We start from the raw sequence: 288358 nt of genomic DNA, 5'->3' as shown, positions 1-288358 counted from the left end.
TCAGAGATTTGGACTGGAAAGTACAGTGATATTTTACACCTCTGTGTAAAGACACTAGATTCACAAAGGGTGTAAAATGTATTCAGTCACTTTGAGAATTTTCAAAGCAACTTGACATTAATTTATGTCATTAATTAATCATATTGACTCTTATTTTCAGGCATAAAATACTGGCCATCACATGATGTTGACCTGAAATTTAAATCCAAGCTTCTACCTAGGTATTTAAAAGCCCCATGATAGACACCTCTCTGTAGCAACAGAGCTTTTCTCTTTCTTTTGCCTATTAAACTTCCGCTCTTAACCTCAAAAAAAAAAAAAAAAAAAAAAGTCCCATTGGAGGCCGGGCACTGTGACTCATGCCTGTAATCCCAGCACTTTGGGAGGCCGAGGCGGGTGGATCACCTGAGGTCAGGGGTTCAAGACCAGCCTGGCCAACATAGTGAAATCCTGTCTCTACTAAAAATACAAAAATTAGCTGGGCAAGGTGGTGGGCGCCTGTAAAAAAATAAAAATAAATAAAATAAAAGCCCCATGATATGACTACAACCTTCATCATCTCATCTTCTACATTCTACCACAGTTACGCAGGAGTATTTTGAGAGCATAAGAAGTCCTTTTATATTATGTTTCCCTTGTCGTGATTATACTTTTATCCTAAAATACCATCCTACCTTCTTCTTGCTTATTAGACAATTGGCTCTCCCTTGAAGACAGCTTAAACTCTCCTACCTCCACATAAGCCATCTCCAAAATCCCAATTTGGAATTAATTGCTACCTTCTTGGTGCAACCGTTATGGGTGTTGAGATTTTTATTAGAACAACACTTTTATTCTGTCTTGTACTATATTTTGTGCTCTATACTGAATTATAAGTTACTCAAGAAAATAGAGTCTGTCTGGCCAGGCACATTGGCTCATGCCTGTAAACCCAGCACTTTAGGAGGCCAAGGTGGGAAGACCACTTGAGGTCAGGAGTTTGAGACCAGCCTGGCCAACATGGTGAAACCCCATCTCTACTAAAAGTACAAAAATTAGCCAGGCATGGTGGCAGGCACCTGTAGTCCCAGCTACTCAGGAGGCTGAGGCAGCAGAATCTCTTGAACCCAGGAAGTGGAGGTTACAGTGAGCCAAGATTGCGCCACTGTACTCCAGCATGGGTGACAGGTGAGACTCTATCTCCAAAAAAAAAAGGAGAGAGAGTTCTAAGTGCATTTTTATTCACCATCAAGTAACATAATGGCATAGTATATTACTTCAATAACTGCTTAAATAAATTTAGTAGTGCACTCAAATAAAAAAATTCCTCAATGAGTTTCATCTACATGAAATCTTAATCAGTTTTTCTTAAGTTCTGCAAACTAATTTAAAAGATAATTTACTGATACTTTTTTTTTTACTTGAAAATACAATCATGTAAATAGCATGGCATTCAATCCTATCATGATCATTATTATTACTGTTATTGATCATAATGGTGGTTAAGGGTTTATTTTTGAGTCTACAAAATCCAAGCAAGAGTGTTTGCTCATGGAGGGAGAAATCAACATCTTATCTCACTGCTGCTATAGAGTAGGCACAGATAAGAGTGTCAGGTCTGACCAGTAGTACTACTAATTTAATTCTTCATTAGTTATACAGTATTCCAGGTGTACTGAGACAGCCAAGAGGTTGTGAATCAAATCTGGTAATCTCATTCTTTGTATGTACAGGCACGTTTTCAGCAGCAGGGCAAGAGTCCACATAAATGAATCTATTGATCTTTTTCAAAATTCGACTACAAACCAATTTAGAATCAGATTTATTAGATGTCAAGTGCAGCAGTTGTAGCAAGATCAGTGACATAATTGGGCACTGTTGAGTATTAGGAAGAAAATGAGAGGGTATTTTTTTTCCTGTTAAAGAGTAAGAAATGCTAGTTGAATACCAATAATTTGGTTGCTCATGAAAGTACAAGTCACATTAATATTTAAGTCTTTTAATGATCTCTAAATTCTGCCCATTTGGCACTGAGACCATCTGACAGATTATGTAATAAACCACTCCCAAGGAAGTCTTCCTTAAAAACTTTTCATTTAGATATGGCACTCATACTCTCTTCCATAAGTATCATACTGATTTTTCACTACCTGTCTAAATAAAATCTCATGTTAAACATTTCCTCTAGGAGAATATTCAAGCTAGAAGAAAACAAAATCCAATTAAATTGATATTTATGAAACGGTGTCATTAGAAAAAAATAAGTAGTTGTTTATATGGTCAAATTAAAGACAAATGCACATAGGCTAAACTTGCCTTCCATTGCTGCATACACCAACCCTGCAGTCAGCTTCTCGCACGGAAAGAAATGTGAGTTGTCAATCACTTTCATCTTAACCATTTTCAGAATGAGGACTTAGTGATTCATACACTTTTTTAGCTTGTTCTAGTGCCCTATAAGTTACTATACATTTCAAAAGACCTCAATAAGAACCGCATTCAACAATTATTTCAATATTTCTGCTTTTACTTACCAGCCAGTCTCTATTTTTTCTAAATATTTTACCCTTTGTGGATATATCACATTAAAGATTGTGAATCTAATATCTGCAATAAAAATCTCTTAATTCTATGTGACCTCTAATTTCCTACTTTTCCTCAGCAGCTAAGCCTCAGCAGAGCAGTTCATGCTTGCTGCCTTGTCTATTTCCCCACTTCTCTTTTATTTCTTCTTTACTTTTCCCTTAAATTTGCTACGACAGTAGTGACCCTTCATTTGAACTATCCCAAAGGACACTCGGCAGTTCTGATCTGCTGCCTGTCTTGGCCACATTATAATTTTGATCCCTCTCTCCTAAAGTCTCCACTCCCTTGGCTTTCGCAGCCTGCTCTGGTGCGCCCACTTATTCCAGACCAATCCCTCGCTTTCTTTCACAAACTCTTCCTCAGATGTCTGCCAATGGGATATAAGAAAACTGGTTTATGATACTGCCAGGGATATCCTTGGAGGAAGGGGACATCATGTTTGTCCTCATCTCTTCCCACTAGATAGGATGTAGATGTGATATCTGAAGGTCGAGGAGCCATCTTGGCCCCTGAGGTTGATCCATGTGTTGAGAATGGAGAATTAACAAGATAAAAACATCATTGATAATAATGTAGCTGCTCTACCAGCCTTGAATTGATTATGTTTTTTGTTATGTTTTGCCATCTTGGGGACCTTGCTGGCCTGGGAAAGACTGCTCCTTTCAGGTCTAACAAATTCCTAGAAATACTAAACAATTCACCTGCTAGCACGCCTTTCACATGCAAACCAACTAATCCTGAGTTTATACCTCCAACCACCTCCTTTATCTAATTCACACAGCAAGCCAATATTCCCACTATAGTAAATCAACCCAGGGCCAGGTTCCAGACAACTAGGGACAGACCCTACGCCTGAAGACTCACTGGAATTATTCAAACTCACCAACCCTAAACTGTTTACCCTCAACTTCCCACAGAAACCCCTCTAAAGGCTGTGGACTATGCCTTCCCCTCACTCCTGCTTTGGCCTCTCTCCTGACCTATTCTGGTGCTTCCTATGTAGTCTTGCATGGCTGTGTCTCTCATTTCTAGAGGAACTGTAGCAGTAAACTTTCCTTTCACTGACATTGACTTCTCCATGTAGTCACCCAGTCACTTTTATGAACCAAGACCTGGGTACAAATCTTGTACTCCTATCTCTGAAACTTATTGATATGAGAAAGACATAAATGTTCATCTTATTGAAATTACTGTTACTTTTGGCCAGGCATGAGGGCTTATGCCTGTAATCCCAGCAGTTTGGGAGCCAAGCTAGGAGGATCACGTCAGTCTAGGAGTTCGAGGCTGCAGTGAGCCATGATCATGCCACTGTACTTCAGCCTGTGAGAACTTGACTCAAAAAAAAAAAAAAAAGGAAAGGCTGTTATTTTCAGTTTCCTATCATGTATAGTCAAATATTGTAATATACACATACATCACTAGTATATTCCACAAACTCCTCAAATACAGCATGTTCAAATAGTGCCCAATACTCCATCCCCTCGAATGCACCCTTACTCTTATTCTTTCTTTTTCAAATAATGTTACTGTGATCTACCCATAGGAATCCAGATCACAAACCTGAGAATCATCCTAGAATCCTTCTCTACCTTTATGCTCCAATTCAACAAATACCTAGGGCTTTTTCATTTTACCCCATTCTCTAAATATTTCTTAAGTATATCCTTCTCCTCTTTATATATGAACTACCTCTGACTTGCACTTCTTTCTTGTACTAATAAATAACACTTAGAATAAAATACAAATGTTCTATTATGGCCTAATGTCCCCCTGCATGACCTTACTCTTCTACTTTTACAACCATACCTTTCTCTACTATCTTCTACCCTCCTTACCCTCTAGGCACTATGCCATCCCTTTCTGTTTCTTGGAGATATTGATCTGATTTCTGTTTCAGAGCCTTTATACCAGCTGTTCACTCTGCATGGAGAACTAATCCTTTCCCCAGGCTTCTCACATGGCTGGTTTCTCCCTCTTCAAATCTGAGTAAATGTCAGCTCCTCAAAAGGCTTTCCCCGATCACCCTATATAAATCCCCCTGTAGCACACACAGATACACAGCTATTCTCTCTCACACTATTACACTTATTTTCTTTATCGCATTTATCACATCTGGAATTATCTTGTTTGCGTGTTGTTTACTTGTTTGTTGTTCATCTCCCTCATGAGATAGCAAGCAGATTAAGATAGATTTCATCCATTCCTTCATTCCTACGTCCTTTTTGCCAAGCATATAGGAAGTGCTTAAAATATGTGTTGAATAAATGAATGAATGGTCTCTCTGTTTCTAATCTGGGTCCCCCTTTTTGGACCTATCCTTCTCACTGATGCCAGAATGGTCTAGACAGAATCTAACTATGAAACAATGCTAACAAAAACTTTTCAAGGCACTACCAGGTGTTCCCAAACTTTAGTGTGCTAAGAAACACCTTGAAGTATTCAAAATATAGATTCCCAGGCCCTCTCTTAAGAGATTGTGATTTGGTACATCTGGCTTAGTGTCTAAGAAAATGCATTAAATGTATTTTTAACAAGCATTCTAGGTGATTCTGAGGCAGGTGGTTTATGAAACATGCAGAATAAAATTCACATTACTTACACTGGCCTACAAGGACTTCTATCACCAGGTATTTACCTGGCCCTGGGTCCATTTCCTGCCATGTCCCACCTGAGCTTTTTGTTCAAGTTTTGCTGAGATGCAGATGTTCTTCTAAAGCACCCGATTATTTCTTGTACCTGAGCTTTTACTTCTGTTGTTCCTAGTTCACTGAGCTGCCTCTACCATTCCATAAGAGTCATCCTTTCCAGAAATATTTCCTAAAATCCTAAAAAGGACTCAATACAGCTAGATAGACAAGAGGCTCTTGTTTTCTTGCCTTTATTATTTTTTTTTTTTAGATGGAGTCTTGCTCTGTCACCCAGGCTGGAGTGCAGTGGTGAGATCTTGGCTCACTGCAACCTCCACCTCCCAGGTTAAAGCAATTATCCTACCTCAGCCTCCCGAGTAGCTGGGATTACAGGCACCCACCACCACGCCCGGCTAATTTTTTTATTTTTAGTAGAGGCAGGGTTTCGCCATGTTGTCCAGCCTGGTCTTGAACTCCTGAACTCAGATGATGTGCCCACCTCAGCCTCCCAAAGTGCTGGGATTACAGGCATGAGCCACCAGGCCTGGCCTGCTTTTCTTTACCTATCTATAGCAATGGAGGAAAAGATTTGAACATCTAGGACTTATAGTTCCATTTCTAACTATGATAATCTCCCTTGGGTTCAAAAATGGGATGGAAATAGGCTATTTGTAAAATGTTATGAAAATATATTGACTTTGGAGGACTCGGAATTGTTTAGTAAAGCCAAACCAATAAACAAACATCATCAGAAATTGGATCCTTTCTGTCTTTCCTCCAGTCCCATTGAAAACAGAGCCTAAGAGGAAAGCTTCTGTGCTGATATTTTATTGGGGGTGTGCAGCCTCAGAGAAGCAGAAGTGAGAGAGGGCAGTGAGCTAGAGAAGAATGAGAGAGAACTCAACATGGTGTTTTACAAAGCTGACCACAGCCTCATAATAAATGCAGCTGATTGCTCAGTCTCACAAGGCCTCTGCAATAGGCTATTTGAATGACTCCATCTTGGGATAGACCACCATGAGGAGGAAAAAAGGAGTATTTTTCTGCCAGCACCCTCTTCATCCATTTCCCATGCCCCACAAGGAGTTAAATCCTCCAGCCTTGCAGGTTGTGTTTCTTGGTTTCTCAAGACAGCTGCTGCCATAGGCAGACACAATTGAGCTTTCTTGTTAGGCAGTGCTTCAAGCATGGTGAATGGAGTGGGGCTTTGATGGGAACCACCATTTCTGCATCCTGCAGGTCTTTTGCGTTAGTGCCAGTACAGTCCTTCCCAGTATTGCTTCTGATTAATCATCTTGGCCAGGATGTGGGAGGACATTTTCAAGAACTTCAACTAATTCCTTCTATCATAATGGCTGTTACTCCATAGATAGACATACACAAGTCAGAAATTCTGCCAGCTGCTAATTTTATCTGTCCCAATTACACTTGCAGAAACTCCAGAAATAACTGCAAAATGGGCCCTGTGACTAAATGGGTATGGCGTGAAGTAAACTTGAGACAAGGGCTCAGTCTTCGGGAGACCATGATAATGTTTTGGGTTCCCTAGTATTAATGTTAATTCAGACCTCACAATGAACAATCCTGATTCCTCACTACAAAGTTATCCTGGAAAATGACATCAGGTCTGTTTAAGGAAGGATCAATGGAGTAGTCATCTCATATACTTCTAATGGCATCACAGTATCCTTCTTCAAAAAGAAGAATACCAGGCTCACCTCCAATCACAGGGCTCTGGGTTTGTTAACTAATTTAGATTTGAAAACTGAATGAAAGACCACGATTTTTCACTGCAAGAACAGACACTAAACTTCTACTTCCCAGCTGTGTTTTTTTTAAAATAACAAAATAGGGTAACATCCTAGTTGAGCTTCCCATCTATCTCACTGCTCAGAGTCCCACGATCCGTTAGCTCTCATCATAGCTCTCTGTAACTCCGGGCACCATTTTCATCATTCCAGTCTTGCTGACTACCATGGTTGTTATGTTCACCTTTCCTCTGACAGTTCAGTGCCTCTGCCTGGCTTCTGCAAGTTTGTAAGCTGGGGGATAGAATGGTGAGTTATTGTTTAATGGGTACAGTGTTTCAGTTTCGGATGATGAAAAGAGTTCTGGAGCTGAGTGCTGGTGGTGGTTGCACACAGTGTGAATGTACTTAATGCCACAGAACTTATACTTTAAAAAAGTGAAAATGATAAATTTTACATGCGTACTTACCGCAATAAAAAAGCAATCCAATCCAAAATTATTATCCTTATAAGTATCATTAAAAGCACAACAGCCATGTAATACCAAGTGTGATTTCCTGTACCTCATGGAGCCTAGTTATAATAGCTGCTTTCAAATCATCATCTGATAGTTGACACATTGGGTCATTTCATGGGTGTGTGTGTGTGTGTGTGTGTGTGTGTGTGTGTGTGTGTGTGTCTTGCTTTCCCTTGGGAATTGGTCACAGTTTTCTGATTCTTTGAATTTTAAGTAATTTTGAGTTGCTTTTTAAAACATTGTGAGCATTATGCTGCAAAGGCTGAGTCCTGTTATAAACTTATAGAGAATGCTGAAGTTTGTATTTTTGTTTGTTTGTTTGTTTTTTGGAAATGGAGTCTCGCTCTGTCAACCAGGCTGGAGTACAGTGGCACAATCTCAGCTCACTGCAACCTCCACCTCCCAGGTTCAAGCGATTCTCCTGTCTCAGCCTCCCGAGTAGCTGGGATTACAGGTGCCCACAACCATGCTCGGCTAATTTTTGTATTTTTAGTAGAGCTGGGGTTTTACCATGTTGGCCAGGTTGGTCTCGAACTCCTGACCTCAGGTGATTTGCCCGCCTCAGCCTCCCAAAGTGCTGGGATTACAGGTGTGAGCCACTGTGCCCAGCCTGTATTTTAGAAGGCATTCAACCTGTTTAGGTTTACACATTATAGTATTTTCCTTCTGTAAGGGTAGTTTTAATTTCCATTGACTTCCTTCGGTCTCTGCAACATTGGTTTGGGTCTGTTCCATGCACGTGCTATTCAGGAGACTTGTGCAGGTGGTTCAGATTTCATTTAAGTTCCCGAAGCCTTGGCTATACATCTTTGATTGTGCCTCATGCATGCATATCTCAAGGTTTAGTCTAAAATTAGTTCTGGTTAATACACAGAAGTAGGAGAACCCTTTCCTGTCTTTCTTCCCTGTAGAATTTCTCCCCAAATTCTCTGACCCACTGAAGCTCCCTTCTCTGGTTTCTCTGGCCAAAAACAAACAAACAAACAAAAAGTTAAATTTATATCAGTTTCAGCTACATGTGCCACGTGCAACTCAATGGCTGAGGCCTGCCCTCAGGGTAAGACTGTGAGAGAAAAGATAAACAGGAAACCCCACTTCCAAACATTTCACTTCTCCAAGCTGTGATTCCCCTCCAAAATCCTGTGCTTTCATTTAGTTTTTGGAGTCCTCACGTTGCTGTTTATTTTGTTTTCAGTTTCTAGTTGTCAATGGCAGGTGAGACAGCTGGGGTGGGCTTACACCACCACAGCAGTAGCAGGATGCTCCTCCCTCCTTATTTGTTTGCTAAGATATCAGGAAGGCTCAGCCAGGAAATAAAAGAACCACTTCAGTTTTTTCAAACGCAAGGATATCATTATAAGCAAATTGGGTTTTCAGGTGATGGAAGGTCTGAGAGGCTAAAAAGAGACAGCAAATCAACACAGAGATTGACAACAGCTGGAAGCTGCCACCAACCCTCATGCTAGAGGGACAATGGAAGATTTTGTTATTAGAGGCCAGATGTCAGGCTCTCTGGCAGGAGCTAGAACACTGGAATACGCACTGGTGGGACCAAGGTGGGAGGAACTCAGTTAGGCTTGGAGCTACCGAGAAGACAATTCACAACCAGAGATGCTATAAGAGGCATCTGACTAGGGGTAGAATATCCTGGCTTCTCCCATCATTCTCGTCTTCCAGTCTACCACCAGTAACTCCCATTAAGCAAACCTATCTGGAAGCTAGAGTGCAAGACAGCCAGAGAAATGAGTTTCCCTAATTTAGAGAGCAAAGCAGGAAAAGGCAGGTGCTATGGTTTGCATGTCTCCCATCTAAAATTCAGGTGTTGCCAATATGCTAATATTAAGAGGCAAGGCCTTTAAGAGGTGATAGGGCCATGAAGATTCCTCCCTTATGAATGGGATTAAGTCTCTTACAAAAGAGGCCTCAGACACTCTTCACCCCTTTTGACTTTCTGCCCCACAGTTTACCATCAGAGGACACAGCAGCAAGGTGCCATCCTAGAAGCAGAGAGCAGACCCTTACCAGACAACCAACCAGCTGGTGCCATGATCTTGGACTTCTCGGCCTCCAGAACTGTGAGAAATAAATTTCTATATTCTATAAATTACCCATTCTGTAGTGTCTTGTAATAGTAGCACAAATAGACTAAGACTGTAAGAAAATGGATTTGGGTCAAACAAGCATTTGAGTGGCGCATTAAAGAATTCTCAAATAAACCCGATATTTTTTGCCCATAAATAGTAGTACTTTACATCTTAAGATGCATTTTAAAAAACGAAAATTTAGATAAAACAACAAATAGCGTCAGTTTTCTACATGGCTAATATCTGGCAGAAATCTAGGAATGGCTAACATTTGAAATGATTATTTCTTAAGATGCGATCTGTGTTCTCTAACTCCAATTCTTGGTATGAGAGAGAGAGGAGCCATCCATTGTTCTTTCCACATTTTGATTTCCAACTGAGATCAAAACACATTGATCAAAGCCAGGAACCAAGAGCCAAAGGTGAAAGAATCCACAAACTCAGATACATGAGGACATACTGAGTAAGATGGAGAAAATGGGTTCCTCTTCCTATATAAAAAGCCAGTCTGACAATCTAAGAGTTGCACTTTACAAGGAAATGAGCTCATACTTCAACATTATAACACCTGATAGAGTGTTGATTTATTTTAACCCATAGAGATTTAATAGGAAAATAGTTTAGGACAGCTGTCAATACATACCCTCTAGCATGCCTCAGATCATTTTCTCTAAAGGAAAATATATCTTGGGTTCTTAGAAGAAAATTCAAAATAAATTTGTCAATAAAAAAATCTTCTAAACACTTCCTTTTGTCATACTCAACCTAAAATATTTTATGGTTCTATTTTCATGAGATATTTAAATTCAAATTTTTCTTATTTATAATATAATCATTTGCATGTAAGCAACATCAAAAACTATTTTTTAAAGCAGGTTTTGTACAGGTTATTTCAACAAGAACTCAATTTTTCTTGATAAAAAAATGAAAATTTAAAATGCCACGGAAATTTTTGTGTTTTCATTATATCCTTTCCATATCCTCCAATGCAAATGTTATAAATCAGCCTATAAGTGGAGGTCTATTCTTAAACTAACATCTCATTTGTTTGAGCTAAAAGCCAAATACTTTAACTCATTTACCCATGAAAATTTTTGTTTCACATGTAAAGTAAAACAAACACAGGGGCAAACCTTTATAACATTTATTATAGAGGAGAAAGAGAGTAGGATAGTTAAGAATATATTTCTTCTGAGAGAGATTTCATCTGTGTAGTTTTTAGACCAGTCAACTGCTGCATAAAGTTTCCAAATATGCCAGTGCTTCTCAAAGTCCCCAGTCTCAGTGAAGGCAACATAGGTTCACATATGGGGCAGTCCCATGGTCAGTCCCTGATTTGGCCAGGAAGTGGCATAATGGGAGCTAGTTCTCCATTAACTAGTTCTAACTTCACCTTTTATCACAACTGAGCCCCCACGACCCAAAGAACAGCCTGGATGAGAAGTATGTGATAGTTTCTTCTTAAAGAATATATTTCCCCTTAGACAAAAAAAAAAAAAAAGTTATAATGTTCAAACTGAAAACAATACATGTATCCCTTTTCAGCTATGTGTGGCATATATACACCTGGGTAAGCATAAATAGTGTAGAAAGCACTCCTAGCTGACATTTTAACATTCCCAGGAAAGTACATAAACTTGCTTCCGTGCCTTCTCGGAAATAGGATGGCCAATATAGTGCTTTGTACAGGTTCATTTTTCAGTTTTATCACACATAGGAAATGGCCTTACCACTGAAAAATACTCTTTGGATGTAAAACTATCCAAAAAACAATTCATGCTATTCACAAATGAGAAAAGTGTGGAGGTCAATAGTTAAGCTGCAATTGCTCCATTAAAGTTTTCTCAACCGCACACAGACAAGTGTGGAGGGAGAGAAGGAGGAAGAGGGATGGAGGGAAAGGGAAAAAAAGGAGAAAGAGCTACAGGAGAGATGGAGGAAGAGACAGGATTTAAACCATGTATGCCTTTGTCCTTGCAATCTTAGTTCTATTTTATGTTGATATCTCCTACAGCTAATTATGTTACTTCTGTTTCACATGGATCTCATATAGAAAATGCACAAGTGTTTAAGAACAGAATATAATGATGAAGGAATATCAATAAGTATATTTTTTGCATTGGTTATATTAGTCAAACATGGCATTACAAAAGGAGTGTCTAATCTTCCCCAGATGTCATTATAAGGTAAAGTTCTTACATATTATTATCAGCATCAGTAAAATTTGATAAATTTCTATTTGACTGACAGAAATACAGATTTATCTTTGTTCCATGCCACTCCTGATAGACATTTACCTCCACCTTGGAAGAATACAAAGGACTCCACTTAAAAGGCAAATCAAGCCAAACCTTATAAAGACAAGCCACAGACTTCAGGTTACATGTTTTGAGTTCTGCACAAAATATTTGAATGGGTGCTTCATAAAAGATGATATATGAGGACTTGGGGCAGAACAAGATGGCAGAATAGAAGGCTCCGCCAATTGTCCCTGCTTCAAGGACACCAATTTAACAACTAACTACATAAAATAGCACCTTTATAAGAACCAAAAATCAGGTGAGTACCTGGCTTTAACTTCGTATTACTAAAAGAGGCACTGAAGAGGCAGGAAAAACCGTCTTGAATTGCTGACATCACACCTCCTCTCTCCCGCAGCAGCAGTGGCATGGTGCAGAGAACATTTTTGTGTGCTGGGGAGAAGGAGATCACAGTATTTGTGAGGCATTGAACTCAGTGCTGCCTTATTATAACAGAAAACAAAATTGGACCAATCTATTCATGAATTGGAAAAATCAATATTGCTAAAATGTCCATACTACCCAAAGCAATCTACAGATTTAATGCAATCCCTATCAAAATGCCAATGACATTATTCACAGAAATAGAAAAACACTCTAAAACGTATGTGGAACCACAAAACACCCAGAATAGCCAAAGCTATACTAAGCAAAAAAAAAAAACAACAAAAAAAAACTGTAGGAATCACTTACCTGACTATAAATTACACTACACAGCTAAGGTAACCAAAAAGGCATGGTACCCACATAAATAAAAACAGACACATAGATCACTGAAACTGAATAGAGGATCCAGAGGTAAATCCATACATACATCTACAGTGAACTCATTTTTGACGAAGTAGCCATGAACATACATTGTGGAAAGGACAATCTCTCCAATAAATGATGCCGGGCAAGCTGGACATCTATATGCAAAAGAACAAAACTAGATTCCTATCTCTGAACAGATACAAAAATCAAATCAAAATGGATTAAAGATTGAAATATAAGATCTCAAATGATGTAACTACTACATGAAAACATTAGGGAATCTCCCCAGAACATTGGCCTGGGCAAAGGTTTCTTAAGTAATAAACACTTCACAAGCACAGGCAACCCAAAACAAAAATTGACAAATGGGATCATACCAAGTTCCAAAGCTTCTGCACAGCAAAAAAAAAATAATAATAATAATTAACAAAGATAAAAGCCACAGAACAGGAGAAAATACTAATTTATATTCCCATCTTGCAAACTACCCATCTGACAAAAGGTTAATAACCAGAATACATAAGGAGCTCAAACAACAGTGTAGGAAAAACATCTAGTAATCCTTTTTTAAAAAAAATGGGCAAAAAATCTGAATAGACATTTCTCGAAAGAAGACAGGTATATGAAAAGGTGCTCAACATCATTGCTCATCAGAGAAATGCAAATCAAAACTGCAATAAGATATTATCTCACCCCAGGTAGAATGGCTTTTATCTAATGTCTGGCAATAACAAATGCTGACGAGGATGGAGAGAAAAGGAAAGCCTCGTACATTGTTAGTGGGAATATAAATTAGTACAACCACTGTGGAGAACAGTTTGGAGGTTCCCAAAAAACTAAAAATAGAGCCACTGTACTATCCAGCAATCCTGCTGCTGGGTATATACCCCAAATAAAAGAAATCGACATATCAAAGAATAGTTGTAGCACTGTTCACAATAGCCAAAATTTGGAAGCAATGTAAGTGTTCATCAACAGATGAATGAATAAAGAAAATGTGGTTCATATACACAATGGAGCACTAATCAGCCATAAAGAAGAATGAGATTCTGTTTTTTGCAACAAAATGGATGGAACTGGAGGTCATTTTGTTAAGTGAACTAAGCTAGACAGAGAAGGACAAACCTTAAATGTTCTCACTGATTTGTGGAAGGTAAAAAGGAAAGTAGTTGAACTCATGGAGATAAGAGTAGAAGGATGGTTAACAGAGATTGGGAAGGGTAGTCAGGGAGTGTGGGGGAAGTAGCGATGGTTAATCAGCACAAAAACATTGTTAGAAAGAATGAATAAGACCTAGTATTTGCTAGCACAACCGTGTGACTATAGTCAAAAATAATTTGATTGTACATTTTAAAATAACTAAAATAGCACAATTGGATCATTTGTAACACAAAAGATCAATACCTGAGGTGATAGGTACCCCAATTACTCCGATGTGACTATTATGCATTGCATGCCTGTTTTGAAATATCTCCTGTATTTCCTTCCTGTGCGAGGCCAGCTGAGGGCACTTGCTCCCGTTGTTTCTGCTCCTGGGTTAACAATCAAGATGGTACATGCTGATGCCTTTTCTCATCCTTTGAGTCACAATGAAGTTGTTGGTTTAATTTTCCATTTGACAATATTTGGTTCAGTAACATACTTTAGTATCAAATGGATGGTAGATGCAATTGATCCAATCAGAAAGCAAAAAGCAGAAGCTCAGAAACAGGCAGAAAAACTAATGAAGCTAATTGGTGTGAAAAACGTGAAGCTCTCAGAATATGAAATGAGTGTTGCTGCCCACCAGTAGACCATCTTTTCTTTTCTTTTCTTTTTTTTTTTGAGACAGAGTCTTGCTCTGTCACCAGGCTGGAGTGCAATGGCATGATCTCGGCTCACTGCAACCTCTGCCTCCCGGGTTCAAGCGATTCTCCTGCCTCAGCCTCCTGAGTAGCTGGGATTACAGATGTGCGCCACTACGCCCAGCTAATTTTTGTATTTTTGTAGAGATGGGGTTTCACCATGTTGGGCAGGATGGTCTTGATCTCTTGACCTCGTGATCCACCCGCCTCAGCCTCCCAAAGTGCTGGGATTACAGGCATAGAGCCACCGCGCCCAGCCTAGTAGACCCTCTTAATATGCATGTTACTTGGAAGTGATATAGCAGGTTTAGATGAGGTCATTACGGATCTGAAAGACAGTCATCTTACCTATCAAAAAGAAACATTTGTTTGAGAATTCCAGGCTTCTGCAGCCTCCAAAAGGTGTTCTTCTCTATGAGCCTCCCCAGGCTGTGGTAAAACGTTGATTGCCAAGGCCACAGCCAAAGAAGCAGGCTGTCGATTTATTAACCTTGAGCCTTCGACACTGACCAATAAGTGGTATGGAGAATCTCAAACACTGGCTGCTGCTGTCTTCTCCCTTGCCATAAAGCTACAACTGTCCATCATCATTATAGACGAAATAGACTCCTTTGTACGAAACCGTTCAGAGTTCTGACCATGAAGCTACAGCCATAATGAAAGCTCAGTTTATGAGTCTCTGGGATGGACTGGACACTGATCACCGCTGCCAGGTCATAGTAATGGGAGCTACCATTCATCCTCAGGACATTGACACGGCTATAACGAGAAGAATTCCTACAAGATTTCACATCAACCAGCCTGCTTTAAAACAGAAAGAAGCAATCCTGAAACTCATCTTGAAAAATGAAAATGTGGATAGGCATGTAGACCTGCTAGAAGTTGCCCAGGAAACTGATGCGTTTTCAGGAAGGGACCTAAATGCGATGTGTTGAGATGCTGCCCTCCTCTGTGTTAGAGAATGTTAATTCTACATCAGAAGAAAGCCATGATGAAGATGAAATTCGGCCTGTTCAACAGCAGGACCTGCATCGGGCAATTGAAAAGATTAAGAAATCGAAGGATGCAGCATTGAAAAAATTAAGAAATCAAAGGATGCAGCATTTCAGAATGTTTTAACACAGGTTTGTTTAGATTAAGAGTGAAGATCATTTGCACAGTTCACTGATCTAGTTTGGTGTGTCCTCTTATCCGTTAGTGGAAGTAGAATGGAAAGAGTGCTCTTTAAACAATGAGGGAGTTCAGTGTTTATGGTTTTGTACTCTGAATTCTAAGTTGTTGAGATACAGTTGTTATATAAGTGGCATTACTGTTTGTCAGAAATCATGAGGAGGAACAATTTAATCCAGCATGAACGTGGGTGCTTGTGTTTGAGCTCTTTAGCCATATGTCGTACAGCCTTATAGAATCTAAGCTGCTCTTACAGTCATGAATGATTCATTGGGTCATTAGTGAGAAATAGGGATGTGGTTAGGCACTGTTTCCTTGACATGTGAGTATGTGTTTGTGTGTGTGCACATATGTGTGTATATTAAATGTATATATCCACACATTTTATATGGACATTCTGTAGATATGTTTGAATACAGAAATTTTTTTTATCCTAACTACTGAATCCAGAAGTACCGAATAATATACAGTAAAACTAAGATTTAAGATTGTGTCAAAAAGGTACAGTGATTCAACCATTTCCATTTGTCATTTGTTTCAACCTTTTTTAAGTTGAGTGTTTTTCTTTCTGCAGTTGATTAATTGGATCCTCCACCTTGCATATATACATCTTGCATATATATACACGGGCTCAATTATTAGATTTGTCAGGATAATCAAATAAAAATACCAGGTCAGTGATCAGCATTGAATGGTTGTTAGACAGTCATGTCAGTCAACACTGATTTCACCTCTTTCTGTAAGCATACTGAGTAAAAACTTTTTTTCAGTTTAAATTGATTTACGTGAAAGTGGATTAAAAGGCCTTTCAAAAGAATGGGTTTGAAAAACCTCAGTCCGCTTTAATACACGTACATTTCTTTCCTTTCTTCATTTAATGTAACATATGTCTGTTGTAACTACGTTTCTTAAATATTATTTTAAGGTTATATGTTCTTTAATTATGCTCCAACATAATTTGGTCACCAAAAATGAAATAATAGTTTAAAACAAGTAGCTGTTACTAAGTGTGCTAAAAATACTCATTTTGTAATTAATTTTTAAAGTTTTCTTAGTATATTATAAATTGTTCCCTGGTCAAGTACAAACGTACACATCAAAATGCCCATATTGTGTCTATCATTTGATGTGAATTATATGTGAAATTTTTCTTGTTCAAAATTTTACTAACCAGAATTCTGTTACAGGCACTTAAACACGCAGCATGAGGAAAATGGAACAACAATCTTGAGGTGCCTTCTGAATCATCAGATTAAATTATGCTTCGTATGTTTTGTTTTACTGTATTTCTTTAAAAACTCTCAATCTTTATTCATGTGTTACTGGATTAATTTATTTGATAATGTCTCACAAGAATCTATTAGATCATTTATTCTTCAGTTGTGCTTTGAATGGTGGGGTGGAAGTTTCAGGTGAACACTGTGGATAACAAAAGCAAGTTGTGGAAGACTGTGAAGAGGATGGAATAATTGAATACAAGAAAAAAATGAAAAAAATTGTCCCATTTTTAATAACTATATTACACTATTATTTTATAAATGTGTAACAAAGGGGTCCCTCTTTAAAAAAAAGAAATATCTCACGTAACCCATAATACATACACTGACTTTGTACCCACAAAAATTAAAAAATAGCTCCTTAATAAATAAATAAATAAAAGAATTCCTCATCTGTCACCTACTACCCACCAAAATTTTCAATAAGTACAACTATTTGTTTGGTGAATGAAATAGTAATATTTTCCCTTTGAACCAGGTGTTTTAATGCTGTGAGCTGCTAAAGATGGAAATCAGCAAAGAAGGAAACAAGCTAGGCCACTACTCACTCCTTCTCCTTAGCCCATGGAGATATATTCCACAAAGCCAGCTATTGATTGCTACCATTAGTCGGCCAGGCAAACCAGCAATAATTGCTTTAGCAATTTTGTTCATGAACATTTCCTGTTAATTTCCCAGGAGTAAAACCAGCTCCTCCCCCTCTTTTAACAAAAAGTCAGAGAGCAGGTGGAAATTATCATACTCATAAATGTTACAAAAGTATTATTTACTTGGTTTGGGGTAGTGAAGAATGCAAAGCAAAAGATGAAGTATTTCAAGTTTTTAAAAGATTTGAATCAACCACATGTATCAGTAAGTAAAGCAAAGACCAAAATTAAAAAGTATATTTGATTTTTTATTTATGGAAACTCTTCACCATTCCACTTAAAAATAAGTAATATCCCTTCAGGGTTTGGTACATTTCAAGATGTCTAACTTTCTAATTATTTAGACAAAAAAACAATGGTTTAGCTCACTAATTTTCACTGCTTCTTATATCCCAAATCTTTTTTTTTTTTTTCTGAGTGGGAGAGAATTTTCCTTTGTTCTGAAGTACATCCTTTCAAACATCATTTAGTGGTGGTCTCATGTGATCGGCTTCTTGGTTTTGTCTGCCTAAATATGTCTATTATTTTATAAATGTGTTTATAAATTAAATGTTTAATTTTCTGTGTCAACTTGGCTAGGTCATGACACCCAGATATTTGGCCAAACACATCTGGATATTGCTGAGAAGTGATTTTTTTAGATGAGATTAACATTTAAATCAGTGGACTTTGAGTAAAGCAGATTACTCTCCATAATATGGGTGGCCTTATCCAGTCAGTCGAAGGCCTTAACCCGTTTATGCCAGAGGTTGCAAATTTTTTGTGTGAAAAATCAGACCTTGGCAATGACCTTGAGCAGTAGGATATAAATAAATCCCACAAGCTTAGCGTTCCAATAGTGGAGCACTAGGCATAAATGCCTTAAAGAAAGGACTGATCTCCCCTGAAGAAGAGAGAATTCTGCCTCTAGATTGCTTACAATTTGAACTGGAACATCAGCTGTTCTCTAGGTCTTAAGTCTGCTGCTCTAACCTACAAATTTTGGACATGCCAATCTCCACAGTCACATGGGCCAATTCCTTAGTTTCTCTGGAGAATCCTGACTAATGTATGCAATGTCTTTATTTCATCCTCATTCTTAAAGGATATTTTCATCAGGTATGCTATTTTAGGTTGATGGTTATTTTCCTAGTGCATTGAAGGTATTATTTTACAGGTTTAGACTTCCATTGTTTCTGTTAAGAAACAGCAGTTTAATTGTTTTTTTGTTTTTTCTTTGAAGGTAGTCTGTAGTTTTTAATGGGTACTTTTATGAACTTTTTTTTTTTGCTTTTGGTGGACTGTGGTTTCACTAGATGTGTGCATGGGTAGATCTCTTTTTTATTTTGCTATTTGAGATTTACTGGGCTTGAATTTGTGAATTAGTGTCTTTCAACAGTCCTGGGATGTTCTTAGCCATTGTATTGTCAGACATTGATTCTTCTCCATTTTCTCTCTCTTCTCTTTCTGAAAGTTCAAATAGATGATTGTTAGATCCCACTCTGTCCTTCCTATGCCTTAATCTCTATTTTGTTTTCTATTAGTTCCCTCTTCAGCTATATGTCTTTTTTTTTTAATTAATAGATTTGTTTGTTTGTTTGTTTGAGACAGGGTCTTGCACTGCTGCCTAGGCTAGAGTGCAGTGGTGCAATCAGGGCTCACTGCAGCCTCACTCAACTTCCCAGTCTCAAGCCATCCTCCTACCTCAGCCTCTGTTCCACTAATCTACTTGTCAATTTTTCCAGCAACACCACACCCTCCTGATCACCATAGCTTTATGGTAAGTCTTTATTTATTTACTTATTCATATATTTATTCTATTTTATTTGAAATCTTTTATTAAAATATAATGTACACACAGAAAAGTACATAAATCAGTGAATCTTCCAAAACTCAATATAATACTATAGCCAGCACCCAGATCAAGGACCAGAACATTTTACCAGCCCCAAGGATCTTCCTCATGTGTTCTCTCCAAGTCCTTACCTCCACCAAGGGCAATCAGGATCCCAGCTTCTCTCACTAAAGAGCAATTTTACCTGTCTCTGAACTTTTAGAAATTGAATTAGTTATATATGTACTCTGGTATGTTTGGCTTCTTTCCTTTTCTGATTATAGAAATAATTTAACCTAGAAAAAAATCCAATACTTAAATTTATCATCAAAGGAAGTTAAATATTACATTAAGTACATAGGTTTTTTTTTTAACTTGTATTTTAGGTTCAGGGGTACATGTGCAGGTTGGTTATATAAATTGCATGTTGCAGAAGTTTGGTGTACCCCTTATTTTGTCACCCAGATAAAGAGTTCTGCTAACAACCCTGTGTTTTTTCCCTTCATTCACTCCTGAATTGATTATTATTCTTACTTGTTGGATTATTTATGGGATAAAGAAGTTCTTTTTTTCAGATTAAAACTATGTTATCCAGTATTTCTAATGGTTTTCAGATTCGTATAAAAAGGTAACTACCAGTTTGCCAGAGGATTGTACCCAAATGCTCTGTGGGCCCTTAGCTCCACCTGGAGCATGTATGGCCACAGCCATGGCACCTGCACCCTTGGCAAGCTGGCCACTTCTCCCTGGAGTAGACCGTGTGGGAGCACTCTGTGTCCCTGCCCAGGAGGTCTTGAGATGGACTGATGAAAACTGAAAGGTCATATTTGCCATGTGCTGAGGTTAAGGTGGATACTAGGGTGACTGTGGAAAGGCAGATGGGAGTGAGGGATGTTGGTGAGGATCTGCTTGGTGATGACATCACCATAGTCTGGTTGTAACATTGCCTACAGTATAGCTTGGAGTGCTCTTCCACAGTGCAGGCGTCCACATCACTAATGAAGGTCTTACACCCTATGCATTCAGGAATGGGGTTGGGATGGGAGAGTAGGTTTGGCTGCTTTGGGGATGGGGAGACCCAGCCCTGATAGTTCACCCTCAGTACCTGCAAAGGCCTGGGGAGGAAACTGTGATATTTATTTTTGACTTGAGTGTTTATATTCTATTTCTTTTAAAATGGTATCTGTTATTCTTATGTTACTTCTAGGTTAACCTTTGGTTATAAAATGGTTTTTCTTTTATTTCTACTTCTCTCGAGTTATTCAATTCATTTATAAGATTTTCTAGTTTTGATATATGTTTTCCTTTATGCCTTATGTTATTTTCTTAATGACTGTTTTGAAGTAGACAGTTCCAATTTTTATCTGTTATGTTAATACATCTTTCTGGTATAATTTCATTGTCTTTAGGAGATATGATTTACTATTTGTTCTTTCTTTTCTCATAATAATTTTTCATGAGACTTGAGAGATTTAAAAACATGGCTGCAGCTCTATAATCATCCTCTTTATATCTTAAGCAGACAATTCATACAATAAGCATTCTAAGTACATTGAGTTGTGGAAATTGTTTTCTTGAATTGGACACAGCTTGATAATAGCTGCTATATATTAAAGTTCTCATGCTGCCTCTCCTTGTAGATTCATGCCTTGGTACTTTCTGCTTTTAAAGAAACTTTCTCTTATATTTAATATCATGTCACAAATAAACTTGATGATTTAAGGCTTTAATTTATTTTGTATGTATCCGAACCTATTAGAAATAATACTAGGAGCATGAATTCCACGTTAAAACACCTCCGGTTACTTATTGCAAAAAGTTCTCCCCTCATTTCGGAGCAACTTTCAGTGTCTTTCCCCAAGCTATATATCTTTGTTAAAATTACATTGGTCATGTCACTAAATAATGCTTGGTACCTAAAGAAATAAAAGAATTTAAGTGGAAAATATAGATATTATTTTGAAAACATTTCAAAACAATGAAAATGTGATGGATTTCCCCTCTCATTTTGAGGACAATTTTAGCCTTAGATGGAATCTTCTAAAGTGTTGTTTAAGTAAGATGCATTGTTTCTAGTCTTTTTTTGTTGTTGTTCTCTTTTGAGATGGAGTCTCGCTCTGTCACCCAGGCTGGAGTGCAGAGGCGTGATCTAGGCTCACTACAAGCTCCGCCGCCCAGGTTCACACCATTCTCCTGCCTCAGCCTCCCGAGTAGCTGAGACTATAGGAGCGCACCACCACCACACCTGGCTAATTTTTTGTATTTTCAGCAGAGACAGGGTTTCACCATTTTAGCCAGGATGGTTTCAATCTCCTGACCTCGTGATCCACCCGCCTTGGCCTCCCAAAGTGCTGGGATTACAGGTGTGCACCACCGCACCCAGCTGTTTCTAGTCTTAATGATAGTTATGACAGAATCAGGGTTATTTTTAATGGTAAATATTTGCTTTTTAGAGATATTTCTATATTTATTTCTGTGCTCCTAAGTTTTATTCTAAAACTCATTTACATAAAATATGCTTATCTTAAAAAATGTATTTATCTATTTTTTACCCTCTTTCCCCACTCAAAAGACAAATTTATATCTACAATCTCAGACTTACATAAAAACAAGACATCACTGAAATTTTGTAATAGCTGAAATTCATGAAGTCTTGAAAGGTAAAACAAATGTCTTTATTTTTACACATTTATGTTGTCAGTAATCCACAGCGAGGCAACAGGGAATAAAAATGTCATAGAGCAAACTACTTCCAGTTGTATTGTTTTAACAAAATTCTGGCTGATTATCAGTTGTGCAGGTTTGTCTACTTTAGCAAAGTTCTGTTTATTGACTTTTCATCAAATATTTTTAAATGCTACATCATATTCCTTTGCCCATATACCTCAGAGACCTCCTTTCTTAGCCTGCCTATTAATGACAATTATCTTTTTTAAAATCAATTTTACTAAATGTAGTTACATACAATAAATGCACCCATTTAAAGTATTCAGTTTGAACCACTTTGACAGACCCCCTCCCCCCCGCACCAGTGCAACCACTACCAATTCAAGATTTGTTATCTATCTTCATGCTAATACCATGTTTTCTTGATTACTACATAGGTGTTGTATTAAACTTCAAATTCAAATAAGATAAAAGTGCAATTTTATTCTTACATTTCAAAATTGTTTTGGCCGTGCAGGGTCCTTCAAATTTATATATGAATTTTAGAATCATCTTGTCTGCCAGGTTTCTCAATAAAGACTGCTGGCGTTTGTATTGCATTAAATTTGTAGCCCCCTTGGGAGAACTGACATGAAAATATTGATTCTTCTAGTCTTTAAATTGTTATATCTTTCCATTTATTTAGCTGTTCTTTTTTTTTATTATTATACTTTAAGATTTAGGGTACATGTGCACATTGTGCAGGTTAGTTACATATGTATACATGTGCCATGCTGGTGTGCTGCACCCACTAACTCATCATCTAGCATCAGGTATATCTCCCAGTGCTATCCCTCCCCGCTCCCCCCACCCCACAACAGTCCCCAGAGTGTGATATTCCCCTTCCTGTGTCCATGTGATCTCATTGTTCAATTCCCACCTATGAGTGAGAATATGCGGCATTTGGTTTTTTGTTCTTGTGATAGTTTACTGAGAATGATGGTTTCCAGCTTCATCCATGTCCCTACAAAGGACATGAACTCATCATTTTTTATGGCTGCATAGTATTCCATGGTGTATATGTGCCATATTTTCTTAATCCAGTCTATCATTGTTGGACATTTGGGTTGGTTCCAAGTCTTTGCTATCGTGAATAATGCCGCAATAAACATACGTGTGCATGTGTCTTTATAGCAGCATGATTTATAGTCCTTTGGGTATATACCCAGTAATGGGATGGCTGGGTCAAATGGTATTTCTGGTTCTAGATCCCTGAGGAATCGCCACACTGACTTCCACAATGGTTGAACTAGTTTACAGTCCCACCAACAGTGTAAAAGTGTTCCTATTTCTCCACATCCTCTCCAGCACCTGTTGTTTCCTGACTTTTTAATGATTGCCATTCTAACTGGTGTGAGATGGTATCTCATAGTGGTTTTGATTTGCATTTCTCTGATGGCTAGTGATGATGAGCATTTTTTCATGTGTTTTTTGGCTGCATAAATGTCTTCTTTTGAGAAGTGTCTGTTCATGTCCTTCGCCCACTTTTTGATGGGGTTGTTTGTTTTTTTCTTGTAAATTTGTTTGAGTTCATTGTAGATTCTGGATATTAGCCCTTTGTCAGATGAGTAGGTTGCGAAAATTTTCTCCCATTTTGTATGTTGCCTGTTCACTCTGACAGTAGTTTCTTTTGTTCTTGAATTTTTATCAGCAATGTTATAAAACTTCAAGATATGAGTCTTATACATATGTTAAATTCATTCCTAGTTAGTTTATATGTTTTGATGATATTGTAAATAAAATTTTAAAAACTTACATTTTTCTATTATTTATTGTTAGTAAATAAAAATACAGTTGATATTTAAATATTGATCCTGAATCTTGTGACTTTTCTAATTTAATTTATCAGTTCTAATACAGTTTTGGTAGATTATTTAGGATTTTCTACATATACAATCATGTTTCCTGTGAATAATACAATTTTATTTCTTTTCTAATTTATATGTCTTTTATTTTAAAAATTTTTATTCTCTTTTTTTCTCCTTTATTGAACACACAAAAATCTCCCATACTGAATGGAAATGGTAAGAGTGGACACCCTTGCTTTGTTTTGATCTTTAGAGGAAAGCATTCACTCTTTCACCATTAAGCATGACCTTACCTGAAAATTTTTTATAGTTGCCCTTCACTAGGCCAAGAAAGATTTACTGGGTTTCTAATTTGTTTAATTAAAAAAATCCAATAAATGAGTGTTGAATTTAGTTAAATGCCTTTTATGCTATATTAAAAGAATTATGATTATTTTTATCCTTCATAAATGTGATGTCACATTACTTGATTTTTCAAATATTAAATTAACCTTTTATTACTCATAGGATTTCAGAGCCTTTCAAGAGTATACTTAGAATTCTTGCCTTAAATCTTTGTTATTGTTGTTATACGTTTTACTTACACGTATATCACAAACCTGTAAAACATTTTTATGTTTTTTAAAGGAAATTTAAAGTCTTTTATATGTACTCATTTATTATCTGTTATTTTTGGCATTCTTTTCTTTGTGCAGATCTGAGCTTTCATCTGGTATCATTTCCTTTCCGTCTGAAGAACTTGCTTTCCTTGGTAATTAAAGTCTTCTAGTGATTAATTTTTTAAAAATTGTTCTATAAAAATGTGTTTATCTTACCTTCATTTTTTACAATTTTTCATTGTTGGGAAATACACATAACAGAATATTTACCATCTTAACTATTTTTAAGTGAATCATTTGGGTGGTACTAAGTACATTCATATTATTGTGCAACCATCACTACCCATCCATCTCCAGAACTCTTTTCATCTTGCAAAACTGAAACTTCATACCCATTAAACAATTACTTCTCATTCCCTTCTACCCCCAACCTTTGGCAATAACCATCTACTTTCTGTCTCTGTCATTTTGACTACTCTGAGTAGCTTATATAAATGTAATCATATAGTATTTGCCTTTTTGTAGCTGGCTTATTTCACTTAGCATAGTGTCTTCTAGGTTCATCTATGTTGTAGCATATGTCAGAATTTTCTTTCTTTGTTAAGGCTTACTGGTAAGGAAGGACTTGCTTCTGTCATTTTGCTATTTGTTTTCTATATGTCTTATAGCATTTTTGTCTAACATTTCCTACATTACTTTCTTCTTTGGGGACCTGAAGGACTCCCTTTAGCATGTTTTGCACTGATCCTTTTCATTGGGAGAATACTTTAGAGGATATAGAATTCTCAGTTGATAAACCCACTCTCCACCCTAGTACTGTAAACATATGTTTCCATCCTTTTATGATCTGCATTGTTTCTGATGAAAGTCAATAATAATTCCTATATTTGTTCCTCTGGGTGTGTAGCATAAATATTTTTTTGGCTGGCTTTAAGATTATTCTTCTTTATTACTAGTTTTACACAATTTGTTTATGATGTGATTTGGGTGGTTTTCTTTGTGTTTATCTTGCTTGAGGTTCATTGAGGTTCCTGAATCTATAGGTTAATATTTTCCATCATATCTGGAAAAAATCTTATCAATTATTTATTCAAATTTTTTCTCTGCCGAATTCCTCTATTCCTGGTACTCTTTTCATACTTATAATAAATTTCTCATTTTCATCCAAGAGATTACTGTGACTGTTTTTTTTTTTTCCAGCCCTTTTCCTTCCTGTGCTTCAATTTGGAAACTTTGATTTGACTTTTCTTCAAGGTTATTGATCGTTCTCTCTGTAATCCTTGCATAATAATTTAATTATCTCAGTCATTTGGAGTCTGTTTCTGTTGAAAAAACTCTTTTTCCATTTGTTTCTTATGGGCTACAGTCTAGATAGTGCTCCAAGACAGTAAACTGCAGTGATTATGTTGCTTACCTGATTTTTCCCCTACTCTTATGAATTATAGTTCCTATTTCTCAATGCTGAAAAAATTGTTTCATTCATTTTCCCCACTTTTCTATTTATTTAAGGTGGAGTGATTAGTCTAGTTTATCATAACTTATACTGAAAGTCCTGACAGTTATCTTTTAATTTTGATGTCTTAGAATGTTTGTTTCTTTTTTATGTCATGTGGAAAAGTAATGGAAGTAAAGCCCAAAGTCTGGTTGAGCTGGAGTTAAGCACTGATTTAACATGGGTAGCCAGTTACATATGATGCTCTAATGATAGCTCCCATCATTTGCTTCCTAGGTTTGAATTTTGCTAGAGTCTCCATCATTCCCCTTAACATTTCTTTTAGAGAATCAGATCATCATACCTATTTTCCATTTATCAAAAGCCTCACTTGTACTTCTTTAGACTGCTTTTGTCTACTCATTCGATTTCATTTTCTTTTTTTTCTTTTTTAAAAATTATTATTATACTTTAAGTTTTAGGGTACATGTGCACAATATGCAGGTTAGTTACATATGTATACATGTGCCATGCTGGTGTGCTGCTCCCACTAACTCATCATTTAGCATTAGGTATATCTCCTAATGCTATCCGATTTCATTTTCACTGCCAAAATTATCTGGGGTTGTCTGTAATTATCTCAGCTCTTCATGATCTCTTCTCCTCATCCCCATTGTTGCTTCAATAGATACCTAAGAACACTGGACTTTGATTCATAACATTGAAATGTGCATCACAGCATAACCAAATCGCTATGACTGCTTGGGAATCTCTCATAACTTCTCTGAACATACTTACATGGTGGAATCAGCATGAGAATACAACCTCTTCTTGTCTCATAGATTTGACAAAGGCAAAGCACAAGTGTAAAGTTTACAGTGTGTTATCTTTGTACTAACTCATGTAATACGCTCTCAAATAATTTTTTTACCATCTGCGCTTTTTCATTAGAAAATTATTTTGTGATGTGTCATACATAACTTAAACATTGTTTCTTACCCCGTAAAATTGATTTAAAAATTGGCTAGATGACACTGAGCAGAATGTCAACCCTCTGTAACTCATCTGGAACTCAATGCACATTTCACATTCTTTACAGAAGATTTCCACACATGGCCTAAGTTTGCTCAGTGGGTGGGCTTTCAGGAGCATGAAGGTTTGTAAATTCAGGACCTCTGATTTATGGTGGGTCTTTATTCCAAAGACTTTCTTTAAATTTAGTTTTTTGAGAACTGAGGGATTGAGAACATATTTTTCAAAGGATGTGTTCATTTAAATTGCAGGTAGATCAGCCCACAGGGCTCTTCTCATACATAATGTAGCTGTGCTATATGGATTAACTGATACAAATAAACTAGAATTTGTGTCAAAGATATTTAAGCTGTGAAGTTGAATTATAGTTTTAGCTTAAATACCTAAACCAGAGGTATCTCTGACAGAAGTAATTTTCTAGGTCTGATTCACAGGTAAGTACTTGATTTTCAGCAGCATGTCTTTGTTGATGAGATTTTTCAGATTTTAGCTCTTGAACTCGCAACAAGGACATTGATTGTTTTCGTTTCATTCTGTATATACCCTGATATCTAAGGATGTTTTACTGGATATTCAATGAGGCCAGAGGCTTACCAGTGATGGCATTTTATTTTACATTCCTTGAATTTTCTAATCTGTACAATTATATATATATGTATGTGTGTGTGTGTATTTCTTTTATGTGCCCTATTGCACATAACATGCAGTATAAATATGTCATATATTAAGTGTAAGTTGAATAATTAAGTGAACTTGTGTAATATACCAGCTCATCTCTATCACACATATTATTTCTTTCTGTCACTTCATTTTTTTCCTCCTCATTCACTTCCATCAGCCTAGATCTTGAAAACTGAAGCAAGGCTTATTTTGCTCTGTCTGCTCTTTTTGGTCTGTTCTTTAGAACAGGATACTTGCTTTTGAAAACTGACACTTCAGACCATTGCAGTTTATTCTTCATAGCCATACTTTTGAATAGGAAAAAATATGCTTCCCTTGGCATGCTGAGGCTTTTGTGAAGTGGAGAAGACAAGCATGGAGTGAGTCTGTTTTGATAACTATGGGGAGTTGGTTGGAGAGAAAACCGAAACACTTACTAAACCTAAGGTGCCACTCCACGGGGACGAATAGTGATGTAGATTACTGCTAGCAGTGTTAGTGTCATCAGATAGGATTTTCCTGGTGATTGTGGGAATTGCAGTCTGCTGAATGAAACACAGAGAATAGTAAAAACAACTTACTAGAGCTCACTAACCCACAAAAAACATATATTTTTGTTTTTTCCATCAAACCCAAGAGTCCCAACCTATTTATGTTTTTGTTTCCTGACTGCATTTTCAAGGTAATTGATGCCTGCAAAAAGGTGGATCCACTACTTGTTATTTTACTGATAAGAGTTTTCTGTTCTGCTTCAGTCTTCCTTTGCTCCTAACCAACTATTTAATTCTATGCCTCCCATCTTCTGTATCCTAGGTCAGCTGTGCTAACTTGATCTCTGAAAATAGGCTGTGGATGGTCCTTGCCCTTCCGGACTAACTTGTGCTGCCATGTTGTTTATAGTCATTAGAAATACTGTAAAAGCATGCACTGGTATTCTAAATTCTATCTTCTAGCATTTGAGAATTTTGTCCAAGACAATATCCTGCCAAAATGCTTCAACAACAGAACAAGAGAAGGGAAATGGAATCCTGGAACCAGTAAGGATTTCTGCTGAGTTACAGCATCTGTACATAGCTCAATATTAAAATATTAAAATTAAAATACTGTAACTTAGCAAGCTAATAGATAAAAAGAGAAAATGCGTATAATTATCTCTTTATAGCTAGAAGAAATTTGATGAAATTCATTCTCTATTCTTGTTAAGAACTCTTAATGCACTGCAATGTATTTACATAAAATATCCTGAAAATAAAAATATAATTATTATTTCATATTTTTAAAAGAACTGCATCTAGAACTTCTAGAACCGTTCCTTTTCATTTCGGAGCAAGAGGAATATGTTCATTATGACATTGTTTTTTAATGAAGTCTAAAGTAATAAATTAGAGAAGGAAATAAAGGGTATAAAGTTACAAAAGAGAAGGGAAAATAAATATTTGCAGTTTAATATAGTTATATCAATTACAAACTCAAGTGGATGATCTGAAACTCTCATAAAATAATAAGAAAATTCCATGAGGCAGCAGAGTACATTAAGAAAAAAAGGAATAGCTTTCTCATATACAAAATAAAAACAAGATAGAAAAACATAATTAAAGGGAAGCACTTACTGACCATAGCCACAAAAAGGTGAAATACACAGAAATAAACTTAATAAGAAATGTAGAACACATAAATAAATTAAAATTGAGAATACTATGGAGGTACTCAAGAAGAATTAAATTTAAATGCATTCCCCCTTTTTGGACATGAAAACTTAATATCATTTTAATGTTTATTCTCTCCCAATAAATCTATATGTTTAATATGCTCCTCAATAATTACAGCAAGATGACTTTTAAATGAACTACACTGATTCTAATATTGATCATTACAAAAATTCTGAAAAACAGTGAAGTTATTGCTTTTTGAATGTACCCTCCAAGGGGATGAGTATTTAGTCCTACAAGATATTAAATGTATTGTTATAATATAGTAATTTCAAAGTTGATGCCAGCACTTACATAAGTAACGTATGATTTAATAAAACAGAGTAAAATGTTCAGAAAATAGCTCGGTAAGTTTGTGAATTTGGTATGTGTTAAAGGTGACATTGAAAAATTAGTGAAAAAACATGAATTATTCAGTAAATGATGCTAGAAAAACTGCATAGCCATCTGAAAAAAGAAATACTGGTTCCTACTATAATTTCATATGAAGCAAAGATTTTAGTGTAAAAGAATTATCCATAAAAGTATGAAAATAAAACATAGCAAACATTTAAAAAGTAATTTTGGAATAAAACATTTCTAAATGTCATACAAAGCCCAGAAGCCATAAAAAAAGATTCATAAACTTGACTAAAAATAGAACATTTGCATGGCAGAAATAACCATAAATAAAATACAAGGAATTTAGAAAAATGTTTATAATACATATCATAGGCGAAGGCTAATTTCTTTAATAAACACTTTCTATTCATCCATGAGAAAATAATAAATGATCCAATAGAAATAAAAGCAAAGGTCATAAATAGTTTAGAGAAAGAAATTACAACTGACTTTCAAACTGAAGAATAAATAACTTGGTACATTCAAAATGGAAGATAAATATAAATTAAAACCACAATTAGGTAAAAACGCTATTAGATTGGCAAAGATAAAATGTTAGATAATGGAAACTCGTATTTGTGTGTTACATGGGTCAATAATAGAACTAATAATGATATTTGACATGTTTTGAGTGTTTACTTTTTGTCAGGTACTGTTCTAAGAACTTTACATGTATTTATTAACTAATTCATCACAACAATCCTATCAAGCAAGAACAATTATTATTCCTATTTTCAGATGGCAAAATTGAGGTCTGGAAAGATAAGTAACTTGTTCAGTTACACAGAAAGTAGTTGGCAGGAGTAGAAAGTGAACACAGGAGATCAGCTAAAAGATATAAGAGCAGCTTATATTCAGCTGTGGTTGTTCTATAATAAAAAGTACAAATACAGTCCCTTTAATACTGAAATTCCACATTCAGAGTTTTATCTTATAGATTTACTCAGACATTTACAAAATGATGAATATACATTTATTGCAACCCTTTCTGCAATAGCAGTAGATTGGAAATCAAAGTTCATTACCAAGAACTGATTATCTATACTGTGGTACAGCCATACAATGCATCCTAAGCAGGTGAAACCAAATGAAAGTTTTCAGTTTCTTCATCTGTAAGTATATTATCATTTGTGTACCAAAAAAGTATCATTGTATACCCATTATTTATGTGGTATGTGTGTGTGTGTGTGTGTGTGTGTATGTGTGTGTGCTCACGTTATATTAACATATCTCTGAAAATGATACACAAGAAATTGGTAATAGCCATAGGTTGGTGCAACAGTACATTAAAAGTAATGGCAAAAACCGCAATTACTGTGGCACCAACCTAATAGCTGCCTTGGAGAGGAAAATTAAGGGTGGGAATGGGGGAAAAACTTACTTTATTCATTGTATATTCTTTAAGATATATTGTATATTCTTTAAGATTTCTTTATATTTTATACCATACGAATGTATTGTCCATTCAAAAATGAAATGCATTTATTAAATTTTTTATATAATTTTGTTTTTGGAAGTGGCTTCACCAATATTCTGAAACCCTTTCTCTACAGGCAGGTATCTATGTGCCCTTGTTTGGCAATAGCTATCTCTAATGACACCAGGTTTGAAGGGAATGTGTTGTATCTGCAAATGGTGTTGAGGCAGATCCAAGGTGGGCATCGTTGAGCTGGATTTCTTTCTGCTCACAGAAACATTTTCCACATTCTTAGAAGAGATATTTAAGTGCTGTTAGGATTGCCTTCCCTCTTCTCATCTGTCTCCACTGCCCTTATAAACACCAGAGCTTGAACCATCTATTTGTCTAAACTGTTATGCCTGGGTCTCCTGGACCCACATTCTCCAAACACCATTCTTATGCTCCATTCTGCACTTTGTCATTCACTGGTTTTGTTTTAATAGCCCAGAATCTTTGTTATCTCTTTCCTCAAAACTATAGTCCCCAAGCATAGAACATCAGAATGCTTAGAGATTACCTAAATCAAACCGTTTATTCCAAAGGGAAAGACATTAAGGCCCAGAGTTGGGAAGGGACTTTCCTTCTCAAACCTTCTTTGTTGCCCAGTGCTTGTGGCTTCTTGTCTGTCTACCCAGCTACTCTGCAGATGCTTCTGTCCTGGCTCCTTTCTGGATGACTTTGCTCTGCTAGATGGAACATAGAGGAGCTCCCAATCATTCTATATGGAACTTTTAAAAGTATTTTGTGGCATAGAGATATGATGAACTGAATAAGAAATTAAAATATAGCCAATGTTGCAAATAAAGGTTTATTTTCTTATTCAGTCTAATTTCAGTTGGTAGGGACTTTTTTGATTTATGTTCGTATTTGTTACCTTTGAGCAATAAAGAATAGCAGAGGTGTTCTGGAGAAATAGTTTTCCTCTGTGATCTTGCTATAAATGTCTCAATTGTAGTTCTTTTAGTATTTGTAATGAAGTGGAAGCTATGTTTTTGAGAAAAAGATGACAAGATTTTGGGCTATAAAAACATGAGATTTGACATTGGCATTGGTATGTCATTTGTGCAGATATAACATGTTTTCACATAAATTAGGACACATTCGAAGTAGCATGCTATATTCCAAGTAGCATTTGTCTTAGTCCGTTTGCTGTTGCTATAATGGAATACTCAGAGACTGGCTAGTTTATTTTTAAAAAGAAATTGATTTTGGCTCATGGTTCTGGAGGCTGAGAAGTTCAAGATTGGTGGCTGCATCTCCATATTGTAATATGTATAATGTATAATGTTCATAATGATGGATGAACCATCATAACCTGATGGAGAAGTGGACTGGGAAGTCTATATGTGCAAAAGGGGCAAAATACAAGGGGTGGCCTTGCTTTGTAACAATTCCCTCTCCTGGTAACTAATCTAGTCTGGAGAGAACTAAAACTCACTCACTTCCATAAGAATTAAACAAGTTCTGTGAGAGCAGCATTAATCCATTTTAATGACTTAATCACTTCTTATAGGCCCCATCTCACAGCATTACCACATCAGGGACCAAATTTTCAACACATAAATTCTAGGGGACACAGTAAAAACCATAGCAGCATGCTTCTTCTCTGTTCTTACTGCAAAAAATCCCACTCATTGCATTTAAAAATTCCCTGATGACTTCTGGCTCATTTAACATTTTTAAATAGTCAACTCCTTTTTAACTTAAGTTTAGCTGGTTGATCATGATTAACAGATAAGTAAATTTTTTAAGTTAATGAAAAAATGACTGCATCTTGTTATTGCCACACTGTGTTATGAATACACCAGTGTGATTAATGAAGCAAGTGCTATTTGTAACACTGAAGTACATGGGCAAATGGTATTATCTTTGGTCCTGACAATCAAATACTTATTCCACAAATCATCATTAAGGCCTCTTACGTGCAAGGCACTATAGAAGCTGCTAAATGCTTCTTTGCTACTCTACTCATAATCATTTTATAGCATATATTTTCTATTATTGACTAAAACTAACTTCAGATGAATTAAAGCGTAAAATTTTTTTAAGTTAATGAAGAAGAAAATATTGCTGGAAATAACTCCAAATAGGAAGCACGTTCAGTCATGAAAATGAATACTCAATAGTTGACCAAACTAAATTACTATACTTGAAAATAATTACCTTGAGCCAAATTAAAAGACAACAAATAAAAGTGGGGAAAAAGTCAAAACAAATGACTAGAAAAGATTTCATCAGAAGCTTATATTTAATAACAATTCTACTGCTGTTATCCAGAATGCTATAATATATGCCATTTCCAAATCAAGAGTAGTAAAAACGACCATTCCTAATAGTGATTACACTATTAGAATCTATGCAAGAAAAATAATTAGAGTAATTATTTGAAAATAAAACTATTTTTATGCAGTCCTCTACATGAAACTCTTAAATGGTTTCAGGATAAAGACCAAACTCCTTATTTTGGTTTATGAGGCCCTAAACATTATATCTGTTAAAAAATAAAAAATCCTATTAAATCTCATTTGTAGTCACTGTTTCCTAGCACCTTTTCTCCTACAGCATGTAGAAAGCCAAGCGTCTGTGTTCTCTCTTACCTCTGCCTTTGTTTCTGTGTCCAGAAAACCCCAATCCTTCTTGCCCTGTCCAGTCCAGGGCTAGAAAGAGCATCCTGTTGTTGCAAGTCCGCCAGTACCTCAAAACACTGGTTGGTTTTCTTCATTCTGTCCATACCTCTTTAATAGTTTCTTCACTAAAATTTCTTCAATTTCCAGGTGAGGTTGCCATACATTTCTTGCTAGGATTCTAAATGATACAACACTCAAAATTCAAAATTAAGAAGTGTTAATATTTTGTGTAATGTCTTATTTAAAAAGTTTTTAAATCAGTTTTATTAGATATGATTTATACATAATCAGATGCACCCATTTTGATCATATAATTTGATGAATTTTGGCAAATGTACATGCCTGTCTAACCACCACTACAATTAAGAAAAAAACACATGTCCATTAACCCCCAAAAAGTTTCCTGCGTCTTTCCTCTGTCAAGTTCCCATTCCTATCCCCAGGTAAAATCTAATCTGCTTTCTGTAACTACAGGTTAGATTTGTGTTCTAGAGTTTCATCTCAATGGAATCATATAATAGGTCCTCATTGGTGTTTACTTCTTTTGCTCAGCATAATATTTTAGAGTTTTATCCATATTGTAGCATTAATCAGTAAATCATTTTTATTGCCAAGTAGTCTTCAGTTGTATAGATAAATTACAATTTGTTTACTCATTTTCCTGCTGATGTACACTTTGGTTGTTTTAAGGTTTGGACTATTATAAATAAAGCTATCATAAACATTCATGTACAAGTCTTTGTGTGGATATATATTTTTTATTTGCGGGGATAAACACCTAGGAGAAAAATTAATGTGTCGTATGTCCTCTTTACAAGGAAATGTCATATTTCTCTTCAAAGGAGAGTATCCTTTTATGTTCACACCAGCAATATACCAGATTTCTAGCTCCTTCATGTTCTCACCTAGCACTTATTTTCATTTTTAAAAATTTAGCAATTTTAATCGATTGGTGGCATTTCATTGTGGTTTAATATGCACGTCCCTGATTACTAATAATGTTGAGCATTTTATCATGTGTTTAGTTATCCTTTTGCCCATTTTTTTAAACTGGCTTTTGTTATTATTTAAGACATATATTCTGTATTCAAGTTCTCTGTCAGATATAAGCATTACAAATATTTTCTCTCAGTCCCCTGCCTTTTTATTTTCTTAGTAATGATTACAATGAGCAGATATTTTAAATTTCGATGACATCCAACTCAATATTTTTTTCTCTTACGGTTTGTGATTTTTGTGTCCTAAGAAATCTTTGCTTCCCTATATTTTCTTCTGGAAAGTTATTTTACCTTTGAAGCAACAAACCTTGTGTTGAATGTTCCCAACACAAAGAGATGATGAATGTTTGAAGTGATGGATATGCTAATCACCCTGATTTAATCATTACACATTGTATGTACGTTTCAAAATATCATACTGAATCACACTATACCACATAAATATGTACAATTATTATGTGTCAATTAAGAATGATAGTAAAAGCAAAAATCTTACTCCATTTAATACAAGAGGATGGCAGTTGAGTCCAGGAACAGAGGTGATAAAGACACAGAAGTTCTGTAAAGAGGGAAAATAAGGAAGGAGGAAGGGCTGCCTGAAACCAGCTTTTCTGTATAAGCTTTGTCTACATAGAGAAATCATATGAAATCAAGTGATTATTGCCAGTAGGTTTGATACTCAACTGCTTCTCATCCCTATGAAACTTGATGGTGATGAGATGTTTTGTATTACTTTCCAGTAGCAGCACACCAGAGACTCTAAAAATGACCAACTATAGATGGACTTGGAATTGTGGATGATTTATTTTGAGGTAGAAATAAATGAGAAGTACCAGTACCATGTGTCAAGAAAAGAGGGGGAAATCATAAATCAAAAGTTACACACCATTAAATTAACTTTTAGACTTGAACCATTTGTTAACCATGAGTTTCAGGAGAGAAGAAAGTGGAGAAGCACAGATGAAGCACAAGTGCACAGAAATTAATTTATTGGGGAATGTGAGGCTAAAATCTCTTTGTATTTCAGTGTGACACCAACATGGGAAGTTTAGGAAACTTTTCAAGACTTTCTTTTGGAGCAGGAACACCTTATCCTCAACAGTCTTTGCAGTTCTGACTCTGAAAGTTGATGTTAGATTTTCATAGCTAATGTCTGCTGATTATATTTCCTATTGTGTCCACTTCCTTCCCCAGGGCTCCCTAACAGGTGTCTAGCTTGTTTACTGAAGATTCTCACAGCCTTTTGACAACATTCTTAGAGTTGAATTATTTTGCCATTTTGCTCCTTAAACATAGAATGGATGGTGTTCGCATCACAGTAATCCTCTAAACTCTTGCGTTCCCCTAATATTCCCCCCAGTAAAACTTATTTTAGGTAAAGAAATATAGCTTTTCTGTTATTAAAAACTTAAGAATAATTCTATTTTCTGCATGATGCCCTTATGTTATGGGATATTTATTAGCCAGGCTCTCTGTACAGGATATTTTTATATTCCAAACTAGAATAAACCCTCTTCTATTCAGAATTTTTAAAATTAAGAATTTGTGATTATTTAGAAGGGGCTAACATTTGTTTTGAAGGCAGGGTTTTGTCTATTTTATTCATTGCAAAATGAATATCTGAATATAAACATACAATTTTTGAAGTCTTAGCATTCATTATATACAACAAAATTCTTCAACCCACATGGCATCATAAAGGTCAAATATGAAGTATTTATGTTGCCTTTCACCCAACAAATTCAGTAGATAATATATCTTTCTGATAATAATACATCCCCGAAAACTGCAGTACAGTTTAAAAGAAACAAAATGAAATAGATGTTTATGTTAGTTGCAGTTTTCTTCTTTGTATTTTTCTATGTTCTAAATTTTCTGGAAGGAAAATGTGTTATTTTATTTTATTTTATTTATTATACTTTAAGTTCTAGGGTACATGTACACAATGTGCAGGTTTGTTACATATGTATGCATGTGCCATGTTGGTGTGCTGCACCCATTAACTTGTCATTTACATTAGGTATTTCTCCTAATGTTATCCCTCCCCCATCCCTCCACCCCACATCAGGCCCTGGTGTGTGATGTTCCCCAACCTGTGTCCAAATGTTCTCATTGTTCAATTCCCACCTATGAGTGAGAACATGCAGTGCTTGGTTTTCTGTCCTTAAGACAGTTTGCTCAGAATGATGGTTTCCAGCTTCATCCATGTCCCTACAAAGGACATGAACTCATCCTTTTTTATGGCTGCATAGTATTCCATGGTGTATATGTGCCACATTTTCTTAATCCAGTCTATCATTGTTGGACATTTGAATTGGTTCCAAGTCTTTGCTATTGTGAATAGTGCTGCAATAAACATACGTGTGCATGTGTCTTTATAGCAGCATGATTTATAATCCTTTGGGTATATACCCAGTAATGGGATGGCTGGGTCAAATGGTATCTCTAGTTCTAGATCCCTGAGGAATCGCCACACTGTCTTCCACAATGGTTGAACTAGTTTACAGTCCCACCAACAGTGTCAAAGTGTTCCTATTTCTCCACATCCTCTCCAGCACCTGTTGTTTCCTGACTTTTTAGTGATCACCATTCTAACTGGTGTGAGATGGTATCTCATTGCGATTTTGATTTGCATTTCTCTGATGGCCAGTGATGATGAGCATTTTTTCATGTGTCTGTTGGCTGCATAAATGTCTTCTTTTTGAGAAGTGTCTGTTCATATCCTTTGCCCACTTTTTGATGGGGTTGTTTGATTTTTTTTCTTGTAAATTTATTTCTTTGTAGACGACGGATATTAGCCCTTTGTCAGATGAGTAGATTGCAAAAATTTTCTCCCATTCTGTAGGTTGCCTATTCACTCTGATGGTAGTTTCTTCTGCTGTGCAGAAGCTCTTTAGTTTAATTACATCCCATTTGTTTATTTTGGCTTCTGTTGCCATTGCTTTTGGTGTTTTAGTCATGAAGTCCTTGCCCATGCCTATGTCCTGAATGGTATTGCCTAGGCTTTCTTCTAGAATTTTTAGGTTTTGGGTCTAACATTTAAGTCTTTAATCCATCTTGAATTAATTTTTGTATAAGGTGTAAGGAAGGGATCGAGTTTCAGCTTTCTACATATGGCTACCCAAGTTTTCCCAGCACCATTTATTAAATAGGGAATCTTTTCCCCATTTCTTGTTTTTGTCAGGTTTGTCAAAGATCAGATAGTTGTAGATGTGTGGTATTATTTCTGAGGGCTCTGTTCTGTTCCATTGGTCTATATCTCTGTTTTCGTACCAGTACCATGCTGTTTTGGTTACTGTAGCCTTGTAGTATAGTTTGAAGTCAGGTAGCATGATGCCTCCAGCTTTGTTCTTTTTGCTTAAGATTGTCTTGGCAATGTGGGCTCTTTTTTGGTTCCATATGAACTTTAAAGTAGTTTTTTCCAATTCTGTGAAGGAAGTCATTGGTAGCTTGATGGGGATGGCATTGAATCTGTAAATTACCTTGGGCAGTATGGCCATTTTCAAGATATTGATTCTTCCTATCCTTGAGCATGGAATGTTCTTCCATTTGTTTGTGTCCTCTTTTATTTCATTAAGCAGTGGTTTGCAGTTCTCCTTGAAGAGGCCCTTCACATCCCTTGTAAGTTGGATTCCTAGGTATTTTATTCTCTTTGAAGCAATTATGAATGGGAGTTCACTCATGATTTGGCTCTCTGTTTGTCTATGATTGGTGTATAGGAATGCTTGTGATTTTTGCACATTGATTTTGTATCCTGAGACTTTGCTGAAGTTGCTTATCAGCTTAAGGAGATTTTGGGCTGAGACCATGGGGTTTTCTAAATATACAATCATGTCATCTGCAAACCTGACAATTTGATTTCCTCTTTTCCTAATTGAATACCCTTTATTTCTTTCTTCTGCCTGATTGCCCTGGCCAGAACTTCCAACACTATGTTGAATAGGAGTGGTGAGGGAGGGCATCCCTGTCTTGTGCCAGTTTTCAAAGGGAATGCTTCCAGTTTTTGCCCATTCAGTATGACATTGGCTGTGGGTTTATCATAAATAGCTCTTATTATTTTGAGATATATCCCATCAATACCTAGTTTATTAAGGGTTTTTAGCATGAAGGACTGTTGAATTTTGTCAAAGGCCTTTTCTGCCTCTATTGAGATAATCATGTGTTTTTTGTCTTTAGTTCTGTTTATATGATGGATTACGTTTATTGATTCGCATACGTTGAACCAGCCTTGCATCCCAGGGATGAAGCCAACTTGATCATGGCGGATAAGCTTTTTGATGTGCTGCTGGGTTTGGTTTGCCAGTATTTTATTGAGGCTTTTTGCATTGATGTTCATCAGGGATATTGGTCTAAAATTCTCTTTTTTTGTTGTGTCTCTGCCAGGCTTTGGTATCAGGATGATGCTGGCCTCATAAAATGAGTTAGGGAGGATTCCCTCTTTTTCTACTGATTGGAATAGTTTCAGAAGGAATGGTACCAGCTCCTCTTTGTACCTCTGATAGAATTCGGCTGTGAATCTGTCTGGTCCCGGTCTTTTTTTGGTTGGTGGACTATTAATTATTGCCTCAATTTCAGAGCCTGTTATTGGTCTATTCAGAGATTCAACTTCTTCCTGGTTTAGTCTTGGGAGGGTGTATGTGTCGAGGAATTTATCCATTTCTTCTAGATTTTCTAGTTTATTTGCATAGAGGTGTTTATAGAATTTTCTGATGGTAGTTTGTATTTCTGTGGGATCGGTGGTGATAACCTCTTTATCATTTTTTATTGCATCTATTTGATTCTTCTCTCTTTTCTTCTTTATTAGTCTTGCTAGCAGTCTATCAATTTCATTGATCTTTTCAAAAAACCATCTCCTGGATTCATTGATTTTTTGGAGGGTTTTTTGTGTCTCTATCTCCTTCAGTTCTGCTCTGATCTTAGTTATTTCTTTCCTTCTGCTAGCTTTTGAATGTGTTCACTCTTGCTTCTCTAGTTCTTTTAATTGTGATGTTAGGGTGTCAATTTTAGATCTTTCCTGCTTTCTCTTGTGGGCATTTAGTGCTATAAATTTCCCTCTACACACTGCTTTAAATGTGTCCCAGAGATTGTGGTACGTTGTGTCTTTGTTCTCATTGGTTTCAAAGAACATCTTTATTTCTGCCTTCATTTCGTTATGTACCCAGTAGTCATTCAGGAGTAGGTTGTTCAGTTTCCATGTAGTTGAGCAGTTTTGAGTGAGTTTCTTAATCCTGAGTTCTAATTTGATTGCACTGTGGTCTGGGAGACAGTTTGTTATAATCTCTGCTCTTTACATTTGCTGAGGAGTGCTTTACTTTCAATTATGTGGTCAATTTTGGAATAAGTGCAATGTGGTGCTGAGAAGAATGTATATTCTGTTGACTTGGGGTGGAGAGTTCTGTAGAAGTCTATTAGGTCTGCTTTGTGAAGAGCTGAGTTCAATTCCTGGATATCCTTGTTAACTTTCTGTCTCGTGGATCTGTCTAATGTTGACAATGGGGTGTTAAAGTCTCCCATTATTATTGTGTGGGAGTCTAAGTCTCTTTGTAGGTCTCTAAGGACTTGCTTTATGAATCTGGGTGCTCCTGTATTGGGTGCATATATATTTAGGATAGTTAGCTCTTCTTGTTGAATTGATCCCTTTACCATTATGTAATGGCCTTCTTTGTCTCTTTTGATCTTTGTTGGTTTAAAGTCTGTTTTATCAGAGACTAGGATTGCAACCTACCCTTTTTTTTTGTTTTCCATTTGCTTGGTAGATCTTCCTCCATCTCTTTATTTTGAGCCTATGTGTGTCTCTGCACGTGAGATGGATCTCCTGAATACAGCACATTGATGGGTCTTGACTCTTTATCCAATTTGCCAGTCTTTGTTTTTAATTGGAGTATTTAGCCCATTTACATTTAAGGTTAATATTGTTATGTGTGAATTTGATCCTGTCATTATTATGTTAGCTGGTTATTTTGCTCGTTAGTTGATGCAGTTTCTTCCTAGTCTTGATAATCTTTACATTTTGGCATGTTTTTGCAGTGGCTGGTACCAGTTCTTCCTTTCCATGTTTAGTGCTTCCTTCAGGAGCTCTTTTAGGGCAGGCCTGGTGGTGACAAAATCTCTCAGCATTTGCTTGTCTGTAAAGTATTTTATTTCTCCTTCACTTATGAAGCTTAGTTTGGCTGGATATGAAATTCTGGGTTGAAAATTCTTTTCTTTAAGAATGTTGAATATTGGCCCCCACTCTCTTCTGACTTGTAGAGTTTCTGCCGAGAGATCAGCTGTTAGTCTGATGGGCTTCCCTTTGTGGGTAACCCAACCTTTCTCTCTGGCTGCCCTGAACATTTTTTCCTTCATTTCAACCTTGGTGAATCTGACAATTACGTGTCTTGGGATTGCTCTTCTCGAGGAGTATCTTTGTGGCATTCTCTGTATTTCCTGGATTTGAACGTTGGCCTGCCTTGCTAGATTGGGGAAGTTCTCCTGGATAACATCCTGTAGAGTGTTTCCAACTTGGTTCCATTCTCCTCATCACTTTTAGGTACACCCATCAGACATAGATTTGGTGTTTTCACATAGTCCCATATTTCTTGGAGGCTTTGCTCGTTTCTTTTAATTCTTTTTTCTCTAAACTTCTATTCTCACTTCATTTCATTCATTTGATCTTCAATCACTGATGCCCTATCTTCCACTTGATTGAATCGGCTGCTGAACATTGTGCATGCATCACGTAGTTCTCATGCCATGGTTTTCAGCTCCATCAGGTCATTTAAGGTCTTCTCTATGCTGTTTATTCTAGCCATTCATGTAATCTTTTTTCAAGGTTTTTAGCACCTTTGTGATGGGTTCAAACATCCTCCTTTAGCTTGGAGAAGTTTGTTATTACTGATCTTTTGAAGCCTACTTCTGTCAACTCATCAAAGTCATTCTCCATCCAGCTTCGTTCCGTTGCTGGTGAGGAGCTGCATTCCCTTGGAGGAGAAGAAGCACTCTGATTTTTAGAATTTTCAGCTTTTCTGCTCTGGTTTCTCCCCATCTTTGTGGTTTTATCTACCTTTGGTCTTTGATGCTGGTGACCTACAGATGGGGTTTTGATGTGGATGTCTTTTTTGTTGATGTTGATCCTATTCCTTTCTGTTTGTTAGTTTTCCTTCTAACAGTCAGGACCCTCAGCTGCAGGTCTGTTGGAGTTCGCTGGAGGTCCACTGCAGACCCTGTTTGCCTGGGTATCACCAGCGGAGGCTGCAGCAAATATTGCAGAACAGCAAATGTTGCCGCCTGATCCTTCCTCTGGAAGCTTCATCTCAGAAGAGCACCTGGCTGTATGAGGTGTTAGTCGGCCCCTACTGGGAGGTATCTCCCAGTTAGGCTACTCGGGGGTGAGGGACTCACTTGAGAAAGCAGTCTGTCCATTCTCAGATCTCAAACTCCGTGCTGGGAGAACCTCTACTCTCTTCAAAGCTGTCAGATAGGGACATTTAATCTGCAGAGGTTTCTGCTGCCTTTTGTTCAGCTATGCCCTGCCACCAGAGGTGGAATCTACAGAAGCAGGCAGGCCTCCTTGAGCTGCAGTGGGCTCCACCCAGTTCAAGATTCCTGGCTGTTTTGTTTACCTACTCAAGCCTCAGCAATGGCAGGCGCCCCTCCCCCAGCCTCGCTGCCGCCTTGCAGTTCGATCTCGGACTGCTGTGCTAGCAGTGAGCCAGGCTCTGTGGGCATGGAACCCTCCAAGCCAGGTGTGGGGTATAATCTCCTGGTGTGCCGTTTGCTAAGACTGTTGGAAAAGTGCAGTATTAGGGTGGGAGTGTCCCGATTTTCCAGGTACCATGTGTCACGGCTTCCCTTGGCTAGGACAGGGAGTTCCCCGACCCCTTGTGCTTCCTGAGTGAGGCGATACCCTGCCCTGCTTCAGCTCATGCTCGCATGGGCTGCACCCACTGTCCAACAAGTCCCAGTGAGATGAACCTCAGTTGGAAATGCAGAAATCACCCATCTTCTGCATTGCTCACGCTGGGAGCTGTAGACTGTAGCTGTTCCTATTCAGCCATCTTTGAAAGTGTGTTATTTTATAATCAGAAAAAATAATCAATACTATTTTTAAAGAATGTAGTGGATGAGATCATTTGCAAATGTATACCTGAGGAAATTTTGAGGACATCAAGGTCAGTCAAGGTGATTGGGAGTTAATACCAGAGAGAAAAATGCTGTCCTTGGAAATATGACACTTCTATCAGGGACTGAATTATGTCCTTCCCCACAAATTCCTATGTTGAAGCCCTAACCTCCAATGTGATGTATTTGGATTTGGGGATTTGAGAAGGCAATTAGATTTGGATGAGGTCATGAGGGTAGGGCCCTCATGATGTGATTAGAGTGCCCTTACAAGAAGGGACACCAGAGAGATTGCTTGCTCTCTCTCTCAGTGTCATGTGATGACACAGTGAGAAGATGGCCACTGGCAAGCCAGGAAGACAGACTTTGCTAGAGCCCAACAATGCTGGCATCCTGATGTTGAACTTCCACCCTTTAATAGAAATAAGTTTCTGCTGTGTAAGCCACCCAGTGTATGGTATTTTGTTAGAGCAGCCCAAGCTGACTGACATAGATTAAGCGGACTGAGATCCGAACTGTTGTGTGGCAAGTAGTTTTCTGAAAACCTTCATATCTTGAAAAAAAGAATATAGAATCAATATTGTTGAGATATGTTTAACCTTGATAAAGAAACTACACCCTTCAGTCACATTCAAAGCACTTAGTGGTTAAGAATAAATTAGTACTATCTATTAAGTGTGCCTAATGGGAGTTCAAGCATTTTTCCAATTCAGTCAGCCCCGAGATAGTGTTGGTGCTTATTGCTGTTGTATCAGAGGAAGCTATTTTAGGGAACACTTTTTTGAGAAGTGTGAGGTTTAAGCGCTTCTACATGTTGCAATAAGAATAAAAGGATAACTGGTGATGTTCATGTAGAATATCTCCAGAGCTTTATTGAAGCCGTGTGTATGTCTAATGAACACAGTATACTAAAGTACCTAAGGAGGACTGGTCATCTTTAGAAACAAGAGTAGGATGTCATGCTGAGATAACAAAGTAGTAGCTTGCTTTCTTAGGTACCATAGTAGAGTGTTAAGGCACTAACTCATTGCCAAAGTTATAAAGGACCAGTAATTTCCTTATCACTGGATGTTCAATGGGTGAGAAGTAGTTTTCCTTCAAGATGGATAATATCTAAGAAATTTCATAAACCATCATGAGTAAAATTATACCTGCCAATTGTGTGGCATTTATCTTTATCTACTACTGTACATTTCCACAGGTAAATGTGGTATAAGACTCAAAATTAATATTTTATACTGCCTTGACCACTGATGAAATTGGGAGAGCCTCAAATTGCCTAATCACAAGTTTCCCCCCACCACTGTGATCCTGTGCATAAAGTCTTCTAACCAAACAACTCACCATATCAAAAAGACCAAATGCAGTTCCTGCTTATGCTTGAGTAGTGGGCTTCATTTCCCTGGCAGCCCACAGTATTTAAACAAGCCAATCACATTCTTCTTTGGGAACCAGGGGGCCCTCACCTTCTTGATACTCCAAAACCTGCCTCCCACAGCCCCTGATTGTTCACTCTGTCCTTGAGTGCAACTGGAGATATAGAGATACAGATATAGATATGAATAGATATAGACTATTCATTCTTAGGAATATAATAAGCAACACGTGTTTTAAAGGAACATTTTTGGTGAAACCAATTTCCGTAGATGTATAACTAATAAATCCTAGGTATTTAGTGAGTAATTACAGATTTAGAGATGGAAAATTTTTCAAAGTAATAATAAGAATCTGGCATAAGAAAGTTCTGCATCTGCTTAGAATATTTTGATGGATATGCAGAAAAGGAATAGGAAAAAGTAGACAGTGAACAAAAAGGAAAAATTCAGAGACCTAGTGTGTTAGTCAGGGTTCTTTTAGAGGGACAGAACTAATAGGATGGATAGATAGATAGATAGATAGTAGATAGATGATAGATAGATAGATAGATAGATAGATAGATAGATAGATAGATAGAGATAGATGATAGATAGATAAATGGGAGCTTATTAAATATTAACTGACATGATCACAAGGCTCCACAACAGGCTGTGTGCAAGCTGAGGAGCAAGGAGAGCCAGTCCAAGTCCCAAAACTGAAGAACTTGGAGTCTGATGTTCAAAGGCAGGAAGCATCCAGCACAGAAGAAAGATGTAGGCAGGGAGGCTAGGCCTATCTCTCTTTTTCACATCTTTTTCTGCCTGCTTTATATTCCCTGGAAACTGATTAGATTGTGCCCACCAGATTAAGGGTGGATCTACCTTCTCCAGCCCACTGACTCAAAGGTCAATCTCTTGGCAACAGCCTCACAGACACACCCAGGATAAATACTTTGCATCCTTTAATCCAATCAAGTTGACACTCAATATTTACCATCACAAGTCCACCCCTTGTCAACTTGAACCCATACACATCTCCTGAGATTATACATAATCTTCAAATAAAGATAATAATGAGGTCATAATTAGGCGGGACACAGTGGTTCACGCCTGTAATCCCAGCACTTTGGGAGGCTGAGGCGGGTGGATCATGAGGTCAAGAGATCAAGACCATCCTGACCAACATGGTGAAACCCCGTCTCTACTAAAAATTAGCAGGGCATGGTGGCGCACGCCTGTAGTCCCAGCTACTCAGGAGGCTGAGGCAGGAGAATTGTTTGAACTTGGGAGGCAGAGGTTCCAGTGAGCCGAGATCGCACCACTGCACTCCAGCCTGGGTGACAGAATGAGACTCTGTCTAAAAAAAAAAAAAAAAAAATTAGGTCATAATTACACCTAACATAAAACAACTATCCTTTGTACAACCAGAAACGCACCAATCCCCAACCCAAATACTATTACATAAAGTTAACAATATTTAAATGCTGGTCTGAAGTCAATAAATTTTATGTCAGGAAATAAAATGAAGGCATTTTCTTAGTACAAGGGTATGCATGCACGAACATGTTTTTAATAAAAGAAGGAGGAAATACTCATGACAGTTATAGTCCTTGTTTCTGTAGCTGGTCATGTGGTCATAGCTCATATTGATGACTATCACCTTCTACTACCCATTCTGTATTCCCTTTGCCTTCAGCAAGCACCTCAGCAGGTCGTGGATTTTTCCTGGTGAAGTGAAAAACCTTCATTCCTGAAGGGTCTGGGTCATTTGTAGTCCTGCCTGGATTGGGCTGTTGTAGTTTCCCATTGGCCTTAATCACAGGGCATGGTAATACTAAGTGATGCCCTAATGGATCTCCTATATTCCATGAGCATTCTTCCTTACCTCCATTGTGGAGTAGTAGACAGATTTCATCTTGATAGTCTGGGTCAGTCACCCCAGACAACACTGTAACTCCCTTCTTAACCTGTTGACTTAGTAGGAGGAGCCCAAAGTGTCCAGGTGGCAATCTTAACTTCCAGTTTAATGGAATCGTTGTGTCTCCTGGTGGCAGCGTTCCTTCCTCTGGAACTAAGACCTCTAGGCCAGCAGAACGTAATGTCGCGAAAACAGGAAGCAAAAATTTTGCTAGTGGATCCCTAGGGGTGATGGTGAGTGATAACACTTCCACTTCCACCCCTTGATTCCTGGACCCATGAATCTTGGCTATGGGAGAAACAGTACCATATATCGGATGCTGATTCAGAGCATACATGCCCTTCTGGAGAACTTTGCCCCAGCCCTACAAAGTATTGTCACGTAGTTGGCACTGTAATTGTGACTTTGAAAGGCCATTCCACCATTCTATCAATCCAGCTGCTTCAGGATGATGGGGAACATGGTAAGATCAGTGAATTCCATGAGCATGAGCCCACTGCCGCACTTCTTTAGCCACAAAGTGAGGGCATTGGTCAGAGGCCATGCTGTGTGGAATACCATGACGGTGGATAAGGCATTCCGTAAGTCCTCAGATGGTAGTCTTGGCAGAAGCATTGTGTGCGGGATAGGCAAACCCATATCTGGAGTAGGTGTCTATTCCAGTGAGGACAAACCTCTGTCCTTTCCATGATGGAGGAGGTCTGATATAATCACCCTGCCACCAGGTAGCTGGTTGATCACCCCGAGGAATGGTGCCATATCGAGGGCCCAGTGTTAGTCTCTGCTGTTGGCAAATTGGGCACTCAGCAGTGCCTGTAGCTGGGTCAGCTTTGGTGAGTAGAAGTCCATGTTGCTGAGCCCATGTGTAACCTCCATCCCTGCCACCACGGACACTTTGTTCATGGGCTCATTTGGGCAATGACAGGGATGGCTGGGGAAAGAGGCTGAGTGGTGTCCACAGAACAGGTCATCCTATCTGCTTGATTATTAAACTCTTCCTCTGATCAGGTCACCCACTGGTGAGCACTTACATGGAATACAAATATCTTTACAGTTTTTGACCACTCAGAGAGGTCCATCCACATACCTTTTCCCCAAATTCCTTTGTCACCAATTTTCCAATCATGCTTCTTCCAAGTCCCTGACCATCCAGCCAAACCATTGGCTACAGCCCACGTATCAGTATATAATCGCACATCTGGCTATTTCTCCTTGCATACAAAGTGCACAACCAGGTGCAGTGATAAAATTTCTGCCCACTGGAAAGATTTTCCTTCACCGCTGTCCTTCAGGGATGTCCTAGAAAGGGACTGTAGTGCTGCAGCTGTCCACTTTTGGGTGATGCCTGCCTATCGTGTGGAACCATCTGTGAACCAGGCCCTAGTCTTCTCTTCCTCTGTCAACTGATCATAGGGACCTCCCCATGAGGCCATCAGTGCAGGCTGGGGGAGAGAAGACAGGGTGGCAGGAGTGGAGACCATGGGCATTTGAGCCACTTCCTCATGTAACTTACTTGTGCCTTCAGGACCTGCTCGAGCCCAATCATGTACATACCACTTCCATTTGATGATGGAATGCTGCTGTGCATGACCCACTTTATGGCTAGATGGGTCAGAAAGCACCCAGTTCATGATAGGCAGTTCAGGTTGCATGTGACTTGATGACCCATAGTCAAACGTTCAGTTTCCACCAAAGCCCAGTAACAGGCCAAGAGCTGTCTCTCGAAAGGGGAGTAGTTAACTGCAGAAGATGGCAGGGCCTTGCTCCAAAATCCTAGAGGCCTCCGCTGTGATTTACCTATAGAAGCCTGCCAAAGGCTCCAAACAACATCCCTATCTGCCACTGACCTCAAGCACCATTGGATCTTCTGGGTCATATGGCCCAAGTGGCAGAGCAGCTTGCACAGCAGCCTGGACCTGTTGCAGAGCCTTCTCCTGTTCTGGACCCCGCTCGACACTGGCAGCCTTTCAGGTTACTTGATAAATAGGCCACAGTAACCCACCCAAACTCCTTGCCTCTCACGAGTGGTGAATCAGGAGTGTCAAATGCATTAATTTGCAGAACTCTCTAAACAGTTCACACCAAGGACTATCAGTGTTCTCCATACTACTAAAAGTAGAGTCCTTAGATTTTGGGGTCTAATCATATTAAGCAGCCAACTCCAGAAACCCCAAAACTAACTAAAGAACTCCATCCTTAATATTCTGTTCCTCTAGAACAACTCCTGGTACCAATATCTGTATTAGTCAGGGTTCTTTTAGAGGGACAGAACTAATAGGATACATATATACATATATATAAAGGGGAGTTCCTTAAGTATTAACTTACATGATAACAAGGTCCCACAATAGGCTTTGCAAGCTGAGGAACAAGGAGAGCTGGTCTGAGTCTCAAAACTGAAGAACTTGGGGTCTGATGTTTGAGGGCAGGAAGCATCCAGTTTTTTTCTACCTGCTTTATATTCACTGGAAGCTTATTAGATTGTGCCTACCAGATTAAGGGTGGATCTGCCTTCCCCAGCCCTGTTAATCTCTTTTGGCAACACCCACACAGACACACCCAGGGTTAATATTTTGTATCCCTCAATCCAATCAAGTTGACATTCTATTAACCATCACACCCAGAATAGATTCTGTTTTTCTAGCTCTGATTGATTCATTGAGAAAAAAAGTAAATTGTTTTTGAAAAAATAAACATCTCAATTCTATAGTACTATTTTTATACACATTTGCTTATTTGGTAATTTAGCCTGCATTTTTTTCTTGTTTCATGGAAGTCATAAAATTGTTCTTAACTGCCTCTTTTATTGACTTCATACAGTGTTGGTGTCATAGTAGGTTTATCCTATCTACCTTTTGTAGCCATGATTCTTGTGCTCAGAGCGGACAAATCAGGATAGTGGTTTATCCCCTATACAATGTTGCTTCAGAAAGTTAATTTTTCTAAGTGTGTATCACATTTTTGAGAAAGTACATATAAGGTAATAAATAAAAAATTAGGCCAGAAAGAATGAGAATCAATGGACGAGTCTATAAAATACATAATATAATCTATTGCCACTCCATTCTTTATTCATTTTTGTGGCAACTTTTTCTGTGAACATTTTCATGAATTCTCCAAAATAACTATTTCATGGAATGTTCCTCAATACCATAGCTTCTTTATCAATGCCTGGGAAAAATAGAAAATCCAGATTTATGTTAAGACATTTAGTTGACAAAAAATACTTTAGAGCATATATCCAATGTTAAAAAATTTAGTTGTCAAAAAATTTAGTTGACATTTAGTTGACAAAAAATACTTTAGAACATATATCCAATGTTAAGTTTGGGGACTGCATTTAGAATAAATATTCAGCAGAATTAAAAACTCATTCGTTATACTCACATGCAAAACCTGGAATTGAGTGCTATTTCATGAATTAGGATTACCCAGACCTGTATCCACTGATTGTCAATCTCTTGGCCAGTCTTCTGCGGCTTTATCTGTAAATGATTTCTGATGTCTGCTTCTGTGGATTTATAAAGTGTGCTGTCATTGGTCTCTTTACCTATGTTAAAACAAGCAAAACAATGTAATTAACTTTAATTGATTTGTTGAAAAGGATGGGTGGGGACTTACACTATCCATTCGTTTCCCTGAAGGTGTCCCTCTTTCCCTTCCCCTTGCTGTTCAGAAGGTAAACTTGAGGTCTGTTGGGTGCTATGTTTTCCTTGTTATTTATCTAAAGATCTTTCTGTTCTTTTACTCCTTGAAGCTGGCAAATCTTTATGATTGATTTCTTTCTATCACCAGGTAACTTTTTTTTTTTTTTGTATGTGGGGCTGGAATCAAACACTGGGAACTCTGAATGTGTTTGCTCTAGAAAAAGACTTGAAGTTAGTGAAAGTGCATCTTAGAGAACATGTTGTAGGGGCCAAGTGAATGTCAATTAAAGTTCACTACAGAATTTCTGACTTCAAAAATGATTTTCAAATTTGCAGATGTGCTCTTGTATTTCAAAACTTTTTCTTAGTCACTGAACCCTGTTTCTGTTCCTCTGAATGAAGGATCACACAAAGAGCATAGTGACATGTCATGGTAGATCAGCTCACACAGGATAGGGACTGTGTTTCACTTGTGTGATTTCTCATCCAGCACACAGGTGCACTAGTTGGGCACAGAGTTAGTGCTCTTTGAAAAGATGTGAGGACAACAAAACCTGCTTATCACCTACGCAGCCTCTGGGACTTTGGCAGGTGATAGTAATAAATAGCAATACAAGAGAAAAAAGTTTTGATGATTAAAGCTCTCAGCTAGTAAATTTTTTCCCTTTTGTGTCTTTTTTTTAAAAAAATTCACATTTCTTTTTGGTAAAGAAATTTACTTCAAAGAACACTGCTGTGTAAAAGTTTCCTTGGTTCTTGATATGCTGCCTCTCATCCCCAGGGGGAAATTGCAGGCCCACATTCCATTTTCCTTCAATTGCACCTTTTTGCTTGTTGCCTGTGAATATCCTAGAAAGTGTGCGCCTCATTTGCCGCATGTGGTTCCTCTAGACTGTTCAGTCACAGAGAAACTGACTGGAGCTTCAATAATGCCATGGCATCCTTCCTTCCTTTTCTCTTTGCCTATCTGAAGTCCACCTAGTCTTCAAGGTCAGGTTCAAATCTCATTCTCTTCGTCCACAAAACCTACAGTGATTTCCTTTATTCTCTGAACTGATAACATCTGTGCCTATGCTCTCCTTCCACTGTTAATTTCTTATCCCACTATGACCCTTTTGTGTTGTTCAATTTTAATGTTTCCTTGATGAATAAAATATAGTATGCAATAGTTCCCAACTTTGTTATAAATCCTTTAAAAGGATACATAATGATTTACATGATTTCATGTCTATTACAATTTTTTTAACTTTTAATTTTTGTAGGTATACAGTAGGTATGTATATTTATGTGGTAAATGAGATGTTTTGATACAGGCATGCAATGCATAGTAATCACATCATGTAAAATGTGGTATCCACCCCCTCAAGAATGTATCCTTTGTGTTACAAACAATCCAGTTATACTCTTTTAGTTATTCTAAAGTGCACAATTAAATTATTTTTTACCATAGTCGCCTTGCTGTGCTGGCAAATACTAGGCCTTATTTATTATTTCTGTTTTTTGTACCTGTTAACCATCCCTACCCTTCCCACCACGAACCACCCCCTGCCCAGTACCCTTTCTAGTCCCTGGAAGCCATCCTTCTAATCTCTATCTTCATGAGTTCCGTTGTTTCAATGTTTGGCTCCCACAAATAAGTGAGAACATGTGAAGTTTGTCTGTCTATGCCTGCCTTATTTCACTTAATACAATGACCTTTAGTTCCATCCATGTTGTTGCAAATGACAGGACTCTTTTCTTTTTTATGGCTGAAAAATACTCCATTATATATATGTACTACATTTTCTTTATCCATTCTTCCATTGATGGATACTTAGGTTGTTTCCAAATCTTGGCTATTGTGAATAGTGCTGCAATAAACATGTGAGTGCAGAAATATCTTTGATATGCTGATTTCCTTTCTTTTGGGAGTGGAATTGCTGAATTATATGTTAGTTCTGTTTTTAGTTTTTTGAGGAACCTCTAAACTGTTCTCCATAGTAGTTGTACCAATTTACATTCCCACCAACTGTGTACAAGGGTTCCCTTTTCTCCATTTGTATGTCTTCTTTTAAGAAATATGCATTCAGGTCTTTTGCTCATCTTTTAATTCAATTATCAGATGTTTTTCTTTTTATTATACTTTAAGTTTTAGGGTACATGTGCACAACGTGCAGGTTTGTTACATATGTAAACGTGCCATGTTGGTGTGCTGCACCCATTAACTCGTCATTTAACATTAGGTATATTTCCTAATGCTATCCCTCCCTCCCCCCTCCCCCCACCCCACAACAGTCCCCAGTGTGTGATGTTCCCCTTCCTGTGTCCATGTGTTCTCATTGTTCAATTCCCTCCTATGAGTGAGAACATGCAGTGTTTGGTTTTTTGTTCTTGTGATAGTTTGCTGAGAATGATGGTTTCCAGCTTCATCTATGTCCCTACAAAGGACATGAACTCATCATTTTATATGGCTGCATAGTATTCCATGGTGTACGTGTGCCACATTTTCTTAATCCAGTCTATCATTGTTGGACATTTGGATTGGTTCCAAGTCTTTGCTATTGTGAATAGTGCCGCAATAAATAGAGTTTTCTGAGCTCCTTATATATTCTGGTTATTAATCCCTTGTCAAATGGGTAGCTTGCAAATATTTTTTTTCATTCGGTGGGTTGTCTCTTCACTTTGTTGATTGTTTCATTTGCTGTGCAGAAGATTTTTAGCTTTATATAATCCCATTGGTCCATTTTTGCTTTGGTTGCCTGTGCTTGTGGAGTATTACTGAAAAACTCCTTGCCCAGATCAGTGTCCTGTAGAGTTTCTCTAATGTGTTATTTTAGTAGTTTGATAGTTTGAGGGCTTAGATTTAAGACTTCAAACCATTTTTATTTAATTTTTGTATGTGGTGAGGGATAGGGGTCTAGTTTCATTCTTCTGCCTATAGATATCCAATTTTCTCAGCACTGTTTATTGAAGAGGCTGATCTTTCCCTGGAAGTCCTAATATTTCTAGTCTCTGGCTGTTCTTCTCCATTTGCCACTGCTACAGCCCTAGATAAGCCCATTGACATTCTCTCAGAGGAAGAGAAATTTGAAACATGAATATTTTTAAAATCTTCAAACTTATCTTCCTGTTGTCATTCTATTACACCTTCAATACACATTCTTCTTTGTTGATGGACAATATTGCTAAAGTGTAAATTTGATCACCCAACTCTTGATTAAACTCCTTTACTTGCTCCTAAATGTCTACTGAATAAAATCTAAAATATTTAGTATGGCATACAGGGCCCTCGAAACAAGGCTCACACATACTTGGTCTCTCACTGTGTATAGCCTCCTCCCTTCCCTGTGTTACCCAAGCCCAAAGCCATAACAAAATTTAACCAGTTTTCTGAACATAGCCAAATTGTTTGGTCAATTTTTACGTTTTCCTGGAGTGTTACTCCTTTCTCTGTTCTATGACTCTTTCTTGATAACTGAGTTCTTGCCCCGATAGAATGAACCAACCTCTTTGTGTACCACCATACTTACTGTCCATTGTACCCACCACACAGTTGTTAATGCGGATAAGGGATCAAGATTTCTAGCTGAGCAAAATGTGAACCTCGAACCACCCTACAGATGATTTCTTAAAGAGTTTATCCAAAAAAAAAAATAAGAAAAAATTCTGGTTTTGTAGACCTACAAAACAGAGCCTTTATTTACTTGTGTGGGGAGCTCTTATTCGTGGGGTATTCCGAGAGGGTGTGAGGAGTTCTTCTAGTCACTAAGAACCAGAAAGGAGGGTGAAGGCAACTATCGACTGGACTTCAGAGAGATTTAGACAAAAGAAACAATTACAACCAAAAGGTCAACCCAACCACCCATATCAGATTCCATTGATTGGACTACATTTCACGTGGCATGTAATCATCAGCATTTGGGGAAATGCTTAGATACAAGATTGTTTGTGCTAGCCCCATGCCATTTTCTTAGATTACCATGTTTCTCCCTGGCTCTGGATGTAGAAAGTAGATAGTGCATTTGGTTAAGTAGGCACATATGAGGGCAAATTATAGGGTTCAGGGTAGAGTGGATCTTTTGGAGAGAAAAGGCCAAGGTGTATGTATGCATATGTATGTGTGTGTGTATGCATGTATAAAGTACAGGTGTATGTGTTAAAAAAAAAAGGCATCTTGGATGTGAGGGCGATCTGCCTGCAACATCTGTCACCCCATTGATCGCCAGGGTTGATCCGGCTGATCTGGTTGGCTAGGTGGGTGTCCCCTTCCTCCCTCACCTCTCCAAGTGTGTCCCTCTTGAAGCTGCATGCTCAGTCGAAGAGGAAGACCATCCCTGATAGAGGAGGACCGGTCTTTGATCAAGGGTATAGGAGTAGCTGCACTCCCCTGCTGGAACCTCTAAACAAGCTCTCAAGAAAAGGGCCTCTCTGCATATCCATCCATCATGATCCTGGTCCTCAAGTTTCAGCAGCAGATTTCTTGAAGCCTTCCTGGATTTCTGCAATCCCACCCCCACCCCCACCACTCCTCTTGGAAGTTATATCATCTACCTCATGAACAATCTTCTGTACCAATCACTTTCGGCGTATCATCATGACTTCTGAACAGTTCTCATCTTCTATACAAGAGTAGGAGATCTGAGGGCAGAGAGTATATTTTATGTATCTTTCTTTCCCCCTGCCCACAGCACCAAGCATAACGCCATAATAAAATCAGGTTCCCAATAATTATTAATTGAACAAATGAGCAGATAAGTGAATGAATGAAAACTTAAAATCATTGAATGAATGATAGAAAGTAATTGGGGGAATGGGTAAACAAAGGGATGCACTGAGGTGATTAGAAACTTTCAGCATAAAAAGGCAAGTGTGAGCTTATTCTCTAACTGACAGAAGGGACATTTTAATTAGAGTCAAAATTTAATCTACTCACCTAAATTTACCAGAGACCAATTTCAACTATGTGTTTTGATTATTACATTTAAAAATGTAGAGACATTGTGTTGCCATTGCAGTTACTATGGTACGGCTATGAGGGTAGTGAGATTTGAGAAGAGCAGCCCTTCTGAAGCTGAGTAATTGAAAAGGACTTCCGTACAGATATGCCTGCCTGAATGTATCTAGGACTTTATGCTCCTATATCTTGCAATGGTTAGCGTTTTGTTCTAGGAAATTCTACTGTACATACAAGCTAAACTTCAGTTGTAAAAAAGAACTATGTAGAAAAGTTTCTAAAACCCATTTTGCCAAATTAGAATATCTGTTATTGGTGATGGAATTTGGTGTGATAGAGAATAGCTTATATCAGGAAGTCTGAGTTCAAGTTTTGTCTCTGCTGCTAATTAGCTTGGGCCCTTGGAGGCAATTTTAGTTCTTTTGATTCTCGGTTTCCTTATTTTATAAAATGAGGGTGTTAAATGAGGTTAACTCTGATAGGATAGATAATATCCTATCATTCTATACATGAGTTTGAAAAAAATCAAAAACAGTCATTTTCTCAAAAGTTACCTCCAGTGCTTTCTCTTTGATTTAAAGAAGGGCAGTTGACAAGATCTAAGCAGGTTTTTAAAATGAGAAGATTGAATACGTTGTGGTAATAACTATATATGCACATATTGATACATGCATATATATGTGTTACAAGGAAATGAAAAAATCTGTTAGCAAAGATATTTATCACATAGGACTCAGTCAGCCAGGGATTTACTACTCCATACCGAGCAGAGTTGCTATAGGAATGTACACATCCTGGGAATAATATTAGTTGCAAGTCAGACAATTACAAAAAATTTTATAAAACAGTTCTACAGCATGGCTGTAATAACAATCTTCCCCAGACTCTTTTAAGTAGTATTTCAGAAATATTCAATTCAGAATTAAGAAATATGAAGTATTTCTGTGGTTTTTCTCTTTTATGTCTACTTGTTAAAACTCACAGCAGAATGGCATTTGACAGTAAAAAATTGTAATTAGAATGCCTCTTTGACAATGATGGGGTAAAGTCAACATTTCCCTGTACCCTTGAGGAAAATATGTGAAAGTCACAAGGAGGTAAGAAAAGAAATGAACTCTACCTCCCACAAAACTAGGAGTCAGCTAAAACTTTGAACTACAAAATAGGTGAAATTCCAGAATCAATGAAAATAAAGCAGATTTGCAGTAGAAACTGGAAAAGTACACACATGGCCCCAGATCTAAAAAAGGGCCTATGAAGTATATTTCTCGAAGACTATGTGGTTACCCTAAGTTGCATAAGAAAATCCTGTGTTCACAGCATTGGGTAGTGGATTCACAAGTTAGAGGTGGTAGCTTCCTGTGACTTATGTTGGTTCTGGGGAGCAGCAAAGGAGAGACTAATGAGGATTCACAGAGATAAGTCCTATGTATAGGAGATAAAGGCCAAAATAGCAGCCATAGCCCTTTCCCCTCTAAGAACCTCATTACAGTAGTAGGTTGGGTAAAAATACACCTCATTAAACAAACGGAAGATCAAAAAATAAACAAAGCAAGGATATAACCAAAAAAAGGAGAAAATTATCAGAAAAATAGAGAACCCAACTGAAAAAATGCTGCTAAATGTTCTCAAATGAATTACAAAAGAAATTTTGAGGGAGAGTATCTATCATCTCAGGCGTTTATCCTTTGTGTTACAAACAATCCAATTATATTCTTTTAGTTATGTTTAAATGTACAATAAATTATTGTAGACTATAGTTACCCTGTGGTATATCAAATACTAGGTCTTATTTATTCTAACTATATTTTTGTACTCACTAACCATATCCACTCCCCGTCCCCCTCACTACCCTTTCCAGCCTCTGATAACCATCTTTATACTCTCTACCTCCATGAGTTTGTTTTAATTTTTACCTCCCACAAATCAGTGAGAAAATGTGATACTTGTCTTTCTGTGCCTGGCTTACTTCACTTAACTTAATGATCTCCAGTTCCATCCATGTTGTTGCAAATGACAGGATCTTATTCTTTCTGATGGCTGAATAGTGCTCCATTTGTGTAGATGTACCACATTTTCTTTATCCATTGGTCTGTTGATGGACACTTAGGTTGCTTCCAAATCTTGGCTGTTGTGAATAGTGCTGCAGCAAACATGGGAGTGCAGATACCATTTCGATATACTGATTTCCTTTCTTTGGGTATGTACTCAGCTGAATAGTGCTCCATTTGTGTAGATGTACCACATTTTCTTTATCCATTGGTCTGTTGATGGACACTTAGGTTGCTTCCAAATCTTGGCTGTTGTGAATAGTGCTGCAACAAACATGGGAGTGCAGATACCATTTCGATATACTGATTTCCTTTCTTTGGGTATGTACTCAGCTGAATAGTGCTCCATTTGTGTAGATGTACCACATTTTCTTTATCCATTGGTCTGTTGATGGACACTTAGGTTGCTTCCAAATCTTGGCTGTTGTGAATAGTGCTGCAACAAACATGGGAGTGCAGATACCATTTCGATATACTGATTTCCTTTCTTTGGGTATGTACTCAGCAGTGAGCTTGCTGGATCATATGGTAGCTCTATTTTCAGTTTTTTGAGGAACCTCCAAACTGTTCTCCATAGTGGTTGCACTAATTTACATTCCCACCAACAGTGTATCAGGATTCCCTTTTCTCCACATCCTTGCCAGCATTTGTTATTGCCTGATTTTTGGATAAAAGCTATTCCAAGTGGGGTGAGATGGTGTCGCATGGTACTTTTGATTTGCATTTCTCTGATGATCGATGATGTTAAGCACCTTTTCATATACTTGGTTGCTGTTTGTTTGCCATTTGCATGTCTTCTTTTGAAAAATGTCTATTCAGATATTTTGCCCACTCTTTCATCAGATTATTAGATTTTACTCCTATTGAGTTGTTTGAACTCCTTAGATATTCTGTTTATTAATCCCTTGTCAGATGGATATTGTGCAAGTAATTTCTTTCATTCTGTGGGTTGTCTATTCACTTTGTTGATTGTTTCCTTTGCTGTGCAGAAGCTTTTTAACTTGACGTGATCCCATTTTCCACTTTTGCTTTGGTTGCCTGTGCTTGTGGGGTATTACTGAAGAAATCTTTGCCCAGTCCAATGTCCTGGATAGTTTCCCTGATGTTTTCTTGTAGTTGTTTTATAGTCTGAGGTCTTTTAAGTCTTTAAGCCATTTTGATTTGATTTTTGTACATGGCAAGAGATAGGAGTCTAGTTTCATTCTTTTGCATATGGATATCCAGTTTTCCTAGCATCATATTGAAGAAACTCTCTTTTCCCCAATGTATATTCTTGGCAACTCTGTCAAAAATGAGTTTATTGTAGATGTATGGATTTATCTCTGGGTTCTCTACTGTGTGCCATTAGTCTATGTGTCTGTTTTTATGCCAGTACCATGCTCTTTTGGTTACTATAGCTATGTAGTATAATTTGAAGTCAGGTAATATAATTCCTCCAGTTTTTGTTCTTTTTGCTCAGGATAGCTTTGGCCACCATTTGGGTCTTTTGTGGTTCCATATAAATTTCAGGATTATTTTTTCTATTTATGTGAAGAATGTCACAGATATTTTGACAGGGATTGCATTGAACCTGTAGATTGTTTTGGGTGTATGGACAATTTAACGATATTGATTATTCTAATCCATGAACATGAAATATCTTTCCATTTTTGGGTGTTCTCTTTAATTTCCTGCATCAATGTCTTATAGTTCTCATTGTAGAGATCTTTTACTTCCTTAGTTAATTCCTAGATAATTTTATTTGTAGCTATTGTAAATGGGAGTACTTTCTTGGTTTCTTCTTCAAATTGCCTACTGTTGACATATAGAAATGCTACTGTATGTTGATTTTGTATTTTGTATTTTGCAACCTTACCAAATTTTTCATCCGTTCTCATAGATTTTGGTGAAGACTTTAGCTTTTTCCAAAATTAAGATTTTATTGTCTGCAAACAAGGATAATCTGACTTCTTTCTTTCCCATTTGGGTGCCCTTTATTTCTTTCTCTTGTCTGATTGCTTTAGCTAAGACTTCCAGTACTATGTTGAATAACAGTGGTAAAAGTGGGCACCCTGTTCACTCAAAGTGATCTTGGGTAAGATCCATGAGAATTCCCTGAATTACCAGACAGAGACTCTTGTTCTCTTCCCTTACTTTCCCCCACACAAACACAGCCTCTCTGTCTGCACTGAGCTGCCTAGACCTTGGGGTGGAGTGACACAAGCAACCCTGTGGCCACCACCACTGGGACTGCACTGGGTCATAATCAAAGCCAGCACAGCACTGGCTCTTGCCCAAGGCTCCCAGGGACTACTACCTGGCTACCGCTTATGTTCACTCAAGGCCCAAGGTTGGTGAATGTAGCCAGCCTGTGTCTTTCCCTTCAGGGCAGTGACTTCCCTCAAGCCCCAGGTGAATGCAGAGATGCTGTCCAGGACCCAGGGCCTGAAGTCAGGAACCTTAGGAATCTACCTGATGCTGTATTCTACCTCAGCTGAGCTAGCACCCAAGCTACAAGACAAGGTTCTTCCCACTTTTCCCTCCCTCTTGACGGCAGAGGAGTCTCTCTCTGTGGCCACCACAGCCCCAGGACCACAGCAAATACTGCCTGGCTACTGCCAATATTCAATAAAGGCTCAAGGGCTCTGCAATCAGTTTATGTTAAATGCTGCCAAGCCTGTGTCTCTCACTTCAGGACAGCAGGCTCTCCTCTGTCCCTGGGCAGGTCGAGAGTGCAAAGGCCTAGAATCAGGGACTGCAGGAGACAGCTTGGTTCTCTACCCCACTGTGGCTGAGCTGGTACCCAAACTCCAAGGTAAAGTCTCCTTTACTCTTCCCTGTCCTTTCCTCAAGCAATAAGAGTCTCTCCCCATAGCCACCTAGCTGGGAATGTGCTGGGTTACACCTGGGGCTAGCACAGCTCTGAGTCTCACCCAAGGCCCATGATGAGTACTGCCTCACTACCATTTGCTGATTATTCAGTGCCCAAGGGCTCTTTAAGCAGCAGGTGATGAATCATGTCAGTATTTGTTCCTTTCTTTCAAGAGAATGGGTTCCTTTCTGGCCCCAGGTGTCTAGAAATGTCCAAGAGTTAGGCCCTAGAATGGGGGAGCCTCAGCACCCTGCCTGGAACCCCATTCCACTGTGGCTAAGCTTGTATCCAAGTTGCAAGACAAAGTCCTTTTTACTCTCCCCTCTACTTTCCTCAAGTAGAGGGAAAGAATTGCCCCCAGAGCTGTGCTGCCTAGGGTTGGGAAAGGCTTGACTTAAGCAGTCCTTTGCTTATCCTGGCTGATGTCTAACTAGGTTCCAAGCACACCAAGTCCACTGGCTTTGAACCCTGCACAGCACTAAGACGTGCCCAGGAATTGCAGCCTTTGTGACCTAGACTGCCTTTCAAATTTATTTAGGACACCAGAGCACTTTAGCATGCATTGGAAGGGCTTGCTGGAAATCGGATTCTGACCACTGGGATAGATTATTTGCCTCTGTCTAGGACTGGTCTAAATGCTCTCTTTGTGGGTGCCCGCTGAATTCTGTCCTGTGTTGTTTTCCACTGTGGCAACATTGAATCAATCAGGCAGCGCTGAATTCCAATGCTAAGTCCCATGATCACTTCACTCTTCCTTACCCTATCTCACAGATTCTCTCTCCATACCACACAGCTGCTGCTGGAGGATTGGGAAGGATGGTATAGGCAGCTCAAGACTGCCTTTCCTACCCTCTTTGGTGCCTCTTTCCTTAACTTGTTCAAAGCAGATACTGTGATCACTCACTTGGTTTTTGGTTCTTATGAATGTGCTCTTTTGTGTGGATAGTTGTTTGATTTGGTGTTCCTGTAGGGAGATGATCACTGGAAGCTTGTATTTGGACATCTTGCTCCACCTCTGAGACATACAAAAGAAATTTAATGAAGAAAATTTCTTAATAATAAAGTAAAGCACAAAGTAGAGAGAACGAGAGGAAATGAAATGTGAGTGTACAGGTCATAGTAAAAAAGTAAAAAAAAAAAAAAGCCTCAAAACTCCATTAGACAAATAAATTAGAAAAAGTACAATAAGGAACGCAGAGGATACTGATGCATAAATAGGGTTGAATGTTAGTGTAGATATGGAACATACTCAAAGTAAATGAAATGTAAGTGTAAATGGAGCTTACACATAAGTGTAAAGGGAGTTCCTAAAGAAGGAAGCTGAAGTATTGGAACAGAACACACATTAAGAATTTCTGAAGACAATTTATAAACAAAAACATTCAATCTACAGACTAAAAGGGCGTACCAAATTTCAAAGAAAGTTGATACAGAATGGCCATGGTAGGAACTGCTGGCTGTATCCCAAAATCTGTTCTACCTGCTCCTGAGCATGGAGCTAGATGACACTTCCTTGCTTACTTAGGGAGTGGCTATGTGATGGTTCTCTCCAGTGGAATTAAGCATACTTAATGATTTGCCATAGCATGATTTAAGTCTCCAGCTTCCTCCCTAGTAATGTTTATTTCCTTATCATCCAATATCAAATCATGAAAACAATGCCACATATTTTAAGTCAGAGTTATCTTATCATTCCATTTCTGTTGCTTATTTCCATAATAATTAGTGAAGGCTAGATTACTATAATAAATACACTCAAATGAAATAGTGCAAAACACAAAAGAGTTTATTTATTGCTACTGTAATAATCAAGATTGAATGTTCCAGGTTGGTGAAGGAGGACCTCTCTTCCCCACAGTCATTCACGGACCCAGGCTTGTTGTTCCATCAAAGCCTACTGACCTAAATGCTCAATAAATGCTATCATTAACCCTTTCCTCTGGTCCTAGCTTATGGAAAGGGGATGAGGAACATGGAGGAGTACATCAAGAAAGCATTATTGCCGGGCCTGGAAGTAACGCAAAGGTGTTCCACTGTACAGCTTCCAAGGAGGTCATATTTCCCAATGCTCCCTTCAGATAAGGCCGTGGAAATTGGGCAAGCAAGAATTTTCTGAGGGTGAAATGAGAGGCTACAGAAAACAGTAAATTCCTCATAGAGAGCAGTTCCAAGGTATAATTGAGAAATTGCCACCTTTGTCAAGACTTCACACTGCTTGCCACACTGGGTAAGCTGTGACTTCTGTGTGTTTCTCATTCTTTCCTTTTCTGAATGGGGATTTTCGCCATGGCTAGCTTTTCTGTACGCCACTGACATTATTGGATATTTGTATATATGTGTGTTTGAAAAGGGCAGATGTTGGATTGTATTTTTAATCTATAGATTGTCAATCCTCCGGGAAGCAGAACTGGGCCTGATGGCAAGGATAGAAATCACATAGAAATCCTGAATTTTGAGTTGGATGCAATAACTGAATAATATTGAGTTTTCTCCCTTGTGGAGAGGTGACTGTTTTTCACATGTGGTCAGTGGAATCTGCATGACTATTTTGTTGCCAGAGGAGCAGATTGTGGCAGAAGTGTCTCATGTCCACCAAAAGATTTTCTTCTTCAACCCTTACGCACATTTTCCAGCCTCCTTTGTGTCATGTGACTGCATTCTAGTCAATATTATGTGAGCAGAAGTGATGTGTCCCAGTTTTAGACATGGCCCATAAAATATCCATGGGAACTCCTCCATGCTCATTCCCTCTTATTATGACCACAATGGTCAAAGAAGGCAGAGCTGAATGACTATGTGGGTTAGAAGCCCCCCCAAAGCCTAACCTGAAATATATATCCTATGAGCAAGAAATCGATTTCTATTCTTTTTGAGCCATTACTTATTGAGTCTACCCTGTAGTAGTTTATCCCATGCCAACTAGTAACACAGGCCATGCTGAGGCATCTTAGTAGTGCTACGAGACATCAAAGACAAAGAAAAATATTATTTGAAAAGTCAGGCAATAAAATCAAGTCACTTAAAAATAGAAAAAATGAAGCTATCCTCAGATTAATGCATAGCAACATTTGACATAATGGAACAATTCTTACTAATCCTCAGGGAATGAACTGTGACCCAAGAATTTTAAATTTAGACAAACTGTCATTCAAGTATAAAGACGACAGATAAATATATTTTAGGGAATATATTGTATATCTTAAAGTACATTGTTTTTATGAATCTTTCTGAAAGACATTATGAGAAGATGAACTTTAGTTTTCCAAATACTGACTGGAAAATTATGGCAAAAGACTGACAATGAGAATTGGGTTTATTTAAATATAAATTACAGCAAAAGATAAACACACCTAAAGAAAGGTACCAATAATACTAATATGTACAATTTCCAATAAATATACAATAGTTGTAAATAATAGGCACTAAATAATAAAGAATCAACATTTATACAGAAAATGCTAGAGATATATGATGCTAGACTAATAGATATATTATGCTGTATAATGCTAGGGAAATAGAAAAATGTTAGTTATAACAGGTGAATACCTTTTTTGGTTTGTAACAAAGCAAGGGGACAAAAAAGAGCAGACGATAATAACTTAGTATTAAAAAATATAAGTACGAGGTAGATTTATAAGGTAGATTTAATTGCTACATACTGAACTTTGTATCTTAAAAATAAAGAATATGCCTACTTTTTAACTATCAGTAGGATAGTAAAAGGAATGACCATATCATATGCCACAAAGAAAACATGAATAACTATCATATAATGATATAGACAAAACTGTGTAATATAAATGCAATAAACTCAAATTTAATAAAATCGGATAGTCAAAAAGCCCCACTACTAGATATTTAGAAACCTTTTCTTAAACAACTTATAAACATAAATAACAGAACATAAGAATAAGGAAAATACTACATAACAGCACATAGGATTTACAGTCAGAGGATAAATTATAGTCTACAAGCTTATGTTAATGAATAGGAGGATAAATCATAGCCTGTAAACTTATATTAATGAATAAGAAAGCATGACTATAAATGAATTAAACATGTAACTAAAGGAGATAGAAAAGGACCGAAAGGAAAACAGAAATAAGGAATTAGTAAAGGTAAAGGTAGAAGTCAATGAATTAGAAAACTGAAAAATGGTAACGCTATATGTATATCCAAAAGATGGGTCTTACAAAATAAATATTACAGGAGATAAATGCCAGCTAACTATGCAAGAAAATGGGAGAAGACACAAATGTATAAATTTAAAAACAAGAAAGAAAATAACCACGGTGGCAGATGAAATTAAATGAAGCATAGGAGCCTGGTTTCCAAAACTCTATGCAAATATATCCGAAATATTTGAAAGTGGATTGTTTTCTAGGAGAATAAAATGTATTAAAACAGATTCCGGAAAGGGGAGAAAAATATGAAAGACTAATTAACATAGAAGAAATAAAGTTGTCAAAGACCTAATTTTCTAAAAAGGACTCTGTCCAGGCAATTTCATAGAGGATAAATTTGATGCCATTTAAATTGTTCCAGAGGCTAAGTGAAGAAAGAAAGCTTCTAAATTTATTCTATGAAGTAGTACACAAAAAGCACAGAAGACAATCTACAGCACAATATTGGTGTAAAAATCAGAAATAAATTATTAGCAAAGACAACTTAGTAGGCAATTAAAAGAAGTCATTTCAAGAACGTGAGGGTCGTTCTATATTAGAAAATATATTGACATACTTCATCTTTGTTATAGATCTAAGGTGAATCGCATAAACATCTCCAAAAGTTTTAGAAAAGCAATGAAAAAGTTAAAGGTAAGCCAGTTGCCATAGACCACATATTGTCTGATTGTGTCCATATGAAATATCCAGAACAGGTAGATCTAGTGAAACAAAAGTAGATCAATGGTTGCCTAGGGTAGGAGGGTAGGATGAGGAGTGAGGAAAGTAATGGGTCTGGAGTTTCCTTTTGGGGTGATAAAAACATTCTGAATTTAGATTGTGGTGATGGTTGCATGACTCTGGATATTCTAAAATCGTATTCTTCAAATGGGTTGATTGCATGGTACATGAATTATACCTCAATAAGACTGTTAAAAAGTCAGTGTACATTCTGGATTAAAATATTATTTACTTTAAATAAAATATTCTTAAATTGATTTTTAAAATCTGTCTCAACCTCCAAGCCGACATCAACTTTGATGAGGGAAGCAACAATGTTTCTTTATAATCTCTTGGGACAAGGCAAGGATATGTACTGTCAGTGCTGTTATTTAACACTGTTCAGAGAAACAAGCCAATGGCAATTAGACAAAAGACAGAAATTAGAGACATAAAATTTGGAAAGAGTAAGGCAAAATTATCATTATGTGAACTGCTATTATTGTAGACATAGAAAACCTAAAACTAATCAAGAAAAAATATAAAACTGTAATAAAATCCAGTAAGATGGATGAGTATAAAATTAATAGACATACATCAATAGCTTTTATATTTGCAGATTACAATGACATACCATTTAGTTGAGGAAAAATCACTGTATATATTCATACTAGTCACCAGCTCTGTGACCTAAGAGAAGTTACTTAAAATCTTGGCACCTCATTTTCCTCACATCTGAAATACAGAAAAGAAATCTCTAGCTCCAAGAGTTTTTCTAATGACTAAAGGTAATAATTATTCAATAAATGCTGGTGCTCTTCTCTAGCCCTTCCTCTAAGAATAGGATGCAATGTCTCTCTAAATTGGTTCACATGTAGTGTTGGTGGAGGGAGTGCAAACTGATAACCTGAATTACCTCGGGATGTCCATTTCTTCCCTATGGCAAATGACAACCTTGTGCCATTTCTTGAGATAGAAAGTGAGCTTCTTCTTTAGCACCAACTTTAATCTATTAACAGTGCAAGCTGGGGGTGCTATGTTGAAAATAATTGTGAGGCTACCTGGACTAGGTGAAAAAAAAATCTATGATTCATTATGACTGACTTTCTTAGGGAATCAGAAGAGGGTGTGTATTTATGGGAGCAAATTCTGCACCAGAATATGCATCTCAGTTTCCTCCTTTTCTCCATGTTCCTTACAACAATTTTACCTAAATTATTTTATGATTAGAATCAAAAATTGCAAATATGGCATAAATACATACTTAGTTATTTATGGTCTACCAGTAGCAGATACTTGCTTTTCATTAAATGATAGTCAAGATTTATTAGTCATAAAAGCAAATATTTCAAAGGCAAAACCCAGGATAACGCTTGTTATAGTAAAAAACCTCTCTCTAGTCATCTTTACAATTGTACTATTATTTTATCAGACTTTAGACATAGTATTCTTTGCATTTGAATTAAAATTTTATTAAACTCATAGAATCAATAGAACAGTATTATTAAACATAATATATTTTCAAAAACCTCCAATACAACAGAACTTTTATATTTTAAAAAGTATCATCCTTCAAATTAGTCATACTAGAATGCTAATTACTTATTCAACTGATATTGTTATTGTTTGAATTATTTTCTGAGTTTCTTCTTGCAATTACCATCCTAGCCTGTGGTACTTTCTTTTGAATATGTGGAAATAGTTAGAAATAATTTAGAGACAACTTCTAGGGGAGAAAATATATGTTCCAGTTGAATTGTCTTGCTTGGCACTAAAACAAGGAAAAAGTTTAAGTTTTGACAGTAAAGTAGTAAGATTGGCTTTTCAGTTTGTGGCTTGTTCATTGCCTGTAAAAGCACTTGTATGCACGCATACATACACACACACACACAAATTCAAAATGTTTTGAGTGATTGCATCATTGTTAGAGTAGATTCCACTTGCATCATTGCCAGAGTAGATTCATAACAAGTCATTTTGGTCCCTTATCTTGTGTTTCTGCTACCTAAATCAGCTTCAGACCAGCAGAAATAGACGTACCCAAGTTTCTCATGCAATGAGTTTCCCAGTAAACTGAATGCATTGTGGGGTAATGGATCACATTCCAACAGCTGTGAGTTTCAATACTGACATTGCTGCTGTGTAATATTCAATGTAATCTCAGGCAGCCTTGATGTTATTGTTATTACACGACATAACAGGTTGTTAGGATAAGTGAGATAACATGAAAGGTACCAAGACCCAGTGCAAGCACTCACCAGGTGTCAGTGCCTGGTTATTTTAAATCAGGCTTGGAATAAGATGGGGATATAATGAAATACTAAGAATAATGATATCTTCTAGTTATTTTTATTCTACCATAGAATTGTGCAATTTCCCTATACACTAATCTTTTATAAATAGACCACCATTGGTTTCTGAATATTTTCTATGCCATAGGCAATTTTCTTTTTGGACATCTTTGTTACATTCAGCCTAAGACATGATTTAATCTGTGATCCTGGAACAGTCTGCCCGAAAGGGGAATCATTGAGGGTTACTCACACCTAAAGTTAAACTCAGGGAAGAAGACATCTTCCGAGATTCCAGGGACAGAGAGCTCCAGGGGTCTGAATTACAACTTGTACTCTCTGTCTTATAATTAAATTTGTAACAATTAGTGCTGACCAGAGACTTCAACACTGAGTACTAGTGATCTAATTAAGGCCGATTGTTCTCAGAACAATTCCAACAGTGCTTAAGATAAGTAGTAGAGGCGGAATTATAGAAGTGGTAATGTGACTTGGCTCTTACAGGGATAGCAGGGACTTCATTTTTGATTTGGGTTGTGATCTGTTCTAGATGTGATATTGTGACTAGGAAGCAACTGATGCCTCTCTTGGGGGCTTTATTTTTCTAATTTTCCTCTGAACCAGTAAATATATTAAGTTTGATAGTTGTGAAGCATCAGTGTCATCTACTAGGTATAAGTTTCAGAAACTATTTTATAGTTTAAAATCTTGATTTTTCCCCTTAAAACAAAAGGTATATTATTTTTACAAATTTCATAATGATTATTTGTTGATGAAATTTACCTTTTTTTTTTTCTTGAGACGGAGTCTTGTCTCGCTCTGTCGCCCAGGCTGGAGTGCAGTGGCGCGATCACGGCTCACTGCAAGCTCCGCCTCCTGGGTTCACGCCATTCTCCTGCCTCAGTCTCCCGAGTAGCTGGGACTACAGGCACCTGCCACCACGCCCGGCTAATTTTCTCTTGTATTTTTAGTAAAGACGGGGTTTCACCGTGTTAGCCAGATGGTCTCCATCTTTAGCCAGATGGTCTGCATCTCCTGACCTCGTGATCCGCTCGCCTCGGCCTCCTAAAGTACATTTTTTGTTTTATTCAGTACAATTTACAAATGAAAATAGTACATATGTATAGACTATAAAGTGATGTTTTGATATGTATACATTGTGAAATGGTTAAGTCAAGCTAATTAACATATTTATCATCTCACATACCTATCATTTTTTTGTAGTGAGAACCTGTCAGGTTACTCTTGCAGCAAGTTTCAAGTACACAATGTATTGATATTAACTATAGTCACCATGTGTAAAGTAGATTATTACTTTTTCGGTGAATTGGTCCTTTAGTTAGATCTAGATAGAAAGACATGGACTCCCTTTGGAAGATCCTGGTTTCTGTTGGTGAATATGTTGGCAGTTCGAAGAAGTTGAGCTGTTCACAGGGCATGAAGGTTTGAGACCACAGTTCCCAGTGGTGGAATCAAGTTTCTTTCTAGAAGTTGCTGTATTGAGTTGGCCGTAGTGCATGTCAACAAACTATGGTAGAAAAAATAATGTTGCATTATCATGAGGAGCAAATAGCCAGATCAAAACTCCTTTGTAGGGACTCTAACTAAAAACTATATAAAACCTTGGGCCCATTTGGAGCACTCATAGCTTAGGAGGTCTTTGAATCAAACAGAAAATATAATCAAAAGTGTTTCCTAAAAAATCAGAGTCAACCCATTAGAATTAGTCAAATGTCATCCACTGAGGTATTGCATTTCTTCAAATATTGCCCTCTTCTACTTCTCGTTTCCTATGTATTATTTCACAGAATGTACCTCAACCAATATGATTTCAGTAATAATAAATGCTATTTAAAAAGACAGCTCAGTAGTAAAATCAAAGTCAAAATTTTATGTCATTTCATATACTCATGCCTGAAGTTAACATATTAAAGGGTCAACATGCCTCTAACTCTATAACAATGTACTAAAGTTCTAGGCTTATCATGTGGCAATACCAAGTGCTTTAGTAAAGGGTTTCTCAGACAGTTGTCTGTGGACCACCTGCCCAAAATCCAAAGGATGGATTCTTGGCCCTGTCTTCAGACCTATTGAGTTAGAATATCTAGAGGGTATATCTAATGAAGTTTAATTCTGGAAATAGCACTCATTGGATTAGAAGAAGCAGTTCGTATCTTCAAGGTAGTGAAATTAAACACCAAAACTTGGCACAACTGAAGTTTTATTTGTAATCACACCACTCAAGAACGAACAGTTGATTTGGGGACAGACAGATGAATAAGCATGCAATTATAATACAGTGTGATAATTGTGAACCAGGAAGTATTACTTACATTATGCAGGATAAAAGAGGAAGTGACTTATTGCTTGCAGGGAGGGTTGGAAAGGCTTCACCACTGGAAGATCAAGGACGGATTTGCTCATTAGAGACTGTGGAAGGGTCTCACTGAGCAGATTAGCATAGGGAAGCAATTTAGCTGTGCTGGGTGAATTTTGCTTCATTGAGATAGTACAAAGCCAGATCCAGCGTAAAGGGTAAAGAATCGATAAGAAATGGTTACCTTCTTGGGAAGATTTCCAAGCTACCCTTACATTTTTAAGCAAAGTTGTATTATGATGAAAATATTAGTTAAAGATTGTTCTAGGGATGTTATAATTTAGATATCTATCGTCTCTAAATCTCATGTTGAAATGTCATCCCTAATTATATTAGCCTGTTTTCATGATGCTAAAAGGACATACCTGAGACTGGGTAATTTATTTAAAAAGACAAAAAAAAAGGTTTAATGGACTCACATGTCCACATGGCTAGGGAGGCCTCATAATCATGGTAGAAGGTGAAGGAGAAGCAAAGGCATGTCTTACATGGTGGCAGGCAAGGAGAAGTGCTGAGCAAAAGGGGGAAAAGCCCCTTACAAAACCATCAGATCTCGTGAAAACTCACTCACTTTCACAAGATCAGCACAGGGGAAAAACCTGGCCCATGATTCAGTTACCCCCCACTGGGTCCCTCTTATGACACCTGGGGATTATGGGAACTACAATTCAAGATGAGATCTGGGTGGTGACACAAGCAAACCATATCACCATATTGGAGGTAGGGGCTAGTGGGAGGTGACTGGATCATGGCAGCAAGCAGATTTCCATGAATGGTTTAGCACCATCCTCTGGTGCTGTCCTCATGATAGAGAGTGAGTTCTCATGAGAGAGACCTGGTTGTTTAAAGTGAGTGGCACTTCCACCCACTCTCTATCTTGCTCCTGCTCTTGCCATGTACTGCCTGCTCCTTCTTCACCTTCTGCCATCAGTAAACACTCCCAGAGGCCTCTCCAGAAGCTGAATACATGACAGCTCCAAGCTTGTACAGCCTGCAGAACCATATGCCAATTAAACCTCTTTTTTTAATCATTTACCCACTCTTGGGTATTCCTTTATAGCAATGCAAGAACAGTTTAACACGGGGGATTATGGGTTATATGGGCTAAATTAGAAGAGACCCAGAGATAAACCAAGAGGCATTTGTAAACCAAGCATATAGAGATGAGGGCCTGATCTAAGTTAGGGGCTGTGTAAATTAGAACAAGAGGGTAAATAGAAATGGCATTTTGGAGCCAGAAACATCAGCACTTGGTAAATGTATTCTGACCTAACACTTGTACATGGAGTGATTCAGTTTTCTATATTCATAGCTTAAGACTCAATCATTATTTTCTAAAATGAGATTTCATCCCTTTCTGTGTATTTTGACTGTGGCAAATATAAAATCCTTCCCTGATGTGATGAATTATTTAAACACTATAACTTTATTAATACCTCCCCAACATGTAGCTCATATGGAAATATGCTTCCATTAAATTGTTGATAATGCCATAATAGACTTAGGAAAAATATATTCTACTGGTAATTATTTTGTATCCTGTAGCTTCATTAAGCTCCTTGTCTAGGCTTCAGGAAGATGTATGTGCTGTATTAATGGTCTATCGACTATTAAAATGTAACACGACTTTTAAAATGAAGGGTAAAATTACCAAGGCGCAATAAGTATGAATGATGGGGAAAGTGAGATAATGAGAACATAGTGTGGGACCCTCCTTGACACAATGTATATCAGCTGAGGATGTGCAAATTAATTTAAGTGTTAAATGCTTGGAACTCAAATCTTTCAAAGAGTTTTTTTTCTTTTCCAGTTAGCATAGCACTTGGGTAGGACAAGGGTAACCTAGTCAAGTGTTCTTAAAGAGACACTACATTAGAATTATACTATTTTTGATACAGAGGAAAACTACACAGATACATAATTCTTTAGGGACTCAAGAGTAGGAAGTCAGCAAACTGTGGCCAGGAGGGAAAATCCAGCCTGCTGCCTGTTTTTCGTAAGTAAAGTTTTATTGGAACACAAACACAATCACCCTCATTCATTCATGTATCATCACTGGCTGTCTTTGTGTTAAAACAGCAGGGTTAAATAGTTGCAACAGAGACTTTATGGTCTGCAAAGCCTAAAATATTTTTTGCTTGGGCTTTTAATGGCCCGTGCTTTAAAAATAAAAAGTTTGTTGACCCCTGCTCTAGAAAGAAAAATAATATTAGAGCAGCACACGAGGGTGGTCTATTCTAGTGCCTTTGAAGCTCCATTTTTGCTCCTTCCTATTTCTAGATAGGGAATCAGAAATTATATCATTCACTAGTGTCCTTCTTACTTGTAAACATTAGGACTGGGTCATTCATAGTCATTGAAATTGCTCCCTAACTTCCACCTTTCCCCACCATTCTTCCCTGGTACTCTGAGCTCCAGCCACCACACTAGCCTTCTTGCTGTTTCTGAAAAATGCCATGTCGTATTCACTTCAGGACTTTTCAGCAGCCTGGAGTTCTCTTGCCTCATATTTTCTCAGCTTCAATGCCCTATGCTCAGGGAGGGCTTTCCCGCTCACCAGATTCATAGCATTGTCCTCCTACTCCATCACTTGTTAACTCACTTCTCTCTTATATTTTTCCATTGCATGAATCACTCTCTGAAATGGTTTAGTCTACTTTTTACTTAGTTACTGTCTGTTTTCTTCATTAGATTGTCAACTCCAACACCTAGAGCACTGCTTGGCACATAAGAGGCCTCCATATTTGTGATGGTGGCTGTTGAAATGCTTTGCTGTAAGGCAAAGTCGGCAATATAATCCAGAGGGCAACAGAGCGTGATTTAGATTCAGAAATGTATTTAGCCTCATGTAAATTAATGTGTGGAAAAGTTCATAATTTCACAGACACTTAAGGCCTAATTTTACTTTCAAAATATTCCAGGGAACCTCCACAAACTCCCGACTGAAAAATGTCTGTCTTCATATAGTTTTTAGAACATCTCAATATTCTGTTTTAAAAGCAAATACCCTATACCCGCTTCAGCTCCAAATCCTTGTCTGATGCTTGGGTTATTTTAGTAACCATTTTTAGACATTCCAGTTTTCAGCTATAACATTAACTTGAGAATGAAAGTAGAGTTACATAACAAGTGAACAGCCTCCTCAATTATGACTAACTTTATGTATTGATCTCACCATTTGTATATGCAAGAATATATATGCTGGAAATCCTAGTGAAACATAAATGACCTCATTTTTAATCAGTGGACTTCAGTCCTTTGGGCTTTCAAAGCAACCCTTTCTAGGAAAGAAGGCTCAGTTACATTTGCTGCTTTAATTTTCAGATAAAGTCCATCTACTGTGACACACTGTTCTCATTAGCTAAGGAAATGAGGTGACAGAATTTAGGTGGGCAATTCTTAGTGTGAAAGAAACAGCCATTTGACTCCAATTAAAGAGATATGGCTTGGTAAATCTCTAGTGCTTTCACAAATTCAGTGACATTGTTTTAGATATTGTCAAGTAAACTTGATAGTACAGAATTAACAAAGAAAAAATGTAATCCAGCTAGCTTCCCTTGCTCAAGATACTTGGAATGGAGTGCAGGTTACACAGCATGTATTCTAGAGAGTTTGAACTTTTTCAATGTTAAGCATTCCTAATTCAGCACAAAGCAGTGTTGTTTATGTAGTATTGTTGACTTATGAGACATTTTGGGCTCTGTGCACTTAAATATGTCACCAGAGTTACTCTTTAATTAGTAAGATGCTGGAGTACTATTTAGTAAATTACTCCTACAGTGAATTAAATGACCTCCTTTTCTCTGGGAAAACAAAACCAAAACTTCGTCTTCTTGTGAACTTAATTTATACCTAATTATGATCAGAGTTGATTTTGGTTTTAAAAACATATTATTTTATTTAAAGCTGACTTGTGACTTGTGCTCTGACTGGCATTAACTAGATTTACAAAACTGCTCGATTTTCATGCCCACTAGTATCAATTGGTAACACCATTGTTAGTTCTAGCTCAACCGTATTGGATTATTTGGTGTTAACTGGACATTTCTGTTTGGACACTTTTCTTGATATTGCGAAATCTCTGAGTTATGGACAAAACTGTGTCTGCCAAAATCATATGTTGGAACTCTAACCCCTATAGGGGTGACTATATTTGGAGACAGGGCCTCTGAGGAGGTGATTAGTGTTAAGTGAAGTCACTAGTGTCCTTATAAGAAGAGGAAGAAATGCCAGAGAGCTCTCTCTCTCTGTGTGTACACAGAGAAGAGACCATGTAATAACACAGTGATAAGGCAGCCGTCTGCACATCAGGAAGCAAAACCTCACTGGAAATCAGCCCTACTGGCATGATCTTGGACTTCTAGTCTCCATGACTGAAAGGTAAATTTCAGTTATTTAAGCCCCTCAGTCTGTAGTATTTTTGTTATGGCAGTCTTCAAGATTAACACATTCTTTATTTTAAGAAGGATGTTTGATATTTTTTGTGCCTTTGAGAATGATAATCAGTGATGCTGCAGAGGACTATACAGGGAAAAGTCACAGAGGAGCCCCTGAAAAATTAAAACTATCATTGGAACACCTGAGAAGCAACACACCAACAACTATGAATAAATGCACACTGAAGGCACATCCAAAAGCTTTCCACAAATGGTCTGGGTTTGATGGAAACATATTTGTTTTAAATCATATTCAGAATGGTTCAGGTAATAAATTATCTGAAGAATGTGATTAAGAGCTATAGGATTTATAGCTAATATTAGCAAGAGCTCCCAAGGTGCTGCTATAGTGAACTTTCAGTGTAATACACATTGATTCATAAAGGTAAGAGTGACCCTGCAGAGAAATGAAATACTGAGTCAGGTTATTTTCAGACAGTCCTTGCCTGAGGTGAGTTTTAGTGTGGAATGGTCACCGGTTGGGTATAACAATCTGAGTTGAAGGAGTGATGGGGTGCATCCTGTAGGGTCCCAAGATGGTTGCTTAGTTCCAGGATAGTTTGTCTCCTGATCCTAAGCTCTCTGCTAGAGAAGAACTACAATTTGGGCGGCTGGCTTTTTTCATTCATACCCTCTTAGAATTCTTTTTCTTTCAAAGTTGTGTTGTAGGTGAAAATCACCGAGTCTTAGAAATACAGCTGAGAATGAGTAAGGAGAGAGAGTTGCTCTGCCTAAGCACATTCTCCCTCACTGAAGGCACTTTGAAGTGACCTCAGGAAGATCACAGAAGTTCCCCTAGCTTCACCCCCACTATAGAAATGCAACCAGAAACTATTCAAAGACAAAAATACCATCCTGAATTCACCAGAACCTGGAGAAGTGGAGACACCCACTGGGCACACAATTGAGCGAAGTTGCCAGCAGTAAGAGAAGCCGCCATTTGAGACTGCACCACACCTCCCTCAAGCCGTCAGAACTACACTCCCAGAGAATCTCCTAGACCCAAGATTTCTGAGGTGGAAGGAGGGAATTGGAGGTAGACATTTGATCTCTCCACCAGTCAGGGAATCTTCCTGGGAAGCCCACTCTGGTCCCGTCCCATGGGAATCATTGGAAGCACCAGAAGTGCTGAAGCACCTGGGGTAAATTGGGGGATTAAAAGCAGGGGTGGTGATTGCAGTAACTGGCATGGATACCTTGGCAGCTGCTCTACAGTCTGATCAGCAGAGATACCATGCTGAGGAGACTGGCTGGTGCCACAGGGTTGCAGAGGGCACAATAAACAGGAAGGCCAGACCCCTGGCTGGATTTTCACAAAACCCAGCTGCTTGAGTGCAGCCTTCCCCTGACTGGGAAACAACTGAAAGGTCAGTAATTAAGTTCCACTGTTTGTTTAAGTCTTCCCCAGACAGGGCAATTAGTTCCTGTGCAGTGTTTTAGTCCTGGTGCTCACCATAAGCCCTCCCCAGAAAAGGAAGCCACAGCAGACCAATAATTAAGTTCTGATTTTAAGTAGTAGATATCTAAAACCACCAAAGAACACCTGCAAAAGCTGGAAGGGGTGGCTGTCTCCTTAAATGCACAGGTATCAATGTAAAGACACAAAAATTATGAAAACTCAGGGAAATATGACACTGCCTAAAGAAACCAACAAAGCTCCAATAATGGACTTGGAATTAAAGATCTGTGATATGTCCAACAAGGAATTCAGAATAATCCTTTTAAATGCCATTCAACTGTTTTTAAAAACTCTGTTGACTCCCCCACCAACCTGTCTTGCAAGCCTACCTCTGTGGTCTGACTTGCTGATGTTAGGCCCCGGAGAGATGGTCAAGGTTAGATTATGTGGGGGGTTGTAGGTGATAGCAATGAGTTTGGATTTTCTTTCCTCTGTGCCATCAAAAAGAAGCACAATGACATTGTTTGCTTTACATTTTAAGTAAATGTTTGGAATAAGTCGTAGCAGGTTAAGAATGAAATTAGGGAGACCAGTTATGCTGCTTCAGTAGAAGAGGCAAAAAACCACGGTACCTGGATAAAGGCGGCAGTGGTGAACACGGAAAACAGTGGATGGATGCAGGTAATAATTTGGAGATACAGCCAATAGAAGTTGCTGCTGAACTAAATGAGAGGGTGGTGATACAAGAGAAAAGACAGAATTGAGGATGACATCTGCATCTGGGGCTTCAGTAATTGGGTAGTGGTTCCAAGCACAGAATTGGAAAATGTTGTGTGAAGCAGGTTTTCAGAGGAAAATCAATAATTCCCTTTTGGACATGTTAGTTTTGAGATTCTTGTTAAATATCCAAATGTCAGACAGTTACCTTCACTAGCACGGAGTTCAATGAAGTGAGTTTCTTGAGATACAAATTTGGAAGTTATACTTTTAAATGCTCAACTGGCATTTAAAGTCATGGGTATGGATGAAATCACCTGGGGTGAGGAATTAGGTAAGGTGAAAAATAAAAAGATTAATCCACAATCCTCGTTCTCAAATAATGTAGGTGAGAAAATATACATCTATATATCTATATGTATACCTATATATGATTATGTAAGTAGTAGAACTCCAAGATCACTCACTGCCTCCAAGCTCCATTTTTGTTCTTCCAACCACAGATAATTTATTCCCTGATAAGGTAGTTGAATCTACAGCCAAACTTTGGCCTCTTTCCTACTTTCCTTGTTTGAATCAGGTTGAACTTGAATTGGCAGGAATGATTGAATCTTCCATTATTTTAGAAAAAAAAATACAAAACAAAATAATCACCATTACCCCATGAAGCTTTTCTTTTCTGCACAGCTAAAACGTCTGAATATGGTGCTCCAGAATCCTCTTGTAATTCAGCAGATTTTGTGATATCAAAAATATTTTATACTTGAGAATAATGGTTTCTCTAGAACAAATAAATAACTCTTGATTCCGTATGATATACTGGTACTCTCCTCCCACCTCGCATGGATGTTTGCAGGCATCTGCCCAAATAATGGGCATCCTCATCTTGCCTGATTCATTAATGAAAAACAAGTTCATCTGACAATGTAAATAAAGACAGGAGAACGAGAAATGGCAAGATCGAAGTAGCATTTTATAATTCTCAAGAAGTGAGAAATAGCATTTCATTTTGAAAAAGAAAAATGTGCTATTCACCTAATGATTTTCAATTTCACCTTTAAGATCTGATATCCCTTCACAAAGAATAACTTCCCTCACCTTTGCTTTTGTTAAGTTTTATAATCCCACTATTTAATGTTTTAGAATTTGGGCTAAATAAAAGTTGCATTTTTGAGAAACTTGAACAAGGGCAAGGATTTTTCTTTTCTTTTTTTTTTTTAACGGTGATAACAGTAGCAAATATGATAATGATGGAGATTACTTTTACTTTTCAAAAAAATTTAATTTAATTTTAAGTTATGGGATACATGTGCAGGGCACGCAGGTTTGTTACACAGGTAAACATGTGCCATGGTGGTTTGCCATATCTATCAACCCATCACGTAGGTATTAAGCCCCGCATGCATTAGCTATTTATCCTGATGCTCTCCCTCTCCACCATGCCCCCTCAACAGGTTCCAGTGTGTGTTGTTCTCCTCCTTGTGTCCATGTATTCTCATTGGTCAGCTCCCACTTATAAGTGAGAACATGCGGTGTTTCATTTTCTGTTCCTGTTTTAGTTTGCTGAGAATAATGGCTTTCAGCTACATCCATGTCCCTGCAAAGGACATTAGCTCGTTCCTTTTTATGGCTGTGTAGTATTCTATGGTGTATATGTACCACATTTTCTTTATCTAGTCTATGATTGTTGGGCATTTGGGTTGATTCCATGTCTTTGCTATTGTGAATAGTGCTGCAAATGAACATATGTGAGCATGTATCTATATAATAGGATGATTTATATTATTTTGGGTATACACTCAGTAATGGGATTGCTGGGTCAAATGGTATTTCTGGTTCTCAGTCTTTGAGGAATCACCACACTGTCTTCCACAATGGTTGAACTAATTTATATTTCTACCAACAGTGTAAAAACGTTCCTATTTCTCCATAGTCTTGCCAGCATCTGTTGTTTCTTGACTTTTTAATAATCGCCATTCTGACTGGCATGAGACAATATCTCATGTGGTTTTGATTTTCATTTCTCTAATGAACAATGATGTGGAGCTTTTTTTCATATATATGTTGGCAACATAAATGTCTTCGTTTGAGAAATGCCTGTTCATGTCCTTTGCCCACTTTTTAATGGGGTTGTTTGGGTTTTTCTTGTAAATTTGTTTAAGTTCTTGGTAGATTCTGGATATTAGACCTTTGTCAGATGGATAAACTGCAAAAATTTTCTCCCATTCTGTAGGTTGTCTGTTCACTCTGGTGATAGTTTCTTTTGCTGTGCAGAAGCTCTTTAGCTTCATTAAATCCCATTTGTCAATTTTTGCTTTTCTTGCAATTGCTTTTGATGTCTTCATCATGAAATCTTTGCCTGTGCCTGTCTTGAATGGTAGTGCCTAAATTTTCTTCTAGGGTTCTTATAGTTTTGGGTTTTACGTTTAAGTCTTATTTCATCATGAGTTAATTTATATATAAGGTGTAAGGAAGGGGTCCAGTTTTAATTTTCTGCGTATGGCTAGCCAGTTCCCCCAGCACCATTTATTTAATATGAAATCCTTTCCCCATTGCTTGTTTTTGTCAGGTTTGTTGAAGATCAGATGGTTATAGATGTGCAGTCTTATTTCTGAGATCTCTACTCTGTTCCATTGGTCTATGTGACTGTTTTTATGTCAGTACCATGATGTTTTGGTTACTGAGTCTTGTAGTATAGTTTGAAGTTGGGTAGCGTGATGCCTTCAGCTTTGTTCTTTTTGCTTAGGATTGTCTTGGCTGCATGGGCTCTTATTTTGTTTCATATGAATTTTAAAGTAGTTTTTTCTAATTCTGTAGAGAATGTCAATGGTAGTTTAATGGAAATAGCATTGGGTCTATAAATTACTTTGAGCAAAAGCTGGAAGCATTCCCCTTGAAAACAGGCACAAGACAAGGATGCCCTCTCTCACCACTCCTATTCAACATAATATTGGAATTTCTGGCCAGGACAATCAGGCAAGAGAAAGAAATAAAGTGTATTCAAATAGGAAGAGAGGAAGTCAAACCATCTCTGTTTGCAGATGACATGATCCTATATCTAGAGAACCCCATTGTCTCAGCCCAAAAGTTTCTTAAGATGATAAGCAACTTCAGCGAAGTCTCAGGATACAAAAGCCACGTGCAAAAATCACAAGCATTCCATACAGCTACAGTAGACAAGCAGAAAGCCAAATCATAAATGAATTCCCATTCACAATTGCCACAATGAGAATAAAATACCTAGGGATACAGCTAACAAGGGAAGTGAAGGAACTCTTCTAGGAGAACTACAAACCACTGCTCAAGGAAATCAGAGAGGACACAAACAAATGGAAAAGCATTCCATGATCATGGATAGGAAGAATCAATATCGTGAAAATGACCATACTTTTGCTTTTATTCCTCCTCACCACACTCTCCACCCACCAAAGCATGAAGGAGGGAAATGTTGTATCCAAGTGAAGCTGAAAGGGATATGGCAGGCTACAGTCCATCCATAAGAGGCAGACAAGAAGCTTAGGATCAGCAGTGCCAAAGGGAGCTCTTTATGTCCAACCACCCTCTCTCTTATCCCATGAGAACAACTGGTGGATAAGGGAGAAAAATACATAATTCAAATAATGGAGAAAAAGCTTTATATCTGATATTGCTTTTTTGTCACAGAAAAGCAAGCTGGTTCTAGTTAACATTTTCCTCCTGATAACTCACCTCCAACATCTGTAAAACTGTACAAATATTGGCCGGGCGCGGTGGCTCATGCCTGTAATCCCAGCACTTTAGGAGGCCAAGGCGGGTGGATCACAAGGTCAGGAGATCGAGACCACCCTACCTAACATGGTGAAACCCCATCTCTACTAAAAACATAAAAAATTAGCCGGGCATGGTGGTGGGTGCCTGTAGTCCCAGCTACTCGGGAGGCTGAGGCAGGAGAATGGCGTGAACCTGGGAGGCGGAGCTTGCAGTGAGCCGAGATAGCGCCACTGCACTCCAGCTGGGCAAAAGAGTGAGACTCCGTCAAAAATAAATAAATAAATAAATAAAAAATAAATAAATAAACTGTACAAATATCATTGGTAAAATATGCTTTCCTAATAGGAAAACATCCTCTTCCTGAAATTAAGGATGGCCATAGAACTACATTCACTCATCTATTCTCATTTTGTTTATCTTCTCATTGAATTTACCTAGCACTTTCCTGACAAAAATGCACTTAACTTCTTCTCTAAACCTTCAGCTCTGCTACTGGTGCCTCTTTGAGAAGTGTCAAAGTGGTTTCCAGGTCACCTGAGCACTGGATCCCCATGCTGATTCCATTCTAGTAGGCTAAGATAGCAGTCCCATAATCATCATTTATGAACATTAATGTCCTTGTCTAGACAGGAATAATTGACCTATCATTCCTAATCCCATTATTCACTTTCCAGGTCTATACACTGTCTAAAAGTGAGTGAGTTTAAAAACATCACTGAATGTTCCTGATAATTAGTTAGAAAGGACTCTATAATGCAAATGTGTGCACATTCAAAAAAAATTGCCCCTCCTTCATTATATAGACTATGTGAGACTGTAGCCATTGGCATTTATTGAAGTATCTTTACTCATTAGAGAAAAGCGAATTAGTCTTTCATTATGCAAGAAATGTTTGGTTTCCCACTTGCACACAGAAAAATACAGAATCACTAGCAAAGAGACAAAATATCGCTTTACTGTATTTGGTTCCCACCCTTAACACGGTTCATGAGCTGGTAGAGTAGAATAGTGAGGAGAAACATCAGGGGTTCTTTCCCCTACTCTCATGACATCCGATTATATTTCACAGTAACCCTGCAGAGACCTCTGCTTGAAATCCTCATGTCTTAATGCCATGCTCATTAACACAGAAAAGACAATGAAAACAATGACCTTTAAAATGTATATCTTTCTAATTGTGTGCTGACAGTGTCTCTTTGCAGCTACACTGTTTGTTTGAGTAAAACCCATGATTGAAAACTATCTCAAAGTTCAGTTCCCCTGGGACTCTACCAAATGACTAGCAAAATGTGCTTTGACATTCTTAAGTCTTAGAGGTTTATATCTTGTACCAAAATATTGTGTGAGATTTACTGAAATCAAATAGGCTTTTATTGGAAGAGACAGAGGTAAAATTACATATCTATTGATACGAAAGGGGGACAGGGAAGCGCTGGATAGAGAAGGGCAGGGTCCCGGGTGAAGGCTCCATCCTCTGGTCTGTGCCCAAAGACATAAGTGAGAACAGGCACTTCTATTTTCCACCCAAATGTTACATTTTCCAAGACCATTCTGGCCCACTACACCCCCCATCCTGTGCCCATATAAACCCAAGACCTTTATAGCGAGCACACACACAAGTAGCTGGAAGTCGAGACCAGCAGACCAGCAAGGGCAGAACAATGCAGCAGAGCAAGAGAGAAGAAGAGGGACGTCTGTATGTCCAGAAGAGTTCAGCTGGGGGCTTGTTGGGGAAGAGTCCGGCCACTGGGTGGCCCGACTCTAGGGGAAGACCACCTTCCCACTTCATCCCCCTCTTCAAGCTCCCCATCCATCTCACTGAAGCCACCTCCACCACTCAATAAAACCTTTCACTCATGCTTCAAACCCATGTGTGATTCATTCTTTCAGGACACTGGGCAAGAGCTCAGGATACAGAAGGCTGTCACACTGGCCCCCAGCCCCTGCGAAAAGACAAGGGTGTATTGAACTGATTAACATAAAAGTCACCTGCAGATGGCAAATCTGAAAGAGCTTTGTAACCACGCCCACTTGGGCTTCGGGAGTTAGACACCCACCCCTAGATGCTACTTTGAGGCCAGAGCCCAGAAGTGCTGGCTCCAGCCTCTGCACTGCCCATCTCTATGCTCTCCCTTGAGGTTTGAGCTGCGGGGTGACTAAGCATGCCAGCCACCCCTGTCGCATATCCTGCCAGGGGAATCAGGGAACTCTCCTGTTTCACTCTGATATGTCCTGAGAGCAGTAATCATTCTAGTTGAATCAACATAGAGATAATAAAGTCTTCTGGCAACTCATAGACATCAAGGTTACGCCATTTTTGACTGTTATTATGCAAAGGTTTTAAGGCAGCCTCTTTGGCTAATAAGATTAATGCTCTCAGTCAGACAAACTGTAATATCCAGAATGAATTCTTTTCAGGACACTTTTAATTGGTACTTTTATGCCAAGTGTTATCATATATTTTCTCTTGTTTCCATGGCTAATGCAATAACTGTCTGTAGCACTCATAGTTTAAAAGTTACTTCAAATACATTATTTTATTTTGGAAATATGCATGTATTATATTTGAAAAATCTATATCAAATTGATTTTTAAAACATCCTTCTATCAGAAATTTTTCTTTCAGCAGACAAAAATTAAGTAAGTTTTAGAATAATTTATCAATATAGCTAACAAGTTCCCATGCTCAATAATGAGGTAATGTATACTCTTTTCAGAATATATAAACAATTTACCAAATTTTACTACAGAATAGGGAAGAATATTTCAAGAATTTTCTAAGGACGGTTAACATGCAGAACAACATGTCTGAGACTATTGCAATAAGATTAGAAGCCAGTTAGAATAATCTAAATCTCTCTACATTTCTCAAACCAATAAAACCAAGGAGGACAAACAAAATCACATATAACCTGCAGAGTAAAAGATAGCAAATTCTATAAATGTCCATTTTCCTGTAAATTTGAAAATGAATGAATACCAGAAGATCACTGGAGACTCCCAGAGTGGGGTTAGGTGGAGATTGCACAGAAGAATGAAAAGAGCAATGGGTCCCAGCATTGGCAGAACACACTACCTGAAGGAGAGACTCCCTCTCAGAAAGGGGAAATATTCAGGACGAGTCAGATAGAGCAGGGCTACCTGGAAATCAAAATGAAGGGAGTTGGTAGGCATGTGGAACAGAGATGAATTATTGACAAGGCATCACTTCTCGGGAGAGAATGCAGCTTAGAAGGGGGAATGTCCTTTGGAGGCTTACTCCAAAGGTAAAGATGCCATCAAATGGTGGATGATTCCTAAGAAAGCAGATGACATCACACAATTGGACCTGTCTCCTTCAAAACTTGTGCCATTTATTTAAGCCAGGTTTTATTGAGGTGTAATTTACATGAAGAAAAATTCATTCTGATTACATGTTAATGTTTGGTGAAATCTGACAGGCTTACAGTCATGTGACTCCCCACATCACAATTAAGATAAAGAATATTTCCCTCATCCTGAAAGTTCCCTGTGCCCTTTGTGGTCCTTTCCCCAGCTCCTGGCAACCACTGACCTCTTTCTTGTTTCTATTGTTTTGCCTCTTTCAGAACATCATATAAATAGATCATAATACGTAGTCTTTTGAATGTGGCCTTTTTCACTTAGCATAATGCTTTTGAGATTTGTCTTATTTTAATTGCTAAATAGTAATTCATTGTATGCTTACACCACAATTTGTTTACCTGTTCATCAGCTGATGGACATTTGGGTTGTTTGCATGATTATGAATAAGTTACTATAAATAATTACATATATTTTTTGGTATGGACATCTTTATTTTTCTTGGTAAATAAAAAGGCAAGTTTTATATGTCGAGTTGGCCACATGCACAGTGCCCAGCTATTTGGTCAAATGTTATTCTGAGTGTTTCTGTGTGGGTGTATTTGGATGAGATTAATATTTATATAAGCAGATTGAGTACAGCAAATTGCCCTCCCTAATGTGGGTGTACTTCCTCCAATCAGTTGAAAGCTTGACTGTAACAATAAGATCAGCTTCCCTTGAGTAAAAGCGATTCCTCCTGCCAGACTACCTTGGGCAAGGGAGATTAGCTTTTCCCGACCTTTGGACTGAAACTTCGGTGCTTCCTGGGTCTCAATTCTACCAGCTTTTGGACAGGAAGTATACTATTGGCTCTCCTCATTCTAGATCCTCAGACACCAGCTAGAACTAACTCGTAGTTTTTCATGGGTCCTGAGCTTGCTGATTCAGCTTGTAGATCTTGGGACCTGTCAGTCTCTGTAATTGCATGAGCAAATTCCTTATAATAAATGTCTCTCTCTCTCTCTCTCCACACATACACACACATAAACAAACACACACACACACATATACACACACACACACACACACACACACACACACACACATCATATTGCTTCTGCTTCTCTGGGAACCCTGATCAATACCGTCAGTATTTAACATTTAAAAAAACTACGAAACTGTTTTCCAAAATAGCTGTATTTTTCATTCCCATTCTCGGGACTTGGTATTGTCTATTTTTTTCCTTAATAGCCGTAGCACATTGTGGTTTTAATTTGTATTTCCCTAATGACTAATGATGTTAAGCATCTTTTTGCTTATTTACTTACCATTTGTATATTCATATATCATCTTTGGTGTTATATATTTAAATCTTTTGCCATTTGGGGGGTGGGGGAATTATTTTCTTATTATTGAGTTGAGAAAGTTATTTATATAATCTGAATACCAGTTTCTTTATTTGTACAAATTTATGAGATACATGAGAAATTTTATTACATGCTTATGTATCCAAAAAACCAATTATATAAAGTATCTGGAAATTGTTCTAGAGGCATATAGCCAATAGATAAACATTTATTCAAGTATGCCTACCAAATCTCGGTAATAGCAAAAGTTTTTGACATTTCAGCCACAATCTGTTCCACCTCCAACCCAAGTTCTGTATTATGAAAACTCTGTATGTGCAGTCAGAAGACAAGGGCTCTCTTACCTTGTTGCTCCCAGTATGGAACTATAGTTGATATCAGGAGAGGCTGATTTCTGGCATTTTTCATCTCTGTCAAATCTGTATTGCACAAGCTCTATCTAGGCATATGTGACTGAACAGACCAGATCTACCCTTCCCCAACTCAGTTGCCACTCATAGGACAGAAGCTCTACCCAAGAATACTGGGCTGTAAATCACCACAACAACTGGCTTGGCAGTTGGCGGTTCCACCTTGCAAAAGGTAGCCCAAGAAGGCTGGGGCTACCACCTCTTCCTGTGCCTACTTGTAGAGTAGTGATGTCACTCTGGGAAAAGCAGGCCCCCACTTCCAAATCTGCTGCAGTGTTTTGAGGGTTATTCCTGGGGGGAAGGGAAGAACATAAAGGTTAAGAGTTCTATAGTTATGGCTGAAGAGACTGAACTTTTGGGATCAGAATGAGGACAAGTATATGTTTAAGGACTTTGCTGAAAACAAAACAAACTTTGAAGGAAAGCAGTTAAGAGGAGTTGGTAGTTCTATAATGCAGCAGAGTGGATGAGCAGCCAGATGCCTTATAGAGAGAAACAAGGAAACAGCAATTAAGAACACTCTTGGGATCACAGTCAACTCTGAGGGTTGGAAAAACCGTGCAACTAAGTGGTTGTCCCAGCTCTGGAGAAATCAGAACAGAAGACAGAACAAACTTGAAAGCATTTTCCAAGCCATACACAGGCACATCAACACACGGTAGAAGCCTCACTGGCACAAACTTCTTAAACACAATCTCTGATGACCAAACATTTACTGAGCAATATGCTAGGCTGGCACAGGTATGACTCCTGGGAAGCTAGACTTAAAAATAACATGACAGTCACTTCTGGCCGTCTGGAAGGCTGTGTGTATGCTGAGAACTGTGCCCTCTCAGAAATAATCAGAGAGGGAACTTCCAAGCTACTAGTCCCTGCCTGAACATGGGGCAAAAACCAAAACGGTTTTCACTGTGATCATAGCCTCCAAGCTATACACACATCCAATGGTGAAGGGTAAAGATCTAGAAGTAAAAGGCTAAGGAGGCTTAAGCACAACATTCATCCAATAAATAACTTATACTGACTTGTAGTAACCATTGGTTGCCAGGCTAACACAAAAACAACAAAAAACAATTTGAGCACACTGCAGGAGAAATAGGCTCTGCAGAATTAGCTCAGCCAAGTCATTAAACAAATAATCAAATGACCAAGCAAACAACCACCACCTCCAGAGAGGGAGTTTAGTACCCAGAGTTTTTTGTTTTGTTTTATTTTGTTTTTTTGAGACAGAGTTTCACTCTTGTCACCCAGGCTGGAGTGCAATGGCACAGCCTTGGCTCACTACAACCTCCACCTCCCAGGTTCAAGCGATTATCCTGCCTCAGCCTCTCAAGTAGCTGGGATTACAGGCACCCTCCACCATACCCAGCTAATTTTTGTATTTTTAGTAGAGACAGGGTTTCACCATGTTGCCAGGCTGGTCTCGAACTCCTGACCTCAGGTGATCCACCCACCTTGGCCTTCCAAAGTGCTGGGATTACAGGCGTGAGCCACAATGCCCAGCCTTCAGAGTTTTTATAATATATCATTATATTATCTAAAATGTATAGTTTTCAAGAAAAATGTGAGCTAAAACTTGAAAACAGAGGAAAGTGTAACACATATGCAAGAAAACAAACAACAAGAGGGGAAAAAAGAAAAAGAAAAAAAGAAGAAAAAACCCAGGCAGTTGAAACTGCTTTTGAGGGATTCTAGATGGTATAATGAGCAGACAAAGTCTTCAAAAAACCTATTTCAAATGTGTTTAAAGAACTAAGGAAACAAGGTTTTACAAATTAAAGAAAGTTACAATAAAATGTCTATAAAATAAAGAATATAGATAGAAAGTACTAAAAATAACCAAACAGAAACTCTGGAGTTGAAAAATTATAATACATGAAATAAAAATAATTCACTAGTAGGATAAAGTTTCTATATTTCTCTGGAATTAGGTTAGTAGAATCTGAAATAGGTTTGAGCTAGTAGAAGAGAGCATCATGGAACTTGAAGATAGAGCAGTAAAGATTATTCAATCTAAAGAAAACAGAGAAAAAAAAGAATGAATAAAAATAAAGAGCCTCAGAGAAATGTGGAACATCACTAAATGTACATTAAAATATTTATGAGAAGGAGAGGAGAGAGAGAAAGGGATGGAAAAAGGAAATCAAAGATATAATGACTCAAAACTTTCCAAATTTGATGAAACACATTAATGTACTCATCCAACAAGCTCAATGAGTTCTAAGTAAAATAAAAGCAAAAAGATCTACATCCAGACATATTATAACCAAAATGTTGAAAGCTAAGAACAAAGAGAAAACCTTGAAACTGGAAAGAGAAAAATAATTTATCACATACAAATGAATCTCAATAAGATTAACAGCTGACTTTTCAACAGAAAAAAAGGGGAGCAGAACAACATATTCAAAGAGCTGAAAATAAAAATGTATTAGCCAAGAATTTAACATTCTAGAAATCTATCTTTCAAAAAAGGGAGTGAATTCACAGTAGCAAAGGCATGGAATTAACTTAAATGCCCCTTAACAGTGGATTAGATAAAGAAAATGCGGGACATATACAGCATCGAATACTACACAGCCATACAAAACAATGAAATCTTGTTCTTTGCAGCAACGTGGATGCAGTTGGAGGCCACTATCCTAAGCAAATTAACACAGGAACAGAAAACTAAATACCACATGTTCTTGCTTATAAATGGAAGCTAAGCATTGAGTACACATTGGACATAAAGATGAAAACAATAGACACTGGGGACAACCAGAGAGAGGACAAAAGAAGGGGGTAAAATCTGAAAAACTACTTATCGGGTACTATGTTCACTACCTGTGTGATAGGATCATTTATACCCCAAACCTCAGCATTACAAGATATACCCATGTAACGAACTTGCACATATACCCCATGAATCTAAAATAAGTTAAAATTATGTTTTAAAAAGGAAGTGAAATACATTCCCAGTTAAAAACAAGCAAACAAATAAAAAAAACCTTGAGAATTTGTTGGTAGCAGGTCTGCTTTACAAGAAATACTGAACACCAGAAAGTATTTCTAGCTCACATTGCAAAACAAGGTACAATTATGTAGATAATTGTAAAAGAAATTATAGTTGCATATTTCTTTTCCTTTTTTCTCTTGGCTAATTTAAAAATTTTATTAAAATATGCATATGATTGCATTGTTGTGGCTGTACCTTATAGAAATGTGATATGTTTGATAATAATAGCACAAGGGAGGTGGGTGGGAACAAAGTTCTATTGAAGTAAAAAAATGTCATCAAATGGTACGTTAAATCTGCTTAAAGAAATGAAGAGAACTGGATATGAAGGTTAACATAAAAATTTAAATATATTCTATTTCTTCTGTCAGCTTCTTTAAAGATTTAAGATTATACAAACTGATAATCATCAAATATGTCATTGGGTTTGTGACATATAAAGTTGTAATATGTATAACAGTAATAGCACAAAAAGGGGATCAGGTGAATGGGACTCTATAGGAGGGTAAATGGGACTCTATAGGAGTAAAGTTTTTCTGTTTCCTTGGAGTTAAGTTAATATAAATCTTAAGTAAACTAAACAATCCAATCAAAAGGCAGAGATTGTCATATGAGATAAAAGAACAAGATCCAACTATATGCCATCTACCAATACAAATACATTGATACAAATAAGTTGAGTAAAACAAAGGAAAAATATGCTAGGTACCAATACAAATATATTGATACAAATAAGTTGAAGGTAAAAGGAAGGAAAAAGATGTGCCACGTAAACCACAACTATAAAAGACTTGGAGTGGCTATACTAATATCAGACAAATAAACTTAAAAATGTTACTAGAGATAAAGAAGGACATTTCATCATTATTAAAGGGCCAACCCACCAGAAAGATAAAACTTTGGAATGTATATACAACACAGTGCCCAAAGACGAAGCAAAAGCTAAAAAACTTGAAGGGAGAAACAGATAATTCAGTAATAGTTGAAGAACCCAATATCCCACTTTCAGTAAAGAATTGACCAGCTAGGGAGAAAATCAACAGGAAAATAAGAAACTTGAACATTATAAACCAATGGGACATAGCAGATATCTAAAGTACATACTGTACGACAGCAGCAGAATACATATTATATAGCTCTCATGGAACATTCTATAGGGTAACTCATGTTAGGCGATACAAGCGTCAATAATTTTTTTTTGCAAGGGTGGGGAAGGGGGATTAAGGTTCTGGCTTTGTCGCCCAGGCTGGAGTGCAGTGACACTCCACTCACTACAACCTCCACCACCTGGACTCAAGCCATCCTCCCACCTCAACCTTCCCAGTATCTGAGACTATAGGCACACACCACCAAACCCATCTAATTTTTGTATTTTTTTGGTAGAGACAGGGTTTTGCCATATTTCTCAAGCTGGTCTTGAACTTCTGAGTTCAAGCTATCCACCCACCTCAGCCTCCCAATGTCTTGGGATTACAGGCATGAGCCATCACACCCAGCCAAGCTTCAATATTTCTAAAATTAGTGAAGTTATACAATGTATGTTCTCTGACCTCCTGAAGTAAATTAGAAATCAAAAACAGAAGAAAATTTGGGAAATTCAAAATATATGGAAATTAAACAGCACATACCCTAAGTAACTAATGGGTCAAATAAGAAATCAAAAAGGAAACTAGAAGATATTTTGAGATGATTGGAAATGAAAACATGTCTTACAAAACTTATGAGACGCAACTAACACAGTGCTTGGAGAAAAATTTATACCTATAATGGCCATATTATAGATGAAGAAATGTTTCAAATTAATAACCTAAGTATGCCCTTTAAAATTTTTTTAAAAAAAGAAGACCAAATTTAACTAAAAGCAAGTAGAAGGAAGGATATCATAAATACTAGAGCAGAAACTAATAAAATAGAGAATAGAATATAATAGGGAAAATAAAAATAAACAAAACCTGATCTTTGTGGGGAAAAAAACAAATGACAAATGTTAGCTAGGTTGACCAGGAAAAAAGAGAGATGACTCAAATTATGAAAGTTATGAATGAAAGGGGATATCACCACCAACTTTATAGAAATAGGATTATAAATAAGTACTATGAACAACTCTATGCCAAAATTCACATAAATAAATTGGACAGATTTCTACAAAGACATACACTGCTGAGACTTACTCAAAAATAAATTAAAAATTGGAGTAAATTTACAACAGATAAAGTGATCAAACTAGTAATTTAACATTTTCACACAAAGAAAAGCCCAGCACCAGATGGCTTTACTGATGAATTCTACCAAACATTCAAAAAATATATATATATACACTAATCCTTCAGAAACTCATCCAAAAATAGAGCAGGAGGGAACACTTCCAACTCATTTAATGAGGCCAGTATCATTATTCTGATACCCAAACCAGACAAAGGTGAGAGACCAGCATGTATTATGTTTTCTCCCTGAGATAAAGACCAAGACAAAGATACTTGTTCTAGCCACTTCTATTTGAATTGTTATGAAGGTTCTGCCAAGGGCAATTAGTCAAGGAAAAGAAATAAAGGACATCTGGATTTTTTTTAAAATGTGAACTATCTCTAGTCATGGACGACATAATTTTGTATATAAAATTCTGAAGAATCCACTAAGAACTATTAGAACTAACAAACAAGTTCAACAAGGCTTCAAAATCTAGTAACAATGTAAAAAAGCCATTGTATTTCTATACAGGTGCAACAAACAACCTGAAAATAAAGTGAATAAAACAATTTCACTTATAATAGCACTCCTCTGAGGTGTTAATAAAAGAAGTGCAAGATTTGTAAATTAAAAACTGCAAAAATTGTTGACAAAAATTAGAAAATATTTAAACGAATCAAAAGACATTCCATGTTTCTGGATCAGAAGACTAAATATTGTTAAAATGATAATACTCAACAAATGTATCTACAGTCTCAACAAAAATCCCTTTCAAAATCCTACCTGGCTTTGTTGCAGAATTTGGCAAGGCGATCCTAGAATTCATATGCAAATGTAAAAGATCCAAAATAGTCAAAATAACTATGAAAAATAATTACAAAGTTGGGGAGCTCACATTTCCCAATTTTGAATCTTGCCTCAAAGCTATTGTAATCAAGACAGTGTCACACTAGTGTAAGGACAGAATTGAACAATAGAACAGAATTGAAAGTCCAGAAATAAACCCGTAAGTTCATAAATAAACCCGTAAGTCCATAAACATTTATGATTCGCAGATTTTCCAAAAAATGTCAAAACAACTTAACTGGAAAGAAGTCTTTTCAACAAATAGTGCTGGCACAAGCACGTGCAAAAAAATGAAGTTAAACCCCTATCTCACACCATACAAAAAAATTAACTCTAAATGAACCAAAGACCTAAATGTAGAGCCAAAACTATAAAACTCTTAGGGAAAAATACTGGGGTAAATCTTCATGACCTGGAGTTAAGCAGTGTTTTCTTAGCAGCAACACAAAAGAAGGAGTAGCAAAAGAGAAATTTTTTAATTGGATTTCATGAAAAGTATAAGATTTTGTGCTACAAATGATATTATCAAGAAAGTTAAAAGACAACCCATAGAAGTGGAGAAAATATTTGCAAATCATATATTTGAGAAGGAACTGTTAGAATATGTAAAGAATTCTTACAACTCAGTAGTAAGACAGAAAAAAAAAACAAAAAACTAAAAGTGGCCAAAGGATATGGAGAGACATTTCATTAAAAAAATAAAGATATACAAACGGCCAATAAGCACATGAAGAGATTCTCAACATTATTTATCATTAGGAAAACGTAAACCAAAACCACAAGATACCACTTCACACTGGTAGAATACAATAATTTTTAAAAGACCAATAATAAGTGTTAGTGAAGATGAGGAAGAATCCTTGTACACTGCCATGTGGATGTAAAAGAGTACAGCCATTTTAAAAAACAGAGTGGCAAATCTTCAAAGAGTTAAACATGGAATTATCACGTGCCCAGCAATTCCACTCCCTGGTATATGCCCACAAAAATAAAAAACGCATGTCCACTCAAAACTTGTACACAAATATTAACAGCATTATTCATAACAATCAACAAGTAAAACAAATCAATTGTTTATCAACTGATGAAAAGAGAAATACGATGTGGTATATTTATACAATGAAATATTATTCAGGAATAAAAAGGAATGAAATACAGCTACTACATGGGTGAACCTTGTAGTAACATTATAAATGCAATATAATGTAGAAACATTATAAGTGAAAGAAGCAAGTCACAGAAGAATATATATATTGTATAATTTCATTTATATGGAATGGCCAGAAAAGGCAAATTTATGGAGATAGAAAGTATATTAGTGATTTCTCAGTGGTATGGGGGAGTGAGTGAAAAGGGTGGGGTTGGGGTGGGGTGTGGCAGCTGATGGGTGTGATTATTCTCTTTAAGGGAGATTAAAATGTTCTAAAATTAGATTGTGATAATGGTTGCATGACCTTAGAAAACACACTTTAAATGAATGTGAGTCATACACCTTAAATGAGTGAATAGTATGGTAGAAGAATTTTATCTCAATAAAGCTATTTTTAAAAGTTTTAAATAAAGTTACTGTTAGAAGAAAATAGAAAGTAAGCATAAAAGCTTTCTAGCTGATGAACATAGGCTATATAAAACAACCATGGGCCGGGCACTGTGGCTCACGCCTATAATCTCAGCACTTTGGGAGGCCGAGGCGGGCATATTACCTGAGGTCAGGAGTTCAAGAGCAGCCTGACCACCAACTTGGTGAAACTCCGTCTCTACTAGAAATATTAAAAAAATCAGCCGGGCATGGGGGTCAGCGCCTGTAATCCTAGCTACTCAGGAGGTTGAGGCAGCAGAATTGCTTGAACCCGGGAGGCGGAGGTTGCAGTGAGCCGAGATCACACTACTTGCACTCCAGCCTGGGTGACAGAGCGAGACCCTGTCTCAAAAAACAAACAAACAAACAAACAAACAAACAAAAAACATGTAGCAGAGGAATATCATTACACAGCCCTTCACGTTTAATTAAATATCATTAAAAAATAAATTTCACATGAGAGAATACATGAATCTGAAATTAACCATCTCAGAAATTGAGTAACAGAAAGGATTTGAAACAAGACCTGATTAAACTCAATAAAGAAATGAGTGAAAGAAGACAAAAATATTTTGTCAATGAAGGCCTTTTGTTATATTTCCCATGGTATTTCATCTTTTTTCATGTTGTAAATAGTAGTCTCAAAGTAATTATTTTCTAATTTTTGTTGGTGTATTAGTCATTCTCACACTGCTATAAAGAAATACTTGAGACTGGGTAATTTACAAAGAAAAGAGGTTTAATTGGCTCATGGTTCTGCAGCCTGTACAGAGCACGTGGCAGCATCTGCTTCTGGGGTGGCCTTAGGGAGCTTTCACTCATAACACAAGGTAAAGTGGGAGCAGACGTCTTACACGGCAGGAGCAGGACCAAGATAGGAGGTGGGAGAGATGCTACACACTTTTAAAACAACCAGATCTCACGATAATTCACTCACTTCCATAAGACTAGCACCGAGGGGCTGGCAGTAAACCATTCATGAGAACTCTACCCCCATGATCCAATCACCTCCCACCAGGCCCACCTCCAGCCTCAGTGGGGACAGAGATCCAAACCATATCAGTTGAGATATAAATTTAAATAATTTTTCTATAATGACCTTATGTCCAGTGATATTGCTAAATCATTTATTAATTTTAAATTGTCTACAGATTATTTTGAATTTTAAATGCACACAATTATCTTTTCGGCAAACCCTGAGAGTTTTACTTCTTCCTATCCAAACCTCATGAATTTTGTTTTCATTTTTTCCTCATTGCAGAATTTTGTGACTAGTATGATGTTGCAGAAAAAAAAAAAGTGGAAATAGCAGAAATTCTTGTCTCATTGTGAATCTCAGGGAAAAAGCACTTAATGTTTTGCCATTATGATAATTTTTATGTAGGATATTACTAAATACTGTTTTTCAGTTTAGGAAGTTCTCTTCTATTCCTAATTTGCTTTTTTCTTTCCAATTTTTATTTTATATTCACAGGGTAGACATGCAAATTCGTTATATGGGTGAATAGTGTGTCACAGGGGCTTGCCATTATTTTGTCACCCAGGTAATGAGCATAATACCCGACAGGTAGTTTTTCAATACTCACTCTCATCCCACACTACAACCTCTAGTAGTCTCTGGTGTTCTTTGCATTCATTTGTATTCAGAGTTTAGCTGCCACTTGTAAGTGAGAACATGCAGTATTTGGTTTTCTGTTCCTGCATTATTTCCCTTAGGATAAGGGTCTCCAGCTTCATCCATGTTGCTGCAAAGAACATGATTTCATTCTTTTTTATGGCTGCATAGTATTCCACTGTGTGTGTGTGTGTGTGTGTGTGTGTGTGTGTGTGTGTGTGTCACATATTCTTTATCCAGTCCACCATTGAAGGGCATCTAGGTAGATTCCATGTTTTGCTATTGTGAATAGTGTTGTGATGAACATACACATTCATGTGTCTTTATGGTAGAATGATTTATATTCCTTTTGGTATATACCCAGTAACAGGATAGCTGGGTTGAATGGTAGTTCTGTTTTAGATTTTTTGAGAAATCTCCAAACTGCTTTCCACAGTGGCTGAACTGTTTACATTCCCACCAACAGTGTTTCAGCATTCCTTTTTTCTCTGCAGCCTCACCAGCATCTGTAGTTTTTCTGACTTTTTAGTAATAGCCATTCTGACCAGTATGAAATGGTATCTCACTGTGGTTTTGATTTGCATTTCTGTAATTATTAGTGATGTTGAGCATTTTTTTCGTATGCCTATTGACCATCTGTATTTCTTCTTTTGAGAAGTGTCTCTTCATGTCCTTGTCTATTTTAAATAGGGTTGTTTGTTTTTTGCTTGTTAATTTGTTTATGTTCTTTATCAATTCAGGATATTAGAACCTTTGTTGGAAGCATAACTTGCAAATATTTTCTCCCATTGTGTAGACTGTCTGTTTACTCTATTGATAGTTTCTTTTGCTGTGCAGAAGATCTTTAGTTTAATTAGGTCCCATTCGTCAATTTTAGTTTTGTCACAGTTGCTTCTGGAGTCTTCATCATGAAATATTTGGCAAGGCCTATATCCAGAATGGTATTTATACCATTCTGGAAATAACAGAAATGATATTTCCTAGGTTTTCTTCTAGAGATTTTGTAGTTTTAGGTTTTACATCTAAGTCTTTAATCAATCTTGAGGTGATTTTGTATATGATAGTAGGAAGGGGTCCAGTTTAATTCTTCTGCACATGGCTAGCCAGTTCTGCCAGAACCATTTATTAAATAGGAAGTTTTTATTGCTTGTTATTGTTGCCTTTGTTGAAGATCAAATGGTTGTAGATATACATCTTTATTTCCAAATTCTCTATTCAGTTCATTTGCTGTATGTGTCTGTTTTTGTGCTAGGACAATGCAGTTTTCGTTACTGTAGCCTTGTAGTATCGTGTGAAATTGGGTAATGTGATGTCTCTGACTCTGTTCATTTTGCTTTGGAGTGCTTTGGCTATTTGGGCTCTTTTTTGGTTCCATATGAATTGTACAATAGTTTTTTTTTCTAATTCTGTAAAGAATGTCATTGGTAGTTTGATACGAATGGCATTAAATCTGTAAATTGCTTTGGGTAGTAGGACCATTTCATTTAACAATATTGATTCTTCCTATCCATGAGCATGAAATGTCTTTCCATTTGTTTGTGTTGTCTCTGATTTCTTTCAAGAGTATTTTGTAATTCACATTGCAAAGAACTTTCACATCCCTGATTAGCTGTATACCTAGGTATTTTATTTTTTTCTGTGGTTATTGAGACTGGGATTGTGTTCTTGATTTGATGCTCATTTTGGATGTTGTGAGTATACAGATATGCTACTGATTTTTTTACTTTGATTTTGTATCTGAAACTTTGCTGAAGTTGTTTATCAAGTCTAGGAACCTTTGGACAGACACTGTGAGATTTTCTAGGTATAAAATTATATCATCTGCAAAGAGAGAGATAGTTTGACTTCCTCTCTTCCTGGTTGAATGCTTTTTATTTCTTTCTCTTGCCTGGTTGAATGCTTTTTATTTCTTTCTCTTGCCTGGTTGCTCTGACTAGAAATTCCAGCGCTATGTTGAATAAGTGTGGTGAAAGTGGGCATCCTTGTCTTGTTCCAGTTCTCAAGGGGAATGCTTTTGCCCATTCAGTATGATATTGGCTGTGGGTTTGACACAGATGGCTCTTATTATTCTAAGGTATGTTCCTTTGATAACTATTTTGTTGAGAGTTTTTAACATAAAGGGATGTTGAGTTTTATCAAAAGCTTTTTCTGCATCTATTGAAATGATCATGTGGTTTTTGTTTTTAGTTCTGTTTTTGTGATGAATCACATTTATTGATATGTGTATGTTGAATCAACCTTGCATCCCAAGAATAAAGCCCAAATGATCATGGTGAATTAACTTTTTGATGTGCTGCTGGATTTTGTTTTCTTCCATTTTGTTGAGGATTTTTGCATCTATGTTCATCAAGGATATTGGTCTAAAGATTTTTTTTCACTGTGTCACTGCCAGGTTTGGGTATCAGAATGATTCTGGCCTCATAGAATGTGCTAAAGAGGAGTCCCTTCTCCTCAATTTTTTGGAATAGTTTTAGTGTGGTTCAGGTTTGTTATCAGCTCTTCTTTATATGTCTGGTAGAATTCAGCTGTGAATCCCTCTGGTCTAGGGTTTTTCTGGTCGGTAGTCTTTTTATTACTGATTCAATTTTGAAACTGATTATCAGTCTATTCAGGGTTTCAATTTCTTCCTGGCTCAATCTTGGAAGGTTGTGTTTCTAGAAATTTATCCATTTCTTCTAGGTTTTCTATGTTGTGTGTATAGAGGTGTTCATAATAATCTCTGAAGGTTTTTTGTATTTATATGGTGTCAGTGGTAATGTCCCCTTTGTCATTTCTGATTGTGTTTATTTGGATACAATCTTATTTTTCATTAGTCTAGCTAGCAGTCTATCAATCTTATTTATTCTTTCAAAGAACTAATATTTTGTTTCATTGATCTTCTGTGTGGTTTTTTACATCTAAATTTCATTCAGTTCTGCTCTAATTTTGGTTATTTCTTTTCTTTTATTAGCTTTGGGGTTGGTTTGCTCTGGTTCCTCTAGCTGTGATGTTAGGATATTGACATGGGATCCTTTTAACGTTTTGATGTGGACATTAGTGCTATAAACTTTCCTCTTAACACTGCTTTAGCTGTGTCCCAGAGATTCTGGTATTTTATATCTTTATTTTCATTAGTTTCAAAGAATTTCCTGATTTCTGCCTTACTTCTATTGTTTAGCCAAAACTAATTTATTAGCAGTTTGTTTAATTTTCATGTAATGGTATGGTTTTGAGAAATCTTCTTAGCATTGATTTCTATTTTTATTGTGCTGTGGTCCAAGAGTATGGGTGGTGTGATTTTGTTTTTGTTTTGTTTTGTTTTGTTTGTTAAGAATTGCTTTATGGCTGAGCATTTGGTCAATTTTAGAGTATGTGCCATGTTCAGATTAGAACAACGTATATTCTGCTATTGTTGGGTGAATTCCTCTGTAGATGTTTGTTAGGTCCACTGGGTCAAGTGTCATGTTTAGGTCCCAAATATCCTTGTTAGTTTTCTGCCACAATTATCTGTCTAATGCTGTCAGTGGGGTGTTGGAAATCTCTCTCTATTATTTTGTGGTTATCTGAGTCTCTCCATACATCTCTAAGAACTTGTGTTATGAATCTGGGTTCTCTGATTTTGGATGCATATATTTTTAGGATAGTAAAGTCTTCTTGTTGGATTGATCCCTTTACATTATACAATGTCCTTTTTTCATTGGTTTAAAGTCTACTTTGTCTGAAATTAAAGTAGCAACCCCTGTTCTTTCCTGTTTTTAATTTGCTGGGTAGAATTTTCTCCATCCCTTTAATCTGTACCTATGAGTATCACTGCATGTGAGATGGGTCTCTTGAAGATAGCATGTAGTTGGGTCTTACTTCTTTTTCCAACTTACCACTGTACCCTGTGCCATTTAAATGGGACATTTAGCCTGTTTATGTTCAGGGTTATTATTGATATGTGTGGACTTGATCCTGTTATTGTGTTGTTAGCTGGTTGTTATGTGGACTTGATTGTGTAGTTGCTTTCTTCTGTCAATGGTCTATGTACTTTAGTGTGTTTTTGTGATGGCTGGTAATGGCCTTTCATTTCCACATTTAGCAGCCCCTTAAGGCCCTCTTGTAAGGCATGTCTTTTGGTCGTGAATTACCTTAGCATTTGCTTGTCTGAACAGGACTTTATTTTTCCTTTGTTTATGAAGCTTAGTTTGGATGAGTATGAAATTCCTAGTTGGAATTTCTTTGCTTTAAAGATGCTGAACAGAACATAAACTCTCAATGTCTTCTGGCTTGTTGAGTTTCTGCTGAAAGGTCCGCAGTTAGTCTGATGGGGTTCTTTTGTTAGATGACCTACCCCTTTTCTCTAGCTGCCTTTAATGTTTTTTCGTTCATATTGATCTTGGAGAATCTGATGACTATGTGTCTTGGGATGGTCGTCTGATATAGTATCTCAAAAGCGTTATTTGAATTTCCTGAATTTGAATGTTGACCTCACTAGTGAGTTTGGAGAAATTTCATGGATAGTATCCTCAAATATGTTTTCCAAATTGCTTGCTTTCTCTTCTTGTCTTTCAGGGATGCCAAAGAGTCATAGGTTTTTGTCTTTTTACATAATCCCAAGTTTTTTGGATGTTTTATTCATTTTTTTGATTCTTTCTTCTCAATTTTTGTCTGAGTTGATTTGAATAACTAGTCTTTGGGCTCTGAGATTTTTTCCTCAGCCTCATCTATTCTGCTGTTAATACTTCTGTTTGTATTATGAAATTCTTGTAGTGAGTTTTAAAGCTCTATCAGACCAACTCGATTCTTTCTTAAAATGGCTCTTGTATCATTTTACTGAATTCCTTGGATTGGGTTTCAACTTTCTTCTGAATTTCAATGACCATCGTTGCCATCTAGGTTCTGAATTCTAAGTCCATCATTTCAGCCATTTCAGCCTGGTTAAGAATGATTGCTGGGGAGCAAGTTTGGAGGTAAGAAGTTGCTCTGGCTTTTTGAGTTGCCAAAATTTTTGCATTAGTTCTTTCTCATCTTTGTGGGCTGTTTCTTTAGTCTTTGATGTTGGTGTCCTTTGGATGGGGATTTTTACTATTATACTCTTTGAGGCCCTTGAGGGTTTGATTGCAGTATAAGTTGGGTTCAGTCAACAGGCTTTATTTCTGGATGATTTCAGAAGATCTGGGCTCAACTCAGCACTCCTGGCCTGCATGCTCTAACTCTGAGGAGCTGGAACCAGGCTTACAGCTTTGTTCTCTGGCCCCTCTAGGTTAAGCACTTGCTGCACTGGAGGAGCCAAGGTATTTCCAGTGTGCCTGCAACAACACCCTGATGGGGGTGCCAGCAAAAGCACTTCATTGGGTTGGTGAGGTCCACGTGTGCACACATGCCATCAAAGTGGTGGGAAAAGGCTATGGGCAAGTGTGTGCCATCGAAGGAGTGGGGGAGACTGTGAATGTGTGTACATTGGTGAGGGCCCATCTGCTGAAGCTCCTTGATGGTTAGACAGGGTCTGCCAGCAGAAGAGGTATGGTAGTGGCCACCGGGAAGCACCCGCATTGGGCATTTGAGGCTGCACTATGAGCAGGTGCCACCAGGAAGGGACCCCAGGAAAGGTGGGCAGACAGGGGAGCACTCAGATTAGACTGGCTTTATCCCACAGGTAAGACACCCCTACTCTGTCCAGACCCAACTGTCAACAGAAGCCAAAGCCATCTGGAGGAGCATGGTAAGCCTTGGGGGATGGGCATTTCTGGCCATGCTCTACTGCAACTACCAAACCCTCTGTGCTCTGCAAAGAGGGGAGTCCTGTTCATGCTAGCTGTCCAAGCAGCTCTCTCTGCAAGCTGAAATGACTGTGGGGGTCGTGAGGTCTTCTGCAGCTAGGATTCCAAAAGTCCATGGTGAGAGGTGGCTCCTCCTTGCCTATTAACTCACTTTTTACCCAGGACCTGCTGGGGCCAGGAATGAGTCCTGGTGCTTGGCAGCCCCATACAGGGTTCCCAGCTTCCTGTCTCTTTAGCCTAGAGTCTGTTTCCTCCTTGCATCCCCTCTCAAGACTTCCTTCTGAAGATCTGCCTGGAGCGTTCTGGCCTTTATGGTCTGCTCTCTCAGTGGGAGATGTTCTTCCTGGCTGCATCTAGTCAGCCATCTTGTCTCCCTCTGAGACTGTTTTTTCAATCAAAAAGGATGTTAATATTATTAAATACTTTTCTAGTACCTACTGAATTAATCACATAAGTTAATTCATAATTACATTTATCTTGAGTGTTAAATCATCCTTGAATTCCTGGAATAAACCCATTTGGTAGTAATGTATTTTCTTCTTACATACCACTGCATTCTATTTGCTAAATAATTCTTTATTATTTTGCATCTAAATTAGTAGATTTCAGAAGAACCTGCTGTTTTTAAAGAAAGTGTTGGAAAGTGTTTGTTCTTTTTCTACTCTCTGGAAGATTTTGCATATCTCATTATTTCCTACATATTTTGAAAAATTCACTTTTAAAGCCCACTATGTATAGACTTTTGTGGGTGTAAGAAGATTTTTAAATAATGTTCAACTTATTTAATTGGTATTGCACTTTAAATATCATTTATTTCTTCTTTCATAAATTTTGGTATAATGTGTTTTATTAAACTATTCATTTCATTCAAATTAGCATGTTTATTGGCATGTATTTATTCATAATGTCCTCTTATAATCTGCTAAATGTCTCTAAGATCTGTAGTAGTGTCTTTGTTTCTATTTTGTTATTGGTAATTTGTGGTTTCTATACTTTTTCCTTCATTAATTTTGTGGGAATTTATCAATTTTGTAAATATCTTTAAGAATCAATTATTTGTTTCTATTTTATATCTATTTTCTATTTTATTGATTTCTGGTCCTATTTTTTACTATTTCCTTGATTCTACTTCTTCAGTTTTGATTTGCTCTTTCTTTTCTAGTGTTTTGAGGTGGAAGATTTGGTCACTAATTTTTAATGTTTCTTCTTTTCTGATATACTTATTTAAGGTTAGCCTCTCTCTAATCAGCATATTATGAGCTGCACCCTACAAGTTTTAGTATGCAATACCTTCATTAGCATTCAGTGTGAAATATTTTATAATTTCTACTTTGCCTTACATCTGTGGATTTAGTTATAAATGTATTGTTTAATTCTAAACACTTAGTAGTTTTTATTATTTATTTCTAGTTTAATCCCACTATGGTAAGGAAATTATTTTAATGTTTTGAAATTTATCAAGGCTTATTTTACATGGTATTCTTTGTTAAATGTTTCATTGTGCTTTTTTAAAAAAATGTGACTTTTATTATTAATCAGTGGAATGACCCCTGTATCATTACGAAATTTCTAGCAATATATTTTGCTTTTTATTTTTTTAAAGTATTTCTGTGCCAACTTTTTAAAGTAGAACATTTTTGACATTTATTGTTTTATATTCTTTTAATTTCAACTTTTTTATCTTTATATAAATCTTGTACCTCTTATAAGCAGCATATACCTTTATTTGTTATTTGTTTATTTGTTGTTGCTAACTTGTCTAAGAATCTTAGTACTTTACTTGGAGTATTTAGTCAGTTTGCATTTAGTTACTTACATGTTTAGGTTAGTATCTACAATCTTATCCTTCGTTTTCTCTATGTATCAGGGACAAGTCAGAAACCACATAAATAATTTTAACAAGAAGAATTTAATATAAAAATTATTAACTAGTAAAAGATAGCTGGGGAAGGCTTATAGACACCCCCCACAAAAATATTCATATCTGGAACCTGTTAATGTGTTACTCTCTATGACAATAAGGATGTTGCAGAGATGATTAAGTTAAAGATCTTGAGAAAATTATCTTGATTATCTAGATGGGCTCAGTATAATCACAAGAGTCATTATAAGGAGAAGATGGAGGCAGGAGAGTCAGTGTCAGAGAAGGAGATGCAATAAAAAAATCAGGGTCATAGTCAGACATTTGAAGATGCTATGGTTCTGGCTTTGAAGATGGAAGATGAGGTCATGAGCCATGGAGTGCAGGCAACCTTTAAAAGCTGGAAAAGGCAAAGGAATGCTCTCCTCTTGATTCTCCAAATGGAATGTAGGCCTGCTAACACATTGATTTTAGCCCAGTGAAATGCATTTTGGATTTCTGTCCTACAGAACTATAAAGTAGTAGATTTGTGTTACTTTTAAGCCACTAAATTTGTGGTAGTTTCTTACAGCAACAACAAGAAACAAATTTATTAGCTAACCTAACCACTAATGACGCAAGAGACAATTCTAAGGACTTTCAAAACAGCAAAGTAGGAGCAGCTGCTACCTCTAGGGATGAGGGTGAGTACCCAGAAAAATATATCTTTCCTGTAGCTATTTTTAAATTTTCTCTACATCTTTGGGTTTTGGCTATCTTACTCTGATGTGGTTTATTTTTATATATTTTGTTTTATAGATTTCATCTTGGGTTTGCTGAGCTTATTGAATCTATGATTTATGTCTTTCCTCATATTTGAAAAATGTTTGGTCTTTATCTCCTAATGTATTACTTCTTCCAATTTTCTCTTTCTTAAACCATATTTATATCATGTTAGATCTTTCAACTGCATTGTATTTATGTCTGACACTCTTTTAGTTTTATTTTTATTTTCTTTTTCTTTGGTTTAGGTTGTATATTTTCAATTGCACCTGTCTTCCAGTTTCCTACTCCTAACTTTACTTGTCTCCAATCTATTGAATGCTTTTTTCAGCGAGTAACTTTTTAGTTTTAGAATATTCATTTGATTCCTAGAAAAGTAAATTCCAGTTGACTCTTAAAATTCTCCTTCTTTGCATCCACTTGGTCCAATGTTTGCTCTATTCTATTGAACATATTAATCATAGTTATTTTAAAGTCCTTACCTGTTAACTGCAATAATACTGTGGCTCTAATTTCATTTCCTATTTTTTTCTCTTGATTATGGGTCATATGGACATGACTCTTTCACATCCCTGGTGACTTTGGATTGAATGAATGTTGGACATTGTATATTAAAAACAGGAGATGTATTCATCTGTTCTCACACTGCTAATAAAGACATACCCCGGACTGGATAATTTATAAAGGAAAGAGGTTTAAATAGCTTACAGTTTCCCATGGCTGGGGAGGCCTCACAATCATGGCAGAAGGCAAATGAGGAGTAAAGTCACGTCTTACATGGTGGCAGGAAAAGAGAGAGCTTGTGTAAGGGAATTCCCCTTTATAAAACCATTAGATCTGTGAGACTTACTATCACAAGAACAGCATGGGAAAGACCTGCCCCCATAATTCAATTACCTCCCACCAGGTCCCTTTCATGACACATGGGAATTATGACAGCTACAATTCAAGATTAGATTTGGGTGGGGACACACAGCCAAACAATATCAGGAGAGAATCGAAATGATGTTGTCTTCCAACAGCAATGGTTCACCCTTTTTTCTGCTAGGTTGATGTGGTTGGAAGTTTGTTTGAAGATTAATTTAATTAAGTCTACCATTTTCCCCCTTTCTCTTGTGTCTCCAGTATTGCCACTACAAACCTGTGTAACCACTAGAGTATGTGCTGGTTTCTCTGTGCCCTAGCATTAGATCTCTGTGGCCAAGCCTTGTTCTCAGTCTCTATCTGCACCCATTAGGAAATTTCTTGAGGAAAGAAGCAGTTGGAGATCATCAAAACAAATTCATTACTCCTTTCAAACCTTTTAGTTTTGACTCCTGTGTCTCAGATCTCCTAATTAAAATTGTTACTTTTAGGGGATAGGTAGGAATAAGGTAGAGAGGATGGAAATGGGAGCAATTCTTCTCAATGTAGTTTTCAGTTTTGGATAATGTTAATGCTTTATATATTCAAAATACATTTAAAATTAAAAGGAATCAAAATGAAAACTCTAAAATTGAATACAGGCATATGTATGAACTCAACAATATATCAACTTGATAATATAATCATAGAGAACAGAATAAGTTCAACTAATTACGGGCAAAATAATCTGATTGCATATCCTTAGTATGTTAGTATGTTTAATGTTTAATAACATTAAACCTTATTCGGTGCATTTATTGTTAGTGCATATATTGCACTAAATATTAAACCTTATTGAGTATATATATTGTACAGTTGAAACTAGTTCATTATATTGTAACATAAAGTAAATAAATCGATATTATAATAAAAGATTTTTAATTAAAAGGGGTACAAATATGTATGTAACTAACAATATGAGCTCGCTTTCTCTCTCACATGCATATACACATGTGCACACACATGCACACACACACACACACTCATACACACCTCAGCTTTTTCCACTAAAGTGGCCTGAAAGCAATGATCCTCCAGTGGCAATGAGCATACATAGTGCTCAAATTCTGTTTTCTAAATAATAATTTTCAACCAAAAGGAATTAGGGCCCCTTGGAGAAAACTAATTCCAAATCTAAGGCAGGAAAGTACAGAGTGAGCTTGGGACATGTTGTTGCATGTATTAGCAAAGGAATGTCCAAAGACAAATGAGATTATTTTAAAGCCATGGAACCAGCTTGAAGCAGTTCCACTGTTTAGATCTGGGAACGATTGAGCATTCAGGACAATAATTGGTTGAATTAAACAAATCCATGAGTCAGCTGTAATACTCTAAATGATTAAATAAAAGGAGAAAGATGGCTACAGGGATATTGACTAAGAAAAGCTCATTTTTATAGAAAGAATGATAGAATCAGAAAATATTCATTTTGTCATTCCTCCAAACTCAGGAGAAACTCAAAAATGCATACAAAAACCATTGCATGAAAAGTGACTGGATTTGTACATAGCGTCAGGAGATGTGCGTAGTGTCAAAGTATCTCATCACACATTACTTGATAATTACAAATGAGAAAAATGAACCTTCACAGTGGCAAGACTTGACTTCTACCTCTTTCAAAAAGTGAGTGAATTTACTATCACTAATAATTAGATTATATTATGTTATGTCCCCTGATATGATACAATATGGTGTACACACTCCATTACCTATAAAATATTTTTTCTCTAAATATTAACTTCAATTTACACACTTCTAAGCCAAACTTCCAGTCTAGAGAAAATACAAGAGCTAGAGAAAATAGTTAAATGATAACATGAGAAAATAATCACAGTGATCTAGATTCTTCCAAAAGTAAAAGTAGTTTTAAAAAGCAGGAGAAAGTTCAAATTTTAGGGACTAAAGAAACCTAACAAAGCAGTTTATTATAAACCTCGATTATAATAGTTTACTATATTGTTAGCTATTAATAGTTCATTATTTTTACTTTAAAGTGCAGGGAAAGATCTCCGTTGTTCCTCTCCAAAGTCCAATCTCTCCAACTCCAGAGAATGTTTTGTAAATAATTTATGTAATTTTTATAAAAATTATAATCAGTAAAAGTATGAGTAGCTATGTGTTATTTTAAAATACATTTGTAATAAAAACATATAAACATGTCTATAGAGCTTATTTATTCAAATTAGCAGACTACTGTATTCCATTATATAACAATACCACAATTATCTACTCCTCTCCTGATAGAGATTTGTATTAGTTTTCAACATTTTAAACTTAAAAATTAATTCTATATCTAACAATCTTTTCTTTTGTACATCCATATACTTTCTAAAGTGTGATGGTAATTTTCACATTATCCGACAGTATACGAGTGTTTTCATTTCTGGTCTGTACAACTTTGGTACTGACAAATTTTCGAGTTTTGCTAATCTGAGGTAAATAGATAAAAATAGTTTCTCATTATTGTTACAGGATGCAATTGTCCAATTATTGGTGAAATTGTCATTTCATGCTATTGGCTATTTGAAATTCCTCCTCTAATGTAAGTGTCCTTTTCTCGTTTTTCTATTATATTGTTTGTGGTTTTCATATTGATTTAAAGTTATTTGTGTTTTTTATTTATGTTGCAATCTTCTCCTAGTTGGTGAATTGCTTTTAAATCTAGGGTGCCTTAGCTTGTTATATTATTTTCCATATTTTTAAACTAAAAATAATGAGAAATGGTAATATCTGAAATTTTATATGTAGCCTCCTAATTAATTTTTACCAAGTTTATGGTACAGTCATCAATAGCAAGGTAAGTCTAGGAGACTAAATTCCCATATCACATTGGACAGTTTCCTGAAGACTGGCTCTCTCTTGGTAAAGGTGTATCCTTTGATAGGGTAAATATGATTAACTTCCAAGGAAATGAAAAATTTACAACCTTTAAATGTCCAAGACCCAGGGAGGGACCTCTGCTCTCAATAGATCTAGAGGAATCCTCCCTAATGATGATGGCCACACCCCAGTTTTGAAACACCAAGCCATGAAAATAGAGGGACACTTACAGTTCTATTTATTGAGTGCATTTTTGAGACTTTCAAAGCTCACTGAGCATGCTCTAATTTAGGTATAACAGATTCAAAATGTATCACTTGTGCATTACCTTCCCCACATTCCAGTTCCTTTTCCTGAAGCCTTTCTGGCCTTCTAACTCTGGCTGAAGACCACCTAAAGAAGGAGAAGGATGTGACTTAGGGGTAGTTTCTTCTAGAAAGATAAAGGAGGAGAACATCTAGTGTTGACTTGGAAGTGGGAATATTCAAGGAGAGAGAGAGAGAGAAAGAGAGAATTCCAACTTCTAACCTCCTTCGTTTGAAACTCATAGGAGGTGAGTGGGGAGAGTTAAAATATCCTCATAAGTTTGAGGACTATTCCTAGGGAGCCAGTGACACCATTTCCCACTTCCGAGTAGCTTGGTGTTTGGTTTGAGATTCTTCAGAGAGACTTTACTCTCACTTGTCACCACTCAGGAGCAGCTTATAGGACATCCTAAGCAGCCCCTTTGTCCTTGTGGGGGAATGAGGATGTGGTGAGAAATTGGGAAACCTGGGATCTGGTGGGAAAATGGTGGAGTGAATGCACCTTGCTGTGGGAGGCAATGCTGCAAAAGCCAGAGAGCTCAGCGTGCCATCTTTCTGGATGCAGTAATGTCCTAAAGGGCAGAATAAAGACCACAGGTCTTTCTTGGCTGCCGTAACTTCCCTTGCACCCAGATCCCAACATACAGAGAGTGACAGGGAAGAGGGGAGGAAGTAAAAAGATGATTTAAACTTTCCTCTTAGAGGGATTTGAACTGGGAATTGAATGAATATTTACCTGAAAGGACCCTTTTAACTTGGAAGACGCTGGATTACTTTTAATTGGCAATTTTTAGAAATCCCTCTCCCCATCCTATCCTCCTCTGATGCTGTCATGGGCATGGAAGCGCCAGAGCAAGGTGAGATATAGAAAATAAAGATACAGTTTTACACAAGGATTTGTGATCTTTAGGATTTTATTCCAGTTAGATGATAATTCATTCCTACAAAGACACTATCTTCTATATTTCTGAGGGGAAAAATCATAAAGACTCATTATTCTCATATTGTTAACTCTGTTCTGGGCACCAAGTTGAGGCTGCTTCACACTGGCAATGTTCTTAGTATTTTCTTTAAAAACCATGCCATGGGCACTGTAAATGTAATCTGGTACATTCCTTCCCTTATATGATATTTGGTCAATAATTTGGTGGACAACATTTTACATATTCTTAAAGGCTATTTTGTCTGTGATGTTCAAATACATAAATATCAGATAACCTGTCTGAATTTTAATTTTTAGTTTTCTTTACTACTAAAGTAATTCCTAAATCTAATATTACAGATGATTATGTTATCTACATATTATCTGTAATATTCTTGTGAATAGTAAGAAGTCTTATTTTTAAAAATTATTGTCAGAAGTTCAATTCAAATCATTTGTTTTGTGAATGATGCATTCAAAACAACCTTCAAAGCTTTATGGAGTTACACAAGGGAATGCAGTGTTCCAGTTCTGAGGTTTTATAATTACTGAGGAAAAAGGTGGACACATGTCCCTACCCTCACCCCATGTCTCCTTCTTAATGTCCATTCAGATGCCTTGTGACGACAGTGGTTGTACTAGAGTCACCTTTATTCAGTCAAATATTGACATGCAATATTGACACAACTGTATTAACATTTCCATTCCCAGATGACTCATTTACTGGGAGCAAGTTCACATGCCAATCCATAGTAGACATTTAATAAGTATTTGTTGGATGAATAAATGAACATATTGGCCGATTTGCATGAGACCTTAAAAAAAATGAGGTGTGGAATATTCTTGTGGTAAAACAAATAATTGTGATAAGTTCCTTCTTTTTTCTTCTTGATATTTATGGCATCAACTTTTTACTTATATCTGGTATTTGATATAACATATGTATTAATGGAAGTTGCAGTAGAGAAGAAAAATGAGGAGATATTTATTTTTATTTTTAGAAAATGGGAATAAATCACGGAAAAGTTTATGATTTATTGAGTTATTTTATGAAGTTCTGATCTGAGATATCACATTTCTGCAGTTCAGAATAAATCACTGAAATTGACATCGGCCAGTCTGAATTTCAAGAAATTACCTGCTGAAGACAAGAGGGATCTCTTCTTCAGATTTGCAGTCTGGGGAAGACACAGCCTCTACTGTACTTTAGAACCTGAGATATGGTGGTGGAGGGAGCCCTGGGTCGAGTGGTAAGATTCACCCTTAGGTTAGTATTGACGTAAGGTGACGAGGAGCTGTAGACAAAAGATTGTAACCATAAGAACTTCATAGTTTTTGTATTTTCACCGAGCTTATATTTGGTGTGTTTTTTGTCTTTTCTTTATGATTATCAATAAAATGCTTGAAAGGAGATGAGGTTGGGGAATAATTTTTGGGAATACCACAAAAGACACTTTTGTGATGGAAATCCTTAAAAAGACACAATCCATTACCTCATTGGGTTCAAAAGGCAATTGTGAACTACTGTGGAGTTTGGAAAGAAGCAATGAGGTAATCAAGGATACTGTTGACAATCTAGCTTATCCTATGGATGGAAGGAAATTGAAACTAATGGAGGCGAGGCTGGTAAAACAATAGGGTTTGAGACAATTCTGTGGCATTAGAAATGAAAGAGGAAGGTGAATCCGGGAGACGGAGCTTGCAGTGAGCTGAGATCGCGCCACTGCACTCCAGCCTGGGCGACAGAGCGAGACTCCATCTCAAAAAAAAAAAAAAAGAAAGAAAGAAAAGAAAGAGGAAGTAATAATCTGTGAAATTTTTCCTTAGGAACTTATTGGCAATTTAAAAATGAATTTGTTAAGCCATGCTGGTTCTGACCCAAAAGCCATTCCCCAGCCTTCCTCACTCCCCTCTTTCACTACTGGCAGAGATTGTCTCTCATTTTACAAGCTGAAAATGCCAGATGCTTGCTTTTACAGTCTTCCTTACACCCAGAGCATGTGCATATGTTTAAACGGTCAAGAAGAAGTCATAACATGGGTGTCTGGGAGAGCTTTTATCCCACAAAAACAACACTTCACTCAAAAAACAAACCAAACAAAGAAAAATTCTCCTTCCTGCCATTGGATGTGAGGCTCAGACCTCTAGTAACCATTTTGTGACCACAAAGCAACAAGCCTGAGGAAAAGTCCTACACGCTGAGCAACAGGCAGAAATATTGCCATCGCTGAGTTGCAGAAACAAATCTAGAGATGTTTTGCTTCTGTAATTATTTTTTATGGGAGATTACAAGTGGGTTTACTGTTCACTTTTCAAATCTTATTTCTCTATGATGTTTAGCTTGGGTAAATTTTACCTTAAATCCACTTTTTTATGTAAGGTAACATATTTGTCGGTTTCAAGGATTAAGATGTGGGCATACTTGGAGGCCATTATTTTGCCCACCACAGGTGAAAAAGGAAGTGTTATTCTTAAATCATTTGGAAGGATCTCTGTGTAAATGCAAGAGCGAGACAAGAAAATGCTGTCATTCTTTTGATATGGACTCGAATTTCCACTTCATGGTTGTCTGCTTCCTTTTTAGAGTATTATTTATCCTCCTAATAAAAAGAAAGTGAAATTTCCCATTTCTTTACATTTGTTGGCTTTTGGTTAGTCATTTTGAAGAAGACCTTTGGAGAGGACCTAATATTGTAAAAGTGATAGATTTAGATTGTTCTAATAACAGAGTTAGTAGGCTTGAATACAATCCTTTTTGTATTTAGAAGACACAGAACTCTGTTGCATGAGGTTTATATCCTTTTTGAAGCAGGAGAATTTGGTTACATAGCAATAGAAAAATTTAGTAGGACAATTTATTTTCAAATTAGGGCAAGAGAAATGCTTTTTTCTCTGTTAAGTAGTTAACAAAATGATTAATTTTATTAACTCACTAGAGCATAAGATAAATTTTGAGAAAGTCTCCAGATTTTGTGTAGTTATTGCCTAAAACACTTTACATGGCTTTGGAACCTTGTGCTATATGGATTACTTAGCTATGGCTTTGATAGCTTTTTGGCTAGGAGAGACTTCAATAATTAAACTGATAATTGCTTTAATCTGGGCTTTGTTTTTATATCTACTTCTGGCTTCCACTTAATGGAGGTAGAGATACTAGCTAGCAGTCAAACTACTTATGCTATAGATATTGTGTTAGGAAAAACAACTTTTTATTTCTTTTTAAGAAATGTTTTAAAAATCAATGTTTCTCTGGAAATTTACAGTCTCCTTGGAGAGGAATGTCTATAACATTAAATTTATTGTTGATTTTAACCTCATGCAATCCATGTACATGGCTCTTGCTCATCCTCCATTACTTTATTTTGTTATTATTATTGTTTTTACACAGAGCCCACTTATGTGTGCATGAAGAACAAGACTATTTTAAGCAACTGAACAAGGTATCACTGCAACCTGGGAAACAACTTTGATCCTTCAATTTCTCCACAATTAATTCTGTGGCAGGTAGCTTAGGAATCCCAAGCAGGCATAGAAACCATGATGAGGTCTCCTGTGCAAACCTCTCCAGATCTGAAACAGCCCCTGCAAATGCTGATTGCTTGCAAATGCAACTGTCTAGGTTACATACAAAATGAACATAATAAGTTTTTATTTCCCATGGTGATACACCAACAGCTACATTCGGCTTCTAATAGTCTGCAATTCAGTAATAATAGCTTGGTTCAGTTTAGTTTATTGAAGACATAAAAATACTTGGCAGCCAGAGGCTGGAATGCATGGTTCAAGGGAACAAGATTCCAACAGGGACCACAGGACCTGTACGTGGAACATGGGTATACTCAGCATTTAGCAGCTATGATTTATTCATTTGGTGAAAAGCAGCATTCCATAAATATGATTTATGTAATTACTGAGGAGGGAATTCAATCTCTAATTTTATAGAAGGGTACCTCAGAATTTTGTTGCACACACCTCACCTTTTTAATAACATTTCTTTTGGCAGAAAATATTTCAATGCCTCACTTTTCTCAGGAGAAAACTCTTCATTTTCATCTTTTAGAGAGGAAAGAAAAAAAATATCAAGTTGCTTTTCTCAGTAACTGGCTTGAGAGCTTAGGCATTACACATCTCTGCTGTGAAACCGAAGGATTTCTTGAATTCAGCTCAAATATCTTAAGCAGAGCTATTTGGGTATAATTTTTTAATCAAAAATGTATCTTCTAGAGGTGAAAATTTAAAACTTTAGACTGGAAAATATTCATTTAACATAAGATGCCGTTATTAGGTGCTAGAAAGTTTAGATAATGTTGGTAATGAAATCCACCATATTTTTATTTATCTTCCACATTAATGAAACTCGCTTAATATTTGGACTAAGAAGACCTGGGCACAATTAGCACTGTATCTCAACTCAACTATGCAACACACTTGACCGTATGAGCTTCAGGAATCTGTTGGCTTCCCTAAGCTTTGGTTTATCCATTTACCAAATGAAGAGTTTGTCAGCCATCTGCCTTATCTGCTACCTCACAGATGTGTTTTAAGTATACCTGAATATCAAATAGAATAATAAATGCAGAAATGGTAGGTCAACTTTACAGAATTTTGTGAGCTTTTATTATTTCATAAAAAGTAGGCCAGTGACACCATGAAGATATGTTCTTTGAGCTGTTCCTACGTTGGTAACAGTGGCATTACACAATTCCACATACTCTGCCAGCCTCTTTGTTGCTTGTGATACAAAATTGTAACTAGTGATGAACCAAGGATTAAGGTAGTCTGTTACTATAGTCATGGGAGACAATCTGGGAATGACACAAAGAATCCTGGTTCAAGATGGAGGTCTTTCAGTGTGTGATTTTGGGTAACTCACTGAATTTTTTTAAACCTCAGTTATCTCATCTGTAAAATATTTGAATAAAACCCCTTGATACTGTGCCTCCAGACTGCTCCATCAAAAGAAGCAATGGAAACTCTTTGGAAACCTAAAACCCACAAATGGAAATTGTTATCATTTATCTTATATTTGGACATGCTAACCTTTAGCATTGACAAATGCCATTATGTAAAATACAATTATTTCCTCATAAAAGCTTAATGCTGTACTGGTGAAGGAGATAATCCTTTCTGTTTGTTTTCTATGATAAACAGCTTTCAGTATAATTGCAGTAAATAAAATCTGTAATGTCTTTATAAATCTTTATTTAGTCAGAACCATGACTATTTCATATAGTGACCTTTTCTTTTGAAAATGATGAGTCTTCTTTGTCAATAAAAACTTGAGGAGTTTACAAACAGACAATGGAATCATCATTATTAAGAAAACTCAAACAAAGTGTTTTAACAATAATATAGGTGTTTAAGAAACTCCACGTATGAAAACCCATATTTGCAAAATAGATTAGTTGGGGAAAAAGGTAATGGGATAATGACTTTACATAATTATTCATTGCCTCTTAAAAGCTTTCAAATAGGTTTTAGAAACAGATATATTATCTGATGAAATATGAAATAAGTACATTGATATAATGTAGAATTAAAACAAAGGGTTACAGAAAAAACTTAGGGGCAGGAAGTGGCTTTTTGTTGGTTTTCACTTTAGTAAGATAAAAAGCTTTTATATGGTGTGAAATCATTTAAATATACATAGATATACAGAAAAATATTGAACTAATACAATAGTTAGATTTTGTCTATTTTTTTATGGTGGTAAAATATATGTAACATAAAGTTTACAATTTTAACCATTTTAAGTGTATAGTTCAGTGTCATTAAGTACATTTACACTGGTATGTAAGCATCACTATTCTCCATCTCTAGCACATTTTCATCCTCCCCAACTAAAACTCTGCACTCATTAAAGAGTTATATTTTGAATAATTTTGTCACCTTGATCTATTTACACTACCATAAAATTTATCTTTGGTATTTAAATATATTTACAGCAGTGTCTTCTATTGTAGCAATATTTTAAATAAAGAGAGGCTTTTTCCAAATATATTTAATTAATTAGGCAAATTGAATTTATATACTCATATATTAGGACCTGTTATAATAAATTTTTGTTATAAGCTAATTTGTAATTTTATTTTTGAGCATTTATTTGATACCAGAATCTTGCCATAACAATAAAATTTTTTGGTTCTGCAAAGAACCAAAATTTCTGCAAAGAAATTTTCTCCTAAAAACTTAACAATCCTTGGCTACATTCCATTATTTCAATGATTTTCTCTATATTATATGAAGTAATGTGGAAGAAATTCTACCCCAGGTGCATTGTGTCCACGTTTTTTGATATCTATAAAATTTGAAAATTAATTTGAACTTTATAATATTGATATTTTTGTTCTGTCTCCTACATTGTTTAGGGGATTATACATTGGTACAGTTTCTATAGAGGGTAATTAATCAGATCTCTCAAAAGTTTAAAAAGTACATTCTTTGACTTGGCAACTACATCTGTAAGAATTTATCCTATGTTTATACCCAGATGAATTCACCAAGGGATATATAGCTATGAACAACTCTTGAAACACATTATTCAGAAGGCATACAACCCAATAAATATGGGGAAAATGTATAAAAAGACTCTTCCAAAAGTATACAAATGGCCAAAAGCCCATGAAAAGATGTTATCAGGGAAATGCAAATTAAAACCACAATGAGATACACTACACACTCACCAAGAACGGCTAATTATAAAAAGGACAATTCTAAATGTCCATGAGGATGTAGAGCAACTGGAGCTCATATATTGATGGTGGGATTACGAAATGTTACAGTTACTTTGGAAAACAGTTTGGCAATGTGTTATAAAGTTCAATAAATACATATCAAATAAAACATATGTTCATGCAAAGACTTGTTTACAAATGTTCACAGCAATTTTGTTCAAAATTGCTTCTAAATAGGAAAACCCAAAATGTCCATCAACTGGAGAATATATAAATAGTGGTATATCCATATATTGAAATTCTACTCAGCAATGAAAAGGAGTGAGCAATGGATACATGCAATAACAAGGGTGAATCTCAAACACATTATGTTTTAAGAGCACATAGTGTATGATTCCCTTTATATAAAATTCTAGAAGAGGAAAAATCCAGGTATTTTGACAGAAAACAGTTAAGTGGTTAAGTAGGTTAACCACAAATAGTTACCAGGAAACTTTTTAAGGTGATGAAAATTTTTGGACCAGGCACAGTGGCTTACACCTATAATCCCAGCACTTTGGGAGGCCAAGGTGAAAGGATTGTTTGAGCCCAGGAATTCAAGTCCAGGCTAGGCAACATAGAAAGTCCCTGTCTCTATACAAAAAATAAAAAGTTTAGCCAGGCATGGTGGTGCACACCTGTGGTCTCAGCTACTTGGGAGGCTGAGGTGGGAGGATCACTTGGGCCCAGGAGGTCAAGGATGCAGTCAGCTGTGATTGTGCCACTGCACTCCAGCCTAGGCAACAGGGTGAGACCCTGTCTCAAAAATAAATGAAAAGGGCTGGGCATGGTGGCTCATGCCTGTCATCCCAGCACTTTGGGAGGCCGAGGCGGGCGGATCACGAAGTCAGGAGATCAAGACCATCCTGGCTAACACGGTGAAACCCCATCTCTACTAAAAATACAAAAAATTAGCCGGGTATGGTGGTGGGCGCCTGTAGTCCCAGCTACTAGGGAGGCTGAGGCAGGAGATTGGCGTGAACCTGGGAGGCGGAGCTTGCAGTGAGCCTAGAGCATGCCACTGCATTCCATCCAACCTGGGCGACAGAGCAAGACTCCGTCTCAAAAATAAATACATAAATAAATAAAATTTAAAAAAGGAAAAATAAAGAAAAATTTCTATATGTTGATTGGTGTGGTGGTTACATAGGTGCACATATTCTTAAAAACTCATCAACCCGTATATCTAAAACAGCTATATTTCATAATATGTAATTATGTCTTAGTTGACAAAGTTGATTTAAAAAATGCAGCAATGGATCGTAACCCATTAAATTAAATAGAAAACCATGAACCCCCTACTAGTACAAGTGAATTCATTAACAGTTTGATGAAGAAGAGGAATCTTACATAGTTTCAAAGCACTACCCCACAAAATATGCCTATTCAGTGTAAAGTGGAAAAGGCTTACTTTTACAATGGAAAAGCTGGAGAGATACTATTTTAATCAAATGATCAAAGTGAACATCATAAGTAATAGGATATGTCAAAATCAAGTGCAACCTGATAGAATGCAAGGAGAGGAAAACATCACTTCTGTGCTATTCTTGCCATAGATGCACACTCACACACTGTATAATGATGCTTCAGTCAGTGACAGACCACATATACAATGGCAGTCCCATAAGACTATAATGGAGCCGAAAAATTCCTATAGTCTGATGACATCTCAGCCATCATAACTTTGTAGTGCAACACATTAATGACATGTTTGCAGTGATGTTCGTGTAAAAAAACCTACTGTGCTGCCAACTGTATAAAAGGCCAACACACACAACTATATACAGTACATGATACTTGATAATCATAATAAACTACTATGTTTCTGGTTTATGTATGCACCACACTTTTTATTGTTATTTTTTAGTGTACTCCTTCTACTTATAAAAAACAATCTTAAATGTAAAAGAACCTCAGGCAGGTCTTTCGGGAGGGATTCCAAAAGAAGGTATTGTTATCCTAGGAGATGACAGCTCCATGCATCTTACTACCCCTGAACACCTTCCAGTGAGACAAAGTGTGGAGGTGGAAGACAATGATGTTGATGATCCTGACCCATGCAAGCCTAGGCTAACAGGCTAATGTGTATGTTTGGTCTTAGTTTCAACAACAACAAAAAAAATTAAGTAAAAAATAAAAATTTTTTAATAATTTCAATTTTCATTATAAATTAAAGGATACACATGCAGGTTTATTACATAGGCAAATTGCATTACGCTGAAGCTTGGGGTCCCAGTGATTTCATCACCCAGAAAGTAAGCATAGTACCCAACAGGTGGTTCTTCAGCCTACACTCCTGTCCCTCCCTCCACCGTCTAGTGGTCCCCAATGTCTATTGTTGCCATCTTTACATTCATGTGTATTCAATGTTTAGCTCCTACCTATAAGTGAGAACATGCAGTGTATGGTTTGCTGTTCTTATGTTAGTTCACTTAGGATTATGGCCTCCAACTCCATCCATGTTACTGTGAAGGACATGATTTCATTCTTTTTATGGCTGTATAGTATTCCATCGTGTATACGTACCACATTTTCTTTATCCAATCTACCTTTGATGAGTACCTGAGTTGATTCCATTTCTTTGTTATAGTGAATAGTGCTGCAGTGAACATATAGGTGCATCTGTCTTTTTGATAGAATGAATTATTTTTCTTTAGGTATATACCCAAGAAGTGGGATTGCTGGGTAAACGGCAATCCCATTTCAAGTTATTTGAGAAATCAAACTGCTTTCCACAGTGGCTGAACTAGTTTGCATTTCCACCAACAGTGTATATCCATTTCCTTTACTCCTCAGCCCCACCAGCATCTGCCTTTTTTTTGTTTGTTTCTTTTTGTTTTTTGTTTTTTGACTTTTTAATTATTGCCATTCTTACCGATGTGAGATGATATCTCGTTGTGGTTTTGATTTGTATTTCCCTAATGATTAGTGATGTTGACCATTTTTTAATGTTTGTTGGACAGTTGTATGTCTTATTTTGAGAAGTGTCTGTTCATGCCCTTTGCCCATTTTCTAATAGAATTTTTTTCTTTTTTGCTTGTTGATTTGCTTCAGTTCCCTTTCTATTCTGGATATTGGAGATTTGTCAGATGCGTAGTTTGCAAATATTTTCTCCCATTCTATAGGCTCTCTGTTTACTCCATTGGTAATTTCTTTTGCTGTGCAGAAGATCTTTAGTTTACTTAAGTCCTACTTATCAATTTTTATTTTGTTGAAATTGCCTTTGGGACTTAACAATAAATTATTTGCCAAAGCCTATGGTGAGAATGGTATTTCCCAGATTTTTTTTTAGGATTTTAATAGTTTGAGGTATCCCATTTAAACCTTTAATCCATCTTGAGTTAATTTTTGCATTTAGTGAGATGTAAGGGTCCAGTTTTATGCTTCTGCATATGGCTAGCCAGTTATGCCAGCATCGTTTGTTGACTAGGGAGTCCTTTTCCTATAGCTTATGTTTGTTAATTTTGTTGAAGATGGTTGTAGGTGTGCCAGTTTACTCCTGGGTTCTCTATTCTGTTCCACTGCTCTCTGTGTCTATTTTTGTACTGGTATCATGTTGTTTTGATTCCTGTAGCCTTAAAGTATAGTTTGAAGTCAAGCGATATGATGCCTCTGACTTTGTTCTTTTTGCTTAGGATTGCTTTGGCCATTCAGGCTCTTTCTTGGTTCCAAATGAATTTTAGAATAGAGTTTTCTAATTCTGCGAAAAATGACGTTGGTATTTTGATAAGGATAGCATTGAATCTGTAATTGCTTTGGGTAGTATGGCCATTTTAACTATATTGATTTCTCCAATCCATGAGCATGCGATATTTTCAATTTTTTTGTGTCATCTTTGATTTCTTTCTTTCAGCAGTGTTTTTAGGTGGTGTTGTTGTTGTTGTTGTTGAGATCTTTCACCTCCTTGGTTAAATGAATTCCTATACTTTTCATTTTCATTGTGGCTAGCATAAATGGAATTGTGTTCTTGATTTGGTTCTCAGCTAGAATGTCACTGGTATATAAAAATGCTGCTGATTTTTGTACATTGATTTTGTATCCTGAAACTTTACCGAATTCATTTATCAGTTCCAGGAGCCTTTTGGCAGAGTCTTTAGGCTGTCCTAAGTATGGGATAATATCATCAGTGAAGAGTCATAATTTGACTTCTTCTTTTTCTATTTGGATGCCTTTTTTTTTTCTTTCTCTTGCCTTATTGCTCTGGCTAGGGCTTTTGGTACTATGTTAAATAGGAATGGTGAGAGTGGGCACACTTGTCTTGTTCCAGTTCTCAAGGGGAATGGTTTCAGCTTTTGCCCATTCAGTATGATGTTGGCTGTGGGTTTGTCATAGATGGCTCTTAATATTCTAAGGTCTGCTCCTTCTATGCCTAGTCTGCTGAGAGTCATCATAAAGAGATGTTGGATTTTATAGAAGGCTTTGTCTGTGTCTGTTGAGATGATCCTGTGATTTTTGTTTTTGATTCTGTTTATGTGGTGAAACCCGTTTATTGATTTTCATGTGTTAAATCAACCTTGCATTTTAGAAGTAAACTCTACTTGATCTTGGTGAATTAACTTTTTGATGTGCTGCTGGATTCAGCTTGCTAGTATTTTGTTGAGGATTTTTGCATCTACATTCATCAGAGATAATTAGCCTGAAGTTTTCTTTCTTTATCATGTCTCTGCCAAATTTTGGTATTAAGCTGATGTTGGCTTCACAGAATGAGTTCGGGAGGAGTACATCCTCCTCGATTTTTGTAATAGTTTCAGTAGGATTGGTATCAGTTCTTTGTAAATCTGGTAGAATTCAGCTGTGAATTTATCTAATCCAAGGCTCCTTTTGGTTGGTAGGTTTTTTATTACTGGTTCAATTTCCAAATTTGTTTTTGGTCTGTTCAAGGTTTCAATTTCTTCCTGGTTCAAACTTGAGAGGTTGTGTATGCATCCAAGAATTTATCCTTTCCTCTAGATTTTCTAGTTTCTGTTCATAGAGGTGTTCATAACAGTCTCTGAGGATCTTTTGTATTTCTGTGGGATTGGTTGTAATGTCATCTTTACCATTTCTGATTGTGCTTGTTTGGATCATCTCTTTTCTTTTTTTCTTTGTTAACTTGTCTATCAACATTGTTTATTCTTTTGAAGAAAAAACTCTCGGTTTTATTGATCTTTTGTATGGATTTGGGGGCCTCAATTTCATTCAGTTCTTCTCTAATTTTGGTTATTTATTTTCTTCTACTAGCTTTGCAGTTGCATTGTTCTTTTTTTTCTAGTACCTCTAGTTGCATTGTTAGGCCATTAATTTAAGAGCTTTCTGACTTTTCGATGTGGGCATCTGTGAACACAGACTCAATATCCTCCTTCTATCTATTTGAAATTATATATTATATATATATATCATTGTTAACTATAGTCATCCTACAGTGTTATAAAACACTAGAACTGGCTGGGCATAGTGGCTCATGCCTGTAGTCCCAGCACTTTGGGAGGCCAAGGTGGGTGGATCACTTGAGGTCAGGAATTCGAGACCAGACTGGCCAACATGATGAAACCCCATCTCTAATAAAATTACAAAAATTAGCTGAGCTAGTGGCATACATACACCTATATTCCCAGCTACTCAGGAAGCTGAGGCAGGAGAACTGCCTGAACCTTGGAGACGGAGGTTGCAGTGAGCCAAGATAGCACCACTGCACTCCAGCCTAAGCAACAGAGCAAGACTCTGTCTCAAAAACAAACAAAAAAAACACTAGAACTCATTCCTATCTAGCTATAATTTAGTGTCCCTCAGCAAATCTTTCCATGTCCCCCCTTCTCTATACCTTTCCCAGTATCAAGTATCCTATGTTCTACTTGTTATTTCTATAAGATTTACTCTTTTTTTTAGCTTCCACATATGAGTGAAAACATGCGGTGTTTAAGTTTCTGCTCCTGGCTTATTTCACTTAATATAATCCCTCCAGTTCCATCCACATTACAGCAAATGACAAGATCTTATTCTTTTTTATGTCTGAACAGTATTCCACTTTGTGCGTGTATGTATGTATGTGTGTATACACATATATATATATGTACATACATATATATGTCACCTTTTTAATCCATTCATCTACTGTTGGACACCTAAGTTGATTCCATATCTTGGCTATTATGAATAATGCTGCAATAAACATGGGGGTGCAGATATCTCCATGATATACTGATGTCCTTTCCTTTGGATAATTCCCAGAAGTGGGATTTTTGGGCCATCAAAACTACTTGTAGTTTTTTGAGAAACCTTCATACTGTTTTCCATAGTGGTTGTACTAGTTTACATTCCCACCAACAGTGTATAAGAGTTTGGGGGATATGTTTTAATATTATTTACAAGGCAAGTCTACGGGTGACTTTTAACTTTTGAAGGATAATTTCACTAAATACAGAATTCTGACTTAGTAGTTTTCTCTTTTAACATTTCCAATATTTTACTCCAATTACTTCTTGCTTGTATAGTAACTGAAGAGAAATCTGATCTAATTTTTACCCTAGCTCTCCTATAGGTAAGGTTTCCCCTCAACCTCCTGGCTTCTTTCAATGTATTTCCTTTGTCTGCTAGGTATTTTATTCTTTTTTCTTCTGTTGAATATGATATGCCTAGATGTAGATGTTTTTGGCATTTATTCTTCTTAGTGTTCACTGAGCTTCCTGGATCTGTGATTTGGTTTCTATCATTTGTTTTGTGAAATTCTCATTCATTATTGCTTCAAATATTTCTTTCATTTCTTCTTCTCTATCTTTTCTTTCTGGTATTCCCAGTGTGTATATGTTGCAGCTTTTGTAATGGTCCCATAGTTATTGGATATTCTGTTCCATTTTTCCATTCTTTTTTCTCTTCACATTTCCATTTTAGAAGTTTTTATTGACATATCTTTAAGCTAATTATTTTTCTCTTTGGCGATGTTCAGTCTATTGAGGAAGCCATTACAGGCAATCTTTAATTCTGTTAGAGTGGTTTTTATTTATTTTTTATTTATTTTTATTTTTATTTTTTTGAGATGAAATCTTACTCTGTCGCCAGGCTGGAGTGCAGTGGCACGATCTCAGCTCACTGCAACCTCCTCCTCCCAGGTTCAAGTGATTCTCCTGCCTCAGGCTCCTGAGTAGCTGGAACTACAGGCGTGTGCCACCATGCCCAGCTAATTTTTGTATTTTTAGTAGAGACGGGGTTTCACCACGTTGGCCAGGATGGTCTCGATCTCTTGACCTCATGATCCGCCAGCCTCAGCCTCCCAAAGTGCTGGGATTACAGGCGTGAGCCACCACACCCAGTTGAGTGTTTTTGATTTCTTACATGTGATTTTGATTTTATCTTACCCACGTTCTTGAATGTCGCCCACTTTTGCCATAAGAACCCTTAGCATATTAATTATAGTTGTTTTAAGTTTCCTGTCTGATAATTTCAATATATCTTCCATTTATGTGTCTGGTTCTGGTACTTCTTCTATCTCTGAAAACTGTGGTCTTTGTCTTTTATTATGCCTTGTAATATTTTGTTGAAAGCTGGGCATAAGGTACTGGGCAAAAGTAACTAGTAAATAGGTTTCTTCGTGTAAAGTTTTATTTTTATCTGGCTTTTAGGGGTTAGGTTGTGTTTACTATTAGCTGCAGCTTTAGGTATCAGAAGCTAAAGTTTCCTCTGGTGTTTATGATGTTGTCTCCCTTGATGTCTTTGAGGTTCCCTACTGACTTCTTAAATCAGGTCTAATATGCAGTTTTTTAGTTATATTATCCTGTTATTACACAGGAGCCCTATTGACGTGGGGATAGGATGGAAAGTATTCTGTGTTTCTATACTTAGGTCTCTGGCCTTTAGGGAATCTCTGCCCTTGGGCTATAACCTTCATAAGTGCTTCTCAGTTCCCACCCCTCCTTCAGTGGGATGGGAAGTGGAGAGAGGCTAGAGCTGGGCAAACTCCTTCCCCCAAGTGAAAGGCTAGAGCCAGCTACAGCTGGATATTTTCCTTCCCCCAGGTTGGATAGCCTCTTGGAAAATTAAAGTCAATTAGGCTCTAGTGAAATTGTTTCCTTTGAGAACAGGTCTTATTAAGAAGAATAGAATTCTCTGGTCATATTTCAAGATGGCTGCTTTCCCCTTTCCTCTTCCAAAATCAAGTTGAGGTTATTCCCCAATTTTCACTTTGAGATCCTGAGAGAACTCCTGGAGGTAAAACTCATAAAAGGATGGGGCCTCCAAGTACTGAGCCCACGGGAGTTTTTAACTCTCAGATTTGTACACACAAACCCTCTAGCAGTTTTCCAATTGTAATTGAGATTTTCTGACTCCAGTACCGGTTCCAGTGGTGGTTTCTTCTCTTGTGTTTCTGTTGAAGTTGTGATTTTCTCCATCTGCCTGTCTCTCTAATTCTTGAGGCAGTGGTTTGCCCTATGCTGTCAATTCTCTAATGGATGTAAAAAGAAATGGTTGACTTTCAGTTTGTTATGCTTTTTTATTGTTGTGTGAATAGGAGTGATGCCTTCCAAGCTTCTTGCATGCCAGACCAGAAACTGGAAATGGAGTTCCTCTATTTAAAAAAATACATAATTATTAGTTATTCTGAAGTTCTTGCTTGGCTTATCAATGAGTCGACTTCTATTGTCTATTTTTATTTTCATGGTTGGAGATATATATGTATATATATATGTATCTGGATATTGTTGGATATATATATCTGGACTATATATATATATATATATATATTGTTGGATATATATATATCACAGACATTGTGAGTTACAAATATTTCAGATGACCTCGATATTCATCAGAGAGTTATCTCACTTTCCTTCGCTAGGCATTTAGCATTAGGGATTGATCACTTCAAGCCCGTCAGGGACTGAACTGTACTGAAGAGGGGTTACAGTTTTAGTAAGGTTCAGTTTACAACTATTTCTTCATGGGACCTTCCAGGCTCTTGATTAAGTGCTATTAAAATGTCTATGTCTATATTCTGGAATGTCTTGACATGACTAAGCTCTGCCCTGATTTTCCTAGGTCAGAGCTCCGGACTCCAGCCCCATGCAACTTCAAAATATGACAAATGTCTTGAAGGGGAGATTGGCATGCAGATGAGGAAGGCCCTCTCGCCAACACATTTGTATTTCCTCTGTACTGTGAGACTGTGGGAGATTTACTGCGACATTTAGAAGCTTTCTTCCAAACTCCTGGGCCTCCGACACTGGTTCTAAACTCAGCAAATGTTCTTTGGGAAAAACAGACAGTGCATGTGAGGCCCCTCGAGTTTGGAATTTATGTCTCCAGCTTCACATGGTCTCTCAAGTGCTTATGCTTTTCTTCTCTCTGCCACCCACATTCCCACATCCCGCCCACCCCCCAACTTTCCTCCCTTCACCTTCCCATGGAGACTTTTTGCCTGGGCTAAATCTGATCCTCAGCCCACTCTCAGAATCGATAAATGCCCCTAGGTGATTGTAAGCTCACCTAAGATATACTTTTTCTCCTCTAGAATTTTAGTTTATTAGATTTTTCTAGTTGTCTTTGCAAAAGCGTTAACAGGCTCTGACTTCTGACATTCAACTAGATGTGGAATATCCAACCCCTAGCATTTCATGGAATGTACTGACCAAGATAAAATGTGTTCTTATTAAACAATGCCATTTCTTGACCACTTCTGTTTTTAGGAATTGTGGTATCTGAGTCATGGTGATTAGAAGTACTAATGAAATAAATGGGAAAATTAAACTTCTACTAACATTTCATATAGTAGGGAGATGTCTGTGAAGAATTATAACTGGTACAGATTTTGTGTTTATAAACAAGGAGACAGAAAATGCAGAAAATAAAAAATATTTTATTTAGTTTTAAAGTGGTCAGAGTACTTTGTTTCTAATCTCATAACATTAACTAGCAACAGATTGAACTTTTAAGCAAATTCCTCTGACCTAGTAGCTACTAGGATTACCTACTGCATGTAGAAACCATTCTTAACTTGAGGGCCACATAAAAAGAGGCCATTGTCAGTAATTTGCCAACCCTTGATCCAGACCATGTATTGCTCTACCTCTAAACCATAGTTGCTTCATTTGCTTAAGTCTTTTCACATAATAAAACCCTTATTATAAGGAGGTGGTGCTGTTACCAGGACAACCAGGAACTGGGCCTCTACTATTGTCAGCTGAATTCTCTGCTCCGTTGTCAATTCTCAACTCCATTTCTGGCTTACCTCAAACAGAGTCACAAGAAAGTAAATATTTTGCAATCTTCTTGTCCTTAGCTGTTCGTTCCTCCAGAATGACATAGAGATTTGTAAATATTCACTGGAATTCAATGGCTTCATGCATTCTATTTCCACAAACAAATCCTGATACATTTCTCTCCTTCAATATAAAGTACTCATTTTCTGATCCGTATTAGCCAGCATCTTGCACTCCAAATAACCAGTAACAAAAAGATCCATGGGTTGAGGTGAGATTATTGCTTTAGATAGAGAAGTATCTGACCATTGTTAATTACTTTGAAAACAGATATGTCAAAAAAGATAAAACATACATTTATTGTCCCTGACAATTTACAAACCAAAATATACCATAATGCAACAAACTATCTGGGTTGTGGCTTATCTCCTCAGTTGAAACACTATTGCCAATGCTAAACAATGGAACACAGTATTTGGCTATTGGCTAAAGAAAATGATGTTCATACAGCTTAGACAGAAATTAGTCATTGAGTCACTAGAGACTATAAGCAGCATATGAATGCCTGAAACTTACAGAAGAATCAATACAGGCTATTAAACTCTCATTTCTTAGAATACCGTATACTTGCGTGTTTAAACTGACATCTTAAAAAGTTTTGTAAAGAGCAATTCAAACTCACAGCATGATAAATAATCTTTAGGTTTAATGAGACCTCAAGAACTAGACCAGCTTGAAGCATGCCATCTTACCTAGTTACTTAAGAAGCTAGTTTTTCCTTTTGTAACATGATCTCAGAAAAAAGAAAATATAATCATTGTTCTAAGGCAATCCACAAACTCTGTTACTCCCATTACATTTTCAAAACTGCAGACACTCAGGGGGTGTCCGATTCATGCCTGGGGCCATGTGAAACACCCACCTCTGTGAGTAGCTTTATTAACTCTATAAACACTTCAAGACATTCCTAGCAGTGTGGGGTAGCACACATATCTATTGTCTATCTTAGGTTTGGAATCATTTTTCCTCTTAAAAATAACACACTGAACCAATTAGCTTTTCTAAATCAAATTAACCTAATAGCATTCAAAAACTGACAAACATAATCTGCTTGTTCTAAGACAAAAGTGGATTAGTGAACAGAATCATATCTCTAGTCAGGTCCAAATCAAGTTATAAATTCTAACCAAACAGTGATTGCTGGAATAAGTCATATTATTAGTATGCATAGTCATACTGATCTCAAATGTAAGCAACATAGGCCTTTTCAGCAGGGAGATATAAAAGTTTAGAGTTGAAGAATGTCTTTTCATGTTGTGGTAGAGAGCTTGTTTCCTTTGACGTACATGGCTCCCTCAAGCCTTAGGCTATTTAGTTACATCCCTTGTAGTCACAGGAAGGAATAGCACTCCTCATTTTTCTATACCATCTTTTAGGCATGTTATTGTTTAATACTTTTTTTTTTGTTGCCTGCCTGCTGCTTGTTAGTATATGCACCAAAGCAAATGAGGTAAGACTTCAATGCATCAAATGCTTTTCCTTAAAACAACATTTTTATTGAAATATGAAACAAATATTTTTATTACCTTCTTTATAGAAGTATTTTTTAAAGAATAGTGATTGATAATATTGACAGAAAGGAGGACCTATGAATTATCTATAAATTATCTTTATATTTGAACTATTCACAAATGCAGAAAATTTAAAAATCAAATACATTTTTCACTTGCTAATATATCTTTTCATGAGACATTATCCTATAAAATCCACAGAGGGATGTGTCCATTTCTATTCTCTGCCAACCCTTTTGGTACCACCCATTGGACATAACATTTAGAATTAAATTAAGGTTATCACTATTGTTAAGCAAATACTATTAGAGGTTAGACTGGCAGGTCTTCAGAAATAGCTCACACTGGAGCCATGCATCTCAGTACTCACACTCCTGTGTAGCCTCCTTTCCTTGAATCTGAGAATCTGAGATGGTCCTGTAACTTGTTTTTAACCAGAAGAACATGGTAGAAGTGATACTGCCTGACTTCTGAGATAAAATTGTAAGATTCCTTGCAGATTTTCACCTAGGTCCCTTGGAATGAGTACCCTGGAAAAAGCCAGCAGACACCACGCTGTGAGCAAATGCCCAACCTAGCCAAGCAGTGGAGCAACATGGGGAAAACGGAGATACGTGGACATTCTCCAGCTATTTCAGTCAACCCAGCCAAGGAGAAGACATGTGAGTGTAGATGCTATTGTATATGTCTAGGCCAGTAAAGCCTTTAGCAAGCTGGAGCCCCAGCAGCTATTTGAATTCAATGAGAGACCCCAAGTGAGAGCCACCATATTGACCCAATCAACACACCGAAGTGTGAGAGAGAATAATTAAGTGCTAGCCTAAGCCACTGAATTTTGAGGGTGGTTTGTTACACAGCAATCAACCAAAGCAAAGATATTGGTTACTTGTTTGGGGGTTTCATTTTTAATTATAACATTCCATGGCTTCTAAACAAATTTTGCACTTATAATTTTATCAATTTACTGATAATCCTGCTGTCCTTGTTTTGTATCTACAATGCTTAGATTAGAAAATCTAATGGAGAAGTGTGTGTGTTTGTGTGTGTGTGTGTGTGTGTGTGTGTGTGTATTTCACTCTTTTATATAATGGATTTTGAGGAACAACTAGATTGGCTTTCTAAGAGAGGGGGAAATGCTTCTGAATATTTTAAGTAAAATTTTGATCTACAACAACTCTGCTGTAAATGTTTAATATAATATTATTTTGAGACTTTGCATGAGCTAAAAACATCTAAAGCTAATAAAGCCAGGCTTTTAAAGAGAAAAAGAGTAATTATAGGTTGCCTGTAAGAAACTCACTTACTTTACTTTTTTATTTATCTATTTTTTAACTTATCATTTTAGATACTCTCTGAATTTTAATTGTAGTGTTTAGATGTTGATCTGTCTTTACATGTCAAACATTTAAATTAACTCTTTTGCCTGAAAGAAGAAATACCAAGATACATAAATTGAATAAAAGGAGTGGTCTTGAGCACCATAAAAATACAATGTTTGGGCCGGGCATGGTGGCTCATGCCTGTAATCCCAGCACTTTGGGAGGCCGCAGCTGGTGGATCACGAGGCCAGGAGATTGAGACCATCATGACTAACACAATGAAACCCCATCTCTACTAAAAATACAAAAGCAAATTAGCCAGGCGTGGTGGCATGCACCTGTAGTCTCAGCTACTCGGGAGGCTGAGGCAGGAGAATTGCTTGAACCCAGCAGGTGAAGGTTGCAGTGAGCTGAGATCACACCACTGCACTCCAGCCTGGGTGACAGAGAGAGACTCCGTCTCAAAGAAAAACAAAACGATGTTTCAAAATCTACACAGAAAAGAAAAAGAGGGGAGAAGAAAACTAAAAAGAGACTCTAAGAAAAATATTGAAGAAGAAGATGGTTGGTGAAGGGGATATTGCTCTAGTACTAGTATTTCTTTAGGCAGCTGTTTAATGTTGCCTCTGAATAAGTACATATTTTAAGGCAGTTAACAATCTGGTTTATGAAAAAATGGGAAATCACTGTGTGTTAGTGAGCCAGACAGATGTGTATAGTGTGGATAGGGTTCTCTCTTTAAAATGCACAGAACTGGAATTTAGCGTTAACCTCATAAGCACTTGATGTTCATGTGGGTGCTCACCAGGCAATATGCTCCAGCTATTGAACAGAATGCATTCACTTGCTGTATACTGAGTGGTCCCCTAGTAAGCTGGAAAAAGTTGTACTTATGTCATGTTTAATTTATATAGTGTAGACATCATGAATAATTAAATTTAATAACTACTCAATGTCAGTGTTTATATATGGCTAGTAGCCAATATTTTTTGGTTCTTCAAGAAGAAAGGTACATGTCTTAGGAAAACTTGATACAGGAAAATATCAGTATTCTCACTTCAGAGTCATTCCTTTGGGGAAAAAAAAAGGCTACAAATTTCCTAACTACGTGTTAAGCATTGGTGCAGGCATTGATAAAGTTTGGATGTTTGTCCCCCACAAATGTCATATTGAAATGTAATCCCCAATGAAGACGGGGCCTGGTAGGAGGTGTTGGCATCCTGGGGTCAGATCTCTCATGAATGGCTTGGTGTTGTCCTTGGGATAGTGAGTAAGTTCTTGCGAGATCTAGTTGTTTAAGAGTCTGGCACCTCCTCCCTCTCTCTCTTGCTCCCTCGCTCTCACCATGTGACATGCTTGCTCTCCCTTCACCTTCTGCTATGATTGGAAGCTTACTGAGGCCCTCACTATGAGCAGATGCTGGAACAATGCTTATACAGCCTGCAGAACTGTGAGCCAATTAAACTTCTTTTCACATTACCCAGCCTCGGGTATTTCTTTATAGCAATGCAAGAGTTGGCTAACATGGGCATAGAGGGCATATAGCAGCTACATTTGCCTGAGGTGTATAGCAAAGGTGGTGTCAGGAAAGGTTAGCATTGAGCTTTGTTCTTTAAAGTGAGTAAGTTACCAGGATGGTAAAGGAGTATCGATGCAAAGTAAGGAGTGGAGAAATACATTTTAAGTGGAGGGAATTATTTAAAACAGGGCCCGAATGTCTTCCTCGGGTGTTGCCATATATTGTATCTGAACATCTTATATAGTATTTATTATTTGATGATGTAAAATCAGTTTCTTATTGTTTCCTTCTTTCTCTAGATTGCAAGCTTAGGGGGCAGCAATAATACGTCACTTATGTTTGAGTCCTAATTCCTCATACAGTCTTTGGCATAAATAATAGGCACTCAGTAATTACTATAAATAAAGAAAGAAAATAGCTGTAGTAAAAATGGATAACATTTGTTGTAACAGTTTCATTTAGATATTTATGAGAGTGTTAGAGCTCCCTGTTATATTGTAAGATTTTTTAGGGAAGGGATCTTGCATAAGTTTTATCCTTTAAATGGTGCCTGACTCATAGTTAGAACCCTATGGAAAGCAAATTATAGTCCTTTACATTTCTTTAATCAGCCAGGGCCTAATTTAACCCTATACGTTTATATAAAGGGCAGAAATTATTACAATAAATAATCTTGAAACAGCAGAATTCTGCATTACAAATATGAGGCTGCCATATTTCTGTGTTTCTGGTTGCCTAGAAACAAAAATGTGAAGTTGTATGAAACTATAAGAGTTTGTACTCATAAGATATTCTATGCAAAGTTCAGCCTGCCTCTCTGGGTTTGGAAAGCATCAATTCTGAGGAGCTTCAGACAATATTGCGGTCTTCATAGCTGAAAGTTTGCAAAGTTGGGCTTGTTTCATGGTATTACCGGCATATCCAATTAGCTAAAGAAAATAATTCTTCATTTAGAGTATCCAGAACAGACCAATAACAATATTGTTCAATAACAACTGCTCTAAATTTACTGATATTTAACAAATATTTTCAGACTTTACGTAATGACTGCTATGGTTTGGATATTTGTTCCTTGCAAACCTCATGTTGAAATTTGGTCCTCAGTGTTGGAGGTGGGGCCCAATGGGAGGTATTTGGGTTATGGAGATGGATCCCTCAAGAATAAATAAATGCGGTCCCTTGGGGTGAATGAGTTCTCACTCTATTAGTTCCCACCAGAGCTGGTTGTGAAAAAGAACCTGGCACCTCCCTCTTTCTGTCTTGCTTCCTCTCATAACGTGGTATCTGCACACACTGGCTTTTACCTTCTGCCATGAGTAGAAGCAGCCTAAGGCCCTCACCAGAAGGACATGCTGGTGCCATGCTTCTCGTACGGCCTGCGGAACCAGGAGCTAAATAAACTATTTGTATTTATAAATTACCCAGCCTCAGGTATTCCTTTATAGCAACACAAAATAGACTCAGACAATAACATCAAACATTGGAGAGTAGGGGAAAGGGAAAAATAGGGGAAATTTGATATTTGGCATTGTCAAGGTAATAGAATTATAATTTGGACCTCTTGACAAGTAACTAGCGGGTAAGTAGAGGCAGTGGCAATGCTGGGTAGTGGACTGTTTAATTTCCAGTTGTAAGTGCCCATATTTTCCCTGCTATAATTTTCACTGGATAGACAGATATGCAATTTGACATTGCAAAAGTAAAGGGCTAGGAGTCAGCAGTACTAAGCTAGATCTGCCCTTTTCCTGGCCTCAGGAATTTATACACGTAAGTAAAGATAATTTTATCCCCTTGGAAAGAAAGCCATTCTGCTGATTTGATCTTGTTTTCTGTAACTGCTGCAGCAGGAGAGGGGGTATCAGGAAGAGCAAAGAAGATTGAAATTAGCTTTTGAAATGAAAGCAGGAAAACTGGAGGCTCTGTTCTGGGGAAATCAATGAACATTTAACTACTCTCTTGGACACAGCTGGGAGCAACTCCCCAGCAAGAGTTTATATGTCCTCCAAGAGCAATTTCTCATGTGTCAACTCATTTTAACATTCACAACAGTGCTTGAGGTAGTCAGGCCAGGTGGTATATCAAGTGAACAAGTCGAGGCTCAGAGAGATTAAGTGACAGTGTTAACACAGTCACCCAAAAGAGCTGGCTTCCAAACCAGGTCTCTTGACATCAATGCTAGTGCTATTTCTGTTGCAACATCCTCCTTTATTTGCAGTGGTGGCGGTCTTAATTATAATTCTGTGGACAAGTCTAGGGCTTATCAAATACTGCCTGGTGTGCCTTTTTGTGCATATTCCTACCATATCATAAGAACCTGGAGAATACTTGTTAGGGTCACCCCCACCAGACCATTCCCTTCCCCTCCCACAGGCCTTACAATACAGTCTCTTACGCTCTCCACACAGCTACCCCAGAGCAAAAGACAAACCCCCCCTTCACAGACCCCTCCATTAACTGTTTGTCCAGACAGTTACAGGATGCAGTAAACGTGTCTGTTCACCTCACATAACAAAGCTGACAAAAAACATCTCCAGGATGCTGTCAAGACACCTGCACCCCGAGCTCAGCTCCCCGACCCCAGCTCAGCCCTCCTTCACACCCAGCTCAGCTCCCCGACCCCGACTCAGCCCTCCTGCACACCCAACTCAGCTCCCCAACCCTGACCCAGTTCGTCACCCTATAAAGTTCTGCTGTCGCCTGTAAGCGGGGCTGCCTCCTCTCTTTTTGTCAGGAGGTAGCCTGGCAGGACTGAAAATAAATCAGCGTGCCTGAAACTTGGGTCTATTGGCCTCATTCCTTTCTCAGCTGTCCTTCCAATTATCCCTGAAAATACTGTTTTGTAGTACCCAGAATTTAATAAGTGTTCAACAGAGATGTATTAATTGCTTGATTAGGTGCTAACAGTATTCAGTCATGGAGTTTATAAAATAGTAAACAGGATTGTTGTAGAACCATACATTATGACATTATTGGTGAGCAAGGGGTGGTTGTTAATACTTTTTTGATTAAAGTTTCCTTGAATGATTGTTTTAATTATTTCATAAATCTATGTTAAGATGATCTACCCTTCACTTCTCTGGACTGTGTTTTATAAAGTTTAGATAATAAAGCTTGGTACTTTTCTATTGTCTTCAGAAATTCTGTTTTTGAGCTAATATAGATAAATGGACCTCAGGTTCCAGCTCTCTATTATCAACTGCACACCAGGGGAATAAATGATAGCTTTCCTGTAAGAAAGCTATCATTTATTTAGATTTCTGGTGCCAGAAACTACACTGAGTCCTTTGAAAATTTAAACTAATTTAATTCTTACAACAGTACTGTATTATAGATACTACTCTCTACCTCTCAGATCAGGATGCTAATGTTCAGAGAATTGAAGATGCCCTAAGTCACATAGCTAGTTCTGGTATTTGTGTTTGATTGAGTCTTTTTTATTCCATAATCGTGTGTGTGTGTGTGTGTGTGTGTGTGTGTGTGTGTTTGAGTATAGAGAAATCCAAAGGATTGTGTATTGACCATCGAGATTCAGTAAGTATTAACATCTGGTCCCTTTCTTCTTCAGAGCTTTTATTTATTTTTTAACATTAAAAAAATAAAAATCTTTTGTTGGTAGTATCCAGCAGTAGTACATTTCTATATCCAACAATATCCAACATTAGTATATTATTAAAGCATTAATATATTGCTAAGTAATATACTATAGTTTTTTATTTATACACTTAAGACCACATATATTGACTTTTTACTATGATAGACTAGAATTTAATTCAGTTATATCCTTTCGCTACCAATATCATTGTATCATCTTTCGTTTGCATAAATATTACTCTAACTCACTTTAAATTTTATATCAAGCCCCATTAAATAATGCACTTCAACCTCTATTTGTTCCTTTAAGTAAAGCCATAATTCTTTAAGATAATGGTATTAGAATCTTTACCCTTCCTTCTATTTAATGTCTCCCGATACCAACAACCTCCCTACTTCTGTTGTTTTTACTCTTACCTTATGAAAATTTATAATATTTTCATTTATCGTGACCATAATTAAGGCTTTCATGCTCTGTATATAGGTTGACTCTAAAAGCTGAAATGGCAAAAACCTTGTTTAAGTTATCATGATGATCTAACTACTACAGGGCTATTTAATGAGATATTATCATTTCCATCTATATTTCTATTATAGATACTAAATACTATTTTGGAGATATCCAAAGTAAAGTACTCTTAGCATCATGTTCAAATGATGAATCTCTTTTCATACCCAGCCTATGCTTAAAAGCATGATACAACTTTTATTTAGTTTGTATTTTGACAGTGTATTTCTTGAGTTTTATTTGGCTTTCTCTAATTTCTGCTTCTATTTTTCACTATTACTGGTAATAGAAACTTAATCACAATATTTTTCCAATTCATATTTATTCTCTCAATTGCCTGTAGCCCATGCTGTTCTATTTGACTCTTGTTGACTTTTGTTTCCTGAAATTTGAGTAGGTCTTTATTTTTCTTCTTGCATTTTTTAAAATTTTTATCCAGTTCTTGATATTTCTAGTCTCTCTCACACAGTTACTATTATTGTATGGTGTCCTCTTTATTTCCCAGAGGTTTTTCTTGCAGAGTTTTGCATCTTCCTGCTCCAATATTGACTGGTTGCTTCCTAGATCTGCTATGCAGTTGCAGTCCTGGCACTTCCATTCACTCTTCTCCTGGGCGTTCAGCCACTGTTTCCTGAATCTCATGACTTCCTCTTTCTTATATTTTGTCTTATTTTTTAGAATACACCCTCAAGAAGCTTCCTAGGAAAGTGAGTGTGGGAGGTAAATTTTCTAAATCCTTGTATGCTGAAAATGTATGCAAGTTGTCTCTCTCCCAGTAGATTGGTTGTTTCACTAAGTATTTTTTCTAGGTTAAAAATCATTTCCCTCAGAGCATTGTTTTCAAGCATTGCATGCTGTTTATGGGAAGTCTGACACCAATTTAATTCTGCGTCTTTTTAAAAACATTTTATAAAGTATGTTTCTCTCTGGAAATTTTAAGAATACTTAATGTGAGAAAATTTCGCAATGATATGTCTAAGTACACTTAATTTGTCAGTATTTGGTCAGCCTCTAAATTGGAAGACTCATTGCTTTAATTCTGGAAGGTTTTCTTCACTTTCCTAATTTCCTTCCTGCCATTTATTTTTTAAAAATCTATTAATTTGATGTTAGAACTCCTGTTTTATACATTTTATTTTCTTCCTTCTCATATTTCTGTCTTTGTCTTTATAATAGGTTCTGGAAGTTTTATTAATTTTTATATTTCAATTCTGGATTTCTTTTTTGTAATTGTAAATTCTGTCTTCTGTTCCTTATTCGTGACATCCTTTTCTTGATGTATAAAACATCTTCAAAATCAAAGTGGATCTAGTTACAATTGTAATGTAACTTTTTTTTTTTTTATCTTTCCTGATAAATGTTTTTTTCTTGGATCAGTTTCTCTATCTCACATTTTTCTCTTGCAGGCTTTCCTCAAAAGGCAGTAATGTGTTGTTGCCTGTTTAAACTTAAATGTGAAGAAATAAGATAGATGGCTAACTCTGTCCTCTGGGCCAACAGCAGGATTTGTTTCAGCTTGAAAGGTCAGGAAGTTGTTATGCTACAGTTCCTCAACATGCCAAAATGCAAGATTTTCTTCCAGATACCAGCATCCAAATAAATTTGCCTGGTTCCCTCTATACAGTTTATTCAGTTTTAGTTTTAAAAAGAACTGTGCTTTTTTGGAAACTGGATGTGAATGTCTGGCTGGAGATCATCCTGAATGTAGAAGCAAGAGGGGCTTGAGGACCCTAAGTGAACAATGTAGAAATCTTCAGTAAATATTCATCTTGTTAGTCCTGTGTATTACTCCTTTCCATCCATCACCACCGCTTCCCTCTCAGATTCTTGAGTTTCTCTTATGTTCCTCTTGGCACCCATGCCCTTTCACAATTCAGCCTCCTCTGCATATATTTATGTCACTTTATCATCTACCAGAAATCTGTTGACATTTCTTGCCCATGCTATCCCTCCTATTTTAATTGCTATTGTTGAAAAACTAAAATTTCTTATGTTTAATGGAGATTTACGAGAAAAAGATATAGACACATATATTTTATCTACTGTGTTAATTTCCTATGCCTGGAAAATATTTGTAGTTTAGAACAACAAAAAAAAAATTCTTTCACAGATCCAGAGGACAGAAATTTAAAATAAGGATCATTGAGCTGAAATGAAAGTGACAACAGGTTCATGCTCCCTCAAGAGGACTGAGGTGAGAATTTATGTCCTGACCTTTTCCAGTGTTTAGAACAGCATTTCTTGTATTCTTTAGCCCATGGCCCCTTCCTCCACCTTCAAAGACAGTTGCAAAACATCTTTTCTTTTGACTCTACTTCCCTCTGCTTCTTTCACTCATTTCTTTCTATTCTGTGTCAAGTCTCTCTCTGCCTCTCCTTATAAGGAGTCCTGTGATTGCATTAGGGCCCACCTGGATAATCCAGGATAATCTTCTCATCGTAAGATCTTGAATTTAATTACACCTGCTTAGTATTTTTATTTGCCATGTAATGTACCATTTACAAATCCTGGTGATTAAAAGATATATTTTGTAGGACCATTATTCAGCCTACCATATTGACCATTTTGAATGCCATGTAAATTGCCTTTTTAAAGTTCTTAAGAGAGAAAATAAATGTAGTAAGGGATTTTTCCAGTATACATTTACTGAGGAATATTTAGACTTTTAAAGCTGGGCTTGTCTTTTTAATGTCAAAAATGATTTGATTTCCCATTGACCACTGGCAAAAGAATCCCTTCTGCTACCATTTGCCTCTATGAAATCTTCCTGGAGAAAATGAGGTAATAACTGATTTTCACTAAATAAAGCACTGATGATTTTCGATTATGAACAATTACTCCTATACACCTGTTGCCTGTCCTATTCATTTTGTTCTCTATTATATGTTATTATGCAATACCACCTACATAATTCAGGGTCTATAAGCTGAAATTGACCACACTTTCTCAATATCCCCATGCCACAATTTTTTTCATATGCTTTGAATGATGATCAGTTTTTTCTCTAATAAAAATAATAATAGCTATAATTAAAGAGCTCCTTTTAATTTCCACTTGACATTTACTATTTGATTTTTTAAATTATTTTAATATCTTTATTAAATTTATCATTCTGGTTACATTTTTTTATTTCATTAAATTGTTTCTCTGTTTTATTGAAGTTTGCTGAACTTCATTAAAACAGTTATTTTGAATTATTTGTCAGTCATCTTATACATATCCATTTCTTTAGGGTCAGTCACTAGCACCTTACTTTGTCCACTTGGTGATGTCTTATTTCCCTGATTGTTCTTGATTCTTGTTATTGTACACTGATGCCTGGACATTTGAAGAAGTGGGTACAGAACTGGGTTATTCCAGTTTTCACAGGCTGGCTTTGTCTTGGAAAGCCCTGCAGCAGGTATAGTCCTGGTATAGGCTGGTAGCCTGAGGCAGATATGGCTGTCGTAGTATTGCCAGAAGCCTGTGGCCTGCTATGACAAATGTGTGCTAAAGCAGATGATAAGCCTGAGGCAGCTGTGGCTAATATAATACTGAGATGCATATAGCCAGAGGCCACTTAGAGCTGTCCAGAGCCCAAAGCTGCTGACATTGGTCTGGTGTTGGTGCAGGCCATAGGTCAAGTTCACCATACAAGCTTGAAGCCTGGGGCTGTGTGATTCCACCTCATGCCAGGGTGGGTCTAGGGGCTCAGTCTGTGATACTGGCCTAGTATATGGGTCCTTGGGGAGTCTGCCCAGTGCTCGGTTTTACTCTGGTGGGCCCAATGTGGGTCCAAGACAAAGTCCTGTGCTCACTTCCCTTTCTTTCCCCCAAGCAGATGCTATCTCTCTCCACACTGTGCTGCCTGGGACTGGGGAAAAGGTAGTGTGGGTAATGTAAAATTGTCTTTTCTACCCTATTCAATGCATCTTTTTACATCATTGTGCCACAACCAGAAACTGTGATCTCTCACCTGGTTTTCTTAGCTCTAGTGAAGGTATTTTCATCTGTGGACAATTGTTTAAATTGGTATTTCTGTGTGTGTGGAGACAGTGCTGGAAAGTCTTACTCCACTATCTTGTCCCATTTACCTTTACATTTACTATCAAATATGACCCTTATAGACTCTGTGTGCTCATTATTTATTATTATCCCCAATTCACAGATTGGGAAACAGACTCTGGGATGAGAAGTGACTTCTTCAAAGCCATGAAGTTAATGAATGGAAGACCCGTATTTTAAACTAAGTCTAAATAGTACCAGAATTCAGTCTTCCAATTACACACCACTATTGGAACTGTTTGTGAGCTAAAAATGCTACAGATTTGAATCTTTTGCAAAATCTGCTTATTTATGGCTGCATTTAAATAATGTGACTCTAAATACACATGACAGCAGCAAAATTTAAAATGTGAAAGATAAAAAAAGCCAAAGAGATCGTGTAAGCTCTTGAAAAGACAGCTTCAATAACCTCTTGCACGTATTAGGTAATTTATAAAATGCCTGTGTTTGGAAAAATTCCTTCTTCCTTCTTTGTTTGTTGCAAGCAACTCTCTTCTGTCATAAAGACTCCCTTGCTTTGGCAAAATAACTCAGAGCAAAAATTTAAAAGTGTATTTAAGAACATGTTCATTCCGCTGTAGGAAGTAAAATTTTAGAAGTTCGACAGTTGGGCATCCAGATTTGAAGAAGAAAAAAATAGTAGGCATGCCAACATTTCATTTCGAAATAGAAAACACAATCCAAAATTAGGAAAAGGTGACAATTCAGAAAATTACTTATGAGCTGATACATAATTACAGGCTTTGAATTCCATTTTGAGTATGCAATATTTTACAGAGTTCTAAGTAGAGATCTGAAAAGATACAATGGTCCAAATAGTCCCCACCCTTCCTGCCAAAAAATATTCAGAACTGGCACAGATTTAGCAAATATTTCCAGAGAAAATATTTCTGATACAACTGAGAAATTAATGTGTTGGTGATTCGAATTAACAGGACTACCAAAATTTTCAATATACGTTAGTCTAAAACAAAAGAGAAAACAAGTTATTTATTTATATCCTAAAGTTTGACATTTTACATTTATGTTTTGCTTCTCCTAGAAATATCTGCCTGCTTTATTTTAGCCTGTCCAGATCCTTCTCATCTTCTAATTCAACTAATGCTGATCACATGGCTTATTTATGTCACGCATTACATTTCTAGTGCCTCATCTTTTATCTTCCAAAGAAACCTCTGACATAAGTACTATCACTGACCTTTTCAGATGAGGAGACCAAGAGTCAGAGAAATGAGGTGATTTCCCTAAAATCATACCACTGGGAAGTAGTGGAAACCAGATTTAAAACAATGTTTTCTGATTTATAGCCTAATTAAAGATTTGATTTCTTAGCTATCTCAGCATACAATGATCTTCATTACTATGTACAATATATTTGTGTTATATTCTATATGATTAAATCCTTTTTCAATTAAAGTTCTCTTCTCAAATAGAACATAAAATGTTTAAGACTAGAGGCCTTGTATCATGCTTTTACCATATGTTCCACACGCCCTGTACAATGACAGACATATAGTTGGAGCTCAGCAAATCAATAATCAGTCCTAGATACATTCAAATGGATCCTTAGGCAATGAGAAGACATTCATTTATTGGTGAGTGTGAAGTTGGTTCTTGGAATCTGCATTGACTTTTTCAGGCTAGTAGGAACAGCACCTGCTCACTGGTTATATTTAGAAATGACGAATAGAAGAAATGGTGAGAAAAAGGCATGGGCATGTTTGAGTTTTCTTATTTTCATTCAATTTTGTGGACTGTTGGGTTTTTTAAATAATAATTTTTAAGAGCTGAAATAGGATTTGATAAACTAAGACTAATAAATTATACTTAAGGCACTTGTTTTCTTCTTTCTTTTCATAATTTATTTCTGTCTCTACTGCCCTTATCCTCATCACACATTTTACTTCATGCATTCTACTAATTTACTTGACATTCTGCAAGTACAGTACATTTTATATGGCATATGTTATAATTTGACAAGATTTTTTGATAATATTAACTTCCTTAGGCACATTATAAGTCAATATGCAATGATATAGGACCAAATAGTTTCCTTGCCTTTATTTTTCTGAATCTAGCATTTAATAGAATAAATCTGTGGTGATGCTCCCAGCCTTTTATGTAGGTAAGCATATTTATGCCAGGACCAATACAATTTATTTTTAAAATATCAGGTAAGAAATTTTCAAATATAATCTTAAATTCATAGTGAACATTGGAAGTGTATGTACCAAAATAAGTTTGAAGTATTCTCAAATCTCACTGATTGTGAAGACCTCAAAAGAAAGAGCCGAATATTGTATTTAGTTACACAGAAATATAAAGGGTCTTTAATGTAAATATTTCGATTAAAGATGCCATGGACTGCTAATTTGTATCCCCCCCTTGATTTACATGTTGAGGTCCCAACTTCCAACGTGATTTTATTTGGAGGTGGGGCCTTTGGGAGGTAATTATGTTTAGATGAGCTCATGAGGATGGAGCCTTGTAGGACTAGTGTCCTTATAAGATGAGGAAGAGACACCAGAGCTCTCTCTCCCCCTGCCCCACAAGTGAAGACACAGTGAGAAGGTGGCCATATGCAAACTAAGAAGAGCCATATCATTAAGAACTGAATGTATTGGCACCTTGATACGGGACTTCCCAGCTCCCAAAACTGTGAGAAGCAAATGTCTGCTATTTAAGCCACCCAATATGTCATATTTTGTTATAGCAATCCAAGCTGACTAAGGAGGACTGAGTGTCAAACTGTTCTTGTGGACAAGTAGAAAACAGACTTCTAGACCTAGATAGATTTCTAAGAGCCAGAAGTAGGTATAAGCTAGATTGCAAGGTGAAATAGTTTGGATATTTGTCCCTGCCCAAATATCATGTTGAAATATAGTCCTCAATGTTGGAAGCAGGGCCTGGTGGGAGGTAATTGGATCATTGGGGCAGATTTCTCATGATTGGTTTAGCACCATCCTCTTCGTGCTGTAACTCGCAATAGTAAGTTTTCATGTGATCTGGTTGTTTAAAAGTATGAGGCTCCTCACCTCTCTTATTCCAGCTTTTGCCATGTGACATGCCTGTTCCCCTTTTGCCTTCCACCATGAGTAAAAGCTCCCTGAGGCCTCCTCAGAAGCTGAGCAGATGCCAACCCGATGCTTGTACAACCTGCAAAAGCATAAGCCAATTAAATCTCTTTTCTTTATAAATTACCCAGTCGCAGGCATTTCTTCATAGCAATGCAAGAATGGCAAAATACATAAGATTAAAGCCTGAAGCCAAGGAAACTCAAAGACTGCCTGAGTGGTAACTTCCAGAATGGTGCATGAAAAACTCTGTGAATCCTTTCCCTAATTAAACAACCATAACTGATAAAAATTATAGAAGAAAAATCACCCAAGCTCTTGAATACTTTGGAAATTGTCCTATAGAGCAGGGCTATGGAGATTTTTCCCAGGTGGAGGGGCATTCTGTAAGAGCAGGGAGTTCCACAGCTTATTTCAAGGGAACTGACTTTATTTGGTATAGTTCAATATTCTGGGCACTATTGAAAAAAATAGATGAGTACCAAGAGTACCCTGGATTTGTTTTAATCAGGCATGGTAAGATGGGAAGACACCAGAATTGGTTGTCATGAAATAATAAGTTTATTATATTTATAGATTCCTGGAAATGGGAGGCATGGTACACCAAACAAGGAGGCCACACAGGGAAACACTGGAGTTGTTCAGGACCTGAGGAAGCAGGGAAAAGTGTGACTAGAGCCTTTATTGTGTTTTCTATGGGGAAAAGAGTAAGGGATGGTAAACAGGCTTAAGATTGGTTAGTTTAAATAATTTCAGTGAGCTCTGGGATATAAAAAATGTCCCTAGACTTCTGATACTTGGCTCTGGGATGATTAGGACAGATGAATAGTAGAGTCAGTTTGAGAGCCTTCTAAGAGAGGTGGTTAGGGGTATGGGCTATGAATTGGCTGGTTTGCATTTGAAAAGTGTGCTCCCACATGAGTTGTTTACTATCTCTAGTAATTGATTAACCCTGGTTATGGGCATTCCCTACAGGATCAGAAAAGCCCCCAGATGAAAATGTCGGAATACAGAAAGACATGGTTAATGAGCTGTAAGCAATTAAGAAGAGGCTGGTAGTACCAGGAGAGCTAAATGATAGTTAGCCAGAAGATTAATAAAAAGAATCAGGGAAAGAGATAGTTGTTGGGTTGGAACAAACCTCACAGGCTGGCTTCAAAGATTAACCTGGCAAAGGGGCCCAAATTTAATTGGATCAGACTATGGAGCAACTTATGTCCAGGGAATTAATGGAAATAATAACATGATCAGCCACCAGTTAATGGAGGCTAACCACTCAGTGTGACGCTAACAGAAATATGTAGCTTACTAGAGATATCAGAGAAAGAGATAGTAAAAAATTGCCTTTTTAAAAGAACTTTCATCCTAAGATGTATATGTATATGCCCAAGATTCCCCTCCTGAACTGACATCAGGGAATGCACACTGGGGGGGAAATGAAATTCACTAAAGTACTCCAACTAAGTAACTAAACAAATAAACAAGCAAACAAAATAACAACAACCCATAGCCCCAAGAAAGAAAGAATAGGTATTCAGAGTTCAATATTATATAAAATGGCCAGTTTTCAACAAAAAATTATGAGATGTGCATAGAAGTAAAAACTGTAAATTGTAGAGAAAATTTAAAAAGGCAATAGTACCTGCCTTTGAGAGAATCTACACGTTAGACTCAGCAGACAAATTTCAAAGCAAATATTAAAAATATGTTCAAGGAACTAAAGGAAACCGTGCCTTAAAAAGAAAAAGGTATGATGACAATGTTTCATCATGTAAAGAATGTCAATAAAGAAGGAAATAAATTACTTTTTTAAAAACTAAGTGAAAATTCTCAAGTTGAAAACTACAATAAACGAAGTTAATAATTTAATAGAGGGGCTCAATGGTATGTTTGAACTGGCAAAAGAATGTGTGATGTTGAAGACTGATTATTAGAGAATATGAAATATGAAGAATATGAAAAAACAGAACGAATAGAAATGAACAGAGTTTCAAAGAAATGTCAGACAACGTTTAGTGCAACAACATAGATATAGTAGGACTACAGGAAGGAGAGGAGAGGAAGAAAGGGGTACAAAAATATTTAAAGACATAATGGAGATATAGTGGCTGGTAACTTTCTACATTTAATAAAAAACAAATATTAATCTGCAAATCCAAGGAGCTCAGGAAACTTCAAGTAGGATAAATGCAAAAGATATTCACATCCAGAAAATTATGTTCAAAATGTTGAAAGACAATGGCAAAGAGAAAATTCTGAGAACAGCAAGAGAAAAACAACCCATCACTTCAAGTAAACTGTAATATTTAATATTAATATTTAATATTTGCTTTGAAATATTTGCAGCTGACTTCTCATTAGAAACAATGGAGGACAGAGGCAGTGGAAAGTCAAATTCAAAGTAAAGTAATAAATTGAAAGGAAAAAAAAACCCTGTCGAGAAATAATCATATATCCAAGAAAACTAACTTTAAAAAATGACAGTGAAATAAAAGCATCTTCAAATAAACAAAAATGGACAGAATTTGTTGTAAGCAGATATTCCTTGTAACAAACATTAAAGTTCTAAATGAAAGTGAACTCAGACCATAGTTCAAGTCCACATGATAAAATAGAGTGCCAGTAAAAGTACTTGTTTATGTAATTATTTTTAAAAACTATATTTGCAAATTTCTTAACTGACTTAAAAGCAATCATATGAATAATATGTATATAACTGTATTATTGGGCCTGTAACACATAGAAATGTGATATATTAGAAAATATCACAAATAAGGTGAATTAGAGCAAAACAGTATTGGAATAATTAAATGATACCAATAGTACCTGGAATTCACTGGAACAAATGAAGAGAACTAAAAAGGTTAATATAACAAGGCATAAATATTTAATTGCTCTTCTTTCTTTTCTCAGCTTCTTTAAAGGACATAAAGTTGTACAAAGTAATAATTATAACAATATATCATTAGGTTTGTAACATATATAATCTAGAAAACACTAATTTAGTACAAAGAAGCAGAAGAATAAGAATGAACAAAACTTCTGAGTAATATGGGATTATAAAAAGAGGCCAAATCTATGAATCACTGGTGTCCCTGAAAGAGATAGGGAGAATAGAAGCAATTTAGACAATATATTTCAGGTTATCATCCATGAGAACCTCCCCAACCTAGCTAGAGAAGCCAGATTTAACCAGGAAATGTGAAAAACACCTGCAAAATACTTCACAAGAAGATCAGCCCCAAGACATATAATCATCAGATTCCCCAAGGTCAGAAAAAAAAAGTTAATGGCATCTAGAACGAAAGATCATGTCACCTACAAAGAGAAGCACATCAGACTAACAGTGGACCTCTCAGCAGAAACCCCACAAGTGAGAAGATATCAAGGTCCTATATTCAACATTCTTAAAGAAGAAATTCCAACACAGAATTTTGTATCCAGTCAAACTAAACATAAGTGAAGAAGACATAAGATTCTTTATAGACAAGCAAATGTTACGGGAACTCATTACCACCAGACCTGCCTTACAAGAGCTCCTGAAAGAAGCACTAAATATGGAAAGGAAATATTATTACCAGCCACTACAAAAATTCACTTAAGTACACAGACCAGTGATACTGTAAAGCAACCACACAAACAAATCTGCATAACAACCAGAAAACAACATAATGATAGGATCAAATCCACACATATCAATACTAACCTTGAATTTAAATGGACTAAATGCCCCAATTAAAAGGCACAGCGTGGCAAGCTGGATAAAGAAGCAAGACCCAATGGTATGCTGTCTTCAAGAGACCCATCTGACTTGCAATGATATCTATAGGATCAAAATAAAGCATTGGAGGAAACTCTAAGAAGCAAATGGAAAAGAGAAAAAAAAAAAAACAATGGTTGCAATCCTAATTTTACACAAAGCAGACATTAAACCAAAAAAGATCAAAAAAGACAAAGAAGGGCATTACACAGTGGTAAAGGCTGCAATTTAACAAGAAGATGTGACTATCCTAAATATATGTGCACTCAACACAGGAGCATCCAGATTCATAAAGCAAGTTCTTAGAAACTATCAGAGAGACTTAGACTGCCACACAACCCCATTGACAGTATTACACAAATCACTGAGGCAGAAAATTAATAAACACATTCAGGACCTGACCTCAATACTGGACAAAATGGACCTGATAGAAATCCGCAAAACTCTGCACCCAAAAACAACAGAATATACATTCTTCTCATCACTGCAAGGCACATACTATAAAATCGACCACCCAATTGGACATAAAACATTCTTCAGCAAATCTAAAAGAACCAAAATCATACCAACCACTCTCCTGGACAACAGCACAATAAAAATAGAAATCAAGACTAAGAAAATTGCTCAAAACCATGCAATTGCATAGAAATTTACAACCTACTTCTGAATGACTTTGGGGTAAATAATGAAATTAAGGCAAAAATTAAGAAATTCTTTGAAACTAAAGAGAACAAAGATAAACCATACCAGAATCTCTGCCACACAGCTAAGGCAGAATTAAGAGAGAAATTTGTAACACTAAGTGCCCATATCAGAAAGTTACAAAGATCACAAATTGGCAACGTAACATCACAACAAAAAGAACCAGAGAATAATGAGCATACTAATCCCAAAGCTAGCAGAAGACAAGAAGTAACCAAAGTCAGAGCTGAACTGAAGGAGATTGAGACTCAGACAACCATTCAAAAGATCAATAAATCCAGGAGTTGGTTTTTTTTGAAAAAAATTAATAAGATATAAGGCTAGCTAGACTAATAAAAAAGAGAGAAGATCCAAAAATAACACAATTAGAAATGACAAAGAGGATGTTACCACTGACTTCAAAAAATACATAAATAACTATCAGAGACTACTATAAACACTTCTATGCAAACAAACTAGAAAATCTAACAGAAATGGACAAACTCCTGGAAACATACACCTTCCCAAGACTGAACCAGGAAGAAACTGAATCCCTGAACAGACAATAACAAGCTCCAAACTTGAATCAGTAATAGCCTACCAACCAAAATAAGCCCATGACCAGATTCTAGCAGATTCTAGCACATGTACAAAGAAGAGCTGGTACCACTCCTACTGAAACTATTCCAAAAAATTGAAGAGGAGGGATGCTCTCCCAATTCATTCAATGAGGCTTTCATTATCCTAATACCAAAACCTTTCAGATAAACAACAAAAAAAGAAAACTTCAGGTCAACATCTTTGATGAGCATTGATGCAAAAATCCTCAACAAAATACTAGCAAACCAAATCCAGCTGCACATCTAAAAGCTAATCCAACATGATCAAGTGGGCTTTATCCCTGGTAATGCAAGGTTGGTTCAACATACACAAATCAATAAATGTGATTCATCACAAAAACAGAATTCAATACAAAAACTACACAATTATCTCAATAGATGCAAAAAAGCTTTTAATAAAATTCAACATCCCTTTATGTTAAAAACTCTAATAAACTAGGTATTGAAGAAACATACCTCAAAATAATAAAAGCCATCTATGACAAACCCACACCTAACAACATACTTAATGGGCAAAAACTGACACAAGATGAGGATGTTCTCTCTCAACACTCCTATTCAATATGGTATTAGAAGTCCTGACCAGAGAAATCAGACAAGAGAATGAAGTAAATGGCATCAAAATAGGAAGACAGGCATCAAAATAGGAAGTCAAACTATCGCTGTTTGCAGACTACGTGATTCTATATCTAGAAAATTCCATAGCAAATAAAAAATCCTTAAGCTGTTAGACAACTACAGCAATGATACATTGGATAAAGAAAATGTGGCACATATACACCATGGAATACTATGCAGCCATAAAAAAGGATGAGTTCATGTCCTTTGCAGGGACATGGATGAAGCTGGAAACCATTATCCTCAGCAAACTAACACAATAACAGAAAACCAAACACTGCATATTCTCACTCATAAGTGGGAGTTGAATAATGAGAACACTTGGACACAGGAAGGGGAACATCACAGACCAGAGCCTATTGGCAGATGGAGGGCTAGGGGAGGGATAGCATTAGGAGAAATACTTAATGTAGATGACGGGTTGATGGATGCAGCAAACCATAATGGCACATGTACATCTATGTAACAAACCTGCACATTCTGCACATGCATCCCAGAACTAGAAGTATTGGGAAAAAAAAAACTACAGCAAAGTCTCAGGATACAAAATTTATGTACAAAAATAACTAGCATTCCTATAAACCAACAACAGCCAACCTGAGCGCCAAATCAGGAATGAAATCCCATTCACAACTGCTACAAGAAGAATAAAATACCTAGAAATACAGCTAACTAGGGAGGTGAAAGATCTCTACAATGATAATTACAAAACACTGCTCAGAGAAATCAGAGATGACACAATCAAATGGGAAAACATTCCATGCTCATGGAAAGGAAAAATCAACATCATTAAAATGGCCATATTGCCCAAAGCAATTTATAGATCTAATGCTATTCCTATCAAACTACCATTGAAATTATTCACATAATTTAAAAACACTATTTTCAAATTCGTATGCAATTTTTAAAGAGCCTGAATAGCCAAGGCAATCCTAAGCTAAAAGACCAAAGCTGGAGGCATCATGTTACCCAACTTCAAACTATACTACAGGGCTATAGTAACCAAAACAACATGGTACTGGTACAAAAACAGGCATATAGATCAATGGAACAGAATAGAGAGCCCAGAAATAAAGCCACACACCTACAACCATCTGATCTTCGACCAAGCTGACAAAAACGAGCAATGGAGGATGGACCCCCCTATTCAATAAATGGTGCTGGGATTACTGGCTAGCCATATGCAGAAAATTGAAACTGGGCCTCTTCCTTCCACCATATACAAAAATCAACTCAATACCCAGGTGAACATGGTCTAGAGTAGACCCCCCAGAAAACTGCAGCAGACCTGCAAAACAGGGACCTGCCTGTTATAAGAAGAACAAACAAACAGAAAGCAACAACAACAACATCAACAAAAAAGACCCCATAAAAACTCCATCCAAACAGATTGAAAGTAAAAGGATGGACAAGGAGATACATATAAACTGCAATGATAAGAAAGCTGAATGACAATATATCACACATAAAAAAGCTTGTACCTGAAAGAAGACATCCCTAAATGCACAAAGCAAAAGTTAACAGAATAGAGGGGGGGAAAAAACAATTCAACAATAATAGTTGAAGACTTCAATGATCTCACTTTAAAGAATATGTCAGCTAGAGGGTGGGTGTGGTGGCTCATGCCTGTAATCCCACCACTTTGGGAGGCGGAGGCAGGTAGACCATGAGGTCAGGAGATAGAGACCATCCAGGCTAATATGGTGAAACCCTGTCTCTACTAAAAATACAAAAAAGTTAGCCGGGTGTGGTGGCAGGCACCTGTAATCCCAGCTACTTGGGAGGCTGAGGCAGGAGAATCATTTGAACCCAGGAGGCAGAGGTTGCAGTGAGCCAAGATCATGCCGCTGCACTCCAGCCTGGGCGACAGAGTGAGACTCCATCTCAAAAAAAAAAAAAAAAAAAAGAAAAGAAAAGAAAAGAATAAAAACAGAATATATCAGCTAGGAAGAAAATCAACAGGAATATACAAAACTTGAAAAACAGTAAAACAATTAGGGTTATCTATAGTCTACATCCATAAACACTACATATAGACTACCTCTACAGACACTACCAGAGAAAGCAGAATGTACATTTTTTTCAAGAGTACATGAAAAATTCTCTAGTACAGACCATGTGCTAGGACATAAAGCAACAAATAAACCTCAATAAATTTAAAAGAATAACAAAAGTGTTCTCCAACCACAATTGAGTAAAATAGAAATCAATAAAGAAATTTGGAAAACTCAAACATACTTGGAAATTGAACAACACACTCTTACATAAGCAATAGGTTGAATTTTAAAAGTCACAAATTAAATTAGAAAATTCTTTGAGATTAATAAAATGTTTTTAAATATCAGTACTTACGTAGTTAAAGCAGTCATAGAGGGAAATTTTTAGCTGTAAATATCTACCTTAAAATAATCAACACAAATTCTTCTAAGACAATGATGAAAGAAAAACAAAAAACAGTAAAGATTACAATGGAAATTAATGAAACAGAAAGAGGAAAACAATGGAGAAAAATTAACCAAACCAAAAGTTGGCTCTTCAAAAAGATCAACAAAATGGAAAAATCTTTAGCTAAACTGACCAAGAAAAAAAGAGAGAAGTCTCATGTCACTAAAATCAGGACTAAAAAGGAGACATTACTACCAACCTTACAGAAATAATTAAAGATGTCAAGGGAATACTACAAACAAATGTATGCCAACAAATTCACTAACTGAAATGAAATAGGAAAACTCTTGGACACAAACTAATGAAACTTACACAAGAAGAAATAGAAAATTTAAATACATACTCACTAAGCAAATATATTTAATTAGTCATTAAAAATGTTCCTAAAGAAAATAGCCAAGCCCAGATTTACTAGTCATGTAGTAAATTATTGTTAAATTAATAATCATTTATTTATTAGTCAATTATTAGTAACAATTAGTAAACTATTAATTTAAAGAAGAATTAGTATCAATTACTCAACAGCTCTTCTGAAAAATATGAGGGAGCACATTTTCACTTATTCTATGAGTCTAGAATTACCCTGATACCCAAAAACCGACAAATAAATCATAAAAAGGAAGACTACATACCAATATCGCTTAAGAATATAGGCAAAAAAATCCACAAGAAAATATTAGCAAATAAAAGCAATATTTAAAAGGAACTATGTACCATGATCAAGGGGAATTTGTCTAAGGAATGTAAGGTTGGTTTTGCATCTGAAAATCAATTAATGTAATCTACCATATGCATGTAATAAAAAAAGAACCATGTAATCATCTAAGGGGACACAGAAAAGGCATTTGACATAATCCAGTGGCCTTTTATGAAAAAAATTCATCAGATTAGAAATAGAAGAAAACTTCCTTAGCCTGAAAAGGCATCTACAAAAATCCCACAGCTTACATTATACTTAATGGTGAAGCTGAATGCTTTCCAGATAAGATCAGAGACAAGGCAAGAATGTCCACTCTCACCACTTCTATCCAACATTGCACCTGGATAGTCTAATTAGGGCAATTATGTAGAAAAAAGTCATCCCAATTGGGAAGGAAGAAGTAAAATAATAATAATAACAACAATAATAATAATAATAATAATGCCATCCCAATTGGGAAAGAAGAAGTAAGACAATTTCTATTTGCAGATGACATGACCTAGTGTATAGAAAATACTAGAGAATACACTAAAAGCTTTTATAACTAATAAGTGAATTCAGCAAGATTGCAAGGTATAAGATCAATGTACAAAAATCAGTTGCATATCTCTATACTGGCAATGGACAATTCTAAAATAAAATTAACAACATTAACATTTACAACAGCATTAAAACTAATAAATACTTAGGAATAAATTTAACCAAAAAAGTGCAAAACTTGTGCACTGAAAACTAAAAAATATTGATGAGAGAAATTAAGGAATGCCTAAGTAAAAGGAGCACATCCCACATTTATGGATCAAAAATCTCATGATAGTTAAGATTGCAGTAGTCCCCAAATTGATCTACAGATTCCAGACTCATCACAATCCCTATCAAAATTGTAGCTGTCGCCCTGGCTTTTACTGTGCAGAAATTGGCAAGCTGATCCTAAATTCATCTGGAAATGAAAGAAACCAGAATAGTCCAAACAATCTTGAGAAAGAAGAAAAAAGTTGGAGGACTCACACTCCCTGGTTTCAAAATGTACTAGAAAAGTACAATAGTCAAGACAATGTGGTATTGGCATAAATATACACATACACATCAATGGTATATAATTCAGAGTCCATAAATAAACTCCTACATTTAAGATTAATAAATTGTCAACAAGGATTCCAGGACAATTTAATGCAGGAAAGAATGGTGCTGGGACAACTGGATATCCACAAGCAAAATGATGAAGAAGGATTCATTCCTTACACTCTTCACAAAAATTAACTTCATGTAAATTGTAGACTTATATGTAAGATCTAAAACTGTAAAACTCTGAAGAAAAGAGAGGAGTGAATCTTAATAACCTTGGATTAAGAAAACCTTCTGAGATATGACCCCAAAAGTGTAAAAACAAAATAAAAAGTTGAAACATTGAGTTGCAATAATATTAAAAACTTTTATACTTCCAAGGACACTATCAGGAAAGGAAAAAGACAACCACAGAATGAAACAAAATATTTGCAAATTATATATTTGATAAGTTACATGTATCCACAATATGAATAAATTCTTATAACTCTTACATCTCAATAATAAAAAGACAACAAAATTAAAAGTGAACAAAGGATCTGAAAAGACATTTTTCAAGACATTGGCTCTTACATAAAGAGCCAGTAAGAACCAGAAATAATGCTCAACCTTATTAGCCATTAGGGAAATGTAAATGAAAATCACACTGAGATACAACAACAATAATAATAAAGGACAAATAAAAAAAGTGTTGGTGAGTATGTGAGAAATTGTAACCTTCATAAACTGGTGGGAATGTAAATGGTGCACATGCTTGAAAGCACAGCTAGGCAGTTCTCAAATGTGAAACATGGAATTACCATGTGGTCCCTCAATTTCACTCCTAGGTATACACCCAAGAGAAATGTAAATGTATATCCACACAAAAACTGGTACATGAATGTGTACGGCAGTATTATTCCTAATAACCAAAAAGAAGAGCCAAAAAGAAGAAACAAGCCAAGTGTTCATCACTGATTAATGGATAAATAAATAAAATGTAGTAGGTCTATACTATGAAATGTTATTAAGCAATAAAAAGGAATGAAGTACTGATATGGGCTACAACTGGAATGAACCTTGAAAACATAATGCTAAGTGAAATCAACTAGTCACAAATGTGTGATTCCATTTATATGAAAATCCAGAATAGGCAAACCTATACAAGCAGAAAGTAGATTCGTTGTTGCTATGTTGGGCAGCGGGTGGAGTTGGTGGGTGGAAGGTGGAGGAGTGGGTACAGGATTTCTTTCTGGGGTGACATAATGTTCTAAAATTAGATTGTGGTGATGATGACACAACTCTGAACATACTAAAAGGCACTGAATTGTACACTTTAAATGGGTGAATTGTTTGGTATGTGAACTATATCTCAATAAAGCTTTTTTTTTTTCCAAAAAGAGCCATGCCCAGAGGGAAAGTTGGAAACGAAAGCCAAGTTTTCATTTAAAAGGAAACATTAAAGAGGTTAGCCAGAGAAACTTGAACCAAAGAAAAGACAGCACGCTGTTCAGAATGGTCAATAAGAGCCTAAAACGGTACCCTCGGAATGAAGCAAAACTGAAGTCCCAAAGATTAAAACTGTTAGACATACAGGAAATGACAGAGCACTGAGTTTTACTAGAGGCTGAGGCAGGAGAATCGCTTGAACCCGGGAGGCCGAGGTTGCAGTGAGCCGAGATGGCGCCATTGCACTCCAGCCTGGGCAACGAGAACGAAACTCTGTCTCAAAAACAAACAAACAAACAAACAAACAAAAAACAAACACGAGCAACAAGATATCTAGGAGACCTGACTCTTTCAGACATCGTTCTTTGAGCTTCTTTTGCAGCACTTGGATGCAGTTTAGTTTGGGGATAAGTAATGCTAACTGCATAGAAGGCAAGCTGGTAGAGGGAAGTCTTTTGAGTTTTGGGATCTCTTACATTTTATGTTTTGCAACTCCATAGCCCTGTTTAATCAAATAACTATCTATTATTCAGTCTAGTGGCAGCCCATAAATTATAGAATAATTTATTTTTAAAAATGTAGACAGACCAGATATATGCAGCTAAAAGCAGTCCTAGATAAGAAATTACTACAGAGCAACTCCTCAGGTCTCTCATTCATCCTTTTGCTAGTAAATTCCATCAGTCAGTATTTGCAAGGAGCTCTGGTTGGCATGAAAATTGCCTTAGGCATCCCTGAGGATAAACAAGTTACAAACTAATGAGCCCTTTTCTTCCTCATAGCCATAAGGCCTATTTATTAGGGTGTCTACAATTCTGCTGGCTGGTGGAGAAGAGGTTTGAGCAGCTCAAATAATAATACAGCCTTTATTCTTCTAACAAATCTTTACTTAAATGTTGTGTATATATTATTATATATCAAATAATAATCATTACAGGATCCTTACATTGGCTCTGCCTTATAAGATGCAATAAACAAACTTGAAAATCTTCATATGGGAGCAACCATAAAGATAAGAAAACTCTTTGGAGGCTGAGGCAGGTGGATCACTTGAGGTCAGCAGTTTGAAACCAGCCTAGCCAACATAACAAAACGCTGTCTCTACTAAAAATACAAAAATTAGCTGGGCGCGGTGGTGGGTGCCTGTAATCCCAGCTACTCGGGAGGCTGAGGCAGGAGAATCACTTGAACCCGGGAGGTGGTGCTTGCAGTGAGCTGAGATCGCGCCATTGCACTCCAGCCTGGGCAACACAGTGAGACTCCATCTCAAAAAATAAAAATAAAAATAAAATACTCAAAATTATAACATGAGACAAGTCCTGAGAAACTGAAGAGTATTTAATCAGGAGGTGAAAATTTTGGCTTCAGAAGAGAAAATGCTAAGGAGGGAACATTAACACACATCTTCAAATATCTTAAGGGCCTGTCTCTGGAAGAGGAGTTAATCCCTTACGGGTGAACTCAGGAAATAATGGGTAGAACTGATAGAGAGTATATTCTAACTGTCAAAGGATATGAGATGTTGTCTTGGGAGATATGGAATTTTCTTTTGTGTAGCTAATAATGTGAAGACTGAACTATCTCTTATCAGAAACACTGTAGATATATTTAGCATTGGAAATGAGGTAGGTGACCCTACGTCCTAGTTTGCCCATGACAGTGGCAGTTTACTCTTTAATCCAGGTGTATTTGCGGGGCTTCTTTTACTCTCAAAAGTGCTCCAGCACATGACATCGTGACTTAGAGCAGTGATTTCTCACCCCCCGGTTATATATTACAGTAATCTGGAAATCTTTTTAAAAGTACTGATATCTAAATGTGGTTCCTACATCATATAAAACCAGAATCTTGGGGATGAGATGCAGGCATCAGTAATTTTGAAAGGTTCCCAAGTGATTCTAATGTGCAACAGGTGTTGAGATTCCCTTACCTGGAGGATGTTTTCATTTCAGTGTTAACTGAATCCTTTTATTCTATTTTATGTTAATATATGTTTTACTCCATAAGGAAAGCAAAGCTTGAAACTGCTACTGTTATAGTAGCAGAGGGAATAAAACAAACAGTAGGGAATAAGACAAACCTAAACATAGTCATGTTTTTCTAATTCCATATATATATATATATATATATATATATATATATGCTTTTATTACCCCCACCCAAAAAAGAGTTCCTTTGCATTCCCCTCCAAAAAACCTGGTGACATTTTTAAGCTTAAATGTTCTTTTATCAAGTGGAAAATAGATTCTATAAAGCTTTTATTTCCTTAGGAAAACCTGAGTCCACCAAGATTTCTACACTACACTTACATGCTTTCTTTAATGAGGTAATTATACTGTCAAGTGTTGGGCTAAGAGGTTTACCACGTGTGCAACATTGAATTAAATTGGTGCACAGTACAGATGGCAGTCGTTGAGCTTTCTTATTAGTTTATTAAATTTGATCCTTTGAAATATTTTACCACTTAGCCATGAGCCTCTGAATTCACTTTAATGAGTCTAGTCCTTTATCAGCTGCTTCTTGAAAATGGTTTCACTTTTTATCCTGCGGTCAAATGAGCTACAAGCTAATAATGTATTTTTCTTTTTGTAATTCCTGGGAGGAAAAACAAAACCCACTCCAGTCCATTGTTTCCATGGAACTTTCATTTAAAGGATGAAGATGTATGATGTATGATGAGGACTGGAAAACACCATGTGTAAGTCCCAAACTTTACATTTTTAGAGATAAAATTTACCCAAGATTTATGAAATGTTATTACACAGGAATATATTTTATAAAGTTGATACCAGTTTGTATACATTTTAAGACATGCATAGTGCCTCTGTTTCACTTCATTATGAAACATAAAGTGGGGACTAAAACTATTGAATTTTAAGAGAAGGGTAAGTATTGTGTGTAGTTTTCGATTGTGCTTGGGAATCATTGTTCTCTAACCTGGGATCTTAGGCTGAAAAGCTGAAAATCCTTCACTTACTAACATATGGCTTGAAAAATGGGTAACTCAATACAGAGAAACTAACTCTGTTCCAATTCCTGGTATAAATGATGTTTTCTTGCCATCAGCTATGGCAGGCAGCTGACACCCCTCCTCTCTTTCTCTATGTGCTCCAATGTACCTCATTTGCCCAGAGCCTCAGAAAACTCGTTTGCAGACTGGAAATCATACAGTATAATTATTTAACAAAACAGAACAAAATTAGTCACCAAAACAACTAGCACTAAATAATAAATTTGCATAGGAAAGGCGTTTCATCCCTATCTGTCTTTCAGATGTCTAATCCTTTTCTGACTCCCTCTGGCTCATCTGATGACAGAGTGGATCTTTTCCTATAAAAAAAGACAAAAAGGCTGGATAACCATGTGAAACAAAGTGAAATAAGTCATGTCCACACTAAAATTTTGTCTTGCAGTTTGGTCCAATTCAGTTGCTATAATTTTTGTGCTTCATAGATTTAACTCAGACTTTGGTAGAAAAGCAAAAATAGTATAACTAGAAAGATCATGTATATTTATGATTACTTATATTTTAGTTGTTTGAATAATATATCAGTTCTTTGATTTCAAGAACCTTTGTCAGGCAATCTAATATATTTGTGTTCAGAAATCTCTTAAAGAAGTATCCTCCTTATTTTTGAACTGACCCTGGAAAATAAGTAACAAATGCCATTCTCGTTTCCTACTGATACCAATTTTCGCAACCTTCTCTCAGATTTTTCTTTGACACTGAAACACAGACGAGCCATCTTTAATCTTCAGACATTTTCCCTTTTAGTCTGTTCTGTTTATGTTTGTGCGTATATATGTATGTGCATATGCATTTATTTAGTGGCTTGGCTATTTATTTATACCCTGCCTTATTCTGGAATGAATAAAAGGTGGTTTGTGAGAATATAGAAAATATACCAAAATTATAGCAGTTGATAATGGCAATGAAAGAATAAATAAAATATGAGACATAGATTGCAGCTTACAGTGATCACAATATGTTTAACCTAATAAGTTACTTATTAGTTAATGATCGAGCTGTTAATTTGATTCTAAGGAGACTTTTTTTTTAAAAAAAGTAAACCTGGTTAGGTACACAATTCACAGGGACCACACGACAAAATCAAAGTAATTTCTCAGGAGATGCACAATTAATCTTGATGCTGAGACCACTCAGCCCTTTTCTCATGGAGTTTTTTTAAAAAGTGAATATGGTGCAATCCAATAAATAAATAATGCTCTCAGGACATTATATCCACAGATAAATCTATTTACTTTTTGAACCAAGAGGTTTTGAGGATATCAATTTATAGCACAATTGTTAATATTGATAGTAATGTTTCAACATATTTTAGTGATACTGTTTATTATTATTCATGTATCTAATGTAAATTAAACGCCTAAGGTATACAGATGAAGGAAAGCCCAAATATCCCAGACTTGTGAGGGTTTTTAAGTTAGGACAAGTTTCTTTATTCTTGGATGAATTGTTATCAGTTGTGTCAAGTATATCCGAAAGGTCAAGTAAGAGGAGAGCTGAGAATTAACCATCAGATTTAGCAGTGTGGATGTCACTGTGATACTGATAAAAAAAAAAAAAAATAGGAGAAAAGCCTGCCTGAAGAGAGGTTAAGAGAAAAGGAGAGGAAACGAATCGGAAGTGGTAAATATCAACAACCTTGAAGGAAGTTACATTATAAAGGGGGACAGAAAGGTGGAGTTATAACTGGTCAGGGATGGGACCAGGAGAAAAGAAAATTTAATATTGGAGGAATCTCAGCTGATTTTTATGCTAATAGGAATTTTTGGTGGAGACAATTATCAAGGAGGAATTTCTGGAGGATGTCCTTGAGTAAGCAAGAGGAATGGGCTCTAGTGGAGGCATTGGCCTTAGTGGGGTACAATCACTCTGTCTATGGTACAGAGTAGAGAAGAGAAGGGACTTGTAGATAATAGTTGTGGTGAAATAGGAAACTGAGTCATCAGCTGAGAGTAGGGATAGGGGAACAGATGTTGCATGTTTGAGGAGACAGGAGAAGGTATTTAATAGTCATCTAAGGAAATATAATATGATTGCCAGGTTCCCTTGAGGACACAATTCAAATTAATTCTCATAAATTTCAAATGGGACTAGTCAGCATTCTTGTGTGCCTTTCTCCAGCCATGTCAGCTGTCTGGTAGGGCGTTGTGTCACAGGAAGCAGTTGGCTTTAACCAAGATCGGGGATTTTATGTATGTATTTATTATTTTTAGAGTTACTATTTTTTAAAAAGTTCAGAACTGTTGTATTGCATGCTGTACTTTGAATGACATCAACTTATTTATTCATTCAATAACTATCAGTGTCAGACTCCATGGTTCCTGCCCTCAGGGAGTTCCACCTAGCCCATGTGAGTTAATGTTTGTAGAAGGAAAGGTATCAAGCCTAGATGACCTCAGTTTGGCATGCAGAAGGCAGGGACAATCCACTTAGACTGGAAAATGAGTAACTGTTTTGAAAATGTTACGCATAGGTATAAAGATATTATATGACACACCCCAATTTCCAATATTTTAAGTCAAAAGATTTCAAACTTTTATCTCAGGACCCTTTCATACTCTTAAAAAAATTTTAAGGGCCCATAGAGCTTTTGTTTATGTAGGTTGTATCTATTGATATTGAAATATTAAAAATTAAAATCAATACATTTTAAAATGTTTTTAACTTAAAAATAATTAAACCCATTATACATTTTATGTTCTTATAAACAGCATACTTCTCATGAAATATAACTTTATTCTCAAACAAAAAATGTTCAGTATCAAAAGTAGCGTTGTTCTTTTTTTTACAAATCTCTGATTTAGTAGATGCAACTGGATCTCGTCTCTGCTTCGGCGTTTAATCTGTTGTAATAGCATGCATCACACAGCCTCTGGGAAACTCCACTGTACACTTGGGAGATAATAAGAGCAAACAAGGCAAGAAGCAGCTTAGTATTATTATAATTGTGACCTTATGTACTCTTCAAAGGGTCTTGGGGGCCCAGTGGTCTCTGGAGAACTTCGATAACAACTGCTCTCGGTAACAGCTAACTAAAAAGTGAAACAAACATGGACATTAGCTGTAACAGTCGCCTATGGGCATTGCATAGAAAAAAAAGAAAACTTGGCCAACAATTTAATTAAAATAAAAAAGCATCGGTTGATAATTCTTAAGTTGTGTTTTTGTTGTTGTTGTTGTTTTTATTTTGCCTTTTATTTAACCAGTGTGTTTTTTTTTAAACATAGAACTGGTGAAATTTAAGGAATCTGAAATTCAGCTATTTTTAATTCTTCACTGTTCAATCCTGGAAGTTGAGGTCCAAAGAAATAATAATCTATGTCCCAATGATGGTCAGGGATAGCTACATGTTTTAAAATAAAAAATGGAAATCCATTAAATTGAGTCGTCAAAACAATTACGTGCAATTAGTTTAAAAATTGAGTATTTCAAATAATGTAAGTTAGCATCCAGATTTGATCATTTTGAAACTATCCTTTTTGAAATAATTCTAATTTTTTATCAAACCATGCTAGTTACACACTACTAGTTATCCACTGGTGGCTGCTTACAGATGAGGCATAAGGTCTGGAAGGGATTAAGATAGTTATTCTTGGATTTTCTTTGTAATTTCAAATCGTTATAAGTCATGGTGACATTGTGGTATATTAGACATTTGCTTAAAGAACATCAAAGACAAAAAGGAAAGAAAAGAATGGAAAGCTATTGTAGAGTTTAGACTTTTCTAAAATCCATTTTGTTTATTAACCACGGTAATAAATAATCCTTTGACAACAAATGTTATTTAATGGGCAATACTTGGAGCTGCTGCAAATCTTCACCATCAATTGTACACTTTAATTAAAAACTAAGAAACAGCATAAATGCCCATGCATCTTTAAAAAAATGCAAATTCAATTTGTTATTATTTAATGCTATAAACAGCTGAGATATATATATACATATCAATTTGTATCAGTTCATATCAATTTATATATCAAATATATCAATTTAGTGGAGATACATATTTATTTATTCATTTCACATTTCAGGAGTATGCCTAGAAGGAGGAAAGATATTATCTGCTCTGTCAAACAGAATAGATATTTATTATTCAGCATATTTTCATAGTGGAAGAAATATACAATCATAAACCTAGCTAGAAATTTAAAACTTATAAACAGAAATTTGAGAAAAGAAAAGACAAACATGTCTTCAGTATCCTTTGCTCCCCACTTTTTAAGATAGGCAGTTCTCATTTTGAAGCCCATGCAACTCACACACTACTGGTTATCCCGGGGCAGCTGCTTAGAGATGAAGCATAAGGTCTCCACATGAGATAGAAAAGGAATGGTCAACCGTAATCAACCTTGTTGAGCCTTGAGCTCCTTGTCTATTACATTTGTTTCTTCCAAAGTGCAACAGAGTAATATATCTCATTAAATGGTCACCTTTGCTAAGATTATAGGCTTTCCCTAAAGTTAAAGGTAAAAGTTTTATGTAAGCGAAACATTTAGTAGAGCCTTAGAAATGCCTTGTAGAATGAACAACATTCATTCAACAAATATCTGAGCACCTAGTACTGTGATTCTCAATTCTGGCTGCACATTAACACCACAAGGGAAGTTGGTGTTTTTAAAAACACCAATGCCCTGGCTGCACATTAACACCACAAGGGAAGTTGGTGTTTTTAAAAACACCAATGCCCTGGCTGCATCCCACATCAATTAAAGCAGTGTCTCTAGGATAAGAATCAGCAAGCGGAACTGTTTTAAACTCCCCAGTTCTAATGCGCTAGAAACAGCTATATTCACTGAAGATGAGTAAAGCATATTACTTATCCAGGAAACTTGAAGACTACTGTGAAAGACAAGTATACATGTAGAAAATCGTACTATAATATAATATGAGATATAGAATACATATTTTCTAGCTGTTACAGACTATGTTCTGGGAACTATACATGCATGCTGTTATTTCTAATCTATAAAAACTTGTAAATTTGTCATTATTATCATTTTACAGATGTTGAAATTAGACTTCTAAGAGATTAGTAAGTTGACCAAGTTTACATGCTAGTAAATGGCACAATGGCTGTTCAGCCTGCATCTCTCTGAGTCTGAAGCTTGGACTCTTTACACTAAGGCACACTGTCTCTGGGGAGATTCTCAGAGGTAGTTAACACTTGAGTTGAGTCTCTAGGAATCAGTAGACTTGGGTACATAGGCAATGAGATAAGGGCATTCCATGTTGTGCCAAAGACACGGAGGCATGAAAGAGCATGGCTTGTTGGAACACTACACATCGTTCCACATAGCCATCTAGAGTGGTCACTGATACGTTTAATGAATGATGCACCATGAAACTGTGAAAGTAATCAAAGATTATATAATAGATGTTAAATATTTTTATTTAAACACCAAAATGTTAAGGAAGTATAAATTAAATTGACAGTAACTTGGAGTAGATGTCCATTATTTTGTCGGTTCAGCAACTTCTTTTGTCCTGGAAACATTACTCTGCCATTTTGGGGACATGCCCTACTCTCTTCCGAATCATGTGGTTAGATGATTCTTACATGCTCTTATCTGTCATTTCCTGACTCTGAACCACTGATCTCCCTTTATTGGCTCAGGAGAGCAGCCACAGCAATAAAAGTGTTTCCCCAGTTTCTGACCTAAAAATGAGGAAGAAAGTTGGTGCCTGTCTTCCGACAGATGCTGTGAGATGTGAAGCCTGGGAGCTACTGGACAACTACCTTGCTGCTGCATGTTCACAGAAAAGAGAGATGGGAACTCAGACAGAGAGTCTCTGATTCTGACTGTCCTGTAGGTCCAGCTGTATTCCTAATTGTATTAGGATGGTCAACATTATTAGGATGGTTAACAGTAATGAATAACCTCCAAATCACAGCGGTTTAAATAATACAGGTTTATTTCTTGTACATTTTCATATCTATAAGGGATCAGTTGAGGACTGGATCATCACAATCATGTAGGGACCCTGGTGTATGGAGCAGACCCTTCTTCCATGTTGTTGCTCCCCATGTCAGAGGGAAATGAACACGCTCTGAAGGGTCTCTCACCAATAATTAAATACTCAGGTCCAGAAATGCCACTTACCACTTCCGTTCACAAATCATTAACCAGGAGTGGTTAAATTGCCCTACCTAACCATATGGCAGGGGCATGAAGTACAAACCATATGGCTACACTGGGGAACAACCAGGAAATAGTTTATCAAACAGCACTACTGACTAGCACAGTAACCTACCCACAGATATTTTTTTCAATCCTTCATATTCCATGAGAAGTGCTATTATCTTTCCAATAATTTCCTTTAATTTTAATTTAGTACATTAGTTTTTACTTTCATGAAGTTAATACATTTCTATAAAGTACGTGGTGCTGAAAGACTTAAGAAAAAAGCAGGAGTCCTCCCACCACTCTCTGTCCTGGCTCCAAAGGACAATCACTTCCCACGCTTTAAGGGGCTTCAACCTCTGCTGTGTCAATGACTGCTTCATTAGCTGCCTTCATTCTGCCCAAAATATGTTGAAGCTTCTTACTTAAAATGCTCTCATGGGCTAGGAGTTTTCTTTTAAAATGGATATGCCTGGAAACAAATGTGACATCTTCGGTGTTTTCCGCTTCCCTACTTATATAATCTTTGAGTGTTTATCCCTTTAAATATGTATATTTACTGTTGTTTTGATGGGATTGCAGGAGGAAACAAATATGCCACCTATATTTACACTTTCCACCCCCTATACCCAAGTTCTAATTGGGTTTCACTCCACTGACATTAAAGGAGTCCCAGAAAATGTGAAGCTCTTTAAGTCTCTGGTCTTCAAACTGCACTAATAATATAGGGATGCTACAAACAGTGCAGAGACAGTGAAATGAAATTTATTTGAAAGTGAATATTGCAAACACAGAATTATTTCAAGGAAGCGTTGCATATTTTCATGTGACACGAGCAAAGTCAACCTTGAATTTACAGGTAGAAATTACGTTCAGAGAATCTATGAAGTATTCAGAAATTACACTTACAGTAGTCCCCACTTATACATGGTTTTATTTTCTGTGGTTTCAATGTAGTCTGAAAATAGGTGGGCACAGTTCAATAATATATTTTGAGGAAGAGAGAGAGAGAAAGAGACCATATTCACATAACTTTTATTACGATATATTGTTATAATTGTTCTATTTTATGATTAATTAATCTCTTACTCTGCTTAATTATGATAAACTAAACTTTATCACAGGTATATATGTATAAGAAAAAAAGTATATATAGGGTTGGTATTATCTGAGGTTTTAGACATTCACTGGGGGTCTTGGAATGTATCCCCCATGGAATAGAGGGGACTACTGTATTTGTATTTTAGCATTTCCAGGATCCTTTCTACCTAGCTCAAGAATTACAATACAAAAGCTAACCTAGCATTGAGACTCAACAGAGAGAAATAAAAGTTTTAGTCTTGTCAGGTCATTGATTTTATGACACTGACTTATTTTTCTCCAGGCTTTAGAAATCTTTGCAACTCTTATCCCTCTTTTTCTCTGTTTTGTTTTGAGAATCCCTCTGGGGATCTCTTATAGATTTTTTTTTCCCAATAAAGGTTAGGAGCCACTTGGGATTCTTTCAAGAGCACATAAGAATGACAGAGTATAGGACAGAGTTTGTTCTCAGAATAATATACACTACTGTATGTACAGAAACCATTATTTAGATTATTATAGGTATATGTGAATATTCCACAGATGATAATTAAGAGAAATGTTACGCTTTTATTATAGTCACCATGATGCAGACAGACAAACAAAACCTGTGATTGTTTTCTCAATTCTCAGAGAAAATGTTAGCACTAAGAATATATTTTTATATTTTAACTTAGGAGCTTTCTTGTGTTGATATTTTATGTATTGCTTTTCTGTTTCCATTAGGAATATTGTATTAACACTTGACTCAAAGATACTGAAATGTAAATATTTATTGCATTTGGAGTACTTCTAGCTTAACCAAAATCTTCAACATCCTGCAATAGGATGATATGCACTGCAATGAACTATATGCACACCTACAACTTCACTTAAAACATTTATTGAAGTATTGAGACACTAATCTCCTTTAGAAATTAAAATAAAATGAATTTAGATGACAAGAATTTCTTCTATCATTAGACAAATCCTCGTGCCCCTTTGTCCCATAACACTTTTGTTAGGTGTTATTAACCTAATACTTCATACTGAGAGAGTTTAGGAGATTTCTTAAGGTGATACTTAAAAGAAAGAAAAAAGAACTTCTTTTATGTCAGATAAATAAGGCTGAGACATTACACAGGCATTATATATTTTAGAGTAAGGAAACTGTATTTTAAGAAAGATAAATCTAGGTGGCAATCTAACCCCACATGTATTTCTTGTCTTACAAAATCTCCATTTATCTGTATGAGTAGAAAACAGTTTCATGTGTGGTATGTTAGGTCCTCCTATAATCATCTCCAAAGAAATAAGTCCCATATAATTGCAAAACTACAGCAAACTAAAATGATTTTCCTTTTAAATGAAGACTTTTAATTTGGGGTAAAAGGAAAAACAAAAATTGCATCAATTACTCATTCCCTTCATTTCACACCCTGGCATACAAAATAAAATATGCTTATTGTTGGCTGGTATGGAGGGGTTCTCTTTTAGTATATTTTTTGGTGATGAATATGACCTGCCTTCTCTTGGACCAATCACCACAACTTGTCTTCTGTAATTTATTTGCTGGGTAAATTATGAGGGTTCAAGCTGGAGCTCACAACATTAGCTGAATTAGCAGGTGAGCATTACAGTAGCCCACACTTTTCAGGAGCTCAGATGTGTTATAGAGTTCTTCCCACACTCAAGTCCACCAGGTGTAGGTCTCTTTTTCACTGTTCCATTTTCCCAAATCTGGTAAGTGATTATTAGGTTTTTTTCCTCATCAGCTTGTTTATTATTAGGATTTTGTTGGGGAAGTGGAAAATTAATTAAATTGGGCTCCATTGCTTTAACCTACTTAGTGTAACAAAATTTGATGAATGTAAATTAGTAAATTTTCTGGCCATGTTTTCATGACTAGCTCAAATTATTCCTGTTTTTAAAATGCGTTCAGTAAATAGTTATTGAGGTTTATCATGTGCCAGGTGCTTTTCCAAGTTGTGGGCATACAACTCTGAACAAAAACAGACCATGTCATTATTCCAATGGAGGTGCATTTAGGTGGGGGAGACAATAAACAGATAATCATATATGTCAAGAGGTGATAAATGCCAACAATAAAAAATAGAGCAAAGCAATGAGATCAGATAATGAATGATGCAGTGTGTGCTAATTTGAATAAGGTCACCTAGGAAGTCCTCTTTGATAGCTTGTCATTTGAGCCAAAACTTAAAGAATCAAAGAAGAAAGTCATACAGATATCTTGAGGGAAAATGCTTCTGACAGAAACTGCAAGTGGAAAGGCTCTGAGGCAGGTGTGTAATCGTCCTAGTGAAGGTTCAGCAAAGAACTTGGTGTGGCTGAAGGGGAGTTAGAAGGGGTAGCATGATAGATGCAGACAAGGGAAATGGGAGGTGGGAAGATAGCAGATCTAACCATGGAGGCCATGATAAAACTTTCGATTTTATTCAGGTCAGTCAAGTGAGATGAGATTGGAGACTTTAAAATTGTTTTAATTGACATAATATAATTGCACATATTTATGAGGTACATAGTGATGTTTTAATTACATATAATGTATAGTAATCAGACCAGAGTAATTATCATATCCATCATCTCAAACATTTATTATTTGGGTTGGGAAAATTCAATGTTATCTTCTAGCTACATGAAACTATATAATATATTATTGTTAACTATAATCATCCTACACTGAAATAGGACACTAGAACTCATTCCTCCTATCTAGCTGTGATTTTGTATCCTTCAACAGATCTCTCCCTATGCCCTCCTTTTCCTCCTCTTCCCAGCCTCTAGTATCTTCTGTTCCACTTTTTGCTTCTATTATTTTAATTTTTTGTAGCTTCCACCTATGAATGAGAACATGCAATTTTTAACTTTCTTTTCCTGGCTTATTTCACTTAAAATAATGTCCTCCAGTTCTATCCATGTAGTTCAAAAACTTAGAGGAAATAGATAAATTGCTTGATACCTACAACCTACCAAGATTGAACTGAGAAGAAAGAAAACTTGAGAAGACCAATAACAAGTAATGATACTAAATCAGTAATAAAAAGTCTCCCAATAAGGAAAACTCCAGAACTGGATGGCTTCACTGCTGAATTCTACCAAATATTTAAAGAAGAATTAATACAAATTCTTCTTAAACTAGTCCAAAAAAATGAGGAAAAGGATAAAGCTTTAGAGTTTATTCTGATGGGTGAATTGAGGTGGAATTGGAGGCTTCAAAAATTTTTAATTGACTTATAATAATTATATGTATTTATGAGTTACACAGTGATGTTTTGATACATACAATGTATAGTGATCAGACCAGGGTAATTAACATACCATCGTCTCAAACACTTATCATTGCTTTCCTGATACTTACTATAATTTCCTAATTCATTCTATGAGGCCAGCATAACCTTATAACAAAACCAGAAAAGAAAACTACAAGCCAATATTACTGATAAATATAGACAAGATATCCTCAACAAAATGCTAGCAAACCAAATCCAACAACACATCAAAAGGATAACACATTATGATCAAGTAGAATTTAGCTCAGGAATGCAAGGATGGTTCAACATATGCAAATCAATAATGGTGATGCATCACATCAAACAGAATGAAGGATAAAAACCATATGATTATCTCAATAGATGCAGAAAAGGGATTTGATCAAATTCAACATCGCTTTATGATAAAAAATATCTCAATAAATTAGGCATAAAAGGAAAGTAACTCAAAACAATAAAGACCATATATGACAAACCCACAGCTAAAATCATACTGAATAAAAAAAAAACTGGAAGTTTTTCCTCTAAGAGCCAGAACAAGACAAAAATGCCCACTCTCACCACTCTTATTTAATATAGTATGGGAAGTCCTAGCCAGAGCAATTAGGCAAGAGAAGGAAATAAATGGCATCCAAATTGTAAAAAAGAAAGTCAAATTGTTCCTATATGCAGATGACAGGATCTTATAAATATATAAACCTAAACACCCTACCAACATACTCTTAGAATGAATAAGTGAATTCCATAAAGTTGTAGGATACAAAATCAACATACAAAATCAGTAGCATTTCTACACATGAACAATGAACTAGCTGAAAAAGAAATTTAAAAGGCAATGCTATTAACAATAAATATAAAATACCTAGGAACAAATTTAACTAAGGAGGTAAAGGACCACTAGAAGGAAAATTATAAAACATTGAAGAGCATATAAATAAATGGAAAGATATACTATGCTTATGGATCAGAAGAAGTAATATTTAAACGACCATACTACCCAAAGCATTCTACAGGTTTAGTATAATCCCTGTCAAAATACCAATGACATTTTTCACAGAAATAGGAAAAATCCTGAAATTCATATGGAACTGCAAAAGATGCCAAATAACCAAAACAATGCTGAGCAAAAAGAACAAATCTGGAGGCCCTACCAAACTCAAAATATACTACAAATCTATAGTAACCAAAAAAGCATGATACTGGCACAAAAACAGAGACATAGACCAATGGAACAGAATAGAGATCTCAGAAATAATTTGCTTATCCACTAAGGCACTGATTTTGGGGAAAAGCGCCAAGAACACTCATTGGGGAAAGGAATGTCTCTTCAATAAATGGTTCTAGGAAATGTAAATATCCATATGCAGAAGAATGAAACTATACTCCCACCTCTCAAATTACACAAAAATGAACTCAAAATGCATCAGAGATCTAAATGTAAGAACCAAAACAATTAAACTACTAGAAGAAAACATAGGGGAAATATTTCAGGACAGTAGTCTGGGAAAAAGATTTTATAAATAAGACCTCAAATGCACAGAGAACAAAAGCAAAATTAAACAAATGAGATTATATCAAATCTTATGCACAGCAAAGGAAACAATAAACAGAGTGAAATAACAACTTAAAAATGGAATAAAATATTTGCAAACTATTCATCTGACAGGGGATTAATATCCAGAATATAAATGGAATTCATACATCTAAACAGCAAAACAAAAAAGTTGATTAAAATATTGACAAATGATCTGCATAGAGATTTCTCAAAAGAAGACATACAAATGGCCAGAAATTTATGAAAAAATGTTCAACATTATTTATCATAAGGGAAATGCAAATCATCCACAATGAGATATCATATCACCCCAGTCAGGATAAATAACAGATGCTGATGAGGATGCAGAGAAAAGGAAACTCTTATACACTCTTGGTGGGAATGTAAACTAGTATGGATACTATGGATATAATATGAAGGTACCTTAAAAAACTACAAACAGAATACCTATATGATTCAGCAATTCCACTACTGGGCATTCATCCAAAGGAAAGAAAATCAGTATATCAAAGACACATCTGCACCCCCATGTTTATTGCAGCACTAGTTACAATAACCAAGATACAGAATCAACCTAGGTGTTCAATAACAGATGAATGGACCAGAAAATGTGGTCCATATACACAAGGAAATACTATTAAGCAATGAGAAAGGAAATCACAGGATTTTGAAATTGGAGACTTTGGGATTTGGAAATGAGAGGTTATCATATTATTTATAAAAAGTTCGGTGGAATAATGAGAAACAGGCTGGTTAGAGTGGATTCAAGAAAGAATGGAATGAAAATAAATAGAGAAAATGATAATAGGCAATGCTTTGGAAGCATTTTACTATAAAGGCGACAGAAAATGTTAATAGGATAGAGGAAGGCATGTTTGTTCATTTTGTTTAAAGTGTCTATTTTTAAGATGGGATTATATTTTTTATAAGAAGCAATAATTTCCAGAGCTAGGTTCTTGAGTAGGTGAAATGGAATAAAATTCAGTAATCCAAGTGAAGGGGTTTGCTGTAGAAGCTAGGAGAGCACATCCATTGTAACAAGAGGAAAGGCAGAGTATATGAGCAAAGATGCAATTAGGTTAGTAGATGTGATGATTGGAGCACATCATTGGCTCTTAGATACCAGAAAATAGATTTGAAAATATGTTTTCTAGCTTTTCTAGTTGTTCACAAAAAGAGGATTTTCCTAAAATACGCTGTCTACCATTGCTATAAGCTTGTCTTCCATGTACGTACTTTAAAGTATGTAAGGCAGTTAACAATTATGGGGTTGAAATTGGGTGATGTGAGCCTGGTAACTCTAGATTTTGAGAAGATTTTCTTTACAGGTTATCTGCCAATTCCCAAAGACATGGCTACAGGGTTAAACAATGAATAGAACTCCTGGCTACCTCATGGGACTAGGGGGGGAAATGGAGCAAGAGCTCTATTGACTGGTCCCCTGCCTAATCCCCTTTTGTGTAAGGACTCTGAAGCCTTTTGGGTTTCATGGAAGCTGAGTGAAACCTGAGATTGCCCGCTTTCCCCTACTTCCCTGACAACCTGCATGACACAGTAGAGGCAGTCATAATCCTCCTAAGAACATAACTCCATTTACCTGGGAACCACAACCCCATCCCCCCCAGCAGCCGCAGCAAGACCCACCCAAGAAGAGTCTGAGCTCAGACAGGCCTAGCCCTGCCACCACCTGATGGTCCACCCCTACCCACCCTGATAGCTGAAGATAAAGGGCATACACTTTCGGGAGTTCTAGGGCCCCACACATCACCTGATCCTCCCCATATGAGCACAGCTGATGCTGTCTTGAATGTGCCACCTCCTGGAAGGAGACCAATCAGCATAAAAATAGAGCATTAAACAACCAAAACTAAGGACCCTAACAGAGTCTAGTTTACCCCCCTGCAATCTCCACTGTAGCAGGTACTGGTATCCACAGCTGAGAGATCCACAGATGGTTCACATCACGGGACTCTGTGCAGACAACCCCCAGTACCATCCTGGAGCCTGGTAGATCTGCTGGGTGGCTAGATCTGGAAGACAGATAACAATCACTACAGCTCAGCTCTTAGGAAGCCACATCCCTAGGAAAGCAGGGAGAGTACTACATCAAGGGAACACTCCATGAGACAAAAGAATCTGAACGACAGTCTTGAGCGCTAGACCTTCCCTCTGACAGAGCTTACCTAAATGAGAAGGAATTAGAAAATCAACTCTGGCAATATGACAAAATGAGGTTCTTTAACACCCGCAAAAAAATCACAGCAGCTCACCAGCAATGGATCAAAACCAAGAAGAAATCCCTGGCTTACCTGAAAAAGAATTCAGAAGGTCAGTTATTAAGCTAATCAAGGAGGCACCAGAGAAAGGCAAAGCCCAATGTAAGGAAATTTAAAAAATGATACAAGACATGAGGGGAGAAATCTTCAGTGAAACAGATAACATCAACAAAAAACAATCAAAACTTCGGGAAACAATGGATGCACTTAGAGAAATGCAAAATGCTCCAGAAAATCTCAGCAATAGAATCCAACAAGCAGAAGAAAGAACTTCAGCGCTCAACGACAAGGTTTCATAATTAACTCAATCCAACAAAAACAAAGAAAAAAGAATAAGAAATGAACAAACTCTCCAAGAAGCCTGGGATTATGTTAAATGACCAAGCATAAGAATAATCAGCATTCCCTGAGGAAGAAGAGAAATCTAAAAGTTTGGAAAACTTATCTGGGGGAATAATCAAGGAAAACTTCTCCAGCCTTGCTAGAGACCTAGACATCCAAATACAAGAAACACAAAGAACACTGGGAAATTCATCACAAAAAGATCATTGACTAAGCACATTGTCATCAGGTTATCTAAAGTTAAGATGAAGAAAAGAATCTTGAGAGATGTGAGGCAAAAGCACCAGGTAACCTACAAAGGAAAACCTATCAGATTCACAGCAGATTTCTCAACAGAAACCCTACAAGCTAGAAGTGATTGGGGCCCTATATTTGCCTCCTTTAAAAAAACAATTATCAGCCAAGAATTTTGTATCCAGCAAAACTAAACTTCATAAATGAAGGAAAGATACAATCTTCCTTTGGACAAATCTTTGTTCAGACAAATAAACGCTGAGAGAATTCACCACTACCAAGCTAGCACTACATGAACTGCTAAAAGGAACTCTAAATCTTGAAACAAATCCTGGAAACACAGGAAAACAGAACCCCTTTAAAGCGTAAATCTCACAGGGCCTATAAAACAAATACACACACACACAAAAAGCCAAGGTATACAGGCAACAATTAGCACAATGAATGGAACAGTACCTCGCATCTCAATACTAACGTTGAATGTAAATGGCCTTAATGCTCCACTTAAAAGATACAGAATTGCAGAATGGGTAAGAATTCACCAACTAACTATTTGCTACCTTCAAGAGACTCAACTAACCCATAAAGACTCACATAAACTTAAGGTAAAGGCGTGGAAAAGACATTCCATGCAATGGACACCAAAAGCAAGCAGGAGTAGCTATCTTTATATCAGACAAAACAAACTTTAAAGCAACAGCCATTAAAAAGACAAAGAAGGACATTACATAATGATAAAAGGCCTTGTCCAACAGGAAAATATCACAGTCTTAAATATGTATGCACCTAACACTGGAGCTCCCAAATTTATAAAACAATTACTAATAGACCTAAGAAATGACATAGATGGCAACACAATAGTAGTGGGGGACTTCAGTACTCCACTGACAGTACTAGACAGGTCATCAAAACAGAAAGTCAACAAAGAAACAATGGATTTAAACTATACCCTGGAACAAATGGACTTAACAGATATTTACAGAACATTCTACCCAACAACCACAGAATATACATTCTATTCATCAGCTCATGGAACTTTCTCTAAGTTAGACCATATGATAGGCCACAAAACAAGCCTCAAAGAATTTAAGAAAAGTGAAATTATATCAAGCACTCTCTCAGCCCACAGTGGAATAAAACTGGAAATCAAATCCAAAAGGAACCTTCAAAACCATGCAAATACATGGAAACTAAATAACCTGCTCCTGAATGATCATTGGGTCAACAATAAAATCAAGACAGAAATTTTAAAAATGTTTTAAACTGAATGACAATAGTAACACAACCTATCAAAACCTAAACACCTACATCAAAAAGTCTGAAAGAGCACAAACAGACAATCTAAGGTCACACCTCAAGGAAGTAGAGAAACAAGGACAAACCAAACCCAAACCCAGGAGAAGAAAGGAAATAACCCAGATCAAAGCACAACTAAATGAAATTGAAACAAAAAATACAAAAGAAAAATGAAACAAAAAGCTGGTTCTTTGAAAAGATAAATAAAATCGATAGACCATTGCCAAGATTAACCAAGAACAAAAGACAGAAAATCCAAATACGCTCAATTCGAAATGAAACAGGAGATATTACAACTGACACCACAGAGATACAAAAGATCATTCAAGGCTACTGCGAACACCTTTGCACGTATAAACTAGAAAATCTAGAGGAGATGGATAAATTCCTGGAAAGATACAACAGTCATAGCTTAAATCGGGAAGAATTAGATACACTGAACAGACCAATAACAAGCAGTGAGATTGAGATGGTAATAAAAAATAACCAACAAAAAAAAAGTCCAGGACCAGATGGATTCAGAGCAGAATTCTACCAGACATTCAAAGAAGAATTGGTACAAATCCTACTGACACTATTCCAAAAGAGAGAGAAAGGGACTCCTCCCTAAATCATTCTTTGAAGCCAGTATCTCCCTAATGCCAAAACCAGGAAAGGATAGCCAAAAAACAAAACTACAGACCAATGTCCTTGATGAAAATAGATGTAAAAATCCTTAACAAAATACTAGCTAACCGTGTCCAACAACAAATCAAAAAGATAATGCACCATAATCAAGTGGGTTTCATACCAAGGATGCAGGGATGATTTATCATATATAAGTCAATAAATGTGATATACCACACAGACATAATTAAAAACAAAAATCACATGATTATCTCAATAAATGCAGAAAAAGCATTTGAAAAAATCCAGCACCGCTTTACGATTAAAATTCTCAGCAAAATCAGAACACAAGGGACATACCTCGATGTAATAAAAGCCATCTATGACAAACCCACAGCCAACATAATACTGAATGGGGAAAAGTTGAAAGCATTCCGTCTGAGAACTGGAACAAGACAAAGATGCCCACTCTCACCACTTTTAGTCACCCTAGTACTGGAAGTCCTAGCTAGAGCAATCAGACAAGAGAAAGAAATAATGGGCATCCAAATTGTTAAAGAGGAAGTCAAACCGTTGCTGTTTGCTGATGACATGATTGTATACCTAGAAAACCCTGAAGATTTCACCAAAAAGCTCCTAGATCTGATAAAAGAATTCAGCAGTTTCTGGATACAAAATTAATGTATACAAATCAGTAGCTCTCTTATATACCAAGAGCAACGAAGCAGAGAATCAAATCAAGAACTCAACCCCTTTTACAGAAGCTGCAAAAACAATAAAATACTTAGAAATATACATAACTAAGGAGGCAAAAGACCTCTACAAGGAAAAGTACAGAGCACAGCTGAAAGAAATCATAGATAACACAAACAAGTGGAAACACATTCCATGCTCATGGATGGGTAGAATCAATATTGTGAAAATAACCATACTCCCAAAAGCAATCTACAAATTCAATGCAATTACCATCATAATACCAACATCATTCTTCACAGAACTAGAAAAAAAAAATCCTAAAATTCATATGGAACCAAAAACAGCCCACATAACCAAAGTAAGACTAAACGAAAAGAAGAAATCTGGAGGCATCACATTACCTGATTTCAAACTATACTATAAGGCCATAGTCACCAAAACTGCATGGCACTGGTATAAAAATAGGCACATAGACCCATGGAACAGAATAGAAACCCCAGAAATAAAGCCAGATATGTAGAGCCAACTTCTCTTTGATGAAGCAAACAAAAACATAAAGTGGGGGAAGGACCTTTTCAACAAATGGTGCTGGGATAATTGGCAAGCCACATGTAGGAGAATGAAACTGGATCCTTATCTCTCACCTTATACAAAAATCAATTCAAGATATATCAAGAACTTAAATCTGAAACTATAAAAATTCTAGAAGATAACTTTGGAAAAACCCTTCTAGACATTGGCTTGGGCAAGGATTTCATGACCAAGAACCCAAAAGCAAATGCAATACAAACAAATCTAAATTGCTGGGATTTAATTACACTAAAGAGTTTCTGCACAGGAAAAGGAAAAGTCAACACAGTAATCAGACAACCCACAGAGTGGGACAAAATCTTCACAATCTATACATCTGACAAAAGACTAATATCCAGAATCTACAATGAACTCAAACGAATTAGCAAGAAAAAAAAACAAACAATTCCATCAAAAAGTGGGCTAAGGACATGAATAGACAATTCTCAAAAGAAGATATACAAATGTCCAACAAATATATGGAAAAATGCTCAACATCACTAATGATTAGGGAAATGCAAACCAAAACCACCATGTGATACCACCTTACTCCTGCAAAAATGGCCATAATCAAAAAATCAAAAAACAGTAGATGTTGGTGTGGATGCAGTGAACAGGGAACACTTCTACACTGCTGATGGAAATGTAAACTAGTGCAACCATTATGGAAAACATTGTGGAGATGTCTTAAAGAACTAAAAGTAGAACTACCATTTGATCCAGCAACACCACTACCGGGTATCTACCCAGAGGAATAGAAGTCATTATACAAAAAAGATACTTGCACATGCATGTTTACAGCACCACAATTCACAATTGCAAAAGGGTGAAACCAACCCAAAGCTCATCGATCAATGAGTGGATAAAGAAACTGTGGTATATATATATATATATATATATATATATATATATATATATATATATATATATATGATGGAATACTACTCAGCCATGAAAAGAATGAATTAATGGCATTCACAGCAACCTGGATACAAACTGGAGACTAATATTCTAACTGAAGTAATTCAGGAGTGGAAAACCAAATATTGCATGTTCTCATGCATAAGTGGGAGCTAAGCTATGAGGATGCAATGGCATAAGAATGACACGATGGACTTTGGGACTTAGGGGGCAAGGGTGGGAAGGGGGTGAGTGGTAGAAGACTACATATTGAGTGCAGTGTACACCCCTTGGGTGATGGGTGCACCAAAACCTCATGTAATCACCACTAAAGAACTTATTCATGTAACCAATTCATGTAACACCACCTGTTTCCCCAATAACCTGTGGAAATTTTTAAAAAAAATTAAAAGTAAAATAAATTGTAGGAAACTGGGAATAAAAATAAGAAAAAGAAAAAGTTCAGAGATTATGCAGGTAACCATGTAACCAGACACAGACTTTAAAACAATCATGACAAATATATTTATTAAAATATATAACAGTTTAAGAACTCTTGCAGAGGACTGCAAATAGTAAGATAAAAGCAAAATTCTATAACTATAAAAATCATTATTTGAAATTCAGAATTAAATCAATGAGATTAACAACAGATTCACTGGAGAGAGAATTACCGAACTAAATGATAGGTCAAAAGAAATAAAGAAATTATCAGTCTGAAGCACAGAGAGGCCAAAGAATGAAATATACAAAAAAAAAAAAAAAGCTGTAACAGCATAAGAAATATAGTGAATAGAACCTCAGAAAGAATTTAGGTTATATTTGAAAAATTGATGGTTGGAAATTTTCTAAATATGAGCAAGAGCAGAAAACTACATAAAGAAGCCCTACAAACTCTGGCAGAGTAAATTAAAAGAAAGCTACACATATAGATATAATAATAAAACCTCAAAAAAATGAAAAAGAGAAAAAAATGTTAAAAGCAGCCAAATGGAAAAGGACATATTACCTCTAAAGGACAACAACAGAACTGACATCTGCTTTCTCAAAACCAACAATGAAAGCCAGTTGACTCCTTGAATTTCTGAGAGAAAGTAACTGCTGAGTTCAAATTTTACACCCAATTAAAATAAAGTTCAAAAATGGATGGTGACATAAATATATTTTGGACAAAGAAAAACAGAGAAGCTGTCAACATCAGACACTCCTGCAAGATTCTTGGAAGACTGATATAGGTAGGTACATATAAGCTAAAATTGACCATATAACCAAACGCTATATCTTTTAACACTTTAAATATATATATAGAATTAAAATAAACCACAATAAATAGAAAGAAAGAGTAAATGAAGGAATTCTAAGGCTTCTACATTATTTGGGAAGAGATAGAAGTATCAATATATATATTAGACTTCAATGAGTCAAAGATGCATTTTATAACCCTAAAGATCACAGGTAAAAGATTAGTATAACTTCTACGACAATGAATAAAGGATAGTAACAATTGCTACAGGAAGGGTAAGAAAAGGAAAATAATTATTTAGATATAACTAATTGAAAGCAAAAAGTAAGATAATAGATTTAAAATGTAATGTAATTAATATAATTGAATATAAATTAAAGGACAGATATTGTCATAAAGAATAATAAAACCAAGTCTAATGATATACTGATTAGAAGAGATACTGAAAATATCAGCATATTAGAAAGATTGAAAGTAAAACCACGGAAAAGGAATAGCATGCAAATATTATCCAAATAAAGTTAGTTTAGTTATATTCATACCAGACCAAATGTACTTAAAGGCAAAAAACACTACTAATAACTTATAATTCTGTAAAATAAGAAAAACACTACTAATAATTTATAACTCTGTAAAAATAAGAAAAAGAAAAAGTTCACAGATTATACAGGTAACTATGTAACCAGACACAGACTTTAAAAAATCATGACAAATATATTTATTAAAATAGAGAACAATTTAAGAACTCTTGCAGAGGACTGCAAATAGTAAAGATAAAAACGAAATTCTATAACTATAAAAATCATTATTTGAAATTCAGAATTAAATCGATGAGATTAACAGCAGATTCACTGGAGAGAGAATTACCAAACTAAATGACAGGTTAAAAGAAATAAAGAAATTATCAGTCTGAAGCATAGAGAGACCAGAGCAAAAGAGATAACTGCAGAAACATCAACAAAATGAAAAATGGTGAACTAAAAGGTTTAGTTCACCAGAAAGAGACAGATATTCTAAATTTGAATGTATTTAATAACATAATCTCATGATATATAAAACAAAGAAATACAGGAAAAACAAATCTGTAATCAGAGTGGGATATTTTAATAAGCCTCTCTCAGTACCAGATAGAACAAACAGTTTACAAATCAGTAAAGTTATAGATTATTTGAACAAAACAATTTAGAAAAATTGACATTATAAAACACTGATACTGACAACCATAGTATGCATAGAAAATTTACCAAAATTGCCCATAAGCTGGGTCATAACGTCTCAACAAATTTCAAAGGATTAAAAACAGAAGAAAGATTCTGTGGTCATTGTGGAATTAGGCTGGAAGCCAATCACATAGAGATAACTAGAAACTCACCATATGTCTGGAAATTTAAAAATAGTTCACTTATAAATAATTCATGGATCTGGGATGAAATCATAATGGTTATTAGAAAATATGTTGAACTAAATTATAATAAAAATAAACATCAGTCGGGCACCATGGCTCATGCCTGTAATCCCAGCACTTCAAAAGGCCGAAGCGGGCAGATAACCGAGGTCAGGAGTTCGAGACAAGCCTGACCAACATCGTGAAATCCTGTCTCTACTAAAAATACACAAATTAGCCAGGCGTGGTGGCACATGCCTGTAATCCCAGCTACTCAGGAGGCTAAGGCAGCAGAATCACTTGCACCCAGGAGGCAGAGGCTGCAGTGAACTGAGAGCTTGCCACTACACTCCAGCCTGGGCAAAACAGCAAGACTCCATCTCAAAAAATAAAAATAAATACATAAATATACAAACATCAAACCTTGTGGATGAAACAGAGCAATGATTACAAGGACAATTATTAGAAAAAAAGCAAGACTACAAATCAATGATCTAACAGTCTACCTCAATAACAACAGAGAAAGATTGGAAGATAATGATAGCTGTCTGAATCCAACTCTCCTCTCATGTCCTCTCCCCAGAACATAAGATCAATGGGTGCAAATAAAACCTCACAAGGGTCACACTTTTGGCGTTAACCAGGAGGCAGAGACTACCATGAACTTTGTATTTCCTGTACCTAGAGAAATGAACAAGTTCCAACAGAGCTTGCATTATTGCTACAAACCCATGGATGTGTGAAGTGAGGAAAGCAGACCTAGGGGTCTGAAAGTAAAAGAGGAGAGAGAGACAGAGGACACGGATAAGGCATAAACAAAATCACCCTTACAATGAGAAAGTCCAACACTAAGGATGAAAAACTCAACAGAGATCTGGGACTTAGTAATTCACAACACCAACTATAGGGAAGGAGCTTGGAAGTGACCAAAGGTGACAGACTTAGAGAAACATTGCATGTGGGGAAATTAGATAAGTACATAAAGTATGGCAGAAGGGGGAAGAAGGAAAGAAGAGGGGGAAATTAAGACAATATTGTCCACATGCGCCCCTCTGGAGGAAGGTAATGAATGTATCCTCCAGCCTAGAGATAACTGCGGAAACATCAACAAAATGAAAACTAGTGAGCATTTACTATATTTAATTGTAGAGCTAAGATTAAAACAAAAAGTGAGGGCACGTTTGGAAAAATAATGTGTAGATATTATATGTTCTGATGAAGTAGAAAAAATGCAACTAAAAGACTAGGAAGTAAATGCAGAGAGAAAGGGGAAAATAGACCACTCTTGACTGCTGTGTAGGTAGCAGGTGGGAGTCAAAGGATACCATTTAAATTGGCTTCCCAGATAGTAAAATGTTAAGTAAGAAAAGAAGGGGCTTAAGAGCATAACAAAAGGTATACACATAAAGATAGCCAACAGAATAAAAATACAAACCTTCCTACTACCAGAAAATTTAAAAAATAATAATAAACACACCAAAGAGAGAAACACAGCATAATATACATAGCACACATAAAGTATGATGATATGATCCAGTTGAGACCAAGTACATCCATTATATCAATAAAGATGAAAGTGCTTCGCTTGTCTATTAAAATAAAAACATTTTAAATTTGGCTTATGAAGGAAAAGCCAACATTAGCCTGTATACAAGAAATATGGCCAAAACATGGCATTAAAAAGCTGAAACTAAAGGCGTGCACAAAGACACAACAGATAAAACAAAAACACAATCAGAGGGAAATAATAAAAAAGCAGATGTTCTGACTCTTATATCAGATAAAGGAGAATTCTGGGCAATAAAAATTAAATGAGACATTGGACACCTTCTAATACTAAAAGCTGTAATTCATTATGAAGAGGTAAGTTACAAATATCTGTGTGCCAAAAAGCACAGCAAGTCTTATAAAAAGTGAAAAGTAAAAATAAAGCTTTCAACTCAAAAACCTAGAAATAAAACAAAAGACACCCCAAAAAAGCACAAGGAGGCAAATACTAATGATAAAAAAAAAAGCAATTAATAAGGTACAGAATTGAAAAGCATATCAAACCAATAAGCCAAAATTCTGGGTCCTTGGAAAAATTAACAAACAAATTACTATTAATAGTAAATTTGTTCAAGAAAAAAAGGAGAAAAATATGAAATAATAAACAACAAGTGGAAATGATGATTAACACAGAGAAAAAAAAATTTTTTTTTTAGAGACGAAGTCGCCCTCTGTTGCCCAGGCTGGAGTGCAGTGGTGTGATCTCAGCTCACTGCAACCTCCGCCTCCCGGGTTCAAGCGATTCTCTTCCTTCAGCCTCCTGTATTAGGCGCAGCTAATTCCTGTATTTTTAGTAGAGACGGGGTTTCACCATGTTGGTCAGGCTGGTCTTGAACTGACCTCGTGATCCGCCCGCCTCAGCCTCCCGAAGTGCTGGGATTACAGGTGTGAGCCACCGTGACCGGCCAGAAAAAATTTTTTAAATCACAAGATGCTACTCTGTACACCTTTATGCAAACAAAATTGAAAACTTAGATAAAATGAATATTTTCTTAGAAAGAGACAGTTTACCAAAACTGATCTCTGTAAAAATAGAAAGCTTAAATAGACTCACTTGTGCAGAAGAAATAGAGGAGTTATCAAGGAACTACAATGTAAAAAAAAAAAACAAAAAAAAAAACCCCGAAAAAACAGCAGGGCCAGATGGTTTTGCAGAATAATTTTAAAAACTTTAGAGACCAATTAGTGTCAATGCTATATAAATTACTCAGAGAAAATTTTTTAAAGTATACAGTATTTTTACAAAACAAGTATAACATCCATGACTCAATTTTGTTAAATGTAACACAAAAAAGAAGCTAATAGATAAATATTACTTATAATTATTAATGAAAAACTCCTAAATAAAATATAAACTGAGAAACTTGGATACTTCATTAAGAAAATAATACACTATGACTGAGTGGAATTTATACTAACAATGTAAGAATGGCTAATATTAGGAAATCTAGTGATATAATTTGCCATTTTAATTGGTGGAGAAAGAAACATCATATAATTTTATCATGGATGCTAGAAAAGCCTTTGACAAAATCAACCCTCATTCCTAATAAAAATTTCCAGAAAATAAGAATAGATGTATTCTTCCTCAATGTGATTACAGACTACACACACACATACACGCACTCCATGCTAAATCCATCACTGTAATAAGAAATTGAAAAGTGCCATTAAACTGAGAACATAAGTCACAGGGAGAAAATATTTGCAATATATAGGTCTGAAAAGATTAGATCCAAGATATAATGACCTCTTACAATTCAATATTAAAAAGAAAAACAGTTCAATAAGAAAATTGGGAAAAAAGATTTGACCAAATACTATAGAAAAACCATATAAAAACATTTCTTGTTATTTCACATAAGAGGTGCTAAGCATCACTGGTCACAGAAAAATGCAGATTGAAAGCCACAATAAGATACTCTACATACCCATTAGAATGGCTAAAATTTAAAAAACTACCAGCAAATGTTGGTAAGAATGTCAAACAGCAGACACACTATACACTACTGCTAAGAGTGTGAAACACTACCACCATTTAGGAAATAGTTCGGTATTTTCTAATAAGTGAACATACTCTTACCTAATATGACACAATGATTTCATTCCCAGATATTTACTGGAGAAATAAAAACACACGTCCATGCAAACACCTGTTCATAACATTTCATTCATAGTAGTTCCAAAATGGAAGCAGCTTAGGTGTTCATTAGGAAAATGGATGGACAAATTGTGGTATATTTGTACAATAGAATGCTACTCAGAATTAAAAGGAACACACTACTAATGCATGGAAAACATGAAAGAATCTCAAGTATTATGTTAAGTGAAAAAAATCAGACCTAAAGAGTATACATAGAGAGTTATATGAAATTCTAGACCAGACAAAAGTAATCTATAGTGATAGAAATCACATCACTAATGTATGCTAATGTTAATACTGGTTGGTTTGGGATAGTGTGATTCTTTTTAGTTAGTTATTTAAATATTTTCCTTATTTGTATTTTTGACTTTTTCTGTAGAGAGTGTATATTTAGTTCAAATAAAAAAAGAGGATGGCCAGGCATAGTGGCTCATGCCTGTAATCTCAGCACTTTGGGAGGCCAAGGCAGGAGGGTCACTTGTGTCCAGGAGTTCAGGATCAGCTGAACAACATAGTGAGACCTGTCTTTACCAAAAAAAAAAAAAAAATCAAAAATTAGCCAGGCATGGTGGGACCTGTAGTTCCAGTACTCAGGAGGCTGAGGCAGGATTGCCTGAGCCTAGGAGACAGAGGCTGTAGTGAGCCATGATCACACCACTGCACTCAGCCTGGGTGACAGAGTGAGACTCTCTGTCAAGCAAAAAAAAAAAAAAAAAAGAAAGAGACAGAGATAGGATTACATGTTAAGGCAGGGATCCCCAATCCCTGGGCCGAGGATGGGTACTGGACCATGGCCTGTTAGGAATCAGCTAACAGGTGATTTACAGCAGGAGGTGAGCCTCGGCTAGCAAGCATTATCACCTGAGCTCTGCCTCCTGTCAGCTCAGCAGCAGGAGAGTAAACCCTATTGTGAACTACGCATGCGAGGGATCTAGATTGCACAGCTCCTTATGAGAATCTAATGCCTAATGATCTTAGTTGGAACGGCTTCATCCCAAACCCACCCACCCTCCCTCCCTGATCCCCATTCCTCCATGGAAAAACTCCATGAAACTTGTCCCTGGTGCCAAAAAGGTTGGGGACTGCTGTGTTAAGGTATTTAGATGTCTGTATTTTCTACATTTCCCTCAGCCAAGTACCAATGTACTAGCACATGCTTTCACGGAACGATTAGGCCAAGAATCTTTGAGAAATGTATTAATTTCTCACCACATAATGTCAACCTGCACCACATTTCCAAGGAATTCTACTTTGTTCATGAAAGGTCTCCGTTTTCCTTTTTATGTTTCCATTCTTTTCACGTCAATTCCCTGTCAGAGGAAACACAGAATGAACTGCAGCTACATCAAAGGCAGATTAATTTTAGGTGCAGGTCTAAATATTCTTGACTAGGGATAAGTGTTAAATGAATTAGTTAATCCAGTTTTAGAATACAGAATCAAATTATATATCTTTTTACTTGGTAGATTCAATAATTATTTAACATATTAAAATTTTATGAATCTTGAACTCATTCAGTTTCCTTTTATGAATGTCATCTTTGATGAATCTATGTCATCTTTCCTGCTTGCCTTCTTTCTTTGTGTTTGGGCTGCACTTGGGCTGAAGAAGTTTTCTCAGGTATTAATCCACAGTTATTAAAAACAAAACAAACCACATAAGAATTTGTTTAGAACATGAATATTACTCTATTACTGTGTGGAGTTGACTGAGTAATCATGAGACCTCAGCTAAGGAAGAGCCCTGTAGCAAACTTTGTAACTAATTAGATTATTATGGCACAAGGGGGTTTTAATCTTTTTTTTAATTTTATTATTATTATACTTTAAGTTTTAGGGTACATGTGCACAACGTGTAGGTTTGTTACATATGTATACATGTGCCATGTTGGTGTGCTGCACCCATTACCTCATCATTTAGCATTAGGTATATCTCCTAATGTTATCCCTCCCCCCTCCCCCTACCCCACAACAGTCCCCAGAGTGTGATGTTCCCCTTCCTGTGTCCATGTGTTCTCATTGTTCAATTCCCACCTATGAGTGAGAATATGCGGTGTTTGGTTTTTTCTCCTTGCAATAGTTTGCTGAGAATGATGGTTTCCAGCTTCATCCATGTCCCTACAAAGGACATGAACTCATCCTTTTATATGGCTGCATAATATTCCATGGTGTATATGTGCCACATTTTCTTAATCCAGTCTATCATTGTTGGACATTTGGGTTGGTTCCAAGTCTTTGCTATTGTGAATAGTGCCCCAATAAACATACGTGTGCATGTGTCTTTATAACAGCATGATTTATAATCCTTTGGGTATATACCCAGTAATGGGATGGCTGGGTCAAATGGTATTTCTAGTTCTAGATCCCTGAGGAATCGCCACACTGACTTCCACAATGGTTGAACTAGTTTACAGTCCCACCAACAGTGTAAAAGTGTTCCTATTTCTCCTTCAAAATAGTCCTTGGAATTTTAATCTTCAGAAGACTAAATTATGTTTGTCCATTTGTTTACAGCTTATAAAAATGCTGTCTCTACCATTATATAATCTTTTAAATAATTAATTTAGAAAATAGGAGAATTTGCTAACTGTGCAAGTAGTATAAGCTATTGTGACCCCTGTAGTCATTGGTTAAATCTCATTGATCATATGATCTCACAACTAATAAATCCTAATTAAATATTTAGTATTTAAGATCCTAAATATTTAGGATTTAAAACATTCATATGTTGTTTGCAAAATTTTACAAAAATCATTATTGCTCCCTCAGAGCTCTGTATACTTTGCATTTATCTTCAATGAGCTCCTCCTCACTGAGACCCTAGCATAATATAAATTCATTATTCAATGTCTCCAGAGAAAAAGCTTTTCTAGCATGCAAATTTTAAGCACAAGAAGCATATACTTTTAAATAATTATACTTTTTAAATAAATTTAATGGAAATATTTGTTAAATGTTATTTTTATCCCCACCTTTTAAACAAAACTGCCTATAGCCTAATTTAATGATAATACTTATACATTAGCCAACATAGCAACTTGTAACATCCTCGAATCAATCTTTTAAAATTATCATTATCATCATTTGTTATGATTATTATTATTCAATCCATGGAATATTACTTTAATTTAATTTCAATTAACTTTAATTTTAGAGTTTAGAGTTTTTTCAATTTACTTTTTTTAACTTAAACATTTTTTAGGCCCGGCACGGTGGCTCACGCCTGTAATCCCAGCACTTTTGGGAGGCCAAGGCAGGCGGATCATTTGAGGTCAGGAGTTCAAAACCGGCCTGGCCAACATGGTGAAACCCCGTCTCTACTAAAAATACAAAAATTAGGCCGGGCGCGGTGGCTCATGCCTGTAATCCCAGCACTTTGGGAGGCCGATGTGGGCGGATCACGAGGTCAGGAGACTGAGACCATCCTGGCTAGCAAGGTGAAACCCCGTCTCTGCTAAAAATACAAAAAATTAGCCGGGCGTGGTGGCGGGCGCCTGTAGTCCCAGCTACTCGGGAGGCTGAGGCAGGAGAATGGCGTGAACCCAGGAGGCAGAGCTTGCAGTGAGCCAAGATCGCGCCACTGCAGTCCAGCCTGGGCGACAGAGGGAGACTCCATCTCAAAAAAAAAAAACAAAAATTAGCCAGGTGTGGTGGTGGGCGCCTGTAATACTAGCTACTTGGGAGGCTAAGGCAGGAGAATTGCTTGAGCCCAGGAGGCAGAGGTTGCAGTGAGCAGAGAGTACGCCGCTGCACTCCAGCCTCAGTGAGAACGAGACTCTATCTCAGAAAAAAAAAAAAATTATATGTTGTGAAAAACACATAACATAAAATTTACCACATTAACTATCTTTAAAGTGTATAATTCAGTAGTGTTAGGTTTATTCAACCATAGTGCTCCAGAACTTTTGGAGTTTTTTAACAGCCTCATTATAAAGTCAAAACCAGTATCAAAATATTATTTTAGGTATATTGAATAGGCTTGTGATTGGTATTGTATACATCATCAGAAATTTGGATTTGTTAAATAGAATCATTTGTAAGAGGAGTTTTCCATACAAGGGCAATTATTGTGTTTTTCTCATTTGTCTCTCTTTATGATAAAATTATGACTTGAATTTTAGGTCCCACGTCTTTCTTTGAGATATTGTTAGTTAACTCTGTTGAGAGGTTCACAGTCGTAGTTGTGGATGAGTGCAGTTGCTGCTGCACTACAAATGCTTGAAATGCATGTGATTAAATTACATTCTGGTGGCCTGTCTCTGGAGACTCTCTAATCAGTGTATGCCAATAGCAATGACGGAAGACATAAACTGGGCTCTAAAATGATAATAGTATTGGCTGCCTTCATATAGCAGGGTAAATGACTTTAGAGCTTTGACTTCAGACTTCTTCAACGTGAACCAATAAAATTTTTTAAAAGAGATTTTAGAAAATGAGTGTGTTACGAAGGATGAATAAATCTTAAATGCCAAGTTGACTCAAGAGGCAACTTGAACTAATTAGCATGTCAGCACTAACTCAAGCCAGGAAGTCGAGGATGCTGGTGGCATGAGTTATGCCATCTCTCCCAGATGCAGGTATGAAGATGGAGTGTGCAGGCCCTGCCATAAGCAGGCTGTTCCTTTGGTGTCTTCCTGTGGCCCTTGTCTGGGTCCCTTCTTTTCCTTCTAGCTAAGCCTCATTTCTCGTGTCATTACCACCGCCACATTCTTATTAGCTGTCTATCAAGGTGCTAGAGTCAGACGGGCCTGGGTGATGGTGGGTAAAATTACTGGACCTCCTCCGACCAGTCTCCTCTTCTGTAAAATGGGGAAATAATGCCCACTTCATAGGCTTCTTGTTAGGATTAAACTGGCTAATCCTTTCATTGCAGGAAGCTCAAGCTAGGAAAAAGGTCCACTATTTTTTTTGACAGTTTTTATACCCTGGAGTAGAAGTGTGTGGAAAGGGACTGCTATGCTAAAATCGCCAGTAGTGTTTCTGTTTTTGTTTTAGAAACAACTATATTGTTCCTTTGTTTAGGTAAAGTCTCTAATTACTTTTTGGTTCTATACATGGAAAAGTCAGGGTCCTATTCTGGAATGGAGATTTTGGCATTTGAGGAGCTCAACTGCTCTACGTGATAACATAGTTTAATAGCCAGCTTTCTTTGTAGCATTGTCCCTTTTTCTATTCTATATTTTAACTGTACAGGGTACTTATTGTAGCTATGGGAGAAATAACCACCCTCCCCTAGAAAGGAAGCCCTACACACACTGTGAGTAGCCTGACTGTGAAGCGTGGGTGGAATGTCACTCCCACCGTGAGCTGCCTCGTTGGTCCCTCGAGCTCAGTGGCTGAGGGATGAGAACTGGTAAGGGGATTTGGGGGGTTGGGATGGCCCAGGGCAGTCATATCTAGTATTCAGTTTAATGTGCAGATCAAGTTTTTATTTCTGCTTTGTTATCCACAGGTTTTAGTCACATTGTGCTAAACATTAAAGTTAGTTCTAATTAACTGTGCTTTGGGGGAGGGTCTTATGTTTGTTTCTATACTGGGAGAATAGGAAAGAGGCTGAGAGGTGACCTGCTTAGGGGCAGTTGAAGGTTGCTGAGATGACAAGAAACAGTACATATCTGTAGAATATACATTCCAGGATTTCCAGAGATATTAGAGTTCCAGAGATCAAACAATGCAGATTTGGATTACTGCTATTTGGGTGTTAAAACAAGTGAAATGTTCCTGCTATTTGTGCAGAACAATATCTGCTTTCAAGTTTTTTGTACTTTAAGAAGGTTTTCCTAAGATAGAAGGGGTCGTTTATATCCAAAGAATGGGTTAAGAACCATGAAACAACCCCAATGGTGATATTTTAGGGAAGGTAAATTGTACCAGGTAGGCTATTGCCTACTTACAAATTGGTTCCTGTTTTGTTCCAAAAATAAACAGCATCTCAGAGCCCTCTCACCTTCTCAGAAAATTTGGAAGCCATTAAAGAGTTGGATCTGTGTTTCCTGGTCTGGTTCCTATGCTTACTTTTTTTAAAGCTATTTATTGAAAGGAATAAAACATCTACCTTGATTTTTTAAATTAACTTTTAAGTTCAGGGGTACATGTGCAGGTTTGTTATATGGGTAAACTTCTGTCATGGGGGTTTGTTGTACAGATTATTTTGTCACCCAGCTATTAAGCCTAGTACCCATTATTTTTCCTGATCCCCTCCCTCCTCCCACCCTTCACCCTCTGATAGGTTCCAGTGTGTGTTAAAACGTCCACCTCATAAACATCTTGTGCCACTAGATAGAAAATGTATTTAAAGATTATCTCTACATCCCTTATTCTCACCTATCTGGCAGCTCCTATCCTTGCCCATGCCCATTTTAGTGCTCCAGTAACATGTTGTTGGGTAAGTGACATAGGCTATAGAGAAGGAAGGTGATGCTGGTGATGTGGCCAACAGGACTCGAGTCTCCAAAATCTCTGTGTAAGGGGCAGTGTTACCTTGGGTGTCAGGATTACAGTTACAGAAAAGAGAGCTAAGTTAAGAACTTCAAGAGGAATAGTCCTAGACTTTTCATTTGGAACCTCCCACCACGTGTGTGCCAAATGGAGGAGGATTTCTGACTTAAAAGTTAAAAGTCATGTGAATGGGGGTTTACACTGAGTGCATGCAGACAACCAGGAGAGTGGCAGCTGAAGAACTAGAAATGGACTGATTGTCAGGATGTGCACACTTTAGTGTTGGGTTCTAGTGTTCTAGTGTCGGCTTCTACTTGTATAATATTTTGGAATCTATGTTTTGGTTAATGCAGGAAGAAACTGAACATTTACTTTCTGTCTGAGGCATATCCTATTTCTTTCCTTCTGGATTTTTAAATAACATTATTTCTCTACATTGTCAGATACAATATGTTCCTCTTCAAAGGTTTAACTGTTAGCTTCCCTGTTCTTTGTTCCCAAGATCAACTTCCTTATTTGGAAAAAGTCCTTATTCATCTTGTAAACTACCCTTCCCACCCTCGCGGTGCTCAGACACGCCCAAACCTGCCTTGTCGGCAGCCTTATCACCCTTACTTCTTCCCTCTTCTGCTTCAGCCATCAACACTCTTGTGTTATTACCTTATTTAGGGAAGTTTAAGCTTTAGCCAGTCGGGATTCTTTAGATTGTGCAGTTCAACCCCAGCCAACAGGTGAAGGACACAGAAGCAAGAATTGCATTAGGGATAAAAACCCCTTCTCTCCTTTGTTCGGTGTGCTCTTGAGACCATGCCTGGCACAAGCAGCACCCTTCTGCAGAAGTAAAATTTGCCTTGCTGGGAAAATCTTGTTTAAGTGCTCATTTTCTTTGTGGCACCGAGCATTTGTTTCTAACAACATTAACTCTTGGCTTCATGGGTTTTACTTAAAATGGTTTGTGGAGATACAATGTTTACTGGAACCAAAAACATTTTGCTGTATTTTAAGACAATTTAAGTGCCTGGTGCTCCTGGGTATCAAAAATCAGCTGAAGGCTATTGTTATCAGCCAAACTCATTTTCTATTTATAAAATAATATGGAATGATTTTATTACTATAAGAAAGGTTAGCAGCATGCCTCCTTAGACAATACATGCCCAATAACAGTCTATAATCTCTCAAAGTTATTAGGGAAGACACAAAGAAGCCTGGACGGAAGTGGTGGCCAGTTTACTTGAAAGAAATCTCTTTCTTCCATTTTTTTACTGCCAGGATAATTAGATATAAAACATTTTCTTAAAACTGTAAAAGGTGGGACTTTACATTTGTCCTCTAAAACTTTTATCCATTGACTGACTTAGTAATTTGATATATTACATGGCATTTTAATTTCAACATTTGGGAAGGGAGAATTATCCCTGAAAACACTATTTGTTATTGGGGCTTTGAGGCACTAAGAGTATCTTGCTTTATAAAATCCAGAGGAATTCTAATTTCAAACTTTTGCTGGATTTGGGGTAATTTGGCTGTTTACACCATCTCCATGGTGATTTCCAACACATTTCACACTTAATCTTAAAAATGAGTGTTTTCTACCACATCTTCCACCCACTCTTTTTCTCTTGCAGAAGCTGTTTTGGGTGATACACAATAACTAACTATATTCATATATATTCCAGCAGTTATGTTTACAAACAGATACAATTGCCTGGCAATTTGGTTACTTCTGGATTAAATCTTATTAATTACCTTTTTTTTAAGTATAAATTTAAACACAAATTGTCTCACAGATCACCTTATTTTAATAATTATGAGTCTCCATAATCATATTGCATGAGACTCATCATTATATTTATGCCAGTAAATATTGGAAAAAATATAAGACATATTCTTTAATACTGAGTTATGGTAACAATAGCAAACATTTAATTATGCTTACTATGAGCAAAGTGCTTTAATCCTCACAAGAACTCTCTGAGGTAGGTAATATTCTCATTCCAAGTTTATCAATGAGAAGAGTAAAGCCCAGATAGGTTAAATAAATTTCCCAGTCACGTAGCTAATAAGCAACGGATATGAAACTGGTATCCTAATCAGTTTGCTCTCAAAGCCAGTACTCTTAAGCTGTACGTGTTTTATCATTTGGTAATTCTGCACATAGACAGTATTTATTTCTTATTTAAGTTGGCTGGAAGCTACATATTAAGAAATTAATCATTGTGGATGAGAATGGACTTTTGTAATCAAATTCTCTTAACAGTATTACTGATGAGTATTACTGATAGTAGGTAATTTAGTTCATTCCCCCTTTTGCTATAGAACTGCTCCAATAGGTCCTAGATGTGGATTCAATTCACCATAGCAGGCCACAGCTGCATGAGCAAGCTGGAACCTCCACCACCTGCATCCCTGGCTCGGATACCCTGTAATGGACTGTTTTACTTGTAGTCAGAGACAGCATCCTGAGAGAGTCCCTTTTGCTATTCCTTGGGATACCTCCTTCCTATTCAAGGGGCAGTTCCTCTTATATTTCCTCCTTTACACTGAGGGTTTTCCTTTATTGCCCTGTGCTAAAACCCAGGCACTGAAGTGAGATCACTAGCCAAACACTTCATGGGGTTCTTCTTAAATGCTACCTACAATAAACAAGAACAGACAGGCCCACAAGATTAACAGGCACCAGCCAAGGAAGAAATTCTGGACAGAACTCTGTCTACTGACATTCTTGCTTCTAGTCTCGAATATGAAAGAACACAGATTTAGGAATTAGGACTTTAGTACTAAGTGTGCCAGTAAATTCTCATGGAACTGCAAATTATTTAGTCACTCTGGGCACCAATTTTGTCATTTGTAAAACAGAGAAAAAAGTTATTTCCCAACTTTACAGGGTTGAGATGATTAAATATCTTAGAGTATTTTGAAAACTAGAAGGCACTACACAAATAAAATCTGGAAGCATATGGTATTTCCATACAGCACATTAATACAAGCATAACACTGCGGCTTGTAGGAAACAGAATCAGTGTCCAGGGGTTGAGAATTTGCACATTCTTTCTATGCAAGAAGATCCTGATGACTACAGGAAATAAGAATGAGAACAGGTTCTAGGGAAATTTGGTCTTTTCTCTCTAATCTTTATAGCATGACATTTTGTTTATGGGTTTGATTTTCAGCTCAGTGGACTGCAGGCCTCTCTGTGAAGTTTGTGCTCCTAGGATAAAAGCAAAAGTTACATGCGAATGCTTCCAAATTGAAAATATGAGTCTTAAGCTAATTGTCAAGGGCAAGAAAGAGATCCCAAAGAGCAACACTTTTAAATGTTCTAGTTTGGGGTATCTAGTTTAGGATAAGCTTTTTGTGATAAGCAGAGTTTAAAATGCCTCTCTGCCCCACCCCACTTCGAGATTTCCTGCCCTAATCTTTGAGACTGTGAGTATAATGAGCTATCATGCCTGCTATTATGAATGTACTTAATATTGCTAATCAGTTGACTTTGAGTTAGTCAAAAGGGAGTTAATCAGGCCCAGGTAGGTCTAATCTAATCAATTATTTGTGCCCTTTAAATGCAGAGAATTTCCTCTGGTGGGCAGCAAAAGAGGAAGTCAGAGAGATTCCAAGTAAGACATGGATTCAACATGGCCCTGCTATCTTAGAAGGTGGAGGGGTCACATGGCAAAGCATGCGGGTGTCCTCTACAAGCTGAGAGTGGCCTCAGCCAATAGCAAGCAAGGAAGCTTCTATTTCCATCTTACAACTGCAAGGAACTAAATCCTGCCAATAACCAGAAGAAGCTTAGAAGTGAATTCTTCCCCAGATCTTCTAGGTAAGAGCCCCTCCTGGCCAACAACTTGATTTTGGCCTTGTAAGGCCCTAAGGAGAGAATTTGGTCAAGCTTGCCTGCAATGACCTACAGAACTATGAGCTAATAAATGGGTGCTATTTTAAGCTACTAAGTTTGTGGTTATTTGTTAAACAGCAATTGAAAATTAATAACACTATTGCCTATATTTATGTTTCTACATTGCATTTATTCCTGTTTTGACTCCTTTTGTTCTACCACTGAAAACTGTATTCTGTCTTCCTTATAGCTGTAACTAGGAGTTCTTTTTCTACTGACTTCATCTCCCAATGATATATCTGATATTAAATATGGATGAGATATACTCATGCATCCTTTCATTCCATAAACAGTCATTAAGTGCCTATTATGTGCACTAATGCACATATCTGGGAGTAGAATAATGAAACAAATATTGTCTTTGTTCTCATGGAGCTTGCATTCGGGCAAATAAAACAAGTAATCATCAAATAAACTATAACATCAGCCATTGTGAAGTTTAAGAAAGGATGGTTGGTGAGGTCAGTGGCCAGCTACTGTTGGCTATGGCAAGGAATTTAGATTTAATGGGGAAGTTGTTGGACAGCTTTGAGTAGGGGAATGACAAGATTAGATTTTTATTGTAAAAGGATCACTCTGACTGCTTTGTGGATAATATACCCAATTGGGAGGTGGTAGGTGGGAAGGTAAAGTGAGAGAGGTAAGGGGAGGTGATAGGGCTAGGGAAAGACAGAAGTCTGAAGGAGACATTCTGGTAGCCAGCACTAGATGGGAGTGGTAAAGGTCATGGGAAGTGATTACATTTGGAATATATGTGAAGGTAGAAGATTAAACTGAAAACTAATCTTCAGCTCTTGAATACAAGTGGTTGAGGTGGCTCTTGAGTGATTGGCTCAACTCCTTCACTCCCCATTGATTGAGTACTCACCTTGCATATCAGCTGGTATTCAGATTCCAATTTTGGCTTGGTACATTATGTATATAATTTCACTTCCTCCTTAAAATAGTCGTATGAAGTGAGTATCTTTAATCCTATTAATATTATTCTACATTAAGGATATTCAGGGTTGTTTGTAAACAGATAAAACCGTGTTTGCATGTGTGTTTACCAGCAGTTTGATGTTTAATCATTTCTACAAGTTCTCTTCTACTTGAAAACCAACCACACCTTCTTTAAGACTTTTTTTTTTCTTTCACATATGATTCTTGATCCAGATGTCAGAGGCCAGAACTTGTCAAGAGCGGATAATTATAGCTGAGTCCAGGGATCCTGGAATGGAATTTTTACTTTTGGAATTTTCTTCTGCATTTAGAACATATGGCCTGAAGCAAAGACTGTTGCTAGCTCTGATCCCAGTTTCCATAAACATTGGTGTCTTTTTTGAGTGTGCCACTAGAGCAAGGAAGAGCATCCTGAGAGATTATTCTATATGATGCTGAGTCAGAGCACAGTCTGTATAGTATCACTAGTTGAAAGCAGAGTGCTATTTTAGGTTTCCACCTCTGACACTTGATTTTTGAAAAGCTCTCTAACACATGCAAGTAATGGAGTATCTGATTGTCTAAAATGGTCTAAAACAATCCATTATAAATTCTTCACAATTCCTTTATAATTGAGTTGTTTAAAATGAAAACTAAAACCAAATATAGAATGTCGATCCTCTTGGCATACTTTTAGGAAGTGAAAAGGATAATTTCTGTTCCTCAAATCATTATTTTGAATACCTACTATGCACAAGCCACTGTGTCAAAAACTTACGCCACCAAGATAATTCAAAAGCAACCCAGTCCCTGCCCTCATGGAGCTTTAAGTCTAGTAGAATAAGAAATTATTAATCAAGTACTCACACAAATAAGACTATAGTTACAAACTGAGAAATACTATGAAGCAAAAAGCAACATAAATCTTACTTTTATATTAAATATAAAAAGACCTTGCTGTATGTGTATTTATCTATGTCCTGAGAAAATTTGAAGAAAGAGTGAAATGAATTATCAAAAATATGAATATTCATAAATTTTCTGGGAGCTATTATTTAGAAACATTTTAAAATAAAAAGTTGTTATTTTTTCATTAACAAAGCACGACATCAGCATTTGAACTTTTACAGATCCCACATGGTACTGCCATCCTACTGAGCTAGCATGGCACATGGCCTGCATTTCTTTATATAACTTCTGTATTTTTATGTCTTCATTCATTCATTATTCTTTCAAGAAAAACTCTATTATCTTTTCTATAAAATTGCTAGCCTTTGCATAAGTCTCAAAATTGTACGATAACAATAAAAATAATACTTGTCATTATATTCCTATTATGTACCAGACATGATATATGTATACATAAATATATATATATACTCATTTAATTTTTTTTTGGCAATCTTGAAATGTAGGTACAATTGACTCTTTGCATCTGTGGGTTCCACATTCATGGATTAAACCAACTAAGCATCAAAACTACCTGGAAAAACAATTGCAATTGTACTTAGCATGCATAGACTTTTCTTCTTGTCATTATCCCCTAAAAATACATTAATAACAACTACTTACATAGCATCTACATTATATTAGGTAGTATAAGAAGTCTGGGGTTGATTTAAACTATATGGGGAGCATGTGCATAGGTTTTATGCAAATACGATGCATTTTTTTAAATTTTTAAAATTTTTTTAAAATATTTAATTTAATTTTAAGTTCTGGGATACATGTGCAGGACGTGCAGGTTTGTTACATAGGTAAATGTCTGCCATGGTTGTTTGCTGCCCCTATCAACCCATCACCTAGGTATTAAGCCCAGCACACATTAGCTATTTATCCTGATGCTCTCCCTTTCCCCAGCCCCTCAACCGGCCCCAGTGTGTGTTGTTCCTCTCCCTGTGTCCATCTGTTCTCATTGTTCAGCTCCCACTTATAAGTGAGAACATGCAATTTTATAAAAAGGACTTGAGCATTCTTGGATTTTGATATTTTAAGGAGGTCCTGGGACAAAACCCCCATAGATTGTGAGGGATAACTATGTTAGCCTTATTTCATATGAGGAAACAAGACCCACAGAAATCAGTAAGTTACTCAAGACAATGCAGATACTTGTTGTTTTAAATTCAAATCAGGCTGATCAGGTTCTAAGTCATGCATCTTTTCATTACACTATTATGGTAAGGACAATGACACAGGTACAACAATCGTTACATTTCAAGATGGTGTGTGATGAGTGCCATGTTCTGAAATTAGGATTATAGATTGGAAAGAGTGGCGTTTTTAGCCAAAGTGGCTAAATAGAGGATACCATTTCCTCTATTTACCAGTTCCCAGATCTGCCACATTTTTTCTTTTTGAGGTCTCTACCTAGTACATCATTATCTCCCTCTCCTTTATCCAAACACATTGAGGGTCCTTATAAATGGAGGAGAAAAGACTACTGCTGTCTTTAAAAGTGTTCTCCACTAAAAAGTTTTATTAGGAGTGTAGGAGACAGATTTGTAGTCTAATGTACTTACTCCACTTCTCATTCCAGTTTTTGTAAGAGATACTCAATTGGTGATTCAAGACTGTTTCAGTGTATCAAATAGGTATGTAATATCATTTTCTTGCTTTTAGCAGTAATGGCATATTTGATATCTCCACTCTGAATTTCTCTGTTGATTTAGAAGGCTCATGAAGGCTCATCTGGTAGCATCTTGTGAGACAGTGCCAGCTGGTGAGGCAAATGGCAATGTGGGCTCGAACTGCATCTCCCTAGCCTTGTATCCAATTTGGATCACTTTTTGGTATATGCCAAGCAAACTTGCACTCAAAAGTGGTCTGCATTTTAGGCACATAAATTTAACAACTATGATTAGGGTGGAGAAAAAAGATGATAAATTACATGAATACACTGTAATTTTGCAGAGCTTTTTTAAAAATTCCTAATGCAAGAAATATTTAAACCAGAGTTGGCAAACTTAAAGCCACTGTTAATTTCCCCAACATCCTTATAACTGTGCTTACGTTTCTTACCCTTCCCCAGAGTCCTGTGATTTCCTAAATAATGCATATGTGTTCCAAGACAAAACATGAGTATTGGATGTTTCAATCAAAGGGCTTGAATCGGAATCTGTTACCCGGAGTCGATCTTGGGCAAGTCACTTGTGTTCTAAGAGTATCATTTCTCTCACTGGAAAAATGGTAGCTAAGTTGACCTAAGTCGACCTTTGCTATTTGTTTTTAAAAAGAAAACATATTCGTATACCCAAAGAGTGTTTTGTGGCAAACAAGAGCTTTCTCTTCCTGGAAGAGAGTCTCCTTAGTTTTAGCAAAGAGGCTTCAAGGATCTGCAAACTGGCAGGGCTGCTGAAATGCCACAGACTTGAATTCTGTCAACTGATTCTCTAAGAGTAGTAAGATAACTACGTTGACCTTATATGCTTACATTTATTTTAATCTTATTATAATTGTGAATCCCACTGAAGGACATTAATAATACTGGTTGAATTTTATACTTTTAAAGAAAAGAATACAATTGTCTTAGACTTGTTCGGGTTGCTTTAACAAAATACCACCCAGTTCAAAATACCAGATGGCTTATAAACAGAAATGTATTACTTACAATTCTGGAGAATGGGAAATCCAAGATCAAGGCACCAGCAGATTCAAGATCCAGGCACTGGCAGATCCGGTGTCTGGTGAGGGACTGCTTCTTCGTTCACAAACGGCCTGTCTTCTTACTTTGTCTTCACCTGGTAGAAAGGGTGAGGGAGCTCTTGGATCTCTTTTATTATAAGGGCACTAACTCCATTCAGAGTATTGCTCTCTTTAGAAGTGTTCTCCACTAAAGAGTTTTATTAGGAGTGTAGGAGACAGATTTGTAGTCTAATGGACTGACTTACTTACTTTCACTTCTCATTTCAGATTTTATAAGAGACACTAAGTTTGTGATTCAAGGCTGCCTAATCACCTCCCGAAGTCCTCACCTCCTAATACCATCACACAATGGGTTAAGATTTCAACATACGAATTTTGGGAGGATGCAAACATCCAGTCTATTGCACTATGGTCATACAAAATATTTCTGGTTTTCAAACACCGCATGTTCTCACTCATAGGTAGGAATTGAACAATGAGAACACATGGACACAGGAAGGGGAACATCACACACCAGGGACTGTTGTGGGGTGGGGGTAGAGGGGAGGGATAGCATTAGGAGATATACCTAATGCTAAATGATGAGTTAATGGGTGCAGCACACCAACATGGCACATGTATACATATGTAACAAACCTGCACGTTGTGCACATGTACCCTAAAACTTAAAGTATAATAATAATTTAAAAAAATATTTCTGGTTTTCTTTCTAGGAACATGATATGGTTGCACTCTTTCCCCCCATCTCCTCTTTGGATAAAGGAATGTGAGTAGAAGCGACTTACATCACTATTAGTGAAAGTTTTAAGAAACTGTGTCTATTTGCCACTTCTCTCTTACACAGTTAGGCAAATTTGGAATGACGGCTATTTATCAACCTGTGAATATGGATGCCTGGATTAAAGCTTCTAGCCAATTCATGATGTGCATGTAGAAGGAATGAGAAATAAACCCCCATGTGCTAAGCATTTAAATTTTGGATCTTTTAAAAAATATATTTATTGTGCTAAGAACACCTAACCTGAGATCTATCATCTTAACAAATTTTTAAGCGTACAATACAGTATTGTTAGCTGTAGGCACAATGTTGTATAGCAGATATCTAGAATGCATTCATCTTGTATAAATGAGGTTCTATGCCCACTGATTAGCAACTCTGTCTCTCTCCCCGTAAGTCCCTGGAAAGCAACATTCTACTCTGTGATTCTAAGTTTGACTGCTTTAGGTATTTCCTTTAAGTGAACTCATGCAGCATTTGTCCTTCTGTGACTAGCTTATTTTATTCAGCATAATGTCTTCAAGGTTCATTGAAAGTTCATTCAATGCTGTTGCATTTTGCAGAATTTTCTTCTAAGGCTAAATAATAACCATTGTATGCATATATCTCAGTTTTATTCATTCATCTTTCCATGAGCGTTTAGGTTGTTTCTACTTCTTGGCTAATGTAAATAGTACTGAAATGAATATGGGAATGCTAGTATCTCTTTGAGATCCTGATTTTGATTCTTTTGAATAAATATCCAGAAGTGGAATTGCTAGGTCATATAGTAATTCTATATTTAATTATATATATATTTAGCACATATATATATATGCTAATAAAGTTATGCGGCCAAAAAGTGCCAGCACCTGCCATCTGCAATATGGAGAACCAGGAAAGATGGTGGTATAATGCAGTCTGAGGTAAAAGACCTGAGAATTGGAAGGCCAATGGTGTAAGTCCCAATATGGGTCCTAAAGCCCATGAACCAAAGCATGTATGTCGGGCAGAAGAAGATGTATGTCCCAGCTCAAGCACAGAAAAGAAATTTGCCTTTCCTCCACCTTTTTGTTCTATCCTCAATGGATTGGCTGATGCCCACCCACATTGGTGAGGGCAGTCTTCTTTACTCAGTCTACTGATTCACATTCTAATCTCTTCTTAAGACACTTTCACACATACATACTTAGAAATAATGTTTTACCAGCTATCTGGGTATCCTTTGGCCCAGTCAAGTTGACATGAAATATTAACCATTTACATGCCATACTGGTTTTTGATACCAACTGCTCCATTTAATATTCCCACCAACAGTGTACAGGAGTTCTCATTTCTCCACATCTTCACCAACAATTGAACAAATGTCCCTTCTTTTTGTAATGCCCATTCTGACAGGTGTGAGGTAATATCTCACTATGGTTAGTAACATTGAGTATCTTCTCATATATGCTTTGGTCCCTTGCATGTCCTCGTTAAAAAAATGTGTATTCAAGTCTTTAGCTCATTTAAAAATCAAGTTATTAGTTTTCTTGCTAATGAGTTGTTTACTTTTCTTGTATATTTTGGAAATGAACCCCTTATCAGACATATGGTTTGCAAATGTTTTCTCCCACTCCATAAATTGCCTTTTCATTTTGTTGATTATTTTACTTGCTGTGCAGGAGCTTTTTAGTTTAATATAGTCCTGTTTGTCTACTTTTGCATTTTTTGCCTCTTCTTTTCATTTCATATCCATAAAAGCATTGGCAAGACCAATGTTGCCTTACGTTTTCTTCTGTAAGTTTTATAGTTTTAGGCATTATGCTTAAATCTCTAATCCACTTTGAGTTGACTTTTTTGTGTACATTGTAAGATAAAGATCCAGTTTCTTATTTTTCACATATGGACATTCAATTTTCCTACCACCATTTGTTGAACAGACTATCTTTCCCCATTGTGTGTTTTTGACACCTTTGCTGAAGATCAGTTAACCCTATAGATGCATGATGATGTGGTTTGGCTGTATTCCCACCCAAATCTCATCTTGAATTGTACCTCCCATAATTCTCACATGTCGTGGGAGGGACCTGCTGGGAAGTAATTGAATCATGGGGTGCGTCTTTCCTGTGCTGTTCTTGTGACAGTGAATAAATCTCATGAGATCTGATGGATTTATAAAGGGGAGTTCCCCTGCACAAACTCTCTTGCCTGCTGCCATGTAAGACATGACTTGCTTCCCCTTCACCTTCTGCCATGATTGAGGCCTCCCCAGCCAAGTGGAACTATGAGTCAATTAAACTTCTTTTCTTTATAAATTACCCAGTCTTGGGTAGGTCTTTATTAGCAGCATGAGAACAGACTAATGCACATGAATTTATTTCTGAGCTCTTCATTATGTTCCATCAGCCTATATGTCTGTTTTCATGCCTGTAGTATAATTTTTCTACTGTATACTTATAACATATTTTGAAATTAGGAAGTGTTATGTGCCTCCAGGTTTGTTTTTCTTTCTCAAGACTGCTTTGGCTATTCATGGTCTTTTGTGGTTCTATGTGAATTTTAGGATTGTTTTTTCTGTTAATATAAAAAAATAGGCCCTGAGATTTTGATAGGGATTACACTGAATCTGTAGATCACTATAGGAAATATGGATATTTTAATAATATGCATTCTTCCAATCCATGAAAACAGGATGTCTTTCCGTTTATCTGTCTTCTTTAATTTCCTTCATCAATGTTTTATAATTTTCAGTGTAAAAGTGTCACTTTTTTGGTTAAGCTTATGTGTAACTATTTGATTCCTTTTGTTGCTAGTTATAAGTAGTATTGAATTCTTAATTTAGCTTATGGATAGTTTATTGTTTGTGTATAGAAATGCCACTGATTTTTGTGTGATGATTTTGTATCCTGCAACTTACTAAATTCATTTAATAGTTCTAATATTTTTTGGTCGAGTCTTTAGGGTTTTCTCTATATATATTATTATGTCATCTTCAAATAGAGATAATTTTACTTCTTCCTTTCCAATTTGGATGACTTTTATTTCTTTTTTGCCTAATTGTGGCTAGGACTTCTGGTATTATGTTAAATAGAAGTGGCAAGAGTGGGCTTCCTTGCTTTTTTACTGAGCTTAGAGGAACAGTGTTCAACTTTTCACTATTGAGCATAATGTTAGCTGAGGGCTTTTCATATATAGCCTTCATTATATTGAGGTTCTTTTCTTCTGTTCCTAGTTTGTTGAGAGTTTTCATCATAAAAATTTGTAGAATTTTATCAAATTCTCTTTTATGTCTTTTGAGATGATCATATGGCTTTTATTCATCTTTCATTCTTTTAATGTGATGTATCACATTTGTTAATTTGCATATGTTGAATCATCCTTGCATCCTGGGGATAAATCCCCCTTGGTCATGGTGAATGATTCTTTTAATGTGCTGTTGAATTTGGTTTGCTAATATTTTGCTGATGATTTCTGCATCTATATTCATTAGAGATATTGACATGTAGTTTTCTTTTGTCGTGGTGGCTTTGTCTAGTTTTTTTATCAGGGTAATTCTGGCCTCATAAAATAAGTTTGGAAGTGTTTCTTTCTCATCAATTTTTTGGAAGAGTTTGAGAAAAATTGGTATGAATTCTTCAAGTGTTGCATACAATTCATCAGTGAGGTGTTTGGTCCTGAGCTTTTCTTTGTTGGAAGATTTCTGGTTACTGATTAAATATCCATACTAGTTAAAGGCCTGTTCAGACTTTTTATTTCTTCATGATTCAGTCTTGGTAGGATGTATGTTTCCAAGAATTTATCCATTTCTTCTAGGTTTCCCAGGTTTCTGGTGTATAATTGTTAATAGTAATCTCTTATAATCCTTTGCATTTCTGTGGTATCAGTTGTAATGTATTCTCTCTGTTTTCTGATTTTATGTGAGTCTTCTCTCTTTTTTCTTGGTTACTCTAGCTTAATATTTTCAATTTTATCTTCTCAAAAGCCAACTCTTAGTTTCATTGATTTTCTATTGTTTTTCTCTTCTTCATTTTATTTATTCTGCTATAATCTTTATTATTTCCTTTAGTCTGCTTTGGATTTAGTTGCTCTTATTTTTCAATTTCCTTGAGATATACAATGGGGTTTTTTATTTGAGACCTTTCTTCTTTTTTAACATAGGCATTTGTCACTGTAAACTTCCTTCTTAGTACTTCTTTTGCTGCATTCAGAAAATTTTGTTAAGTTCTATTTATATTTTTATTTGTTTCCAGATATGTTTTGTTTGGATTTCTTTTTTGACCCATTGGTTGTTCAAAAATGTATATTTAATTTCCACATACTTGCAACGTTTTCGGTTTTCCTATTGTTATTTATTTCTAGTTTTATTACATTTTGGTTGAAGGGGTACTTGGTATTATTTCAATATTATTAACTTTGTTAAAACTTGTTTTGTGACTTAACATGATCGATCTTGAAAAATGTCCTGTATGTGCTTGAGAAGAATGACAATTCTTTTGCTGTTGAATGGAATGTTTTGTAGAGATTTGTTAAGTCCTTTTGATGTATAGAGTTGTTTGTGTCCACTGCTTCTTTGTTAGTTTACTATCTGGTTGTTTTTCTATCAATTATTGAAAATGGAGTGCTAAAATCTCCTACTATTATTGCAGCACTATTTTCCCTTCAGTATTATCAATGCTTGTTTTATATATTTAAGTCTTCTCTTGTTGGATGCATATATATTTATAATTGTTATATCTTCCAAGTGAATTGGTCCTTTTATCATTGGATTATATACTTCTTGTTTCTTGTGACAATTTTGACTATTTTATCAGATATAAGTAAAGCCACATCTACCCTCTTTGGGTTACTATTTTCATGAAATATATTTTATCATACATTTTTTTAGCCTGTGTCCTTTAATATAAACTGAGTTTCCTGTAGACAGCATATAGTTGGATCTTTAAAAAAAATCCTTCAGCCACTCTGTATCTTGATTGGGAACTTGAATATTTATACATTTTAAGGAAGTATTGATCAGGAAAGATTTACTATGGCCTTTTTGTTCATTGCTGTCTGCCTTGTAGTTATTTTGTCTATCTTTTTCTCTCTTACTGTCTTTGTGTTTCATTTATTTTTAAAACTGATAAGCTTTGCTTTCTTTCTCTTTTTCTTTTGTGTTACTTCCATAGGTATTTTCTTTATGGTTGACATGGGGCTTACATAAAATTTCTTATAACTGTCTAATTTAAACTGTGAACAACTTACGTTCAATTGCTTATTAAAACTATACCTACACTTATCCCTCACATTTTATCTCACTGGTGCCACAATTTGTATCTCTTTATATTGTCTCTTTTAATATTTTTAGGCTATAGTTACTTTTAATACTTCTGTGTTTTAACTTTTATAGTAGAATTAAAAGTGATTTACCATTATTACAATAATACAGCATTCTGTATTTGTCTGTATATTTACCTTGACAAATGTGTTTTATATTTTCTTATGCCATTGTGTTGTTGTATTGCATCCTTTCATTTTAACTTGAAGAACTCACTTTAGCATTTATTGCAAGGCTGGTCTAATGATGATGAACTCCCTTAACTTTGTTTGTTTAGCAGAGTCTTTGTCTCTCCATTTTTGACAGACAGCTTTGCCAGGTAGAGTATTCTTGGTTGAGAATTTTGGGGTTTTTTTCTTCATCAGTTTGACTATTTCATCCCACTGTCTGCTGGCCTGCAAGGTTTCTGCTAAGAAATCCACTGATAGTCTCAACAGAGTTCCCTTGTATGTGACAAATTGCTTCTCCATTGTTGCTTTCAAAATTCTCTTTTGACCTTGATTTTTGACAACTTGATGTCTTTTTGTGTGTGTTCTTTTTTAAATTCATCTTATATGGGTTTCTTTGGGCTTCCTGAATCTGGATGCTCATTTTCTTCTCCAGATTTGAGGTTTCTGCCAGTATTTCCTGTGGTGGCCTGTAGTCCCAACTACTCAGGAGACTGATGCAGGAGAATTGCTTGAACCTGGGAGGCGGAGGTTGCAGTGAACCAAGAGCCACTGCACTCCGGCCTGGCAACAAGGCAAGACTCTGTTTCAAAAAAAAAACAAAAAAAAAAAACACACAACCATTTCTCCATCAGTCAGGAAGGACGTTGGAGTTGAGGTTGACATACCTATCAAGGACAGCAACTACCATGGCTTCCCATGCTTTGACAAAACCTCGGATGCATGGCCTTCTGGCCGAGCATCTGCAATTTCATATTGTTGGAGTATTCATGGTATCCCTGGAGCTTGCAGTTTTCTGTAAGTTTGCTGTGGCTGAACCAAGAAAGAAGGTGTACACAGATTTTTACAGAAATTATGATTCCATGAAAGACTTTGAGGAGATGAGGAAGGCTGGTATTTTTTGGAGTGTGAAATGATCTTGAAATATAAAGAATTTCTTCAGGCTGAATTACCTAGAAGTTTGTCACTGGCTTGTGTTCCTGAACTATGAACACGAATATGCGGGCTAAGAAATAGTTTCTCTCGATAAATAAACAATTAACAAATTTTTTAAAAGCCACAGTAATAAAAGACACTATGGTATATGCACAGGAATAAACATGTAGATCAATGGAACAGATTAGAGTGTCTAGAAATAAACACACATTTATGATCAATTCATTTGACAAAGATGCCAAGGTACTTTAATGGAGAATGGACAGTCTTCAACAAATTGGATATTCATATACAAAAATTAAGATTTGACTCTTAAATCATGCTGTGCACAAAAATTAACTTTAAGTGAATCATAGACTTAAATGTAAGAACAGAAACTATAGAATTTGTATAAGAAAACTTAGGAGAAAAATATTTCTGAACTGGGGTTAAGCAAATATTTCTTAGTTATACCACCAAAAGCAAAATCAATAAAAGAAAACATTGATAATTGAACTTCATCAAAATTGAAAAATTTTGCTGTTCAAAAGAGTTGCAAGATGAAAAGCTATGGACTGATAAAAAAATTTCAATATATATAACTGACGAAGGACTTGTATCCAGAATTTACAGTGAATTCTTATAATTCAGTAATAAGATGACAAACATCCCAATTTGTTTAAATGGGCAACATAGTTGGATAGAAACTTCAGCAATGAAGATACACTAAGGGCAAAAGAAAGTACATTAAAAATACTCAATATTGTTACTCTTTAAGGAACTACAAACTATAACGAGCTAAACTCGGTTAGAATGGCTAACATCAAAACAGCTGACATAACTGTTGGTGATTTTGGGGACACAAACCTTCATGCATTATTGGTAGAAGGGAAAATGGTACAGCCATTTTGAAAAACAGTTATAGCAGCTTATTAAAAATGAAATCGATGCTTGACATAAAACTTAGCAAGTCTGCCTTTAGATATCTACCCAAGAGAGAGAAAAACATGTTCAAATACATGAACACACTTGTTTATAACATCATTATACATAATAGCCAAAAAGTAGAAATAATCTCAACATCTATCACCTAGAATGTGGTGTATTTATATAATAAACTGTATTTCGGGACCTGGGTCAATTTGCACAACCAGAAACCATTGATAGAAGGAGAATCTGAGTTTTTAGGAGGAAAAATTCTGCAACACCATGGCAACCGTCTACAGTAATGATTTTCTCAATACTTTCATTTAAACAAAAATAAACCCTATACCCATTTACTTGGGTAACTGTAAAATGGGAATACAGAATACTAGGGACAGAGAATACTAAGTTATTTCAAGGACTTTTGTGGGGTCCTCAAGTGTATCATGGCCCCACTATTCAAGTGAGACTTATGGATAGCAGATAATAATGAAGATGTGGCTTTGATTCAGAATATTTTAATAAATAAATGAAGATGCAGCTTTGACTCAGAATATTTTCACTGGGTCTACAACCCACCTATTGGTCATCCTACCAGGGAAGTAAATCTATGTGGCACAGAGATGAACTGTAGTGAAGGTTGTGGTCACCTCCTCAGGACAGAGGCACTTATTCCATCAAATGCATAGAAGATTGGCTGCTGATAGCCCACATTTGAGTCACTTTCTTAGAATTTCCATGGATCTGCCTTGTCTGATGTCCAGCCCTCTCCCCAAGGGGCAGCTTATATCCAGTCACTAGTCAATGTGTGGTTACAGAGGGGCTCCTGATATCAAATCAACACCAGTTGGAAGGTCCATCCAAGATCTAAATTTCCATGTGGAACTGAACAATGTATGCCTCTGTTGTAACTCACCATGCTTCAACTTTTCCCTTGGAACATTCCTGCTTTCCTCCCTCTCTTACAGACATTGTTCCAGAGGATAAACCATTAAACTTCCTGTATGCAAATCTCCAATTCAGAGTCTATTTTACAAAAAATTTGATGAAAGATAGTAGATATGTAAATATATTATACATCCATGGAAATACACAAATTTAGCCGGACACAGTGGTGTGCACCTATATAGTTCCAGCAACTTGGAAGGCTGAGGTGGGAGGACTGCTTGAGCCCAGGAGTTCAAGTCCATCTTGGGAAATATAGCAAGACTCCATCTCTGCAAAAAATTTTTAATTAGTGAGGCATGGTGGCAGATGCCCATAGCCCCAGCTACTTAGGAGGCTGAGATGGAAGGATAACTTGAGCCCAGGAGTATGTTTTTAATCCTATAAATATGAAATACACAGAATTTACCAATGCCTGTCTTGGTAATGGGATTTTGGATAATTTTAATTTTTTGCATTTTTTAAATTTTATTTTTTAGAGATGGCATTCTTGCTATGTTGCCCAGGCTGGTCTCAAACTCTTGGCCTCAAGAAATCCTCCCACCTTAGCCTCCAAAGGGCTTGGATTACAGGCATGAGCTTCAGTGCCCAGCCTTAATTTTATATTTTATGTTGTTCTACTTTTACGAGATTTTCTACAATGGTCATATATTATTGCCATAATCAAAATAAAACAATAACTTCTAAAAGTAAGAAAAAAACTTAAAAGAAGAAAGAGTACTGTCTTTGAAGCCAATAACATTTAGCTTCAGATTCTGGCTGTGTAGGTTTTGTCAAGTCATTCGGCAGTTGTTCTTCTGTAACTCAGTTTCATCTTCTGTAAAATGTTAATAGTCATTATTACACAGCTTAGATTTGTTTTGAGGAGCATAATAAATATAAAACACTCACACAAACTGTAATGAACTACAGAGATGTTGTTTCTGATTTTATTATGTCTTGGAACTGTTTTCTACTATTATCTCTCGGAACTGTTTTCTTATTTTCATACGTTGGTACCTAATGTGAGTAGTGCTGCTTAAATGACCACAAGGATCACCATATACATTTATTTACCTTTTAAGTAAACATTAGTGCTGGGCTGGTTCTCTTAGTCAGAATGTACTGTGACTAAGGGTACATCCTTTAGATGGTAAAAGAAGTCAATATCTTGTTTGAGTTCTGCAACAATCCCGTGTACATAATTACATATGGGTCTCAAAGCCAGAACACTCAATGCCTCCAAAATAAGTCATTCCCAAGGCATTTCTCGAGCTGCTGGGACATAATAAGTGAATGAGTTATGAAGAATTCTTTTTGTCCTCAACTTCCTGAAGATCTAGTAAGGTTAGGATATTTTGGATCTTACTTAGAGGAGCCTTTACATTTGCTCTAGGCAGCAGCACAAGTACATGTATATGCAGTTAATAAACTACTGTCTCTAATGATGGAAAGTATCTGTTCACAACTGTTGAAAAAGATCATTCACAATCGATATCTGTGATAATTACGTTAGAGTCAACCCTGTTCTGTGGCAAAATTGCTTAACACAAGCCTTCTGTAGTGAGTGATAAAAGAAGGCAGAGCATATTCTAGTAACAGACTTGACGGAGACTAAAGCTGTTGGGTCCCATTTTTACATGCAATGGGGATTTATGTTAACAGAGAACCACAATAAATTGAGGAGAAGCATGCCCTTGCACAAAGATATGTGTTAAGCAAGTGTGCAGTGTCCCAAATTCTGGATCCTGGGAATTACTATTTGGGAAAATTTCACATAGAGAATGCTTAGTAAGAGTTTGTAGACACAAGAAAAAGGTACCGTTTCGTTGGCGGAGTTTTCTTCATAGGGAATCTTCTAGAATGAAAAAAGCAGATATCCCCCTTCCAGCCCAAATTGGCAAACTCTCAAGGGCAAGATGGAAAGAGACAATCTCTGTGGGTATTTAGTATGGAGATACTCCATCAGCATAGGGCCACCATATTTCCTGACAGCAGGAACTATTTATTCCACATAACTTTGTCATTTTCTGTGGCATCTGGTCTATTTTTTTTTCTCTACATAGTGTATTAGGGAAGAGGCTAAAAGGAGTAAGCAATAACTTATTGCAGTCAGTGTAGTGTAAATGGCCAAGTCAAATGAAAGATATAGATTCCACATTCATAAGAACACAAAAATCGGGTCCAGAAGGAGAGATTTTCACTTTCTGAGACCTTGTTGGCGGTCTCCTTTTCTTAAAAATAAAACTTATAAATTTTTATTTTTTACAGTTTTATTGAAGTGTAATTTACATATAAACTACACATATATAAAGTGTGCAGTTTAACAAGTTTTGACATATAAACGCCCATGAAACATAATGACCACACATACACTTCCCCGAATTTCTCATGACACTTTCTAATTCCTTCCTCTCTTTTGTTTCCTGCCCTGTACTCAGATTTCACTGCTCTGCTTTCTGTCACTATAGATTAGTTGGCATTAACTAGAAGTTTATCTGAACTATAAACTTGTTGATGAACATTTGGGCTGTTTAATGAACTTAAACCTCATTTTTTCTGTACTTTTTTCTTTAGAAAGAAAATAAAACATTAAAAGAAGCACTATGGTGAACTTATGTCTAACCAGCACAAGAAGTGAATAGGTAAGTGGCAGTTGGAGGAACTGTGGGAGAAAGTGGACTTATCGTCACTGAGTTTGTTATAACCGAGTCAAACAGGTATCCAGACTTAATGAAGCACATTTCAAAAAGGTTATGTATCAAGTATATTATTGAGGGGATTTATATTTTTGAGGTGAGGTTGGATAGAGTTATTTATAAATTCTAGATTCTTTGATTTGGTGACTCAATACGGATTATTATCTGCTTCTTGGAGGTTACCTACGGGTTAACATACCTTTGATTAGTAGCACATATAAATGCTGAATATCTTTATCTTAAGAAAATTAAATTGTAATTATTACATATATTCAATATAATAAATATAACATATATATCAAGTATGAAGTGAAGGGATCCTTGAATTGTGACAGCTTCTATTTTACTCTGCTTCTGTGACCCTGGACATTTCCCTCAACTCTTGATGCCTGATTCCTCCTTATTACCTGAGGAAAACAGTCTAGATCCTTAATACTTGCCCAAATAGTTTTACAGGAGCCATGTGAAAACACTTTGAGATATATGCAGTGATATATAAAGTCCTTCATACAAAACAATCCAATTACTTCCTTGTCTTGCCCAATATTTTATTTGGACTTCCTACTGCTCAGTAATAAATGACAGAGAGCATCAGAAGCTATACTGGAATGTTGTTTAAAGGAAATATAGTTTTCATATATATTTTTAAATAATTATTTTTAAGTACAATACTGTGCTATAGTGATCCCACTATTCATGAGTTAAATAACATGTGAAATTAGAGATTCTTAGGATATTCTTAATGGTCTCTGAGCTTATTCCATAGCACAGCTTTGCACCTGTCATGCACTTGGTTACCACACAGGCCTAAGGAAATGCATTGTAGCGTCAGCCCTTAGAAGGCCAAGTGGCACACAGGAGTTCGTATTGATCAACTAATTGCATTGGCTACTGGGCTGGTCCGCATGTTCCAAGCCTTGGTCTAACTGACCCATGAGGAAGAACATACTTTGTTTTCTCTGGCTAATTTTCATCTTGTTATAAATCACTGCTACTGTGTAAGGAAAAAATAGGCTTTTAAAATTTAGCCCTGCCTGTGTCATTTTCTTTACTAATCTTCTTTGTGTTTGAGAGATATATAGAATGTTATTGGGATAAGGAAGGGAACTAGAGACAGATGGGCTGTCAGGCTAGGTACATAAAAATGTACAGAGAGGACTGACTGGCAATATCTTCTAGCGCAAGCCATGTTCTTGAGTAAATTATTTAGAATTTACATATGAATGATCTCCTTGTGGTCAGTTTTCCATCTGTGATCTGACAGCTTGTAGATGCACATTTAGTATGTTTTTAAAATCCTATCATTTTACATTTGACACATGTCCATGTCAAATGAAAGCATAGATCTCCCCATTCTTTAACATCCTCTAAATTCTCCTTACTAATGGATAACTAGAGAATTTGTTTATTGCATCTGCTTTGTAAGAGGGGTGATGCCTGTTACTCAAAGTCACTCAAAAGAGTAATTTAGCATTTCTTGATGGTTATAATTGTAGTATACGTTCTGCATGTCTGTTTGTCTCTCTATATATCTCTATATTATCTTCAAGCTTTGACACAATAACCCTTCTTACATGAAGGGTATATGATTTATGCTTGCAATATAATGTAAACAAGCATTTTTAAATTGTGTAGACAGGATGGTTCGTTTTATATTTGGTTCATTTCAATATAATAGTCCACACTCTGAATGTTTTTGGATTTGGAGTAATCGTGAACTTGGAATTCTTTGGGAAATAAGAAAAATACAAGACTCTGAGTTTAACATTCTCCAAGATAATGTACTTGGTAGAGTTATTTTATTGTTATGTTTAATCCATGTCTTTTGACTGACCTAATAATAGAGGAGACAAATCTTCTAAAATTTCGATTATGCCTTTGAAGTTTCCAATTTTTACATTAATTTCATCACCGATCTATCATTTTCTCTCTTATTATTACAAAACTGTGTTCACATTAAATTCACTTTTTTTTTTAATTTGTGATGGAGTCTCACTCTGTACCTTCACCTCCCAAGTTCAAGCGATTCTCCTGCCTCAGCCACCGGAGTAGCTGGGATTATAGGTACACATCACCATGCCCAGCTAATTTTTGTATTTTTAATAGAGACAGAGTTGCATCATATTGGCCAGACTGGTCTTGAAATCCTGACCTCAAGTGATGCACGCGCCTTAGCCTCCCAAAGTGCTGGGATTACAGACGTAAGCCACTGAGCCTGGCTCACATTAAAGTCACTTTTAATGAAAAAGTATCTCACAATTTTGATAATTAAACACAGTTTTTAAAATATTCCTTTTTAATCTTTTTTAATGAATAAAGATTATATGGTTGTAATTTTTATTCTTTTTAAGATTCCTATAATTAAGTAGTCTTAATGTTTCCACAATTGTTATTGTCAATAACTACATAGTATTCTGTTAGATATTGTATTATGACTTACTTGACTATTCCCTACCATCCTATCTTTTATAGATTTTTAGTATTTTTGATAATGATGTAATAAATACCTTTGTCCGGGTAGCTGTTCTTTCTCTATTGAATTAACTACTTATGAATATTTTATGACTTTCAAAAATTATCTTATTGCAGCCAGAAACAGCCAGTGACACAATTTTATAGTTCTGTAATTGTATATAAATATATTTGTTTCACCATATCATCAAAATTATGTGTCAATACTTTAAAACATTTTTTATTTTAATAGATACAAAATTATATCTTAATGATGCTTTAATTTTTATTCCTTTGATTATATCAAACCAAGACCAAATATTTTTCAAAAATGTTGGAACTTTTTGTATTTTATCAAGTGTGAATTGTTTCTTGGATCTTGAATGTTTGGGGGACAGTTACATAACCTCTTTATTTTATACAGGTGCATATACCTTGTTTTTGTACTTAAGCATTTTCTCAAACTGATTTTTCGTAAATATTTATTCTTTATTTTTAAAAATTGTATAAATATTTTGATAGTCAAATATGTCAGTCTTCTCTTTGTGATTTTGTCATTGTAAAAGAATTTTTTATTTTAGAAATGAACTGTGCAGTTGATTGCAGAGAATAAATTTAGGTAATAATATTTGTTTATGCGGTTACAATTGTTTATTAGGATGGCAGTCATCAGTCAATTGGCAGTTTTAGAAACAGAATAAAATCTTATGCTGTCAGCATGTATAGGCTATTTAAAGGTTGAAGTTCCTTGGTGTGGGTATCTGCTTTGTTCCCGGTTAGAAGCTGTAGGAACAGACTAATTTATTTAAACAAAAGACAAGTTACTGGACTGATATCAGGGACTCAATGAATGAAGGGAAGGTGGAGGTCCAGGATTAGAAAATACGTAGGAAGACGTGAACTTTGGAGGTTTGAGCAGTGGCTCCACCACTGAGACCTACCATGACCACAGGCTGGTCTACTGCTGCTGCCAGGATAGAGACTCTTGGTCTTTCTGGAAAGCCCTAACTGCTAAGACTATACAGTATGAGGAATTCTGTAAAATGAAGATAAGGGTGTCAATAGGAATGGAAGTTTGGATGTTGGACACCCATATGATAAGTGTTCACAAAAGCAATTCCACAGACACAGTCTTGTCTATCTTCAGATTCCAGTTCATTTGCTCATGAAGGAATCATTAGGTTCTCATCAGCTGAAACACACTAACAAAACTCCAAGGAATGAGGTTTTCTCTCATTCCTACATTCATTTTTAAACAGATGTAAACAGCTTAAGAATGCTGGTCAGTCATCTAGTCTGTCTTTTATATCTACTTATTACTCCAAATAACTACTAGATGTTCAATCTAATGAAATTATTATCAGAGGGAGTGGAAGATAATAATTTTAGGAGTTGTTTCATCCTGTTCATGTTAGCACTTGGAAATTTTATTGTTTTCCATTACTGGTGTATTTCTATTCAGAGAGCTCACCTTGGTTGTCGTTTTAGTTTCTTATTGCTGCTGTAACAAGTACAGTTAGTCTTCACTGAGCAATGTCAGTAGGTTCTTGGAAACTGCGACTTTAAGAGAAATGAAGTGTAACAAAACCAATTTTTTCTTAACAACATTATAACAAAATGATATTGAACTAAACAATATTGAGTGTCTGCTGTATGCTATTTTGCTTAAGTCACAGTTTCCAAAAACCTACCAATGACGATAAGTGAAGACATAATGTACCACAAACTTAGCATCTTAAAACAACACAAATTTATAATTTTATAGTTCTAGAGGTCAAAAATCTAAAACCCGTTTCTCTTGGCTAAAATTAAGGTGTCAGCAGAGCTGGTTCCTTCTGAAAGCTGTAGGGGAAAATTCCTCTACTCATCTTTTCCAAAATCTAGAGGTTGCCTACATTTCATGGCCCCATCGCGTTTCCAAAGCCAGCAATGGCGAGTAGAGTCTTTCTCACATTGCATCACTCTTAACACTGACTCTTCTGCCTCCCTCTTCCACATTTAAGGTCCTTGGGATTATACTAGGTCCACTCCAATCAACCAGGGTAGTCTCCCTATTTTAAGGTCAGCTAATTAGCAGCCTTAATTCCATCTGCAACCTTAATTCCCCCTTGCCATGTAATGTAACATATTCACAAATTCCAGGGATCAGGATATGAACCTCTTTGGGGGGTCATCATTCTGCCTCCCATTGTTACTCATTCACAGCGCTCCCTTCTTTGGTAGGTATTCGAACTGACATGTGAGAATACTGGCCTTTTTTTCTGAAGTTTCACGTAACTTCAAAACAAGGTGCCTCTTCTGTTTGCTCGTAGTTAGAACAATAAGCTTATGCTAATACTTTGAACTTCTTTGAACTTTACCAGATTTAACATTTGTTTTTGCTTTTCAAACAGTAAATATTTGGAATCTTCTATTATCTATGAAATTTACCTAAAATATGTGTGATCCCTCCAATTAATAACCATCTATCCCCTCAACATCTTAATTTCAATTTAGGTCTCAGAACTATTAGGCGAATAGATATACTATTTGTTAGAGTAATTATAATTGTTTGAATTGAATATCTATCCAATTATTTGACTTATTACTTCTAAGAAAGCACACATATATCAAAAGTTTCCAAAGCCTTATACTCTGTAAATATTAAACAAAGAGTGTTTTGTCATAAAAATATGCTTCTAGAAAATGTGCTAAAGAAGCAATAGTTGACTATTTTACAGTTTGTACCAGTACATATTGGGCTAAGTATACTTTATGTAATTCTTGAAACATATACATAAACATTCAAACCTAAATGAGGCCACAAAATATTTTAACTCATTTCTCTTTTATATTTTTCTCTCAATGATCAAGGCATCTGGCATTAGTGATTAAAATGAATGATTATGAAAATGTGAAAAATATTCTGAAATTTCTATTATACCAGGATTTATTACAATACAAACCTTGCTTTTAAATGAGCCTATTTCAGACATAACTTGATATTAAAGAAATCTCTAATAACGGTTCTTTGATCTTCAAGGTAAAGAAACATAATTCAAACGAACACAGAAACAAACCCCAAATTCTACTTTCTGGTTGTAATTAAGAGCCACTATTATCTCAACTCCCAATCAAGTTACACTGAGTAAAATCTACTTATATTCCTTGTATTAGTCCATTTTCAAACTGCAGATACTACCTGAGACTGGGTAATTTATAAAGAAAAGAGGTTTATGACCAGGCGTGGTGGCTCATGCCTGTAATCCCAGCACTTTGGGAGGCCAAGGTGGGTAGATCACTTGAGGTCAGGAGTTCAAGACCAGCCTGGCCAACACAGTGAAACCCCGTCTCTACTAAAAATACAAAAATTAGCCAGTCACGGTGGTGCATGCCTGTGGTCCCAGCTACTCAGGAGGCTGAGGCACAATAATTGCTTGAACCCAGGAGGTGGAGGTGGAAGCTGCAGTAAGCCAAGATCATGCCCCTGCACTCCAGCCTGGGCAACAGACCAAGACTCTGTCTCGGAAAAAAAAAAAAAAAGGGAAAAGAAAAAAGAGGTTAATTGACTCACAGTTCTGCATGGCTGGAGAGGCCTCAGAAAACTTACAATCATGGTGAAAGGTGAAGAGGCACGTCTTACATGGCAGCAGGTAAGAGAAAGTATGCATGTGCAGGGGGAACTGTCAAACACTTATAAAACCATCAGTTCCTGTGAGAACTCACTATCATGAGACCAGCATGGAGGAAACCACCCCCATGATCCAATCACCTCCCATCAGGTCTTGCCATCTACACATGGGAATTATGAGGATTATAATTGAAGATGAGATTTGGGTGGTCTCAGATGGAGATGAGGAACTTGTTGGGAACTGGAGCAAAGGTGATTCTTGCTACGTTTTAGCAAAAAGACTGGCGGCATTTTGCTGCCCTAGAGATTTGTGAACTTTGAACCTGAAAGAGATGATTTAGAGTATCAGGGAAGAAATTTCTAAGCAGCAAAGCATTCAAGAGGTGACTTGGGTGCTGTTAAAAGCATTCAGTTTTAAAAGGAAATGAAACATAAAAGTTCAGAAAATTTGCAGCTGGACGATGCAATAGAAAAGAAAAACCCATTTTCTAAGAAGAAATTCAAGCCTGCTGCAGAAATTTGCATAAGTAACAAGGAGCCAAATGTTAATCTCCAAGACAATGGGGAAAATGTCTCCAGGACATGTCAGAGACATTCACTGCAGCCCCTCCCATCACAGGCCCAGAAGCCCAGGAGAACAAAGTGGTTTCATGGGCCAGGACCAGGGCCCCCCTGCCATATGCACCCTAAGGACTTGGTGCCCTGCATCCCAGCCACTCTAGCCATGGCTAAAAGGGGCCAAGGTACAGCTCAGGCCATTGCTTCCAAGGGCACAAGCCCCAAGCCTTGGCAGCTTCCACATGGTGTTGAGCCTGTGAGTGCACAGAAGTCATGAATTGAGGTTTGGGAACCTCTGCCTAGACTTCAGAGGATGTATGGAAATTCCTGGATGTACAGACAGAAGTCTGCTGCAGGAGCAGAGGCCTCCCAGAGAACCTCTGCTACAGCAGTGCAGAAGGGAAATGTGGTGTTGAAGCTCCCACAGAGACTCACCACTGGGACACTGCTTAGTGGAGCTGTGAGAAGAGGGCCACCATCCTCCAGACCCCAGAATGGTAGATCCACTGACAGCTTGCACCATGCACCTGGAAAAGCCACAGACACTCAATGAAAGCCCATGAAAGCAGCCAGGAGAGGGACTATACTCTACAAAGCCACAGGGGCAGAGCTGCCCGAGGCCGTGGGAGCTCATCTCTCGCGTCGGCATGACCTGGATGTGAGACACGGAGTCAAAGGAGATCTTTTTGGAGGTTTAAGATTTGAGTGGCCCACTGGATTTCAGACTTGCACGGGGCCTTTAGCCCTTTGTTTTGGCCCATTTCTCCCATTTGGAATGAGTGTATTTACCTAATTCCTGTACCCCCATAGTATCTAGGAAATAACTAACTTGCCTTTGATTTTACAGGCTCATAGGTGGAAGAGACTTGCCTTGTATTGAATGAAACGTTTGACTGTGGACTTTTGAGTTAATGCTGAAATGATTTAAGAATTTGGGGGACTGCTGGGAAAGCATGATTGATTTTGAAATGTGAAGACAAAAGATTTGTGAGGGGCTGGGGCAAAATGATATGGTTTGGCTGTGTCCCCACCCAAATCTCATCTTGAATTGTAGCTCCTGTAATTCCCACATGTTGTAGGAGGGATCTGGTGGGAGATAACTGAATCATGGGTGTGGTTTCCCCCATCCTGTTCTCATGGTAGTGAATAAGTCTCATGAGATCTGATGGTTTTATAAGGGGAAACCTCTTTCACTTGGTTCTCATTATCTCTTGCTGCAGCCATGTAAGACATACCTTTCACCTTCTGCCATGATTGTAAGGCCTCCCAGCCACGTGGAACTGTGAGTCCATTAAACCTCTTCCTTTATAAATTACCCAGGCTTGGGTATGTCTTTATTAGCAGCATGAAAACGGACTAATACACTGTGTCATGTAAAACTTACATTAAATATATTTATATGCTTTTTTCTTGCTAACCTATCTTTTGTTATGGGGGTCTCAGTGATGAACCTAGTGATGGTGAAGAAAAGATGTTAGTCTTTCTCCCCTACAGCTACATTTTAGAAGTCAAAAAGGAATATATTTCAAGAATAGTTGTGGAATAGAAATATAGGAAAGACCATTAGCTGCCTCCTAATACCCATATTCCCCCTGCTCTGTTGTAGAACTTTGGCTTCTTTGCTGGGCAAATTACCACACATGCACAGTCTGCATCTCCTATCCTCTGATCCCTTAGTGTGGCTGTGAGATTGAGTTATGGTCAGTGTGATATAAAGACAAAGTGTGGGGCATTGTTTTAAGAGTTTCCCTAAAAATCCTTATTTTTAACTACTAGAAGCTGAACTTGTTTTGTAATTTAGTTACTGACTTCAAAAGTGTTCTGTATTCACATAAACTATGCCTTTTGGATATTTTTCTAGTACAAAGTTGTTACTGCAAGTTTCATAGCTACCTTCTCTTGTTTTGTGCTTCCCCTGATTTTATTTCACATTTCTATTATCAACTAACCTAACTCCTCTAACCAGGGACATTTAAAAGACTATGCAATGCCAAGGAAACAAAGAGAACAGATTTTTATCCTTGAGTCACAGTTCGCTCTGAAATCCTGAAATTTGCTCTGCAATCTTTAGATTTTGAGATAATACAGTACAGCTGCACAAAAGTTAATTTTCAACTTTGTTAGAACATAGTTCTTTAAAATTCCCTGATTTTTTATTCTAACTCACCTTGAACGCATTAGAGTGAGTACAGGTGATCTAAATCATTTAGTCTAATGTCCATTTGGGGCCTGGAATTACCCATAGAGTTTCCATGAAGGCCTAGATAATTATGTAGTAATGCACTCACTCATATTAGAGATGTGTTTTAAAAATCTTAAGGAAACAGGCCTTGGACATTTCTATTAGACAACTCTCTCCCTACCTTCCACCTCTGCCAAAAAGTAAAAATAAAATCCAAAAAATAATTGTATCAAAATCCTCTGGTTTATTTCATTCTCTTAGTCATGGTAGAGAAAGTTTACTTGATCTTTATTCTCTTACCAAAGCAAACTTCTCCCTCTTAAGATGGCTCAATTTTATAAATTCATGTTTTCATATTACTCTAACATCCTTCTAAAGTTTTTATCCTATTATTTTTGTGTCGATTATGTATTCAAGTTGAGAAAGAATCTCCCCAGATTCTATGTTTCCATGCCAAGTTAAACATAAAAATAGCATAAAAAAGAAATTTGGTTTGTTCCATTTATGTTCTAATTAATGTAAATATGATTATGTTGATTGCTTCACTAGCACAGGCGCTTAATGTATCTACTCACTGATACTTACCTTAAAAGAGTGCATTTTTCCTTTTCACAGTCTTCCTTCCTGAAAGGGAACATAAATGTCTGAGGCAGATGCCAGTCCTGAAAATGCTTCTGAAAATTTACTTTTAATACCCATTAGTATATACATTCATTTAAACTTGGGAAAGATGTTAGAGGAAAGCAATATGAACTAATGATTCCCTTGTTTTAGGAAATCATTAACTTTGGAAACTATGCAATTAGGATGACTAAATTTCTCCTTAAAATAGCCAACATCTAAGGAGAATTATAGGCTGTATAAAAGGTACTAGTTTTAGGTACAGAGGATGCAAGTAGTGGTTTAATATATTCATAATTAGATCATAGAGCAAAGAAAGGGCTCCAGATCTAATTCATTTGAGGCTTTCCTGATGCAAAATATTTTACTTGTATAAACACACATAAATTTGCAAATCAGAGTTCCCTTGCACTTCTTGTAATTCTGACCAGTTCTCTTGATTAGGCTATATTTTGCAGTTTCCTCAGTGACATTCTGCTGCACCTTGCCTACCATCTAACTTTACTGAAAGACACCACTTATGAGCTGCCCTGGACACATGCTTATTATATAAATACTTCTTTTCTGAATTCTAGTAGTCTTGTCAGGCCTGGTAAGATGGGCTGGACAAATATGTAACAAATCTTAAGGTGGAACTTCCACCAAGCTTCTTTGATGAAGACCTGAACAAATGGAGGGTACCAGAAAATGCCAACCTAAGCTATGACACTTTGGTGTTACAACAGTTTTGATCTGAAAGCAATTAACTCTGTCTAAAAGTAAGACATGTAAAGGAGATTAGTTTAGACCCTTTAGTCCCAGTCAAACAGACAGATAATTGGAGATGCATAGGTGAACCAGGTGAGGTCAGCAGAAGAACCAGCCAGCTGATCCTAGCCAACCCACAGAATCACGAGTGATAACACATTGTTGTTTCATGCCTCTGACTGTGGGAGGATTTGCTATGCATCAGAATATTACTGATAAACAATCTGGTGTAACAGAAAAACAAGTCAATTAGAAGAGATACAGCTGGGCAGACAGTGTCACAAAGGTCTGGATATATTTAGCAGGGACATACTATAGGAATTAGTCCTAGGAATGAGCTGGGTTGAGTAGAACAGGTATCGACACAGAAGAGGAACTTAAACACAGCAGTGGGAATAAGAACCAAGTTACTCAAACTGGTATATAAAGTGAGGATAAGAACATCACCAATGTGACTTATTATTGATTCACATACATATTGCATACCGGACAAGTCTCATAATTCTTCCCAGTCAGGATTATGACTGGTCCAGACTCAAGTAGCAAAGTGAGCAGTCAAAATATCCAGTTACTCTAAAAAGGTGAACTCTTCTTTAAGTACTATCTTAAGCAAGGTTTAAAAAAAAGTAGATAGTTTCCTGGCATCTTACCTTCATGTATTAATTTACCAAATACTTCTGGAGAACAGACACAGGAAATGGCTTCTGCTCTCCAGCAGCTTGCAGTTGGGTTGCAAGGATTGGGCACATACACAGGAGGTGGTTACAGGAGACAGAAAAGTAGAATGCAAGGAGAGACAAATGAGTGATGGAGATAGGATGGAGCTGAGAGGACCTGCACATCTGGACATCAATGAGGTAGACTGAGGAGGACGAATGTGGGGAGGACTATACAATGGGATAGTCTATGAGGTTGAAAATAGGACTTGGTTACTCCAGGGCTGCAGAAAAAAGGCTTCTAGCTGGAGCTCAGGGTTAGGTTGGAGAGGAGGAAGTCATTAGATCAGAGAGGAATAAATTTTAGTTATATAAGCCCCATTTCCTTTTCTCACCACAAACCAACCCAAATTACTTTCCCAAGGTGATAGTGCTACCACAAGTAAAATAAAATTAGCTGTGGGCCACAGTCCGTAGAGGGGCTGATATGGTTTGGCTCTGTGTCCCCACCCAAATCTCATGTCAAATTGTAATCCTCCTGTGTCAGGGGAGGGGCCTGATAAAAGATGATTGGCTCATGGGGACAGATTCTTCCCTCACTGTTCTTATGATACTGAGTGAGATCTCATGAGATCTGATCATTTAAAAGCGTGTGGCACCTCTTTCTTCTCTCTCTCACTCTCTCTCTCCTGCCAACATGTGAAGAAGGTGCTTGCTTCTTGCTTCCCCTTCACCTTCCGCCATGATTCTAAGTTTCCTGAGGACTCTCAGTCATTCTTCCTTTTAAGCCTGCAGAACTGTGAGTCAATTAAAACTCCTTTGTTCATAAATTACCCAGTCTCAGGTAGTTCATCATAGTAGTGTAAGAACTGACTAATAGAGAAAATAGGGGCAACGGGATGTTGGCTATCTTAGGGAGAAGATGCTCCATCTGTGGTGCCTCAACATGCCGGCAGCTGGTGGAGATGAGTCCTGAGGCCCACCCAACCTCAGTTGCAGGGCTCTTGGGCCACTCCCCTGTTCCCTCAATCTAGTCCATGACATTCCAGAAGAATATAGTTGTCATTATGGCTTCCTTAAGTTTTAATTACTGTAGTAGCTTTTAAATTATGCCATGACAACCCCGCTGTTGCATACCTGGATTTAGCAAAATGTGATGTGCGGGTGAGTTGTTCAATGTACAAGGTCATTTTTAATAAATTTTCACTACAGTTAAGAAGATAGTGTTCCTGATGTGGCTAATGGATAAGCTCCCACTTTTACTGGCCATGCTATGCAGAGACATGGTAAGTTTAGCTTTTAAAAGCCCTTGAAATCAGGCGTGGTGGCTCACGCTTGTAATCACAACAGTTTGGGAGGCCGAGGCAGGTGGATCACTTGAGGTCAGGAGTTCTAGACCACCCTGGCCAACATGGTGAAACCCCATCTCTACTAAAAATACAAAAATTAGCCAGGTGTGGTGGCTGGTGCCTGTAATCTCAGCTACTCAGCAGGCTGAGGCAGGAGAATCACTTGAACCCAGGAAGCAGAGGTTGCAGTGAGCCGAGATCATGCCACTGCACTCTAGCCTGGGCAACAGAGCAAGACTCCGTCTCAAAAATAAAATAAAATAAAATAAGCCCTTGAAGTCTTTTAGGGCAGCATGTTCAGAGAGAATGTCTATCTCTGATGCACATAACTTTACTTTACTCCCTCTCTCAGTGTAGAAGAATTTTATTTTACTGACTTTGCCCTGGCTCCAATGAAAGCTGCTGATGTAGAATTTCAAACCAAGCCAGGGCATGCTAATGTTCTGAGGAATCCTGCTTCCAAAAGGTATAAACAAAGAGAGATGGTCCCTCATGAATGAAACAGGTAACTATACACCACAAGAAAAGTCAATTGCTTTAGATATACCATTGAAGTATGGAATGCATTTGTTGCTTTTCAAGCCCAGAAATAAAATGTCCAAAGATAGAACAGATGGTTGTAGTATTTGAAGCAGGTTACGTAGCTGGGGGTGCTATTGTCTCTCACCTGCTGATTCTGTAGCATCTGTGGTGAATAAAGGCAGTGCCACTCAGCTTCCTCAGAGGATTGGATGTAGGCTGTGGGAGGACCGGGCTGTGTGGGTATCATCATAATTGGACCTCTGACTGAGCTACAGTGGTTTATCGAAAACTCCAGAAGGTCCATCTCAGCTTCCATGCATTTTGCCATCTGAAATTGGAGTCTTTGAAGAAGCAGCATGTTTTCCCTGAGGAAATAAATCAAAGCAAATGTGAACTAAATTGCTTGCTGGCCAGTGTTGAGAAACGTACAAAAGTAACATTTATAAATTTGACAAACAGGACACGTCCTGTTCCTGATATAGTTACTGGTATTACCTTTGCTTAAGGCAAGAGCTTATTTGTTGAAATAAACTAACTCTCCATGATTTATCTGTGATTTGATAATTATTTGAAGCTAGTATGAAGCTGAAACTGGATCCCTTCCTTACACCTTATACAAAAATTAATTCAAGATGGATTAAAGACTTAAATGTTAGACCTAAAGCCATAAAAACTCTAGAAGAAAATCTAGGCATTACCATTCAGCACATAGGCATGGGCAAAAACTTCATGACCAAAACACCAAAAGCAATGGCAACAAAAGCCAAAATAGACAAATGGGATCTAATTAAATTAAAGAGCTTCTGCACAGCAAAAGAAACTACCATCAGAGTGAACAGGCAACCTACAGAATGGAAGAAAATTTTTGCAATCTACCCATCTGACAAAAGGCTAATATCCAGAATCTACAAAAAACTCAAACAAATTTACAAGAAAAAAATAAACAACCCCATCAAAAAGTGGGCAAAGGATATGAGCAGACACTTCTCAAAAGAAGACATGTATGCAGCCAACAGACACATGAAAATATGCTCATCATCACTGATCATCAGAGAAATGCAAATCAAAACCACAATGAGATACCATCTCACGCAAGTTAGAATGGCAATCATTAAAGTCAGGAAACAACAGATGCTGGAGAGGATGTGGAGAAATAGGAACACTTTTACACTGTTGATGGGAGTGTAAATTGGTTCAACCACTGTGGAAGACAATGTGGTGATTCCTCAAGGATCTAGAACTAGAATTACCATTTTACCCAGCAATCCCATTACTGAGTGTATACCCAAATGATTATAAATCATGCTGCTATAATGACACACGCACATGTAAGTTTATTGTGACACTATTCACAATAGCAAAGACTTGGAACCAACCCAAATGTCCATCAATGATAGACTGGATAAAGAAAATGTGGCACATATACACCATGGAATACTAGGCAGTCATAAAAAAAAAAGGATGAGTTCATGTCCTTTGCAGGGACATGGATGAAGCTGGAAACCATCATTCTCAGCAAACTATCACAAGGACAGAAAACCAAATACTGCATGTTCTCACTCATAGGTGGGAATTGAACAATGAGATCACTTGGACATGGGGTGGAGAAAATCACACACCGGGGCCTGTTGAGGGGTGGGGGGCTGGGGGAGGGATAGCATTAGGAGATATACCTAATGTAAATGATGAGTTGATGGGTGCAGCATACCAACATGGCACATGTATACCTATGTATCAAACCTGCACGTTGTGCACATGTACCCTAGAACTTAAAGTATAATAATAATAATAATAATAATAATAATAATAAAAGGATTGGAGGCAGAGCAAGATGGTAGAATAGAAGGCTCCACTGATCATACCCCCTGCACAGACACCAATTTAACAGCAATCTACACAGAAAAAAACACCTGCATAAGAACCAAAAATCAGGTGAGCTCTCATAATACCCAGTTTTAACTCCATGTTGCTGAAAAAGGCACTGAAAAGATAGAGAAAGCAGTCCTGACTTGCCGATGCACCCAGAGATGCTCTCGGTACCAAGCTGCCACTGCTGGGGGTGGGGACGGTGCAGAGGGAGGGAGTGCACAGCAATTGTGAGGCACTGAACTCAGTGATGTTGATACAGGAGATAGAAAGAAATTATTTAGAGGCAGATAGTAAGGGCAACAGAGTCCTCGGCAGAATTTTTCCTTTTAACAAAAAGCAGCCCCCAAATCATTTCTTTTCTAACAAAGAGCATCCTGAAAAATTGAGCTGTGGACATATATAAAAAAGCTGGAAGCTTGCATGGGTGACTGTCTGCAGCTGTGCCAATAGCAAAGGGCTACCTGAGGGCCAGGCATGTTCAACATGGAGGCTCTATCTTCCCTTTTCTTTGTCACCACATGTAAAAAAGCAGGCAACATGGTGCCAGCAAGGTATAGAACCAGTCTGCCTAATAAAATATTTGGGTGGGGTGGCCAGCCTCTTTGTATGCTATGCAAATGGCACACCTAATCCAACCAATCTTTTGTGTCCTGTGTAAATCAGACACTGCCTCCTCAGGCTCATCTACAAAACCTCCTCCACTTCACCGCAGACCAGAAGACCTGCTCGGGACCCCTCTCTCTGCAGAAAAGAGCTTTTCTCTTTCTTTCACCTATTAAACCTTGGCTCTTAACCTCACTCCTTGTGTGTCTGCATCCTTGATTTCTTTGGCGTGGGACAATGAACCTTGGGTATTACCCCAGATGAATGATACCACTTCACTATTCTGTTCCTACAGAAAGGAAAACAGGACCAAACTCAGCTGATGCCTGCCCACAGAGAGAATGTTTAAAACAGCCTTAGCCAGAGGAGAATCGCCTATCCCAGCATTCAGAACTTGAGTTCTCACAAACCTCACCACCCAGGACTAAATTGCTTGAGGTTTCTTAGTTAACTTGAAAGGCAGTCTCAGCCATAAGGACTCTAACTCATAGGTGAATCCTAGTGCTAAACTGTGCCCAGAGACAGTGGACTGGGGGGACATGTGACCTACTGAAACACCAACTAGGGTGGCTACGGGAGTGCTGGCATCACCCCTTTCATAGCCCCAGGCTGCACAGCTCACAGCTCACAGCTCCAAAAGAGATGCTTTCCATCTGACTGATTAGAGGAGAGAGAAGACTGGTAAGGACATTGTCTTGCATCTTGGATATCAGCTCAGCCTCAGCAGGATAAGGTACCAGTCAGAGTTGTGAGGCCCCCATTTCCGGCCCTAGCTCCCAGACATTTCTAGACACACCCTGGGACAGAAAGGAACCTGCCGCCTTGAAGGGAAGGATCCAGTCCTGGCAACATCCATCACCTGCTAACTGAAGATGCTTAGACAGTGAATAACCAGCAGTGATACCCAGATACTGTGTTGAGGGTCTTGGGTCAGCCCCAAAGAATTGCTGGCTTCAGGTAAGACTCAGCATATTACCAGCTGTGGTGGCTACAGGGAGAAACTCCTTCTGCTTGATGAAAGCAGAAAGAAAAGTAAAGAGGACTTTGTCTTTCCCAAGCTGTGGACCTTAGGTACCAGCTCAGCCACAGGTGTGTAGAGAACCAAGCAGGCACTAGGGGCCCCCAATTCCAGGACTTGACTCTTGGATGGCATTTCTGGACCTGCCCTGGGCCAGAGAGGAGCCCACTGCTCTGAAGGGTGAGTCCCAGGCCAGGCAGCATTCATCACAAGCTGACTGAAGAGTCCTTGGGCCTTCAGGGAACATTGGTGGTAGCCTGGCAGTACTCTCCGTGGCCTGTGGTGGTGGTGGCTTTGGGGTGAGGCTCCTCTGTCTTTGGAAAGGAGAGAAAAGTAGGAAGAATTGTGTCTTGTGGTATGAATGCCAGCTCAGCTGCAGCAGAATAGAACACCAGGAAGACTTTTAAGGTTTTTTATTCTAGTTCCTGGCTCCCAGATAGCACCTCTAAACCCAACCGGGACCAGGAGGAACTTGCCACCTGCATGGAAGGATACAGGCCTGGCTGGCTTAGCCATCTGCTGATAACAGAGCCTCAGAACCTTGAATGAACATAGGCAATAGCCAGGGAGTGGTTACAGCAGGACTTGAGTAAGACCCAGAGCTGCACTGGCTTCAGGCCTCACCTAGTGCAATCACAGTGGTGGTGGTCACAGAGGGTTTGTGTCACTCCACCCCCAGCTTTAGGTGGCTCAGAACACACAGATATACTCTGTTTGGGAGAAAATAAGGAAAGAGAACAAGAGTCTCTGCCTGTTAATCCAGAGAATTCTCCTGGATCTTATCCAAGATCATCAAGTGGGACCTCTATGAGTCTGCAAGAGTCACAGCATCCTGGGCTTTGGGTGCCCCCTAAAGCAGATACAACTTAGATCACAATACCCAAGTTCTTTCAAACATCTGGAAAGCCTTCCCAAGAAGGACAGGTACAACCAAGCCCAGATAGTGAAGATGACAATAAATACCTAACTCTTCAATATCCAGACACCAAAAAACATCTGCTAACACCAATACCATCCAAGAAAACATGACCTTACCAAACAAACTAAATAAGGCACTAGGGTCCAGTGCTGGAGAATCAGAGTTATGTGACCTTTCAGATAGAGAATTCAAAATAGTTGTTTTGAGGAAACTCAAAGAAATTCAAGATAACACAGAGAAGGAATTCAGAACTCTATCAAATTAATGTAACAAAGAGATTTAAATAATTATTAAAAATTAAGCAGAACTGCTGAAATTGAATAATGAAATTGGCATACTGAAGAATACATCACAGTCTGTTAATATCAGAATGGATCAAGCAGAAGAAAGAATTAGTGAGCTTGAAAACAGGCTATTTGAAAATACAGTCAGAAGAAACAAAAGAAAAAAGAATTTAAAAAATGAAGCACACTACAGGATCTAGAAAACAGCCTCAAAAGGGCAGATCTAAGAGTTATTGGCCTTAGTGAGGAGGTTGAGAAAGAGATAGGGGTAGAAAATTTATTCAAAGGGATAACAGAGAATTTCCCAAACCTACAGAAAGATATCAATACCCAAGTACAAGAAGGTTATAGGACACTAAGCAGATTTAACCCAAGAAGACTACCTTAAAACATGTAATAAACTTCCAAAGATCAAGGATAAAAAAGGAGATCCTAAAAGCAGCAAGAGAAAATAAACAAATGATATACAATGGAGCTCCAATACTTCTGGCAGCAGGTTTTTCAGTGGAAAACTTACAGGCCAGAACAGAGTGGCATGACATATTCAAAGTGCTGAAATTTGATTTTTAACTCTAGAAGAGTATACCCAGTGAAAATATCCTTCAAACATGAAGGATAAAGGCTTTTCCAGACAAACAAAAGCTGAGGGATTTCATCAACACTAGACCTGTCCTACAAGAAATGCTAAAGGAAATACTTCAATCAGACAGAAAAGGACATTGATGAGCAGTAAGTACAGTGAAGGTACAAAACTCACTGGTAATAGTAAGTACACAGAAAACACAGAATATTATAACACAGAACTGTGGTATGTTAACTACTCTTATCCAAAGGAAAAAGACTAAATGATGAACCAATCAAAAATAATCACGACATGGACTTTTACAGGCATAGCAAAATAAGATAAAAATAGAGACAAAAAGTTAAAAAGTGAGGGTATGAAGTTAAGGTACAGTTTTTATTAGTTTTCTTTTTACATGTTTGTTTGTTCATTTATACAAACAATGTTAAGTAGTTATTCAGGTTAAAATAATGGGTTATAAGATAGTATTTGCAAGCCTCATGGTAACTTCAAACCAAAGATCATACAACAGATACACAAAAATAAAAAGCGAACTAAATTATATTACTGTATCCCCAGAAAAAAATCACCTTCACTAAAGGAAGACAGGAAAGAAAGAACAAAGGAAGGGAAGACCACAAAACAACCAGAAAACAAATAATGAAATAATAGGAGTAAGTCCTTGCTTATCAAAAATAACATTGAATGTAAATGGACTAAACTCACCAATCAAAAGACACAGAGTGGCTGAATGGATAAAAAAAAAAAAACAAGACTCAGATATCTGTTGCCTACATAAAAAACACACTTCACTTATAAAGACACACTTAGACTGAACATAAAGGGATGGAAAAAGATATTCCATGCCAGTGGAAACCAAAAAAGAGCAAGAGTAGCTATACTTATTTCAGACAAAATGGATTTCAAGACAAAACCTATAAGAAGAGACAAAGAAAGTCACTATATAATAATAGAGGGGTCAATTCCACGAATGAATATAACAATTATAAAAAATATGCACCCAACACTGGAGCACCCAGATATATAAAGCAAATATTATTAGAACTAAAGAGAGGGATCACCCAGTACAATAACAGATGGATAGTTCAACACCCCACTTTCAGCACTGGACAGATCTTCCAGACAGAAAATCAACAAAGCAACATCAGACTTAATCTGTACTACAGATCAAATGGATCTAATAGATATTTACAGAACATTTCATCCAACGGCTGCAGAATACACATTCTATTCCTGAGCACATGTATCATTCTCAAGGATAGGCCATATGTTAGGTCACAATACAAGTCTTAAAACATTTAAAAACATTCAGATAATATGAAGTATCTTCTCTGACAACAATGGAATAAAACTGGAAATTAACACCATGAGGAATTTTGGAAACTAAATAAATATATAGAAATTAGATAATACGTTCCTGAATGACCAGGGGGTCAGTGAAGAAATTAAGAAGAAAATTGAAAAATGTCTTGAAACAAATGATAATGGAAACACAACCCACAAAAACCTATGGGGTACAGCAGAAGCAGTACTAATAGCTGTAAGTGCCTACATTTAAAAAGCAGAAAAACTTCAAATAAACAATCTAATGACGAATCTTAATGAACTAGAAAAGCAAGAGCAAACGAAACCCAAAATTAGTAGAAAAAAGAAATAAGAAATATCAGAGCAGAAGTAAATGAAATTGAAATTAAAAAATACAAAAGATCAATGAAACAAAAAAGTTGCTTTTTTGAAAAGTTAAGCAAAATTGACAAATCTTTAGCCAGACTAAGAAAAAAAGGAAGATACAATTAAATAAAATCAGAAACGAAAAAGAGATATTACAACTGATACTGCAAAAATTCCAAGAATCATCAGTAGCTACTATGAACAACTGTATGACAATAAATTGAAAAATCTAGAAGAAATGGACAAATCCCTAGACAGGTACAACTTACCAAGATTGGACCATGAAGAAATCCAAAACCTAAACTGACCAACAACTAGAAACGAGATCAAACCCATAATAAAAAGTCTTCTAGTAAAGAAAAGTCCAGGACCTGATGGCTTCATTGCTGAATTCTACCAAACATTTAAAGAAGAACTAATACCAATCCTACTCAAACTATTCTGAAAAATAGAGAAGGAGGGAATGTTTTCAAACTTCTTCTATCAGGCCAGTATTATCCTGATACCAAAACCAGACAAAGGCACATCAAAAAAGGAAACTACTGACCAATATCTCTGATGAATACTGATGCAAAAATCCTCAACAAAATACTAGCAAACCAAATTCAACAGTATATTTGTCAAATGCTGATCAATGAAAAGCATTTGATGAAATTCAACAGCCATTCATGATAATAAAAACCTTTTAAAAACTGGATATGTAAGGAACATAATGAAAGCCATATATGACAGACCCACAGCTAGTATTATACTGAATGGGAGGAAACTAAAAGACTTTTCTCTACATTCTGGAACACAGTAAGAATGCCCACTTTCACCACCATTATTCACCATAGTACTGGAAGTCCTAGCTAGAGCAATCAGACAAAAGAAAGAAATAAAGTGCAGTCAGATTGAAATGGAAGAAGTCAAATTATTCTCCTTTGCAGATTATATAATCTTTCACTTAGAGAAACCTAAAGACTTCATCAAAAACTATTAGAACTCAAACAAATTCAGTAAAGTTGCAAGATACAAAATCAACAACATTTGAATACAAAATTAGTAGCATTTCTATATGCCAAGAGTGACCAACCTAAAAAAAAATTTTAAAAGTAATCTCAGGCCAGGCATGGTGGCACATGCCTGTAATCCCAGCTACTTGGGAGGCTGAGGCAGGATAATCACTTGAAAACAGGAAGCAGAGGTTGCAGTGAGCCGAGATCATGCTACTGCACTTCAGCCTGGGTGACAGAGTGAGACTCTGTCTCAAAAAAAAAAAAAAAAAAGTAATCTCATTTACAATAGCCACATATAAAATTAAATACTTAGGGATTAACCAGAAAAGTGAAAGATCTCTATAATGAAAACCGTAAAACACTGATGAAAGAAATGAAAGAGGACACCAAAAACTGGAAAAATATTCCATGTTTATGGATTGGAAGAATCAATATTGTTAAAATGTCCATACTACCCAAAGGAATCTACAGGATCATTGTAATCTCTGTCAACATGCTAAAGACATTCTTCACATAAGTAGAAAAAAAAATCCTAAACCTTATGTGGAACCACAAAAGAACCAGAATAGCCAAAGCTAATCTGAGCAAAAATAACAAAACTGGAGGAATCACATTACCTGACCTCAAATTATATTACAGAGCTATAGTAACCAAAAGAGCATGGAACTGGCATAAAAACAGACACATAGAACAATGGAACAGAATACACGCCCCAGAAACAAATCCATACATCTACAGTGAACTTATTTTTGACAAAGGAGCCAAGAATGTACACTGGGGAATGGACAGTCTCCCCAAAAAATGGTGCTGGGAAAACTAGATATCCATATCCAAAAGAATGAAACCAGACTGCTATCTCTCACCATATACAAAATGGATTAAAGACTTAAGTCTAAAACTCAGACTATGAAACTACCACAAGAAAACATTGGGGAAAATCTCCAGGACGTTGGTGTGGGCAAAACTTCTTGAGCAATACCCTACAAGCACAGGCAACCAAAGCAAAAATGAAAAAAATGAGATTACATCAAGGTCAAAAGCTTCTGCACAGCAAAGGAAACAATCAACAAAACAAAGAAACAACCCACAGTATGAGAGAAAATATTTGCAAATGACTCATTTGACAAAAGATAATATAACCAGAATACAGAAAGAATTCAAACAACTTTATAGGAAAAAAATCTAATAACCCGACCAAAAACTGGGCAAAATATTTTAATAGACATTTCTCAAAAGAAGACATACAAATGGCAAATAAGGCACATGAAAGGGTGCTCAACATCACTGATCATCAGATAAATGCAAATCAAAACTACAGTGAGATATCATCTCACCCCAGTTAATACGGCTTGTATAAAAAAGACAGGCAATAACAAATATTAGCAAGAATGTGGAGAAAAGAGAACCCTTGTACACTGTTGGTAGGAATGTAAATTAGTGCAACCTCTATGGAGAACAGTTTGGAGATTCCTCAAAAAACTAAAAATAGAGCTACCATATGATCCAGCAATTCCACTGCTGGGTATATACCCCACGCCCCCCACCAAGAAATCAGTACGTGAAAGAGATATTTGCACTCCCATGTTTGTTGCAGCACTGTTCATAATAGCCAGGATTTGGAAGCAACCTAAGTGTCTATCAACAGGTGAACGGATAAAGAAACTGTGATACATATATGCAATGGAGCACTATACAGCCCTAAAAAAGAATGAGATCCAGTCATTTACAACAACAAGAATAGAACTGGAGATCATTATATTAAGTGAAATAAGTCATGCACAGAAACACAAACATCGTATTGTCTCACTTATTTGTGGGATCTAAAAATCAAAACAATTCAACCAAAGACAAAGAGAACAGAAGGATGGAGAGTGCCAGGAGAGTACTAGAAGGAAGGAGAATATCAGCATCTAGAAAGGGAAGGTGTGGATGGCTAATGGGTAGAAAAACATAGAAAGAATGAATAAGACCTACAATTTGATAGCACAACAGGGTGACTATGGTAAATAACTTAATTATACACTTTTAATAACTAAAAGAGTATAATTGGATTGCTTGTAACACAACAGATAAATGCTTGAGGGCATAGAGACTCCATTCTGCATGATGCGGTTATTATACATTGTGTACATATATCAAAACATCTCAGGTACCCCATAAACATGTATGACTACTATGTACCTAAAAAAATTAAAAATAAATTAAAAGAACAGAAGAAAAAATAATGTTCTGGATCATCAGGCAGAAACTCTTGTTCTCTTCTCTTACTTTCCTCCAAACAAACGGAATTTCTTCCTATGTTCTGAGCCACCAAGCTAGGAGAGGGGTGACACAGGCACCCCGGGGCCACTACCACTGGGACTGTGCTGGATCAGACCCGAAGCCAGCATAGCATCGGATCTCACCCAAGCCTCCCCTGTAATCACCACCTGGCTATTGCCTATGTTCACTCAAGGCCCTGGGGCTCTACAATCAGCAGGTGGCAAAGCCAGCAAGGCTTGCGTCCTTCTTTTGAGAGTGGTGAGATCTTCCAGTCCAGAGGTGCCATCTGGGAGCCAGAGATTGGAGTCAAGAACCTTAGAAGTCTACCTGGTGTATTGTACCATGGCTGAGCTGGCACTCAAACCATGCACTACTTTCCACTCTTCCCTCCCCTTTCCAAAGGCAGAGGAGCCTCACCCTGAGGCCACCACTACCACAGGCCACGGGGAGTACTGCCAAGATGCCGCTGATGTTCCCTTAAGGCCCAAGGGCTCTTTATTCAGTTTGTAGTGAATGCTGCCTGGCCTTGGAGTCAGCTTTCAGGGCAATGGGCTCCCTTCTGGCCAGAAAGCCTTTCTGGTCTAAAAAAGCCATTCAAGAACCAAGGCCTGTTATCAGAGACTCCAAGAGCCTGCTTGGTGCTCCCACTGTGGCAGAGCTGGCACCTAAGGTGCAAGACAAAGTCCCCTTTACCTTTCCCTCTGCCTTTCTCAAGCAGAAGTCTCTCCCTGTAGCCACCATAGATGCAAATGTGCTTATGTCACCTGAAGCCAGCACGTCTCAAAACCTTACCCAAGACCCTCGATGTAGTACCTAGGTACCACTGCTGGTTGTTCAGGGGCCAAGGGCTCTTGAGTCAGCAGGTGATGGGTCTTGCCAGGACTGGATCCTTCCCTTCAAGGTTGTATGTTCTCTTCTGGCCCGGCGTGTATCTAGCAACTGTCATCCAGAAGCTGGAGCCTGGAAATAGGGCCTAATGACTCTCACTGGCACCCTATCCTACTGTGGCTGAGCTGGTTTTATATCCAAGATATAAAACAAAGTCTTCTTTATTCTTTCCTCTCCTTTCCTCAAGCAGAAGGAAAGGTTATCTTTTGGAGCCTCGAGCTGTGCACCTGGGTTTAGGGAAGGGGTGGCATAAGCTCTCCCTTTGCTGCCCTAGCTGGTGTCTCAGTAGGTCACATCCCTCCCCTGCCACCCAGTTTGCTGGCTCTGAACCCAGTTCAGCATTAGGATTTGCCTAAGAGTTGCAGTCCTTGTGGTTTACACTGCCTTTCCAGTTTATTTAGAGCCCCAGGGCTCTTTAGCCCACAGTGGCGAGGCTTGCCAGAACTCAAGTTCCAACCACTGCTATGGGCAATTCCCCTCTGCCTAGGGCTGGTTTAAAAACTCCCTCTGTGAGCAGGTTTCAGCCAGTTTGGCTTTCTGCTATGACAGGGCACCACTGAGTTCAATGCAATGTCTCACAGTTGCTGTACTCTCCCTCTCCCAGGCTCAGAAATTCTCCCTCTGAGCCAGGTGGTCACTGCTGGGAAATGGGGGAGGGGTGGTGTCAGTGATTCAAGAGTCTCTCTGGCCCTCCTCAGTGCCTCTTTGAGCTACATGAAGCTAAAACCAGGTACTGTGAGTTTTCACTTGATTTGGGGTTCTTACGAAGGTGCTTTCTTTTGTATATAGTTGTTAAATTGGTGTCCTTGCAGCAGGAGCAACTGGTGGAGCCTTCTGTTCTGCCATCTTGCTCTACCACTTTCTCTCATATATTTATTTAACAAATATTTTTTGAATATCTGTTTAATGCCAGGTCCTGGCCTGGATTCTGGGGATGTATCAGAAAATGAGGCATAGTGTTTACCATTCTCAGTTGACATGTCAGTGGTGAAGACAAAGAAGTAAACAGAAACTATGATACACGTGTGCATAATGAGCACTTTGAAAAGGAAAATACAAAGTAGAATGGGTGTGTGTGGCAGGGGTTGGAGCCACCTGCCACAATATGGCGCAGTCTGGAAAGATTCCTGGAAAAAGTAACATCTAAGATGAGACCTGAAGGATGAATAGGAGGTACACAGGCAAATGAGAGAGAGAAGTAGTAAGGCAAAAATCCTTCAAGATAGAACTGTATCTGCAAAGGCCCAGGAGTAAGGGAAAATAAGCCGCTTTAGGAAGTTAAAGAATGATAGCCACATACAAAAGGTCTAAAAAGTGCAGGCATTGATAACTTTTTATGGGCAAAATCTTATTAAAGAAAGTACAGTGACATTGAATATGTGTTTTAAAACAGTAAATTAAAATTGTGTATTTAAAAATAAATATTACTTTGTTAAACATTTGTATAAAAGCAGAATCCTTAATGGCATAAAAGTAGAAACATCACAAATATCCATTGACTGAGAACAGATGAATCAAACTGTGGTATATTCACACAACAATGAATTATGACTATCTGAAACAACATAGGTACAGCTTGAAATGATAATGTTTAGCCAAAAAAGCATGTCCCAATAAACTACAGGGTATGTAGAGTTCACTAACAAATAAAGCCAATTGGCATACTTAGACATATGTATATGTATGATAAAACTATAAAGAAACAATTAATGATAAATGTAAGTTTTGGAATAGTGATTACCATTGTGGCATGGAGTAATGTAGAGGGCAGGGAGGCAGAGAGATGGGTAGAAGGAAGAGAATTAATAGGGAACTGAAAATGTTTTAATGTTGTAGTTTTGTATTTGGAAGTGGGCTCATAAATGTTCCTTACACAATTATTATTTATAACTACTAAATGTTATAAAGGTTACTTTTTATTTTTCAAATTAATATAGATTATGAAAGATAATAAAGGAAAAAAAACCCAATCCTAATTCTAGCCATATTCAGTTGTTCAGAAAATATTTCCAAGTCATCAGGACATTTTGTCTGCTAAAGCAGATGCTTCTACTAATCACATGACCCTATATCTTCATAACATTTTTATTTAATTTGACATTGTTAGTAATTTGAATAAGATCCAAATTATTAATCACAGAAAAGTAGAAACATTTCATCTATTCATTGACAAAGAATGAACAAATAAAACTGTACTGTATTGATAGAATTCAGTAAGTTGAATTAAATTTAATCGCATATTTGCTATCTTGTCTTTATAAGCACCCACAAAATGAGCCCTCTTTCACTGGTGACCTCAAGGCTTGGCTTGTACGTAAATTTTTGCACTGCACCATCCACACATCAAACCACACATCTACTAGGGAATGAAAAATTGATAGCCTTCACCTAAAGGATTCTGAAAAGACCTCATAGGCATAATAGATTGATAAAATTTAATATCTATTTGTTCAAATATTTTTTAGCATATATTGAGTCCCAAGCACTCAATATTCTAGGTATTTCTAGGTAATAGAAATAAGTCAGAGTGAACAGGCAACCTACAAAATGGGAGAAAATTTTCGCAACCTACTCATCTGACAAAGGGCTAATATCCAGAATCTACAATGAACTCAAACAAATTTACAAGGAAAAAACAAACAACCCCATCAAAAAGTGGGCAAAGGACATGAACAGACACTTCTCAAAAGAAGACATTTATGCAGCCAAAAAACACATGAAAAAATGCTCATCATCACTGGCCATCAGAGAAATGCAAATCAAAACCACAATGAGATACCATCTCACACCAGTTAGAATGGCAATCATTAAAAAGTCAGGAAACAACAGGTGCTGGAGAGGATGTGGAGAAATAGGAACACTTTTACACTGTTGGTGGGACTGTAAACTAGTTCAATCATTGTGGAAGCCAGTGTGGCGATTCCTCAGGGATCTAGAACTGGAAATACCATTTGACCCAGCCATCCCATTACTGGGTATATACCCAAAGGACTATAAATCATGCTGCTATAAAGACACATGCACACGTATGTTTACTGTGGCATTATTCACAATAGCAAACACTTGGAACCAACCCAAATGTCCAACAATGATAGACTGGATTAAGAAAGTGTGGCACATATACACCATGGAATACTATGCAGCCATAAAAAATGATGTGTGTCGCAAGAACAAAAAACCAAACACCACATATTCTCACTCATAGGTGGGAATTGAACAATGAGATCACATGGACACAGGAAGGGGAATATCACACTCTGGGGACTGTTGTGGGGTGGGGGGAGGGGGGAGGGATAGCATTGGGAGATACACCTAATGCTAGATGACGAGTTAGTGGGTGCAGCACACCAGCATGGCACATGTATACATATGTAACTAACCTGCACAATGTGCACATGTGCCCTAAAACTTAAAGTATAATAAAAAATAAATAAATAAATAAAATAAAAAATAAAAAAGAAATACAATAGTGGACAAGAAACATAAGGTCCTGTTCCTAGGGAGCTCACATTTTCTTTGAGAAACACACATGCTTCCAAACAGCTTGTGTATGAAAGTCTGTAGCTCATGGAGAAGTACTGGCTAGAGATTTAAGTGTTAGAATTGTCATAGTGTTGCAGGAAGTCAGGGATCCCGAACGGAGGGACTGGCTGGAGCCGCAGCAGAGAAACATAACTTGTGAAGATTTCATGGACATTTACCAGTTCCCAAATAATACTTTCATAATTTCTTATGCCTGTCTTACTTTAATCTCTTAATCCTGTTATCTTCATAGGCTGAGGATGTACATCACCTCAGTGCCACTATGATAATTGTGTTAACTGTACAAATTGATTGCAAAACATGTGTGTTTGAACAATATGAAATCAGTGCACCTTGAAAAAGAACAGAATAACAGCAATTTTCAGGGAACAAGGGAAGACAACCATAAGGTCTGACTGCCTGCGGGGTCGAGCAAAATAGTGCCATATTTTTCTTCTTGCAGAGAGCCTATAAACGGACGTGCAAGTAGGGAAGATATTGCTAAATTCTATTCCTAGCAAGGAATATTAATAATTAATACGCTGGGGAAGGAATGCATTCCTGGAGGGGAGGTCTATAAATGGCTGCTCTGGGAGTGTCTGTCTTATGTGGTTGAGATAAGGACAGAAGTATGCCCTGGTCTCCTGCAGTACCCTCAGGCTTACTAGGGTGGGGAAAAACCCTGCCCTGGTAAATTTGAGGTCAGACCAGTTCTCTGCTCTCAAACCCTGTTTTCTGTTGTTTAAGATGTTTATCAAGACAATACGTACACCACTGAACATAGACCCTTATCAGTAATTCTGCTTTTGCCCTTTGACTTGTGATCTTTGCTTTTGCCATTTGCCTTGTGATCTTTGTTGGACCCTTATCAGAAGTTTCTGATTTTGCCCTTAGAAGCATGTGATCTTATTCTCCTTTTTGCCCTTTGAAGCATGTGATCTTTGTGACCTACTCCCTGTTCTTGCACCCCCCTCCCCTTTTCTAATCCTTAATAAAACTTGCTGGCTTTAAGGCTCAGGTGGGCATCACGGTCCTACTGATAGCTGATGTCACCCCCAGAGGCCCAGCTGTAAAATTCCTCTCTCTGTACTCTCTCTCTTTCTCAGCCGGCCAACACTTATGGAAAATAGAACCTATGTTGAAATATTGGGGGTGGGTTCCCCTGATATCATAGATTTTAAAAGTCATTGCCAAAGAGAATAAAAGAGAGCAGGGAGAAGGAAAAGGAAATATGAAAGGAGAACAGAGAGAGATGGAAAGAGGAGGACCCAGGACTGAGATGTTAGGACCTCAGTTGAAGATAATTCAAAAGAGGAGCCAGGAGGATCTCCAGACCCATATATCCAAATTCCTTGGATACTAATGATCCCTGCTTGGCTCTCTCACATGCATTTCAAAATTAACATGTCCAAAACTGAAACTGAGACCGAATGACAAGTACTTTAGGAAGATCACAAGAAGAAACCATTGTCATAGAAGCAAATGGAGTAGAACATTTCCAAAAGAAGAGGGGAGTCATTCTTATGAATTGCTGGAGAAAAGTTAAAGAGGGTAACAGATCAAATCCCTAATTGTGCTATCACCAGTATGGTTAGCAAAACCATGATGGATGAGAAGCACAGTGAGGATAAAGTCTAGAGTCTGACTTAAGGAGTAAGCCATGCCAGACCATGAAGAATCATATAAATCAAATGGAAAGGAGGGTTGATTCCTCAGGTCAGTGGAGAGCCATTGAAGCATTTGCTAGCAGGGGAACTGTCTATTCAGATCTCCACTATCTGCACTTTAAAAGTATCACTGTGACTACACAAACAAAATAATCTTCACTCCCATATTGTTTTTTAAAAATTTTTTATTTCCATAGGATTTTGGGAAAGAGGTGGTATTTGGTTACATGAGTAGGTTCTTTAGTGGTTATTCTTGAGATTTTCTTCCTAACTTACAGACTGGAGAATTATCTAAGAGTCAGTCAGGACAGAACAATGTTTCCTTTTGAGTTAACGTATAGAGATGCTTAAAGCCAAAGCAAGATGCACAGTTGCAGCAACAAAGAAGGCAATATGAAAAGGGCTGGGGTGAGGGGAAACACACTAAAACATGATTTCGGGTGACATGGTGCCTTTAACTCTACACATCAGCTTGTTTCTTTTAAATTAATCTCAAACTAAAAAAATCAGACCACACTTTGAAAATTCAAAAGTGACACAGGGAACCAATTTGTGTTAATTATATTCTTTAGAAAACAAAGGATTATCACCTTAGAAGTCTCAAAATATAAAATTTGGGGGACCTCAGGTGCATGCGTATTCCTTAGGAATATTTTTACATTTATGTTCATTTTTATTTTGAGAAATTTTCCCCCAGAATTTGAAGTAATTTATTCTTCAGGTATCAGTAGCCAAGTGTTCTCTCTCTGGGTCTCAGGCATTTGGGTTGAGAAGCACAGGTTCTTTCAAAATTCCACTAAGCCAGCTGCTAATGGGCTAATAAGTCACTTCAGAGTGTACGCACCAGAGTGATGGACACCAGAACAGCTGCTCTCTACCTGGTTTGGATAAGCTCTGAAGTTCACTTATTCAGCTGGTGAGAAAAGCAGCAAAATTGGGTCACAATCAGAATTTTCAACGGAAGAATTTATGGAATGCTTCCCAATTTATTTTAAGATAGACTTCTTTAAAATCTACCTTCCTGGGAATAGAATACCTGACAATACAACACGAAATGATGGTTTTCTCAATTCAGTTCTGAAGTATGAATCATTCTTTCCTCTCTCTTGGCCCCAAAAGATATAGTGAATGAGAAAATCAATAAATGAATTTAAAGTAAAAAAATCTGATTTTAAATGAAAACTGAAACTCATTGACTACCTAGCACTGGAAAGATTATTGAACTTTGAACATGGTATGTTTCCTTACCTATGAAATGGGGATAAAAAGACCTCATATCTCAAAGGACTTCTAATGGGAAAAGTAAATAGTATCTTAAAATCCTAGGGATGATTTCACTTCCAGTTTGGATGCAGAAAATGACAAGATACTGTTACTCGCATCTGAATGATGTAACAAGCCACATAGGCTACAAAATCATGGATATTTTAGAAACACATCAGAGACCTAAGGAACCAAAATAACTCAAATGACTCAAACTCCAAAAAATGAAGAACCTTCAGAAGAGAGAAAAGACTGTTCCTATCCCTGCAGAAGAGGAGGAGATAGGGAGAAAAACAATGAATTTCTAATTGGTGCATGTGTAGTAGTATGAAAGGCTAGAATCCTTAGGAGTTCCAGACACAAAGCATGTCTCCAACTACCTGCCAACTCTCCCTCACAAGCCATCAGTTAGTGCTTCAATGTCATATGGCAAAAGTGGAGTGGGAGAGACAGAGAAAGGATGTCACCCATAGGTACTTGGGATTTTCATTCAACGAAGGGGCCAGGCAAGAGAGTTAAAAATGTTCCAAGCCACCCACACTTTCAAATGCCAAAGACTGGAGGAGAAGCCAGCTGAGAGTGCCCACACCAAGGCATCATTAGCCTTCACAGAGGGTAGAGTTTCCACCTTCCAAATATCTGAGGGCAGAAAAGCAGCACTAAAAAGTGATCTCTGGTAGTTCAGAAAGCAGGGTGAGATTGAAATGCAGTAACCCAAAAAACAGAGAGCAAAGTTGTAAAGCAAGAAGAGATCTCTCAACTTGCCTGTGAATCAAAGGTAGATCTCTGAAATACTGCCAACACTTAAGTCCCAGGCCTGGGAAACCAAAGTTCTCATTCCATACTTGCTTTCAATATTTGAAAAAAGTAGTGAAATGAATCAGATAAAGCCCAGACTCAGGTAAAAAACTTTAGATTGACTAATTCCACACAACAGTGGCCTGACCTAAGAAAAAATATGCTCCTTTTACAAGGTAAATATCATTTACCTCACTCTGTAGTATTATTTTATACAAAGTGACTAACACAAAAATTATGAAGAACTGAAAATTAAATGTTACAATATTAATTTACATATTCAAATCACTCAATACATTTTGGTAGAATAAACTCAAAGGGACCTACATTTAAATGCACTATAGTCAAATTGACAGTGATTGATAGTGATAAATACACCATAGTCAAAAACAGAAAACAGGAAAGAAAAACAATTTATCACATTTAAGGGATCTTCAATAACATTTGTAGTTGACTTCTCATCAGAAACCATGTATGCCAGAAGACAGCAGAATGACATCTTTAAAGTATTAAAATAAAAAGATTGTCACTGAGGTGATAGATAACACAATTACCTTGATTTGGTCATTACACATGGCATACAAGTATCAAAATATCACATTTATCCCAAAAATATATATAATTATTATATATCAATAAATAAAATAAAATTTAACAAGACTGTCAACCGAGGATTCTATATACATCTAAACAATCTCCTTAAAAAATGAAGAAACTGCATGATCCGAGATAAATACAAACACATAATTTGTTGTTAGCACACCTACACTACTTTAGGCTTTAGGCTGACATGAAAAGACACCAGACAATAACTTGAATTTACACAAAGAAATTCCCACAAAGCAACAATAAAGATAAAAATGTAGGTATTCTGAAATATGATATAAATGCACTTTTGTATATAACTCTTCTCTAATGTATTTTAAAAGATATCTGCATAATTATACTACACTGTTGATGCTATTATTATTTATACAGATGTAGCTTGTATGACAATAAGACTACAAATGACAGGAGAGAAAACTGTGGTAAATTAGAACAAAGCGTTGGTATGCCACTGAAACTAAGTTACTGTTAATTCAAACTAAATTATTTAAGTTATGATACTGTCATCTCAGGGCAACTACTAAGAGAATAACTGAAAATATATAGGAAGAGAAACAAAAAATAATAATTTAAAATATCCACTAGAAAATATCTATTTGTACAATAGAGGGAACAAATAGAGAAATAGAAATAAAACATGTAGGAAACACAGTAAAATGACAGTCATAAAACCTATTTTATCAGTACATATATTAAATATAAACAGAGCTAATCAGATAAATATAAACATTTAATCAGAAGGCAGAGATTGGTAAAATTGATTTTTTTAATAATCTAATTATTTGTTGCCTACAAAACATACACTTTAGATTCAAAGACATATCACGTTGAAGTATAAAAAATATATATAACATACAAGCAGTTAAAAAAATTGCTGGAATAGTTTTAATAATACTGGACAAAATAGTAGTCAAAATAATAACAGTAGTTAGAGAAAAAGAAAGATATTTTAATGACAACAAGGTAAATCCATCAGAAAAATAATAATTATTATTACAATGTAATCACCTAATAACAGAGACCCAAAAATTAATGGAATTGAAGAGAAACAGAGATAATTCAACAATACTAGTTGGAGACTTCAATAACCCACTTTCAACAATAAATAAAACTAGGCAGAAGATCAATATATAAATAGAAAATGTTAAAAATTGGATCTAAGAGACATCTATAGAGCACTGCACAAAACAAAACATACATTCTCATCAAGCACACATGAAACATTCTCCAGGATAGACCACATAGAGGGCATAAAACAAACCTCAATAAATTGCACATGATTGAATCACACAAAGTATGTTCTCCAACTACAATGGGATGAAGTAAAAATTCAACAAAAAATTGAGGAGAAAATAACAAGGAAAATGTTTAAAACTATGAAAAACTGAAAATGAAAACCCAAAATATTAAAACTTATTGGATTCAATGAATGCAGGTACTTAAAGGAAATGTTACAGCTGCGAACGCTTACTCAAAGATCTTAAAAAAATAACCTAACCTTACACCTTAACAAATTAGAAAAAGAGGAACAAACCATATCCAAAGTAAGGAGATTGAAAGAAATAATAAAGATTAGATCAAGAATAAAGAGAACAGAAAAACAACAGACAAAACTGACAGTTGAAGCTTTGAAAAGATCAACAATTTGACAAAACTTTAGCAAGACTAATGAAGGAAAACAGAAAGAAGACTCAAATTATAAAATCAGGAATGAAAAATGAGACATTACTACAGACATTACAGAAATAGGAAGGATGATAAGGGAATCCTATTTTTAAAAAAACTGTATGCAACAAATTAGACAATCTAGATGAAATGGACAAATAGTTAGAAAGTCACATATTACAGAAACTGTTTCAAGAAGAAATAGAAAATTCGAATAGAAAAAGTCCTGACCCAGTAGGACTTATCCCAGAAATACAAAGTTGGTTTAAGATTTCAAAATCAATTAATGTAATAAATGCCATTAATAGAATAACAGACAAAACCACATGATTATTACAATAGACAGAGGCAACATTTGACAAAATTCCATACTGTTTCATGACTTTTTAAAAAAGTAAATACACTAGGAATAGAACGAAATGCCCTCAACTTGATAAAAGACATCTACAAAAAAACGCATAACATACTACTTAATGGTGAAAGCCTGGATACTTCACTTCTAAGATCAGAAGAAATACAAGCATATCTGCTCTCAACACCTCTGGTCAATAGAGCGTTTCTGTGTGTATATATATACACACACACATATATACATATATATAATTTTTATACATATACATATATGTGTACATGTGTGTATATACATATAAGTATGCATATATATGTGTGTGTGTATCCATTTATATAATTTGGGTATTGTTATGTAATATATATAGTCAGAACAAATGCAAATATAGTTTTACATATTCCCAAGGAATCCACTAACAATCCATTAGAATTAAGAAAAAAAATTGGCAAATGTTATGATCTGAATGTCCCCCCAAATTTGTGTACTGAAATGTGAAATTGTCAATGTGATAGTATTAAGAGGTGGGACCCTTTGAAGGTGATTAAGTCCTGTAGGAAGAGCTTATAAGCACTGGAGGGAACTAGTGGTCATCCCTTTCTGCTCTTCCACCATGTAAGAAAACAGTGTTTGTTCTCTTTTGCCTTTCTGTCCCTTTCACCATGTGAGGACACAGCATTCAAGACACGATTTTGGAAGCAGAGATTAAGCCCTCACCAGATATTAGAACTGCCAGTATCTTGATCTTGGACTTCCCAGCCTCAAGAACTGTAAGAAATAAATTTATGTTTTTTATAAATTGCCCAGTCTCAGATTTTTTGTAACAGCACAAACAGACTAAGATAGAAAGATTGCAGGAAGGAAGATCAATGTACAATGACTAATTGTATTTCTAAATGGTAACATTTAATGAAATGAAGAAACAATTTTATTTGTAATAGCACCAAAAAGAATAACATCCTTATGAATAAATTTAACAAAAAGAAGTGTATAACTTATACTCTGAGAACTACAAAGCACTGTTGAAGGTAATTAAAGAAGACCTAAATAAATGGAAAGACTTCCCATGTGCAAGGATTAGAAGATTTAATATTGCTAAGATAGCATTACTTCCCAAATAAATCTACAGATTCAACACAATCTCTATCAATATCCCAGTAGCTGACTTTGTTGCAGAAGTTGACAAGCTTATCCAAATAAATAAAATTGATTTGGAAATTCAAGGAGCCCATAATAACAAAACAATCTTGAAAAAGAACAAAGTTGGAAGATTCATACTAACTGATTTCAGTATTTTCTACAAAGCCACAGTAATTGAGACAATATAGTACTTGAATGAGAATAGACATGTGAGACAGTGGAATAGAATTGAAAGTCTAGAAATAAATCCTCATATTTATGATGAATTTATTTTTGACAAGGATTGCAAGACAATTCAATGGTAAAAAAAAAAAAAAAAAGCTAATTCAACAAATGGCACTGGGACAATTGGATGCAAAAGAATGAAGTTGAAACCTTACCTAACAACATATATTTTAAAAAAAAATTCAAAACGGATCAAAGTCCTGAATGTAAGGGCTAAAACTATGTAACTGTTGGGAAAAAAAATAGAGGCATAAATACTCATGGCCCTGGATTAGGCAATGGTTTCTTATATATGACACCAAAAGCACAAGCAATCAAAGAAAGGTGGTAAATTGGATTTCATCAAAATGGAAAACTTTTGTGCTTCAGAGACACCATCAGGAAAGTGAAAAGACAACCTGAAGTATACCAAAAAAGTTTTGCAAATAATATATCAAATATGGACTTTTAACTAGAAAATATAAATAACTATTATAAATTAGTAATGAAAAGACAAGCCAGCTAAAAATGGGCAAAAGATCTGAGCAGACACTTCCCAAAATATATGTGTTCACACATATATACAAAAGACCAATCAATATGCACATGAAAAAAGTCTCAATATCCTTAACCATCAGGCAAATGCAATCACAATAAGATATCACTGTATACACACTAGGGTAGCTATAATAAAAAGATAATAGTAAGTGTTGTCAATGATATGGAGAAATTAGAATCTTTACACCTTGTTGTAGGAAATTTAAAATGGTTAACCACTTTGGAAAAGGGTCTGGCATTTCCTCAGAAGTCTAAATATAGGGTTATGATATGATCCAGCAATTCCACTCCTAGGTATATATGCAAGAGAAATGGAACATATGTCCATACAATAATATATACACAAATGTTCATAGCAGCATTATTCATAATAATCAAAAATGAAAAAGATCCAAATGTATATCAATGAATGAATGAATAAATAGAATGTGGTATATACATAAAATTGAATATTATTTGGCAATAAAAAAGAATGAAGTACTGAAGCATGTTATAACATGCACGAACCCTGAGAATATGATGCTAAGTGAAAGAAGCCATCAGAAAGGATCGCATAGTGTCTGATTCCTCCTATATTAAATAGCCAGAACAGGTAAATCTGGAGATAAAAAGCAGATTAGTGGTTTCCTAGAGCTGGAGGGCAATAGTGACACAGAATTGGGGCTTTGGGACTGTTGCCTCTTGGGGTAATGAAAATGTTCTAAAATTGATTGTGTTGACGGTTATACAACTTTTTATTATACTTTGAATTTTTATTATACTTGTTATTATACTTTGAATATGAATTTTATACTTTAAATGGGTGAATTGTATGGTTTGTGAATTATATCTCAATAAATCTTTTAAAAGGTAAATTGTATTTCTAATTCTAACAACGAACAATTGGAAAATGGAATTTTTAAAAACAGTACCACCTAAAAGAAGACGGACAGTATCAAGTGACAGTGAAGATATAAAGTAGTTAAAACCCTCATATATTACCAGTAAGGGTATATATTGGTGAAATCACCTTCAAAAACCATTTGACAGAATCTACCAAAACTTAGTAAATGCTTAGTCTATGAGCTAACAATTCCACTTCTGTGTATATGCCCCAAGAAAATGAGTGCTATGTCTACCAAAAGCCATGTACAAGACTGTTCACATCAGCTTTATTAGTAATAGCAAAAACTGAAAATAAACCATACGTCTATCAAGAGTAGAATGAATAAGTAATCTGTGACTTACTCAGATCTTGAATACTACTCAGCAAATTTTTAAAAATAAACTACATATAGATGTTTGTATAAATCTACTAGACATAATATTGAGTAAACAAAACCAGATACAAAAGGAGACAAGTACATGATTCTATGTACAGAGTATTCAAAATTAGTTTAAGCTTAGTCTGTGGTGATAGAAATCAGAATGGGGGCACCTGTGAGTGGGGTTAAGCATAAGACTGTCAAGAAGCACAAGGGAGCCTTCTGGAATGCCGCAAATATTTTATAACTTGATATGAGTAGTGTGTAAATACGTAAAAATTCATCAAAATTAAATCTTTGCACTTGTACTTTGAGTTTAAAATGTTTAAAGGAAAGGCCATAAGAGTTAGCACTTAAATAATTGTTCACCTTCGTGAAAGGAGTTTTTACAATGGTAGAGGCAAAAGCCAGGTGGTAGTGAGTTGGGGAGTGGATGGAGAGGTAAAGAAGTGGAGTCTGTGTGTAAAGACTAATTGTTCAAGGTATTGAACAATGAAAGGAAGGAAAAAGATGGGCTTGAGAAGTAGGATCTAGAAAATAAATCTCTACTATTGGTTTAAAGAAGGAGACACTGGAACATGTTTAAAAGTTAGGAGAAAGAACGCGACAGATGATGAAAGCACTAGAACTGATTGTTTAGCACTAATGGATAGAAGCTCAGGCCTTTGAGTCAGTCTTGGGTTCAAGTCCTAACTCATTTACTCCCAATAAGACTTTGTACATGTTCTTTAAGCTCTTCAGCATCAGTTCCTTGTCCCTAAAATGGAAGGAGATTATTTTAACATTTTTAATGCTGCTGTGAGCATTTCCTGAATCTGAGCTCAATAAATATCTATTACACCAATTGACGGAGATTAGAGAAAATAGAATTTTAAAAACAGGTAGAGGAATTGAACTTCTGAAATATCAGAAAAGAAGAAAATTCTACATTTCAAATTGTTGGCATGTGGTAGAAAAAGTAAGTTAACAGCAGATTCTTTACTTTTTCACAGTGAAAACTGTCTTACTAAAATAGAGCCAACATAAGGCTTGTGACTTACATAACAGGTTATCAACCCCTTTATAAGACTGAAGGAAACTGAGGTTTTGACTTTCAAGTAACATAACACTAGAGTAGAAAGTCTGGTTTTTGCTGGTTCTTATTTCCACTACAGCCCTTTCCGCATATGGAAAGTGAAAGGGCTACAATTTGTATTGTCTTAAAAACAAGAAATATGAGAATGTTCATGTCAGTCTGGAATAAAACTATTCTATACAATGGCTATTTTAAAATATTGGAATTAGAAATATTTAGTGGTCTAATGTTTTCAAGCATAAAGAAACTGCATTGCTTACCTTTACATGTGGAAACAAGAAATTTTCCATTAAAAAGGAGAGACTAATGAGATAAGCGTGTATCAAAGAGTTGACTGTTTTTAAAACTTGGATGTTTCCATACATTGCAATCAAAACAGTTTCAGTGTTTTTAAGTGAATAAATTCACCTTTACTTATTTGAGGGAAGATCCACATTCTTTTACAGGGTGCAAGAAGGAAACAAACCTGGAGATGTCTTCTTTCCACAAGGCTTTTCTTTCCCAGTTATTTCCAGACCCTAAAAGACAGGGGGAGTGTGACAAGCTGAGAAATGCAGTTCCAAGTAATTGACTAGGCCAGTGTTCTATTGTCATAGAAGCAAAGCACATCAAATTAATGAGGCCCATAGAGACCTGGAAGGCTGGGACCAATCAGAAGCCTTCCTTGGCATGCTTCAGCATGTGCTTTGGGCGACCTGGCAGCCCTTTTGTTTGTATCCCAGACAACCTGAAATTTCCAGGAAAGAGAAATCATCTTTATATTCTTACCGTGTGTGCCAAGTTAGGTTTCCAAAGAGCAAATGTTTAAAGCCCAAAAGTCACTATTTGAGCTCTGTGCCAGGTGTGGGGAAAAAATAATTTAAATAACTTGTTTAGCCTTATTTGCTGATGTTTATTAGTATAAAGCATGCTGTTAAAAATGCAAGGAAAAGTCAAGCATGGTGGTGCAGGCCTGTAGTCCCACCTGCTCAGGAGGCTGAGGCAGGAGGATCATTTAAGCCCAGGAGTTTGAGGCCAGCCAAGGGAACATAGTGAGACTTAAGAAAGCACCTAGGAGTCAGAAAAATCCTCATAATTCTGCCATTGGCCACTTTTCCCTTTAGGCAGCTCAGGTAACTTATCTGGGCCCCTGTTTTCTCTTTTGTAAAAAAAAATATTAAATAGATGGTCTTTTCCTTCCAGATCCAAAATTCTACCAACTACAAAGATGAAATTTTGAAATATTATCTAAACTTTGAAAAGTAAATTTTTTTAAAGATGAGCAACAAGTTTTTTACATCTCCACTTCTAGCCTGAAAAACCTAAGGATCTAAAATGAATGGTATGACATTTAAAAACCACAGAGTTTTTTAAAAATTGAGATTTCCATAATATAAGAATTATTTGCAAATGGACAAGAATAATACAATAATACACAAAAGCGGAAATAATTTTTACAATGATGGAATATAGGTATGTGTGTGGGTTTTTTCCTTTTAAATAAACTTATTGAAAACACTCTTACATCTTTGACTATTGGAAATAAAATGGTGGATTTGGGACCCAGATCCCAGTCTTCACTGGGCATCTTCCTCTATTGGCTCCAGTACACTCCTCCGTAGAGGCTAATGCTCCAGCATATTGAAATACTGCTGCTGCGGGTGCAGATCCTGGCTCACCTTGAGCTCTCAGCTTTGAGTAGCCAAGGCAGCACCCCCAGGATAACCAGAGAGACCAGCCACCACTTCCCAAGGCAAGAAAAATAATAATTATATGAAGGAAGAAATTTTTTGGATGTCTTTTTCAAAATGGAAAGATAAAACACCCAAGTGAATAAAGACATTAAAAATAGAGTTTATCTTCTTGAGATTTAAAGTGGCAGTAGAATGGCCCAGTGGATAGATTTTGTGCTTCTTGGAGCAAATTAAAACATGTCATGATCTTGGTGACATGAGTACTGTGATCTGAACACATTCATAAATAGGTCCCAAGTAAGAACATCTAGTTTGAGATTTTGAGATTTTGAAAGGCCAGTTCTTAGTAGAGGTGAAATGAGCTAATTAGCTGAAAAATTATTCAATAAGCAAAAATTGCTTTAAAATATATGGCAGGGTTTTATAATTACATAATTTAATTGTGAGAAGCAGGATTTCTGAGATGATGTTGTGAATAGTTCAGTAAAACCTCTCCACTAGAGCGATATCAAGTATGCGGGTCAAAATTAGCAAAAACAATTATTTAAAGTCTCTAAAGACTAATCAAAGACCTTACAACAAATTGAAAAGCCCTTACTCAAAAAAATCTCTGGAAACTCAGTAAGAACTGTGGAGGCTGCAACATTCAAACTAGAGACTGCACCCATCCACCAACACCTCTCCCTTGCAGAAGAGTTTCAGTGGGCCCAGTGGGTTTGGTACCCAACTGGAAGTTCCTATCCTCCTCAGCTCTGTGGGATGGAATTACTATTCTGGGTGGTTTCAGCAGCCCGTGAATATCAGCAGATCCCACTTTCTACATATCTGTATACAGAGGACCTCTATCAAGCAGTTGGCAACAGCTGGGGGGCAACTTTTGTCACATCAACCCCTGCATTTTGGGTAGGACCCAGGCAGGACAGCTGTTGAAGAATGCAGTCCCCCTTTCCTACACAGTTCTGAGTTGCTCCAGTGGGTGTGGCACCCAAGTGTCAGCTCCCACCTCCACCAGCTTCCTAAGGCAAAGACCATGTGGCAGATGATGAATGTCAGCAGTTTCCACCCTCTCTGGCACTGGGTTACAGCAGATCCATGCTAGCTGGTGGCCAAAACCAAGAGGTGATACCAACCCTTACCTCCCTCCATCCTCCTACACACACAGACCCATCTCTCCAGGGAGGATACAGGTGGGATAGCCAATGAAAATCTAGTTCACCTCTCAGCTCTTACTCTGTTGCATAGAGGTTCTATTCAGGAGAGGATACCAACCAGCCTCAAAGACTGGCAACAACCTGCCCCTTTCAAGGGGCTGAATTTTAATTGTATCAAACTATGGAACAATTAATGCCATACATAGCGTGTTGTCCAAAAAAATACAGCAATCAGCTAGCAATTAGTGGATCCTACAGAGGAATGTGATATGAATAGAGAAAGAGCAGAAGCTGAAACAGAAAAGAAATAGTCAAAAAGAGCCTGATTAAAACCACAGTCACCTCTGGTGATCAGGATTAAAGACTGTGGGCCCATGGCGGTGCCCTCTCAGAAGGGACATCATAGGCTGCACATTACGGGGAATAGATCTCATTAAAGCAGTCCAGCCAAGTTATTAAACAAATAAGGAAGCAAACAATAAGCTCCAAGCAGTGAGAGATCAGTATCCAGAGTTGCTACAATGTATTAATTTAAAGGTCTAGTTATCAAAAAAACAGTAAGGAAACAGGAATGTGTGATCCATATACAGTGAGGAGAATGCAGGCAATAGGAAGGACCTTATTTAAGGGGCCTAGATGTTGGACTTATCAGACAAAGACTTCAAGACAACTACTATTAGTATGTTCAAAGAGCTAAAGGAACCCATGCTTAAAGAGTTAAAGGAATTTATGATGACAGTGTCTCATCAAATAGATAGTATCAGTAAAGAGATAGAAATTATAAAAACGACAAAGAGATAAAAATTATAAAAACAAAAATTTTGTAGTTGATAAGTGAAATTACCAAACATAAAAAACTTAGAGGGGCTTAACAGTGATTTGAGCTCTCAGAAGAAAAAACTGGCAAAGATAGATCAATAGAGACTAAGCAGTCTCAAAAACAGAAAGAAAAACATAGAAACATGAACAGGACCTCAGAAAAAGGTGGGACATCATTAACACACCAACATATGCATAGTGGGAGTTCCAGGAAAAAAAACGGGGAAAGAAAAAAGATCAAAAATGTATTTGAAGAAATTGTGTCTGAAAATTTTCTAAATTTGATGAAAATCATTAATCCACACATCCAAGAAGCTCAACAAACTTCATATAGAATAAATACAAAGAGCTGTTATCCTCACGTCATAGTCAAAATATTGATATACAAAGAGGAAATCTTGAAAGCAGCAAGGGAAAAAAAGATACATCATGTTAAGGGGACCTGAACAAGGTTAACAGCTGGCTTCTCATCAGAAACTTTAAAAGCCAGAGGGCAATGAAACGACATATTTGAAGCCACAACTAGAGTCACACCACTTCATACCCATTAGGATGGCTATATTCAAAAAGGAGGAAATAACACATTTTGGAAAGGATGTGAAGAAATTAGAAGCAATACATTGTTAGTGGGAATGTAAAATGGTGCAGCTATTACAGAAACTACTTTGGCAGTTCCTCAAAAAGTTAAACGTTGAGTTACTATATGACCCAGCAATTCCACTCCTAGGTACATACACAAGAGAACTGAAAACATATCTACATGAAACTTCTGTGTACATATTTATAGCAGCATTAATCAAAATACCCAAAAAGTGGAAACAAGTCAAATGTCCAAAAACTGATGAATAGGTAAATAAAATGATATATTCATAGATAGAATATTTAGCCATAAAAAGAAATGAAATACTGACGCATAATACAACATGAGTGAACCTTAAAACATTATGCTAAGTAAAAGTAGACTGACAAAAATCCACACATTATATGATTCTATTTATATGAAATGCCCAGAATAAGCAAATGCATTGAAACAGAAAATGGATGCCAAAGACTACGGGGTAGGAGGAATGAATAATGATTGCTAGTGGATGTAGGGTTTCTTTGTGAGGTAATTAAAATGTTCTGAAGTTAGATAGTGATGATGGTTACACAACTTTGTGGATTTAGTAAAAACCACATAACACGCTTTAAAGGAGAGAATTTTATAGCTTCTAAATTATACCTCAATTTTTTCAAATGAAGGCCAAATAAATACACTTCCATATACACAAAAACTGAGACAGTCTGTTGCTCACAGACCCACCTTAGAAGAAATACAAAGGAAAGTTTTCAGGCTGAAGAAAACAGATAAGCAATAATTTGAATCCACACATATAAAACAGAAAGAATGCCGAGAAAGGTATTTCTGTAGTTGATTCTAAAAGATAATATAATTGCACATTTCTTCTCTTTTCTTCTCTTAACTAACTTAAAAAGCAATTCCACAAAACAATATGTATGTGATTGCATTGTGGGGTCTGTTAACACATAGAAATGAAACATATTTGACAATACCAGCACAAAATAGACAGGAAAGAAGAAAATTGTATTGGGATAAGAAAATGACACAGTACAAAAACTCAAAGTCATAAGAAGAAAGGAAGAGACCCAGAAATGGTAAATAAGAAGGTTAATATAGCAAGCTTTATAAATACATATTTGTCTTACTTTCTTCTCTCAGCTCTTTTAATGTAGTTGTTGTTCTCCTTAACAACATAAGAACAAAGGTATTCCAATATATTCCTGGAATTGTCATGACCATGCTACCTGCTACACCTGAGAAAACTTACCATTTGCATAAGGTATTATAAAATATATTCACAGAAAAGTGTACAACATAGATATTATGTCTTGTCCCACATTATTTACCCAATTCTTAATTAGCAAGAGTAATCAAATAAAAAAACCAGGTAATTACCAATATAAATAGCCTTAGAATGATAGTGATTTGGTAAGCATTAAAGCAAAACCCAACCAGTCTGGGGTACAAATATGCCCCATTTCTCAAAAAAAAAAAATTCTTCTGGTATTTTCCCACACATGTATATCATTTAAGGATATAAGAAGCTCTCCAGTGGAGCAAATGAGCTTTCTCAATAGAAAACTGGAGAATGCCATTACTATCACCAAGCAGATATTCTTCCAAGATCCGGTTTTTGTAACAGTGCACTACATATTCCCTATTATCAAAATCTGCCACATTGTGTCTTGAATAATTTTGACTTTCTTAGCTTTCTCTTGACATTATAGCATATCAATGACAGTTTACACTATTCATGGTTTAATAAATAGCTAAAATATAAACTCTCCAGACTTCCAAAAGTGAGAAAAAAATAACACTGCTTAAATTTCAATTCCTCACCTCTCAAGCCAAATATCATTACTGATGAGGATTATACAAACATACATTTGTTAATCCAGTATTTCACAGTACAATATGTTGAGAAACTTGTATGCACATTTCACTAATCAGGATTTATCGCTATGATTTAAAATGAGTCCTCGTACAAGTTGCATGACCAGCCAAGATTAACAAGAAATGGTACTGTGGAAAGCAGCATAATTGTCATCCATTAATTATTTGCAAACTAGAGATTCACAGTGATCCATACACTAAAACAAGAGTGAGAAAACTTGAAAATGTTGGTTTTAGATGTGTCTCAAACTGTTTATTGTGAGGCCTGTTTATTTTGGGGCCTAGCACCCAAAAGAGAGAATAGCTTTGGTGATTAATTCCTTGAGATGCATATAAGACTTTTGTTAAATTATCATCAAGGAGATTTAGAAGGTTCCTAACATAGAGTATTAAGGTTGTGTACTGCCATATTGCAAAAATCTATCACCAATATTAGCCACAGGGACCTGCTCTTTGATAGGCTCGTAAGACTTCAATCTCACCTTTTCAGAAAAGAATTACGACAGAGCCTACATGTGCTGACAGTAACAGCACAAAGGAGGTAGATAAGAACAAAGCTTCACTGGAGTAATAACGTGACACCAGATGGCTGATTGTCTCTTCCAGAGTGTTACCCTCTAAGTCCATCCTGGGACAAGCGATGTGCTCCTTGCTTCTTTGCGCTGGTACTGATTGGCATAAGTCACCTTGAGTCTTCTAAATCAAAGATTTAGAAAACTATTTAACGTCCCCTGAATGGAAATAATCAAGTTTAATCATTTCCCCTTTCTCATACATTTTTTAATCTATAATACCTTAAAATGGCCCAATCAAAGAGAAAGATAAGAATAAGAATAACTGCACATGTACTAACACTTTTTCTCAAGCCCCTTAAGTGCTTTACTTATACTGCATATATTACATGTATTACCTTTGTTAATATTCAAAACAATCATCAGGGATAAGTACTCCTATTTTCTTTCTTTCTTTTTTTTTTTTTCTATGAAGAAAGGCCAAGTGACTTGTCAAAAGCCATGTAGCTAGTAAGTGGTAGAACCAAGATTCTCAAACTCAGGCCACCTGGCTCCACTGTCTTCACTCTGCCTTTTCTGCTATTCTGTCCCCAGAATATATTATCATCATGCATTTAACTGATACACAGCATGTCTAAAGAAAACAAATACAAACACAAAGATACATAAAATAAAACATATTAAATAGTAAAAGTAGAAGAGTAAACACGAGTATGAGAAATAAATTTTAGAAATGCATACTATAAAGAATTACAGCAATAAGTATATGTAAAATTATGTATTTATATAAAATGAATGCTATTTAATGTTAAAAGAGTTCAAAGAACAAACGTTCAAATTAATATCACTGTGTTTCTTAAACTGAATTGCTGTGTTCACTTTTTATGTCCCTCTACTCAACAAATATTTCGTAATGTGCAATATACAGTGCTTGGAAATGGGGACCCATCGCACTTCATCCTCATGAAGCTTACGACCAGCGTGGAAGTCAATCAAACAGCTACACTAAGGTGGAGTGTGGATGATTGAGGAAGTACTGGAGACTCCTGGAACAAAGCAGGCTCCTAACATCCATTCCACGTGGTCAGGGAAAGCTTCCCAGAGGAAGCAAAGCACAAGCAAGATCTGAGGATGAAGATGAGTTGGTCAAGCGCAGAAGAGGAGTTCAGGAAAAAAGATGCAGCCTTTGCAAAGGGTCAGAGGCAAAACAGTAACTAACATACATCCACCAAGGAACTAGAAAAAGTTCTTCATGGTCACTTGACACACATGTACTTTTCTATCCTCATCTTGACTATTTTCCATCTTCAAAGGAGCATAATGTGAGGAAAGAGCCCCAGATTTGGAGCCAGACAGGTTCAAATTAACATTTTTGTTCTGCCACTTGCAGTCTTAGACAAGTTGCCCATCCTCCCTAAGCTTCAGGCTTATTTTCGGCAATATAATAATAACATCTAAATTGAGCCGTTCTCATTAAGATGTCTACGATTTGGCCAGGCATGATGGCTCATGCCTGTAATCCCAACATTTTGGGAGGCTGAGACAGGCAGATCACTTGAGGTCAGGAATTTGAGACCAGCCTGGCCAACAAGGCAAAACCCCATCTCTACTAAAAATACAAAAATTAGCCCGGCATGATGGTGCGCACCTGTAATCTCAGCCATTTGGGAGGCTGAAGCAGGAGAATTGCTTGAACCCGGGAGGCAGATGTTGCAGTGAACTGAGATCGCGCCCCTGCACTCCAGCCTGGGCAACAGAGCGAGACTCCATCTCAAAAAAATAAAATAAAATAAAATGTCGATTATTTCATTTACAAAAATGGCTTGTACAGAGAGACTCAATAAATGATGGTTTGTCTTCCTGGTAAATAAGTATATATATATGACCTCTGCCCCAAGCATTTTGTAAAAATTTGAAGTGTTTCTTGTGTTCATGATTTTATGGATTCATGGAATCTGCTTTTTATTTAACCTAATACTGTTTTTACCAACTGTGTAATTTGAATGCAGAACTGGAAGAGACTGCAGAGAATCATCTGCAGCTTCCCCAAGGGGGGGTCTTGATGACTGTCATTTGAGGAAGGAAAATTCTTCACTGGGCAAGATCATCTTGTGCATTGTAGGATGTTTTCTAACCCAGACTGGCAACCAGTGAATGTCAGGAATATCCCAAGTGAATGTGACAAATAAAAATGCCCCTACAGTTTTCCAAACACTCCCTTGAGGTCAGTATCACCTTATTTGAGAACCCAGAGATTACCCTTTTCACACATACACATATATACACACCTCTTCTACCAATGAAAAACCTGAGAAAAAAAGCTAATGTGTTTTGCCCAAGGTCAAAAATTAGCAGGACTTGATTGTATGTCTCTTGATTTTTAGTTCAGCTTTCTTCTGATTGTAATTAGTCCCACACTGCAACATTCCACTAAACTCATTTACCAAACTGTGCATATATGTTTCACTTAACAAATGCTTCATAAAACGATTTCTAAATTAGGGAAAAGGCAAGGAAAATGGGCCCTTTTGTTACTCCATCAAAAGGAGTTTAACAACTCTGGTCCATTTTCCTTTTGGTGCATTCCATTATTACAAAAGAGTTCTACTGAAACATACAAAGAGTCTGGGAATATTTAGAGTTACTTTGTCATCAAGAAGCAGTATTATACATAATACGTTCATTATCTTGCCCGAGCCATTATTGGAAATAAGACTCAATCCAGTGGTGCATCACAGTCTACGTGCTTAAAAAATCACTACAAATAACATCACTCCTTGGTTATTTTTCAGACAAGCTTTACACACCATAGTTGTATTAACTTTAAACTATTTTACATCCTGAAGATGTGACACTTTCAGCTCTCTCTACATGCCGCAAAGAATGCATTGTTCTTGTTTTTTGTTTTAAGACTTATTTTTTATGTGGCATACATTTTCAGGAAATATATCTTCAGGCCTGTACTCTGGATGGAAAAGCTGCAATTGGTATCAACAGAGCTTTTGTAAAGACAAATATCTGAATATTATGTGCATGCCTTTATTCCACTGAATATTTGAATATTACGTGCATGCATTTACTTCTAATCAGAGAACCAGGGAACTGCTGCTTTTCTCCAAATCTCAAAGTCCTGCAGGGCATGAGTATTCATGAGGGTCAGTGAACTACAAAATCTGTGGAGACTTTAAGAAAACTGAAGGTCAGTGGTAACTTCATGAATTTAGAAAAGAATCTCAAGCTATTTCCATTTCCCCTGAAGGCTGCAAAAGAGAGGAAGACTTGAGTACCAGAATGCTAGGCAGGAGAGCTGCCCACATTTGACTCATTGCACACAGGAAAATGCTACTAAGCACCATGTCTTGAAAGTTTTTGCTTTATCCTAAGAGATATCCTGTCTCCTAAGAGAATTCCCAAGGCAATGACACTAGAAAATGGGTGATCGTTGAGATACTTTATGGTTCTCTTCCCCATCTACAATGTCCCAAAACTATCTTCAAGAGAAAGGGACACCCCTTTGTCAGATGGATAGATTGCAAAAATTTTCTCCCATTCTGTAGGTTGCCTGTTCACTCTGATGATAGTTTCTTTTGCTGTGCAGAAGCTCTTTAGTTTTATTAGATCCCATTTGTCAATTTTGGCTTTTGTTGCCATTGCTTTTGGTGTTTTAGTCATGAAGTCTTTGCCCATGCCTATGTCCTGAATGGTATTGCCTAGGTTTTCTTCCAGGGTTTTTATGGTTTTAGGTCTTACGTTTAAGTCTTTCATGACAGTTAGAATGGCGATCATTAAAACGTCAGGAAACAACAGATGCTGGAGAGGATGTGGAGAAATAGGAAGGCTTTTACGCTGTTGGTGGGAGTATAAATTAGTTCAACCATTGTGGAAGACAGTGTGGTGATTCCTCAAGGATCTAGAATTAGAAATACCATTAGACCCAGCAATACCATTACTGGGTATATACCCAAAGGATTATAAATCATTCTACTATAAAGACACATGCACATGTAGTTTATTACAGCACTATTCACAATACCAAAGACTTGGAACCAACCCACATGCCCACCAATGATAGACTGGATAAAGAAAATGTGGCACATATACACCGTGGAATACTAGGCAGCCATAAAAAAGAATTGAGTTCATGTCCTTTGCAGGGACATGGTTGAAGCTGGAAACCATCATTCTCAGCAAACTAACACAGGAACAGAAAACCAAACACTGCAGGTTCTCATTCATAAGTGGGAGTTGAAAAATGAGAACACATGGACACAGGAGAAGGGAACATCACACACCAGGGCATGTCGGGGGGTGGGGGCTAGGGGAGGGATAGCATTAGGAGAAATATCTAATGTAGATGAGGGGTTGATGGGTGCAGTAAACCACTATGGCATGTGTATACCTATGTAACAAACCTGCATACTCTGCACATGTATCCCAGAAGTTAGAGTATAATAATAATAATAATAATAATAATAATAATAAATATTCAGTTGAAAAAAAGAGAGAGAGAGAGAAAGACACCACAGACTATGTCTGGTTTCTGAAGACATAAGACCTTGGTAACATTAGGGTAACATGGCCTGTTTTTAATACATATGCAGATAAAAGATCTTTCAGATTCCTTCAATAAGAGGTAAATTTAAGGTAAATAACTTTAATCTCTATAAGATTTCTCTCTAATTTGGCCTCTGTTCACTCAATCCCATAGACAACGAAAGTGGAGGCTGGGATGCAATTAGTCTCACAATTACATTGCTTTCCTTGCAAGTGCCCTTCTTACTTAATATGCCCAAATCTGAATAATTATTGAGAAAGCAGAGCTCATATCATTCCACTAGTGCAATTAGCAGAAAATGGGATATTTAAAATATATATATCGTGTTTATATTTATATTTCACAGGCTTAGGCTTAAAATATGAAATGTCAAGAACGATTATGATAACATGCTATGCAGCCATATTTAGGTAAAGTAAAATAGATTGTGAACAACAAAATGCTGAGATTCATTGGTCCACATAGCATGCTAAAAACCTTTCTGAAGATATATAACCAAAATTGCTAGGTACATAATTTTTTTTAGAATACACACACATTTTTTTGCCTTACTAAAAACAGCCATGAGAATCAGTAGCAGATAAAGGAAACCTCAGCTGAATTATGTTTCTAAGGTATAAAAAGGACATTTTATAATGACAACCATAGGCCCAAAGTAAAGGGTTGGAGAAAGTCTATCACACAACTGGAACACAAAAAAAGACAAGGGTTACTATTCTTATATCAGATCAAACAGACTTTAAACCAACAACAGTAGAAAAAGGACAAAGAAGGGTATTACATAATGATAAGGAGTTCAATTCAACAAGAAGACTTAACTATCCTAAATATATAGCACCCAATATTGGAGCACCCAAAATCATAAAACAAGTACTTCTAGACCTATAAAAAGAATTAGTCACATAATAATAGCGGGGGACTTCAACATCCGACTGACAGCATTAGATCATCAAGGCAGAAAACTAAAAGAAGAAATGCTTGACTTAAATTTGATACTTGACCAATTTGACCTAATGGACATCTACAGATTATTCCACCCATAAATCACAGAATATACATTCTTCTGATCTGCACACAGAACATACTATAAGATTGACCACATGCTCAACCATAAAGCAAGTCTCAGTAGAGTCAAAAAATTGAAATTACACCAATCATATTCTCAGACCACAGTGCAATAAAAATAGAAATCAGTACCAGGAAAACCTCTCAAAACCATAAAATTACATAGAAATTAAACAATTTGCTTCTGAATGACTTTTGGGTAAACAATGAAATTAAGGCAGACATCAAAAAAGTTATTTGAAATAAGTGAAAACAGAGACACAACATACCAAAATTTCCAGGATGCAACAAAGACAGTGTTAAGAGGAAAGTTAATAGCGCTAAACACCTACCTCAAAAAGTTAGAAAGAGCTCAAATTAACAATTTAACATCACACATAGAAGAACAAAAAAAAAAGTACAAACTAACCCCAAAGCTAGCAGAAAAAAAGAAATAACTAAAATTAGAGCAGAACTGAATGCAATTAAGACCCAAAAAATCCATACAAAGAATGAACAACATCAAAAGTTGATTCTTTGATGGGATAAACAAGATCAATAGACTGCTAACTAGATTAACAAAGAAAAACAGAGAGAAGATCCAAATAAGCACAATCAGAAATTACAAAGGAGACATTACAACCAATCCCACAGAAATACAAAACATCCTCAGAAACTATTACAAACACTTCTATTAATACAAACTAGAAAATCTACAGGAGCTGGATAAACTCCTAGAAACACAATCTCCCAAGATTGAATCAGGGAGAAATTGAAACCCTGAATAGCACCAGACCAGATGGATTCACAGCCAAATTCTACCAAATGTAAAAAGAGCTGGTACTCATTCTGCTAAAACTGCTACCTGGTGTAATACCTACATGACATAGCTGAATTTCTTCCCTGTCCTAATTCTGCTTATCTTTAAGAAACAGGACACCTGTGATTTAAAAAAAAGTTCCCTTTGTAACCAGATCAGCTGAGACTGGTTAGAACCAAGACAGCCAACCAAATGACTTCAAAAAGACTTCAGGCTTCATTATAATCTCATTCCCATGCTAAATGACACTCCTACCAGCACCACGACAGTTGACAATCACCATGACAATGACCAGAAGAAACCATAAAAGGACAAAAGGGAAGGCTGCACTCTGGTTCTGGAAACTTCACTGCCCAATTCCATAAAAGACACAAATATTTTTCCTTTTGCTTTTAATGTTCAACCCTTTCATTAGAGAAACTCTATATGTTAACTTGTTCACCCCTCATTGTCAAGAAGTTAATTTGTGAGCCACAGTCTTGCTTTTCAATTTCATGGCCATCAAATAATGCCTGTACTACTTGACACTCACTTTCAGTTTTGTGTATTGGCTTTGTGACACCAAACAGGGAAAAATCCCCTCTTTGGGGAGACCAGCTTTGTCAGTAACAACACTGTCCCAATAAATTAAGGATGAGGGACTCTTCCCTAACTCATTCTACTAAGGCAGCATCACAGTGATACCAAAACCTGGAAAAGATTCAACAACAAAAAAGAAAACTACAGGCCAATATCCCTCATGAACACAGATGCCAAAAATCATTTTAAAAAAATACTAGCAAACCTAATTCAGCAACACATCAAGAAATTAATTAACCATGATCAAGCAGACTTCATTCCCAGGAGGCAAGGTTGGTTCAACATATGCAAATTAATAAGTGTGATTCAACATATAAACAGAATTAAAAACAAAAACCATATGGTTATCTCAATAGACACAGAAAAAGCTTTTGAAAAAAATCCAATATCTCTTCAAAATAAAAACCCTCAAGGAGTAGGCATCAAAGGACTATAACTCAAAATAATAAAAGCCATCTCTGACAAACCCACAGTCAATGTCGCACTGAATGGGCAAAACCTGGAAGCATTCCCCTTGATAACCAGAACAAGACAAGGATGCCCACTCTCACCACTCCTTTTCAATATAGTACTGGAAGTCCTAGCCAAATCAATCAGGCAAGAGAAATAAATAAAAGGCATCCCAATAGGAAGAAAAGAAGCAAAACTATCTCTCTTCACAGACAATATGGTTCTATACCTAGAAAATCCTAAATACTCTGCCAAAACGCTCCTGGAAATGATAAACAACTTCAGTAAAGTTTCAAGATACAAAATAAATGTACAAAAATCAGTAGCATTTCTATACACCAATAACATTGAAGCTGAGAGCCAAGTAAAGAATGTAGTCTCGTAACAGCCACAAAAAAAAATATTTACAAATATATCTAACTAAGGAGGTGAAAGAGCTCTACAAGGTGAGCTACAAAACACTGCTGAAAGAAATGAGATGACACACACAAAAAAAGAAAAACATTCCATGCTTATGGGTTAGAATAATTTGTATTGTTAAAAATGGCCATACTGCCCAAAGCAATCTACAGAATCAATGCTATTCCTGTCAAACTACCAATATTTTTCATAGAACTAGAAAAAAACACTCTAAAATTCATATGGATCCAGAAAGGTGCCCAAATAGTCAAAACAGTCCTAAGCAGAAAGAACAAAACCTGGCCAGGCACAGTGGCTCACACCTGTAATCCCAACATTTTGGGAGGCTGAGGTCGGTGGATCACTTGAGGCCAGGAGTTCGGGACCAGCCTGGGCAACATGGAGAAACCCCATCTCTACTAAAAATACAAAAATTAGCCAGTTGTGGTGGCACACACCTGTAGTCCCAGCTCCTTGGGAGGCTCAGGCACAAGAATCACTGGAACCCAGGAGGCAGAGGGTGCAGCAAGCTGAGATTGTGCCACTGCATTCCAGCCTGGGTGACATAGCAAGACTCTGCCTCAAAAAAAAAAAAAAAAAAAAAAGAAAGGAAAAAGAACAAAGTCAGACACCACATTCCTTGACTTCAAATTATATCATAAGGCTACTGTAACCAAAACAGCATGGTACTGGTACAAAAACAGACACGTAGATCAATGGAATAGACTAGAGAACCCAGAAATAAAGCAGCACACCTGCATCAATCTGATCTTTGGCAAAGTCAACAAAAACAAACAATGTGGAAAAGACTCCCTATTCAATAAACAGTGCTTGGATAGCTAGCTCACTACATACAGAAGAATGAAACTGGATTCCTACCTTTCACCATATACAAAAATTAACTTAAGATGAATTAAATATTTAAATGTAAGATCTCAAACTAAAATGGTCCTAATAGAAAACCTGGGAAACACCATTGTGGACAATGACCTTGGGAAAAAATTTATAAGTCCTCAAAAGCAACTGCAACAAAAACAAATGTTGATAAATGGTACCTAATTAAACTAAAGAGCTTAGTTTCTCTGCATAGCAAAAATAACTATCAACAGAGTAAACAGACAACCTACAGAATGGGAGAAAACATTTGCAAACTGTGTATCTGGCAAAGGTCTAATATCCAGACTCTATAAAGAACTAAAACAATTTAACAAGCCAAAAACAAATAACCCTATTTTAAAATGGGCAAAAGATATCAATGGACAAAGACATACAAGTTGCCAACAAATATATGAATAAATGCTCCATATCACTAATCATCAGAGAAATGCAAATCAAAACCACAATAAGATACCATCTCAGAATGGCTATTATTAAGAAATCAAAAAGCAGGTGCTGGCAAGGCTGAAGAGAAAAGAGAACACTTATACACTTTTGGTGGGGATGTAAATTAGTTCTGCTACTGTGGAAAGCAGTTTGGAGATTTCTCAAAGAAGTTAGAACTACCATCCAACCCAACAATACCATTACTGGGTATACATCCAAAAGAAAACAAATCGTTCTACCATAAACACACATGCACTTGCATGTTCATCGCAGCACCACTCATAAGAGCAAAGAAATGAAATCAACCTAGGTGCCCATGCCCATCAGTGGTAGCCTGGATAAAGAAAATGTGATATAATATACACCAGGGAATAATACCCAGCAATTAAAAAAAAAAAAAGAACAAAATCTTGTCCTTTGTAGCAGCATGGATGCAGCTGGAGGTCATTATCCTAAGCAAATTAACACAGGAACAGAAAACCAAATATTGCATGTTCTCACTTATAAGTGGGAACTAAATAATGGGTACTCATGGATATACAGATGCCAACAACGGACACTGGGGACTACTAGATGGGGGAGGGAGAGATGGAGTGGGGTAAGGGATGAAAGACTGACTGTTGGGCACTATGCTCATTATCTGGTGACAAGATCATTTGTACCCCAAACCAGAGTATCACGCAATGTATTCTGGTTACAAATCTGTGCGTGTATCCCTTGAATCTAAAATAAAAGTTTAAATTATTTTAAAAATTAATTTGTTTTTTTTTTGAAAAAAGGACATTTTACCAAACAAGTTTTTCCAATAACTTGTAGCACTTCTGAAAACTATTAAAATCCATGAAGTTTTCCGTATCCCACGTTCAGGTAAAACTTATTTAAAATCATCTCTCTATCTTATTAGAACATTTTACAGTAATTAACACAATACCAGAGAAAATGGCAGATAGGAGCAGGACTAACTTGCAGCTCCCACGTGGATGGACAGAGCAATGTGTAGAAACTCACATCATGAACTTTTGCTCCAAGAACTCCTGTGGGAACATACAGGAGAGCTGAGAGAATGCACAGACCGTTTGAAGGAAGCAGATTGCTGTTGCAAGCTCCCAGACACAGCTGAAAAACTGTGTACTCAAAGTGTGAAAGTGCGAAAGGGGATCCTCTCCCCCTGAACACACATCCTCACTGGGGAATCTGAAGGTCCAGATCACTGGAGGATTTGACCTTACCTGGAGCTCAGATAAATTTATAGAGCCAAGCAAAATATAGGGGCAGAAAAAGTAGCAGAAAGAGCCCTGTGGGCACTCTCAGTCCCCAGGGAAGCCACTCCTGACTTTGTCTCACAGGGATCCTTGGGGAGGGCTGCCAGTAGAATTGAGAAAAGGCCACAGGGAGAAGAAAACTTCCAGCTGAACTTTGTAACAACTTCAACCTAACGCAAAGTTTCTGGGACAGGCCGAGGTGGGCGGATCACGAGGTCAGGAGATCGAGACCATCCTGGCTAACACGGTGAAACCCCGTCTCTACTAAAAATACAAAAAATTAGCCGGGCGTGGTAGCGGGCGCCTGTAGTCCCAGCTACTCGGGAGGCTGAGGCAGGAGAATGGCGTGAACCTGGGAGGCGGAGCTTGCAGTGAGCCGAGATCGCGCCACTGCACTCCAGCCTGGGCGACAGAGCGAGACTCCGTCTCAAAAAAAAAAAAAAAAAAAAAAAAGTTTCTGGGACAGAACCCGGAGGAGGGATGAACCAGGAGTGCAGACACAAGACAGAAGCTGTGGCAGGCAAGGAGGCAGGAAACCTGAAAGCCCTGCTTGCTTTCTCAGTGGGGAGGCTTATAGCCTGGGGCAAGTTCTCAGCCCTGCTCATTGGCAGCCTGGAAATAAACTCGGGGCTGTTGGGGGGGCATGGTAGGAGTGAGACTGGCCTTTTGGGCTGCATGGGTGCTGGATGAGGCCTATAACTGCCAGCTTTCCCCAGTTTCCCTGATGACCTGTATGACACAGCAGAGGCAGCCATAATCCCCCTGGGAACATAACTCCATTGACTGGAGAACAACCTCCTCATCCCCCACAGCAGCCACAGCAAGCCCTGTCCAAGGACAGTCTGAGCTCAGACACACCAAACCCTCCCCAAACCTGATGGTCTGTCTCTACCTGCTCGAGTAGCTGAAGACAAAGTGAGAGGTGAAGCCAGCTGGGCTTCTGGGTGGGGTGGGGACTTGGAGAACTTTTCTGTCTACCTAAAGGATTGTAAACACACCAATCAGCACTCTGTGTCTAGCTAAAGCTTTGTAAATGCACCAATCAGCACTCTGTAAAAACAGACCAATCAGCACTCTGTAAAATGGACCAATCAGTGCTCTGTAAAATGGACCAATCAGCAGGATGTGGGTGGGGCCAAATAAGGGAATAAAAGCTGGCCACCCGAGCCACCAGCAGCAACCTGCTCAGGTACCCTTCCATACTGTGGAAGCTTTGTTCTTTAGCTCTTCACAATAAATCTTGCTGCTGCTCACTCTTTGGGTCAACACTACCCTTATGAGCTGTAAAACTCACTACGAGGGTCTGTGGCTTCATTCCTGAAGTCAGCGAGACCACAAACCCACTGGAAGGAAGAAACTCTGGACACATCTGAATATCCAAAGGAATAAACGCTGGACACAGCATCTTAAGAACTGTAACACTCACCGCGAGGGTCCATGGCTTCATGCTTGAAGTCAGAGAGACCAAGAACCCACCAGAAGGAACCAATTCCGGACACAAAAGGACATAATCTCTTGGTAGCTCTATGTCCTTGCCCACCTCCTAAGAAACCCAAATACTTATCCAGGAGACCCTAGGGCAAGCTTGTATCCTCCTACACTACTGAAGCTGATGCTCTCTTGAAGGCATCACCTCCTGGCTGGAGGGCAACCAACCCAAAACTAGCTCACTAAACAAAAATGCCAAGGACTCTCACAGAATCCACTTCACTCCCCTGCTACCTCCACCACAGCAGGTGCTAGTATCCATGGCTGAGAGATCTGAAGACAAATTGCATCACAGGACTCTTTGCAGACACTCCCCAGTACTAGCCCACAACCCAGTAGCTCCACTGGGTGGCTAAATCCAGAAGAGAAATAACAATCACTGCAGTTCAGCTCTCAGGAAGCCCCATCCCTGTGGGAAACGGGAGAGCACCACATCAAGGGAGCACCTCGTAGGACAAAAGATTCTAAACAGCAGCTCCTGAACCCCAGATCTTCCCTCTGACATACTCTAACAAAATGAGATGGAACCAGAAAAACAATTCTGTTAATATGACAAAAAAAGGTTCTTTAACATCCCCAAAAGATCATACTAGCTCATCAGCAATGGATCCAAATCAGGAAGAAATTTCTGAATTGCCAGAAAAAGAATTCAGAAGATGACTATTAAGCTACCCAAGGAAGCACCAGAAAATATTGAAGTCCAACTTAAATAAAGTATTACAGGATATGAATGGAAAAATCTCTGGAGAAATAGATAGCTTAAATAAAAAACAATCACAACTTCTGGAAATAAAGGACAAACTTAAATAAATGCAAAATACACTGAAGAGTCTCAGCAATAGAACCAAACAAGTAGAAGAAAGAACTTCAGAGCTTGAAGACAAGACTTTCAAATTAACCTAATCCAACAAAGACAAAGAAAAAAAGAATTAAAATAAATGAACAAAGCTTCCAAGAAGTTTGGGATTATGTTAAATGATCAAATCTAAGAATAATTGGTGTTCCTGAGGAAGAAGAGTAATGTAAAAGTTTGGAAAACAGACTTGAGGGATTAATCAAGGAAAACTTCCCTGGCCTTGCTAGAGACCTAGACATCCAAATACAAGAAGCTCAAAGAACACCTGAGAAATTCATTGCAAAAAGATTATCGCTTAGGCACATTGTCATCAGGTTATCTAAAGTCAAGATGAAGGAAAAAAGTCTTAAGAGCTGTGAGGCAAAAGCATCAGGTAACCTATGAAAGAAAACCTATCATATTAACATCAGATTTCTCAGCAGGAACCCCACAAGCTAAAAGGGACTGGCATCTTATCTTTAGCCTCCTTAAAAAAAACAATTATCAACCAAGAATTTTGTATCCAGTGAAACTAAGCTTCATAAATAAAGGAAAGATACAGTCTTTTTCAGATAAACAAATGCTGACAGAATTCAACACTACGAAGCCAGCACTACAAGAACTACTAAAAGGAGCTCTAAATCTTGAAACAAATCCTTGATATATACCAAAATAGAACCTCCTTAAAGCATAAATCTCACAGAACCTATAAAACAATAACCCAATAAAAACCAAGGTATTCAGGCAACAAATAGCATGATGAATAGAATAGTTCCTGACATCTGAATACTAATGTTGAATGTAAATTGGCAGAAATGCTCCACTAAAAAGACACAGAATGGCAGAATGGATAAGAATTCACCAACTAAGTCTCTGCTGTCTTCAAGAGACTAACCTAACACATAAGGGCTCACACAAACTTAAGGTAAAGGGATAGAAAAAGATATTCCATGCAAATGGACACCAAAAGTGAGCAGAAGTAGCTATTCTTATATCAGACAAAACAAACTTTAAAGCAATAGCAGTTAAAAAAAAAACAAAGAGGGACATTATTTAATGAAAAAAGGCCTTGTCCAACAGGAAAATATCACAATCCTAAATATACATGCAACTAACACTGCAGCTCCCAAATGTATAAAACAATTACTTTTAGATCTAAGAAATGAGATAGACAGAAACAAAATAATAGTGGGGGACTTCAATAGTCCACTGACAGTACTAGACACGTCATCAAGACAGAAAGCCAACAAAGAAACAATGGACTTAAACTATACTATAGAACAAATAAACTGGTAAGATATTTACAGAACACTGTACCCAACAACTGCAGAATATACATTCTATTCATCAGTGCATGGAACATTCTCCAAGATAGATCATATATGATAGGCCATAAAACAAGTCTCAACAAATTTAAGAAGATCTAAATTATATCAAGTACTCTCTCAGACCACAGTGGAATAAAATTGGAAATCAACTCCAAAAGGAACCTCCAAAACCATGCAAATACATAGACATTAAGTAACCTGTTCCTAAGTGATCACTGGGTCAACAATAAAATCAAAATGGAAATTAAAAAATTCTTTGAACTGAGTGATAATAGTGACACAACCTAGCAAAACCTCTGGATACAGCAAAAGGGGTGCTAAGAGGAAGCTTCAAAACATTAAATGCCTGCATCAAAAAGTCTGGAAGACCACAAATAGACAATCTAAGGTCACACCTCAAGGAACTAGAGAAACAAGAAAAAATCAAACCCAAACACAGCAGAAAAAAAGAAATAAAAAAAGATCAGAGCAGAATTAAATGAAATGGAAACAAAAAAAAATACAAAAGATAAAGGAAACAAAAAGTTGGTTCTTTGAAAAGATAAATAATGCCGGGAGCAGTTGCCCATGCCTGTAATCCCAGCACTTTGGAAGACTGAAGCAGGTAGATCACTTGAGGCCAGGAGTTCAAGAACAGCATTCCCACCCACGGCTAAACCCCGTCTCTACTAAAAATACAAAAATTAGCCAGGTGTGGTGGTCATACCTGTAATCCCAGCTACTTGGGAGGCAGAGGAATGAGAATTGCTTGAACCTGGGAAGTGGAAGTTACGGTGAGTGCAGATCACACCACCGCACTCCAGCCTAGGTGACAACACAGTGAGACTGTCTCAAAAAAATAAATAAATAAATAAAATAAAATAAAATAAAATAAATATATATATATATAAATTGACAGACCATTAGTGAGATTAACCAAGAAAAGAAGAGAGAAGATCCAAATAAGCTTAATTAGAAATGAAATGGGAGATATTACAACTGACACCACAGGAATACAAACGATCATTCAAGGCCACTATGAACACCTTTACACACATAAACTAGAAAACCTAGAGAAGATGGATACGTTCCTGGAAAGACACAACCCTCCTAGCTTAAATCAGGAAGAATTAGATACCCTGAACAGACGAATAACAAGTAGTGAGATTGAAATGGTAATTTAAAAATTAACAAAAAAAAAAAAGTCCAGGACCAGACAGATTCACAGCTGAATTCTATCAGACATTCGAAGAAGAATAGGTACCAATCCTATTGACATTATTCCACAAGATAAAGAGGGAATATTCCCTAAATCATTCTGTGAAGCAAGTATCACCCTAATACCAAAACCAGGAAAGGACACAACAAAAAAAGAAAACTACAGACCACTATCCCTAATGAACATAGACGCAAAAATCCTCAAAAAAAATACTAGCAATGAAATCCAACAACATATCAAAAAGGTAATCCACCATGTGCAAGTGGGTTTCATACCAGGGATGCAGGGACAGTTTAACATATGCAAGTTAATAAATGTGATACACCACATAGAATTAAAAATAAAAATCACATTATCACCTTAATAGACACAGAAAAAGCATTTGACAAAATCCAGCATCCTTTTATGATTAAAACCCTCAGCAAAATCAGCATAGCAGGGACATACCTTAACATAATAAAAGCCATCTATGACAAACCCACAGGCAACATTATACTGAATGGGGAAAAGTTGAAAACATTCCCCCTGAGAACTGGAATAAGACAAGGATGCCCTCACTCACCACTTCCATTCAACATAGTACTGGAAGTCCTAGCCAGAGCAATAAGACAAGAGAAATAAATAATAAATAAATAAAAATAAAAATAAATAATTTATATTATGATATTGGCCAGGTGCAGTGGCTCACACCTGCAATCCCAGTACTTTGGGAGACCAAGGCAGCAGATCATTTGAGGTCATGAATTCGAGACCGGCCTGGCCAACATGGTGAAACAAGTCAAAAGAGCTAATGTACAATGTGAGGATTATAGTTATGAATAGTGTATCTTATTCAGGATTTTTGCTAAATGAGTAGATTATAGCTGCTCTTGCCACAGACAGGAAAAAGTGGGTAACTATGTGAGATGATGGGTACCTTTATTTGTTTCACTAATCATTTTACTGTAATGTATCTTAGAACATCATGTTGTATGCTTTAGATATACAAAGTAAAACTTATTTTCAAAAAATTTGCACAGACAGTGGCCAGAGAAAACAGCTTAAAACTGGCAGCTTTCATTCAGTACTCTCCTCCCACAACAAGCTTATCAACAACCTCAGATAAAATAAAAATTTCCAATATTCATTAGGCATATTTCTATTGGCCCTGATCTAAATGCTTCACACTTAGTGACTCCTTGTATTTCTATAACATTTGCACAAAATAAATGCTACTATTGCCTCCATTATGAAAAAACTGAGGCAAAGAGAACTTAAAAATTTCGCCAAAGGTCAAACTTCTAGGATAAAATAGAACTGGGATTTGAACAGACATAATGTGGCACTAGAAACCACGTTAACAACTCTGCTATACTGACAATTCATTTTTCAAAAAAAATAGGATTCTTATTATGCAAACACAGCATCAAGCCAGGTGAAATAAATGAACAGGGTTAAGATAAAACAATATATTTGCGATGAAAAAACAACTTTAAGACAAGTCCTTGTCCTTCCTCCTACTAGATTGTTCTCAGATACCAAATAGCTGATAGGTGAAGGTGTTAAACTATGCTTTTGTGGACGCTGTAGTGGACGAGAACTACAACATCAAGATCCCATTAGTACTGACTTAAACCTTTCAAATAAGACCCCAAAACTATTTGAGTTCATTAATTTTTTTCTTTCAATGATATGTTGGTATTGATGACATTCGAAGAAATATAAGCAAACTGGTAACACTGTGAAGAAGAAAATGTCTGATTTATCCTGTCAGCATAGATTCTTGTGTCCTACTACATTTAAATCTGAAGGTTAAAGCAGAAACAATTGACATAATATGAACAAGCTGAGCCTCTAGTTGACTGATTGACCTTGCTGGGTTTCATGATACCTTTTTTTTTTTTAAATCAACAGCCAGATGTTACCTAAAAGCAAACAGGAATGGCCTGAGATGCAGAGTCATCTATTCTGTAAGAATAGAGTAAATCACGAGAATTTTTCAAGGCCTCAATACTTAGGGGCTCCATGATACTAGTAACTAGGCATCAGCTCAAGAAAACATCCAGTAAGAAAAAGAGCTTGCTCTACCAATTTGTGCTAAGAAAGCACAGCTGAGGCTTAACTACACAGAATTGGTCCATGATATAATTTATTCTTGTTGTCTCTATAAAGGAACTAAATTTTGTCTCCCCTATTCCCTACATCCTCTTGGGCCAAAATCATGCAGATCTTTAGAGGTTTCCAATACAAAACCTGAGAGAGAAGAGCTTGATATTGTGAAGAAAGCATTGGCCTGAGGACTGGGAAACCAGGTTCTAGTGAGCAGTCAACAAAAAGTTAAGTGACCTGAGCAGTCTTTGTCTAAAGCAGACCTCAGTTACCTCCCACCTATAAAATGGGAGGATTTGTAATAAAGAGGTGAGCTCTAAAATATAAATATGTTCTAAATATTTTATCTAAAATAAAAATATGTTCCACTTTTAAAAATATTTGATTATTCTATACCTAAAAAAGAATAAACTTAACTGTATATATTATTATATAATATCAAAATCATAATGAGTAAACTTAATTGTATATATTAACCCAAAAATTACTCATGTTGAGTGACCACAGTTTCACTGATTTAAATATCACTTCCTCAGAGAAGTTCTTGTGGCCACCCTACCTAATGGGCCCTCTTCCCTAATTGTCATTTATCCCTTCACTCCACTTTTTTCCTCCTAACAGTTACCACCTGATAGTATGTGTTTGTGTGTGTGTGTATATATATATACACTATATATATACACACTATATATATAGAATATATAGAATATATATACACTATATATAGAATATATATAGAGAATATATAGAGAGAATATATAGAGAGAATATATATAGAGAATATGTATATAGAATATATATATATTCTATCTTCTCCCTGGAGAGAACATAGAACTGGAACTCTTTTGTTCATGGTTATATTCTCATCACCTGGGTCAATGCCTGCAATAATTAAAAGAGTGAATTTTAGCCCCTTCATTGTTATTTTTATCTTAGCAGCCGGTTTTTCAATATAACCTCTTTCAAATCATCTCATTTCTAACCTTTCAATTGACATATCTTGATCATTATGTCTTTCATTGTCAAAAGTTAAATCAAATTTAGTTTAATTTTAAAAAACAAACCAACTTCTAAATACATTTTAGTACAAAAACACTTTCATTAGGATACTACTGGAAATAAAAATAGTTTTAAAGTTAAAAAAAATATTGCTTAGCTCCAGCTCTCAAGGTTTTTGTTTTCTTCCCTCATCAGTTTGTTTCAACAGATGATCTCTTGACAGTCAGCCATGAGGTAGGTACTAGAAGGTCAAATATAAAAATGACGTGATCCATGCCTTAAAAGATGAAGAGTTTAGTAAGAATAACAAAGAAACAGATCATTTATGCTAAAAGGAATTTCACATTTTAAGAGGAAGATGTAGTCCTGAAACATAACTAGTCTATTTTTAAAAATTTATACAAGAGAAATTTCTTCCTATGTATGGATTCATGAAACCTCAACTATTTTATTTAGAAAGGTTGAGATTTTCTTTTGCTTCCGTGTGTGGTCTTTATTATGCATCTAATACCCAATTTGTTCACTTTAGTAGGAACTGGTCTCATTAATGACATTAGAGGGGATTAATACTGCAGTAATTTCCATGCTGAGTAATATATGGGAGAACCAAAAAAAAACACAAAAAAATTGAAGGTATGAACACTGCTGATTCCAATTATTTTTCCTTGACTATTGAATTTTGAAGATGCTTGCATAGCTATCTACTATATATTATTCAAGAGAAAAAAAATTTTAAGTACTCTGTGCATTTTGCCACTTATTAAGAATTCTAGTAAAAGAGAAGCTCGAGGTCCTTCTAAGATTAGGGATTTGTCTATTTGTGCCTTTTAATTATGCCTTCTACAATTACCATGAATCAAGGAAAAAGACAAGATCTGGGAATTCTAGTCCTGGATGACAAGTATGGTCACCTTAGATGAGCCTTTTAACTTCTCTTGCCCTAAGTTTCCTTATCCAGGAAAAAAAAAAAAAAAGACAAATGAACCAGATAATTTCTATAGTTTCTTCAAGTTCCAAGTTTTCTAAGTATGTGTCATGAATAATTAAAAACTTGCTATTATCTCTTCAAATAATTGATGTACAAACGGCCTGTGAAGAATCCAGTACTTTTCCCTATGTAAACATCATCAGCAATACTACTCAGTGCAAGCCACTTTATGTGGAGACGCAAAGCTCACAACATAACTGAGAACATTTTTAAAACATGAAAAATGACCATGTCTAAGATAAACCATCACTGGCTATCAAAAGATTTGCATATACCAGTGGTATATGCCAAACCAGGTTAGTAAATTGGATCATCAAGTAGTTAAAAAGAAAAACATGGATCCACAGTATCTCAGCATGGAATCCAGGATTCCTTTTTAATTTCTTCCTGTGATTTTGAGGTGTAGTCAAATTTTGTGAACCATGGTTATAAACAATAAATGTTATGAGTTCTGAACACTGAGGGACCTCTGTGCTCTAAATTAGTTTGGGAAAGCTAATAATAATGTGTATTATTGAAATTGATTCATAATTTTTCCTTGATCAGTCAGTAATTGTTCAAACAAAACTGACAGTAATAATTCCTTAGGGGTGTGATAATCAGTCAAACTTTTTATGCAAGTGAGTTGTATTCAGATAGACTCATACATTCTCTCTCAAATCTCCTAGCAATAATAATTACTACACCTTATATTTGTATTGTGTTTTATGAATCACAATGTGCTCCACATGAATTTTCATTTGAACCTTACTTAGTTATATTATCCCCACCTTAAAAATCAGGAAATTGAAGCTCAGAGATAATTGTTCCAGAATTACACAAATAAATAGAAACTTGAGTGTAAACAAAAGTTTTTCTGACTCCAAGTGCTTCTTATCTAATCTCATAAACAGTAAAAGTTGTTCTTGACATAAGACATCACTTAAAGCCACTAGTATGCTTGTATAACTTAAACTTCACTTTCTTTAACTTAGGCAGGTAAGAAATTTTTATTTCTATAAGACTTGCAAATATCTTTCATTTATATGACTCCTGCGTTAGAACTACTCTTACCCCAATGGCTCAAATTAATATTTTTAGAGTAATTTTACTTCTAAGCTCCATCCAAAAATCCTGAGGAAATCTCCCTGCTAGGCATGACAGTAGGTGGAAACTATTTCTCTCACTTGGAAGAAAACATATCAGAATTTAACAGTAGAAAGTGCTGGAAATAAAAACAGGTAACCAAAACCTATATCTATCATCCAAGAGAAAATTCAACAGCATCCTTTAATAAAAGCAGAGCTCCTGAAACAGAGCAGAAAGAACAGACTTCGGGATCAGATGAAATTGGACTTAAATACTAGCTGTGCCACTGAATAGCCATACCAGCTTGGGCAAGAATGAAGCAAATGAGGAATGTTTCACAAAGATGGCAGTGGAAGCTGTGGTGATGGCTGGTGGTGGTAAGAAATAGAAAACAGAAAAAGCAGAAAAACAGATCTGAATGCAGTGGTTTTCTAGTGAAGCATCTAGAAAACCAGGATGGGATGGGATGGGGTGGGGTGGGGTGGGGTGGGGTGGGGTGGGGTGGGGTAGGGTAGGGTGGGATGGGATGGGATGGGATGGGACGGGACGGGACCATATTGGGAATTTCAGAGGTCACTCAGGCCAAGGATTTTGAATGCCAATCTAAATAGTATAGACTTCCTCCAATAGGTGACTGACTCAGTGAATGCTTTTGATTGAAGCATAATGAAATCAGCTGTTAGGAAGGTTAGTCAAGAAATGGTATTTTTGTTGGTTAGTTTGTTTGTTATTGTTTGTTTTAGGATATATTTAAGGACCCAGTTACATACTTTCCCGTTTATCCAAAAATAAAGTACAGATGACCTATCTTCTGTTCTGTATTTTACTGCAAAATACAAGAAATCCTCCAGAGCCTAACAAAGTGAGGTTCTTTCAGGACTCTCATTGGAATCAAAAGGCCTGGGTTTTCATTCCATTTACTAGCAAAAATAATGAGACAATCTCTCTAAGCCTTAATTTCCTTGTCTGTAAAATAGACATAATAGTACCTATGTTGCATATTTACTGTGAGGATAGAAATAATCTAAAGTTGCCTAATACCATTCTCAGCACATACTGGCACACAATAAATGGTAGCCATTATTTTCCCCCATAAAATAGATTTCTTCCTTTTGAGACTGTCCCATTTGGCTTAAGTTTTATTGTCTCCATTTAATTTAACTGTACTTAAGTTCACAGCCTCTAGGAATAAAGTCTTCACATTCTTAGGGGAATAGAAGCCTTCCATTCCTCAGGCATTTACCTTCTGCCCTGAGGAACAGGACCGCCAGCACTACTATTTAGATATCAAATGAAAGTGATGATCTACCCAAGACGTTCTTCCAAACTGACCTGGTGTTCCTTTTCCAAAGAACTATGCTCTGCTGTTTCAAAGACTCCCAGTGTTTTTTCATTATCCTGCAGCTCATTTCTCTCAAGCGATAGATGAGCTTAGCAAAATTGCTTTATAATGCTAGGTGGCTGTCCAGTTTCAATTTAAGCATATTGCAAAACTAGCCTACCTTGAGACTTCTTTGTCATTTTTCTAGAAATGGGTACATGATTCTTGCATCTAAAAAACTCAGGTTACTTACTCAAATAACCTTAGCCTCTTTGACTTACAACTGTTAACACAGGGAAGAAAAGTCAGTAAATAGACAGGTAAATAATACATCAAATTCTCTAATAGTAGCAAGTGTGCGGTGACATTTATTGTTGTTTTCTATTCCCTATTTCTGGTGGAAAAATGAATCGCTTACTGTACCAATCATAGTACCAGACTCTCTGGGTCATTTTATTGCAGTTGGAATCTGACCAATGCTAAGCCAACCAAAGTTCCAACATAACCACTAGCGTGAAGTCTTTGTAGCTATATTTACAGCCACTGGTCACTACCAAATGATTCTTCTGAATCCCTTAAGTTCCCAGAAAAAGAATCTGACTGTCTGTTAGCCAGTGAATGCATTTAGTGCCTTTGAGTCAGGCGTCCATCTTGGTCCAACATTGAGTTGAATGGTGAAATTGCAGGAGCTAGGAGTCACAAAAAGGGGAAGCTTTTAGAACTGTAACCCTAAAATTGAATGAATGAACAAGGTTGAATAAAATATATCTTATTAGAAAGTTTAACTCACACATTAAGTAGCTCGACTGACAGGATTGGTGAAAGGTCCTTTGATCCTAGTAGCATAGTATAGCTATGATTATGAATGTGCGAAAGTAAAGAAATCTAGGAGTCCCTGTTCCCAGATCTCAGACTAAGTCAGAAATATTTTCTGAAGGAGCTAGTCTTCCGTTTGATATTTCCGGCAAATCTTTCTCTGCAAAAAAAATTTCTTTTACAGAAGAATTAAATATTACCCCTTCTATTCCACAAGTGCATGAATAGAAGACTCTCCAGATAGCTGAGGATGGAGTAGAGAAAGACACCAGCAAAGGCAAGGACAGCCCCCACAATAAACCTAGAAGGGTGGGTTTAGCAAGGCCTGTAGCAGTAAGGACTTGACCCAAAAGAACCCACAGTGAGAATATTAAAATCCCGACAATTTTCCTAGCAACAAGAACCACAATTCTCTAGAGTCCAGCAGCCAGCATTTCAGAAGAAATAGATCAAGACATTGTGGAATGGATCCAGAAATCAGGATCAAGTAGAACCCCAGAGAACTGCACCAACAAAACGACATGGGCTCCATTAGGGATGACTAACTACTTCTGGCCAGTGGACAGATGCCAAATTTCTAGATGTGGTTTAAAAAGCTCACAGTGTAAGCACAGATTACTATATCTGCTTCATAAACATTACTTATCCTCCACAATGCGTGTGAATCAAGCAATTCTCATACAAACCCTTTTGCTAAAACGTGCTGCCTTGAGTATCTTGTTAGGTATTGTTGTACATAATCTAGCTAAATCTAAGTGGATCTGACCAACAAGATTCTTTCTATATTAGTGTGCATGTAAAAAACTGAATAATCCTAATTGGCTGTACCCCTGCTTCCACCTCCTGGGATTGAAAAATACAGAACAGTCATCCAAGAAAATGTTTTGTCTCTCTTCCTAGTAACTAAAGAAGAGTTACTTATAATTTCTTCTAGTGATGTTTTCCAGCTGGGATCATTGTAGTTAACAGGAAATCATTGCTTATTGCTTTTCACAATGCATTTCCATTAAATAAGACATCATTTATGACCTTGAATGGAGACCTTTTTTTTTTTTACTAACTGTGTGTTACATTCCTAAGAAACATAACAACAGCAACAAAAGCTAGCCTTGGCTGATATAGTTTCTGGTCAATTTACCATCTCATAAGGATATCATTTTTAAATCTCAGCTGTTGATACTGAGAAACTGTTGATGGTCTATATATACATTCCATGTATACATATGAAGCAGAACATTTACATGAATTGTTTAAATATTTTCAAATCAATAACTCCCTAACACCTTTATTTCAGCACAAGCCTTCTCCTGCTTGTTTTATTAACAAGCACCCATTATAGAGTCTTTCTACAAATGCATGGCTGACAGATGACAGACACAGGCAGGAAAGTGGCAGGGAGGATATTGCTAATACCAGCTGAATACATAAATACATTAATCACACAGACCATGCTCAATTATTCAGAAGCTGACATTATACTGTGAGATCAGCTTAGCCCCTGGCTCCTGCTCCTGTCAACTGAACACATATTTATTAAGGCCTTACTCTATACACAGCACTCCGGTGACATGCTCAGTGAGAGACAGAAAAAGAAACCACTACCTTGGTTGAGAAGATCAGATGTACATATGAAAAACAACTGAAGAACACGACTCAAGTGCTATCATATTCTTCCTTCCTTTAATTGGAAACAGTTTGGGGTGTTCATTATCTCTCATTACTGCTGCCACAAGACATTTAAAGAGAATTGGGACACAAGTCAGCTGTTTTTATCTCATGTAACAGATCTGGGAAAAGACTTAGTGAGGAGAGGAGAGGAAGAGGGTAAAACTATTCATAAACAGAAAGTATGAGGTTATCTACAAGTGCCATTTTCTATGTCATATCATTTTAACATTGGCATGGAAAAATTAACAGCTTCATTGGACACGAACATAGTATGTATGGATGTTCTACATCTACAAGTCACCTTTCAAGGTCCTAGTTTTCTTTAAGAATCACTATGCTGTCAGTTGACACCAGGGGATGTTACAAAGGAGGGGTGCTGTTGGCCTCAAGATACCCTCCTCCTGGCACTCCCCTCCAGCCTCTGCAGCTGGAATTCCCAGGCCCCCACATCCCTCTTCACAGCCAACAGCGCCATCTGATGCTTGCTCCACAACATGCCCTCTACCCCAGCTTCCAAAATGTCCCCTTTGAGCTACTTCTTTATTCCCTTTTTGCCTTAGAGACCCTATTCAGCTAAGTGTTGGGAGAAAAGCAATTGGTCAACGTAATTCATGATAAGCATCTAACAAAGGTCTAATATCCAGAATCTAAAAGGAACTTTAACAATTGAATAAGAAAACAACACTTCTCAAAAGAAGACATTTATGCAGCCAAAAAACACATGAAAAAATGCTCACCATCACTGGCCATCAGAGAAATGCAAATCAAAACCACAATGAGATACCATTTCACACCAGTTAAAATGGCAATCATTAAAAAGTCAGGAAACAACAGGTGCTGGAGAGGATGTGGAGAAATAGGAACACTTTTACACTGTTGGTGGGACTGTAAACTAGTTCAACCATTGTGGAAGCCAGTGTGGCAATTCCTCAGGGATCTAGAACTAGAAATACAACCCCATTAAAAATGGACAAAAGACATGAACAGATGCTTCTCAAAAGACATACAAATGGACAACAACAAATATATAAATAAAGTGCTCAGCATCACTAATCATCAGAGAAATACAAATCAGAACCATAATGAGATACTATCTCACACCAGTCAGTATGGCTATGATTAAAAAGTCGAAAAACAGATGCTGGTGAGGCTGCAAAGAAAAGGGAATGCTTATACACTGTTGGTGGGAATGTAAATTAGTTCAGCCTCTGTGGAAAGCGGTTTGGAGATTTCTCAAAGAAGTTAAAACAAAATTACCATCTAACCCAGCAATCCCATTATGGGGTATATATCCAAAAGAAAACAAATTTTTCTACCAAAAAGACACAGGCACTCACATGTTTATCACAGTGCTATTCACCATAGCAAAGTCATGGAATCAGCCTAGGTTTTCATCAGTGGTAGATTGGATAAAGAAAATGTGCTACACATACACCATGAAATACTACACAGCCATAAAAAAGAATGAAACCATGTCCTTTGTAGCAATACGGATGCAGCTGGAGCCACTAACTTAGGTGAATTAATGCAGGAACAGAAAACCAAATACTGCATGTTCTCACTTATAAGTGGAAGCTAAACATTGGGTACTCATGGAAATAAAGATGGCAACAATAGACACTGGGGACTGGGGGGAAGGTTGGGATGGGAGTAAAAGTTGAAAACTAACTGTTGGGTACCATGCTCAGTATCTGAGTGATAGGATCATTTGTACCCCAAACCTCAACATCATGCAATATACACAAATAACAAACCTGCCTGTGTACACCATTAATCTAAAATAAAAGTTGAATTAAACAAAAACAAAACAAACAAACGAAAAAAGGATGGGGGCATGTCTAAAATTCTCTTTTTTGGTTGTGTCTCTGCCATTTGACCCAGCCATCCCATTACTGGGTATATACCCAAGGGACTATAAATCATGCTGCTATAAAGACACATGCACACGTATGTTTATTGAGGCATTATTCACAATAGCAAAGACTTGGAACCAACCCAAATGTCCAACAATGATAGACTGGATTAAGAAAATGTGGCACATATACACCATGGAATACTATGCAGCCATAAAAAATGATGAGTTCATGTCCTTTGTAGGGACATGGATGAAATTGGAAACCATAATTCTCAGCAAAATATCGCAAGGACAAAAAACCAAACACCGCATATTCTCACTCATAGGTGGGAATTGAACAATGAGAACACATGGACACAGGACGGGGAACATCACACTCTGGGGACTGTTGTGGGGTGGGGTGAGGGGGGAGGGATAGCACTGGGAGATATACCTAATGCTAGATGACGAGTTAGTGGGTGCAGCGCACCAGCATGGCACATGTATACATATGTAACTAACCGGCACATTGTGCACATGTACCCTAAAATTTAAAGTATAATAATAATAAATTAATTAATTTTAAAAAAATAGATAATGTAGAAATAAAAATAAAAAATAAAGCCTTTAATACATCTAGAATAGATTAAAAAAAAAAAAAAAAAGGCTGGGGGCATGTCAAGGAGACTCTGGAGCCAACCTGAAAGAACCCTGAATGGCCAAAGCCAGAAAAATTTAAGCAACAAAATAAATAATGTAGTACTAATTTATAACCCAAAGTATTAACAGAAAATAAACATACATGAGTCTACACTTACATTTAAAAAGTAAATGATATGAATAATTTCACTTAGTACAGCACCAGGCACATCACAATTCATTAATAAATCCCAGTTTCCCTTCCTTGTAAGCACAAGGGTAAGAAAACATATGGTCTGAAGCTTACAGTTAAGGGCATTAACAAAAAAGATCATTACCCATTCAAAAATAAATGTTATATTATGTAAAAAAGACATACCTGCCTTTAATTTTTAAAATATCATCCTGATGGCAGGCATCTAGCTTTAGCAAAAATGAATAGGGCGTTCCCTCACTTTAGACTCATAGTACTTAGAATAGACTACTGTTAGAATTCTTTTTATTCTCTCTTTTAATTAATTGTGTGCATGTCTGTCTCTTCCACCTTATGATGGGCTCCAAAATGTTGACATCTGAATCTTATATGTAACGTCACATCGTTAGATGACTCTGCACATGTGAAGGAGCAAGTGTGTAAGGACAAGGTGATGGTAATTCTGAAACCATCCCTGTATGAATAAAATTCACTGCTATATAGCAAAAAAGGCCTACAAAATTACCGCCTAACCTATAAAAATAAAAGAAAACCTAAATTAAAAATAGAGGCATTTCAACAATGAGAAAAATGCTCGTTAAAATATTAAGTGGCAAATAATGCATTTTGTATAATTTGGAATAACTATGTTGAGTTTAACTACACACCAATAAAAAGGTCAAAAGGAAATACAACAAACATTAGTGATAAAGATCAGAAATTTCCTCTTAAAAGACACTTTAAAAGACCATCTTATTTAATCTCCCTCCCAATTTGACACTGAGAGTTTTTCCTTTCACTGCACTCATTTTCCCTGGACAATCTTTTTCATTGATTTCTTCAATCAATCAATCAACATGTATTACTTAATATATGTTAGTCTCCCGTGTGTCAAGCAGTCTGCTAGACATTGGATACCCAGAAGGGACAGTCCCTGCCCTCACTGTCGCTGCTGGGAAGACAAACATTTAAGGAGAGTGCTGAGTATTCATAAGGCTCAGCTCCGTATGTGAGGAGAGCACCTAATCTACTCTGGGATGAGAGAAAGCCTGCTGGGGGAAGTAACTTTTCAGCTGAAACACAATGTGTGAGATGTTCGCATTGAGAAGAGAAGAGCAAGAAAAAACATCTTACGGGCTTCAACTGCCATCTACGTACTGATATCTCTCAGATTTGCATTTCCAGCCCAGAGAATTCTCATTACCTCCACATTGGCATAGAGCCTTCAGCCGCCTAATAGTCAACGTATCCAAACTGAAATCCTTTGTCTCCATTTTCCCCACTACTTTCAAAAAGAGAAAAACAGGCCATGCTTACTTCACTAAACCCTGAAGCCATGGATTATTTTAAATCATACTTTCAATCTTTCCAGTCACCAAGACAGAAAACCTACTTTATTCTACATTTCTCTTCCTCATCGTCCACCTCCCATGGGTCATAAAACTTTATTCTAATTCTCAGTCTCTCAAAACTCTCCCTTCTGCTCATCCCCACAGTCACAACTCTACCTCAGGTCCTCGTCACATTCTGAAAGTGTGTCCGGAATCGGTGGGTTCTTGGTCTCACTGACTTCAAGACTGAAGCCGCGGACCCTCACAGTGAGTGTTACAGTTCTTAAAAAGGCGGCGCGTCCAGAGTTTGTTCCTTCTGATGTTCGGATGTGTTCAGAGTTTCTTCCTTCTGGTGGGTTCGTGGTCTCACTGGCTCAGGAGTGAAGCTGCAGACCTTCACAGTGAGTGTTACAGCTCATAAAGGCGGTGTGGACCCAAAGAGTAAGCAGCAGCAAGATTTATTGCAAAGACCGAAAGAACTAAGCTCCCACACTCTGGAAGGGGACCAGACCGAGTTGCCACTGCTGGCTCGGGCAGCCTGCTTTTATTGTCTTATCTGGCCCCACCCACATCCTGCTGATTGGTCCATTTTACAGAGAGCCGATTGGTCTGTTTTACAGAGAGCTGATTGCTCTGTTTTGACAGGGTGCTGATTGGTGTGTTTACAATCCCTAAGCAAGACACAAAAGTTCTCCACGTCCCCACTAGATTAGCTAGACACAGTGTCTATTGGTGTATTTACAAACCCTGAGCTAGACACTGAGTGCTGATTGGTGCATTCACAATCCCTTAGCTAGACATAAAGATTCTCCAAGTCCCCACCAGACTCAGGAGCCCAGCTGGCTTCACCCAGTGGATCCCGCACAGGGGCCACAGGTGGAGCTGCCTGCCGGTCCCGTGCCCTGCGCCCGCACTCCTCAGCCCTTGGGCAGTGGATGGGACCGGGCGCTGTGGAGCGGGGAGCGGCGCTCGTCGGGGAGGCTGGGGCCGCGCAGGAGCCTACAGCCGGGGGCGGGGGGAGGCTCAGGCATGGCCGGCTGCAGGTCCTGAGCCCTGCCCCACAGGGAGGCAGCTAAGGCCTGGCGAGAAATCGAGCACAGCGCCAGTGGGCCGGCACTGCTGGGGGACCCGGCGCACCCTACGCAGCTGCTGGCCCGGGTTTAGCTAAGCCCCTCACTGCCCGAGGCTGGCGGGCCGGCCAGCAGTTCGGAGTGCTGGCCCGCCCAGCCCACGCCCACCCGGAACTCGCGTTGGCCTGCAAGCACCACACGCAGCCCCGGTTCCCGCCCGCGCTTCTCCCTCCACACCTCCCCGCAAGCTGAGGGCGCTGGCTCTGGCCTTGGCCAGCCCAGAAAGGGGCTACCATAGTGCAGCGGCGGGCTGAAGGGCTCCTCAAGTGCGGCCAGAATGGGCGCGAGGCGAGGAGGCACCCAGAGCCGGCGAGGAGGCACCCAGAGCCGGCGAGGGCTGCCAGCATGCTGTCACCTCTCAAAAGGACTATCAAAATAATTGCCTTATTCCCCTGATTGCTTTCTCTACTTCCAAACTCACTTCAACTCCCAATCCATTTTTCACATTTACTACAGAGTGATATTTCAAAAATGCAAATCCGGTCCTATTCCTCCATGATTCCTTCAGATAGTTTCCCGTTGCTCACAGATAAAAGTCTAAATTCTGCATGGTTCTGAATCCCTCGTCAGGCGTCTGCCTACTTCTCCACCTTAACATATCACTGCTACCCTTTTCCACTACACAAATGATAGGCAGACTTCTACAGAGTGGAAAGAAAGCCTCTGAAGTGTTCCTTCTGCCTGGAGTGCACTGCCTGCTTCCTCAAATTTCTGTCCAGCAAAATCTTCCTTCTCCTTAAAAATTAACTCAATACCTCCTCTTCTATAAATCATTTTCTGACTCCCCAAGATTGAATGTAATGCCATTTCCTGTATTTTCTACTCTCTTCCATTATAAAACTGTTCTGTCTACAATACCCCCGACAACAAGACTTATGTCAATTTCTTTATTCATGTAATTCCTTCTCAATCTTCAGATCCTTCCAACCACCACTTCCTAAGGAAGCCTTCTGAAACCCCTGACTAGGTCAGGCCTTTTTAAACTGAGAACAATGTTTTTATTCTTTCCCAGAACTTTTCTTAGTTTCTGATTATATATTAATTACAGTGATCTCTTTAATAATATCTCTTTCCTCATTAGACTATTATACAGAGGTAGGCCTTGGGTCTATCTTTGCTCACCATTACATAATGAATATTTAATCCCCACAACTTTAAGTTATTATTCTACTTTATGGGTATATAAATTGAGGTTTTGAAAGGTCACATAACTTCAAAGTCAGCCATATATTGAGTTGGGATTTAACTATAGTGTCTGGCTTTAGAGCCCAATCTTTAAAAGTCACCATCATCTAAGTATTTGTTGAATAAATTATTAAATTATCTTTTCCATCAGTTGTATTTAATTCATAAAATTATAAGTGAAATTTTTATCTGTTTTGTACGTGTTTATATTTTCCAAATTTTCTAAAATGATGTGACAATTTATGACAGAATAAGTAAATTTTGTCCTAAAACAGCATTTGGGCTCAACAAAATTTCACACAAATATTTTAAGGCATGCTTTGGTATGAACTGAACATATTTAAAGAACAGAGATAAATTAAGGTTAAAGTAAGTTATAAGAAACAGTAACACTTCATATCCATTTTGATATTATCAAAAAACAAAATTATTGATGAGGGTTGTGGAGAAACTGGAACTCCTGTGCATTGCTGCTGTGAATATAAAATGGTACAGATGCTGTGGAAAACAGTATAGCCATTCCTCAAAAAGTTAAAAATAGAATTACTCTATGATTCCAAGTCTGGGTTTATACCCAAAAGAATTGAAAGCAAAGACTTGAACCGATATTTGTACACCGATGTTCAAGGGAGCATTATTTACAATATCAAAAGGTGGAAACAACACAAGTGGCTATCAATAGATGAATGGATAAATAAAATGTGGTATCTGCATACAATGCAATAGTGTTCAGCCTTAAAAAGGAAGGAAATTCTGACACATCCTAGAATACGGATGAACGTTGAAGATAGGCTAAGTGAAATAAGACAGACACAAAAAGACAAATATTATATGATTCCACTTATATGCAGTACTAGAGTAGTTAGACTCTTAGAGACAGAAAATAGAAAAGTGACTGCCTTGGAGAGAAGGAGATATGGGGGAGTTACTGTTTAATGGGTACAGAGTTTCAGTTTTGCAAGATGAAAACATTCTGGAGATGGATGGCAGTGATGGTTGCACAACAACGTAAATGTACTTAATGCCACTGAACTGTACACTGAAAATGGTAAATATGGTAAATTTTGTCATGTATATTTCACCGCTAATATTGCAATATTTTCCACGGGAAAAGAAAGAAGCAAGACAGATACCAAAGAACTGAGAAAAATGTCTACCAGAAAAACAAATAACTAGGAAGGAAAGAGTGTGTGACAAATACTCTCAATGCCTGCTCACAGCCCCCAGCACCCACCTCCACCTACATGTTGAAGCCTGCTTACCAGGAACACCAGTGTCTTCTTGTCTGAGAGCATTTTTCTTGCTGGACCTTGGCAAGGGCAAGCTGGAAGTGAAGTACTACCCCCAGAAATAGCCCTGGGACACTGTTGGATGAGGATAAACGCCTCAGCTTCCCTGCCGCTCTGTGAGGGTAACTCCATGTTCTCCATGCAGCCCAGAGATCCCCATGGGATGAAACTATCACACCATAGTAACTTGCTTGACAACACGATTGCCTTCCTCCCCTGCTCTGTCTCCCTTCCTCAGTCCCCTACCAGAGTTCCCTGGAATCACCTCCCAAATAAACAGCTTGCACTCAAATCCTTGTCTTAGTATCTTCTGCGTAATTTCAAACTAAGACACAATAAAAATTCAAGGCCCTGATGAGCATCCCCCTACAAACAGCACAGATGGAGAAAGTACCATGAGGAAACAAATGTTCATTTTAAACATCCAAGGGGTCCAGGTTTGGAGAAAAAATTAACAATAATATGACACAAAAGTAGACATACACAAGCTGATGCCCAACGGTTGGCCTATAGTTTTAAGTAAGCAACATATTGAACCATGAAACTTACAACAGTGCTTTAGCATATTTTTATTTAATAAATAGATGATTGGCTTATCCTAATGCTGAATTTGTAATTCTACTGATAGATTCTTAAATAAAATCTCTTCTTTTTATGGATTATTTTAAAATAACTGTACAATGATATGACACCACTGCAGCTTGCTTTAAAGGTCTCCTTACTCTATATGCTAAATATAAAATCTATAGCCTGTTTAGAACTGAAAGTTTACTGAGTAATATAAAGTACTAACGATGTGTTCATTGTTAGCCCTGTGTACCCTTTCTGTCAGAGAATAAAACCATACTGAGAACATCTTCAGTTAAATGGTGTTTTAAAGCAAAACACCACTGTAATAAAACTTTTCAGAGGACTCCTATCTTCTGGGTGGCAATCAATCCTCATTTCCTTTTCAGTCACTACAGTGTCACTACTGGAGAAGAGGCTATACAGGTAATTATCTCCCAGGGTCTGCAGTTGAAGTCCCATTATCCAACCCCTTCTGATTTACCACTAAACCCTGAAGCCAACACTGATCCAAGGGAAAAGATGAATACCAAATGCATTGCTTTAAATGGATTTTAAATCCCATTCTCTACTCTTCCTTGGACAAATTTATCTTGTCCGACAGTCCCTCTGTGCAGTATACATCGGGAGGTACCATCTCCTTTGGACAGGGATTTAACCAACTATTGAAGAGCCAAAAAGGGAATAGAACTAGAACAACTGACTCACACCTCACAGCTTGAACCACTAGACCGAGCTTCCGCCCTGAGATGGAGATGAATCAGTCAATGGTGATTCATCTCACCAAGGAAAATGTGTTTTCTCTGGGATGAAGCAGTTCATTTTAAACATGATAATACAGAAATGTAAAAGTTAATGAAAATGAAAGGCTGTTTAAATTCAACAGCCAAGTAGGCTTTTCAATCTTAATGTACAAATGTGTATTGTCACATGATCTGAAAAAGCAATAAAGTATGAACATTGTTCATGGAAATATCTGAAAAAACTGAAAAATTTTTAAATTGTTTTAGTTGACAAAGGAAGCATTGTATATATTTATGGTATACAATATGATATTTTGATATATATGCATTATAGAATGATTAAATCAAGTTAGTTAATATATCCATTGCTTCGTATCCCTTGATAATGTTAAAATTACCAAAAAGTAAGGAAATGTGCACTAGAATATATTTACATGAAATAAACCAGGCTCTAAAAACATTTTTAATTTTAAAAGCTTAAACTGTCATTTAAGCAGAATGTTTTAAAGAATAATGTTAACCTTTGGCAAAATCACAAAAGGAGAAATTTTATTACAAACAAATTTAGTACAAATAACTGGCTGAATTGGTACATTAATTTAATAAATATAATAGCTGACATTTATTGAATGTCTATGCCATCTCTGCATTTTATAACAACCCTCAAAATAAATATTATCTACATTTTACTGAAGAGGTATCAGAGGTTCAAAGAAGTTTGGTGACTTGCCAAACATGAAGTAAGCCTCTGTTCTGAAATTCAAACCAGCTATTCTGTTTTCAAAACAATCCTGACAATTCTCCACTGTACAATACTCTCTCCCTAAGATATCTGAAGCCTACCTGCACCCTAAGCAATGGGTTTTATATTGTGAGCACTCAGGGTCGGGTGCAGTGAAGTGACTCATGCCTGTAATCCCAGCACTTTGGGAGGCCAAGGTGGGAGGGTCGCTTGAGCCCAGGAGTTCAGGACCAGCCTGGGCAACATAGTAAGACCCCCACCTCTAAAAAATAATAATAACAAAATAAAAATATATTGTGGGCATTCAAAATAACATCATGAATTGTGTGCTCTGTATCAGCAAAAAGAGAAAATTCTCTTTCTCTCTCTCTCTCTTTCACACACACACTTCACAGGCTCACACAACTAGTGATTGAAATGTATGAGCTTTGATAGCAAACTGGCTACTATTTCCACCCAACTTACTCAAATACCTTTATCCTACTACTGGTCAGTAGACTCAGATAGTGTTGTTTCAAGTCATTTCCTTATGTGATTAAGAAGCATCCAAGACTGAAAGATATTAACCTGAGATTACTGTACACATCCCTAAGTTGAAGCTGCCAATTAGCTTTGGTCACAAAGGATTCAGGTACATCTATACCTCTAGATTTGCAGTCCTGACTTTAAATTTGTAATATAAAGTATTTTTAAGGGAGATTTTCATTCAGGGAAAAACATAGAGGTTTTATCACATTTCTCTGACACAAAAAAATAACTTTTGTAAAACCTTTTATATAAGCCTAGCTGGCTTAAGACATTCACCAGGATCTTAAGTACCATGTGATGTTGTGGCCAGTTTTGAAATTTTTGATGGAATAAGTAGCATTATATAGTAAATATCACATCCTACTGTAAGCTTTAGTATAGTAATAATTAACATTTAATCGTCTCAACAATATATAGTGTCAGTACTATTATTATCCCTGTGTTACTGGAGTATACTCACGATATAGACATTGTGCCTTAGAAAGATTCAGTGATTCAGAAAACTAGGAAGTAGAGCTTGTATTCAAAGCCAAAAATGCCTGTGCTTTTAACCATCATGATTTACTGCCTCCTAATTTCCATAGAGGTCTACCAGATATTATCATACCTTTCCAGCCATTTAAGCTAGGCTTAATTGTTAAACATTAAAACTGCAAGTTATGCACAAGTTATAGTATATTGACTGCTGACTTCTAAAGTGCACACAAAGAAGCATCAACTAGCTATGATTCACTTCAGATCCACTTCAGAGTGTGGTACTGTGTCATTGGCATAATAGCAAGCTCATAGTTACTGGACCAAGAACTCCTACCACTGCCCGTACCTGGGCTGCCAGAGGCAATTGCCAGGACAAACACCTGTGCTCAGATGGGTCTCTGGGAGCTGTCCTTGGTGCTGGCTGGGGAAAAAAAAAAAAACACTGGCTCCAGCTTGCTTTTCCTTATTTCCGCTCAGATTTTGCTGGCTAACCAAACCCGAGTCTTCTTTGTCTGTATATTCTGCTTATTAGCAAGCTTTTATCTCACTCTGTCCGCATCCCTGCCTACTGACCATGGAGCTTGTCTAAGCCCTAAGCTCTGTCTGCGCTGCCATGATTCCATCTTGGCTTCATTTTTTTGCCTGGATTCTCAGTGGAACAGCCTACTACTGTCTGGTCTGAGGTATTCTTTAAGAAGAGAAAAAATGGCCGGGCGCGTGGCTCATGCCTGTAATCCCAGCACTTCGGGAGGTCGAGGCGGGTGGATCACCTGACGTCAGGAGTTCAAGACCAGCCTGACCAACATGATGAAACCCCATCTCTACTAAAAATACAAAATTAGCCGAGCGTGGTGGCTCATACCTGCAATCCCAGCTACTCGAGAGGCTGAGGCAGGAGAATCGCTAGAACCCAGAAGGCAGAGGTTGCAGAGAGCGGAGATCATGCCTCTGCACTCCAGTCTGGGCAACAAGAGCAAAATTCAGTCTCAAAAAAAAAAATAAATAAATAAAAAGAAGAGAAAATATATAAATAAAAATACTTAACAAATAATACGGATATTAAGACTACTCTTCTCATTTGTCCCTTCTTATATTGCTTAGGATGTGCGCATGGAGGGAAGAAATGGGGAAGGGGTTCTTCTGGTAACCCCAAAGCCCCAGCTAAGTGTTACTTGAAAGTTGTGTTGAGAAATGAAGTCATAAAGTGAGAAGGAAGGAAACGGCAGGGGAGACACTGATAGAATTGACTTCGGTTGAGGCTGAGAGCAAGAGATAACAGGGAAGAGGCTATGAGGAAGCTAACCCTAAATCATGCTACCTGTTTCCCAGTGGATATTGGAAGCTGAGCTTTAGGTCCTAATGAAAAGACATAAAAGAGGGAAAATAATAAGTGGCTTTTTACAAAAGAAAATAAAAATCTAAATATTTTTATCTTTGTTGAAAATACCTATTTGTAGCTATATCATCTTTGCAAATTTAAATTCCCAGGCCTAATTTATTAATAGAATGCTATGTCTCATTAATTTAAGGTGTCTGGTATATAAAAAACTTTCACAAACTAATTCAAACTAACAAAGTATGACACTAGTCTCAGAAATTGTGTGAAATTTGCTTTAAAAATCGCTGCTGGCTGTCCAATAATTATACATTGTGACATTGCAGCAGCTTGGCTTCCATCTTAAATTAGAAAATGTGAAGCCAGTTTTAAAAAAATGATGTACCAGCATGATATCAACCTAGCAAATGCATAAATACATTTAAATTTATTTAACTAATTGCCCCCTTCACAGCCAGGTATTTATAGCCCTAAGTTATTTACCTTTTTTTTTTTTGTCTACAATAGCACAATGGGAGTCATTCCATGGTCATCCTTCTCACTGCATAACAATTCATTCGGTCACAAGCTGGGTATTTTGTTGCAGATGGGTTTACCCTAATGACCACAGCTCTGCACTTACAATTAACATTTTAACAAAAGTTTGATACTACTTGTGAATAAATAACATACCTCCTATTGTTAGCAGAAGTATACAGCTACCAAAATTAGTGTAGGATAGCTGCAGTTCTTAATATAAATTCTAAGAAGCTTGAGGGATTCTTTGAAGAAAATGAGGATTTAAGAGGAAAAATATTTCATCTTCTGGCCGAAACTCAAGGACAATAAGAAAATGATTCTGAATGTTATGTTATTTAGATGTCAACTCCAAGTCGGGGAATATACTACCTTCATACTGTTTGTGTTTTCCTGTAAAAGGTCAGAGATGTCAGTGGTGTCTCCCACCAACAACACCTCCCTTTCCATCTGAGATACATTTATGGTATTTTTCCATGAAAGTTCCATAATGCTTACATAGACAAACCTTTCATTTTGCAGATAAAAGGGAAAAGCCCAGACATACCAAATGACTTTTCCAAAGTTGCACAAGCAAAATTGGAACCTAACATATCTGACTACAAATAGAATGTTATTTCCATTATACTGTACTGTTTCACACAGAATTTATATTTCTAGACATCTTTTAGATAAGGTTAAACATTGTTATGTAGATGTTGCAAGAAAAAAAAAATGATCACGATTTTGGATGAACCAATCACTAAATGTCCCATCTAAACTTGGACTAAGACATTTGGATTTCTTTCTTGTTTTCTATTTCTAAAAAAATAGAAACTTTTATAACTCCATTAGTATTTGTCTTCTTTTGCAAATATATTTTACTTCTTAACTGCATCCAGGAACTGGAAGCCTAAAAAACCTTTACTTTATGAGAAAGCTAAATAATTCGGGATTTCAAGGGATCACGGCAGGACTAGATTGCAGCTCCAGACAGACCAGCATGCGGAGGCTTGCATTGTGAATTTTAGCTCCATATCAAGTGCAAGAACAAACCAGCAATCCCAAGAGGACCCACAGACCCTCTGAAGGAATCGGACTGCTACTGCAGAACCCGGGAGATACCCCAAATACTGTGAGTGCCCCAACTGCAGAAGTGCGAAAGGGAGATCTTCCTCTCCCGAACACACACCCCCATTGGAGAAGTTGAAGGTCTGTTTGTGGGAGAAGTTTCCGGCTTTACTTGGAGCTGAGTCAAGTTAGAGAGCCAAGTGAAATAGAGTGGTAGAGGAAGCAGCTGAAAGGCCCTGGGAGCTTGCTGGGTCCCCAAGCAGTCCATTCCTGCCTGGCACCACAGGGATCCATCAGGAGGGT

The 288358-nt window shown here is 36.9% G+C and overlaps 3 long non-coding RNA genes and 4 pseudogenes across 8 annotated transcripts in view, besides 4 other annotated features; 6 read left to right on the top strand and 1 right to left on the bottom strand.

Moving 5' to 3' along the window:
* The window catches only part of LOC105371954 (uncharacterized), a 29080-nt gene extending 14693 nt beyond the window's left edge, over nt 1-14387 (top strand). The window contains exons 2-4 of one of the 2 annotated variants that reach the window (XR_007066438.1): nt 9420-9532; nt 11556-11727; nt 11831-14387. This is a non-coding gene — a long non-coding RNA (uncharacterized LOC105371954). Of the gene's footprint in view, nt 1-9419; nt 9533-11555 lie in introns of both variants that reach the window. The other variant, XR_007066437.1, reaches the window with a different exon arrangement.
* Nucleotides 8784-9002: a silencer, noted in NCBI's record as "fragment chr18:1369016-1369234 (GRCh37/hg19 assembly coordinates)". NCBI's record gives its function as "represses an EF-1alpha promoter that drives an FKBP-Casp9 reporter gene in an ReSE screen in HepG2 liver carcinoma cells {active_cell/tissue: HepG2}" and the evidence as "EXISTENCE:reporter gene assay evidence [ECO:0000049][PMID:32094911]".
* On the top strand, nt 14074-15774 carry LOC100129774 (ATPase family AAA domain containing 1 pseudogene; annotated as a pseudogene).
* A 2613-nt stretch (nt 15775-18387) lies between these two features.
* LINC00470 (long intergenic non-protein coding RNA 470) lies at nt 18388-109706 on the top strand. 4 transcript variants are annotated; one of them, NR_023925.1, is made up of 7 exons: nt 18388-18630; nt 19257-19291; nt 24555-24610; nt 101940-102051; nt 104484-104656; nt 105506-105575; nt 108165-109706. It is a non-coding gene; the product is annotated as a long intergenic non-protein coding RNA 470 (long non-coding RNA). The 4 variants fall into 4 exon arrangements; NR_023926.1 differs by lacking the exon at nt 24555-24610 and having other exon boundaries at nt 101930-102051; NR_110327.1 differs by lacking the exons at nt 24555-24610; nt 104484-104656.
* Nucleotides 53932-54171, top strand: RN7SKP72 (RN7SK pseudogene 72; annotated as a pseudogene).
* A 13893-nt stretch (nt 109707-123599) lies between the features above and the next one.
* LOC105371953 (uncharacterized) lies at nt 123600-279012 on the bottom strand. 2 transcript variants are annotated; one of them, XR_001753318.2, is made up of 7 exons: nt 278670-279012; nt 244123-244174; nt 218619-218838; nt 215164-215202; nt 194058-194187; nt 180407-180507; nt 123600-139670 (listed from the first exon to the last, which is right to left on the bottom strand). It is a non-coding gene; the product is annotated as an uncharacterized LOC105371953 (long non-coding RNA). The 2 variants fall into 2 exon arrangements; XR_007066436.1 differs by lacking the exons at nt 123600-139670; nt 180407-180507; nt 194058-194187 and adding an exon at nt 201473-203371.
* Nucleotides 150743-150943: a silencer, noted in NCBI's record as "peak3040 fragment used in MPRA reporter construct". NCBI's record gives its function as "represses an SCP1 promoter by STARR-seq MPRAs in K562 erythroleukemia cells {active_cell/tissue: K562}" and the evidence as "EXISTENCE:reporter gene assay evidence [ECO:0000049][PMID:32103011]".
* Nucleotides 168977-169700: an enhancer, noted in NCBI's record as "OCT4-NANOG hESC enhancer chr18:1208318-1209041 (GRCh37/hg19 assembly coordinates)". NCBI's record gives its function as "activates a minimal SCP1, AML or CMV promoter by ChIP-STARR-seq in naive H9 embryonic stem cells {active_cell/tissue: H9 hESC(naive)}" and the evidence as "EXISTENCE:reporter gene assay evidence [ECO:0000049][PMID:30033119]".
* Nucleotides 186075-186369: an enhancer, noted in NCBI's record as "tiled region #5202; HepG2 Activating non-DNase unmatched - State 24:Quies, and K562 Activating DNase matched - State 9:DNaseU". NCBI's record gives its function as "activates a minimal TATA promoter and a strong SV40 promoter by Sharpr-MPRA in HepG2 and K562 cells {active_cell/tissue: HepG2 | K562}" and the evidence as "EXISTENCE:reporter gene assay evidence [ECO:0000049][PMID:27701403]".
* On the top strand, nt 200945-201367 carry COX6CP3 (cytochrome c oxidase subunit 6C pseudogene 3; annotated as a pseudogene).
* SLC25A3P3 (solute carrier family 25 member 3 pseudogene 3) lies at nt 218245-218828 on the top strand (annotated as a pseudogene).
* Nucleotides 279013-288358: the final 9346 nt, after the last annotated feature.

Source organism: Homo sapiens, chromosome 18, assembly GCF_000001405.40.
Source record: "Homo sapiens chromosome 18, GRCh38.p14 Primary Assembly".
Lineage (NCBI taxonomy): Eukaryota > Metazoa > Chordata > Mammalia > Primates > Hominidae > Homo > Homo sapiens.
The sequence above is the reverse complement of the archived record's forward strand: the minus strand, read 5'-3'. Positions and strand labels throughout refer to the sequence as shown.